A 288,358-nucleotide genomic window follows, 5' to 3' on the forward strand; every position below is an offset into this window, starting at 1 on the left:
GCCACTTTTATACCCTATATGGGCACCATCCTCAAACCTCAGACCTTGACTCACCCCAACACTTAGAAATGCCCGCAGTGGACCATCTACACGCTACGATAACACAAGCCTTTAAGGAGGCAACTGCACATTTAAAACAAGCGAAGGCGAAATATAAGAAAGATGCTGATCGGCATAGATGTGATACTCCACTGTACCAGATAGGGGATCAAGTATGGTTGGCCACAAAACACACACCTCTCAAGGGAACGGGGACCTTTAACCCTAGATATTTGGGACCTTACTCTATGAAGGCCATTATCAAACCGGTGGCCGCCAAGTTGGACTTACCTGCTAATATGCAAATTCACCCCGTCTTTCATGTGTCACTTTTGAAGCCAGTGCAACCAGGGACAAGACTAACCAAGCCACCAGACCCCATCTTTATAGACGGGGAACCTGAATTTGAGGTTAAAAACATCCTGGACTCCAAGATGGTGAAGTCAAAACTTTTTATTTAATTGACTGGAAAGGTTACGGACCACAAGAAAGGTCTTGGGAACCTAGTGACCACGTACTTGCACCTCGATTGGTGAAAAGATTCCACCGAAATTTCCCAGACAAACCAAAACCACGGGGAAGAACGACTTTAGGAGGGGCCTTGGGGGGGAGTGCTGTCATGATGCCTACCCCAGGGGACCCAGACCAGGTCCAGCAACCCCGGAAGCAGGCATCAAGTTATTTTGCACAAGCCCAAAAACGCCTGCTAGGGGCTGTTTGGGTGCGGTCCTGGCGCCTATGGCGCCAGGCTCATATGGAGAGTCAGTCCTGGCGCCTATGGCACCAGGCTCATAGAGTAGAACTTACCTGATGCAGACCATGGTGCAAGCTTACCTGATGCAGACCATGCTGCAAGAGCTCCAAGCCAAATGAGGCTTAGAAGGGACTATTTTACCTAGGGACTATTTTTTACTCGGGCAGGGCTGGGGAGGAATACTTACCTGGGACTACTTTGGAGGCTATTTAAACCACGCCCGAAGAGCAGCACACGCTTTGCGTTATTCTGCATCCAACAGAGTAACGCTCACCGTGCCTGCAAGTCTACATCCAGTCTTCTGCCACGCCCGCCTCGAGTTTGGAGCTCCTAGAAAAGGGAGAAAAAAGGAGAAAAGGTTAGAACAAGAGCAATACCTTTGATCCTTACCTGAATTCCCGATTCATCGCGCCTTCGAGCTGGAAGAAGGAAGTTATTTTATGCGCGTCGCCTCGCCTGCTGCAGCGCCGCGCTGAACTCACCGGCCTTCGCAGCATCTTCACATTCCACTGCATCATCCTGCATGTTCCCGCCGCATTCCGGCACCTAAGGAGTAGACAAGAACAGCAAGGTGAGCCAAGGGAATACACAGAGGAATATTAGTGACCCCCCCATAGACTTACCTGATTTTACCACCGGGGGTACTATTCCTCTTCACGGGTCGGCGCAGCTTCCACTGCATCTTCGCCGAACCCCGGCCCCTAAGGGGAAACAAAAGGACAGCAAGGTGAAACAAAGGGACTATTGAGGGGAACCCTCCTCACCACAATAGACTTACCTGATTTTACCGCCGGAGGTAAAATACTTCATACTTTCTCTCAGCGCCTGAATAAGGGAGAAAGCAACAGGTTACATATTGACATTATTTATCGAACTGTGCTGGAAATACAAATTCTTACCAGACTATTACCGGTTGCCACGAGGAACTCTTCACTAGGGTCAAGCTGCAATCTGCAAGGAATCAGACAAGAGTGAAAGTCAGGCATTTGAACTCTTGTGAACTACATACTTTTCTGAGTCAATATTGTTCTGGAACTCACCAATTCCTTCGAGCCAGTGAAGCAACTGGTTATCAATGCGCCCCTGCGCTCAATGCAGGATGGATAGCTCATCTTTTCAAACCATCAGGTGAGACTATAAGAGGGGACATCAAAGGTGATCCGTGGGGAGAACAGCGGGGGTGGGGGGATTTACACTCAACTCCACGGGTGGTTAATTCCCTTTCTCCATTTGCAGAAGAATATTCCTACGGGCTAAGCAAACGAAGCTAGGTGGGCCAGTCCAGTCCGTCATCTCGGCCCTACACGTCACATTGGTGGAGACCGCAGCTGTCCAGTTCAGATCGACGCCTCTGTGGGAGCCAGGTGAGCGTAACAAAAGCGCAAAAAAGTTTTCATTTATGAACTATAGCTTGTAGGAAAATGGGAGTTGAACAGAAATGTACCTTAGGCAATCTGTCATGTCATTATGTATTATGAACAACTTGTGCATCTTGGAAATATGTTTTTTGGGAAAAATAGAGTTTCTATGTAAAAGTAAAGGGGAGGGATTTCCTTTGGGGCCATAAACACTGTGTCACTCTGACACACTGCTCCTTTCTCAAATCAGGAGAGGGGAAATTCTCTGACCTATCAGATCCTTAGAGGGTTGGGCATAGATAATCAGCCTCCCCACCCACCTTGGAAATACATACATAGGGACTGCTGAGGACAGGCAGAGACACACACTTTCCACTCCTCAACTGTTTTCTTGGTGAAGCATCCTGCATGAAGATCCAGGCTCCAGACAAAGATCCAGACATTGGGCCTCATTAGGACCCAGGCGGTAAGGGGTTTACGGTGGCGTAAACAGCGCCGACCCTTACCGCCTGATTCCGAGGTCCCTTAGCGCCCTGGAGGATTTAACACCTGCTTTTAGCAGGTGTTAAAATCCATGGCGCTAAGGGACCTTGTTGTTAATTACGCCACCGTAATTTACGGTGTCATGATTAACGCCTTCCCCACTCCCATTATGCCCTATGGGGCAAACATGGGAATGGGGAAGGGTAAATGGGGATTGAGGACTTACCGCCCCGCCAACCTCGGAATGGGGCGGTAAGTCCGCCAACCACCATGGCGTAAACATAGTTTACGCCATGGTGGTAAAGGTACGACCCAGGCGGTAACTTACCGCCTGGGTCGTAATGAGGCCCATAGACTCTAGAACCAGACTCTAGAACTTTGAAGCAGAGAGGCCTAACCCAAAAAGCTGAACCCTTCTCAGCTGGCCTTCAGAATCTTAAGAAACCTGATTCTAACCTCTAAACTTCCAAGGGGCACCAAAAATCCAACATCCTGGCTGAGCTGTTTTGCTATTCTAGCTAAGAACCTCATGCTAGAACCAAGATCCAGACCCGCAGAGCAGAGCTGTAACCCAGAACCCGTCAGATCCATTCCAAGAGGCTGCGCAGACCAGAGTGCCTTGCTGAGAGCAGAGTCCAGGTGCCCTGAATCCTGTCCGGTGGCGAGAGAATCCCAGCCAAACCCTTGACCAGATCTTTGACGGGCCCAATCCATTCCAAAGCCATAGGAGTGAGTATTTAGTCTAGAACTGTCCATAGTCATCTCTTAGTCAATGTAAGCCTATTAAATCCCTTTCAACCTATCCAGAACTGCATTATAGAATCTTGTGTCCATCCTGAATTCTTCTCATTATATAGCCTATGATATTTGTAGCGATAATCATCTGTGCGCTGATATTTTCTGAAGAAAGTCAAGTGTCCTGGCGCACAAAAATCAGAGTGGAAGGCGCTCTGTTCTTGTGGTTGTCCCGTTGGGTATCTTGTACTTTCATAGCTCCTTAGTATAAGTCCATCCTGGTTCATAAATCTTTAAAGCACATCTTTCATTTTGAAATCTTGACTCTGTTTCTGAAAAATCTACCTTCATAAAAACCTCTGTAACATTTGAACCGCACGTCCTAGAGACGAAATTTTTAAAGCTAACATCCTCAGCTTTCAACAAACCCAAAACGACATTCCAATTCCTTATAGTTTTTCCACATTCGCGTATCCCGCACATGGAAAAGTCGCAGCGATTTGCAATTTTGCTAAATTTCACTCCATAGAAAAACAGCTATTTCTTGCTTTCAACTTTTGAATTCCGTTTTCCATCTGATAATCATTCATAAATTATTGCTAGTGTTGACCTGAACCAATCCAAAGTAACTTTCACTAATTCTGAATCTTCTTTAGCGAATTGAAATCATTTTAGCATTTTCCCATTTATTACAAATTCCATTCAAAAGCATTTTGACCCATTTATAAAGCATTCCTGTTCTCTCTAAGCTTGCTGGAGGAATTGGGATTGAACTGCATTCTTTCATATCAGTTATTCCTGAAACCTGTATGCCCTCTTCCACCTCTTCATATTGCATACTTGGGGTGGTGAGTAATAACAAGGGGAACGAGTGATCATATTGTCTTTTGATTGAATTCATATCAAGTTTATTTCTGTGTTGCATTTCTTCCTATCATTGCAAATTCCTTGAACCACAGAAAGTATTCTCTGCTAGATTATTCTTCCCATTCCTACTCCTAATTGATTAAAGAGATTGTTGATATTGTAATATTACCCATTGCAGATCATTGTTCATATTCATAAGTGTGATAATCAGATATTATTCATATTCATAAAAGTATAATATATATATATTGTTCACTTCTTCAAATAATTCTTTTAATTTGCAAAACAAACCTATTTCTTGGTTCAGTGTGACCGGGGGAATTCAACGAGAGGGGCGTTATATAAGGGTACATCATCCAGAATTAAAAGAACTTTGACATAAAAATATATAAATAAGGGTTTCCATTGGGCATCCCATACTAGGCATTGACTTAGTTGGAGTGCCGGATTAAAATCACTTACACAACGTTTATACAGGCATGAGTCTTATGTGCTCAGACAATACTCAGATGGCAGTTCATATGGAGAGCAAGGTCTCTTTACCTAGTCTAAACAGTCGGCTCTCGGACAGCCTAAACATTAACAGAACTCAAAGGTCGGGAGGCTTGGTTGCAAGTTGAAACACAGTCCACCATTTTAGAACAGAGAATCGTACAAACAGAAATCAAAATGGCAGATGACTCTAAAATGGCGGCAAGTTGATCCAAAATCTGAACTTTTGCAACACGGTTTTCCCCATAGAGCGACTAGGCTTAGGCCAATATAAATCAAAAGGAGGCACTATTTGATTTCCATTTAACATGCTCTGGTAACCCTTAGCATAATATATGATAGAATAATGCCACTGTTTTGTCCCATGGTTATCACATTTTAAGGCACCATCACTCTTCAATAGCCTGAATATATTGTATGGGGTTTTCGTCTTCCCCCATTCTCTGTGCCATAATCACACTAATATCTGACATGTCTGGGTATTGTGCCCATAGAGCTTGCTATATGGCCACTCCTATTTTCAAAGGTTGAACCATTGTGCACCATGTTGTGGGTGGTTACTCCTGGGTATCCCAACCTATTCCATACGTCATCGGCAGACTCTCAGAGAGTCACCATGTGTAAACCATTTATGTCCCCTACTGCTAGCTTCTGCCCTGCTGTCATCCTTTTCATTTCATACATCCATTTCCCTGCACCTGCAGCCAACAAAGGTAGCCTACACCTCAGATTTCCCTTGTTGATATGTTTCCATGGTATGTATTGAGGTCGCTTGCTCCCTTTTCCAGTAAATGGAACTGTGTCAGCCCAACCTCCCCATCCAGTCTGCCTGTTTCTTTGGTGGTGGTGAATGCCCTTGCCACTTCTCTCCTCCTTCGTGCTGGAAGGTATATAAGTCTCTGTGCATACAGGGTTATGTCATCTATGCTGCGCGATGTAGCCCTGGACCGTCGTCCCACATCCTTGTCAGCCCGCGATCCCCCTCTATCTTTGTCTGCTCCCCATGTGCCGCCCCGATCAGTGTGTTTCCCTGGCAATCAACGAACAGGTCATCCTACTTCCTCATCCTCACTCCCTACCAAGTCATCTCCTGACTCAGTGTCTCCTAGGTCAATGCCAAAATCATAATGGAGGCTCAGTCTCCTCAGTACCTTTGCTCCCTGTGGTGCCCCTTCTAGGTCAATCACGTTCATGCAGTCCCCATTCACGGAGGACCTTGTGTTGGTTTTGTGTTGTGTTGGTTTTGTCTGGCAGCATAGCTGCCCTATCAGTTTTTCTGCTGCGCTCTTGCAGGGCTTGTCCATTCCTTCCCTCATTGTTATTAAAGGTTGTCGATTCTAATCTTAGTCTTATGTCTCTTACTGCGCACTACTACTCCTCCTTGCGTTTACGCTCTCTTACGAGCCGCTCTATTTCCCACTTTCTCCTTTCCAACTTCACCAAAACCTGCTTATCCTTCTCTTATTCCTCCCTGTTCCTCTCTATCTCCTCTAACTCTCTCTTTCTCCTTATCTCTCACTGCTGACACTCTGTCTCTTCTGCATTTAGCTTTTCTCTTGCACTCTCTCACATTCCTCCTTTTCCTGTTTTTCTTGTCTCTCTACCTCTTCCATTATCTCTGCCAACTCTTGTGCATGCTTCACTGTTCTCCTTGCATCCAGCTACTTCCTTACTCACCCCTCCTGTTTCTCCCGCTGTGTTCCCATCTAATTTCAGGAGTATTTGTCCTACCCACTCGTTCAAAGCTATATTCCTCAGTCCCTCACTTGTCTGTGTCTTGCTGTGCACCCCTTTTCCACCTACTGCTGGAGCGATCCCTTTCTACCCCTCCTCCTTGGTTTATGGTGGAGGTGTGATTGTTGGATTTATGTACCCCTCCACGGCTCTCAATTCGCATATATGGTATAGTTTCCTGGGCTCCTGCTGAAGGCTTTTCGCTTGGGGTCTTCTGTTGGCTCAGCATCCATTGACACTTTGCCACAACCCCTCTGTCATCCTGAAATATTTTCCAGAGCTCAAATATCACCATATGATTGCTCAATCTTTTCCCTTAATAAACCTCTTGTATGTGTGTGTGTGTGTGTAACGGTTGCTGCACATATTTGGAGAAGCTCCCACCTTTTGGCCATGTTTTAGGCAATTTACTGTCTGTGATTTTCATCCATTATGCACTATATTTACAAATCTTGTATTTATATCGCAGAAGGGCCTTAAATAAGTGTTCTAGGGGCATGTCCACTGCACCTTTACCACAATACATTGCTTTTTAATACTTACTTGACCTTAAGTTGAGGTTTTCAACACTTCTGTTGTAATTCAGATATTGTCACGCTTACCTCTGGTGCCCTGCAGGAGTGCCTGGGCATGTCTGTTTTGGAGCATTGTCCCCCCTCCTTCACTGGACGCTTTCGCCCTGACGATTGCCACAGACACTCCTTCCCCCAATTGCCAACTGGGGATTAACCTCCAGGGGACTGTCAGGTTGGGAGGGACTTGGGTGGTTTTGGGACTTCTGGAAAGTGGCGATCTGGGGGTCGGGATGATCTAAAGGTAAGTACAAGTTAATTGCTGGGCCTTCTCCCTTCTAGTGCTTAGGTTGGCTGGCTGGCGTGTAGTGAGCGCTGCTCATCGTATTGATTGTAATGAAGGTTGTGGTCTTCAGTGGTCTTCCGGTACGTATCCAACTCCAGTTACTTCACTGTTGATGCGTGGTCCAGACCGGCTGCGACACACAGAATACAACAGGTGAACAGGTAAGTCTCGGTTTCCAACTTGTCGAGGTGAAACTTCTTTCGTACTGTAGCTGGGTAGTCTTCTAATAAAGTCTTTTTGTCTTTTCTTCTCAGGATCATAATGGCAGACTGCTGACACAGGAGTGAAGAGCCGCGGGCGTAGGGCCAGTCGCAGAGTGCAGGTTAGTAAGCTATGTACCAGGGTAAGGAAACGATCATAAACAGAATGTGAACTCTCACACTGTCTCTTTAATTCCAGGTCCTTGGAAGCAGCGGGCACGGCAGAATTCAGACAAAATCCGGTGAGAGCAAAGCTGAGGGGGCGACGAGCCAATGTCCAGGATAAGCAACAGTACTTGCTGGACTCCAGGTGAGGTTTGGGGATGACAGAAGCAGTGACTACGAAGGCATGCGGATCCTTGCTTCAGGTGAGTGCCCAATACATCCCACTCACATGGAAGTCCTTTGCACGTGCGAAGAGAAAAGGAGCGGTAAGCGAGACACTGCTCCTGCTGAGAGCAGAAGAAGCCCGAAGCTCCGGGTGCGGTCCTGGGTGTGGTTTTAGACCTTTGGGCCAAGCCCTGTCAGCACGAGACTTCCAGGGACGTGTACTTCTTTCCACGTGCCCGGTGCTTCTTTGCACTTACCCGACGTGTTCCTGGCTTCCACACTGGTCTCTCCCTTGGTGAGAACCTTGGTGCGGATTGAGGCCTAGCTCCCTCCTGCACGCTTGCGCCAGCCAGCTACCAAACCTGTCAACCGCCTCCCTACTCTAGCATGAGGGGAAACGTCCCTTGCCCTGGCCTGATCTCCCATGGTGGAATCATGACAGCACTCCCCTCAAAAGCCCCCCCAAGGAGAGCCACCACGGGTCCTGGCTTGTTGAGATAGTTGCAGTGATATCAAGTCACTAACCGTGGTGCATGAATGTGTTCTACTGGCTCCCAAGTCCTGTCCAGGGTACTGTATCCCTTCCAATCAACTAGATAATATAAACATCGCCTGCTAATTTTGGAATCTAGGATGTCTTTTACTTCGTATTTTCTTTCCCCCGAGGACTTCTATTAGAGTAGTGTTAACCAAGGAATTTCGTGTGCCTGGGTGTACTGGTTTAAGCAGTGCTAAATGGAAGACTGGGTGAATTTTCATGGTGGGGGGAGCCCAAGTTTGAGCGCAACAGGATTAATGATGGCCGTTACTGGGTAGGGGCCGATGAACTTGGGGTGGAACTGTTTCGGGCCCTTTAGCCGAATATGCATGGTTGAGAGCCAGACCTTGTCACCCACTTGGCAGTATTTGTTTCTTGCAGGGTTCTGTGGGATGTTTTTACCCATGCATCCGAGCCCTACCTCAAAAACTGTGCAGTACTGGCATTGAAAGCATCATGATGGCCAGAGCTTCCCAGAAAATGCCCAGGGAAATGCATGAAGAATAGGCTGCCACCTATTTTTGCCGATGTTATGGGCACAGAAGGGCACTGCCTAAAACCCCATTGGACTACCCACACAGTAGCCTGAAACCATTGGGAATGGCAATGCTGATTGCCAAGAGCAACCTAGAATTGTGGGGAATTCATTTTCTTAAATCCCAAAAATGGGTGCATTACCAGTACTCACCACTATCAGAAAGCCGGCGTTTTAAAACAACACCAGACTTTTTTTTTGTGTAAAACTGAATAAATGAACCCAAAGCAGGCCAAAGAAAGACTTACTGAGAGGTGGATACAATGTAAAGTTATATTCTGAAGTGACTTGAAGGTTTATAACAAGACTGGCTGAGCTGTGGATTTCAGCAGTTTAAGTAAATTTGGACTGAAAGACACTAAAAATCTAAATGTTTAAAAGAAATGAGTGACCTACTTTTGAGTGTCACATAGGTTGCAATTGTTTAAATGTCATAGTTTTAAACTTAGAATCAGCATTCTAGCTGCATATGTAAAAATGGTTAGTTTTATTTGAATGCAGAAAACTGGGTAACTAAAAGTGACATTAGCTGGGGCCTGGCTTAAGGAACTGAATTCTGCCCACCAGCTACCCCCGACAGGAGTTGAGACTTGCACAACAGCTGTGTTCCCAGGCCTAGCTGCCTTTTGCTGTTCCCACCAAAAGGGATATGACACTTCTCTGATTGAATTACCTGGGCTCTGCAGGAAATTGAACAAAGCCCTGTCCTGACTCAGGCAAATGTTTTATTGGTGGGAGTCGTAAATGTGGCTTCCTCCTGGAAGGAAAGGGGTGGAGCACTGCCTGTGAGAGCAAGCTGGCTTGGCAGAACTGGAAAAACCAGAAATTCAACCTTGTGCTTGGGGGAAACCACACCCCTTTGAGACCAGAACATAACTCTAAAAAGATGGATCATTCATAGAGCGGACTTGTGAAAATTTTATAAATGATACCATAATTCTTGTGATTTTTCTGCCCACATTTTAAGAGGTTTTTAGAACCGGTGGTATGATCTGGGGGCAAGCTAGCAGTTAAGAGGGTATTATTTAAAATGTATGCATGTTAAAAATCTGACACTTCATAAATTAATGTCCATACTCCTTGCGCACATGTGTGTAAATTTGGGTTAATGTCCGATATTGCAAAACCAGTTAAAAAGTGCAAATGTTGCCATTTCTCAATGCAAGCTCTCAGGAAGAGCAGATATGGACAGGGTATACCTCCTGTGATATGTGATGGGTGCATGTTTTTTTAAACAAATGTGTACCTGTGCAAATATGTCTTTTGGGTCAAAATATAGATTGTGTGTAATTTTACAGGGGTGGGTTCTCTGTATCATAAACAGACCTCATCATGATGACACTTCATTTCATTCCCCCAATCAAGGGGAAGAGGATGAAGTGGCCAATGACAAGTGGAGAGGGGTAGGGTCTAGAAAGCTAGCCTCTCCACCCACTTTCAAAACACATAAAAGCAGACAGTCAGGACAGATAGGGAGATTCAATTCCATTTGCTGCAACGCGCTCTGCCGGACCACACAACATCCAGAAGATACTAGATTCAACACTTAGACTTTAAAACTCCAAAGAGCTTGATTCAGAACTCAAAGCAAGGGCCTAAACCCACAAACTGAGAACTCTTCTCAGTGGGCCTCAGCATCCAGCAAACCTAACAGCGATAGCAGCATCCAGGAGCTGTGCAGATCAGCGCTGGGTCCAGAGAAAGCTGTGCAGAAAGATCCAGAAGCAGTGCTGTACCCAGAGAAAGCAGAGCAGTATCCAGAACCAGAGGCAGAGCAGAGCTGACCCAGACCGCTGTTCGCAGAACCAGAGAGCTGACCCAGACCGCTGTGCGCAGAGACCGTCCGTGGCGAGTGAAGAAAACCTGTTGACCAGATCCGTGGCGAGGCCCATTCTATTTCTAAATATATTGTGAGTACCTAGCAGAACTGTGCAGAACCAATCTCTTAGTTAAAATAATCTAATCCAAGCTATTTTAATCTAAGTAGAACTGCCTTCTAACTGTCACCTGTCATTTGCAAAGCTGTCACCTGTCATTTTCTAGTTGCTAGCTGTAACTTGTCACTTTGAACTTTTAAAATTTCAAATCTGAAAAACGACCTTTACCATATCGCTCATATCTCCGTGACCGTTTGTCTTAGAGACTTGCAGTAACTCTTCCTCTGAAAGCTGGGAATCTTGGCTTTTCAACGAACCTAGAACCGCATTCCTACTTCCTATACTTTTGCCGCAATCGCGAAAACCGCACTCGCGAATTTGCCGCGATTTGCAAATTTCTCCACGTGTGAAAACAGCAGCTTCCTTGCTTTCATTTGCCAAAAATTCATTTAACCTGCCAATCATTCCTAGAACATTGCTAAAGTAAGCCTGAACTAATTTAAACCAACTAATCCTCAACCTGAACCTCCTGAAGGGAATTAAAATAATTTCAGCACATTTTCCAATATATTGCTATCACATTTTAAAGCATTTTGAGCCTGTGTAAAACTCATATCTAGTCTCCTCTAAGCTTGCTGGGAAACTGGAACTCTGTATTACATTGTGATTGTATACCTGAACTGTGTGCTCTTCCTTCCATCTCCTTACATTGTATAGGGGGGGTGAATTGCCACAAAGGGAAAGTGATTACCTTGTCTTTTGTGAAACCATATCAGTTTATCTTCTATACTGCATTTCATTCATTCAACCTCGCATTTCCTTGAACCCTATAAAGCATTCTCTACCACATTATTCTTCTGTCCCTATTTACCAGTGTGCTACCTTATCCATTTCATGTCAACTCCTTAGTGATTATAAAGAAGTGGGCTAGTGCCATATTCTCTGTTGTTAATCTTTATCATATCAGATTAAGTGTGATATTCAATTATTAATTTATTATAAAGTGTGATATATATATATATTGTTTAAATTCTCAAATAAACCTTTTAACTTGCAAAACAGAACTACTTCTTGGCTCAGTGGGGTCAGGGGGATTCCAAGAGAGGGGTGTTATATAGGGGTAGTCATCCAGAACGCATGAACTGGACATAAAGATATATCAATAAGGGTTTCCATTCAGTATCCCAGACTAGGCATTGACTTAGCTGTAGTGTTGAATTGAATCCTCTGACAAATTGGGGGCTCGTAGCCGGGGATTCCGCATTAGATCTATCACTTGTGCAGATTAATACAGTGTGCCAGCTGACCAGATACACATATCCGGTTGGATCACCACGCTGTGTTACGCTGTAAAGCACTCCTCAAAGGAACGCTCTAAGGAAAAGGTCTGTTTTGCAAAAATAAAATACAAACTTCTGTAAGTCAGGAAGGAACTCAAATTCTAGAATGACGACCTTGGTAGATATGAAAATAGCCGGAGAGCACTTCTTACATAAGCTATTTGTGAGAGGTGAGTGGACCCATCAGGACCAGACGGTCTGGTTGCAAGCAATCGCACCCCAGATCACGGAAACAGGGTCAGATATATGGAGAGACCAGGGTCCCTTACATGTGGCCCTGAGTGAACTATATATGTCCTCTAAGGCCAAGGATGAGCACAACAAGATTGCCAGGGTAGCGGCATATTTATATTTACATATGGGAGCTATGCAGGACAAATGTGCTGAAGGCCAAGATCTGGCGAGTAGGCAACTGCTGGCATTACAGAAGGCCCAATCTGATCTGGACTCTTCTGAGCAGAGGCTGCAGAGGAGCCAGGAGTCAGAAAATGATAGTAGGCAGTATATCATTAAAATAAAAGAGGACATGGATATACTGCAACAGGAAAAGGCTGACCAGGATACTAGATTTCTGGCCCTGCAGAAGGAGCACCAAGACAGTTTGGACTCCTTACTGCAGAGCCAGAAAAAGCTGGAGCAACAATTAGACTTTAACAGGGCATGCACGGAGCAGGTAGCCACCCTGCAAAGTCACCTAGATAGAGTGAAGGCAGAGAGCAACAAGCTGATTTTGAAAGACCTGGATACCCAGGCAGAGTTTGATGAAGAACGCCAGAAAGCTGGTGCATTTCAAAGGCAGAGGGACGACCTGGCGGCACAAATGCAGGCTCTTAGTCAGGAAAGAGACGCCTTAGGCCAGGAAGTCTGCCATTTAAAAAGAAAAACAGAAGAAAATCACTTGGCCCTCCAGGGGCTGGGTGACCTCCAAACAGAAAACCAGAACTTGTTAGAACACACCAGGAGGGTGGAGGATGCTCTGGCAAGAAAGGAGCAGGCCAATAGGGACACAGCTCAGGAGGTAACCCTCCTGCAGCAAAAAACTGGCCCAGTGCTCCAGGACCAATCAGGAGGCACAGAGAGATAATGAGGCTCTCTGCCAGCACAATGATAGACTCCAACAACAGGTAGCGATGCAGGAGAGACTGATAGAGTCTAGTAAGGCCTTAACTGAGGAACTGAAGGCGCAGGCTCTTGCATTGCAACAGGGAGCAGGGGCGGATAGAGATGAGGTTCGCTGGGAAAGAGAAACTCCTGAGCATAACCCCAGGAGCCCTAGTACCAGAGGCCTTTATCTCTCTCAGTCCCTGGACTCTGCCACCCCCATGGCCCCTGGCGCACATGAGCACAGGGCCACAGGGATGGCAGATTACTATCCAGCCAGAAGCATGGGGCTCATAGGCCAGTACCACCCAGGAATGGAGGGGCGGGCATCCGGGTATGGGCACCCAAGAACAGTGCAATTTAATGGGGAACCCCAGGAGAGTAGGCCCATTAAGGGCATCCTGAAAACCTCTGCCCAGTTAGGTCAGTGAGGGGGATACCCATCAAATCCTGGCAGCAAGGAGGGATCTGAAGACTCCTCTGAGCAGCACAGGACACAGGAGACCAGGTCCCCACATTCTGCCAGCCATTCCCAGGCTCGCAGAATCCGGGAAAACCTGGAAGAACAGACGGGAACCTCTGGGAGCAGTGCCTCTGAGTCAGAAGATGAATGGACCAGGGTTACCCGGACCAAAAGGGCCAATAAGACAAAAAGGGCCTTGCTTAAGGACTCCTTAAAGCAGATTAAGGCAATCAGGAGCGTCATCAGGCCTTATCATAAGAACGCCAAGAATTCTGTTTGGGAGCACTTAGAGTTGTTTGAGCAAATGATGGAGACTTTCCATTTGAAGGACAGCCAAAGCTGTATTCAATATGTAAAGTGGACCTTCTCCCCGGAATACTCCAGTTTCTTTGTGGGGCTGGAGGACCAAAATCATTTAAGATGGTCCACCTATAAGGCGGACATCTTGAAACATTTTTCTACTCATAGAAATCCTCAAGAGGCTCGCAAGGCAGCCTACAATTTACAATGTGGGGAGGACCAGGTCCCACAAGAGTTTGTGCAGGAGTTAAAGCGTGCTTTTGCACAGACCACAAGAAGGGTGCGCACGGATAGCAGAGAATTTATTAATACGTTTTTCCATGCCTTGCCCAAATACATAATGACCCAGCTCGTGAGGGATTTTCACGAGAAAAGATCTTTAGACTGGGTCATTGAACAGGCGACCCGGATCTATGAGGTGCAGAAGCCAATAGAAAATAAAAATAATGCGCCCAAAAACCCCAAAGCCAACAACACCCCTGCTGCTGCCAAGGTGGCAGAGGTAAAGGTCACCCCCGTTTTAGATTTGGAGATGGGGGGGCCTAAAAACCTACCTGCACCTAATAATGCTAGGCCCAGAAGGTCCTCGGGCCAGTCACAGACAGGGAGCCAGGGAGGCAGCCCCACAAATGGGTCCCTCGCTCTCCTGATTATGTAAGCCCCCGTTACAAGGGAAACAGACCCATCCTGGGTTATGTGTGGACTCCTCCAGCCCAAGGGGGGGGATCCAGCCAAGCACCTAACCCAGAGAACTTCCCTCCCAACTTCTCAGAGGAGTGCAGAAACTCACCAAATCCTGGGCAGAACTTCTTCCCCAGGTATCCACCCAACTTCCAGCCCCAAAATCCTCCACCCTTCTTTCCCCAATTCCCTGAGCCCAGACAACCGAATCCGGGAGAGGGGAGGCCAAGGGTGGAGGGGTATCCAAATCTTCCCAACCAGGGGTACTACCAAAGAAGGGATAGCTACCCTTCCCGGGATCAGCCCAGGGGAGAAAACAGGGCCCCGTATCAGCCTGAGCGGGTTTCCCAGTTAGAGCGCCAGGTTCAAAACATGGCGCGGGATCTGGGTCACATACTCAGGGTTCAGCAGAACCCTCAGGTCTGCATGCCAGCGCAGAACGCACCCAGCTCTGGACCTGGTGCTCCAGAACAATGACGGGGGCAGCACCCCCATAACTCACCGGTTCCCAGGGAGGAGGCACAAAGGGAAGGGGGGTGTAAAGCCTTGGAGGAAGCTTCCTTCCTCACTTGTAAACAGCCCCTGGAAACCCAGGAACCGGAAACAAAATCTCTTGCCCCTGAAAGTCTGCCTCCTAAGGAGCAGAGGGGGGGTAGGAGAAACAAAAGACCCAAACAGACTCAGTTTGAGGAGGAGGTACAGATCTTCCAATTTGAAGGAGAGGGATCCTCAGAAGATCCTGGGAAAAGGATCTTCTCCTTCAGAGATGGGGGAACTCCTCCCAAGGAAAAATGGGCCCCAAGGGATTCCAATCCAGACTGGGGAGATATGGAGACTGAGCTACCGCCGCCCATCATCTCATCCCAGAACCCACAATACCAAAATCCCCTGGTTCAAACCCATCCTGATGACTGCCTCCAAAAAGGGGGGGGGTGGCCCAGAACCGGAGCCAGGAGAACCCACAATGGCTCTGATCTCCAGTTGCCAACTTTTTCTTTCAGATTCCCAAGGCTCTCCACAGAATTCTGCCCAAATCTCTTCGCTAGCGATGTCCAAAACCAGAAAGTTAGCCCACCAGTTGTCCAAAAATGTGCATTATCTGTGCCCCCTTGAGGAGAAGGAGGGAAGATACTATGCCCCAGTACAAGTACAGGGGCAGGGTACAATTTTGGCACTGGTGGACACTGGATCTCAAGCTACCCTTCTGTCCAGAAGGGCCTTTGACGAACTGAATGCAGGAAGGGGAGAGAATTACCAAATTCCTATCACCTCTCTTCCTGGACAACTGCAGAACTTTGACGGGAAGGAAATTCCCGTTGAGGGGACAGCAGACTTGGACATTAAGATCGGGCGACACAAGGTGAAACACCCGGTCATAGTAGTGACTCCAGAGGGCACCCCTTGTTTACTGGGGAATGACCTCCTGAGGAGGTTGTCACCCTTAATAGATTGCATAAACAAGGTCCTCTGGACCCAGACTAGCCGACCAATAAAATTAAAACAGAGTGTCAACCATGTTAGTTTAAACGGCACCTGCCACATGGTTGAACAAAAATCTGACCAAGTAGAATTTCACTTCCAGAACAACCAAATTCCAGACGTGACAGTAATAGCAGTAGGACAACAGACTGGTGATCGGGGGTCCTCTCAATTTCTGAAAATCAACCTTCCTTCCAGTTTAAGGTGGTATTCCACACTGGAAGGAAACACCCTGAAATTCTTTACTAATCCACAATCAGAAACTCCCACTCCTATAGTCCAGAAAGATGTGAAATCAGCTCAGAGCCTGGCTGAGATTCAGCAAATTGGAGAGCAGTTGTTCATCCCTGTTCAGTTAAATGATGGGAAGGACTCTGTTCTTGCTCGAGTGTCTGTGAACAACGGTAAGAGCTTCATCAGCGAAGCCATGTTCCGCCAACTCCCAAAAGATCCAGCCATTCCCACATTCAAACTGATAGACAAATGGGAAATGGACCTGGAAGCGCCTAATTCCAAACATCTCCTGCCAAGCAGGTGTATGCTCAAAATCTCCATTGGCAACAAGAGCATAGTCCATAATTGTTGGGTCGTGCGAGACGTCACTCCGCCTTTTACTTAGGCAGTGACATTCTCAATCGCTTTGCCATTAGTTTGGACCTAATAAACTTCAAAGCTTGGTCCCGATTAGCGGATAATGTTAGGCGATCCTCTGCACACCAGTCCGCTACACACCAAAACACCGCTCACATTTCCCCAACACCTCCTCCCATGGTTCGAGGCTCAAGTGATTCGGTGAACCCAAAGGACCGGAATCTCCGTACCAGCTATGGGGTACGGTCTCGATTGCAACCCTTTCTGCATTGGCAACTGCCTTGGAGAGCGTATAGCAGAAGGGGCGGTGTTACGTCTCCACGTCAATCACGTGATCCAGAGCAGCGTTTCTCACGTGACCTTGGTGGACGTCACATGACCCAGAGACGTCACGTGACTCAGAAACGCACAGTATAAAGGTCTGAAAGACAGAACACTCATTGCTTCTCAGCTGTCTTCAGACCCTGTTTGGCGTTACCTACTGCTCCACTGTTGCCTTGATCACGGAACTCTACCTTGGACTGCTTCGGACACCCTTTGTACCTTTGCTTGGAACTGTTTACCTGTTGTCGGACTTTGGACTACTTTCTGGATTGCCTTTTGGATCATCCCTTGGTACTTCGCTGAACTTCTACGCTATTTCCCGTCTAGGGATCCAAGTCACGCCCTCACTCCTACAGGTGGCTGAGCCTACATCCACGATCTCTAACGGTCCTACTATTTCGGGGACTGCCGCATCATCTGAGTCTCGAACCTTTACTAGGTTCCCTGGGTTTTCCGAACACCCGATAGGTAAGACCTTTTGATCCTTTGTTTAACTGAATAGTATTGTTATTGCCTGGTGCTTAACCTCGTTCCTTTTTGACAGCAGCATCGGTGTTCCAGAGGTTCCGTGGATCTGGGAAGTCATCTCCCACCTGTGGCCTCAAAGGTCGCACAGCGGGTTTCTTTAGTCCCCCTGTGCGTCAGTTGGGGACGGAGGTCTCATCGGTCTACACGACACTCAAGTCAGAACAGATAATCCCATGGGCTTTGATGATCCAGAAAAAGCATTTAGGTCAGCTCAATTGCTACCTTATGCAGTTGAAATTCAGATTAAAGAGGAAGTCACCATCCCAGAAAGGACCCGACAATTCTCCCTGGAAGTGAAAGTTAAAAGAGGACAACATTTGAAAAACCCTGATGCGTACATACATCTAAACGTTTCTCTCCAACAGCAAGGGTTGGGGGTAAACCCAACTCCATTAGTCAACATAGAACATGACACCATTCTAATAGAGGTCGATAACAGCGACTTAAAGAGTATTACTCTAGCCGCAGGCACCATTATTGGAATGGCGGTTGATGACCGACATTTTTCCATTGATTTAGGTAATGAACTGTTAGGGCCAATCCCCAAGGACTGCTTTGACAGTGACAGTGATGACAATACAACACCAGACAGGATTTTTACCCGGCATGGGGGGAACTTCCTGGTGTACACTTCTTGCTCTTATGGTAAGGAAGATGTGACTTGTGACTTCAGGAGGGATGAGGTGATTTTCCAGGTCCATGAGGGCTGCCTTTCCCACCTGAAGCCTCCAGTCCAAATCAGCACTCTGACCAGGGACTTCTCCACCCAGCTGGAGGAGGCCGCTGATATAGCCAAACCAGAAGTCTTTCCAGGCTTCAGGCAGATGGTGGAAGAGAGAGTCAACCTAGCTGATGCCTGTGTGACTCTGGAACAAAAGCAAAAGTTGAAACAAGTTTTCTTGGATTTCCAAGATCTCTTTACGGTAGACTCATATGACTGTGGTCGCACTGACATCCACGCAACAACAATCCCCACGGACCCTGGCATGACTCCTGTGTTTGTGAAGCAATATCGCTTGCCTCTCGCATCAATGGAGTCCCTTACTGAAATAATTAAGAACCTTGAGTCCCGGGGAATAATCCGTCCAGTCCACAGCACCTTCAATAATCCGGTGCTGGGAATATTGAAGCCAAACGGCCAGTGGAGACTCTGCGCCGACCTCAGGGAGCTCAACAAACGGGTCCATACTTCCCGATGGCCTCTTCCCTACATTGACCAAGGGCTGGCCCAGATTCAGGGGTCACAGGTATTCACTGCAATAGACCTGACCAATGGATACTGGACCGTGCCTGTCAGCAGGGAGGACCAATACAAACTGGCTTTTACCTTTGGGGGCCAGCAGTACACATGGACCCGGACTCCCTTCGGATACTTTAACTCCGGTAATGAGTTCAATATTTTCCTACATAAGGCCATGCCCGACCTGGGTGCGAGGGGTAACCTGGCTTATGTAGATGATGTCCTCATCAAAAGTTCATCTGTGGCGGAACACATAGCGGAGATCCGTTATGTTCTGACGCAGTTGAGGGCCGCCGGAGCAAATCTTTCCTTTGAGAAAGCACAGTGGTGTAGAACCCGTGTTAATTTCTTGGGGCATGAGATTACTCCTCAGGGTCCCCAGGAAAAGAAAGTGGAAGCCCTCCAAAAATTGAAAGACCGAACAACTCTGCGGGAACTAAGGAGCCTCCTTGGACTGACTAATTACAGCAGAAAGTTCATTGAGGGCTACGCAGAGATCACCAGACCCCTGATTCATTTCTTGAAGGGGGGGTCGAGTGGGAATGGGGTCCAGAACAAGCCGAGGCAGTAAGACAACTCAAAAGAAGCCTCTCACAAGCGCCCTGACTAGCTTACCCTGTCAGAAACGAGGAGTTCTTCCTGGAGACGGGGTTCTCTAATACGTGCTTGACGGCAGTATTATACCAAAAGCATGACAAGGTCAATAAAGTAATCTCCTATGCGAGCAAAACTTTATCCTCTGTGGAGGAAAAATTCAACGATTGTGAGAAGGCACTCCTGGCGACGGTGTGGGCATTGAAGAATTACCGCCCGTTTATCCAGGGGGAACACATCATAGTGGAGACTCCACACCAGCCTCTGCAATATCTCCAAAGTGACAGAATCCGAGCCGGGAATGTGAGTAATTCCCGAATTACTTCCTGGATTCTGTCAATGCAAGGCTTTCCTGTGGAGGTCAGATATGGCCAAAACAAGAAGAGTCCCCTCGCGCAAGGTCTGGCTGACTTGCATGATTGTGCCAGAGAAAACAGTCTCGAGGACGAAAGTCTAAAAATCAAGGACAACATGGAGGCATACCTTAATTCCCCACACAAAGTCTTTGAAGAGGACAAGTGTGAGGGAATGTCCACTGTCTATGTGGATGGATGCTCTTACCATGTTGACAACAACGGGGAGAAAGAACTGGTGGCCGGCGTAGGGAATGCATGGGTGAATGAGTTCCCAGAACCCTCCGCTGGATACAAAATTGGTCCCTGAAGTAGTCAGGTGGCAGAATTGATGGCCGTGCATCAGGCCATCCTCACTGCTGTCCAGCATCAACTCCACGAACTGGTCATAATCACAGATTCGGATTATGTACGGAACGGGTTCGTGGAGCACCTGGTTAATTGGAAAACCAGAGGCATCTTATTTGCTAACAACAAACCCTTGAAACATGGGAAGTTGATCCAAAACATTGATGATCTGGTCACCTCGAAGGGAATGACCATCTATTGGAAGAAGATCAAGGGTCATTCCAAAGTGGAGGGACCAGACAAAACTGGAAATGACTTAGCTGATCAGCTGGCCAAAACCGGGGCCATCCAAGGGGATCTAATTGAGATTGAGTCCCTGTTGGGGGAAATCCAGGTCACTGCTATCACTAGGTCCCAGACAAATGCTCACAACGACCTTTCAATTGCACAATGGAGTAAGGAGACCCCTGATGCTGATTTGATTACTGCTCAGAAGGGGGATCCGATTATTGGTAAGTTTTACCAACACCTTGAGGACCCTGAGAACTTTCCCCTGACGGATACTGATTATATTGGGAAAGAGGACCTAAGAGTGTTGATGAAATGTCCAAAAATGTTCCGAATCCAAGACGGTTTGCTGGTAAGGAAATCCCAAGCTGGCCACGATCAGTGGGTGGTTCCTACCTCATTCCGAAGCCTGATGTTAAGTCACGCCCATGATGCGGCCACCGCCGGTCATAGGGGGTTTCACACAACACTGGAAATCTTAAGAGAGGTTGCATACTGGCCACACATGGGGCAGGACCTTGACCAATACTTGAAGGGATGTCTTGTGTGTGCGCAATTTCAGCCGACGTCCCTCACACACCGCGCGCCTCTCCAAAAGCGGGGGATGACACTGCCATGGTCAGATTTGCAAATCGACTTTGTAGGCCCCGTGATTCGCTCTGCTAGGGGGAATAAGTACATGTTGACTGTGACATGCTTGTTTACCAAGTGGGTGGAATGTCTCCCAGCCCCAAATTGCAAGGCAGAAACCGCAGCTGCCCTGATGATTAACCACATCTTTTCCCGTTTCGGTCTACCTCAAAGGATTGAGTCAGACAGGGGTAGCCACTTCACCAGTGAAGTAATGACAAAGATGTGGGAGATACTGGGGGTCAAAAGGAAGTTACATATTGCTTACCGGCCAGCTTCTTCTGGGGCAGTAGAGAGATATAACCGAACCATTGTAAGCATATTAAAGAAGTTTGTGGCAGATTCTGGGCCAAGTTGGGATATCCGATTACCTCTGGTCCTAATGGCCATCAGATCTACCCCTTCATCTGCAACCAAAATGTCACCATTTGAGTTGATGACTGGGCGCAAGATGGTGCTTCCTCAGCATTTGCTCTACAGAACCCAAGAGCAAACGTTAATAAATGCCTCCACAACTCATGAGTATGTGGAGAATTTAAGGAAACACCTTCAACATGCTTTTGCTTATGCTCAGCGGAATCTAGAAAGATCAGCTGATAGCATGAAGACCCACTATGACCTGAAAACTTCCAGGAAGGAATATCAGGTGGGGGACCGGGTCTATCTATACAACTTCCAAAGAAACCAAGCAAAACAGCGAAAATTCTTGCCTACATGGAAGGGACCCTTTGAGATTATAGACAAGATCTCCCCTGTGGCCTACAAGATCCGCATCCCCAAAGGCGGTTTGGCAGAGGGGGAAGACAAGTGGGTCCACATTAACCAGTTGAAGTGTTGCCATCCCAGGCACACTCTGCAACAACTGGAGGAATCCTCTGGAATCCTAGAGGGTGCTGTCTCAGATTAATTCAGTTCTAACTTAAAATATCCTACATATCGCCTATCAAATTCTGAGCTTCTCAATGTGGGTGTTTTGATTTTTGAATTCAAAAAGAAATGTGCATGTTCATATGTTTTGACTATAAATTTATATGCCACCCCACTATATCAATGGTGGGGGAGAAATGTCCATGAATAGGTATTGCCGCTCTTCCTTTGTCGTCCTAGGAGAAAGAAAACCTGGAGACGGGCCAAGGAGGACGATCAGGAGACCGGGAGCAGAGACGCAAGGGGCCTAGTGTACCGCCCAATACTCCCATCAGGACCGGCGAGGAGAACCGATTGATCCGACCGGATGGAGGGAAAGATGCTGAACTGTGCCATCTTTTGGAAGAAGATGAGGAAACATCCCAGGTCTTGCGAGTTCCATCAGTGAAACAGAATGGCCATCGCAAGAGGGGGGCTTGTGGGATGTTTTTACGCATGCATCCGAGCCCTACCTCAAAAACTGTGCAGTACTGGCATTGAAAACATCATGATGGCCAGAGCTTCCCAGAAAATGCCCAGGGAAATGCATGAAGAATAGGCTGCCACCCATTTTTGCCGATGTTATGGGCACAGAAGGGCACTGCCTAAAACCCCATTGGACTACCCACACAGTAGCCTGAAACCATTGGGAATGGCAATGCTGTTTGCCAAGAGCAACCTAGAATTGTGGGGAATTCATTTTCTTAAATCCCAAAAATGGGTGCATTACCAGTACTCACCACTATCAGAAAGACGGCGTTTTAAAACAACACCAGACTTTTTTTTTGTGTAAAACTGAATAAATGAACCCAAAGCAGGCCAAACAAAGACTTACTGAGAGGTGGATACAATGTAAAGTTATATTCTGAAGTGACTTGAAGGTTTATAACAAGACTGGCTGAGCTGTGGATTTCAGCAGTTTAAGTAAATTTGGACTGAAAGACACTAAAAATCTAAATGTTTAAAAGAAATGAGTGACCTACTTTTGAGTGTCACATAGGTTGCAATTGTTTAAATGTCATAGTTTTAAACTTAGAATCAGCATTCTAGCTGCATATGTAAAAATGGTTAGTTTTATTTGAATGCAGAAAACTGGGTAACTAAAAGTGACATTAGCTGGGGCCTGGCTTAAGGAACTGAATTCTGCCCACCAGCTACCCCCGACAGGGGTTGAGACTTGCACAACAGCTGTGTTCCCAGGCCTAGCTGCCTTTTGCTGTTCCCACCAAAAGGGATATGACACTTCTCTGATTGAATTACCTGGGCTCTGCAGGAAATTGAACAAAGCCCTGTCCTGACTCAGGCAAATGTTTTATTGGTGGGAGTCGTAAATGTGACTTCCTCCTGGAAGGAAAGGGGAGGAGCACTGCCTGTGAGAGCAAGCTGGCTTGGCAGAACTGGAAAAACCAGAAATTCAACCTTGTGCTGGGGGGAAACCACACCCCTTTGAGGCCAGAACATTAAGTGTTAACTCTAAAAAGATGGATCATTCATAGAGCGGACTTGTGAAAATTTTATAAATGATACCATAATTATTGTGATTTTTCTGCCGACATTTTAAGAGGTTTTTAGAACCGGTGGTATGATTTGGGGGCAAGCTAGCAGTTAAGAGGGTATTACTTAAAATGTATGCATGTTAAAAATCGGACAATTCATCAATTAATGTCCATACTCCTTGCGCACATGTGTGTAAATTTGGGTTAATGTCCGATATTGCAAAACCAGTTAAAAAGTGCAAATGTTGCCATTTCTCAATGCAAGCTCTCAGGAAGAGCAGATTTGGACAGGGTATACCTCCTGTGATATGTGATGGGTGCATGTTTTTTTAAACAAATGTGTACCTGTGCAAATATGTCTTTTGGGTCAAAATATAGATTGTGTGTAATTTTACAGGGGTGGGTTCTCTGTATCATAAACAGACCTCATCATGATGACACTTCATTTCATTCCCCCAATCAAGGGGAAGAGGATGAAGTGGCCAATGACAAGTGGAGAGGGGTAGGGTCTAGAAAGCTAGCCTCTCCACCCACTTTCAAAACACATAAAAGCAGACAGTCAGGACAGATAGGGAGATTCAATTCCATTTGCTGCAACGTGCTCTGCCGGTCCACACAACATCCAGAAGATACTAGATTCAACACTTAGACTTTAAAACTCCAAAGAGCTTGATTCAGAACTCAAAGCAAGGGCCTAAACCCACAAACTGAGAACTCTTCTCAGTGGGCCTCAGCATCCAGCAAACCTAACAGCGATAGCAGCATCTAGGAGCCGTGCAGATCAGCACTGGGTCCAGAGAGAGCTGTGCAGAAAGATCCAGAAGCAGTGCTGTACCCAGAGAAAGCAGAGCAGTATCCAGAACCAGAGGCAGAGCAGAGCTGACCCAGACCGCTGTTCGCAGAACCAGAGAGCTGACCCAGACCGCTGTGCGCAGAGACCGTCCGTGGCGAGTGAAGAAAACCTGTTGACCAGATCCGTGGCGAGGCCCATTCTATTTCTAAATATATTGTGAGTACCTAGCAGAACTGTGCAGAACCAATCTCTTAGTTAAAATAATCTAATCCAAGCTATTTTAATCTAAGTAGAACTGCCTCCTAACTGTCACCTGTCATTTGCAAAGCTGTCACCTGTCATTTTCTAGTTGCTAGCTGTAACTTGTCACTTTCAACTTTTAAAATTTCAAATCTGAAAAACGACCTTTACCATATCGCTCATATCTCCGTGACCGTTTGTCTTAGAGACTTGCAGTAACTCTTCCTCTGAAAGCTGGGAATCTTGGCTTTTCAACGAACCTAGAACCGCATTCCTACTTCCTATACTTTTGCAGCAATCGCGAAAAACGCACTCGCGAATTTGCCGCGATTTGCAAATTTCTCCACGTGTGAAAACAGCAGCTTTCATTTGCCAAAAATTCGTTTAACCTGCCAATCATTCCTAGAACATTGCTAAAGTAAGCCTGAACTAATTTAAACCAACTAATCCTCAACCTGAACCTCCTGAAGGGAATTAAAATCATTTCAGCACATTTTCCAATATATTGCTATCACATTTTAAAGCATTTTGAGCCTGTGTAAAACTCATATCTATTCTCCTCTAAGCTTGCTGGGAAACTGGAACTCTGTATTACATTGTGATTGTATACCTGAACTGTGTGCTCTTCCTTCCATCTCCTTACATTGTATAGGGGGGTGAATTGCCACAAAGGGAAAGTGATTACCTTGTCTTTTGTGAAACCATATCAGTTTATCTTCTATAATGCATTTCATTCATTCAACCTTGCATTTCCTTAAACCCTATAAAGCATTCTGTACAACATTATTCTTCTGTCCCTATTTACCAGTGTGCTACCTTATCCATTTCATGTCAACTCCTTAGTGATTCTAAAGAAGTGGGCTAGTGCCATATTCTCCGTTGTTAATCTTTATCATATCAGATTAAGTGTGATATTCAATTATTAATTTATTATAAAGTGTGATATATATATATATTGTTTAAATTCTCAAATAAACCTTTTAACTTGCAAAACAGAACTACTTCTTGGCTCAGTGGGGTCAGGGGGATTCCAAGAGAGGGGTGTTATATAGGGGTAGTCATCCAAAACGCATGAACTGGACATAAAGATATATCAATAAGGGTTTCCATTCAGTATCCCAGACTAGGCATTTACTTAGCTGTAGTGTTGAATTGAATCCTCTTACAGTTCTGATGGCCTTTTTTAGGGTTTCTTGGATGTTGGTATGCAATGCTGTGACTGTGGGCATTTCCAGGGCTGTGGGTGGATCAAGAGCTGTGGTCCGTGGGTCACTTCTGTAAAGGAAGTAGAAAAGTGAGAACCCTGTGGAACTATGGATACTGTTGTTGTAGGCATATTCTGCTGCCCAAAGAAGGTCTACACGACATTTGTCCTGAGTGAACATGCACTATATCTCTATATTGTATTATATTACTTATGGGTTTTTGGTACTTGGTCCTTCCAACTTCCATATACGATCCTGTAGTTCCATATGGTTAGTTGCAATACACGGCTGCAAGCTTGCTCTGCATCTCTTGCTCTTCTTTTGTATCTGCTTTTCTACATTTACTAGTGAAAAGGATAGACTTCTGACAGTATGTATATGTATCTGTGCGCTATCTAAAGCACTGTGTGTCCGTGTAACTTCTTGCAGGGATGCAAGTCTGCTTCATGGCTAACATGACTATGGGCCTCATTAGGACCCAGGCGGTAAGGGGTTTACGGCAGCGTAAACAGCGCCGACCCTTACCGCCTGATTCCGAGGTCCCTTAGCGCCATGGAGGATTTAACACCTGCTTTTAGCAGGTGTTAAAATCCATGGCGCTAAGGGACCTTGTTGTTAATTACGCCACCGTAATTTACGGTGGCGTAATTAACGCCTTCCCCACTCCCATTATGCCCTATGGGGCAAAAATGGGAATGGGGAAGGGTAAATGGGGATTGGGGACTTACCGCCCCGCCAACCTCGGAATGGGGCGGTAAGTCTGCCAACCACCATGGCGTAAACGTAGTTTACGCCATGGTGGTAAAGGTACGACCCAGGCGGTAACTTACCGCCTGGGTCGTAATGAGGCCCTATGTTGTGGTTTCTCAAATGACATCAGTACAGCTGGATATTTATCATTAGGCAATCAGGTCTATCGAGGCACCTGCATCCATGATTAGTATTGAGGCACCTGTATCCAGGAAGACCTCCGCTGAATAAGGTTGAATGGTTGTCTGAGTAAATATGTGTTTGCTTATGTAGATGTCACTGGCCCTCCTGGGGGGCTGGCAAAACAGTGACTGGCATCTTGCATTTCTGGCTCTTTAGGCTGTCATGCTTATTGGGATCAAGACGGGCATTCCAGGGACACTCTCTTCAATGAACTTGCTGGAAGGCTTAGGAGGAGGGGTATCAAATGTTATTGAATTTTCTAGGATCAGGTGACCACAACAGTATAAGATGCTTGGCCTGGAAGGTGGGTTAGGGTTGTTAGATGGGGTTGGCCGGGTTGCTGCGCTGCGTTCTTTGACTTGCAAGCCAATGAATACACTACTTATGTTTGCCATCTTCATAATAAACAAGTGCAACTGATTTCTTCTAAAGGCTGTCTCTGTGGCCTGTCACGTATAGCTGATGCACCACTGGACTTGTACCAAGCATCCTCTCTAATGCCTCATGTGCATGACCGAAAAGATGTAAGGAGTCCTAATTAAAAACTCAGAAGGGTAGCTCTGAGGGAGACAAGCCATTCATACGGCAGCACACACAAGGGGAGTCAAAGTATGAATGGTAGAGGGTAAACTATTGTATGATTTGTGGAGCTGAAACAAGGGAAAGTAAATAGGCAAGGAACAGAGTAAACAGGTGGCAGCCCCACTAAAAGGCACATTTACATGTACGCCAATTACAGTAGAGTGACGTGTGAGTTCTTCGACACTTGGCATCTGCTAACCCAAGGTAACAGACAGTGGGACGCATATAGAATGTGGTTTGAAGAAGCCCCTCTGAGAGACAACATGTCAAAGTTAAGGGGGCTCAAAGATGCCAATGAACCGCTGAGGAAATAGATTTGGTTTCTAGTGGGGAAAAGGGGTGGGTGAATCATCCACCCTACTATGTTTCAAGATCATAGACGAGACAGTGGATGAGAAGCACAATGAAGAATTTGTGAATGGCGTTATTTATTTATTTATTTATTTTATTTGATTTTTTTATTTGTTACACGCCCAGACCCTCGGGTGTCACGGCGAGGTTATAAGATAGCTTAGAAATTAGTCACATTCAAACATTACGTTAGTTGCATTACATGATATAGGTTACAACATATTCACAACAATATACAGTGGCCTAAGTATTCACAACAGTATCCGATGGAAGGGGTCCTATCTTTGGGTGCTAATATTGGTTGAATAACCAGGTTTTTAGCTGTTTCTTAAAGATCGTGAAGGAGGATGCTTTTTTGATGATGATGGGTAGGGTGTTCCAGTGTTTGGGGGCTAAAGTGGTGAAGCTGCTGCCCCCTGCTCTTGTGGTTTTGAATCGGGGGGGTCCAGGAGGAGTTTGTCGTTGGATCTCAGTAATCTTATGTTAGTTTTAGGATGCAGAGTGTTATTGAGGTAGATAGGTCCTTTTTTGTAATGCATTTGTGGGTGATGCATAATGTTTTGAAAATGATGCGGGCTTTGATGGGGAGCCAGTGGGCATCTTTCCTGGTCTTGGATATATGGTCTGATTTTTTTATGCCTAGCGCTGCCCTCAGGACTTTGTTTTGCAAAAGTTGCATTTTGGCTAGGTTGGTGTTCGAGGTGCCCAGTAGTAATACATTACAGTAGTCCAATTTCGACAGGACCAGTGCTCTGGCCACGGTGAGGCAGTTTGCTGGGGTCAGAAATGGTCGGCTGAGTGCAATTAATTTGCAAGTGTAGGCCATGGAGGAGGAAAGTACATTGATCTGTTTAGTCATGGTCAGGCTAGCATCGAAGTACACGCCCAGTGTTTTTACTTGTTTTGACACTGGAATATTGGTGCCGTCGATGTTGATGGTTGAATATTCTGGCTGAAGGGTTGCTAATTTGGCTGGAGCCCCTACGATGAGGACTTCCGTCTTCTCATCGTTAAGACATAGGCTGTTTAATGCCATCCAGTTTTGTATGATGACGTAAATTTTATTGATTGTTAAAGTGTCCTGGTCATAGTTGCCTGTAAGAGGTATAAGGATCTGCGTGTCATCCGCAAAATTTGTGTATATGACACCCATATCGTCAAGTGCTGAGAACAGGAGTTTGGTATATGCGTTATACAGCGTGGGAGAAAGGCAAGAGCCTTGGGGCACTCCTATGGGGACTGGGATGGGGTTGGCTGCTTCTTTGCCTATGGACACTCTGGAGGTGCGGTCAGTTAAGAATGATTTCACCCAAGCAGTGGCTGCCCCAGAGAAATTAAATTCACGGGCAAGTGAGTTGCAGAGTTTGTCGTGGTCCACCAAGTCGAACGCAGCTGAGAGGTCCAACAGCAGGAGAATGCAAAGTTTCCCTGAATCTCTAATGGCATCCATCTGGATTTTGAGGTCCAAGAGAGCTGTTTCAGTGCTGTGGTTGGGCCTGAAGCCTGATTGTCTGGTGCCGAGGAGCTGGTTAGATTCTAAATGGGTTTGAATTTGGTTGTAGGCTAGTTTGTCGATGATTTTGAGTAAGAATGGGACCGTGGTTATGGGGCGATAGTTAGTTGGAATGGTGGGGTCTAGATTTGTTTTTTTTAGAAGTGGTGTAACCCAGGCTTCTTTAATGCAAGTCAGAACTGTATTGGAGTTGAATGAGGCATTGACAAATTTAGTGATGAGGGGGGTCAGGGTGGGTGCACAGGCTTTGATTAGTTTGGCTGGGACAGTATCTCCTTTGCAGTTGGATGCTTTTAGTTTGGAGATAGTATCGAGTACGAGATTGTGGGTGACTGGTGTGAATTGGAAGGGGGGGTTGGAGTTGTCACTGGAAAGGGTACAGGGATTAGGGAAGGGGGGGTTTTTTGTAGCTAGGAGTAATTTTTTGGAGTTGATTTTGTTTTGTAACATAGTGATTTTGGAGGCAAGAGCATCTTGTATGGTGGTACACCATTCTTTGCTTGTGTTTATGGGTGTGTCGGTCGGAAGTGAATTTTCAAGTTCTCTAAGGATAGAGAATTGCTAATGCGAGCATTGTAGGCGTTAGCTTTATGTGAGATGATAGCTGATTTGTAGAGGGTATTTGCGTCTTTGAATGCTTTAGCTGAGTCCGGGGAGGGATGTTTATTATGGGCATGCTCAAGAGAGTGTTTTTTCCTTCTAAGGGCGATTAATTCCTCGTTGAACCAGAAGTTGGATTTTTTGTTGAGGCGCCTTAGTTTGGAGGTTACAGGTGCTATGGTGTTAATCACTGTGGTGAGGCATTTGTGGTAGTACTCAGCGATAGTAGTTGGGTCATTGCTGAGGATTGAGTGGGTATCTAGCAATTTGTTCAAGGTGGGGTCGAAGTTCTCAGCTGTGAGCTTTTTAGAGTTTCTACTTTCGATGATGTCCATAGATATGTTCTTGGGTGTGCAAGGGTCATCGCTAGTGATTGTAAATTCTATGCAGTAGTGGTCTGTCCAATTCAGTGCGGTAATCAGGCCTAAGGTGATGTTGGTGTTGAGGGTGAGGATCCAATCAAGGGTTCTGCCCTTGGTATGGGTGGGGACATTGACGTGTTGGCAGAAGTTCATGTCATTTAGTGCCAGGATGAGGGCGGTTGCTTTGGTGTCTTGGTTATCATTAAAACCTAGATTCAAGTCACCAATGATGATACATTTCGTTTTGGGTTTGAGGAAGGGCGCCAGTATTAGTGGGATGTCTGTTTCTGGGTGGCTGTTTGTGCTATGGGCTCTATAGATGACCACTATGTTAATTGTGGTGTTTTCATTCAATGAGAGTTTGGCGAGTAGTAGTTCGTACCCTGAGATTATTTCAATGGAACTTGATCTAAGTTTGATAGTGTTTTTTGCAATGATGGCCACACCGCCTCCTGGAGTGGTGGTTCTATCAGATCTGAGAATGGTGTAATCTGGTGGAATAGCCAATGCTAGCAGAGGGCCTGATGCTTGGTGTAGCCAGATTTCTGTGATTACTAACATGTCAAGGTCAAGTTCGATGATGAGGTCATGAATATCAATGGCAAGGGCTCCAAGGGAGCGGGCATTGATGAGTGCATCTTTGAGACTAATGGGAGGGTTGGTCTCCTTAGTGGGAGTATTTATAGTTGGTGGGCCACTTAGTGGAGTAGTTTTAGTTGCTCTAGGCTGGGTGTGTTTGTCGTTTGTTGTGTTGGCCGTGGGTTTGGGTGATCTGGGAGGCTGGGTCTTGGTAGTAGGGTTGTGGTGTGGTAGCCTTGTGCGAGCTCTTAAACGGGATGTTCTCTCATATCCTAGGATAGGGTGTGTTTTACCATTGCTTGAGGGTTTGGGGTGTACATGTGGATCATCAGTGATGGTCGAGGTGGGATGGTGTTCCTTACTGGTTGCGTAGGTGTCCCTGAGCCTGGAAAAGAGAATGGGGGAGGATGGGAAGGGAGGTGTGGTAGGAAGGGGGTAGGACAGGGGATGGGATGGTGTCTTGGGCAAGCTAGTTTGGTGAGCCCATTACTGAGGGCGAGGAAGTGAGTGCCAGTGCACGGGGTGTCCGCTCGGACAAGGCAGAAGGGGAACATGATGCACAATATCCAACTTAACATAGCTAGGGATATAGGGGGGTGGTGTAAAGTGAGGCTCGGCTCTCTTTATTTGCACCAATTGGGCTAGATACAGTAGTTAACAGTAAAATACTGTTAGGCTAATAGCAAAAATCCTATGAGGGCCTGTGAGCGGTCAGGAGCGACCATAAGGCACAACACTATATCACAGTGGTCTCTAAGCGACCATAAGGCACAATACAATATCACAGTGGTCTCTGAGCGACCATAAGGCACAACACAGTATCACAGAGGTCTCTGAGCGACCATAAGGCACAACACAATATCACGGTGGTCTCTAAGCGACCATAAGGCACAGCACAATATCACAGTGGTCTCTGAGCGACCAAAAGGCACAACACAATACACAGTGGTCTCTAAGTGACCATAAGGCACAACACAATATCACAGAGGTCTCTGGGCGACCATAAGGCACAACACAATATCACAATGGTCTCTAAGCGACCCTAAGGCACAACACAGTATCACAGAGGTCTGTGAGCGACCATAAGGCACAACACAATATCACAGTGGTCTCTAAGCGACCATAAGGCACAACACAATATCACAGTGGTCTCTGAGCGACCATAAGGCACAACACAATATCACAGTGGTCTCTAAGCGACCATAAGGCACAACACAATATCACAGTGGTCTCTGAGCGACCATAAGGCACAACACAATATCATAGTGGTCTCTGAGCGACCATACAATTGGCAAGCGACCAGGAGGGTCTCAAATGGGTCATAAGGTGTATTAGTAGGGGACCATGTTTATGCAGTAGGTGGTGAAAAACACACTGTTCAGGTCTGCTCAAGCTGTAACAGTACTATGAAGGTCAGCCTATTGTGGACGCTAAATTTCAATAAGCACGGACAGCTGGATAGGCTATTTCAATTGGGCATACTGGACAGAGAATAGCATATGCACAGTAGGCCACAGTGGCTAGGGTTCAAGTAGCATAGGCCCAGTGGGTAGCAGTTATTGAACTCACTAGTGTCTACAGTGTGACACCAGGGGGGCAGTCAGCAGTTACAAATGACACAGTACCCAGTGCCGCACAGGTGCTTTTCATGGGGGTGCAACAAATGTCAGAAAATGTTGGACAGGTGTAATTACGACCAAGTACGACCAAGCACAGCAGGTGCCACAGGAATGTTTTTTATGCCAAGCGCACCTCCTTCTTATCCGGTCTGTAATAGGGCGGTATGCAGGATGAGGCCAGTTCTGTGCTCTTTCATGTGCCATTGAGGCAAATGCCAGGAACTCTGGCAGCAGAATGGGTACTTCCCAATTACTCACTGTCAGTTTTCCATGGACACTGGGAGATTTGCATACTTAAGCTAAGCAGATCCTTACTCTTATCCAATGCAACAGCCCAACACAATCAGAACTAGTTGAGATTGCTAATCATTGCATCACATTCTAGGAGCAAAAGAGAGTACGTGAAAATAAATTAATGACTGCAAGGACAGCCACAACCCCTTTCCATAGCAAGAGGTGGGTTTCGGGGAGGACTTGGCGGTAGAGGAAAGGCAGGTGAAGAGGATCCCTCAGAAAGCATCTGCAGTTAACACCAACACCAAGGGCAGCAGGGAATATCAGGGAATATGAGGGCAGCAGCAGACACCAGGACAGCAGAGGTTGATTTGATTTGATTTGATTTGATTTTATTTAAAATGTATGCAGCGCACATCCCTAATGGGAACAGAGCGGCGAGCTGCATCTAGGCGCAGGACCTCTGGAATACTATATTGACCCCTTTGTATGCAACTATCGTCAGCAGACAGGACCTGGGCAAAAGGAGTGCCCTTATAGATTCCAGGGTATTATGCTTTCTGACTCTCATGTTCAGGCTTATAACCAGACCCCCAACAGGAGGGTTTTACAGTCATTGTGCCAAACACCTAATACCATCGCAAACCCTAAGGGCCAGAAATGTGCTCCTTCTGGTCACTCCCAAATGCCGTCAGTGTACTCTGATCCCTTCTGACTTAAGACAGAGGATGCTCTCATTATTGACCCATTGAAAAATATGGACCAAGAAGGACCATATGTACAATGAGAGGTTGAAGGAAAGACTATACCTTGTTTAGCTGACACTGGCACAACTATACCTTGTTTAGTTGACACCGGTGCTAGTAGGCCTGCCCTTTGTTCTGAATGTATTTCTGATGTTATACTATCTTCTGAAACAGTGAAGTCAGTAGGAAGCTCTAACATCCCTGTGGTCCATCAAATAACCAGACACTGTACTAGGTAGGTATTTGCTATCCAAGCACAGATCAACTATTCATTCCACACCTGAAGGTGTATTCTACAGTGACACAGTGTCTGTGCTCTGTGCATGATAACAAGGTTGGCTACACCACAATGCAGAACATTAACATTGAAGACCAGGGTATGCATTACCCAGTACCCTCAGTGATCTGAAGATGAGTAAGGCATTACCCCAGTCATTGACTCCCTTCTGTCACAAGGTATTATTGTCCGCACTACTAGTCCATGCAATATCCTGATATTTCGGTTAGCGGTCCTGGGAAAAACATTTTCAGATTTGTACCGTAACTGAGAGTAGCAATGCCTACCATGTTTTTTTCTGGTCTCAACCCTAGATATTATGGTAGCCTTTATACTTCTGCTCTCCTCCCATTTTACTGTAGTGGATTTGTGTACAGCTTTCTTTTCTGTTCCCATACATGCAGATAGCCAGTACCTGTTCACATTTCTCATAGGGGAATCCATTACACTAGTACTTGTTCGCCCTAGTGTTACACTGATTTCCCGACAATGTTCTCCCAACAATTATAGAAGGATTTGGATTATATCCAAGTCACTGAACAATCAGTGTTGGTGCAGTATGTAGATGACCCCCCACTGGCTTCTCCTTCATATGATGCTTGGCAGGAGGACACTAGAGTATTGGTGACTACTCTAGCTAATGATGGTCATATAGCTTCCAAAAAGAAACTGCAGTTGTGCAGTTTTAGGATACTATGCCTAAGCCATGACATTGTGATGAGTTATCGATCCTTGGTCTCCTCCATAAAAGAAGCTGTCTTTAAGAGCCAAAAATCTCAAACAGTCACAGGGCCTCATTACGACCCAGGCGGTAAGGGGTTAACGGCGCCGTAAAAGGGGTCGGCGCCGTTAAACCCTTACCGCCTAATTACGAGGTCCCTTTGCGGGTCCCGACCTTAACGGCTGGTTTTACCAGCCGTTAAGGAAGGAACCCGCAAAGGGACTTTCGAGGTAATTATGTTGCCGGACAGCTGGATAGGCTATTTCAATTGGGCATACTGGACAGAGAATAGCATATGCACAGTAGGCCACAGTGGCTAGGGTTCAAGTAGCATAGGCCCAGTGGGTAGCAGTTATTGAACTCACTAGTGTCTACAGTGTGACACCAGGGGGGCAGTCAGCAGTTACAAATGACACAGTACCCAGTGCCGCACAGGTGCTTTTCATGGGGGTGCAACAAATGTCAGAAAATGTTGGACAGGTGTAATTACGACCAAGTACGACCAAGCACAGCAGGTGCCACAGGAATGTTTTTTATGCCAAGCGCACCTCCTTCTTATCCGGTCTGTAATAGGGCGGTATGCAGGATGAGGCCAGTTCTGTGCTCTTTCATGTGCCATTGAGGCAAATGCCAGGAACTCTGGCAGCAGAATGGGTACTTCCCAATTACTCACTGTCAGTTTTCCATGGACACTGGGAGATTTGCATACTTAAGCTAAGCAGATCCTTACTCTTATCCAATGCAACAGCCCAACACAATCAGAACTAGTTGAGATTGCTAATCATTGCATCACATTCTAGGAGCAAAAGAGAGTACGTGAAAATAAATTAATGACTGCAAGGACAGCCACAACCCCTTTCCATAGCAAGAGGTGGGTTTCGGGGAGGACTTGGCGGTAGAGGAAAGGCAGGTGAAGAGGATCCCTCAGAAAGCATCTGCAGTTAACACCAACACCAAGGGCAGCAGGGAATATCAGGGAATATGAGTCCAGCAGCAGACACCAGGACGGCAGAGGTTGATTTGATTTGATTTGATTTGATTTTATTTAAAATGTATGCAGCGCACATCCCTAATGGGAACAGAGCGGCAAGCTGCATCTAGGCGCAGGACCTCTGGAATACTATATTGACCCCTTTGTATGCAACTATCGTCAGCAGACAGGACCTGGGCAAAAGGAGTGCCCTTATAGATTCCAGGGTATTATGCTTTCTGACTCTCATGTTCAGGCTTATAACCAGACCCCCAACAGGAGGGTTTTACAGTCATTGTGCCAAACACCTAATACCATCGCAAACCCTAAGGGCCAGAAATGTGCTCCTTCTGGTCACTCCCAAATGCCGTCAGTGTACTCTGATCCCTTCTGACTTAAGACAGAGGATGCTCTCATTATTGACCCATTGAAAAATATGGACCAAGAAGGACCATATGTACAATGAGAGGTTGAAGGAAAGACTATACCTTGTTTAGCTGACACTGGCACAACTATACCTTGTTTAGTTGACACCGGTGCTAGTAGGCCTGCCCTTTGTTCTGAATGTATTTCTGATGTTATACTATCTTCTGAAACAGTGAAGTCAGTAGGAAGCTCTAACATCCCTGTGGTCCATCAAATAACCAGACACTGTACTAGGTAGGTATTTGCTATCCAAGCACAGATCAACTATTCATTCCACACCTGAAGGTGTATTCTACAGTGACACAGTGTCTGTGCTCTGTGCATGATAACAAGGTTGGCTACACCACAATGCAGAACATTAACATTGAAGACCAGGGTATGCATTACCCAGTACCCTCAGTGATCTGAAGATGAGTAAGGCATTACCCCAGTCATTGACTCCCTTCTGTCACAAGGTATTATTGTCCGCACTACTAGTCCATGCAATATCCTGATATTTCGGTTAGCGGTCCTGGGAAAAACATTTTCAGATTTGTACCGTAACTGAGAGTAGCAATGCCTACCATGTTTTTTTCTGGTCTCAACCCTAGATATTATGGTAGCCTTTATACTTCTGCTCTCCTCCCATTTTACTGTAGTGGATTTGTGTACAGCTTTCTTTTCTGTTCCCATACATGCAGATAGCCAGTACCTGTTCACATTTCTCATAGGGGAATCCATTACACTAGGACTTGTTCGCCCTAGTGTTACACTGATTTCCCGACAATGTTCTCCCAACAATTATAGAAGGATTTGGATTATATCCAAGTCACTGAACAATCAGTGTTGGTGCAGTATGTAGATGACCCCCCACTGGCTTCTCCTTCATATGATGCTTGGCAGGAGGACACTAGAGTATTGGTGACTACTCTAGCTAATGATGGTCATATAGCTTCCAAAAAGAAACTGCAGTTGTGCAGTTTTAGGATACTATGCCTAAGCCATGACATTGTGATGAGTTATCGATCCTTGGTCTCCTCCATAAAAGAAGCTGTCTTTAAGAGCCAAAAATCTCAAACAGTCACAGGGCCTCATTACGACCCAGGCGGTAAGGGGTTAACGGCGCCGTAAAAGGGGTCGGCGCCGTTAAACCCTTACCGCCTAATTACGAGGTCCCTTTGCGGGTCCCGACCTTAACGGCTGGTTTTACCAGCCGTTAAGGAAGGAACCCGCAAAGGGACTTTCGAGGTAATTATGTTGCCGCAATTTGCGGTACTGTAATTACAGCCTTTCCCATTAACATTGAGCCCTATGGGGGCAAAAATGGGAATTCGGGAAGGGCCAATGGTGAATGGGGAATTACCGCCCCGCCAACCTTGGAATGGGGCGGTAATTCCGCCATTCACCATGGCGGAGTTGGTAAAATACCGGCCTCGGTTAACGCCAGGGTCGTAATGAGGCCCACAGAAATTAAATAATTTGTTGGCATGTTATTTTCTTTAAATAGATCTTAGGGTACACCGTGTAGATAAAAACATTACAAGTGTACACAAAAAAAAAAATACCACCAAGCCTTTAAAATGTATGACAGAGGAGGTATTCTCTAAGCTGCAAAGCAGATTGATTGAAGCACCTGTTTTGGGTTAACCTGATTATTAGAATAAGTTCCCTCTGTGCTCTCATGAAAAGGGTTTTTTGCCCTTCCATTGCTAACACAGAAATATGGGTTCCATCAAAAACCTATTGCCTATTATAGTATAGAACTAGATCCTGTAGGAGCAGGATTGCTGCTTTGCTTGCGATCAGTAGCTGCAGCATAAATAGCAATACAACAATCTGAAATAATTGTATAGGTTTCCCCACCAGACGTATATGTGCTTTGTTCTGTGGTATTTTTGCTGCAAACCATCCCGTGGGCTAACAAATAAAAATTCTTATTATTGAACTTCACTTTGACCAGGTGCCCTGTGTTGAACACAGCAATCCTGCTCCCCGCTCTCCAGGATGGGCAATTGCATGTAAAAGACCTACTTTATTGTGCTTCAATTACAGACTACCTTCCCTTAACCCGAGGTGATTGGAGTGGCATTCCCTTACAGAACACACACTTCATTTACTTTGTGGATGGACCATATTATTGAGATCAAAGTGGTATTTTAGTGGCAGGATATGCGTTATGTGCCCCTGGAGAGATTGTGTTAAGTGGGAAACTAGTGCATGTTACTGCTGCACAAGCGGTAGAACTCTTGGCACTTATAAGGGCTTGTGAGCTGTCAGAGTAAGAATAAGTCAATATATGCACAGATTTGCTCTATGCCTTTGGAGTTGCTCATGGATCCTGATAGTTTTGGATGCAGTGTGGCTTCCTGATATCATCATGCTCTCCTATCAAGAAAGAACAAGGAGCTCTTAGGTGCCATTAAACTTGCCCCACAAATAGCTAACATTTAATGTGAAACTGGCCAGAATTTATATGATGAAGTAAACTGTGGTAATTTCACTGAAGAAATAACAGACTTTCAAGATGAATATACACTGCCCTTGATTAGGATTCCATAATAACCTCCCTTCAGAACTCTTCAGGAACTGGCCGTCGTACAGGAAAATGCCCCTTCTAATGAAAAGGTCAGTTGGGTCCGATCAGGATATAAGGTCCATGAGGACTCTATCTGGGGGTATAGGGACTTTCAATTAGTAGAAACAAAAACATTTCTATCCCACCTGGTCCAGATACACCATGGAAATACCAGACTCATGTGAAAACAGGTTGTATGATCTCCACCATCAGAAAGTACTGGTTTGCTCCAGACATTTCATCTGTAGCACAAGATGTTTGCAGAAGATGTATCATTTGTATTCAAAACAATCTGGGCCAGACAGTGCCGACGACCCCAGACCAAAATCCTCCCCTTTATGGACCACCTTTAAACATTCATATTCATTTTCTCCAACTTCTCCATTGCAATAACTTTTAGTATGTACTTCTCGAATATCCTAGGTTCAGATGACCAGAAGAGTATAAAGATACCAGGGGCCTCATCACGAGTTGGGTCGTAGCCCTTAAATACGGCAGTAAGGCTATTACCGATGCATTTAAAGGTCCGCCCAATCTCGGGCTGGCAGCATTTAAGATCAGCTCTAAGCTGGGGGTCAATGTGCCGCAAAAATGCTCATTTTCAGTGGAATTACCGCACAGTAATAGTGCCGGCGGTAATTGCGCCAAAATTAATGGGGAATTACAGTTACCGCCCAATACCCATGGAGGGTTGGGCGGTAAAGCAAATACAGTTGGGCGGCATCCCAGCTCGTGATGAGGCTGCAATCCTATAATATGTGTTAGGTTGGTTAAGTGGGATTGTTGGGGTTGCTACGCTGTGTTCCTTGACTTGAAAGCCAATGAAGAAGTCACAACTGTTTGGTACCTTTGAAACAAATGACTGAGACTGGTTTGTTCTACAATACAAAGATTTCTCATCCATTCTTTCATTTGTAGACTCTTTGCATCTTCACATCAGCCTGGAGATCATTTCCTCACAGGATAGTCAGACAGCTGGCCAGGCATGTTAAGTACTAGTGCAAATAGATCCGTACTAACCTTCAACACCTCATATGACTGCTTGGGAAATTCCTTGGACAGAGTGCACACTACACTGTGGATCAGCCATAAAAGTCACATTTCCCAAGCATTGTGCTATATCTCTGGATAAGGCCTTTGCATACTCTGACATTCAATTGAACCACACAGCAGTATGGAGCACATAATGACACAGTCTGAGGGCCTCAGGGAATCCCACTGGTCAGTTAGAGGAGAGCCACATGGAGATGGTGGCTGGGTGAATGTCTTCAGCTCAGAAAAGTGTTACTGAAGGAGACCTGTGAAGCTCTGCCTTCTTCTTGCAGATAGAGGTGATGAGCTGGACCTTCTGCTTCCACCTGCCACCAGTGAACTCACACAGAGTGCTGCACTCCATGCCCACGGCTGCATCATGTGGGGCTTCCTGAAAACAAACGTCATCTTCTTCTATAAATACGTGCACAAAAGCTCAGCTCGATAATTATTGCATCTGCTGCATAAAATATTAAAGCAACTGCAAGGGCCTCCGCATCATAGGTGTGTCCAGGGAGTGACCTGGGGTGGCACGTGTTACCCCTGGAATCTGATTGGCCACCCCAGGTACCACCCCATTATACTAAACTATGATCATTATCTGGCTCTGTTTGGGTTTGTGAGTTTGTGTGTGTGTGCTCGTACTTCATGCCACCCCTGCATAGTTCAGTGACCCATTTAGGCCGCCCCAGTCAAAACAGTCTGGACACACCACTACCCACCATCAGCCTTGAGGCAGAGTGCTTTCTGCAAGACCGGCACAATTGCTCAGCTACATACCTTCTATACTCCTGATCTTCATACTGCTGCCTAGCAACAATCCCCAATGCTCTATACACGTCTGTAGCAGCAATACAGCAATACAGCAATACACCAAAGAAACTTGCTTTTATGTACTACAATTACTACAAATTGAATTACACAGCACCCCGACTGGCAATAAATGAACACTAAATATAAACATATCCCCCAGAAGAGATGTAAGAACACTTACTTTGGAGCCATTTATGCCACAAAATGTTTTTGTGGGCTGAAGAAAAAAACAATCTTACTCCATGTCTTGTGTTCAGAGGGCCAAGAGGTCCGCATGAAACTACCACTTATTCACATGAGAGAAGGGGATGAAGTGAATTCATATGAAGAGTTTATTAGCTCACATTGAAAACAAGATTTCTCGCAAAGGAAAGCAGGATTTTCAAGAGACACTCATTCTACAAAAGGAACCAATTACCCAATGAGAGCATAGATGAATATCATGAGTACTTGTCCCAATACACATTTCTTGTTGTGAGTGTCTGAGAGGGAGGAGTATGGCCTGAATGCACTGTATGCCTAATTGGCTGACTGACTTCATGAATGCCCTCCTGTATGATTGGCTGCTGAGTGTGACCCAGCAGTGTGGATGAGAGACAGAATAGTATATCTGGGGACCTCTCACTGCTGCAAATTGTTGAGAAGCTGAGTTGACACTTGAAGAGTAACTGGAACTGCTTATCCTTAATGCCCAGCTGGAAGAAGAAGAACTGCTGCTGCATTTGTTTCGACCCGATCCGAAAGCTGTCGAGTTCATCAAGGACTGATCTGAGAGAGGACCTGGTTAGGCGCCTTCTTCCCATGCTCCGAGGGACCATCGAGCACCACTAACCTTCACCAAAGCTCCCTGGAAGTCAGACCATCAAAAGTCTGCCGACCGGAGACAGGGACCACAGAGGAGAACAAAGTAAAGCACCTGGACATCAACACCATCGAAGTCCATTGCCATCGACCAGGGGTCGAAGTATAGCCGTAACCGCTGGAGGCCCATCAAAGCCGGGATGCCCAGAAGAGGGGACCGCTTGACGCCATGCCGCCGCCGACCGGAGCCGCACGTTCCTTTGCCTAAGACTTTTAATTCACGGACACACTCGTCAGCACCAGCGCCTGCCTTATCCCGCCGGAGAAGGCCAGGCCGTCGACACGCCAAGGAGCATCCACCGTTGGGTTCCCCACCACCCGAAGACCACAAAGACTTTGACGACTCGACACCCTTGTCGGGCCACAGTTCTTCAAACACTGAGGTGCCCCGAACACCTCATCCTCGCAGGATGTGCACCTCCTGGATCAACGCCAAGGTCTTGGCACCATCAAACTTTTCATCGACGACTTCGATGCCAAGTTCACCTTCTTCAACGGCTCTTGACGATCCGTGGCTCCTCCTTTAAAGGAAGTCACTCAAGAAGGATCCATCGATGCCTCATTGAAGAACTCTGCTCTACCAGGTACATTGGGGGGTAGAAACTTTATAGAAGGAAATAAGACTTATAGAACAATATATGGACTGGGCTTGTGATATATCTTTAATTTACACGTTGCCCAGGTGGGGGGATCTCCACACAGAATTATGCCTAGTTAGTAGGGGTCAATATTCTGCCCATTGTTCTATCCAACTGCTTTCCTCCTATATCTATTGTTGTTTACTTTTATTCCTTGATCTATGTGACATTTGACCAGAGTATAGTTGATGTACTTTAATGAGATCTGACAATAATTGTGGTACCACTTTAGAACTGTATATATTTGCCATTGTAGATTTCCTGAGCACAAAGTGAGTTATTGTGATAGTGTACATAACCTTGAATATTAATTATATAAAGACTGTGTTTTAACTAATACAGTGTGTGGACATTACTTTGTGGGGGCTTGGGGACTACACTGTACTTAAGAACCAGTCTGCATCACCTCCTGAGAAGCTAGGCCTTGATTGCTCGACCAGCACTACCCTCTAGAGAATCTTGGCTGGGGTCCTCTGTGCCTCTCCTCTGCCATATAGAGAGCAGGAGTACAGACACCCCCCTCCAGTCTTTACAGCAGGTCTTTTTGGAGAGCTGTAGCAAGTCAGGAAGGGGCTTGAGACGATGAAGAATTGGACCCACTATTCGAGAAGGACCTGCTCCTGGCAGTAGAGCAGTCTTCAAAAGGTGAGAATAACTAGGGAGTGCATGCTAACCCAGCCAAAAGCGAATCCCTTTTTAGGTATATTCGTGCGTAAAAGGGATTGATTTTGCAATGGGGCGGTAAGTGATGCAAAGTACTCACCGACCCTTGGCACAGTCCGGACCAAACTTTGCCAGTTTAGTCGAGGTCACAAGTATGTTCGAGTCCTGCAGTGTTGCGGCTCTCCGGCTCTCAGCGGCTGCAGGAGAGAACGATTGTCAGTGACGGGATAGTTGCCTTTTCTCAGCTTCCGAAGGAGATACACAGAAAATTCTGGTGCAGCAGGCTTCAGGGCACAGGATAGCAGGTCAGCAAGGCACCTACAGTGACCGTCACAAACAGATAGTCACACAGGAGTCACAGATGGTTGCAGCGTTATGCACTCTCCTAATTCCGGACCCAGAGGTGCTAGGCCTGCGAAATTAGGTGGGAGAGGGCACGGGACCACAAGCAAGCGATGTCCCAAGTCTTGGGTTTTCACTCTAGATGGCAGCGATTCTGCGGGATACCCTGATGTAAAGCTGGACAGTTCACTGGATGGCCCAGGAACACTTCCGAAGGGACTCATTCGGTGGGTAAGCAGGGAGCGCCGAGTGTTGTTTGTTCCCACTACTCCAAAGGGGCAAAGCATCTTGGCAGGTCTTCTTGATAGAAGAAGAAAACAAGAGTCCAACAGTATAGGCTGCAGGGTGCCAAAACCTTCCAATGCATCTCCGGCGGTTTCACAAGTCTGTTTCTTCATTCTGGATACTTGGCTGGCTCCTTCAGTTGGATGGGTAGAACTCAGGTGATCTACCTGGAATGGATGCAGAGCCCCTTCTCTTATCCAAAATTAGCTTTGTGCCAAAATTGAGGACTTCCAATTGAAGAGGTGCTCTCATGCAGGCATCCCAGTTGTGGACCAATCATGGTCCATGGTGGTCCCAGTGGTTCAGGCACACCAGATATCCTTGCACCAGTAGTGTGGATTGGGACCACACAAGTGACTGGCAGAAGCCTGCAAAAGAGATAGTTTTTGAGGGAGGTTTCATGCCCAAATAAGGAAGGGTTACTCGACCTGGGCGAAGGCAAGGGACAAGATGGCCATGGGACAGAACAAAAGATTTTGAGGCTCGGCCATTTTTCGGACCTGGCCACAGTCTGGAACCAAACACGGTAAACGCGATGTGATCCTGAAAACAAAAAATTACCCCAGCGCACAGTACGGGAAGGTACACTGTGCACTGGTAAAAAGTTACCAAGAAATGGCAAAATAGTCGAAGACTAAGGAAACATAGTCTCCCAGTACGGACAGTCTGAAGGATGTGCCAGTTTCCCCATAGCATGTGATCAAAAGCCCAGGGGAGCAGAGCTGAAGGCTGTGCTCCACTGGCAAAAGTCAGGATAGGATGGCCAAACAAAAGCGAAAAGTGTGTTAGGTCCACAAATGGAGGGAAAATTACACATTATTGACATTTTTCCTAACACTCGCCCCTCCCAGACCAAGGACAGAGGGAGCTAATCCACCCCTGGATGGTCCTTATGTTCAGGTTGGCTAAACATTCTGGACAACCCATCAGCATTACTATGGTGGACACCTGGCCTGTGCTCAATGGTGAAGTAAAACACTTGTAGGTTTATGGCCCACCTGAGCAACTTTGGATTCTCTCCCTTCATGTTCATTAGCCATTTTAAGGGCTTATGGTCTGTTTGCACAGTGGAGTGGGTCCCATAGTGGTAGGGCCTCAGCTTCCTTAGAGCTTACACAACAGAGACACATTCTTTCTCCACATTGGATCACCTGGGCACTCTGTCTTTAAGCTGTGACTAATTAATCCAATCGGGTTGACCTTGCCTTTCTCATCTATCGGTGATAGTACATCACCTATCCCAGTGTCACAGGCATCTGTCTGCACAATAAAAGCATGTTTATAGTCAGGTGGTAAGTGCAGTCAGAGAAGCAGCTATGGTCCCATAGACTGCCACACAATTTCGATTGTACCCAGTGACACCTAAGAAGACTCTCACTTGGGTTTGTGTTGTGGGGGTAGGCCAGTCTTGGACTGCTTGTACTGGGTAGAGGCTGAATCTTCCCTCCACCTACTTCATGTCCAAGGTAGACCACTGATCATTGACCAATCTGGCACTTTCTGGCCTTTATGTTTAAGTGGGCCTTCTGAAGAGCTTGCAATACAATTATAAGGTGCCAAGACTGCTATATCATCCAGATATGCTAAGCAGAATTCATCCATCCCATTTAGAACATGGTTCAGAAGCCTCTGGAAAGTGTCAGGTGAATTTACCAACCCAAAGGGCATTACCCTGAACTGGTAGAGGCCTTCTGGAGTTGAAAATGCTGTCTTCTCCGTGGAATGCTCTGCTAGGGCTATTTGCCAATACCGTCCAGTGAGGTCAAATGTGCTGAGATACTTGGAGGTACCCAAGGTATCCACCAGCTCATCAGTTGGAGGTAGGGGGTAAGCTTCTGTCCTGGTGACAGGATTCAGAGCCCTGTAATCCACACAGAACCTGAGTTCAGAAGAACCAGCTTTAGGCACTAGAACCACAGGACTGGACCGTGCACTACTGGAAGGCTCAATCACAGCAGGATCCAATCTCTCCTTGACCTCAGTCTTGATGCAAGATTTCTCCTTATCCAACATTCTGTAACTCCTACTTTTGGTAGGTACACTATCCCCAGTGTCTATCTCATGTTTGCACCAAGGTGTCAAACCTCGATTTAGTGAGAACAAGGAGGAGAACTGCTTCAGAAAAGTTCTTACTTCCCCTTGTTGGTCAGAAGTCAGGATATTGGCCACTTTGACACCATCAATGGAGCCATCTGAAGGACCCTTCTGGAATAAGTCAGGGAGAGGTTCTGGTTCCTCTTCTAGCATATCTTATGCCAGCAGCAGCGCAGCTATTTGAACCCTAGGGTTGAGAGCCTTTAGCCTATTTATGTGAAACACTTTAGGGGCCTGACTTGGCCTTCTGAGATCCACCAAATAGTTGACCTCACCCAGCGGCTCCACAACCGAATAAGGGCCTGACCATTTATCCTGTAGGGCTTGAGGCCTTACTGGGTTCATTATCAGGACATCTTGGCCTGAGATGAAGGGAAGCCTTTCGGTCATACCAATGTTTGCCTGACCAACCTTCAACTTGTCACTGGCCTGAGCCATCAGGTGGACCATTCTCTTCCTTATTCCCAGCACATAGTCAACTACATTGGTAGTTACAGGAGGAGTGGGGAGCTCCCACCTTTTCTTGACTATGGCCAGTAGCCCCCTTACATGTTAACAAAAAAGAAGCAAAAAAGGGGCTGAAGCCAACCCCCTCTTGAGGTACCTCTCTGTAAGCAAAGAGTAAGCATGGTAACAGGAGATCCCATTTTCTCCTTTGGGGTTCGTCCACAGCCCCAATCATTCTCTTAAGAGTTATATTAACCTCTCAACTAAGCCATTTGTTTGTGGGTGATAGGCAGATGAAAACGTATAAGTGACCCCACACTGCTTCCATATGGCTTGCATATACTTAGACATAAAGTCGCTGCTTCTGTCAGACACAACTTCTTTAGGGCAGCCAACCCTAGTAAATATGCCAAGTAAAGGTTTAGCAACTGACTTGGCAGTTACTGTCTTCAATGGTATGGCTTCAGGATATCAGGTGGCATGGTCTACCAGCACCAAGATAAACCTATTGGCAGAGGATGTCTGAGGGTCAAGGGGACCAACAATGTCAATCCCTACTCTCTCAAAGGGTACTCCCACTACAGGGAGTGGCACCAATGGAGACTGTACTGTTGAGTCACTTTTACCAGAGATCTGGCAAGTGGCACAACTCCAACAATGGCCTTCTACCTGGACTCCCATCTTGGGCCAGTAGAAATGCATGGATAACCTTTGCTTGGTTCTCTTGATCCCAATGTGACCAGCAAGGGGGACGTCATGCGCCAACTGCAGGAGGAAGGGTCTTACTAGAAGTGGGACCACCAACCTCCTATGGTCACCTTCAGTAGACTCACTGTACAGGAGCCCACCTTCCCAACAAATCCTATGCTTCCCAGGTGGTTCACGCTCAAGATGGGAGCAGGCCTGCCTCCTTAGTCCTTCAAAAGATGGGCACTCACATTGGCCCTTACTGAACTCTTTCTCTTCTCTATAAGACCACCATCAACCAATAAACTTTAGAGTTCAGGTTGCTCATGGGGGTTGAGTATTTCAGATAGCACCTCTTCCTCGTCAGGTTCACGTGCTTTGCCAACTACCTCCACCTCTTTGGTAGGTGAGTTTGGGGAATGTTTTCTTTCCCTCTTTTTGGTTTCTGACTCCCTTAGCCTTGGGGTTCCCCTTTGGCTTTCGCTCAGCCTTGGACTTGGCCAGGGCAGCTCTTGTTTGTGACCTCGTGCAGGGTCTCTCTGCTGTATCCCCCACATGACCTCAGTCGCTGAGGTCATTTCCCAGCAGGACCTTTCCAGGGACTTGCCTCTGTATGCTCACAGGAATCCACACTACTGTATCATTGATAGTAAGATTTACAGGCATTGCTGGGAACTTAAAAGGGAGGCTATCAGCTAACTTGGTGGGCATCAGGGGAGCTCTGGCAAGCTCCTCCTGGTTGACCATTGTGGCATCCACCACTGTTCCGCTGGCTCCACTATCCCTAAGAGCAGGAATGTTTACTCCATTGATCAGCACACTGACTTTAAAGTAGTGGTTGGTGTTGTCAGGTATCCTAGCATAAGCTTATGAAACTATTGGCTCCCAGGAATCCAGGGAAACTAAGACTACTTCAGATTCTGTCCCACTTGGGAAGGAGTCTGAAGAGAAAGATGCCCCTGTGATAATGTCTTCCGCCTCATAGGAGGGGAAGGCCAGACTCACAGACTGGACCCCCAATGTTTTGACCTTACACCTGGGCTCCCCCTTTACATGGCCACTTGCTCTACAAGCCACACAAGATACACAGAGTCTGTGTACACAGGGAGGCTTACTGTAACCAGAGCTATGCTTGGGAGAATTACTCCCAATACTCTGACTATTTCCAGGTGACTTACCCTTTATACACTTTTTGTGGCCCTTCTAAGAGAAAGATTTTTCAGATCTCCCACCCTCCTTATCCTTGTTCTTCTTTCCCTCCTCCTGCTTACCAGAAGCAGGCTTTTCCTAATGGGACACTCTGTGTGACACCCATAAATCTGCTGCAATGTTTAATTTCTGAGGATCTATCTCCTTAGAGTCAACCAAGTGCTGCTTAACCGAAGGGGAACAAGAAGCAGAAATATGTTCAAGCATGACTAAATAGATCATACCTTCAAAGCTGGTGGCCTTTTATCCTTCAACCCAACCGGTCAAGCTTTTCAAAGAATCAGTCACATACGAAACCTAATTCTTACCTTCTTTGTGTACTCTCTGAATCTTTGGGCAGGAGTCTTCCCAAACTTTAAGACCAAAGTTTGCTTTAATTTTGCAAAGTCTTTTCTGTCAGCATTTGACATATCCATAATAGCACTGCAGCCAGAATGGGGCAGTCGACTAAGCAACCATGCAATCTTATCAGCATCTACTACTTCCTTTACCTCACATGCATACTCGAATGCAGTCAACCAGTCCATAATATCATTCTTGTCATCATATACACTAAGCAGATCTTCCAGAAATCTTGGATGAGAGAATGGGCCAGAACCACTACCAGATCCCCTGGAGGAATCATTGGTGCTCTGTAGTTTAGCAAGCTCCAATTGGTGATCCCTGTCCTTTAGCTTCTCTGATCTCTCCAGTTGTAGCTTAGCCATGCAGAATTCAAGCTCCTTCTGCCTAAACAGCAGCTCTTGCTTCTTGAATTCCAGCATGGCCTCGGCCTCAGAGCCCATCAGTGAAGTATGAGACACATCATCATCATTCTTCCTTTCTATAACAGCACTAGTTACTACATTACTGGTACTTGGGATTGCCCCTCTACCTTCTCCACTATCAAAGGATGGCAAAGCCTGAATCCTAACTTCTTGCCAATCTATGATCCTCTAGATCATTACGGATGCGGTACTAGTGGCCGCCAGGCCCCTTTCAGCTCAAATCTTTCTTTGTGTCTCAGATTTTGAGGCACTCAAAGCAATGTCCATAATTGCATCCATATTATAAGTAAAGGCAGGTGGCTTACAGTTAGCTTTAACCTAAGGACACTGTGGGCCTCATCACGAGTTGGACTGCAACTCTTATATGCGGCAGTAACGGTATAACAGCCGCACTTAAGAGCTGGCCCTATCACAAGTTGGGCTCTAAATGGGCTTTTTTACTTCCAGCTTTTTCTGAAGGTGAAAATCCCATTTAGTGCCCTGTATTACCGCCGACTGTATTGGCATGTGGTATTAGCATCAAAGATTCCCCAATGGGTCCAAAGGACCCAATGGGGAATGGGGATTTACAGTTAACTCCCAACCCATGATCCGGCAGTAATACCGGTGAACTGATGGGCACTAACGCTATTACAGTTGATTAGTATTACCGCCGGGATACTGCCCAAATCATGATGAGGCCCCCAGTAATGAACCACAAATTACTTTTAGGGCCTTAGCACGAGTTGGGCGGTATCCCGGCGGGAATACTGCCCAACTGGAGGTAAAACAGCCCATTAAGCACTTAACTCATGATAGGGCCAGCCCTTAAATTTGGCATTTTCGCCACATTTAAGGGCTTCCACCCAACTCATGATGAGGCCATTAGATAAGTGTGTATGAACAAGATAGGGGCATCATCACAAGTTGGCAGTATCTTGGATCATTTACTGTTGAGCGGTATTTGCATTAACACCAGGAGTTGTAATACCGTTCGGCGGTAATAGTGGCTGAAAATCCCAAAACCCAGCAAATATTGCTTTAGCAGCGGCGGCAAGCACTAATAGCGCACACTATTAATGCTTTGCGAAATGCGTCACCACCGGAATGGGAAACAAAGTGGCGGCCATTTTGGAAATCACAATGCACCTAAAATCAGAGCCCCTGGAATCCATCAACTCCAAAAAAGACCTGGAAATGTTCCAAGATGTGAGAGGCAAGTCTGCCCTGGATAGGCTGTGCAAGCCCAAGTACCTGGATTTTCCGTTACAATACTGGTGGAGGAGCTGATTTCCCTCCAGGATGAACTATATTGTCCCCAACAGAAGAATACAGGGTCACAGTGACGTAACCGGATCTGGGCGGACATCAGTGAGAAGGTCACTGCGGAGCGCTGTGTCCCTAGGGATGGCGATGACTGGCACAAGAGATTTAACGACGTGCAGGTCCGTGCCCGGGGCCTTCCGCCACAGCACAGGAGTGAGAGCATGGCGACCGGGGGAGGTTCACCACCACTACCACTAGAGCTGGCACCATGGGAAGAGCAGTGTACCACCCTCATCGACATAGCCTCCATTGAGGGAGTAGGAGGAGAGGAGGCAGGCACCGGCACACTGGAGGCTGGAGGTGAGTCATACTGCCTTGCAAATTTCATTGTGAAGAGGTCACCACTCCATTCCCAGTGTGAATATCCAACAGCCGGGCACTGTGAGTGGGTGCAGTGCATAGGAGCAACCACAGACATCCACAACAGCAGCCATGTGCCAGTGCACCTAGGAAACCTGTGTGAGTCGTGGGTAGGGCAGCCAATGGACTCACGCAAAGACCATGATACACACATTTGTGGCGGGGGCACATCATCACCCTATTGCCAGGTGGGGATGTGTAGTACCAGACCCCCTCACTGACTGAAAAGGCTAGGCCAAAAATTCAAAACTGTGTCCCCCCTCACGTAGCAGGCCCCAGTAATACCAACCCATTGCAAAATCCAAACAGGCCAGGCCAAAGCATGAGCGAAACGTCCCTGTAGAATTCTCCCCCCACCCCTTTAAGTACCGAAATGCATGAAGAAATATTTCAGGGGCTCCGTCCTCATACCATACCCTATGTTCCCTACAGGCATGCAGGCATCATCTGAGGCCAATGTGGATGACGAGGAAGCAGGCCCTTATCAATGTGTGCCCAGTCGCGCCTCCACCAGCACCACCACTCCACGAAAGGCCCAGCAGGACCCGCCTCACTACCTCGGCGCACCCAAGCCACCAGGGCGTCACCACCAGGTGCACGTCACCAAGCCCATCCCAAGAAACCAGGGCTTACCAGGATGGGGAAGTGGCCATGACTGCATCCACCCCAGAGGAGGGAGCGTCAACCGGTCAAGAACAGCAATCTGCATATGCCCTGACACCGATACACAGTCATATGCAGCAAATGGTCACTCCCGAAGTGACCCCTGACCATGTGGAGAAGCACAGCCACAGTCCAAAGGTCTGTGCACGCCACTGTCATGCATGCACACCAGTGGCAGATCAGGACACTCTGTTATATGGTTCATCTGCTGGCAGCCCCTCCATCAACGGCAGCCCCACCAGACAGCCCAGCACCTCCAGCCAAAGCATCCCCACAACACCATGCAGCCCTGCCCAGCACAACAGCCCAAGACCGCACAGTCCTGCCCAGCACAGCAGCCCCACAACACCGCACAGCACTGCCCGGCACAGCAGCCCTGCAACACTGTGCAGCCCTGCCCAGGACACAGGAAGAGGTGCCCGCCAGCACTGTCATGGCATGCCTGGATGTGATAGAGGCACACCAGAGGAGGATCAACGACATGTCCAGCACACACAACCGCCACATCAAGGCCATCAGCTATTAGTGGGGTGGCCAAGTCCATAGTGCGTGACAATGCATGCACCCGTAAGGTCAAGGAGGCATGCACTGCGGCCCTCACAGGGTTTGGTCAGCGAGTCCACATATTGTGTGAGGGGCAGTTTGCACATGCAGAACAGATGTGTGAGTTGAACAATCTTCTCCGCAGCAGCTGCAGTTGGCTGCATCAGTGCCATCCACCTCCACCACCCCTATAGATGGGACCCTAGAGGGATCACCCAGGTGGAGGCCACTGCATCATTTGCAACACTGTTCACCTAATGCTGGTGCACATGGGAAGCCTCCACGCCCCTCTTAGATGGACAATGCACCGTTGCCCTAAAGGCCGGGCACATGGACCCATTGGCACTATGTGGGTGGAGGGGGTATGTGTGCAGGGGAGTTGGTGTGTGGAGGGGCTATATGTGCTGGGGAGTTGGTGGGGAGGGGGTATGAGTGCTGGGGAGTTGGTGGGGGGAGGGGTTACTTAAACAATCATTAAAGCCCATTCAAACCTGACATAATGCAAGGACATTCATGATTGTGTATAAGTATTCTTTATTTTACCAGTGCTGGTTGTGGCACGTGCGCATTCCCCATGTTAAAAAATATTGTCGATCAATGCCTGTCAGGCCAACCCCCCCCCCTCACCCAATCCCTGCATGCAAGAGGCCCGGCCCCGGCCACATGCTCATCCTCACTCTCATCCCCTGGGGTTTGCACGTCTGCATCAGGGGAAGTGGCACATTCCTTCAGCAGCAGACGTTGTGCATCATAGCACAAGTGAGGATAATCTTCCCAACTTGTTTGGGCGCATACATTTGTGCCCCTCCAGTATGGTCTAGTCACCTGAATCGTGCTTTCAATAGTCCAAATGTATATTCTATACAAATGTGTGTCCTACTGTGGGCATGGTTGTATGCTTGCTCTCCCGGTGTTTGGGGATTCTGCAGAGGGGTCATCAGCCAGGTGAGCTGCAGGTATCCTGAATCACCTGCATGGGATGAAATGAGCACATGAGGCCTACGTCCGTTCAATGGGTGTGCAAGGACAAAGCATCAATACACGATGCACTGTGGTCCTCCTTGTGTGCAACAGGGACATGCATTGTGATTGGCCGATTGGTATACATCCATCATGTTTCATGCCATGCATCATCTGACCCATAAATGCACCCTGTGTGGTTGAGTGGTCTGTCCTGTGGAGGCTGACAGTTGGCTGCATATGGGATAACTGTAGTTGCGCCGGTAGATGCTGCACTACGTGAATGTGTTTTTGTGCACCACTCCTGCTCATCAAGTACTGTCATGTAACCAATTCTACTTGGAATATGGTGTAGTCATGTTCCATGGGTTTGCTCTGCAATGGGCGTCATGGCCCTTGTAGTCCACTTTCCACCTGCACCGCTCCCTGGGTGTGATTGGCACACTGGTGCATCCAGACCCTCAGGATGAGGCTATTGTCATAACTGGCTGTTCAGGGCGAGTGGTCATTTGTATTTGGATGTGGCTGTCTCAGTACATGGTAGAGATTTAGCAATATGGCCCCGGTTTTTGATTGGTTATCACACATGTAAATGTGCAGTTATGGGTCACTCTCTCAGGGATGTTCATGTCCAGGTTTGCTCCTGATCCTCTACAGTGGTTTAGTGGATGGGGAGTGGATTCCTCTCACTTTGCATTCATATGTGGTGCCCTGGGTGAAGTAGCTCTTGGGTGTCGGGGTATAATGCTGCACATACAAGGTGCTTCTTGGTTATAGTGGTCCCATGTGCTATGGTGTTTTGAGCAGTGTGTGGCCATCACCTTGTGTGGGTGCAGGTGTGCCACCCGTACATGATACTGGTGCTGCGATGGTGCTGGCTTTGACTCATGGTAGCATGCAAGGCTTCCTGGAGCTGTGCCCCCCCACCTTCATTTCATGTGCTTTGGCATGCATGTCTGGCAGGGTTTGTACTCACCCACTTGTCCTCTATGCCTTTCCATGTAGGCCGGCAGTGTTCTGTTGCGCATCACCATGGAGTTGTGGGTGAATCAGGGTAGTGAGCTCAGCAGTGGCTGATGATGAGGTTTGGGCTACAGGTCATCTGGACATTCAATGAATGGAAATGCTTCCTATTCCGGTGCTCTGTCTCATGGTCCCGGCATGCTACCATTGCAACATATGTGCAGTCTAGGCCTGCAATTATGTTGAACACTTGTGCAATTTCATAAAATTGTGCCTTCAGTTCATTCACCTGTGTCTGGGTGGTGGGCAATACCATATGTTGGTTCACATGGTGCAGCAGTACATCCAGCACCTGGCCCAGGAACTACACTAAACGTGGACTGGGCCATGCCAGACATCATAGCTACTGAGTGCTGAAAGCTGCCCATACCAAGGTATTATAGGACGGAAACCAGCTTGACGCGTGGGGGCACAGCAGTGCTGTTGGCAATCCTGCTCCCAATGTCCCCTTGAATTGTGCCCAACAACTGTGTGATGGTAGCCCTGTCCAGCCTGTACTCTGCTACCAACTGGCCATCAGTCAGGCCCCAGGGTGATGGCTTGAACCTGGGGATGGCTGCACGCCTTGCTGGGGCTGGTCTCCTACTTCTCCTCCTGCACCTCCTCCTCCTCACGCCCCCCGCTCCTGTACTCCCTGCGCCCTGGGCTGATTGTCAAGCCTCTGTAGCTCTAGGCGCAGCATGTAGAAATCCATGTCAAAGCTCCCTTCTCCAAACGGCATCATGATGTTAGGAAGTGTGTTTAGGGCCTGAGTGGGTCTTATGTAGCCCTCTTGTGTGCATTTTTTGCACCTGTTGCTTTATTGCTTTCAACTTGGTTCATTTACCTTCAGCAAGCGGCCGGGGGTATTTCCAGCACTATTAGTGCCTGTTTTCCAGTGCTATTTGCGCTGGTACTGTACATATGATAGGTCTGTGGTAGAGATATGTGTTGTTGGTGCTATTACATCCAGCGCTAATACAGCCGGCTGTATTTACCGCTGGCTGGATTACAGTCGTGATACGGCAGAGCAGTATTGGTGGCAATAATAACGTTACTGCCGGATTTAAGGGCTATCGGCCAACTCGTGATGAGCTCCCTATACATTTATTGTCAGCCGGACCAATAGACACAAGTAATACTTCAGTTATATAAAAACAATTACCACACAAATCGAATACTAGATAAAATGTATACAATTTGTTTCCTAATGCGACAAAGGAGTAAAACACAGCCACAACCTGTAAAGAGAACTGTGTGTTAACACACTTGGAGCATTAGACAATTTTTCTGAGTTGTTCCATAACTTTCGAGCCATAAGAAGTGGGGAGCCTTGCGCTCAACAGTACAGTTGGGCGTAAAAATGCACAATCGCGCAACCAGAAAACAAAGCGCGTCTTCTTGGGAGAGCTGTAGCAATTCAGGAAGGGGCGTGAGACGATGAAGAATTGGTTCCCACTATTCGAGTAGGTCGTACCCTTAGCAGCAGAGAAGTTTTCAAAACGTGAGCATAGCTAGGCAGTACAGGCTAACCCAGCCAAAAGCGAATACCTTTCTCGGGATATTCATGCGTAAAAGGGATGAGTTGTGCCAGGGGACAAGTGATGAAAGTACTCACTGACCCTCGGCACAGTCCGGACCAAACTTTGCCAGTTTAGTTGAGGTCGCTAGTAGGCTCGAAACCTGCAGTGTTGCAGCGCTCTGGCTCTCAGCGGCCGTGGGAGAGAATGATCGTCCGTGACAGGACAGTTGCCTCTTCTCAGCTTCTGAAGAGGATTCAAAGAAAATTCCGGTGCAGCAGACTTCAGGGCACAGGAGAGCAGGTCAGTAAGGTACCTACCATGACCGTCACCAACAGGTAGTGACGTGGGTGTCAAAGATACGTGCAGTGTTACACACTCTCCTAATTCGGGACCTAGAGGAGCTAGGCCTGCAAAATTTGGTGGGAGAGGGCACAGGGCCACAAGCAAGCGATGTCCCAAGTCTTGGGTTTTCACTTGAGACAGCAACCATTCTGCAGGACACCCTGAGGTAGTTCTGACCAGTTCACTTGATGGTCCAGGAACACGTCCGAAGGGGCTTGTTCCATTGGTAAGCAGGGGGAACCGAGTGAAGTAGTTCCCACTATGCCAAAGGGGTGAAACACCTTGGCAGGCCTTCTTAAGTGATGAAGAAAACAGGGTTCCAACAGGACAGAAGAGGGTAAAGTGTGTAAAAAGCCTTCCAATGCATCTCCGGAGGTTTCACAAGTCTGTTTCTTCATGCAGGATACTTGGCTCCTTCTGTAGTTCAGGGAGAACTCAGTTGATCAACCTGGAATGGATGCAGAGCCCCTTCTCTTATACAAGATAGGATAGGATAGCCAAACAAAAGGAAAAATGTGGTGGCGTCCACAAATGGAGGGTACATTTTTCCTAAAACACATACCTCAAGATAAAACTGTGTGGCCTCTGAATGTGACGATTTGATCTCTCTCTATGCCCCTAAAACAGGAATTAGACCAAGTATCATAAAGGAAGATCACTTGGCACCATTTGAGGTGGCACAAAAATCTAAACAAGAGTGTGGGAGAAACGCTGTTTTCCATGCGAACTGTGATCGCAAGGCTACGGGGCGTACAATCCAGATAGTCTTAAAAATCTACTCACAGCAGAACGTTAATCTTTCAAATAGTTCCTTTGAGACTATAGCCCCCCTGCTTTCTACAATGATGCTATGTTATCTGTGGATATTGTGCCAACAATCTCTGATAACGAGTCGGTGGGCAGTTCCGTGCATGTTAACAAACCCCTATCATTCTGCTCGCTCCCCCAAACTAATCATTATGACCCTCTGACCAGGATCTCCCTTGCCACTGAATTAGTACAGCTTACCAATGGGGAGGATCAACCTTGGCAGACCGTATTTCGTGGGAAACATAGAAAGCCTCAGAAAATTCAACCTTTGAAGAAGAAGAATATGGTCCACCAGGGTATGTCTCCCTCAATTTGCGAGATTGGTACGCAGATTTGCCCTAACTATATGATCCACTCCTCTAGTGGCTCTGGCAACTTGCCTGTCGCAAGCTTGGACCCTACCTCACGTCTTGCTAATGAATCATTTCTCACTACTGCTGTTGGTCAGATGTTCTCTCTGTTATCTGAAATCAATTTCCTAAATGGCCAATTGGTCACTCTGGCAGAAAGACTTGGAAAATTGTCTATACAATCGTTCCCCAAAGTTTCCAGCAACAACGGCCAACTGGCTCTAAGTTCCACGTCTGCCATCAAAGTCCCCACTAGATATCAGCCAGCAACTTCTGTCGTAGGCCTGAACATCCCAAATGTGAGCAGAAATATATCTTCCAAAGCCTCCTCTCTACGGACAAACTCAAAAGGAAGGATGTCGCCTTGCATTAATGCATTGTATCCTCCTCTTTCAGGTGCAATTCTATCTCACCTGAGATGACAGTTTGGGCCTCAAAGACACTATTCTCCTTCTAGCTTGAGCAAGCACGGCAATACTATTGATGGAGCCTTCGTAGTAATGATTAATGTTTCAAATCTCCCTCCAAATGCTTTCGAGGATTTTGATGGTTTGAAAAATAAGTGTATATTTTGGATTCGCAACACCAGGCGTTGTCTTTCAATCATTAGAAATGATATTGTCCATTGTATTAGAGGCCCTATTCCCAACTCAGTTTACCATTAAATAGGTGTCGTTTTGCTATCTGAAAAATCGAGTTGATGGCCTTCTATCTATTGACTTTAGATCCTAACCACAAAGGAGACTACAATTGGTATTAGATCTTTTGAATTTTTTAAATGGTCTACAGCACTTGTGACTAGTAGCCAAGCTCCCAGCAGTTCTGCAAGATTGAACGCCCCCGGCCAGCAAAGGTTACACTTCACTGAAAAGATTGCACATTCCATCTACAAATCTGGAGTCGGTAGATTGACTGGGAGGGGTGACTATACATCACATTGAAGCCAATGGGATTTACAAACTTCTCTCTTAGAATATAGCAAGGGTGAACAGACTCTTTGGGTATCCAATATGGTGCTCTTATGTCTGTAAATATCAAATAGTAGTAATCCTGGGCTCTTTATCCTGTCTTCTTTCAGGGTTACTAGACGTTTCATCTAGCAGCTAACAAATGTCCGCGTGGAAGACAAAGTGGTGGAGTTCTGGTATGGTGGATATTTCAATGGGTTGGAAGATTGAAGCCAAGGATACCGGTTCATCTGACCTGCAATTAATATTAATCTGGTTGACCAAAGATGATCTGATGTATGTTTACAATATCTATAGTAGACCAATGTTAGGGCTGTTAACATTAGACAGTCTCCAGAATTCAGAAAACAACATCCAACCTTTACCCTTTTTTCAAATTTTGTTCTTGTGGATGGGGATCTCAATTTGCAGTTTGGATCATTGAAAGAACTCACCGATTTGTGGGACGACTGAGACATGGCATGGAACATTCTGACTTTAATTGCCCCAGCTCCTCTATGAACCCACCAACTGGTCATGCGTAACTTGTAATCTGTTTAATATGAACCTGAGGGCCTTAAATGGGCACTGGGTCAAGGACCAGCCGGCACGGAATACCTTCCAGGGCCATAATGGTTACGCGCAAATTGACTATTTGTTGATTTCCAGGGAGGATTGGGCAAGGTTGGGGTACTTCAAGATTGGTGATCGGCTGGAAAGTGACCACTTTCCCCTAGAGTTTGAAGTTGTGGGTAAATCAAGATGGAAGAGTAATATTAGATCACATTGTTTTTCACAACCCCTAAAGCTTTATGGGCACTCAAGAAAATCGCTAAAATGGTCTAATGTGCTAACATGTACAGTTAAACCGGATATCTATGCTTCAAATCTGGATAATCTTTCTGTTATTTGCAATGAGCAGACAAGTATTAGATGTATTAAGGAAGAATATACCAAGTTAAGCACACACCTAATTCCCTTTATTTCTGTTAGCCCTAAACAGAGGCACCCTAGATCATTGTTTCCTACTGTACATATTATTCTGAAATATACAGTTCTAAACAAAATGTATATGTAGGCAGCTTTCTTGGATCTTTATACCTCAAGATACTAAAAATAACCCAGAAAATCTCCTACAGTGTCCAGGCACCAATCCTTTCTAACATCTACATTCAAGAAATCATTGATGTTTTACTGGACAGGTGCTAGGACCCCCAAGGCCTATGATAAATTCCCCACTGTTTTTAATGCTTAGGTCCAACTTGGATCCTTCCTCTCCTCTATCTCTATCTCTATTTCTACCTTTGGTGTTCCCCACGGATCTAACCTAACCTGGCTGTTCAATCAATACCTGTCACTTCTTGCACACTGCATTGCCGCTCTCTGCCCCAGCTTTCAGTTCTATACGGATGACATTCAGCTCATTTTCAGGCTCCCCTCAGCCAAGTCCTCTCCTTCTTTCAAGTCTGATTGTCTGCCTGCTATCCAGGGGTTGTGCACCGCCAATGATCTTTGACTTAATGTCAGTAAAACTGAGATTATCCTCATCGGCACACCTGCTCTCTCCTTTCCTGTCGCTCTCTGGCCGGCCTCTCTTGGCCCTCTTCCTGCTCCCACCTCGGGGTCATCTTTGACTCCACACTCTCCTTCTCTCCTCACATCTCTGACATCTCTAAGAAGTCACACTACCAGCTGCACTTCCTCAGAGGTATTCTTCCTTTCCTCTCCTTCCCCCAGAAGCTCACTGTCTCAAGAGCTCTGGTTCTCTCTAGGCTGGACTACTACAACAGCCTCTTTCTAAATCTGCCTGCCTCTATTCTCCGCCGTCTGCAGCTCATCCAAAACAGGACTGCGAGACTTGTCCATGGCCTCAAACCAAGGGATCGTATCTCTCCAAGACTTAAATCTGTGCCCTGGCTCCCAGTGGCAGCGAGTATTAAGTTCAAAACCCTCTGCATTGTCCACAAGGCTTTCTGGGGCTTAGGGCCTCAATACCTTCAATCCTCTCTTCCTAAATATCTTCCTTCTCGAGCTCTTCGCTCATCTGCCTCCAACTCCGTCAGGGTCAGTTGCTTCTCCAAGCAATGAGTTGGTGGAAGATCTATTTCTTCGGCCGGGGCCTCCCTCTGGAACAGCCTCCCTGCCTGTCTGAAAATTGAGGACAACCATCTCCGGTTCCGGAAGCACCTCAAGACCTTCCTCTTTGCTTCAGCTTTCTCTCCTCCTCTCCCCTGCTGATATCCTGCTGAAACCAAAGCTGCACTGGTCACCTGGCTACCCTCTGTTCTCAGGCTCAGGTCCCCTACCCACCAGTTGCACACCTGCACTGCCACCCTGGCAACACTTGCACTAGGGGCTGCTTCAGTATACCTACAGCCCCCTACCAGCACTTGATACCTGTTGTCTGCACTTACCCTTGCACCTACCACCAGCTGGCCACACTTCTTACTGTTCTTATTAGTTGTTTATATTGTTTTTATTATTGTTTCTATTTATTTGCTGCTATCCTATGTGCTGCACTTCCCCGACCCTTTCCCCCTCACACTTTTGCCCTCCCCCCTCCCGTGCACTTGCACAATCTCAATTTCACCTAGGCCTAGTAAGAGAGGTGTCTCTGTCTTTTCTCTGTCCCCCTCGCTTGGCTTGTCGTGCCTTGAAACACTTGTGTATAGGCACGTTATAAATGTCATATCATATCATATCATATCATAACCCAACCATATACCAGTAATATCACACCTTTCTCTCAAACCAGCCCTGTATTGGCTTAGAGTATGCAATACAGAGGGCTTGGCAAAATACTGTGAAGAGCTAATCCCGATACTGATTTTACCCAGAGGAAAGAGCTTAAAATGGTTTGCCCATGTGGAGGCTACCCTCGTTAACGTAGATAGACGTGATCTTTGGGAAAACCCATGGTCTCTCCCCACACAGGAAATTAAACAAGTGAAATCCTCCATGACTTTGAGCGCCCTCGAGAACCTATTATCGGACGCCGCCAGCCTAAAGGGTGGGCCTGATTATCTCGAATGTATATGGGAGCCTGGGTTCAAGACCTATTGGGAAATAGTATCTCCGCCTTTAGAGAGGTGCTTGTTTTTACATTGTAGACTTGCTACCCTACCAATTTTAGTTTTCACCCCATCCTGGAGATCTGATGCTTCGACAAAGCGCCCTCTGTGTGGACTTTTTAACAAAACATTATTACATTTTATGTTGACATGTAAAAAAACAGTTTGTTTGAGACGAGTTATGGTGACCGTGGCATCCATCATGTATGTCATGCATTACAGTTTTTAAGGCAGTGTTTATTTTTAAATGTCATCTGTGATACTGCATGTTATCTTTTTAGAGCATGGTGGCTGAGGATGAAAGCATTGAAACAGGACAGTGTCAATGTTGGGACTCATTTTTGAACATGTCTCATATAGAACATATTTTATGCTCCATTCAGAGGTACTTTTTAAACTTTTTATTGATGTGTTCTAACTATCTCTCTGTAGCTGCTGTTAAGTTGATGGTCTTTTTACCGTAACAATTATTTATGCATTGTATACTGTAATAAGTCATTTACTCTACTGCTATAGACAATTTTGTATAACTTGTTATGAACTTTTATGGCTTCTTGCCGAAATTAAGCATTTGATGATGATGATGAATATGTCATGACCCGAAGGTCAATAGCCACGAACTGCAATTTCGGACAGTTTCTTGATTGCTTGAAGGTGCCAATTAATGGTTCACACCCAGAAAAATTAAATACGAACGTGACTCTGGCATGAGTCAGACACCTTCCCTCTAAGGGCTGCCTGTGCGCTATACAAATGTAAAAAATAAATGCAGGAATACACATAACAGAAAGCCTCAAGAGGTTGTCCAATGTATTGTGCAGGAGGGACCCCAGGTTTCCCATAGGACTGGGGTTTCCCCAAATGGCACTTTAAGATGGAATAGCAGCACCCGTGAGATGGATGGGAATGCAGATTAGTACTCAAGCATCAAATCAATAATGACAACTCATTGGTTTGGCAAAGGGAGTCCGTTTAATGACAAGTACAAAAAACAGGGAGTTATGAATATCAGCAGTTGCTCTATCTTCCTTCTCGCTTCAACTCCGATGAACTTCAGAAGAATCACACCCTTTATACTAAAAACCTGTCATCGCTGACGTGAAACGCTTAAAATGTTGCATGCAATTCCATTGGTTATAGGAAGGTAACTTTACTATAGGTACTATATCTGTATATGATAGTGGATTAAAAGGATTGGATAACTAGAGTCAGGTGAGGCATCTAAGCCCTTCCTTCAGAATGACTTCTGTAGACGTCACTAAAAGTATGTTGTCTCATTGGTTCTACAGGCTATGGGATCCTAGATTACTTGGTACATTGTGATTGGGTTGATACAACGTCACGTTGTAATTTTCCACTTTGCTTAGCAGCAGGCAGAATGGTTGGCCAGGTGCAGAGTGCCCGTCAGCTCCCCTAGCCTCCCACCAACCAGTACCACAATCCACCACTGACCCACTGGCCATGTGTCAATTAATTTCTAATTTGTAGGCCTCGATGCTGCCTCTCTGTCTGGGAGAACTCGATATCTGTGCATGGCTCAAGGCTGTGCGCAGGTGTGAAGGCCCCAACTCTTCTTGCTTGGCAGGTCACATGTTTTAGGCATTGTGAAATCGTCCCCGTCTCCATGTAATTTGTGTATTTGATTTTAGCTTTCTGTCCACCAAATGCCTTCTGCTGCTTATCTTGACTCCTTTGTACAGGATACTCCGCTCTTGGCGTCATAAATTGTATTAGCCTGTGTCAGCTAAGACGACCGTGGTTTCTTTGCCCGGTTCTCATGCATCTGAGTTTCGTTTCTGTCTTTTGGCTTTCGATTCTCGTGTTTGAGAGCCTTCTCTCCTGTGGCGGTTGGTTCTGCCCTTTTGCAAAGTGGACATATACTTCATATAAAGTGCTCCTTTTGAAGTAGATATGTATATGTGGTGCTTGCCGCATCTAATTTCCTACTAAGCATAGCAAGCCGCACAATTTCCTCAGCTTTCTTGCGTTTCCAAGCATATGTACACGTGTAAACTGGTTGCATATCTTCATCGCCCTTATGGCATAAGCTTCTTATACTTGACATCCTCCTTTTACTTCAACTCAGGTTGTGGCTTATCGTTGCTGTTTCGTCTCTTTTCGTCATTCACAGGTTGTCATTTTCCTAGTCAGTCTGAGTACTTGTGACGTCACCATTAGTACTCTTTTAGGACTTTTGTGGCTTCTTCAGGCATTACGTTTTGACAATCGTCATTCTGTCTCACTTGTCGATACGGTTTTCTCTCTCTGCTGGTCTATTTGCTCATCATACGTCACATACCTTGGTGTGACCATTCCTTGCGAACTTCAAAATCGTCGGTTGGAGGGCAGGCCATATTTGAGGCCTCCTCTACACTCCCCCCTCTGGCCATTCATTGACCACTTTCACTTTTTCCTTGGTATCCACCTTTCCTGCATCCTCGGTCTTCAGCTCCCCTTCATCTTCTGAGTTCACACATGAAGGTCTATAGAAATGCCTCTTTGGGGTCCATATCTTTATTACTCCCTTCAAGCTTCCTGTGGTTCTCACGTGTTCATCTTTGTTCCATTTCATAAGTTGACATTGTCCATTTGGGCTGCAATAAATCCATTTCCCCACATCATTTCTGTGTCTCCTTGGATACCGAAACTTTGTTCCTTCTAGTGCGTGAATGCTATCGTTCACAAAGTCTCTTATTTCTTCATCAGTCAGGTCTTTGGTTTTCCATTCTGACTCACATCAATCATGGTCTTCATCCCTATGGCTTTTTTCGCAATTTTCTGGCATTGAGAGATTATTTTCTTGATAACACAAAATCCGAGCAATATCATCACTAGCAGGGCTCCTAGGAATTTGAATGTGTCTGCCATCCATTGTGGAACCCATGAAAACAGTGATCCAAACCAACTGTCATCGTCTACTTCATCGGTTTCGTCAATCATTTGATTCTGTAGTTTCGTCAGCATACCTATGGCTTCTGTTAGAGTTCCATTTTCTTCATCATGAGAAGGTATAAATGTGCAACATGATTATCTGATTTGTGCACAAACTCTTCCATCCATGGCTGTGATCATGTCAAGGACATATCGGTTCTGTAGAGTCATTAGTCGAATCGCCCTTAATTCTTCCTTGATCGCGTTGAATCCCTTTTCGGTTGTATTGATAGTCTGCAGTGACTCCCATCTGGTTAGCTGTAACCATTTAGTATTTGCTCCAACTTGGATTTTCGGTATGAAGATCGTCATGAACACTTATGAAGTCTAACTGAACAGCCTATGTTCATATGGAATCACATCAAAAGCTTCTATTGATTTGGCAGAGAAATAATTTTCTCTTTTCATTCTGCTTCTTACTTCTCCAGATCTCTTCTTCCTCAGGTGAGCATCTGCTTTCGGAAAACTGTCAATATTAAAATCACTTTTTGGAATCACCAGGGCTGGAACATGGACATTTACTAATGTGCATATACCTCCCCAGTTTTTTCGTCAGTCCGATATATGCTTTGGATCCACATGCCCAATAATGATCCATGGTCACTGCAGTACCGTTTACCATTCCTGGAGCATCAAAGATTTGTCCACAATTCTTAATTTCTCCCATTTTTCTTGTACCATTGTTTCTGAAGCACTGTTTCGGATACTCCAATGGCACTGTAGGGGTCCTCTTCAGTCTTCGACCGATGTCAATAGTTTTGCAAGTTTTGGCCATAGTGTCTTGCATATCTTCTGCGCATTTTTAATTGCTTCTTTGCAGGCTTCGGTGACCATCCATGCTCTGCAGATCAATACACCTTTCTCCCATCTGTCTGGTGAAAGCACTGTTCCTCATATTTGCATTTGGCCTCTGTTCTTCAATTTTCTGGCCTCTTCTGGAGTTCTTCCTTGGACGTTCATCTTTTGATTTGCTTCTCTTCTGATCTCTGCCCTTTTAATTCCAGGCTTCTCGTACCTGATCACTATGTGCTTCGTCTTTCCATTGTTTCTTGTCTTTATGTCCTAGACATAATCGTCTTCGTTTGGATCAGTTGCTTCAGATGCCCATTTCAGTGAGGCATCATTTCACATGAACTGGCCTCTTGTCTTGCACATTGCTACATGTGATAGACAGTGTGCTGTCTGGACGTCAATTTCTACGGCTGCAAAGATCTTTGATTTCCCAATGCTATAGGGCAGGAGTGCGCAAACAAAGCATTCGCCCTCTGAGCTCCGTCTTCCAACTTCTTTCATGTGTTGGTACCATATGTTGTTTCCCAAATGTGCTGTACTGTCCAGGTATTCGTTTAGTTCACTGTCATCTCCTTGTATGCTTCTCTTGATTCTCAAGGTTTTCATGTAGTTTGCTTTCATCACATACTTAATAACATCCATGTAGCTTCTTCTCACTGGGGGATTCGCAGGCACTTCCATCCCTGGTTCAGGCCTCTTCCTCTGTACCAATGAGGTAGGTGAATGTCTTTTTTCCCTCATCTCCTTTTTTTCCCTCATCTTTCCCTGGCTCTGGTTATGAATGGCCATTTTGATTCTGCCACTATCTCTGCACGTCATAGTTTTGCGGGACTTGTGCTTGTTCTCTTCATTGGATCAGATGTGCTTGTCAGTGCTGTCTCTGTTGGTTCATTCTTCAGCTCTCTTTGTATTTTCTATTCACTTGTGGGGTAGCGTCTCACAATTGGTTGCCCTAACTTCTCCCCTTCTTTGGCCTGTGGTTTTGTAGTTATTGAAATGATATCTGGTGTATGTGTTCTCATCGTTTGTATGCGTGTGGTTGTCAGTAACCTGCTTTCATTCACATTTTGCCGACCCTGTCTCAGGCTTGTTAAGTGCTCGTTACTGCAATTGTGTGTGTGTCATTAGTACTCATATCCATCTCAAGTTCACTCACTCCATTGTCAGACATTCTAGGGACTGGAATGACTACATAGGGCCTTGGTGCCTTCGTGGGCTTCATGTGTGTATCGTTAGCTGGGTGCACTGGACTCTGAACACTTTGTCTACCAATAAAAAATGCAGTTCTAATCGTCAGTGACAATAAAACAATGATGAATATAATCCATAAGTACATTATACCCTTATAGGTTAGACTGCAACATTTACTTCCGGGAAAAACAAGGGCAACTCTCCTCCTGGGGGAGAACATGGTTGCTATTTTGATTTCTCATCTCAAACATTTTAAGGAAAAAGGCTAACGCTTTAATACAATCTTAGACAATATTATTTCTGGATTCTGCTGGTTCCTCTTGCGGGTTGCATGTACGGAAACAATTGTCCTTCTTGCCTGGACACTGGAATGTCTGTTATCTCTGGATACAGTTTTCTTTTTCTACGTATGAGGAAATGTCAAAATCGGGTACTACGGTCAGCACGTCTCTTTTACTGTGCATGTTCAAAGTACACAAGTTCCCAGTTGATGACTCTTATTTGCTTCATTCCAGACGACATGTAGCATTCTTGTCAGTGTAACAAGAGTGAAGTCTCTGGCAACACTTTCTCGATCTGTCCCTCGGCTGGAAGCATCAAGGTTTCTTCCGGAAACTCTGGTGGAGATTGGAGAGTTTAATTTGTATTACAATACCATGCAGGAGCATGCTTATCTGGGTGGATTTTGCTGGGTCTCTGATGAACGTGAGGACGTCAACACCGACAGGTCTCCCTACAAGTTCTGGAAATTCCTCAATTAGGCAAAAGAAGACATTGTTCGCCAATCTGCTATCTTCTGGTGACAGGGACATTTGTTTTGTCCTTGTTGAATTCTGGAACAGTTTGGTACTCACTGTGAGTGGCTTCAATGATCTAGGTTGGTGTGGAGAGTGACCTGGATTATGATGCCGTTCAAAATTATGCTCAAGCGTTCTGTGTTTGCCGGATCTCGAAGAAATGTTAATACATCAGTGTTTCTTCCAACAATGTTTGGGTGCTCTTCAATTAGAGTAAAAAAATATCACGTTGATGAGTGTATTCGCTTCTTCTTCCACTTGGGACATTTGGTTTTTCCTCTCTGTTTTCGGGAAGTAGGAAGAACTGCTCGGCGATCACGGTGAGCAGCCTTCTTATTGTCTTGTTGTTTTCAGGATCTTGCCGAAATTCGGGGATGCTAGTGAGCCTTCCCACTAGTGATGGGTGTGACCTCAAGACTAGGTCAAAGTATTTCAAAACATCTTTAGTGATATCGCGACTGTGGGATGCCATTTGTGAGTCCAAACAATGATCCTGTCTTGAACGAGTCTGGATACTGTATTTTCTTCCAACTCGTGTGTATGCGATTGAAATTTGACATATTCTTTTCTTATGAAGGCTTCAGTGTGCCTCAGTCTAAAGTTCAAAGTCAAGAACCTACATTGTGGCTCACATATGCACTTCTCTTCTTCACCCTGCAACTAGAATGCACAGAGTGTCTGTATTTTTTATGTCCTTATCCTCTTCTCCTTTTTCTCAGAGGAATGTCCATTTTTAAACCCCAAATTTGCACAAAAGTTCTTTTTCTTTGCTTTGCTGCTGGTCATGCATCCTTCTTCCTCGTCATGGATCTCGTCTGCACGTGCTGTGGTTCTTCCCCGTTGTCTGTAGGCTCTTCACGGTGGGGTGCAGGCAGGGGAATTTCTCCGACATATGGATTGATATCACCCAGGAAGATCCAAGCTCTTCTTCCTTGTAGCTTGGCTGCAGACGGAGTAAAGTCTTCAACTGTGAATGGTCCATGAACCTTGGCTCATCCCACTTTTTCCTTGTGTGATTCCTCACCAGGATGGTGTCTCCAGGAAAGATTGAAGGAACACATAGACTCTGAGCTGTGTCTGCACTTGCATCTCATTCTGTGCTCTGTGCTGTCCTACACCCTTTTCGTCGTCGCTGCAGCCGACCTGCAATTACAGTAAGACAAGATGTCATGCAGTTCAAGTAATTTTGCATTTCAGACCCTAAGATTTCACTTGTCGGCTGGGCATCACACCTAGCTCTGCCTCGGGATGTCAGGGGAGTGCGCATCCTTCTTCTTGTTGCTATTTCGTGCGCTGTAAGGTGATGGTCAGAACCACGTTGGTTTCTGAGTGCATACAGTGCCAGTGGAAGGCAGTGAAGACATCCTTTCTTCAGAGTAAGCTTCAACTTGGCTATCCTTTCCTTTAACACGCCGTTGAGCTTCTCACAGATCCCATTACCTTGCAGGTGATACGCCGACGAGAACTTGTGCTTTATACCAAGCAACACGCTAATCTGTTCAAAAACTTTGTTGACAAAGTGAGCCCCATTATCTGATCTCATGACTTCACATACTCCCCACCTGGGAAATAACTCTCACACCAAAAATTTGGCCGCACACGTAGAGTCTGGGTGTGTACATGGACCTGCTTCTATCCATCTAGAGAATGGACACACCACACAACTATTAGATACCTGTACCCGTTACATACTTGAATCATATCAACGTAATCGACATGCAAGTGCTGAAAAGGTCCATTGGGCTGTGCGATGACTCCTCTAATTACTTTTGGTGTGTGTCAAGCCGTGAACTGCTGGCAGATCATACAGTCCATCATAAAAAATGCAACCTGCTCTGCTAAGTTTGGTATAAACCAGCCTTCAGAGAGCATTGCTGCAAGATTCTCTTTTGTCATGTGTGCTGGATAGTGTAACTGCTCCAGTTCTAATTTTAACAGGGCTATAGGCATTACTGGTTTACCAGTGTTGTCTTGTTGCCACAAGCTTTAGGAGGGGTTTAAAGAACACCCTTGCTGCTTCCAGAGATTCTTCTCTTCCTGTGGTGCCTCCCTTGGAGTTCCATTAACTGGGTTTGCCCCATGTTATTGTAGCTCTCAGGTTCATTTCATGCAACAATCATCTTCTCCTTTACATCAGTTATTTCTACATCCATTATTAGTTCGCCCTTGGATGCCATACGCTTGGCTCTGTGTCTGCTGCTTGATTTCCTTGTAAGATAAAAATCTGTCCCCTTCATGTGGGCGGCGCATTTCACGACTGCTATGCACACTGGGAGCTATAGTGCCTTGATGAGCCTGTCCCAATAAGGCTGCGTGCTGCACTGGTGTGCCGTCCCCTTGGAGGTAGCCCCTCCTCTTCCAGCACGCTAGGCCTGCGTGCACTGTTGATGTCACATAGGCGGAGTCACTGTTTGCCGTCACTTCCTGGTCTGTGTGATTCTCAATCGTGAGTATCAACGCCATTAATTCTGCAGCCTGTGCTGAATAATGAGATGGTAATCATGCACTAAGGATCATTAGATCTGGAGGGCCTGGTGGTATCTTCAAACTGGATTGTAGTGCTGGGTACTGACCCTCATGGGTGCCAATGGCACACTGTGTTATGCATTGTCCCTAATTTGCCCCAAAAAAATTGTTTGACAAAGAGCTTTTAGAAGATGGCAATATGGATGAAGAAATCATCCTCCAAATGTGTATTCCTTGTGAAATAATGGTACAATACAGGAAAGTGCAGATCCCCCTCATGGCTGTTGTTTGTGGGCTACGCCCATTTAGTAAGACAGATTTGCAATACGTCCCCACACATTTATAGAGCGCCAAACCCACATGATGTAGGGATATTGAAAGAAATTACACCTGTCAAAACAACACCAAAACCAGGAGTAGAACTCCCATGGGTAAAACAGTACGCACTGTCCAGAGAGGGGGAGGAGGGGATTCAGGAAACACTGCAGGCTCAATTGCACCAAGGGATCGTAGTACCCTCCACCTCACCATGCAATACTGCAATATACCTCATTAAAAAGGTAACAGGGGCAGTTGGAGAATGATCCAGGATGTGCAACCCCTCAATGATATTTTACAGAAAGAGTTTCCACTTGTTCCCAACCCAGCATCCATTTTGTGCAGCAACCCCAAGGTGGCTACCTATTTTAGTGTGGTCGATTTGACGAATGCATTCTTCTCAGTACCTCTCCATCCAGACTCACAGTACCTTACAGCCTTCACACTGGGCGGGAAATGCTATGAACACCACCATTTGCCCCAGGGGTACTGCGAGAGCCCCAGTATTTTTTATAGGATATTGCATGAAGACCTAGGGAACATCCAAGTAACCAGCACAATAATTCAATATGTAAATGACCTACTGGTCTTCGGCGACAGCTAACAAAGTTGTCGAAGGGACTCCATTGCATTACTACAGTTGCTAGCAAGAAAAGGGTACAAGGTGTAAAAGGCAAAACATGAGTATTGTCAACTGGAAGTGTTTTACCTAGAGCAGCTCTTTCAAAAGACGGAAAAAGAATAATTCCTGATAGGGCAGCAACAGTATGTACCACACCCAAACCACTCACAGTACAGGACATGCACAAGTTCCTAGGCTTGTGCAATTATTGCAGGGCTTGGATCTTAGACTACACAGTATATACAAGGCCGCTCTTACAGGGCCTCCAGGAGGCACAGAAAGAGAGCAACAAGATTGAATGGACCCCAGAGATGACGACTAGTTTCAATGAGTTAAAAGAAGTAATTTCAACAGCACTTGTCGTTGCCACCCCAGATTACAAACAGGAATTTTACATTTTCTCTCACTGAAATGGCACACTCATGACAGCGGTACTCACACAGAAGAGTACTATGGGCCATAAACTATTAGCATATTACAGTGGCACACTTGATTCTGTCACGATGGGACAGTTTGCCTGCAAAGAAGCTCTTGCTGCCGCAGCCTTTGCTATTGAACAGAGCTCCACAATTGTCATCGGGTGCTCAGTCACACTGTACATGGAGGGCTTTTTTTTTGCAATCCTAGACCGCTCCAAGTCCACATTCACAACAAAAAGAGCATCAGCACATGAAATCATTCTGCCTAGCCCCCACATCCATGTCTTAAGGTGAAAGACTGTAAACCCTGCTATGTTTCTTACTGTCAGGCTGAGAGTTCCCGTGTCCGCGGAAGCTGCTGAACCCCCGACAATCCCCCTGAAGTGTAATTGACAGAACGAGAAATACAACTCAGCTCTGTTAACTACACCCCTAGGGGAAAGGGGGAAGAGGATAACATAAAAACACCAGGCTGACTGCGTCAAGACTAAACCGAAACTGAACCTGCAGAGAATACAAGAAAACAGATGCACATCCTCTCATTACTTACTTAACTTCAATGATTAGAATTGACTTTAAATCCATAACTAATAAGTTAAGAATCATACCTGGTTCTTCTCCTAAAACTTCTTAGAGAAGTTTGCAGAAGTAGCTGAAAATCTTTCTTACTTGAGTCTCTTGAAATTTACAGCAACTTTTTATTCATGGCAAACCTGAGAAGTCTTGCTCTTGCCTTTTCAAAGTTGAGAAATTGTTCCAGTGAGATTGTCTTTAGTAATGTCTTTGTTTTATTCTTTTCTTAAGTTCCAAACTATTTACAATACAATTGAGTACGTAGATTCTTGAAGAAACGCGCGCAAAGATGCACACGTGCTGAAGAACAAACGTGCTGAAATGACACGCGCTGAAGAGTCCACGTGTTGAGGCGCACCCGCGCTGAAGAATACCCGTGCTAAAATCACACGCTCTGAAAAGTCCACGTTTTGAGGCGCACCCGCGCTGAAGAATACCCGCGCTAAAATCACACACGCTGAAAAGTCCACGTGTTGAAGCGCACCCGCGCTGAAGAATACCCGCGCTATAATCACACGCGCTGAAAAGTCCACGTGTTGAAGGGCACCCGCGCAGAAGAACACACGTGCTAAAATCCCACGCGCTGAAGAGTCCCCGCATTGCAGAGTTCATGCACTAAAAGACACGCGCTTGAAAACACACGCACAGCAGAGTACCTGCGCAGAAACACACGCGCTTGAAAAAGCACGCACAGCAGAGTTCACGCGCAGAAGGATTCTCACGCTAGGAAACACACGCGCTGGTAAACACACGCGCAGTAGAGTTCTCGCGCAGACAAGTTCTCGCGCTGAGGAATTCTCGTGATAGGAATCTCACACGCATAACACACTCGTGCTTTTTACGTTCACGCGCAGACGAATTCTCGCGCTAAGAAACACAAGCGCTGGTTACACATGAGCAGTAGAGTTCTCGCACAGACAAGTTCGCGCGTTGAGGAATTCTCGCGATAGAAAGCTCACGCACATAACACACTTTAAACCTCGCGCTTACTTTCAAACGAACACCAAAGTTCACGCACTTAAACAATTCAAAGTTAAAGGCTCTAAGAAAACATTTTACAAATTCTCTCTCAAACGACTTCAAGATGAATGCAAAGCAGTAGAATTAAAATCTCAAAAGATAGTCACTTATTTCCAAAATGGTTTCTAAATATCTTCAGCGTTTCCTGTCTTCAGATCACTTTCCTGGTAAACAAAAATCTTCTCCTGACACCCTCTAGAGAGTAGCCGCTCAACTGCTAGCGCGTGAAGGATAAAATCCGCCAGGCCCAAGACTAAAGCAGGAGCAGCCACTACACACGTCCTCTCAGCTGGGTGTTAGATGATGAAAGGCAAAGAGTGACAGTTTAGAATGTTCATTGTTGTTCTGCAGGGTTCTCTAGCCAATCAGAGCAGTCACTGAGAAACTCCATCTTGCCTTGGGTCAGAATCAGGATTCTGTATTAAGAAGTTAAGGCCAAACCAACTACAATAGAAAACTTCCCACCCACATAAGGCCAATCTAAAAGGGATAATAATAATAATAATAATAAAGAGATAAAGGAAAAGAAACCTGACAGTACCCCCCTCCTGATTCCCAGTCCTTGTGCCTACCTTATGTGGATTTTTGGCATGAAACCTAGCAATTAAATTGGGAGCATGTACATCACTGAATCTTCCCAAGTTCGTTCTTCAGGTCCATATCCCTCCCAATCAATTAAATACTGCAACTTTCCCCTCACTTTCCTGGAATCCAAAATCTGTTTAACCACAAATTCCTCAGATGAATCCTCCAAAATCACAGGGGGAGGAGGTGTTCTAAATCTAGTTCCTGAACCAACTGGCTTTAAAAGGCTAACATGGAAAGTGGGGTGTACCTTCAATTGCTTGGGTAATTTCAATCGCACTGCCACAGGATTGATGATTTTCTCTACCTCAAAAGGGCCTACAAATCGTGGACTGAATTTATTCTTCCCCTTAATTTTTAGATACCAGGTAGAAAGCCACACTAAGTCTCCTACCTTGTACTCAGGACTTGCTTTCCTTCTCAAATCAGCACTTCTTTTATACTTCAACTTGCTTACCCCCAGCACCTTTTTTGCTCTATTCAAATTATTCTTCATTACCAGCAAACGATCTTCCACTCCAGGATTCCCGGAATCCTCAAAAACCTCAAAACTTAGAAAGCAAGGATGAAACCCATGACCCAAAAAGAACGGTGACATAGAAGTAGCATCCTTATCACAATTGTTGTAAGAGAATTCAGCCAACCATACTAAATCCACCCATTCCTCTCTGGCTTGTAAATAACATCTTAAAAATTTCTCCAATTCCTGATTTACTCTCTCTACTTGTCCATTAGTCTCAGGATGATACCCAGAAGTTAAACTAACTTCCACCCCACGTTTCTTACAGAAGGCCCTCCAAAATTTTGAGATAACTTGACTAGGGAGCCCATGCAGTCTAACAACACCTTGTAAGAAACTATGAGCCAGTTTTTCCACAGTAACCTCTCCCTCCTCGGTAAAAAATGCGCTTCTTTAGTAAAAAGATCCACCACAACTAGAATGGTAGTACAACCTTTATCCAGAGGAAGATCAACGATGAAATCCATAGAAATAGTGTGCCAAGGACGAGGAGGAACAGGTAACAGCTCCAATAAACCATGAGGCTTCCCAACTTGACTTTTTGCCTGTGCACAGACTACATATGTCTTAACAAAGTTCAATGTATCTTGACAAATTTTTTCCCACCAAAAGTTCCTTCGAACTAACTCCAGAGTTTTCCTGAAACCACGATGTCCTGACAAGATGGATTCATGACAGTTTCTCAAAACCTTTTCTATTAACTCTTCAGTAGGTAAATAAAGCTTGTTGTCAAAAAATGGTAGACCGTCTTTGAAACTTCTGGCTGGATCTAGTCTCACCCACTCCTCCATTTTCTGCAAGGACATATTCTGGTGAACTTCGTTCAAGACGTCCATGCCTTTAATGACTCCAGCTAACAGAAAACGTTCTGGAGCAATAAGAGGTTCTGGCTCCAGAACCTCTCTCACCTCACTTCCAGGAAATTGGTGGGATAAGGCATCAGCTTTTTTGTTCAAACTTCCAGGTTTAAAGGTCACGACAAAATCATAGTTCGCAAAAAATAAGGACCAACGAAGCTATCGTGGAGACAAAGTTCTTGCAGATTTTAAAAACAATAAATTTGGATGATCAGTAACAACCATTACCGTGTGTCTTGCTCCCTTAAGAAAATGTCTCCATTCTTCAAAAGCGGACTTGATTGCTAGCAGCTCATGATCTGAAATTATATAGTTAACTTCTGCTGCAGAAAACTTTCTTGAAAAGAATGCAACTGGATGTAACTGACCAGTAGTTTCATGTCTTTGTGAAAGTACCGCCCCTACTGCTAAATTTGAAGCGTCCGCCTCCACAAAAAACGGTTTAGAAAGATCTGGATGTATTAGAATCGGACTAGAAGTAAACCTTTCCTTTAACTCTTGAAAAGCTTTTTCTGCTTCAAGGTCCCAGTTAAATTTCACTCCTTTTTTCAACAGTCTCGTTATAGGAGCAACTAGCCAAGAAAATCCTTTGATAAATCTCCTATAAAAATTTGCAAACCCTAAAAAACTTTGTATTTCCTTAACCTTAGTTGGAGTAGGCCATTCTAGAACTGCTTGAACTTTTTTAAGATTCATTTCTAAACCCTTTGGTGAAACTATAAAACCTAAAAACTCCACAGAATCTGTATGGAATTGACTTTTTTCCAGTTTGGCGAACAAATGATTTTCTCGCAACTTTTGTAAAACTAAGCGAACATGTTTCTGATGTTGATCCAAGTCAGAAGAGAAAATCAAAATGTCATTGATGTACACGACAACAAAAATATCCAGGAATTCCCTAAAAACTTCGTCAATAAAAAATTGGTAAGCCGCTGGAGCATTGCACAAACCGAATGGCATAACTTGGTATTCATACAGCCCAAACCTGGTCTTAAAAGCTGTCTTCCTTTTGTCCCCTTCCTGCACACGCACAAGATGGTAAACTCCTCTCAAATCTAATTTAGAAAAAATAGTGGCCCCTTGTATTTGATTAAGCATTTCTGAGATGAGAGGAAGAGGATACTGGTTCTTAACAGTGACTCTGTTGACTGCTCGATAATCTATACAAGTTCGGAGTGTTCCATCCAGTTTTTGTACAAAAAATAAAGGAGAGGCCGCCGGAGACTTAGAGTGGTGAATAAAACCTTTGGCCAAGTTTTCTGTTAAATATTCTTTTAAAGAATCATTCTCTTTCTCAGTAAGAGCATATACTCTGCTACTAGGCAAAATTGCTCCTGGCTCTAGCTCTATTTTACAATCAAAGGGCCTATGAGGTGGTAATTCTCCCGCCACCTTCTCATCAAATACATCCCAGAAATCTTGGTAACACTGGGGAAGTTGACCCACTACCGCTCCCACATCATGACATCCAATTCCAAACTCAGCCAGAAAGCTAGACACAGAATTACTCTGTTTGACATCTTCCTCAAAGAGACTTCCTGAAATGCAATTCTCTTGACAGAAATCTGACTGCATGTTAACTGTCCTGGCTCTCCAATCTATCAAAGGATTATGAAGAGTAAGCCAAGGCATTCCCAAAATAATCTTTAACAAAGGAGCATCAATTAACTCAAACGAAATCCTCTCCCTGTGACCACCTGTTAACTCCAAAATCAAGGAACCAGTCTTGTGGGTAATTGGGCCCGAAGATAGAGACATTCCGTCTACAGCCCTAACTTGCTCTACAACCTCTTTCTGAAGAATGGGAATTCCCAAAGATTTTGCCAGACCCCAATCCATGAAATTCCCAGTGGCACCTGAGTCAACCATAACGGGACCATTTTCCTTACACTCCCTCTCAAGGAACAAGGATACATTTATCGTGATATGAGGAACTGCTGTCTGCACAGTGTTGGCATTCTGTTGTACCTTGGCCGTTGAAGTAGTAGTCTTTCTTGGAGTGTAAGGACAATTCCCTAAAAAGTGTCTACCTCTTTTACAATATAAACACAGATGGTTATCTCTCCTCCTAGCCCTTTCTTCTATAGTTAAAGGTCCTCTGACCCTGAAAGGTGGATTATTCCCCTGTGTTCTAACCTCCACTTTAGATCTGTCCACTTTAACTAGAGACTTAAAATCACTCTGACTATGTCGCCTCTCTGCCTTCCTTTCACTTAAACGAAAGTCTAATTGAATAACCAAATCAATCAGAGATTCACAAGTAGAGGGGCGCTCAACCACTCCTCTCCTAACAAGGCATCCTTTAACTCATCTCTAAGGCCCCGATAAAACAACGTGGCCTGTTTATCCTCGGTCCATCTGCTTTCTAACACAAGGGACTTAAATTGCATTATTTAGGCAACCAAATCTCTATTACCTTGTTTTAATTCTAAAAGTTCACCATCCACTTCCAGAGATAACTGGCTTCTATTAAACATTTTTCTGAAAATCTCTAAAAAATTGGTGTAATTTCCTAGAACTGCACTCTTTTGATTCACAAACAACCCAGCCCAAGCAGATGCTTCCCCAGAAAGATAAGACAACATGAAAGTTACCTTGGATGCATCCGTGGGAAAGATCTCTGGTCTACTCATGAAATGTAACTCACATTGCGTCAAAAACACCCTAAACCTCTTGGAGTCCCCTTGATAACGTTCTGGTGGCCCCAAAGGAACTGGCATAATTAAGCTTCTAACCCCTTCTGTAACTGGAGGGGTCCGTTGTATTTGTGGTAACCGGTCACCTCCTTCCCTTTCTAAATCAGGCGGAGAACCAGCACCCCCAGACACCTCATCCTCTCTCCTTTCTCCCATCTGTTGAATTTGTATCACTTTAACACTTAAGTCATCCACCTTCTGACTAAGTAAAGCATTCTCATCACAGGATATTTTCAACTCCTCCGGTAACTCCCTGATCAAAGATCCCAACGCCTCTATGGATTCGTCGGGGTTAATGACAGCTCAGGCGGACTAAGTTATTGGCCTTTCATTCTGTCAGGCTGAGAGTTCCTGTGTCCGCGGAAGCTGCTGAACCCCCGACAATCCCCCTGAAGTGTAATTCTCAGAACCAGAAATACAACTCAGCTCTGTTAACTACACCCCTAAGGGAAAGGGGGAAGTGGATAACATAAAAACACCAGGCTGACTGCTTCAAGACTAAACCGCAACTGAACCTGCAGAGAATACAAGAAAACAGATGCAAATCCTCTCATTACTTACTTAACTTCAATGATTAGAATTGACTTTAAATCCATGACTAATAAGTTAAGAATCATACCTGGTTCTTCTCCTAAAACTTCTTAGAGAAGTTTGCAGAAGTAGCTGAAAATCTTTCTTACTTGAGTCATTTGAAATTTACAGCAACTTCTTATTCATGGCAAATCTGAAAAGTTTTGCTCTTGCCTTTTCAAAGTTGACAAATTGTTCCAGTAAGATTGTCTTTAGTAATGTCTTTGTTTTATTCTTTTCTTAAGTTCCAAACTATTTACAATACAATTGAGTACAGAGATTCTTGAAGAAACGCGCACAAAGATGCATACACGCTGAAGAACAAACGCGCTGAAATCACACGCGCTGAAGAGTCCACGTGTTGAAGCGCACCCGCGCTGAAGAATACCCGCGCTAAAAACACACGCGCTGAAAAGTCCACGTGTTGAAGGGCACCCGCGCAGAAGAACACACGCGCTAAAATCCCACGCGCTTAAGAGTCCACGCACTGCAGAGTTCATGCGCTAAAACACACGCGCTTGAAAACACACGCACAGCAGAGTACCCGCGCAGAAACACACGTGCTTGAAAACGCACGCACAGCAGAGTTCACGCGCAGAAGGATTCTCACGGTAGGAAACACGTGCTGGTAAACACACGCGCAGTAGAGTTCTCGCGCGGACAAGTTCTCGCGCCAAGGAATTCTTGCGATAGGAATCTCACGCGCATAACACACTCGTGCTTTTTAGGTTCATGCGCAGACGAATTCTCGCGCTAAGAAACACACGCGCTGGTTACACACGAGCAGTAGAGTTCTCACGCAGACAAGTTTTCGCGCAGAGGAATTCTCACAATAGAAAGCTCACGTGCATAACACACGTTAAACCTCACGCTTACTTTCAAACGAACACCAAAGTTCACGCACTTAAACAATTCAAAGTTAAAGGCTCCAAGAAAACATTTTACGAATACTCTCTCAAACGACTTCAAGATGAAGGCAAAGCAGTAGAATTAAAATCTCAAAAGATAGTCACTTATCTTCAAAATGATTTCTAAATATCTTCAGGGTTTCCTGTCTTCAGATCACTTTCCTGGTAAACAAAGATCTTCTCCTGACACCCTCTAGAGAGTAGCCGCTCAACTGCTAGCACCTGAAGGATAAAATCCACCATGCCCAAGACTAAAGCAGGAGCAGCCACTACGCACGTCCTCTCAGCTGGGTGTTAGATGATGAAAGGCAAAGAGTGACAGTTTAGAATGTTCATTGTTGTTCTGCAGGGTTCTCTAGCCAATCAGAGCAGTCACTGAGAAACTCCATCTTGCCTTGGGCCAGAATCAGGATTCTGTATTAAGAAGTTAAGGCCAAACCAACTACAATAGAAAACTTCCCACCCACATAAGGCCAATCTAAAAGGGATAATAATAATAATAAAGAGATAAAGGAAAAGAAATCTGACACTTACTCAGCCATGCATGGGTGAAGGCCTACAACAGCATGATTGTGTATCATATGAAGGGGTAGATGATGATATCCCCAAAGCTAAAGATAGTCCCCTAGAAGAGGGAGAAGCGCTTTCCGTTGACGGGTCAGCAACAATTGATCTGTAAACAGGTGAAAGACATGTTGGGGCAGCAGTGTTACACCTAGAAGAGGGAGAATACGAAACACTGGTAATGAAAAGCCTACCCACACATTATTCAGCACAGGCAGCTGAACTGGTAGCGCTCATAGAAGCCCTACAGGACTCTAAAGGGTGCTATGTAACCATTTAGTCAGACTCTGCCTGTGTCACCACCACAGTGCACACAGGTCTGTCGTGCTGGAGAAGTTGAGGGCTCTGAATAGCAAATGGCTCACCAGTGCAGCATGCGGCCCTACTCAACACATTGATTTTCACCCTTGCAGAACCTTCTGTGGTGGCGGTCGTCAAATGGGCAGCACATACCGGCAACAGAGACGAAATCTCACTGGCAAAGTCTGCAGCATACATCTCAGTTACAACATCAGCAGAATACATTGTGACCACAGCAAGTACCAGGCCAGACACAGACACGTACATGGCTCTCCCTATCGCACAAACCATAGAACTGCATAATAGGGCAACCCCAGAAAAACAGCACTTATGGCTCAAACGTGGGTGCATGCAATCGCCCACAGATCTCTTATGGCGATGCAGAGCACAGGGAAGTTAGTAATGCCCGTGGAATTATTGCATACAGCCTTCGAGCAATTGCATTTCCAGCTCCATAGCTCTAAACAACCAATTGCAGCGGATATTCAGGAATATTGGTTTGTCCCAATCTTACAGGAGCACCTAGCAAAGATGTGGGTCCAATGCACAACGTGTCACGTATTTAGTACAGGGATGACACTGAGAACACTGAGAGTAACATTGCCCCGCCCTGTCGGCCCATTCCGTGAGCTACATATTGATTATGCAGACATGGGGGAACAATGCAATGGGGCATGATATCTAATTGTGGTGGTGTGTCTATTCTCTCGATGGGTTGAGGCTGGCCCATGTACCCACCCAGATGCCAAGTGTTCTGTGAAATTCCTTGTCAGAGAGGTCTTCCCCCGCTGTGGAGTGTGTGATGTCTTAAGGTCAGATAATGGTACCCACTTTTTTAATGAGCTCTTTGAGGAAATAACTAGCATGTTAGGAATTAAACACTTCATGTGCTCAATTTACCACCCCCAAGCAAATGGGGTGGAAGAGAGGATAAATTGCCTCCTTAAAAGCAGATTGTACAAGCTATGCAACACCCTTAAAAACAGGGTATATTGCCTGCTCCTGGCCCTGTTCTATCTGCGCAGACAACCCGTAAGGACCACCACCTGTCTCCCCATGAAATAGTGACTGGCAGGCGTATGCAAATATGCCTATCTCCTGTCTGGAGAGCATCAGATGCTCATGGAGCAGCAGAAATACTAGGAAAAGAGTTTAAACAATACTTGTCCCAGCTGACATGTGCAATGAGGAGCATCACTAAATAAATGGATGCACCACAGACAAAGTTCAAATGACAGCTACCTCACAAGATGGCACCACCCCTGCGCAGCCATTGTTGGCAGCGGAAATGGTCTATGTCAGAAGCTTTGAGCAAAGATGGAACAACCTCAGGTTCCATGGGCCCTACAAAGTAGTGTTTTCCAAACCCCTTGCAGTAAAGGTGAAGGGGTTGAGATATTGGATACACCTCATAGATGTTCGCAGAGCCCCAACAGACACAACACAAAGTGTCACAATGTGAAAAACAATACTACCTCAAATCATGTAGCTTCTTGCTAAATATATTAAGTTCATGTATAGAGAGTTAGAAAACATGCATTGCTGCTACAACATAAGCTACTTGAATTAAAACTCTCTTTCTCTCTCTCTTTTTCCCTTCTCCCTTCTCGTTTTTTTTCCAAAATCTGCAGGTGCAACAATGATGGAGTTATTCGTAAAGTGACTAGAAGTAGTTTCGCGCTTGGCTTAGGACAAAAGGAGTGTTTGTCGAATGGGAAATCATATCGTGCCTCCTTTATCGTGTATATTGGCCTAAGCCCAGTCACTCTGCGAAGAAATCCGCGGAGCAAGGTCCTGATCTTAGATCAGTTTTAGCCACCATTTTATATTCATCCACCATTTTGATTATCATTTCAAAGTCACCCTGTGTTCTAAGATGGTGGACAGTGTCGATCTGCTTGTAACATGACCGTCCGTCTCGACCTCTGCATACGAGTTAATGCTTAAACTGCCCGCAGGCCAAATGTTATGGTCATGTAATGAGACCTTGTCCTTCGTTGACCTGTGGAGAGAGGATTACCTGTGCCAACGATACTAATCCATGAACATATATTATGCACAATACTGTTCGAGCATTTAATGTGAACACTTGTTTAACTATATTGTGCAAGATATGTACGAAGGTTTAATGTAGAATCCAAAGACACACTGGGCCTCATTACAACTCAGGCGGTAAGGGGTTTACGGCGCCGTAAACAGCGCCGACCCTTACCGCCTGAGTACGAGGTCCCTTAGCTCCATGGCGGATTTAACACCTGCTTTTAGCAGGTGTTAAAATCCATGGCGCTAAGGGACCATGGAGTTAATTACGCCACTGTAATTTACGGTGGCGTAATTAACGCCTTCCCCACTCCCATTATGCCCTATGGGGCAAAAATGGGAATGGGGAAGAGTAAATGGGGATTGGGGACTTACCCCCCCCGCCAAACTCGGAATGGGGCGGTAAGTCCGCCAACCACCATGGCGTAAACGTAGTGACTTTACGCCATGGTGGTAAAGTCACGGCCCAGGCGGTAACTTACCGCCTGGGTCGTAATGAGGCCCACTGACCCTCATTACGACCCTGGATTTGGACCATGGTGCTATTAGCACCATGGTCCATGCCGGTCTCCGCCATGGTGGATGGCGGAATTACCACCCCAATCACAAGGTTGGCGGGGGCGGTAATTCCCCATTCACCATTTGCCCTTCCCCATTCCCATTTTGCCTCATAGGGCATAATTGGATGGAGAAGGCGATAATTACGGCACCGCTAATAGCGGTTGCCGTAATTATCGCCAAGGTCCCTTTGCGGCACCCACTTGAACGGCTGGTCTACACCAGCCGTTAAGTACGGGTCGCGCAAAGGGACCTTGTAATCAGGCGCTAATGGTTTAACGGCACCGCCCCCTTTTACGGCGCCGTTAAACCATTAGCGCCTGGGTCGTAATGAGGGCCAGTTGCTATTGTAACCTATTGGAGCATGTATTAAGGATAATCCATAAATGTATAGATGCATAAATTAGGAACAAACTCGGCGTGAACCACTAGCTCGAGAAATGGTTAACCTGCAAATGGGCTGGACATCAGATTACATATTGTAAAAAAGGCACAAACATTCTGATGTACAGTCCCATTCACTTCACACACCGAACAGGGCTGGTATTCGCTGTGTTGTACTGAGGGCCTGATAGCTATCTGTTGCTTTGTCCTTTGAAAACTGTTCAGTTGTAGAATAAAGATTGGTGTATCTTTATAAACTCGTGTTGCTGTATTTCCTTTTGGGGGACTCAGCCTCGATATCTTCTTTTTGCTTTCACAGATGGTGCCCGAATAGGGACCCTCAAGATTGATGCCAGCTCATTGAAGGTTGACACGGCTATCGGACCGGGATCGGACAGTGTAAAGGGGGCCCCTTTCCTGAATGAGAAGCGACACCTCAGCAGCGCTGCATGGCCCGATCCCTGGACGGTGAGCACGTGGTCTGAGTCGGCATCTTGACGAGGGTCCACATATCAAGGCGGGCAGATTTGCCGAAATCACCAAACACGAGGTAAAATTTGTTAGAAAACTTTGAAATCCGATCGGACCTCCTTAGGATTTGATCAGGTGAGTTGAAACCCGATTCTTAAGTATCCTGATAATTTGTTTTGGCGTATTACACTTGCAAGTGCAATTACTGACCAGGTAACACCAGTGTTCTGATATGCCTGGGAAATTGTCTGCCTGCTTCAGGACATTATTCCGCAAGAACAGACAATCTTTGGAATTAAGCCGTCCGGCGCCACAGGAGGGGTTACCGGCTTGTACTATGTACTGTAAGCATGGCATTGGTAGCATAGTGTTTAATCATATTTGGGACAAACATGCTTCCGAACTTCAGTGGCCAATTAATGGTAGTTTTGAAATCCCACGTATTGAGTATTTAGAATCTATATTATTGAAGAAAAAGGCTAGACCTGCAGCATTTGACGTATTACAGAATTGGAAAAAAGAAGCTTTACAGCAGCTCAAGAGTAGGGAAAAGCATGCGCGCCGTCATATGACGAACGCCGAAAAAAGGGGTGTTATGTGATCAAAATAAACAGTCTGAGGCAGCTAGTAATATGGATAGGGCTTTCTCACTTGGTATCCAGAAAATCTATCCTTCTAAAGACTTTCATGTTTCTGATGAACTTATTGATAAATTATTAAATGAACAAAGGCCTGGTGCCACTGCGCCACCTCTGTATGTTCCTCTTCCTACTCCTCCTGCTCCTCCTATTGTTCCTCTTCCTCTAGTTGTTGGACCTCCTTTTGTCTCTGCTCCTCCACCTGCTCCTCCACGTTTGCCTGTTGTACCAGTGATAGCACCTCCATTGAACTTGCCTACTCTCCCTCTTCCAAGTGGTTCTACACCGCTTGTAGTAGATCGGGAAGCGGGATCGAGGGTTGTCACTCACAATACTGTACCTCCAGAGAAGAAACGTGAGTTAACTGCGTGGGCTAAGCATTGTATGGAGAAGGGTGATCAAGCTAATGTTTTTGCCACACTTTCTAATATGGACAATTTTCCTGAGAAAAAATGTTTTTATTGAGGGATTAAGGATTCATTTGTGTGTAATGTGGGACAGGTTAAACGATACAGATCTCCCACAAGGGTTGAGGGATCTGACCACTTAAGTGTTCTCTAGAGACACTGCGGAGAAAGTGCAAGAGCATGTTGAGAGGGTATTGAGTATAGAAAGGAGTTGGAAAGGTTACAGAATGAAGATGAAGACGGAGATAGTGTGGGTACTATGTGTTTGTACAAAAACGGTTCCTTCCTTGACGTAAATCGATAACTGAGGAAACGCGAATCTGCACGAAAGACACGATTAGATGGATTTCAGACACATCAAAAACTCCCGTTGAAGTATATGACATGTTTAGTCAGTATATGCCAGAAATGCAGAAGAAAGTGATACAGGTAATGGTAGAATACCTACAGGATGAGCGTGTAAAAAAAAAGATTTGTTGTCCCGCAGAGTTATTGGGTATTTATAAGAGAGCTTTTCATTTCACACTTCTTCGGCTGCTTTAGCGGTAGATCTGGCTCTGTTGCTTAGTAAGCGTTCGGAGTTGCCTACTTCTCAGTTGCCTATGAGAGAGGTTCCTCCGACATTTGTCCCAAAAGTTGAGATTCCCGCTAATGTTGCAGCAGGTACAGCTGCTCAAGAAATACCTGCACATTATGTGTCGCAGTTCGTTCACTTCCCGTTCTCGAGACAGGAAGTGAACACCATTAGACAATTTTATTCCCGACATTAGGAAGAATCTGACAGGGTTCTACAAAGAAATAGGGCCTCATTAGGACCCTGGCGGAGAGGGTATTACGCCAGCGTAGTGCATGGCGTACCTCTCCGCCATACTACGAGTTCCCGTAGCGCCATGGAGGTTTTCTCCGCCTGGTTTTACCAGCCGGAGAAAACCATGGCGCTACGGGACCTCGTTGTTAATTACGCCACCGTATTTTACGGTGGCGTAATTAACTCCTTCCCCACTCCCATTATACCCTATGGGGCAAAAATGGGAATGGGGAAGGGCAGAATGGGGATTGGGGATTTACCGCTCCGCCGAGGTCGGAATGGGGCGGTAAATCCGCCAACCCCCATGGCGCTATCGGCGGCTTTCCGCCATGCTTCGCGGTGCATTTAGCACCGCGAAGTCCGCCTGGGTCGTAATGAGGCCCATAGAGTCTGTTTTGCACTCCTCAGTATTCACTCTAAGTGATATTGATCTGTTATTTCCTGTACTCCTGCCTGTAGATTTGTGGAAACAGGTTAGAACTATAGACAATGTACCAGGGCTAGGAGATACATGGACTAACATAGTTAGACTCGATGGAGAAAGGCCAGCTGGTGAAAGACCGCCTCAGGTGATACTAACTTTACCTGACAGAATAGTTGCGAAATTGAAAACTATATTTCCCGAAAAGAGAATTATTTGGGACAGGCTTACTGCCTGTGTCCAAGGGAAGTCTGAGGGTCCTACCGAGTTCTTTAATCGGTTCGAACAGGTATTTTCAGATTTCAGTGGACAAGACTTAGGCACAGAGTCTGGGAAAAGATTATTCGTAGACAAATTTGTGCGTGGATTGCTGCCGGACATCCAGTCGCAAATTATGTCTTCTGAGTGCGCTTGGCAAGCGAAGACTCAATCAGAAGTACTGCACATGGCTCAGTACTACGAGAATCGTGTCAATCATGAAAAGGAAAGAGTCGAAAAGAGGAAAGGTGATTTGAAGACAAAAGTATTATTGCAGCAAATTGTTAGAGGCCCTAGAGGGGGTAATTCACAAATTAGAGGTCAGTATGTTCCACAAGGTAATGTGCCCTTGGGTGCTGTAAACATCAACCAGTGTGCATATTGTAGGCAAGAGGGTCATTGGCATGCACAATGCCCGATCCTCCGACAGAGGTCAAATAACATATTTGGGAATATGGGTAGACGATCCAGAGGTCGCCCGGGTGTAGGGGGCCCTGGTAGAGGTCAGTTTTCACAAGATTCACAGTAATCTTTTTCACAGGACAATCAGGCATTAGGTGTGGATACTAGAAACATTTTTGATCATCCTTCTTCTGCTTACCTCTCTGAAGAACTTCCTTTTGACGGCATTTTGTTTTGCTAGGATTGCCCGAAGCAGGGTTTTGAACCAACGCCTATTCCTGTTAATCAGAAAGGTCCCTACGTTGAAATGATAGTGGGAAATAGGAAACATCAATTCTTGATGGATACAGGGGCACAGAAGTGTTCCATTGATCATTTTCGGGTTCCAAACATTCCACTGTCAGGGCAAACTAAAGTTTCTGTAGGGTTTTCTGGCACACCAGTTGTCTGTCCGGTTTCTTCACCGGTACCTATTTCTTTGGGTCTCTTTACGGACCATTGTCCATTCCTTTTGACTTCAAATTGTGGAGAGAATCTGTTGGGGTTGAATCTGTTGAAGGAATTAAATGTGTTAATTAATTGTTCTTCTGATGTGCTTTTGTCGATTTCACCACAGCAATTTTCTGTCTCTCAATTCTTGACCAGACCTTTGCTGCCGGAATTTAGTGATGTTCCAGAGTGTTTATGGGCAGTTGACGACAATGATGTTGGTGTTTTGAAAATTGAACCTGTTAAAATTGTTTTGAAACATGGAGTAAAGCTGCCACGTATTCCACAGTATAAGATCTCGGTTGATGGTGAGCAAGCTTTGAAATGCATCGTCTCCGATGTTGTGCATCGAGGGGTGATTGAGGAAATTTTAGGTAGTTTGTGCAATAGTCCGATTTTGCCCATATACAAAAAAGGCGATAATGCAATTCCTTTTCGTTTCATAATTGATCTGCATGCCATCAACAAGATTGTTGCTCCACAATTTCCAATTGTGCCTGATGTGACGACGATATTATCTATGATCCCGGCTTCAACAACTCACTTTAGTGTTGTGGATCTAAAGAACACTTTCTTTAGTATCCCTATACATAAGGACAGTAGATATCTGTTCACGTTCACCTTAGGGGGACGCTCGTTTACCTTCACCCGTGCACCGCAAGGTTACACGGAAAGTCCTAGCATCTATAGTAGGGCTTTGAAAGAGCAGCTCGACACCCTTGAGTTGCCCTCTACTTGTACATTGCTTCAATATGTTGATGACTTGCTTTTAGCTGCTGACTCAGAGAGCGCTTGTAGGGAGGGCACTCTGTTGTTGCTTATTCATCTGGCTAAACATGAACATAAAGCTTTGCTTAAAAAATGTCAAATTTGTTGTCAGGGGGTCGCCTATTTAGGCTATCTCCTGTCAAAGGAGGTAAGAAGATTGACGCCTGAACGGATAAAACTCATTTCTATCATGTCTGTCCCAAATACACAGAAAGAAGTTAGAGCCTTGATAGGAATGGGTTCTTACTGTAGGCAGTGGATCCGCAACTTTTCACTAGTGATTAAGCCGATGTTGGCTCTGACGAAGAAGGGCATTTCTTCGCCATTGCCGTGGAACATGGAGAACCAACGTGCATTTGATTTGCTTAAGACTGCATTGTGCTCAGCACTGGTTTTGGGCACACCAAATTATGAAAAGGCCTTTGTGTTGTTTTTGCATGAATGTGATGGATGTGCTTTGGCTGTATTAACGCAGGAACATTGGGGGAAGAATAGGCTGTGCGGCTACTTTTCTTCCGCCCTTGATCCTGTAGCATGCGCTTTGCCAAGATGTTTGCGAGCTGTCCCTGCTGCTGCTGCGTCTGTAAAACAGAGTGAGGGAATGGTCCTCGGCCATGCTTTAACCCTAATGGTACCTCACTCTGTGGATGTTCTACTGAACAGAACTCAAACGCAACACCTCACTTCCGCACGGTTGACGAGATATGAATTGATCTTGTTTGCACCACACATACAAATTAAGAGGTGTTGTGTTCTTAATCCGGCTGAACTCTTACCTTTCCCGCAAGGTACTGCTTGCAGTGACGAAGAGTCACATGATTGCCTTCACACTACCGAACAAGAGACAAAGGGTAGAATTGATCTGAAAGATACTCCTTTGAACAATCCACAAGGGGAGCTGTTTTGCGATGGCTCCTGCTTCAAACTTCCGCATGGTACATCCACAGCTGCTTATGCAATCACTACATTGAGCACGGTCGTGGAAACCAAGAGAATCACGCATAACTTTGCGCAGGCCGCAGAGATTATAGCATTGGCCCGAGCTTGGAACTTTCTGAAGGGCTTACCGTGAATATATACACTGACAGTCAATATGCCTTTGGGGTGGTTCACAACTTTGGGAGACTTTGGTCAGAAAGAGGGTTCTTGACTTGACATGGGACAAAAATCTCAGCGCTTGCACTCCCCATTCAGCTAGCTATCGTAAAATGCACAACGCATCAGAGGATTGTAGATGATGTAGGTAAAGGGAACGCTTTTGCTGATCAGATAGCTAATCAGACTGCCACTGATCTCTCTTCAGACATGTATACTTCAAGGGAAGCCACAAATGCCTGTAATATGGATGAGGGTATTGATTCCGTAAGGAATATCCAAGCCGATGCCACGTTAGAAGAGTCTAAGAAATGGGCAGAGGGCCTGGGGAAACTTGATGATGATGGGTGTTGGGTGGACAGAGTTGAAGGGAAGTGGCTACTTCCCGACGCATACATTATGAAGATGGTTGTTATGGCTCATGGCCCCACACACATATGTGCTCGTAAAATCACAAAAATGTTGGAAAAAGTATGGGCAAATGACAAAATCTCTTTGTTTTGTTCAGGAATGTATGATTTGTTTGCAACATAATGTGGGAAAGGGCACATCAACTCCTAGGGGTAGTTTTGGTCCACCTTCTGTACGCTTCGAGGTCATCCATTTTGATTTTACTGAGATGGAATGTTGCAATAATCTAAAGTATGTGTTAGTTGTCATCTTTGCTTTTAGCAAATGGGTCGCGGCTTTTCATGTTAAAGACACTACAGCCATGACTACTGCAAAGACTATGTTAAAAGAGTACTTCCCGAGATTCAGGGCTACCGAGAGTCATCTGGTTGGACAATGGTCCACATTTTATCGCTGCTGTAATTCTGCAGATATGTGCGGGATTGCAGATCGATAAACGGTTCCATTTGGCCAGACACGCTCAGAGTGCTGGATTAGTGGAAAGACACAATGGCATCATCAAAAACAAGCTCGCTAAGACGTGTTCCTGCACCAAACAAAAGTGGCCGGACGCCTTACCGATCGTGTTGTTATCAATGCAAACAACCCCTCAAACTAACACTGGGCTCTCTCCCTTTGAGGTGGTTATGGGGAGGCCTGCTAATATCTGGAATGTTCCAAAATGTCATTCTTTGCGAGATGTTGAAAATGTACTTCTTTCATATTACTGTAGCCAGTTGACTAAAAACTTGTATTTGATTTATCACCAGGTGCGAGAGGCTTTACCTGTATGATACGAGGGTCCCGGTCACAGCATACAAACCGGGGATTGGATCCTCGTAAAAGCCTTTGAGCGATCTTCTTTCCCAGCACCTCGTTGGCGGGGCCCCTTTCAAGTCCTGCTGGTCACACAGACTGCGGTGCGGGTGGCAGGCTGGAGGAATTGGATCCATGCGAGACACACCAAGAAGATTCCACACCCAGTACCACACGATACAGAAGAAGCAGAACCCCTCATCAGTACTGCAACCTGTAAGAGGATTCAATTCAACACTACAGCTAAGTCAATGCCTAGTCTGGGATACTGAATGGAAACCCTTATTGATATATCTTTATGTCCAGTTCATGCGTTCTGGATGACTACCCCTATATAACACCCCTCTCTTAGAATCCCCCTGACCCCACTGAGCCAAGAAGTAGGTTTGTTTTGCAAATTTAAAAGATTTATTTGAAAAAAATTAAACAATGTATAGATATATCACACTTTGATAATAAATTAATAATTGGATATCACACTTAATCTGATATGATAAAGATTAACAACGGAGAATCTGGCACTAGCACACTTGTGAATAGGAACAGAAGAAGAAGGTGGTAGAGAATGCTTTATATAGGTTCAGATGGATGTAATGTTGAATGAAAATGCAGTACAGAAAATACTCAATATGTGTTCAACAAAACAATGTAATCACTTTTCTCTGGCAATCCCCTCCCCCCTTTATGCAACGCAAGGAAATGGAAGGGAAGCACACAGTTCTCAGAAATGCAATCAAATGTAATTCAGTTCACCCCAGCAAGCTTAGACTACAGAAGTTGGAAACACAGGCCTAAAATGCTTTTATATGTGCTGGCAATGAAGTGAAAAATATGCTAAAATGCGTTTAATTCCCTCTAGGAGGTTCAGGGTGAGTGAAATATACTTGGGATGAGTTCAGGCTCACTTTAGCAAGGATCTAGGAGTAACTAGCAGGTTAAACAAATTTTTGGCAAATGAAAGCAAGAAAACTGCTGTTTTCACACGTGAAGAAATTTTGCAAATCGCGGCAAATTCGCGAGTGCGTTTTTCGCGATTGCGGCAAAACTATAGGGAATCGGTTCTATGTTCGTTGAAAAGCTGGGATTCTAAGCTTTCAAAGGAAAGTTACTGCAAGTCTCTAGCACAAACGGTTACGGAGATATGAGCGATTAAATAAAGGTAGTTTTTCGGATTTGGAATGTTAAAATTCAAAGTGACAAGTGCAGCTTGCAACTAGAAAATGACAGGTGACAGCTTTACAAATGACAGGTGACAGGAGGCAGTTCTACTTAGATTAAAATAGATTGAATTATATTATTTTAACTAAGAGATTGGTTCTGCACAGTTCTGCTGGGTACTCACACTATATTCTTGAATTAGAATGGGCCTCACCACGGATCTGGTCAGGTTTTAGACTGGACTCTGGTCTGGTCTCTGCACTTCACAGTGATCTGGGTCAGCTCTCTCTGGTTCTGCTAACAGCGGTCTGGTCTGGGTCTGCTCTCTCTCTGGATTCTGGAGATTGATGGATTTAAAGTCTGGATCTCTGGATGTGGTATGGTCCGGCAGAGTGCGTTGCAGCAAATGGAATTGAATGTCCCTATCTGTCCTGTCTGTCTGCTTTTATGTGTTTTGAAAATGGGTGTGTGTGCAGCATCACTAGGCTCTACCCCTCTCCACTTGTCATTGACCACTTCATCCTATTCCACTTGATTGGGGGAATGAAATGAAGTGTCATCATGATGAGGTCTGTTTATGGTACAGAGAACCCACCCCTGTCAAATTACACACAATCTATATTTTGACCCAAAAGACATATTTCATAGCTACACAGTGGTTTGAAATTACATGCACCCATCATGCATCACAGGAGGTATACCCTGTCCAAATCTGCTCTTCCTGGGAGCTTGCGTTCAGAAATGGCGACATTTGCACTTTTTAACTGGTTTCGCAATATCGGACATTAACCCAAATTTACACACATGTGCGCAAGGAGTATGGACATTAGTTGATGAAGTGTCAGATTTTTCACATGCACACATTTTGAGTAATATCCTCTTTTCCGCTAAAACCCCCCTGAACATACCACCGGGTCCTAACACGTCTTCAAATGTGCACCGAAAAATCACAAGAATTATGGTATCATTTAAATAATTTTCACAAGTCTGTACTATGAGTTATTCATCTTTTTCTAAAACCATATTCTGGCTGGCAGGGGTGGGTCTTTTCAGGTCACATGGTACAGAAACCAGTCTTTCCAGTTTCTGCCAAGCTCAGAGACCCTGCCCCTCCCAGCTTCTGCCAAGAGGAAGATGTTTTACGACATCTGCAATAAACCATCTGCCTGGGTGAAGGGGGTTGCATTGTTCAGAGCTCCTGTATTCTGTGGGGGCTCCCCTTAATTCAATTATCAGAGAGATGGCATATCCTTAGTGTGGCCAGCAGGAAACAGCCAGGCCTGGGAAGTTACTTGTGAATCAAGTTTCACTCCTGATGGGGGTAGTTGCCAGGCAAAATTGGAATCTCTTTAAGCCAGTTTTTAGCCACATGTCATTTCTGTTCCCCAGTTTTCTGCATTCAAATAACTAACAATTTTTACATATGCAGCTAGATTGCTGATTCTAAGTTTAAAACTATGACATTTAATCAATTGCAGCCTATGTGACACTCAAAAGTAGGTCACTCATTTCTTTTAAACATTTAGATTTTTAGTGTCTTTCAGTCCAAATTTACTTAAACTGCTGAAATCCACAGCTCAGCCAGTCTTGTGATGAACATTGTTTTAGGCTCAGCCTCTTTCCAGATTTTGTATGCCCACAAGACTTTATTCTGCCAGATGTCCGCTGGTGTTCAGTGAGATTTTTGGATGTGTTGCAAATAGGCATTTTGAGCTGGCATTCAGAGAAACAAAAGGTGATTTTAAAGTGCGGTTTTTCCTTTGGCACACATTTCACTCATGGCACCCCGGCCCATCCTGCTCGCACTGGTGGGTGGCAAGTTAGGCAACCATTTTAGTGTGCACAACCGCGCGGTTTTCATAGATTCTGGCGCACATGTGGGCTTTTTCGGCCATCTTGGATTTCCTAAGCCCACAGCACCAAATGTTGTAGTCTAATAGTCCAAACGTGGGTCAGAACACCCAAAAAATCCCCCCACATGACTGCCCTTTGAATTTGAGTCGATGGGGAGTCGGGTGCACAAGGGTTTTGACCCACGCACTGGTCTGTCCGCATAATCTTCTTCCAATTCTGCAAATGGCACAGTTCAGCATCTTTTCCTCCATCCGGTCGGATCGATCGGTTCTCCTCGCCGGTCCTGATGGTAATATTGGGCGGTACCCTGGGCCCCCTTGCGTCATCCTCCCAGTCTCCGGATCATCCTCCTTGGCCGGTCTCCAGGTTTTCTTTCTCCTAGGATGACAAAGGAAGAACGGCAATACCTATTCATAGACATTTTTCCACCACTGTTGAGATAGTGGGGCAGCATATGCATTTCATCATAACGAAACATTACATTCTTATTTTGAAAAAAAACAGTATAACTAATAGACAGTTTCATGCAAATCACAATATTTTAGAGACTAGATGTGGTATGTTTTATGGTTGGAACTGAATTAGTCTGAGACAGTACCCGCTAGGATTCCAGAGGATTCCTCCAGTTGTTGCAGAGTGTGCCTGGGATGGCAACATTTCAACTGGTTTATGTGGACCCACTTGTCTTCCCCCGCTGCCAAAGGACCTTTGGGGATGTGGATTTTGTAGGCCACAGGGGAGATCTTGTCGATGATCTCAAAGGGTCCCTTCCATGTAGGCAGGAATTTTCCGCTGTTTTGCCTGGTTTCTTTGGAAGTTGTATAGATAGACCCGGTCCCCCACCTGATATTCCTTCCTGGAAGTTTTCAGGTCATAATGGGTCTTCATGCTATCAGCCGATCTTTCTAGATTCCGCTGAGCGTAAGCAAAAGCATGTTGGAGGTGTTTCCTTAAATTCTCCACATACTCATGAGTAGTGGAGGCATTTATCAGTGTCTGCTCTTGGGTCCTATAGAGCAAATGCTGAGGAAGCACCATCTTGCGTCCAGTCATCAACTCGAATGGTGACATTTTGGTTGCAGATGAAGGGGTAGATCTGATGGCCATTAGGACCAGAGGTAATCGGATATCCCAACTTGGCCCAGAATCTGCCACAAACTTCTTTAATATGCTCACAATGGTTCGGTTATTTCTCTCTACTGCCCCAGAAGAAGCTGGCCTGTAAGCAATATGCAACTTCCTTTTGACCCCCAGTATCTCCCACATCTTTGTCATTACTTCACTGGTGAAGTGGCTACCCCTGTCTGACTCAATCCTTTGAGGTAGACCAAAACGGGAAAAGATGTGGTTAATCATCAGGGCAGCTGCAGTTTCTGCCTTGCAATTTGGGGCTGGGAGACATTCCACCCACTTGGTAAACAAGCATGTCACAGTCAACATGTACTTATTCCCCCTAGCAGAGCGAATCACGGGGCCTACAAAGTCGATTTGTAAATCTGACCATGGCAGTGTCATCCCCCTCTTTTGGAGAGGCGCACGGTGCGTGAGGGATGTTGGCTGAAATTGTGCACACACAAGACAACCCTTCAAATATTGGTTGAGGTCCTGGCCCATGTGTGGCCAGTATGCAACCTCTCTTAAGATTTCCAGTGTTGTGTGAAACCCCCTATGACCGGCGGTGGCCGCATCATGGGCGTGACTTAACATCAGGCTTCGGAATGAGGTAGGAACCACCCACTGATCGTGGCCAGCTTTGGATTTCCTTACCAGCAAACCGTCTTGGATCCGGAACATTTTTGGACATTTCATCAACACTCTTAGGTCCTCTTTCCCAGTGTAATCGGTATCCGTCAGGGGAAAGTTCTCAGGGTCCTCAAGGTGCTGGTAAAATTTACCAATTATTGGATCCCCCTTCTGAGCGGTAATCAAATCAGCATCAGGGGTTTCCTTACTCCATTGTGCAATTGAAAGGTCGTTGTGAGCATTTGTCTGGGACCTAGTGATAGCAGTGACCTGGATTTCCCCCAACAGGGACTCAATCTCAATTAGATCCCCTTGGATGGCCCCGGTTTTGGCCAGCTGATCAGCTAAGTCATTTCCAGTTTTGTCTGGTCCCTCTACTTTGGAATGACCCTTGATCTTTTTCCAATAGATGGTCATCTCATTCGAGGTGACCAGATCATCAATGTTTTGGATCAACTTCCCATGTTTCAAGGGTTTGTTGTTAGCACATAACTTGCCTCTGGCTTTCCAATTAACCAGGTGCTCCACGAACCCATTCCGTACATAATCCGAATCTGTAATTATGACCAGTTCGTGGAGTTGATGCTGGACAGCAGTGAGGATGGCCTGATGCACAGCCATCAATTCTGCCACCTGACTACTTCGGGGACCAATTTTGTATCCAGCGGAGGGTTCTGGGGACTCATTCACCCATGCATTCCCTACGCCGGCCACCAGTTTTTTCTCCCGGTCGTTGTCAACATGGTAAGAGCATCCATCCACATATACAGTGGGCATTCCCTCACACTTGTCCTCTTCAAAGACTTTGTGTGGGGAATTAAGGTATGCCTCCGTGTTGTCCTTGATTTTTAGACTTTCGTCCTCGAGACAGTTTTCTCTGGCACAATCATGCAAGTCAGCCAGACCTTGCGCGAGGGGACTCTTCTTGTTTTGGCCATATCTGACCTCCACAGGAAATCCTTGCATTGATAGAATCCAGGAAGTAATTCGGGAATTACTCACATTTCCGGCCCGGGTTCTATCACTTTGGAGATATTGCAGAGGCTGGTGTGGAGTCTCCACTATGATGTGTTCCCCCTGGATAAACGGGCGGTAATTCTTCAATGCCCACACCGTGGCCAGGAGTGCCTTCTCACAATCGTTGAATTTTTCCTCCACAGAGGATAAAGTTTTGCTCGCATAGGAGATTACTTTATTGACCTTGTCATGCTTTTGGTATAATACTGCTGTCAAGCACGTATTAGAGAACCCCGTCTCCAGGAAGAACTCCTTGTTTCTGACAGGGTAAGCTAGGCAAGGCACTTGTGAGAGGCTTCTTTTGAGTTGTTTTACTGCCTCGGATTGTTCTGGACCCCATTCCCACTTGACCCCCCCCCCCTTCAGGAGATGAATCAGGGGTCTGGTGATCTCTGCGTAGCCCTCAATGAACTTTCTGCTGTAATTAGTCAGTCCAAGGAGGCTCCTTAGTTCCCGCAGAGTTGTGGGGTCTTTCAGTTTCTGAAGTGCTTCCACTTTCTTTTCCTGGGGACAGAGACCCTGAGGAGTAATCTCATGCCCCAAGAAATTAACACGGGTTCTACACCACTGTGCTTTCTGAAAGGAAAGTTTTGCTCCGGCGGCCCTCAACTGCGTCAGAACATAACGGATCTCCGCAATGTGTTCCTCCACAGATGAACTTTTGATGAGGACATCATCTACATAAGCCAGGTTACCCCTCGCACCCAGGTCGGGCATGGCCTTATGTAGGAAAATGTTGAATTCATTGCCGGAGTTGAGGTATCCGAAGGGAGTCCGGGTCCATGTGTATTGCTGGCCCCCAAAGGTAAAAGCCAGCTTGTATTGGTCCTCCCTACTGACAGGCACGGTCCAGTATCCATTGGTCAGGTCTATTGCAGTGAATACCTGTGACCCCTGAATCTGGGCCAGCCCTTGGTCAATGTAGGGCAGAGGCCATCGGGAAGTATGGACCCGTTTGTTGAGCTCCCTGAGGTCGGCGCAGAGTCTCCACTGGCCGTTTGGCTTCAATATTCCCAGCACCGGATTGTTGAAGGTGCTGTGGACTGGACGGATTATTCCCCGGGACTCAAGGTTCTTAATTATTTCAGTAAGGGACTCCATTGATGCGAGAGGCAAGCGATATTGCTTCACAAACACTGGAGTCATGCCAGGGTCCGTGGGGATTGTTGTTGTGTGGATGTCAGTGCGACCACAGTCATATGAGTCTACCGCAAAGAGATCTTGGAAATCCAAGAAAACTTGTTTCAACTTTTGCTTTTGTTCCAGAGTCACACAGGCATCAGCTAGGTTGACTCTCTCTTCCACCATCTGCCTGAAGCCTGGAAAGACTTCTGGTTTGGCTATTTCAGCGGCCTCCTCCAGCTGGGTGGAGAAGTCCCTGGTCAGAGTGCTGATTTGGACTGGGGGCTTCAGGTGGGAAAGGCAGCCCTCATGGACCTGGAAAATCACCTCATCCCTCCTGAAGTCACAAGTCACATCTTCCTTACCATAAGGGCAAGAAGTGTACACCAGGAAGTTGCCCCCATGCCGGGTAAAAATCCTGTCCGGTGTTGTATTGTCATCACTGTCACTGTCAAAGCAGTCCTTGGGGATTGGCCCTAACAGTTCATTACCTAAATCTATGGAAAAATGTCGGTCATCAACCGCCATTCCAATAATGGTGCCTGCGGCTAGAGTAATACTCTTTAAGTCGCTTTTATCCACCTCTATTAGAATGGTGTCATGTTCTATGTTGACTAATGGTGTTGGGTTTACCCCCAACCCTTGCTGTTGGAGAGAAGCGTTTAGATGTATGTAAGCATCAGGGTTTTTCAAATGTTGTCCTCTTTTAGCTTTCACTTCCAGGGAGAATTGTCGGGTCCTTTCTGGGATGGTGACTTCCTCTTTAATCTGAATTTCAACTGCATAAGGTAGCAATTGAGCTGACCTAAATGCTTTTTCTGGATCATCAAAGCCCATGGGATTATCCGCTAATCGGGACCAAGCTTTGAAGTTTATTAGGTCCAAACTAATGGCAAAGCGATTGAGAATGTCACTGCCTAAGTAAAAGGCGGCAGGGACGTCTCGCACGACCCAACAATTGTGGACTATGCTCTTGTTGCCAATGGAGATTTTGAGCATACACCTGCTTGGCAGGAGATGTTTGGAATTAGGTGCTTCCAGGTCCATTTCCCATTTGTCTATCAGTTTGAAGGTGGGAATGGCTGGATCTTTTGGGAGTTGGCGAAACATGGCTTCGCTGATGAAGCTCTTACCGTTGTTCACACACACTCGAGCGAGAACAGAGTCCTTCCCATCATTTAACTGAACAGGGATGAACAACTGCTCTCCAATTTGCTGAATATCAGCCAGGCTCTGAGCTGATTTCACATCTTTCTGGACTATAGGAGTGGGAGTTTCTGATTGTGGATTAGTATAGAATCTCAGAGTGTTTCCTTCCAGCGTGGAGTACCACTTTAGACTGGAAGGAAGGTTGATTTTCAGAAATAGAGAGGACCCTCCATCACCAGTCTGTTGTCCTACTGCTATTACTGTCACGTCTGGAATCTGGTTATTCTGGAAGTGAAATTCTACTTGGTCAGATTTTTGTTCAACCATGTGGCAGGTGCCGTTTAAACTAACATGGTTGACACTCTGTTTTAATTTTATTGGTCGGCTAGTCTGGGTCCAGAGGACCTTGTTTACACAATCTATTAGGGGTGACAACCTTCTCAGGAGGTCATTCCCCAGAAAGCAAGGGGTGCCCTCTGGAGTCACAACTATGACCAGGTGTTTCAACTTGTGTCGCCCAATCTTAATGTCCAAATCTGCCGTCCCCTCGACGGGAATTTCCTTCCCGTCAAAGTTCTGGAGTTGTCCAGGAAGTGAGGTGAGAGGAATTTGGTAATTCCCTCCCCTTCCTGCATTCAGTTCATCAAAGGCCCTTCTGGACAGAAGGGTAGCTTGAGATCCCGTGTCCACCAGCGCTAGAATTGTACCCTGCCCCTGTACTTGTACCGGGGCATAGTATCTTCCCTCCTTCTCCTCAAGGGGGCACAGATAATGCACATTTTTGGACAACTGGTGGGCTAACTTTCTGGTTTTGGACATCGCTAGCGAAGACATTTGGGCAGAATTCTGTGGAGAGCCTTGGGAATCTGAAAGAAAAATTTGGCAACTGGAGATCAGAGCCATTGTGGGTTCCCCTGGCTCCGGTTCCGGGCCGCCCCCCCCTTTTTGGAGGCAGTCACCAGGATGGGTTTGAACCAGGGGATTTTCTTGCTGTTGGTTCTGGGATGAGATGGTGGGTGGCGGTAGCTCAGTCTCCACATCTCCCCAGTCTGGATTGGCATCCCTAGGGACCCATTTTTCTTTGGGAGGAGTTCCCCCCTCTCTGAAGGAGAAGATCCTTTTCCCAGGATCCTCTGAGGATCCCTCTCCCTCAAATTGGAAGATCTGTACCTCCTCCTCAAGTCTGTTTGGGTCTTTTGTTTCTCCTACCCCCCCTCTGTTTCTTAGGAGGCAGACTTTAAGGGGCAAGAGATTTTGTTTCCGGTTCCTGGGTTTCCAGGGGCTGTTTACAAGTGAGGAAGGAAGCTTCCTCCAAGGCTTTACACCCCCCTTCCCTTTGTGCCTCCTCCCTGGGAACCGGTGAGGAATCGGGGTGCTGCCCCCGTCATTGTTCTGGAGCACCAGGTCCAGAGTTTGGGGCATTCCCTGCCGGCATGCCCATCTGAGGGTTCTGCTGCGCCCTCAGTATGTGACCCAGATCCCGCGCCATGTTTTGAACCTGGCGCTCTAACTGGGAAACCCGCTCAGGCTGATACGGGGCCCTGTTTTCTCCCCTGGGCTGATCCCGGGAAGGGTAGCTATCCCTTCTTTGGTAGTACCCCTGGTTGGGAAGATTTGGATACCCCTCCACCCTTGGCCTCCCCTCTCCCGGATTCGGTTGTCTGGGCTCAGGGAATTGGGGAAAGAAGGATGGATGATTTTGGGGTTGGAAATTGGGTGGATACCTGGGGAAAAAGTTCTGCCCAGGATTTGGAGAATTTCTGCCCTCCTGTGGGAAGTTAGGAGGGAAGTTCCCTGGGTTAGGTGCTTGACTGGATCCCCCCCCTTGGGCTGGAGGAGTCCACACATAACCCAGGATGGGTCGGTTTCCCTTGTAACGTGGACTTACATAATCAGGAGAGCGAGGGACCCCATTTGTGGGGCTGCCTCCTTGGCTCCCTGTCTGTGACTGGCCCGAGGACCTTCTGGGCCTAGCATTATTAGGTGCAGGTAGGTTTTTAGGCCCCCCATCTCCAAATCTAAAACGGGGGTGACCTTTACCTCTGCCACCTTGGCAGCAGCAGGGGTGTTGTTGGCTTTGGGGTTTTTGGGCGCATTATTTTTATTTTCTATTGGCTTCTGCACCTCATAGATCCGGGTCGCCTGTTCAATGACCCAGTCTAAAGATCTTTTCTCATGAAAATCTCTCACGAGCTGGGTCATTATATATTTGGGCAAGGCATGGAAAAATGTATTGACGAATTCTCTGCTGTCTGTGCGCACCCTTCTGGTGGTCTGCGCAAAGGCACGTTTCAGTTCTTGCACAAACTCTTGTGGGGCCTGATCCTCCCCACACTGCAAGTTGTAGGCTGCCTTGCGAGCCTCTTGGGGATTTCTGTGAACAGAAAAATGTTTTAATATGGCCGCCCTATAGGTGGACCACCTGGAATGATTTTGGTCCTCCAGCCCTGCAAAGAAACTGGAGTACTCTGGGGAGAATGTCCACTTTACATATTGGATACAGCTTTGGCTGTCCTTCAAATGGAAAGTCTCCATCATTTGCTCAAACAACTCTAAGTGCTCCCAAACAGAATACTTGGCATTCTTATGATACGGCGTGATGACGCTCCTGATTGCCTTAATCTGCTTTAAGGGGTCCTTAAGCAAGGCCCTTTTTGTCTTATTTGCCTTTTTGGTTCGGGTAACCCTTGTCCATTCGTCCTCTGACTCAGAGGCACTTCTCCCCGAGGTTTCCGTCTGTTCTTCCAGGTTTTCCCGGATTCTGCGAGCCTGGGAATGGCTGGCAGAATGTGGGGACCTGGTCTCCTGTGTCCTGTACCGCTCAGAGGAGTCTTCAGATCCCTCCTTGCTGCCAGGATTTGATGGGTACCCCCCCCCACTGACCTAACTGGGCAGAGGTTTTCAGGATGCCCTTAATGGGCCTACTCTCCTGGGGTTCCCCATCAAATTGCACTGTGCTTGGGTGCCCATACCCGGATGCCCGCCCCTCCATTCCTGGGTGGTACTGGCCTATGAGCCCCATGCTTCTGGCTGGATAGTAATCTGCCATCCCTGTGGCCCTGTGCTCATGTGCGCCAGGGGACATGGGGGTGGCAGAGTCCAGGGACTGAGAGAAATAAAGGCCTCTGGTACTAGGGCTCCTGGGGTTATGCTCAGGAGTTTCTCTTTCCCAGCGAACCTCATCTCTATCCGCCCCTGCTCCCTGTTGCAATGCAAGAGCCTGCGCCTTCAGTTCCTCAGTTAAGGCCTTACTAGACTCTATCAGTCTCTCCTGCATCGCTACCTGTTGTTGGAGCCTATCATTGTGCTGGCAGAGAGCCTCATTCTCTCTCTGCGTTTCCTGATTGGTCCTGGAGCACTGGGCCAGTCTTTGCTGCAGGAGGGTTACCTCCTGAGCTGTGTCCCTATTGGCCTGCTCCTTTCTTGCCAGAACCTCCTCCACCCTCCTGGTGTGCTCTAGCAAGTCCTGGTGTTCTTTTTGGAGGTCACCCAGTCCCTGGTGGGCCAGGTGATTTTCTTCTGTTTTTCTTCTTAAATGGCAGACTTCCTGGCCTAAGGCGTCTCTTTCCTGGCTAAGAGCCTGCATTTGTGCCGCCAGGTCGTCCCTCTGCCTTTGGAAGGCACCAGTTTTCTGGCGCTCCTGATCAAACTCTGCCTGGGTATCCAGGTCTTTCAGAATCAGCTTGTTGCTCTCCTCTTTCTCTCTGTCTAGTTGGATTTGCAGGGTGGCTTCCTGCTCTGTGCATGCCCTGTTGAAATTGATCTGTTGCTCCAGCTTTTTCTGGCTCTGCAGTAGGGAGTCCAAACTGTCTTGGCGTTACTTCTGCAAAGCCAGAATTCTGGTATCCTGGTCTATCTTTTCCTGTTGCAGTATATCCATGTCCTCTTTTATTTTAATGATATACTGCCTACTATCATTTTCTGACTCCTGGCTCCCCTGCAGCCTCTGCTCAGAAGAGACCAGGTCAGATTGGACCTTCTCTAACGCCATCTGTCGCTTGTTCGCCAGATCTTGGCTTTCAGTACATTTATCCTGCATGTCTCCCATATATAGGTACAGGTATGCTGCTATCCTAACCATCTTGTCTTGTTCATCCTTAGCTTCAGGAGCCATGTATAGTTCACTCAGGGCCACATGTAGGGGACCCTGATCTCCCCATATATCTGACCCTGTTTCAGTGACCTGTTGCATGATGGCCTGCAACCAGACCATGCGGTCCTGGTGAATCCACTCACCTCTCACAAATAACTTATGTAAGAAGTGTTCTCTGGCTATTTTCATGTCTACTAAGGTCGTCATTCTAGAGATTGGTCTCTGTCCTGACTTACAGAAGTTTATATTTTATTTTTGCAAAACAGACCTTTTTCTTAGAGCGTTCCTTTGAGGAGTGCTTTACAGCGTAACACAGCGTGTGATCCGACCGGATATGTGTATCTGGTCAGCTGGCACACTGTATTAATCTGCACAAATGGTAGGTCTAACCCAAACGTCCGGCCCAAGCCCCCAATTTGTAAGAGGATTCAATTCAACACTACAGCTAAGTCAATGCCTAGTCTGGGCTACTGAATGGAAACCCTTATTGATATATCTTTATGTCCAGTTCATGCGTTCTGGATGACTACCCCTATATAACACCCCTCTCTTAGAATCCCCCTGACCCCACTGAGCCAAGAAGTAGGTTTGTTTTGCAAATTTAAAAGATTTATTTGAAAAAAATTAAACAATGTATAGATATATCACACTTTGATAATAAATTAATAATTGGATATCACACTTAATCTGATATGATAAAGATTAACAACGGAGAATCTGGCACTAGCACACTTGTGAATAGGAACAGAAGAAGAAGGTGGTAGAGAATGCTTGATATAAGTTCAGATGGATGTAATGTTGAATGAAAATGCAGTACAGAAAATACTCAATATGCGTTCAACAAAACAATGTAATCACTTTTCTCTGGCAATCCCCTCTCCCCTTTATGCAACGCAAGGAAATGGAAGGAAAGCACACAGTTCTCAGAAATGCAATCAAATGTAATTCAGTTCACCCCAGCAAGCTTAGACTACAGAAGTTGGAAACACAGGCCTAAAATGCTTTTATATGTGCTGGCAATGAAGTGAAAAATATGCTAAAATGCGTTTAATTCCCTCTAGGAGGTTCAGGGTGAGTGAAATATACTTGGGATGAGTTCAGGCTCACTTTAGCAAGGATCTAGGAGTAACTAGCAGGTTAAACAAATTTTTGGCAAATGAAAGCAAGAAAACTGCTGTTTTCACACGTGAAGAAATTTTGCAAATCGCGGCAAATTCGCGAGTGCGTTTATCGCGATTGCGGCAAAACTATAGGGAATCGGAATGCGGTTCTATGTTCGTTGAAAAGCTGAGATTCTAAGCTTTCAAAGGAAAGTTACTGCAAGTCTCTAGCACAAACGGTTACGGAGATATGAGCGATTAAATAAAGGTAGTTTTTCGGATTTGGAATGTTAAAATTCAAAGTGACAAGTGCAGCTTGCAACTAGAAAATGACAGGTGACAGCTTTACAAATGACAGGTGACAGGAGGCAGTTCTACTTAGATTAAAATAGATTGAATTATATTATTTTAACTAAGAGATTGGTTCTGCACAGTTCTGCTGGGTACTCACACTATATTCTTGAATTAGAATGGGCCTCACCACGGATCTGGTCAGGTTTTAGACTGGACTCTGGTCTGGTCTCTGCACTTCACAGTGATCTGGGTCAGCTCTCTCTGGTTCTGCTAACAGCGGTCTGGTCTGGGTCTGCTCTCTCTCTGGATTCTGGAGATTGATGGATTTAAAGTCTGGATCTCTGGATGTGGTATGGTCCGGCAGAGCGCGTTGCAGCAAATGGAATTGAATGTCCCTATCTGTCCTGTCTGTCTGCTTTTATGTGTTTTGAAAATGGGTGTGTGTGCAGCATCACTAGGCTCTACCCCTCTCCACTTGTCATTGGCCACTTCATCCTATTCCACTTGATTGGGGGAATGAAATGAAGTGTCATCATGATGAGGTCTGTTTATTGTACAGAGAACCCACCCCTGTCAAATTACACACAATCTATATTTTGACCCAAAAGACATATTTCATAGCTACACAGTGGTTTGAAATTACATGCACCCATCATGCATCACAGGAGGTATACCCTGTCCAAATCTGCTCTACCTGGGAGCTTGCATTCAGAAATGGCGACATTTGCACTTTTTAACTGGTTTCGCAATATCGAACATTAACCCAAATTTACACACATGTGCGCAAGGAGTATGGACATTAGTTGATGAAGTGTCAGATTTTTCACATGCACACATTTTGAGTAATATCCTCTTTTCCGCTAAAACCCCCCTGAACATACCACCGGGTCCTAACACGTCTTCAAATGTGCACCGAAAAATCACAAGAATTATGGTATCATTTAAATAATTTTCACAAGTCTGTACTATGAGTTATTCATCTTTTTCTAAAACCATATTCTAGCTGGCAGGGGTGGGTCTTTTCAGGCCACATGGTACAGAAACCAGTCTTTCCAGTTTCTGCCAAGCTCAGAGACCCTGCCCCTCCCAGCTTCTGCCAAGAGGAAGCTGTTTTACGACATCTGCAATAAACCATCTGCCTGGGTGAAGGGGGTTGCATTGTTCAGAGCTCCTGTATTCTGTGGGGGCTCCCCTTAATTCAATTATCAGAGAGATGGCATATCCTTAGTGTGGCCAGCAGGAAACAGCCAGGCCTGGGAAGTTACTTGTGAATCAAGTTTCACTCCTGATGGGGGTAGTTGCCAGGCAAAATTGGAATCTCTTTAAGCCAGTTTTTAGCCACATGTCATTTCTGTTCCCCAGTTTTCTGCATTCAAATAACTAACATTTTTTTACATATGCAGCTAGAATGCTGATTCTAAGTTTAAAACTATGACATTTAAACAATTGCAGCCTATGTGACACACAAAAGTAGGTCACTCATTTCTTTTAAACATTTAGATTTTTAGTGTCTTTCAGTCCAAATTTACTTAAACTGCTGAAATCCACAGCTCAGCCAGTCTTGTGATGAACATTGTTTTAGGCTCAGCCTCTTTCCAGATTTTGTATGCCCACAAGACTTTATTCTGCCAGAGGTCCGCTGGTGTTCAGTGAGATTTTTGGATGTGTTGCAAATAGGCATTTTGAGCTGGCATTCAGAGAAACAAAAGGTGATTTTAAAGTGCGGTTTTTCCTTTGGCACACAATTCACTCATGGCACCCCGGCCCATCCTGCTCGCACTGGTGGGTGGCAAGTTAGGCAACCATTTTAGTGTGCACAACTGCGCGGTTTTCATAGATTCTGGCGCACATGTAGGCTTTTTCGGCCATCTTGGATTTCCTAAGCCCACAGCACCAAATGTTGTAGTCTAATAGTCCAAACGTGGGTCAGAACACCCAACAAACCAACGATTCCAAAGCAGTAAATAGCATCAAAAGTGTGTCGGGGATTCTCCCTGATCCTGTGAGGTCTGGGGAAACAGGCATTTCATCCCCACACTGTCCAACCATTTTGTCTCCGGAAGCGATCCCCAATTGTGCCTCTGACCTTGCTTCCGCTCATTCACCGCTTCCAGTGGGAAGTGTCAACATGTTGTTTACGGATCAATCAGTATCAGGGATCACAAGGTACGATCTGCGTCCAAGGAAATAGACTTACGGCACGGTTTGGCTGTGCGCTCAGAGAATAAAAAGTCATCAATGGCTTGCCTTTTTGGCCCAATTAATTGTTCGTAAGGGGATTCTGTTGACTAGGGTTTGTGGAAACACTAAGAAGACTCTCGGCCTGGAGGTCGCCAGCTAATAACACTGGAGCATTTGTTTGAAGATTACAATGCCTGCAACCGCTTCTGCTTGTATGGAAAAGGGAAAAGACTGTGTAACCAGCTACGGGAATTAACATTTAAATGTTTGGGCTCCGAAAATGAACTGCTGTCTTGTGATAATGTTAATTGGTTTTATAATAGTCATTGTTTTAGGTTTCTGGTATCTAGAAGAAGTACATCAGCTTGAGAATTTGTTGCCGACTGAAAATGTACCTACTGTTTCTACTCCTTTCGTGCATCTGCACACTCTATCTCCTAGAGCACAGGCAGAGATATCATAATAATACACTATTACTCATCATGAATGCTACACATGCCATCTTTAACAAATCTAATTGTTGGGTCTCTTCACATTTACCGAAACACGGGGATAAGGGGCTAGGTTGGTATATTCATCCTCTACCTTTGACAACTGCATGCTATGCTTCTCTTAGAGCACTATTCTTTGGTCTCTGGAACAATAGCATCTGAGGGAACTTTGATGGTACTCATTTGAATCAGTTTGAAAAATGTGTTTTGACTCCCTTGGGATGCTCGCTCTTTACAAATAGGAGTAAGCTTAATGTTGCTTCTATTAGGCCTTCCGATAGACTGTCTCGTCCTTTTCAATCCTTGATCTCTTTCAAAATGGCTCCTATAGGCAATAAGGATGCCACGCCTCCTTCCTACACCGTTAACCATAGACCCGATTCAGTTTCTTTCTGCATACAGAGGAATGGTACTCAGTCAATGGGTGATTTTAAAGGTTGCGCCAACATTGCGAATTTGACTGGTGAGAACAGACCTTTGTATGTAGGCGAACCTCTCTACTTTGTTTGCAGTAATGTAGTATTTCCATGCTTACCCAGGGATTGGCAGGGAACTTGTTATTTAGGGATTCTGTTACCGGGGGTATTCAAAGCCAGTACTGTAGAAGTTTGAAAGGCTCATCCACGGCGGGACGAGAATGGCGATACTTCAGCACAAATTCTGGCCGATGTAGCTAAATCCTGTGTGCCATTTTGGGGACAAATAATGAACTCTGAGGATATCAGGAGACTAGCGAGAGTACTGGAGAGAACCATCAACAGGACCACTGCCATACTCTATAATATGACTCTAGAACAGAAAGCAATAAGGTTAGTAGCACTTCAGAGCCGGATGGCATTAGATGTCATACTGGCTGAACGTGGAGGGGTATGTAAATTAGTGGGGTCCGCTTGCTGTGTTTTTGTGCCAGATTCCTCCCCAACTATCTTCGAGGCACTACAGAATCTGCATGTCCTGAGTTCAGAAGTGCATGTTCCCGAGGGAAACTGGGATCTTAGCGCTTGGTTCTGGGACTACTTGCGATCTTGGGGATGAAAGCTACTTTCGGTCTTGTCGATCATTTTAGAAATTCTGCTGATTCTTTGTTGTTGTATACAATGTCTTCCTGGTATATGTTTGATGTTAGGAGGATGTTGCGCACAGGGGATGGGTACATTAGGACGCAAGGTATACGCCCCGGACAAGAACTCCAATGAATATGTGTTGAAAGAAATCCTAGTGACTGATCTTATGGCAATTGATATCTCCGATAGTGATTCAGGGTGTATGGAAGTTGAGACGTGGAGTTATTCGTAAAGTGACTAGAAGTAGTTTAGCGCTTGGTTTAGGCCAAAAGGAGGGTTTGTCGAATGGGAAATTATATTGTGCCTCCTTTATTGTATATATTGGCCTAAGCCCAGTCGCTCTGCGAAGAAATCTGCGTAGCAAGGTCCTGACCTTAGATCAGTTTTAACCGCCATTTTAAGTTCATCCGCCATTTTGATTCTCACTCCAAAGTCACCTTGTGTTCTAAGATGGTGGACAGTGTCGTTCTTCTTGTAACATGGCCGTCTCGACCTCTGCATACGAGTGAATGATTAAACTGCCCGCAGGCCAAATGTTAGGGTCATGTAATGAGACCTTGTCCTTCGTTGACCTGTGGAGAGAGGATTACCTGTGCCAACGATACTAATCCATGAACATATATTATGCACAATACTGTTGGAGCATTTAATGTGAACACTTGTTTAACTATATTGTGCAAGATATGTACGAAGGTTTAATATATAATCCAAAGACACACTGTTGCTATTGTAACATATTGGAGCATGTATTAAGGATAATTCAGAAATGTGTAGATGCATAAATTAGGAGCGAACTCGGCATGAACCCCTAGCCTGAGAAATGGTTAACCTGCAAATGGGCTTGACATCAGGTTACATATTGTATAAAAGGCACGAACATTTTGATGTACAGTCCCACTCACTTCACACACCGAACAGGGCTGGTATTCGTGTGTTGAACTGAGCCTGATAGCTATCTGTTGCTTTGTCCTTTGAAAACTGTTCAGTTGTAGAATAAAGATCTGTGTATCTTTATAAACCCGTGTTGGTGTATTTCCTTTTGGGGTACTCAGCCTTGATATCTTCTTTTTGCTTTCACAAGATGACACCACTGAAATATTATTTGAATTGAAATAGAAATTGCAATAGTAATACTTGGTTATATAGTTATTATTGTTGTCTTCATTTTATGGCCATTTTGTTTACTGTGATGATGTTTGCATTGGGAATTTATTTGGGGATGTCTTTTGTCTGGGCTGGCCATCTAAAAGGAGGTGGGAGGGGACACTGCACCACTTTTGAATGCTACCGGAGTATATTTTGACATCACTATGAATCCTTCCAATGTACCTGAAATACCTTCCACTATTGCTACATCCATCCCTGGTAGTTGAATCCATCCCAAACCCTACTTCCTTTCCTGTCACAGTACTAAACTCCAGCACAAGCCTTAAAATGTATGAACGAGTACCATTCAATATTTCAGTACCAAACACTGTAATGAACATTGGATCAACAAATAATGTGAAAGTCACAAATAGTAGCAGCTCCCAAACCATTATCTGTAATAGTAAAATGTTCCAAGTCCTAATGCTAAATGTAAAAAAAAACACTTTGTGTAATGTATGCAGTCATGTAAATATGACTAGCAGCAGAGTTTCAATAGTAAAAAGGCACGCAATTCGTAATAGTAGAAAGAAAGGACTAGCGCGCCAAAATAAATAGGATGCATATCATGGCTTATGACTAGACGCAGTGGAAGATATTTGTCATCTGGAACACTCAAACAGTTGGTACTCTGACATGAGTGGGATGGGAAAATGAACAACTAATGGGAGCTGTTACGTCTGTTCCTTAATACCGCACGCATCTGGGGCACCCAAAGTCTTAATACCACACAAAGTACAAATGAAAGAGAGCCAATGCCTAATTCATCTTGCTCATTGTAGGATCAAAGGCACCTTCCAGGCACACAACATTCACCTAGAACTTGTCAACCCAGACTTCCGAAAGTGCAGAACGAGTTCCACCAACCTCAACTGTTTTAAAGAAGCACGCCTAGTAATGTAAGAGGTGAACTATATGAACAATAAATGGCAAGAAACAACTCTTTTATGTAAAGCGGAAGGACTTGTAGGATATCCAGAAAAAACAATAGCTCTCGTAGAATAAGCATGTGCCCAAAAATGGACAGAACATGTCACAAAGCTAATATGGATCACAGCAATTGAAAAACCAGTGAAGGTGCAATAGGAAGAAAACTATTAACTATATTTTTACAGCCAAGAAACTGTCTCAGTGGGATCAAACAAACAGTGTAAGAGAATTGTACTAATTCCAGATCTCCGGTAGGGCACCACTGCTCTGATGGATTATTATTGTGTCTGAGGTCAGTAAGCTACTTGCACCTCCCACCTTCTTGAAGGGCTGTTGATTGCTAGCTGTGCTGCACTCAGTCCTGTTGGTGGTATCAGAAGAGCACCTGAAGGTGAGACTCTTGCCAATGGGGAAACCAGAGTACCCACGACAATGAAAGTACCGCCCATCATGCCACCTCCAGACTTCTGTATCCTCCCTGAAAAAGAATGGAATGACCAGCTGAGAAGAAAGAAAAGATCCTCAAACTATCTATCTCAAGACTCATCAGACCTGCTTGCACAGATACCCAATGAATATAAGGCCTACAATTCAGCAGAGACATTTTTTGCATCACTCATACCTAGCATCCAGACTCGAAGAAATGCAAAGTGGCTCCAGATAGATTGTCAGATGGGTGATGATTCAGCTGGCTATTGATACTGAGCAAGGGTTCAATCTCATAAACGTGGAATTTAGGGACCTCAGACTAATCGCAATGCAGAACTGCTACATACTGGATCTCCTGACAGCCATGGAAGGAGGTGTGTGAAAAAAGATTGTGAGTTCATGTTGCACATTTGTACCTTCTGAAGAAGCCAAAAATGGAACACTATCACATGTCATTGCAGCAGTACATAAACTAAGGGTGGAAATGAGAAAAACAAAGCTGGGTCATAGAAGAAAACTGGTTCACCATGGCCTTTAACTGGGTCCCATCATGGCTTGGAACATTGGTAAAGATGTTGTTCCCCATCATCATGGTTATCCTGGTGATCTTCTGCGTGTGCCCGTTGGGTCTCCAGTGTTGTGCCAAAGCTGTGCCTAATAGCGCAATGATTATGGTTAGTATTGGGAATACAGGTATGTCATGATACAAAAGAGGTAGAGATACAGACTGCGCAAAATATCCACCCCATTCACCAAATGGTCCCAATTCCCATTGTAGATATTCATGACAACTTAAACCACACAACCATTGTTCCTCCCCCTGACCCCGAAAAACTATAAGGATGTTTGGGTAGATGTGGCAGGTGGTGGAGGGTGCATCTACATGACATGTACACCTTGACAATATGCACAATGAGGGGAAAGTTTACGACGTGTGTAGAGCGTGGATGCCGATTAAGGGATCTCCTGCATGGGATGGAGCAGAAAGCCACACAAATGAGCGTAAATATGGGGGAGGAGAATTCATTACTGTAGAAGTAACGAAAGGGGGAATGTTGGGATGAAAATTAGCATATCCCACTCCATCAGTACTTTCAGGTGAGGCGAACCCCATATGTGGAGGTATAGTAAATAAGTGGGGAGAACATAGCACTATTAAACACACTGTAAAAGCAATGTAGCACCAACAGTAGATGCGTGGCACTAGAGAACCCCTAGAATTAAATTCCATTTTGTAGGAGGCCAAAGGAACATGCTTCCATGATCACGATGCACCTGCCAAACTCCATGAAACCAGTTCACTAGGTGCAAACTCATTGGGACAGAATGAATTTAGGCAGCCAGTTCTCACAGAAGTTCACTTACCTCTTGTCCCTCCACTGTTGCAAACATGTAGTATCTTTCAGAGGAATGTGCCTGCAAGAGCGTGATACACCTCCAGGCACCGCAGTATGTCCACACATCTCCACTAAACTGCCAATAGGCCTCTAACACCCACACAGCAAGCCCAAAGTTAGGCTCACACCACTGATTCAACTCCCACACCTCTTCATTCCCTGATAAGCAAGCGATCTGCCCGTCCTAAACATAAATCAAGTATACAGAAAAGATCCAAGCATGTGTGACTGTATTTCTTCCAGCATAAAACACAGCCTTTGTAACACGAGGTACACGGAGGGATAAATTAAAGTTCAAACCCCGGGTGGAGACCTTGAGTTTGGGAACTGCGGTATCAACCAAGCCCTGAATGTGTGGGTCAGCATGAACGTATTTCATCCTCCCTTCCCCATGGCACCATTTCCCATACTGCCCATGTGCATGCCACAGTGATGGAATGAGGAGATTAGCGTGTTAGTTTAGATGAAACAATGTAGTATACGAGCAACCTGATCTTCACCCAAGACCAGGAGTAACCCAGCTGACCCACGTGGATCCTGATCAATGGCAACATAACTAACCAATAGTAGCCTGGCATCCTCTATGGAGTAGGCCCCATCTATACTGCCTAACCAATCAGTAACACCAGGCCGTACTCAATATGATGACGCCACAGAGCTTTTTAAGCTTCTGCTTTTTCTTAGATTAACCAGAGCGCTCTCCAGCAGCAGAACCCTTTGCTGATATTTTGTATTCTGTACTATTAAATCGTTGTTATCTTTGCAACGCTATCTCCTGGCCTATTTCCCTAGAGGGTTGTCTTTATTCTGGAGTGAGCGTAAAAATGGACTTGCCTTCATCTGTGCTAAGTGGACATAATCAAGCCCGGAAATGCTCTGCATAATGGATCTGCACTTGTGCTGCTATGCTAATGGGGCATAAATGATTCTGGGACTTCTTTACTAAATGGACATAATTGGTTATAGCACTGCTTTGCTGCAGAGTACCATAGATTTTGGTAACCAAACCTTGAAATTGGAGATTTATTTCCTAGCACGTGATGTGTGCACAAAGGCATATTATGTCACTACCTGACAAATGGTGGTGCTTGGAAAATAGTGGGCCTCATTACGAGTCCGGCGGGAAAACCGCCTGGTTACCGCCGGACTCGTATTACCATTCCGCCTCCGTGACTCCTGGAAATACCAGGGCATTACAACCCTGGTGTCCTGGGAATCCCAGAGGCGGAATGGTGTAAATCCCCATTCCCATTGAGTCCCACAGGACTCAATGGGAATGGGGAAGTGGAAACACCGGCACCATCTCGTGATGGTGCTGGTGTTTCCACGTCCGCCTGCAGGCGGGAGGTGTTCAACCCACCAGGTCAGACCTGGCGGGAAGATCACCTCCCGCCTGCAGGACTCGGGATCGGGCGGTCCAGAGTTAACAGTGGCGGCGCGTTTACCGCCACTGTTAATTCCGGACTGCCATACCTGAAATGAGGCCCAGTGTGAACATCTGGAGATATGATGACAAGCTTACACATCAGCCAACGCTATTCAGTTTATCAAAGTTTGTTTCATAATATCATAGTTCAATACATCCCAGAAAGGTTTTCTTCCATTAAAACCTAATAGCTAAAGCTTAATGTCTAACAAAACACCTAATCAAAGTATAACAGTTCCCATGAACTCATTTATTGGGCTCCTATCCACTCCTAACATCTACAAATGGAAGGATCCTCTGAAATGAAGATGTAGAATGTGCTGAAAAGCACTGACTGCTTATTGAGGAACTAGGTGACTAACATCACATAAATCATTTGCTAAGGAAGCAGCGTAACATATAAAATGTACCTATCACAATGGCAGCTATATCCTGTCTGAAGGATGTGCCACCATCAGTTAAGGACCTTTAGCTTGCAAGATGAAATGAGGGGCTGCAATAAGATTGTACATTCACAGGTTTTGAAATCTTTGAATTAATACAAAAAATTAAAACTGATGTGCTGGAATCAGGGCCAGGCTGGTGCAAAACATTGTCGGTGGCCCACCGTCACAAATAACAATTCATTTATTTTATGAGAGACTGCTTGTGTAATACCCAGGGATGTCTATTCACCCCATCTCGCTTCTACCTTTCCTTATGAAGGTTTTGGAAGCCTTGGACGCCCCTCTGCTGTCCACTTTTTTGGAATCCTTTTTTGTATTTTGACTTGTTTCAGTCTGGTTTTTGGCTGGGAAGGGGCACTGAATCAGTTCTCAAGTCGGTACTAGATGACCTAGCCCGTTTGGTGGATCAGGGGGGTGTCGGTGCAGTTTATTTATTAGATCTGTCGGCTGCGCTCAACACAGTTGATCATCCCACCCTGATATCCCGACTCTCAACCGCTGATTTGTCCTGCCAGGTGCTTGAATGGTTTGTGGCATCCTGGAAGTTCGTTCCCAGTCGGTTTCTCTCCCCACTTTTCACTCCAGCCCTGTTTCACTTACCTGTGGTGTCTCACAAGGATCTGCCCTATCGCTGATTTTGTTCAACATTTAAATCAGGCCTCTTTTGTTTCTTATCTTGTCCCATGGCTTTCGATATTATTCATACGCTGAGAACAAGCACATGTTGGTCTGTTTGGATCAGACACAATCTGATATGGCGACCCGGCTTAGGAAGTGTCTTGGGGATTTTGTAAGTGATTTCAATCTGGCACACACCCAAGTCTCGCCTAGCACGTAGTGTGCAATTGAAGCCATTATTTATTTTTGTTTTTAAGCTCAATATTCTGAATGATATACCATTCATATCAAACCCTTCTACTGAGAACACCCCCCCCGCCTCCCGGGTCACACTGAACCAGGACTCAGGCTGGTTTGCAAAGGTAAATATTTATTTATGTGTTTAGAATTTAATCACAATATATTTTAATAGGTAAACAATTAATAGGTAAACAACAATCACCAATGGGGTGGCAGAACACAGAATAATATATTTAATGCACTAGGAATCAAGTAATGAGCACAAAAACAAATGCAGCACAGAAAAGAATACTTTTGTGTTGGTTTGGAATAGATAGCACTATAGTTAGGGGGTCCCCTGCAACACCCTCAAGCCCCCAATAGGCAATTAACTGGATGTGAGGAGAGAGCAGGTATTCAGGAATAGCACAAATCAAACAGAATATCACTCCCATCTTCCCCCTTCAAACACAAGAGAAAAACGGAATTGACTTTTCAGCTGTCAGGATGGCTTTGAAATTGTCCTTGGAATTGACTAAGCAAAAACACCAAATGTGGTCAAAAATACTTAAACTATTATACATTCCTATGGGAGCTGTTTTGAACAGTTTCAAACAATCACAAGCAATGATTTAGTAAAGAGAAAGCATTTGAAATCTCAAAGTCCAAGTAGGAAACAATTTAAAGCTATTTCACACGTGTAAAACCTTTCAGAATTTAAAATCACAGCAAACTTTTCCTTGTGCGATTTTCGCTATAACGGGTGAATCGCACTGTTTTGCAGTGCGGTTTGATTTACACTATATTATGACTATGAAAAAGCAAATGCCACAGATGGATTTTACAGTCACGTGATCAGCGTAACCCTTCACGTGGTGGATGCTCAATTTCTTTCTGGGATTCAATTTAGTTACTCAAAATCACTAATGACTTATGGTATTAGAAAACAAATGAGAGAAAATCAGCGCACCAAATGTTCTGACAATACTATGATTCTGAATTTACAGATAGGATGGGTTGAGATTGGGACAAGACAATGCAAATATACTATGGGTCACTGTTCTGCCTATTAACACTTACAGTCCGTTGCAATTAAATGAGTATTTGGGCCTTGCTGAAAATCAATAGTTCTCTATTGCTGGCAAGAGTCTTGGCATCTGGATCTGGAAGGATATTAAAGCTGGATGTAGAATGCTAGATCAGAGTGCTTCGCCGGAATCAGGAAAGTCAGTTGATCAGTGAGTCTCTATGTGCTGTCATCTGTCTCTATCCTTTCAAATGGCATCACAAAATGGGTGTATGGGCCGGCTTAGCTAAGCTTGCCCCTGTGCGCTGGGATTGGATCAAAACTTCATCTCCGCCTTGCAATTGAGTGATTGGATCAAGACCGGATGATGTCACATTTTATGGTTTGATTTACAATTCTTAGAAACCTCCCCTTAGCCACTGTCTCAAAATCAGATTTTATACTAAATATACATTTCTACATTGGTCACCTCTACACAAATCACCCACAAAGATTCCATATTTTATGAAGCATCTGTTCCTCAAAACCCTGCAGCAGTGGGATCTTGTTTCAACTTTCTACAGAATTTTGTCCTTTTCGCTATGAACACAATTTTCAAATTGTATGCAAATTTCCACAAATGTGTGTGTTTAACATAGGGATGTGTGTGTAAATTTTAGCATTAATGCATTTCACATAAAACCACATATAATGCCATTCCTGTCCAGAACATGTTACACAGTTCCACCGCCTCTTCACATGTGCAGCCAAAAATTAGATTAACAACTCTGTCCTTTTTATATTTTTCACCACTTTGAATCACAAGTTATGAGTCTTTTAAAAAATTAAATTGTTCATTGCTCATTCTTAACAGCAGATGGTCACTTGGCTCCACCCCTTTGTCTCTCCTGGGAGTCCAGTACATCCCCCTTCCTGGAGCAATTTACGATCCTCTCACACTTCCGTTTCCTGGGCTGAAGGGCCTGCTATTGTTCATCCGCTTTCTGTAGACAAGAGTCTGGGCAACCCACACTTATCATTTCCCAGTGAGTTTCTGCTCACCCTGGAAGAAACCTGTTTTTCCACTCCCAAAGGGTTGCTGCTCAGCCAAGCTAATTCATTCTTACTTTTTAAATCCATGAAAAACCAAATTTGTTGCATCAAACATAAATACATTACCTTCTTAGCTTTAACCTGTGGGATCAAAAACACACTGAAATCTGTATTCCTTTTAGCCACAATCCTTTTATGTTTTGCTGGTCTGGCAGATTTTCAGTTTAGATCACTTTAAAGTTTCATCAGGCACACCTCTGACATCTGTCATTCACAGGTAGCCCACGGTACTGCACACAGAATTTGGCAGGGGCTGTCAGTTTACAGACAATCCAGTTTTTCTGAAGAATGTTTTGCTCTTCACATTAGGACTTTGTGTGTTCGCAATGCTTCATTAGATTACATTAATTTTAGCACCAAACAAGATTTTGAATGTTGAGAAGTGTTGTGTATAGGCATTTTTGGAGTTTTTAGCAACAAAGCAAATGTCATTAGCAGGCCCATTTTGGGGTTTAATTTGCAAAGCACTGCTTCTCCCTCTGCAACCTGTTTGCTGGTCATGGAGCCCACTGGCACATTTTCTGCAGTGGGTGCTCTATTCCACCACACATGCACCATGGTGCAACCATCTTTTTGTGTGTTGCAGAACGCGTTTTGTTTTTTGTAGGTTTTTGGCACGCACAAGGGTTTTGCTGCCATTGTTGTAGCTTCTTGCACCATAACTATCAGTGTGATGCCGCATAGCATAGCGGGGTGGGTCAATACATCCCATAATTTGGGGGCATGTATGGCAACAAATTGGCTGAAACTAAATGGCAGTAGGACGAGGTGTCTGTCATTGGTACCACTTCTCCCTTCTTTTTTGGACTGACTGTTGGCCTGCATCTATGGCCCCCTCCCCAGGCCAGTTTCATCGGTCAGGAATTTGGGGGTCACAAACTCCTCCTCCCTCGCCATGGATGAGAAGGTTGCAGCGGTCTGCAAGACTGGCAACTTCAAGGTCAGTTTTCTTCGGAAAGTCCTCCCTTTTATTCCTGAAAAGTGTCAGGCCCCGGGTGTGGCCGTACTCATTCTGAGTGTGCTCGACTATTGTAACTTCCTTTACCTAGTACAGCCTCATTATTTGATCAATCAGCTCCATCTACTGCAGTACGCTGCCGTCAGGGCCATTCTTCGTCCCCCTTTTGGAGCCCATATGTCCCCTTTGTTAGGATAGCTCCACTGGCTTCCAATTGCAAATTGGATTTTGTTGAAGTCCATGTGTTTTGTGCACCATGCTTTTTATGGCTTTGGGGCAGAATACCTTCAGGCCACATTTTTGCACTACGCCACTACCCGTTGCCTTCGCTCCCAGTCTGCTCTTCTTGTCGTGGTCCCTCGGATCAGACTGTCACGGACGGGTGGGCGTGCATTCTCAGTGGTTGTCTCTAAGGCTTGGAATGATCTTCCCCTCGCATTAAGTGACACTGTGGACCACTGCACCTTTTGCCGATCATTAAAAAAAATGTATTCTGATTCTGGTCAATTTAAACTCCTGTTCATGCTTTAGCACCATGGTTTCCTTGGGCGTGCGGGTGCTTAACAAATTCAGATAACATAACATAACACAATGCCAGGGGTAGCAGAAGTGACATCACACATCCAATGGCATCACAGGAAGTGATGTCATATGACCTTTGACCCTGGTGACATTACATAAAATTACATTTAACCCAATGTCATAACCTGAAGTGAATGATGGGTGCAAAACACAAGAAAGCTTACTTTTCATAAAATACCAAATATTGTAAAGCCATGGCTTAAGTGTAAACCTGATAATAGTAGTGCTATTTTTCCTAGTGGGAACAGGAGAGGGTGATGGTAGATAACCTGATAAATGTTTTTAACCACACACTTGTTTAAACAGCATTATGTGTCACAATTGGATAGTTCAGTGAGTTAAAAGATCATCTCTGCCACATGCCAGCCTGCACTATCCATGTTTACATTTCAGCAGGCCTGAACCAGTCCTTCATCCTTCTGAGCTTGATACACTAAGTACTATCACATTTCGTACTAATAACACATATTTGTACAGTGCTTAAAAGCAGGAGATATCAGGAGTCAGACATGAAGCACTATACATACAAATGTGATACAATAATAAATATTTTACTTGGATATTGGAAAATCTAGGCCACAGTAACTTCAAAATGGTGAGTATTTTTTCACTAAATGTTAGGCCTCAGAAAAATAAAAAGTAGCTCATCTGGATACTACTCTTCAGTTTTGTCTTTGCGAATATGGCACATTAGAGAAATCCAAACTTCACAGCGTGATTTCCAAAAATAAAGCGGCCTCTAACAACCATCTTTATGTTTGTTTTCACATTGCCAGTGCCAGCTGGTGAATTTTTTAATCGATGGGGCTTAAATATTTGCCTCAAATTTGCAAGAGCGACTGAGCATAGTGAGGGATCCTGAACCAATTAAATCTGGGGGTTTAATTAGAAAATGTTTATAATAATAAGTTAAAATGGTGCATTATACAGCACAATGTCTGTGACAAATTGTTCAAAAAGCCAATCAGTATTGTATAGTAATTCATGAAAAAAATCTAATAGTTGCAAGTCAACAACAGTCCACTAGAGCATTTCCCAGTGCATTATAACCCACAATATATGTCAGTATGAAAACATTTCCACACTACCTATGCCCATACATTTCCATGATAACTGCAACTATAAATGACAGCATTCCCATATAAGAATATACTCATGTTACACACATAATGCCAGTAATAATACCGTAAGAAAAACTTTCTGGACTGGCTCTGCCAATATGTGCCAGTGCCTGCACATATGTACATACTCTTGTTAGCTTTGCCATTAAAGAATGTCATGCCATGATAAGAAAACATGTTTCAACTTGCTGCTTCAATGCACACCAGACTAGAACACTTATCAGGTTCACTTCATCATAGATGATCAGTAAAAAAATGCCATGCCATGGTAAGATATTATAGTTAGGCGGGTTGCACTAAAATGCCAGTCTAGTCATGTAATAACGCTTCTCATGCGTGTTGTAACAAAAAAATAGCATGACTGATTGCATCAAAATGCCAGTATAGCCACAAAATAATACTGTTCATGATGCTTTACCAGGCTTTTAAAGCAAGCATTATATGTGTCATTATGTGGCTAGACTGACATTTTGGTGCACTAAGTCTAGCCATTTCTGACTATGGCATGACATTTTTTACCCGGCATCTACAATACTGTATCATAGATGCCCAGTAGAAAAAATGGCATGTCTCGGGAGGATAGCTCAGCGGCAATGTGCTCGCCTTGGAAGCAAGACCCCATGGAGCAACACGGGTTCAATCCCCGGGTCTGCGCTTAGAAACCTCTGGGTGTTAAGTGCGTTGTAAATAACCAATCATATCATATGGCTAGACTTATTGCATCCAAATGCCAGTCTAGCAATGTAATAACACTCATGCTTGTCTATCATGCTTTTTAAGGCAAGCATGATAAGTGTTGTTACGTGTTTAGACTGGTATTTAGTGCCATTTCTTACTATGGCATGACATTTTTTACATACCATCTATTCCCAGTAAGAAATGTCATGCAATTGTAAGACATGGCTAGACGGATTTAATCAAAATGCATACTAGCTACATAAGAACACTTATCATGCTTGCTTTATCATGCTTATAAAGCAAGCAGGATAAGTGTTATTACATGCCTAGATTATCATTTTGGTGCAGTAAATCTAGCAATTTCTTACTGTGGCATGAAATTTATCTGGCCATCTATGATAATTTATCATAGATAAATAATAATAATTTCACATTTATATAGCACTTCAAACCCACGAGTATCTTAATATTACCCACGGTGCGTGATGTTCATTTTTGACCTCGAAAGAACGAAAGGCTGAGTTTGGCCCTGCCAGGATTCGAACCTGCATCAGCAGTCTCTGCAAAGATGTCAAAGCGCGCGCTCTACTCCTGTGCTATCAGACCAGCTGTACAGATTACCAGTAAGAAAATACATGCACAATAAGAAATGGCAAGTAGAAATCCATCAAAATACCAGTATATCCACTTAATAAAACCCACCATGCTTACTTTATCATGCTTTTAAAGCAAGCAGGATAGGTTTTATTGTATGGCTATGATGCATTTTCATGAAATCAGTCTAGCCATTTCTTACTATGACATGACATTTTTACTGGACATCTATGATATAGTATTGTGAATGCCCAGTAATAAAATCTCTCCTCCTGCCCATCCTCCCCTCTTCCCTAAACCCCACCCTTCCCAAATCAGCCTCCCAGGCAATCACAAACCAAACACAAGCTCAGCCATATTCATTCACTCATTCAAACACACATTCATGCAGCATTCATCTCAAAAAGAATTCACACAACATTTGCTTGTTCATTCAAACACACATTCAGGCATTCAAACAGGATTCACACAGCATTTACCCGCTCATTCAAACACTTAGTCAAACAACATTAAAACAAGATTTATTTGCTCATTCAACCTCATATTCACTCATTCACAGAACATCTACTCACTTATTCAAGCACATAAACAATATTCACACAGCACGTACTTGCTCATTTAAAAACATATTTAGACATTCAACAGCATTTACATGGCACACAGCATCTCAGCATTTATTTGTTCATTCAATGACACATTAATGCATTCAAATAGCATTTCCCAGCACTGATTTTCCCATTAAAACACATTTATGCATTCAAACAGCATTTTCACAGCGCATACTGGCCCATTCAAAAACACAGTCATACATTCAACCAGCATTTATTTGCTCATTCAAAGACACATACACGCATTCAAACAGCACATACTCGCTCATTCAAACACATATTCACACATTCAAACAACATGTTCACAGCACATATTCGCTCATTGAACACACATTCTTGCATTCAAACAGCTTTTATTTGCTCATTCAAAGACACATTCGTGCATTCATGCAGCATTTTTACAGCACACACTTGCTCATTCACAAATGCATACATACACGCATACACCATGCACATACACAATCACTTACCTCCAATCAGGGCAGGCCCGGATGCTGCTTCTGATGTCCTCTATGCCCCCACGCACAAGAAGAGAAACCAGGAACACAGGGCGCTTCCCAGTGGTCGAAGTGTACAAAATAAAGTAGTAGAACTATGTTCCCTGCTGGCCTGCCCCCGTTCCCCACAAACCCCATTGCTGCACCCCCTCAGAAACACAATCCAAGCCCCCAAACAAACACACCTGCTCTTTATGGGAATGTTCAGTGCTGTGCACTGAAGTGCAAACTTTAGCTTCTTCCTACACTTTTATTTTAAAGCTAAACCATTGCAGAACGGTTTCTTTTTAAAATAAAAGTATAGGAACAGTGAAGCTTAAAATTAAAAAGTATAGGAGCACCGCTCCAGACCGCTGCCGCCCACTTTGACCTCTGGCGCTTCCTTGTTTTGTACTTGCTCGTGGGAGCACTGTGTCTGCACTCCTCCAGCAGAGTTTGCAGGGGCAGAGGCATAGGCTGCAGGGAAGTCTGCAGGGGTCGCAGCTGCGACACATAGTGACCCCGAAATGCAGCCCGTGGTAATACCCAAGAGGCAGAAGTGTGTTTTGGTAGAATGTGTTGCAAATTACGTATTTTAAACTATTTTTGTTCAGTAACACTGGTGAAAACTACAAGCTGCAAATGGGGTGTACAGGCAACTAAAAGAGGCCCTGGCAATAATGTTCTAAGTAGACACATATTACACATTTTAAGCAGTCTGAACCCTTTTCCTATGACAACATTTGGACATAATGACACACAATAGAGGCCCAGGGTGATGAGGCCTAACAGGAAATCTCCAGTGTTCCCTGTAGTCGAGTCGACCACTGTCACAGTGAAGTAACTCATCAAACTGGCCCGAAAATGGCCAAAAAAAGTCCCGGCCTAGCATGTTAGGCCTGCACTTCGGCCATTGACCTACTGCCCTAAAGACCAGCTCGAGCCTGACTAGAATCGGAGCCATGAACATGACATGATGAAAAGGAACTAGTGTTCAGCTTCTCAAAGCCCCGAGCATCTTCCTTTCATTGCATGATTCCGAATGTGCTCCATTGCCCTCATCATAGGAATGCAAAAACTGACTCCACAACAGGAAAATCTATCCCAAACGTTTAAAAGGAGGGGCTGACGAATGGCTGTGTAATATATGTTGCATACATAATAGCGACCAGCAATTGTGTGATATGGCACAACAATGAGAATGCAAACATAATCTGAACAATGATAGAAGAAAATGACAACTCGGGAGCCCCTGCAGCCAATCAACATGACGACTAAACTGTACTATGTGAAACTGGCAAGTTGATAGGCATGACCCAATCACTCATATGGAAGGGTTTAACCACTATCAAATAAAATTAAATACAGAGCAAAAAAGGGGTGGGGTTTCGCCCCCACTTAAACGAAAAACCTCAAGGACCGGCTAATAATCACAGAAGATCAAAACAATGAGATCCGGCTGACGACACAGGGAGGGGGTCATCGGTGTGTGTTACAGACCTCTGAGGCCTTCTGCTATTCCCAATAAAGAACTGCCAGCCAAAATAAAAGGAGGTGGCCCAGATGAGATGAGGCCGCCATCTTGGGAGACTTCAGCAACCCAAAACATGCGGCAGCGTCAACCGCTCCGGTCAAGCAGCGTGGAATACATCTGCAAGTTCATGCGGTGCAATTATTCAATGCAGATGGCGAGTCGAGAAACGGCCCAGGATAAGGTTTTAGATGTCACGCTCACAGCTCACTGCATTGAAGACTGTATCCACTGTTTACTAAATAAGCACCAAACTGTGCACCAAGATATGACCTAAAAACCCAGGAGCAAAACACAGCAGCAGAGCGGGTCGCAGCCTCCCTTAACGACACAGGTAGCAGGCACGTGTTAGAGCTAAGAGGTGGCCGTGAAGCAGACATCACTAACTGAACATTGTTTGACAGAAAAACATACACAATTCAATAATTAAGAACAACACAAGATTAAAAAAAAATTTTGACGGGTTTGTGGGGCCTGTCACAGCTGTCAAAAAGGTATCCATTTTGCCCCGGGGATCCTGGCCGAGAACTTTGTCAGGTGCTGCCTGTCCTCTAATTTCGCACGCAGCGCCTGGTAGGAGCAGAGCTGTGGCTGTCACACTGCTAATCCAATTAAAGTCGACTTCTCTCAGACGCGGGCGGGGAGGGCGAGTGCATTATACGGCGCACGGCCTCAAACTGCAAGCAACTAGTTTTCCGCAACCAAAAGAAAACCGGTTGTGTTGGGTCACAATTAGCCCAGATGCCTTGGCGGTCCTATACACGCAAAGGTAGGAGAGGACGGCAAACTGCACAGCACAGCTTGTTGATGCAGACATTTAAAAGCTTTAATACATGGTTTTGGCTTCCATCTTGTGTGCGCCCTGAGACCTATGGGTGAGTGGCCCGTTAGAAAAGTTACAATGAATATATAAATACATACATGCGAAAGTGTTTCAGTTGTAATAATTTCATTTGAAGTGAGCACCAGCGTGCCATTGAAGCTGCTTTGATTAAATGTTTACGCGAAATATATTACTCAGTTAATACTTCATTTCAATCCTCACTTATAATACTATAATGCGACGTAGTTTTAACTAGTCGTACTAGTAACAGGGGTATCATTAGCAGTAGCTGAACTAGTAATAGTTGCATTAGTGATATTCTTAGCAGCAGGAGTAATAGTTATACTATTTTTCCCCACTTATTATTTATAATGTGTATTTATGCTTCCGATACATATGAATATTAAACTTCACATAACTTCTAAGATTAAAATATAAAAATACACATCACTATGTTAAGTAATGAAAACGACCATACAATCATCATAATAATCTTAAGCAAACACAGTCTTATCATATTAGTGGCAGTAACATGTTACTATTTTTAATGGTGGCAATAGTATTAGTAGCTTTAGAAATATGTTGTTAAGATTTAATGTGAACAACGACAGTCGGGACGTGTGGGTAAGGGAAAGGGGGGTTGCCCCCAATAGTTATGATTTTTTCAAAATTATCCAGCCTTCGCTCTTCTTTTTTTCCCAGGACATAGTGACAGCCTCTGTAAAGATTTCTGTTGCGTTTAATTTGGACTAGCAATTATGCTAATCTAGCGCCCTGAAGCTGGTCGGAAGCTGCGTCTGCCAATGAAGAAACCACCAAAAATCAATACAGTTGTTGACTGAAATGCTTGTCCTTGTCATGCAGTTAGGTAATTCTGTGCACGTGTAGAGTTTGTTAGCACATATAACAGTTCAACGCTCTCCTTCTCAGCGACAGACTGCAGTATTGTTAGACTGCTTGCTTTTGCGCACAGAGAGGGAGCGAGAAAGACCCTCAAGGGCCCTGAAAATAAACAGACTCATGGAAATATTGATGAATCATTTATTAAATACAATGTATCGCTGCCCTGGGCGTTTTCCTCAAAAGAGAGCACCATCTGACTCGATTTAGCACACAATTGTCAAAGCAATTCAGCCCTCTTGTCCTGAGAAAATTGGAAACATGAGGTGCTTTGCTGCAGCCATGAGTCACTAAAGAGGGAGGGGGCCCTAAACTGTATCACCACGTGGAAATGTTGACAGCATGAGGCTTTCTACTAAGAAGAATTAGTGCAATCGTTTGGCCCAATTTACCAAGATATAGAAGTTATAGAGTATGGACGTTAGCGGGCATCCTTGTTTTAGCACACACTTTGTTGCAATTGCGTTCGTTAGATTTCCCTTTTGGTCCAGTCTCACTCGCATCGATTTATTTGTGTGAAGAGTTCTGATGGCTTTTATCAGATCTGCCGGACAGCCTTTTTCTGTCATTTTTGTCCAAAGAATTTGTCGATCCACTCTATCGAATGCTGCCGCCATGTCTATTGAAGCAATAAACAATTTTTGATTTTCTTGAATGGTCTTTGGTTTTAGTAAGTTGAGAATTAGTAGATTTAAACTACAATCTACGTTTTCTACAAAACCCGCTTGCCAGATCTTTGTATCCATTCCTTTAGTCTTTTTCCAGAGTATACTGGCAAAGAGTTTGCCTATAGCATCCAGCAAAGATATCGGACGATAATTCTCAGGACATGCTCTGGCTCCTTTTTTGTGTATAGGAATAGTAATCGATGTTGTCCAGGATTCTGGTATCTGTTCCTTTTTTTTTTACTATTCGTGTAAAGAGTACAAAGCACATGTTTGCCCATACCAAGATAATGTACTTTTTAGACAAGATGCCAGACTCTGAGTAATTTACATGCCGCCCTAAGAATAATGTTCAGCACTAATATGTAAATAGACTCCAAAGACTGAGTGTACTATGTGCCATGCTGGGCATTTAAGTGTGTGTCATGAGGAAATTCTCAAAAAAAGTAAAAACATTTCTACCTCTGTACGTTCAAGCCACAGACTTCCAGGATGGTCAAATAATGTACAAAGAACAGTGACATATCCATCAACATCTAGAAAGTGCCCCTCCTGGGTATGGCAGACATTATGTAATGGTATGTATTGTTCTGAAGCTGCTATTTGAATGGTATGCTCTAACGTATGTTTGTTTATCAGATGGGCAGCTGTCTTTGCTTGTCCAGGCAGTGGAAGAAGTGTAACGAAAAAAGTATTGGAACTGTGGTCTCGGCAGGGGAGAGGGTAGAGGGAAGCGTAGTGCAACATGTGAAAAGGTGCTGCGGCCGGGGCATTGCAATAGTCTAAGTCACTAGTAACCTAGACTCCTACTACGACTTTACACTTGCATAGGGACATGAATGGACAAATCATCTGTATAGAATGGTGATTATGTTTGTAAAAAGTAGAGGAATGGTAAACAGAAAAAAATCAAAGTAGTGGAACACAACTCCCAACCGTTCCCACTCACTTCAATCACTGTGTCCAGGAGACCATTGGCAGGCTGTTCCTAATGAATACCTCCTCACGTCTAACTTGAGTCATGATTGTGAGGAATTCCACCATCCACACGTGACCATCCACAAGGGCAGCTGCCCTTCCCCCACTCCTCTCCTGCTGTCACCCAGCCAGAGCTTGCTTATGGTGGCCAGACTGAGGGAGAAACTCTGTAGCTTAGCATCACATGGAGCCCCACTACAGCCCTTAGCGGTTCTCCTCTGAGGAAAACTGTTTGAACAGATACCATCATGGTCAAACAACAAATGGATCCGTTTAGATGAATTTTCAGAACCAGCCCCGAGGCTGGGGTAGAGGGCGGTTATGAGAGTCACCCTATTGCGGCGGAAGATACACTTGGATCTGGGCAGCCTCAACAGAGGTGTCTGAGCAGTAAGGCTGGGACATGAGATATGGGGCTGGTGTAGTAGTACAATCAAACATGGCACTCGTACAAATAGAGTTATCCCATAATTATACACATATTCTTTATTAGCCCTTCGTCTATGCAATGAAAATATCAGCTATATGCTACTAGCTCACATCTATGCATGCATTCACCAAAGAGTGACCCAGATGCCATCAACACTTTGCTTCTAAAACAGGCATTTGACAATTAACACAAGTAAGAACTATGTAGTAAAGGTAGTGAAGATACAAATGAAAAGGAGGAATAGCAATTATGTTGGTTTAGAATAATGTATCACACTGTAAAAGTGTAAAGCTACAGAAAAGTTACACCTGCCTTAAAATATGGTCCTTCTGCCTGACAACCTGTCCCAAGCAGATACTTTAGCTAAAAGGTCAGGAGATCATAAGAGGAAAACCAGTATTGGCAAAGTTAACAGATCCAGAGATCATGGTTCTTTCCCAATCTCTCTCCTACAGCTGACCCGCTAACTCCTCCGGTGTAGTCCTGGTAAAGCTCTGCACCTGTGCCTGATCTCAAGACCCTCATCAGTGCTTGTGCTTTGACCCCTGAACTGGTGGAAACAACCAGTCTCAACACACCCGTACCCTTTCCGTCCTGCTTGAGGATTCGTGACTTTGGAAGTGTCCCTGGACCAACCTGTAGACTACCCAGTTGTCTCCTCGGCTACCTTGCTGCAGCAGTCGTCTTTTCCGAGTGCATCATTGGAACCTGGATGATCTGCAGGTTCATCCTTCTGGCATCCCCAGACACTGTGCTTGGCCTGCTACTTTATTAGTCCATTGTTGATTACCTGTTGCAGCCTGACTATGATGAATCCTTTTGCAATCAGTCGTCTTCGCCTCCTAGAGGAGCCCTGAGTCACCTGCCATGCAGAAGTCTTCATCTTTTCTTCGCAAGGCTGTTCAACCTGAAGGTGCATGGAATTGAGATTCAAGCACTATGACTGAACAAAACTAAAGACCTGAAAGTGACCTTGGTATGGGAAAACCCTGTGCCTTCCTTGACCGGGAAAAACTCAGAAGACTGTCCACAATGGATTCGAGAACATCCAGCCGGGGTCTCTGGAGAAATCCAAGTGGGGGGCGTAAGGTAACATACCGGTTTCACCCTTCACTCCCTCCATAGGGCTGCAAGGGCATAACGTCCTGTCCTTATCCTTCCAGGTTTAGGATCCCTTCCTAGGTCTATCTTAGTGTAGTGAAATTGAATTACTTACCTGAACTTTCCTTCAGTCTTGTGGCCAATGCTAGATTTGACTTTTATGGACTTCATTAATTCACGGTGCGTCACCCTTTCTCAGCTCTCATGTTGAACTTCCTTTGCATCTTGTACTGGTGGCCCTGAATCATGTTCTTCCCTTCTTCATATTGTATCCTGGCTTGCAACATTATGTGTTACTACTGACTTCTGTAATTGTATTCGCTCTCCCCTTTTGCTTCTGCACTCTTTTGACTGTTAACTCTCTTTTCTCCTCCTTTCCCTTCTCCCTTTTCCTATCTCCTCCCCTTACTTTCTTCTATGCACTTACTCTATCAGAATTGTCCCTGGACCTAGTATGATAGCAACCTCGTCTGTCTCCTCCCCACTCCCCTTACTGTTTTTATCCTCCCCTCTACCCCCTCCAGCACTATCTGAAATGTCATCAGGCCTAGTATGATAATCGCGTGTTTTGTTCCTCCCCTCCCTTTCTGCACCCCTCTCCCTCACCTTTTGTTTTTCTCCGGCTCTACCAGAAATGTCGTCAGGCCTAGTACTGTAGTCGCCTGTTTCCATTTCCTTCCCACTCTCCCCCTCCCTTCCTTATCTATGTCTTAGCTTTTGCACTATCTGAAATGTCGTCAGGCCGAGTACGATAGTTAATTTCACATCCTCACTGTTCATGGCCTGTAAGAATGTCATTGTATTTTCCTTTGTTCTCTCCCTTGCCTTGAAGCGCTTTGAAACAAATTGTGTATAGGCGCTATATAAATAAACTATCATATCATATCATATATCATAGGTAGCTAGTATTTGTCTGGCCACTCCTAACCTACTCGGTTTAGGCAAAAATGCACGCACGCATTCTAAACTCATCTGATGAATCTCCCATATCTGGACTTCGGTCCCCGGAGGGCGTTAACCTACAGCGCGTTGGCACCATGCCAATGGTGAAAAGTGCAATACAAATGACAACTACTACTACTACTACTTGAAAACTTTGATATGGGGACAGCTGATTTCTACAGCAATTGCCTATAAACTGCTTATCCAAATGCTGAGCCCTAAGGAAATGTCTACTATGACCCAACTGGAGCTGGATGGAGCACATCATTGCTAAAATGCAATGGCTAAAATGCAAGGGTCGATTATGTCCTTGAAAGAAGGAACTTGGTGGCCAATGTGAATCGATGATTCTGATGCAAAATGACCAGGAGAATGAAAGCTTGACTCAGGGGAGGACATGTCTGAATAGTGCATGGTGACAATTGCTATCCGTGGTTTAGTTTTCGGGACTGGATGGAAAATAGTAGATAAACCAAAAGGCGAATGCCATTCACAAGGGACTCAGTTAAGGTTTGGAAATGTTGAGAGGGAACACCAAAGCATATAAACAACTACTCCCAGAAAGATATGATTGACAATGGACAATGATATAGGACAAGGAAGATTCATTCACCCCATGTACGCAAGAGGTTCATGCTATTTGCCCACGAAGAACTCTTGTAAAGGAACATGGCCAAGCAGAAGATCGGAGGAACAGTATTGGCTGTCTCACATGTCTATTAATGTGGAAAGTATAACCTGTGCTCCAATTAGGCATTAGCTATTCTCCACACCTTATTAACAAAACTGACCATGGATATTATGGTCCACTTTCAGACAATGATTGTACAACCTCTTCCTCATTAATTTCAACTCAAAAGTAGGGTGTTGTGCTTGAAGGGGTCACTACTGAAGACATCACCAAATTTCTCATTGTGATCATTCAGAGGGACATAATTCCAGAGACTGTGACCACAAAGTAGTAAAGCTTCTTTCAAATAAGATCCAAACTGTTCTAAGGGACCACAACATTATACATAGGTGATCAGACATGTACCACCCATAAAAGCATGGACTGGTGTAACACATGGATAGGTTCCTCACAGGGTGTATAGGGCTGGAATTGGCAAAATCACTCAGTTGGAAGTAAGTGCTCAATTGCTGGAGGAGTCTTTAGTACTGGTGATGGGGGAATACCACCAGTCACCCTATCATATGTTGGCTAGTGAAGAATGATGATATAAATGTGGACCTTAGGGACATATTATACAGGGCCAAGAGGAGCCAGGATAGATACAAAGTGCTTAATGATCCAAGGAAGGCTTTAAGGCAAGTGGAGACAATACTCCGAGGTAAGGCCAGAATGTGGTAACTTTGACAACGTACCCTACTAGGACATTATATTGTGTGTGTGCAGTGGGCAACTATTGGTGCTGGGTCTCACCACTCATTATTTGTTGTGGTGTTTAGTGGTGGTATAGAAAGGACTACCTTCTCCCTCCAACAACCCGGTGGTCTGGAGCAGGGGCTCATCACATGTTGCATCCAGAGGTTGCTGGCCCATTACGGTCTGAGTGCAGAAGTAATGAACCCGCAGACCCAGGGAGTTGGAGTCCACACTAATTGTTTGGTTCATGGATGATCACTGGGAATAGTAAGAGTGAGGGAACATTTACCCACAGACAAAACTGAGCACCCTGGTGGGGGAGTGTGGGCAGAGAGTGGTGAGGCAGGCTCCACACACGCAATGTCAGGCCAATTCACAAACATCTGTGTGTGCACGTCAGCACAAATTATTCCCAAGTACAATTACAAGGTGGCGGAGCGGCCTGTTTAGGCTCAGTCCACACAACGATAAGCGGAACTGTTTTTCAATATATAATACCTGATGTGAATAGGTGGTCGGGATTTGCCCAATCTCACATAGGTAGTAATATGACAGCTAGCGGAAAACCCTTGAGGGAGAACCAGCAATACGTTGTGCATATTTGGAACAGCAAGGAACAGAGGGGTGAAGGTTAAGGAGTAGGCACTGGCAAAGAGAATGATGAAGGATCAGCAGGAGGTGGAGCTGCAGAGAGATTTGGGGGTGGCAGAGGACAGGATGATACAGAGAGAACTGTAGTTAAAGTAGGAGGTTTGGAAGACTGAATGGAGGAAGGGAACATCTAGAATGAGAGGAGAGACAAGAAAGTGTGCAGAGATAGAACATTAAGGAGGAGGGGACATTGCGAGGTTGAATAAGATACACATAATAAAGGATGGGAAAGTACAGAAGAGATTAGAGGGTTAGGGAGGCAGACATTAGTCAAAGGGAGTCTAAATCAGGAAGGAAGAGGATAGGAGGGAGAAGAATTGGCAAGGAAGGCAGGTTCTTAGTTGGAGGAGTGGAGGATCAGCTGTAAGTAATACCAGTACATGATAGACATTTCCTGGAATTACAGAGCCTGTAACAGTCTAACCTTTTGAATCTACCTATTTCTTAGGAAAAGCGGAAGAATTAATGGTCTCAAAGTGGAATAGCAAGAAGATCCGCCAACAGACAGCCCAAGGGTTTGATTTGAGACTTAGTGACAGCTCCCCAGGCATGAGAGATAATTGATTCATGGTGGAGAAAGGAGGGATGGTCTAGTTAATAGGATCCATCACGATCTGAAACAGTGAAGCAGTCTGGGACCTGCCCAGGTAACAAGACATTCTATAGGCCCACCTCATCTCTGGCAGAAGGTGTGAAGTGGACCTTTACTGCCACAATAAATATTTTAGGAAAAACCATGTGAAACAAGATGGTTTGACTATAGTTTACCATTATGGCCTCTAAGTTTGAATTTCTCAACCTTTGTCCTTTTTCTCTAATAAACCTTTTGAACTAGATCCATGAGTTTTATCCTTGAGGCATCCACTTGGTTTTGTAACAGACCCTAGATATGTGCCAAAAGGGGTGAGTGTTATAATGGAATACAGGAACTGCTTGTCATGCAATAACACATTTAAGGTAGATGGGAAGTGTGATCTTGCAAAGAGAGTAGGGAATATTTCAGTGCCCAGAGGAGGGGTTAGTGGGTGTCCTAAAGGAGCTGTTGAGTTGGTTCACAGACTTAGTAGGTACAGCACCCTCAAAACCAGCATAAAACATGATTTTCTCTTTTACTAGCTACATTTAAATCTACCACCAATCCAACTATGAAAGCTCTACCACACCTCTGCACTAATTCTGAGCCTGTATGTAACATTCATCATGTGACTGCAGGTGAAGCACATTTGTCTGCCTATACATATTTGGTCAATGCTTTAAATGCACACATTCATAAACAAAGGAAATAGAGGAAATGCAAAAGTGTGCAGTTGCACTTAGTCAATTGTTGTTTAGGCACACCACAGTCATGTATTGAGAACACCAAGATACATGCATTTATTTCCGATTTATTATTGTGGACAGAAAAACTTAAGTGGTTGCCTTACATGAGGGCAATGAGGACTTGGCAATAATTTTAAAAACTATGATGATCAAGATAATGAAACATAAACAAAGATCAATCAGAAAGAAAATAGGCAATAACCTGGGAGTTCTTATAGGGAGATGGCAGTGTATACACACAGTGGTGAAACAGGGCAGTGCTGGAAGAGGACAGAGTGAGGTTGTATGGTCTGTGTGAAGGTGGGTGCAACTTCACGGAAAATTACATAGAATGTCAGTGTGGATTTTAATGGGTTAATGTTGATGAGGTTTTCAATATCCTGGTGTAGGGCATTCCAGTGAAGAGGGAAAGAAGGCTGAAAAGGTAGCACTAGGAGGATCCACAGGGTGGGTAAGGAATGGATAGGTTAAAAAGTACTGGGAGATGGAGCCAATGGATTTACCTACAAGTAGAGCAAATGGGTAGCAAGCAAGGTGCATGGAGGGCCAGCAAATATTGAGAAGACAAAGGAAGTTCTGGATCGGAATCATAAGGAGTATGCAGTGAAATTAAGAATTCTGCAAGGGGAGCAAAAGCATAGAGTTAGAGTTTGAGAAGAAGCAATTCATTTGATTGGTTGGTGAGGTGTGGGTGGATGTGCGCCATTTTCAACAGATTGATCCTGGCAGTAGTAGCTATGGTGGTGATAAAGTGATCAAGCTTATCAAAGAGAACCCTAGGCTGTGTGCCTAGGGGAAGTGGAGAGAACATGCTATGGCAAAAGAGAGGGATTGGTGTGAACAGAGTTGTGGGGTGGCTGTGAGGCTAGTATATAAATGACTTCTGCTTCAGAGGAATTGCACATAATACCTCAAAGGGGCCTCAAGTGAGGAATGACTGAGTCGCAGTCAGAGGCCCTTGCAGGAGAGGTCAGAATTGAAGTGGAGAAAAGATAAGATGATTTTGGTGCTTTCGGCAAGGGAGAACAAATATAGAGGGTGACAATTAGTGGACAAAGGATCAGGTCATTTGAGAACAATGACCTATCAGAGGTCCAATTGTTAAAAGATACAGGAAAGGAACAACTAGTAAAGGAGGAGCTAATCCAGCTGAAGGCAGACACTCGGTTCCTGAGGTTAGAGAAGGGCTGGAGGAGAGAAGGGTGGTTGGCTGTGCTGAAGGCAGAAGAGAGGACCATGCGTATGGGAATATTGGAGAGCTTAGAGTTCTGAGCAACAGTCATGAAGTTAGAGACATTGGTGAGTCTTGTTTCAGTAGAAGGAATCCATAGTGAAAGAGTCAGAGAGATTGTACATTTTGGGTAACTAGTGATCCTTATGAAGACCACTACAGTTCATGTATTGTCTGGTCAGTTTCGGTCTGCAGAGGTCTAATTGAGCTTGGGAGAACTGTGTCCACCTTGAGGAAAGAGAGAAGAATTCTGACGTATGAGTAAGAATAAAGGGAGATGGTCGATTGCATTATGTTGCAGTTGCTGCCCTCTGATGATTTTAGCATAGAAATCACCCTCTGGGGCACACTCTGGGTTGGCAGAAAAAAGTATATATGTGGGCATGTTTGGCTAAGGTAGTGAGGGAGAAGGAGGAATAGATAGGCATTTCCTATATGCCATGAGATGTGCAAGAGTGTGAGATTTCTGCAATCTGAGAAAGTTTGGGAAGATAGATCTCAGGAGTGACCCAGAGCAGGTGTTGAGGATTAGAAGCTGAACAGGTACAAGTTCAGTATTTGTCTCCAGGGCTAGGTACAAGGCAGGAAAGGCCTGCTTGTTAGAGGATGCCACATGGATTCAGGGCTTGGAGAAAGGATTTAACTTCAACCTGATAGGTGGCAAGTGAAATGGGCATGAAGATGCACTAAAAGATGGGTGAAGTATGCACTACTGTGAGGGGGTGGGACGTACAATTAAACAAAATAGACGGGGGGTATGAGAAACTCTCTACCAGCACAAACACAGTGTCACGATGCCTGCCCCCAGACATCCGGAACAGGTCCATCTGTCCAGGGAACAGGCACCCAAGAAGACACAGGAATTCCCAAAACCCCGCCTAGGTGCTATATGGGATCAGTCCTGGCGCTGTAGGCGCCAGACTCATATTGCCAACTTTAGACTATGCAGGTCATCCCCCAAAGAACTCATGTACCGTCCATCATGAGGCCATGAAGGGACTACTTTCCTTTAGGAACTATTTTGCTGCTTGGGTGTGGTACTGGAACTTCTTACCTGGGAACTACTTTTTTGATGCTATTTAAACCACCCCCGAAGAGCAGCACACATTTTGCGTTATTCTGCATCTTAGTAGTGTAACGCTCACCGTGTCTGCAGTCCAGCATCCAGTCTACAGCCACAACCGTCTTGTGTCCAGAGCCGATCCTAGAGAAAAGGAAAGAAGAAGAGAAGGTTAGAACAAGGAGATTTCCATTTGGTCATCATCTTTTCCTGGAGCAGCCGCACCTGTGGATAAAGCAAAAAGACATTAAAATAAACTGCGTTGCATTGCCAGCTGCAGTGCCGCACCATACTCACCTGTCTTCGGAGCATCTCCACGACCCGGTGCAGCACCCGTTGAATCTCCGCCCGAAACCTCAGCATCTGAAAAGACAAGAACAAACAAAAGGTGAGCGGGGTTCCACCAAAGACATTCTTTTACTTACCGCAAGATACTTACTCGGAATTTTACTGCTTGAGGCAGAGCTGGTCACCATCCTACGTGAGACATTTTCGGCAAGGCACCGCACCTGCAAAGAAGATAGAACTATTGGTTAATTACATTTGGAACAATATTACTGGCTAGACAGTGCTTGATACAAACTGACTCTTACCTAAGCGCTACCTTGATCCATCGAGGCAAACTCACTCCTTGGATCAAGCTGCAACGGGAAAAGGTATGAAAGGAGCAAGAGTGAATTAACAGACATTTGAACTCTAAAAGAACTATACATTCGGTTTACACACTACTTACCTTGGAGTCATTGTTGTCTGGAACTCTGCCAAATACCTTCGGATCAGTGAAGTAACTGATCTTCTACGTGCCCTTGCACTCCACCCAGGATGGAGAGTTCATCCTTCCAAACAATAAGGTGAGGCTTTATGAAGGGGAATACTGGAAGTTTTCAGGGAAAATAGTGTTGGTGTAACCTCCCTACCATGGGTGGCTAATCCCCTTTACTGCTTTTAGGAAAATATTCCTGTGGGCCAGGCAGACGAAACTGAGTGGGCAAGTGCAATCGACCATCACTTCGCTACGAATCACACTGGTGGAGACCGCAGCAGTTCAGCTTCGTTCGATGCCCCTGTGGCATCCAGGTGAGCGTAACAGACAGCCCATTGACTTGTTCTTGGGTGGATGGCCCCTGGGAGAGTCTCAACTAAGTCTTTAGCTCACTGGTATTTTCACAGAGAAGAAATGTCCCTGCATATCAGTCTTTGTCCTGCCCAGGGGCAGTCCAGTACCGAGTTGCTAGGCAATTCTCCTCTGAACAAGAGTACCACAGCAACCCAATACACGTATTTCAGCCTATTTGGGCATCATCAGTGAGGTGAAGCTGTGCCTCTCTAAGAGCAGTGAGCAAGGAGTCCACGTCTGGATTCCCCTGATAACTTAGGGTGAGACCCAATGTTACTTGGTATGCAAAACAGAGGGGGATCTGGGAAACTCTCTACCAGCATGAACACAGCACATTGACTTGTTCTTGAGTGGATGGCCCCCGGGAGAGTCCCAACCAACTCTTTAGCTCACTGTTCTTTTCACAGAGAAGAAATTTCCCCACATTTCAGTCTTTGTCCTGCCCAGGGGCAGTCCAGCACTGAAATGCTAGGCAATTCTCCTCTGAACAAGAGTACCACAGCAACCCCATACATGTGTTTCAGCCTAGTTGGGCATCATCAGTGAGGTGAAGCTGTGTCTCTCTAAGAGCAGTGAGCAAGGGGTCCACGTCTGGATTCCCCTGGTAACTTAGGGTGAGACCCAATGTTACTTGGTATGCAAAACAGAGGGGGGTCTGAGAAACTCTCTACTAGCACAAACAAAGCCCATTGACTTGTTCTTGTGTGGATGGCCCCTGGGAGAGTCTCAACCAAGTATTTAGCTCACTGTTCTTTTAACAGAGAAGAAATGTCCCTGTATATCAGTCTTTGTCCTGCCCAGGGACAGTCCAGCACCGAAATGCTAGGCAATTCTCCTCTGAACAAGAGTATCACAAGGGAATGTTGTCATCCGCCGCCGCCGAGACTGGTGGATACTTCTGCGGTATCGCTGGCAGTATGGGTTTAGAGACTGGTAGTCCTTTCTCTATTTTACGGCTCTAGCAGCCGTCCCAGTTCCCTCAGCGCGGAGCCTGCCAGGAGTATTTATTCCTCCTCCTTCCGGTGGACGCTGCGTTGCAACCCCTCTGGATAGTGTTCCCATCTTCCGGGTTTACGCTTGCTGCTGACACTCCGTCTGGATCGTCAGTGCTTTTGTTCTGTTACTAACTTCATCCTCTGCACAAAGTTTTCCTTCTCTTCGTTACTTTGCCTCTTACCGGTTTCATTCCGATTCCTTGGTCCGGGTCACGTCTCTCTCCTTCGAGACCCAGTGCCTTTGCTCTTTCTGCTCTCTCCTCTCCGTTTACCCTGGGTTGCTTTCCAATTGGATTCCAGTCTACTTCCTATTATTCAGCTTTCTCTTTTCTTACCTGAGTCCTCTACTTCCTGTGTTCTGCCGGGCTGCATTGGATACCAGCCACGCCTTCTGGCTTCACGTTTGCTACGGATCCCTGCCGTTTTGAGTCCACACCTCTTCCTGCTACATCACTTCGGAAGTTCATACTTGGAGTCGGACAGAGTGCAGTTCGGCGCCTGACAAGGGTTTTTTCTGCCACTTGGCTTTTTCCCTTGTGCATCGGCTTGCTCCCGGGGAGGGAGCCACAGGCGTGCTGTTCCATCAGCATTCACTGTGGCTTCCCTCCGTGACAGGCAATTGCCACCAAAAAAGGAGAAGGACTACCTTTCCAGGCGAAACCTGTCCACCGAAGGCTTCGAATCAAGCAGCTCAAGTGAGGAGAGTGTGGAAGCAAAGGGGGAAGTGGGAGAAAAAGGGTCAGTGAAATGACAGATTGCAACGCCAAAAAATAACAAAATGTCGGCGGAGGATCAAGTTCAAGAGCTTTGGAAGGCTTTCCAGGCTATGTCTGTAGAGCTACAGGGAGTGACAGAGAACGCTCTTCTCATACAGATGGTATCGGCTAGAGAACATCCTACCGTGGAATTACCTCCCATGACACTCTCCTCGGGAAAGTTTGATGGTTCTCCCAAAAGGGTAAAAGAGTTCCTGGAGGCTTGTACCGTATATTTCACGTTTAGACCCCGCACTTTTGCTACCGATCAGGCCAAGCTTGGATTCCTAATCTCAAATATGACTGGGAATGCATTGGCGTGGGCAACTCCTTTAGTAACCAGTGCAAATGCTATACTGCATGACTTTACGGGATTCCAGAACCTGCTTAAACAGACCTTCGAAAGACCTGAGTTGTCTTTTACCGCTTGTGAGGAACTGTTGGACATAAGACAAGGTTCTTTGGACGTCCTATCCTACATTTCTTCCTTCAAGACCTTGGCGGCTGGGGCAGGTTGGCCGGAACCCGTCCAGTATGCCATCTTTCGGAGGGGCTTAAGGGAGTAGATTAAAGACGAACTAGCCAGATCTCCACGTTCACCAACTTTTTCTGATCTACTTGCAGCCGCTCTCCACATAGAGTTAAGACTTCAGGAAAGAAGATCTGAACGTCGCAAGCAACGCACTTCAGGATCTTTGGACCCTCTTTCACATCCTTCCCCGTCTCTCTCTCCTTCTAAGTCTTCAGACGAACCTATGCAAATTGGAGCTACTAGGACACCCCTATCAGCAGCGGAAAGACGAAGACGGAGAGAAAAAGGACTATGTGTCTACTGTGGTTTGGATCAGCATCTCTTGAAAGACTGCATGGAGGTACCCAACAGGAAATTGGGAAACGACTACCCTCGGCGCCAGTAGGGACAGGCATCCGAGGGTCATCAAGTTCCATTTCTCGTCCCTACGTGTCTCTCTGTGTCAGCTCCGGATTCACAAGAATATTCGAGACTCATGGGTCTGTCCGTGGCTCTCAAAGTGGAGGGTAAGCAAGGCGAGTCTTTAGTCCTGTTGGACTGCAGAGCTGCAGGCAACTTTGTTGATACCTTGTGGGCTGATAAAGTAGGCCTACGCAGGATCGCCCGTCAAGAAGGCCAACAGGTCGAAGGTGTAGATGGATCCCCTTTGACCTCCGGTCTAATCACTCATTCCACGGAGGATCTGTTCTTGACTATCAACCATCACACTGAGATGCTGAAGTTCGACATCATACGAGCAGCCCATTTCCCCATAATTCTTGGAATTCCTTGGCTCCGAAGACACAATCCTCATATTTTTTGGACGAACAACCAGTTGAGCTTTTCTTCTACCTACTGTACTACCAATTGCCTTCCCTTAAAAGATTGGTGTGATTTACAGTCTTTAACAATCATTCCGTATACCCATCTTGGAGTGCATGCGCTACCCCGATTCTGCTCCCCTTTTGAAGAAGTGTTTCAAGAGAATCATCACGCCAGATTACCCCACACCGACCAGAGGACTGCACCATTGACATAGAGACTAACGCTTTAGTACCATTTGGAAGAATGTTCTCCCTCACACTGTCAGAGAAAAAGGTACTAAGAGGTTATCTGGTGTAAGCAGATTCAATTCAACACTACAGCTAAGTCAATGCCTAGTCTGGGATGCTGAGGGAAACCCTTATTGATATATTTTTATGTCCAGTTCGTTTACTCTGGATGACAACCCTTATATTAACACCCCTCTCAGAATCCCCCTGACCCCACTGAGCCAAGAAGTAGGTTTGCTTTGCAAATTAAAAGGTTTATTTGAAAATTAAACAATAAATATATATCACGCTTTTATAGTAAATTAATATTTGATAGCACAATTGTGATGATGATAGTGGTCAACAATGGATAATGTTACAGTGGTACACTCTTTTTGATGGGTTAGAAGTGATAGAGAGAGGATAAAGTAGCTGAGAATGCTTTTATGGCTTCAAGGACAATGCAATGATGAATGAAAATGCAGTACAGAAAATAAACTTGATATGACTTCAACAAAAGACAATGTAATCACTTTTCTTTGACAATTCACCTCCCTCCCACTTTATGCAAGGTCAAGAGATGGAAGGAAAGCACACAGTTCTCAGGAATGCAATCAAATATAATTCAGTTCCCCCCTAGCAAGCTTAGAGGAAAACTGGTAGGAGTTTTAAACACAGTCAAGATACTTTGATGTGGTTGCAATTAAGTGAAAATATGCTAAAAAGGCTTTTAATTCCCTATAGGGGGTTCAGGGTAGGTGATAGATACTTTGAATCAGTTCAGGCCAGCCCTATCAATGATTCAGGGATGGTTATTAGGTTGAAAACAGATTTCAGGGATGGAAGCAAAAACAAATATTTTTACCCGTGGCTAAAATGAAGCAAAATGTTAAATCGCGGCAATTTAGTCACGTGTGTCGAGCGCAATTACGGAGGCACTATAAGGGGTAGCAAGTCGTTTTTAGGTTCGTTGGAAAGCTTAAAACTGTTTTGTGAAGGTAGTTTTTCAGAAATGAAATCACAGTTTCAGAATGACAGATGACAGTTTTCAGTTTTAAAGATGACAGAATGACACGATTCTAGGAGACAGTTCTAATAGGTTAAAATAAACTAAGAGATTGGTTTTGGCACAGTGCTAGCTGGGTACTCACACTAGATTTTGACAGGAATGCGACTTTGTCACAGATCGGGTCAACCGGTTGGACTGGACTCCTGGCGGTTCTCTCTCCACGGACGATCTCTGCCTGGTTCTGCTCACAGCGATCTGGATCAGCTCTGCTAGCGGCACTGCACAGCGGTCTGGATCTCTGGTTCTGACAAAAGTTCTTGGCACTGCACGCCGGTCTGGTCTCTGGTTCCGGGTACAGCTCTGCTTTCTGGGTGTTTCTGGCACAGGGTTTTAGCCAGAATCCGACAGCTCAGCCCGGTTGTCTGAATAGTTTAGTTTGGTTGCTAGTTTTTGAAGGCCTGCTGATAGGAGTTCAGCTGTTGGGTTCTAGAGTTCTTGGAGTTTCTGGATGTGAAGTCTGAAATCAGGATGTGGAGTTGTCTGTTAAAATGCTCCGCAGAAAGTGAAAAAGAAAGTCCTATCTGGCTTCCAGAGGCTCTTTTTATGTGTTTATAAAGTGGGAGGGTTGGCTCATCTTCTATGCCCAACCCTCTCAACTTATCATTGGCCAGTTCCTCCTATCTCCCTCAATTGGGGGAACTGGGTTGTGAGTCAGAGTGATGAGGTAGGTTTATGGTCAGAGGATCCTCCCCTTGACAAATTGCACACAAATCTATTTCTGATCCAAATACATATTTATCTATGTACCATTTTTCTAATATTATACGTCCAGTTAACATATTTTCTGTAGCACCAAACCATCCGATCCCTGTCTTTGTAAGATGTCGTGTCCACTTATGACAGAATTCTGCCCTTTTCATCCAGATCACGACGTCTAAACCTTTCCAGATTTTACACAAATGTGCACCAGGGATATGGGTTTCAGATGATAAAGTGTCAGATTTTCAACATGCATATAATTGGAGTAACAACTTTTTTTTCAGCTATTATCCCCAAGAACATACCACAGGGTCCTAACACCTCTTAAAATGTGCACAGAAAAATCACAAGAATGATGATGTTATTTATATAATTTTTACAAGTCCGCACTATGAATTATCCATCTTTTTAAAATTATGCACTGGCCCCAAAGGGGTGTGGTTTTCCAAAGCACATGGTGGAATTTCTGGTTTATCCACTTCCCCCAAGCTCAGCTTGCTCACAGATGCAGTTCCCCACCCACTTGTCCTTCCAAGAAGAAGCCATTTACGACCCCCCTAATATAACATTTGCCTGAGCCAGGGACAGTGCTTTGTTTAGTTTCCTGTAGTCCCCAGGTGCTCCTCCCCTAATTCAATCAGAGAGGTGTCATCTCCTTTTGGCAGGGGCAGCAGAATGCAGCCAGGCCTGGGAAGAGTGGCTGAGCAGGTTTCACTCCTGTCGGGGGTAGTTGCCGGTCAGAATTCACTCTCTTCAAGCCAGGCTTCAGCTAAATGTCACTTTAGTTCCCAGTTTTCTACATTCAAATCAAACTGACAATTTTTACACATGCAGCTAGACCGCTGATTCTAAGTTCAAAACTATGATATTTCAACAGTTGCAAACTATGTGACACTCAACAGTAGGTCACTCATTTATTTTAAACATTTAGATTTTAGTGTCTTTCAGTCCAATTTCACTTCAGCTGCTGACATCCACAGCTCAGCCAGTTTTGTTATAAACATTGTTTTGGGCTCTTTCTCTTTCCAGATTTTGTATGCACACAAGACAACATTCTGCCAAATGTCTGCTGGTGATCATTGAGATTTTTGAATATCTTGCAATGTTTAAAATAGGCATTTTTAGCTTGCATTTCAGAGAAACATAGGTGATTTCAAAGCGTTTTTTATTTTTTATTTTAGCCACCGGCACTGCTGTTTTTCCTTTGGCACACAATTCACTCATGGCACTCCTGGCCTATCACGTTCGTACTGGTGGGTGGCAGGTCAGGGGACCATTTTGCTGTGCGCAAAACTGCGCAGTTCTCCAGGATTCTGGCACAGATGTGGGCGGCGACAGCTCATCCCCAAATCTACCCAGTCTATTGATTCAACATGGGTCAAAACCCTTGACAAGCCCCCCTGCCCAACTGCGCTTTGATTTCGATTCGAGGGGGAGTCGGGTGCAGAGGATGTTTTTGATCCACGCGCTGGTGTGTCCGCATCATCTTCTTCCAATTCCGTAGATGGCACAGTTCAGCATCTTTTCCTCCATCCGGTTGGATCGATCAGTTCTCCTCGCCGGTCCTGATGGGAATATTGGGCGGTACCCCGCATCCTCGGATCTTTGCTCCCGGTCCCCGGTCGTTCGTCCTCCTTGGTCAGTCTCCATGGTTTCATCTCTCCTAAAATGAGAAAGCAAAAGCGGCAATACCTATTCGTAGACATTTCTCCCCCACTATTGATCTAGTGGGGCGGCATGTACATTTTATAAATCAAGAGACATAGCATTCTTATTTTGAAAAACAAGATATAATTCAAAGACAGGTGCATACGAGAATCATAATTTTTTAGAGGCTATATGTGGGATATTTTAGGGTGGAACTGAATTAATCTGGAGCGGTCCCCTTTGGTATTGCAGAGGACTCCTCCAGTTGCTACAGGGTGTGCCTGGGATGGCAACACTTTAGCTGATTTATATCTACCCACTTGTCTTCCCCTTCCGCCAGACTACCTTTGGGGATGCGGATCTTATACGCTACTGGGGAGATCTTGTCTATAATCTGAAACGGTCCCTTCCATATAGGCAAACATTTTCGCTGTTTGGCCTGGTTCCTTTGGAAATTATATAGATAGACCCGGTCTCCCACAGTATATTCCTTCCTGGTGGTCACCAGGTCGTAGTGGGTTTTCATACTATCAACTGGTCTTTCTAGATTCCGCTGAGCATAGGCAAAAGCATGCTGAAGGTGTTTCCTTAAATTCTCCACATACTCATGAGTTGTGGAGGCATTTATCAGTGTCTGCTCTTGGGTCCTGTAGAACAAATGCTGGGGAAGCACCATCTTGCGTCCGGTCATCAACTCAAATGGTGACATTTTAGTTGCAGATGAAGGGGTAGATCTGATGGCCATTAGGACCAGAGGTAATCAGATATCCCAACTTGGCCCAGAATCTGCCACAAACTTTTTTAAGATGCTCACAATGGTTCGGTTGTAGTGTTCTACTGCCCCAGAAGAAGCTGGCCGGTAAGCAATATGTAACTTCCTTTTGACCCCCAGTATCTCCCACATCTTTGTCATTACCTCGCTGGTGAAGTGGCTACCTCTGTCTGACTCAATCCTTTGAGGTAGACCAAAACGGGAAAAGATGTGGTTAATCATCTGGGCAGCTGCTGTTTCTGCCTTTCAATTTGGGGATGGGAGACATTCCACCCACTTGGTAAACAAGCATGTGACGGTCAACATGTACTTGTTTCCTCTAGACGAGCGAATTACAGGGCCTACAAAGTCGATTTGCAAATCTGACCATGGCAGTGTCATCTCCCTCTTTTGGAGATGCGCCCGGTGTGTGAGGGATGTTGGCTGAAATTGTGCACACACCAGACACCCCTTCAAGTATTGGTTGAGGTCCTGCCCCATGTGTGGCCAGTATGCAACCTCTCTTAAGATCTCAAGGGTTGTGTGAAACCCCCGATGACCGGCTGTGGCTGCATCATGGGCGTGACTTAACATCAGGCTTCGGAATGAGGTAGGGACCACCCACTGATCATGGCCAGCTTGGGATTTCCTTACCAACAAACCGTCTTGGATTCGGAACATCTTTGGACATTTCATCAACACTCTAAGGTCCTCCTTCCCAATGTAATCGGTATCCGTCAGGGGAAAGTTCTCAGGGTCCTCAATGTGTTGGTAAAACTTACCAATTATTGGATCCCCCTTTTGAGCCGTAATTAAATCAGCATCAGGGGTCTCCTTACTCCATTGTGCAGTTGAAAGATCATTGTGAACATTTGTCTGGGACCTAGTGATAGCAGTAACCTGGATTTCCCCCAAAAGGGGCTCTATTTCTATTAGATCCCCTTGGATGGCCCCGGTTTTGGCCAGCTGATCAGCTAAGTCATTTCCAGTTTTGTCTGGTCCCTCTACTTTGGAATGACCCTTGATCTTTTTCCAGTAGATGGTCATCCCACCAGATCATCAATGTTTTGGATTAACTTCCCATGTTTCAAGGGTTTGTTATTAGCACATAACATGCCTCTGGTTTTCCAATTAACCAGGTGGAGTTGATGTTGGACAGCAGTGAGGATGGCCTGATGCACAGCCATCAACTCTGCCACCTGACTACTTCGGGGACCAATTTTGTACCCAGCGGAGGGTTCTGGAAACTCCTTCACCCATGCATTCCCTACGCCGGCCACCAGTTCTTTCTCCCCATTGTTGCCAACATGGTACGAGCATCCATCCACATAGACAGTGAGCATTCCCTCACACTTGACTTCTTCAAAGACTTTGTGGGTGGAATTAAGGTATGCCTCCATGTTGTCCTTGATTTTTAGACTTTCGTCCTCGAGACAGTTTTCTCCGGCACAATCATGCAAGTCAGCCAGACCTTGCGTGAGGGGACTTCTTGTTTTGGCCATATCTGACTTCCACAGGAAAGCCTTGCATTGACAGAATCCAGGAAGTAATTCAGGAATTACTCACATTTCCGGCCCAGATTCTGTCACTTTGGAGGTATTGCAGAGGCTGGGGTGGAGTCTCCACTATGATGTGTTCCCCCTGGATGAAAGGGCGGTAATTCTTTAATGCCCACACCGTTGCCAGGAGTGCCTTCTCGCAATCGTTGAATTTTTACTCCACAGAGGATAAAGTTTTGCTCGCATAGGAAATTACTTTATTGACCTTGTCATGCTTTTGGTATAATACTGCCGTCAAGCACGTATTAGAGAACCCTGTCTCCAGGAAGAACTCCTTGTTTCTGACACGGTAAGCTAGGCGCAGCGCTTTTGTGAGAGGCTTCTTTTGAGTTGTCTTACTGCCTCGGATTGTTCTGGACCCCATTCCCACTTGACCCCCCCCTTCCAGAGATGAATCAGGGGTCTGGTGATCTCTGCGTAGCCCTCAATGAACTTTCTGCTGTAATTAGTCAATCCAAGGAGGCTCCTTAGTTCCCGCAGAGTTGTGGGATCCTTCAGTTTCTGAAGTGCTTCCCCTTTCTTTTCTTGGGGACAGAGACCCTGAGGAGTAATCTCATGCCCCAAGAAATTAACACGGGTTCTACACCACTGTGCTTTCTGAAAGGAAAGTTTTGTTCCGGCTGCCCTCAACTGTGTCAGAACATAACGGATCTCCGCTATATGTTCCTCCACAGATGAACTTTTGATGAGGACATCATCTACATAAGCCAGGTTACCCCTCGCACTCAGGTCGGGCATGGCTTTATTTAGGAAAATGTTGAATTCATTGCCGGAGTTGAGGTATCCGAAAGGGGTTCGGGTCCATGTGTACTGCTGGCCCCCAAAGGTAAAAGCTAGTTTGTATTGGTCCTCCCTACTGACAGGCACGGTCCTGTATCCATTGGTCAGGTCTATTGCAGTGAATACCTGTGACCCCTGAATCTGGGCCAGCCCTTGGTCAATGTAGGGCAGAGGCCATCGGGAAGTATGGACCTGTTTTTTGAGCTCCTTAAGGTCGGCACAGAGTCTCCACTGGCCGTTTGGCTTCAATATTCCCAGCACCGGATTATTGAAAGTGCTGTGTACTGGACAGATTATTCCCCGGGACTCAAGGTTCTTAATTATTTCAGTAAGGCACTCCATGGATGCGAGAGGCAAGCGATATTGCTTCACAAACACTGGAGTCATGCCAGGGTCTGTGGGAATTGTTGTTGTGTGGATGTTGGTGCGACCACAGTCATATGAGTCTACCACAAAGAGATCTTGGAAATCCAAGAAAACTTGTTTCAACTTTTGCTTCTGTTCCAGAGTCACACAGGCATCAGCTAGGTTGATGCTCTCTTCCACCATCTGTCTGAAGCCTGGAAAGACTTCTGGTTTGGCTATCTCAGCGGCCTCCTCCAGCTGGGTGGAGAAGTCCCTGGTCAGAGTGCTGATTTGGACTGGAGGCTTCAGGTGGGAAAGGCAGCCCTCATGGACCAGGAAAATCACCTCATCCCTCCTGAAGTCACAAATCACATCTTCCTTACCATAAGGGCAAGAAGTGTACACCAGGAAGTTCCCCCCATGCCGGGTAAAAATCCTGTCTGGTGTTGTATTGTCCTCACTGTCACTGTCAAAACAGTCCTTGGGGATTTGTCCTAACAGTTCATTTCCTAAATCAATGGAGAAATGTCGGTCATCAACCGCCATTCCAATAATGGTGCCTGCGGCTAGAGTAATACTCTTTAAGTCACTGTTATCCACCTCTATTGGAATGGTGTCATGTTTTATGTTGACTAATGGTGTTGGGTTTACCTCCAATCCTTGCTGTTGGAGAGAAGCTTTTAGATGAATATAAGCATCAGGGTTTTTCAATTTTTGTCCTCTTAACTTTCACTTCCAGGGAGAATTGTCCGTTCCTTTCTGGGATGGTGACTACCTCTTTAATCTGAATTTCGACTGCATAAGGTAGCAATTGAGCTGACCTACATGCTTTTACTGGATCATCAAAGCCCATGGGATTATCCGCTAATCGGGACCAAGCTTCGAAGTTTATTAGGTCCAAACTAATGGCAAAGTGATTGAGAATGTCACTGCCTAAGTAAAAGGCGGCAGTGACGTCTTGCATGACCCAACAATTATGGACTATGCTCTTGTTGCCAATGGAGATTTTTAGCATACACCTGCTTGGCAGGAGATGTTTGGAATTGGGTGCTTCCAGGTCCATTTCCCATTTGTCTATCAGTTTGAATGTGGGAATGGCTGGATCTTTTGGGAGTTGGCGGAACATGGCTTTGCTGATGAAGCTCTTACCGTTGTTCACACACACTCGAGCGAGAACAGAGTCCTTCCCATCATTTAACTGAACAGGGATGAACAACTGCTCTCCAATTTGCTGAACATCAGCCAGGCTCTGAGCTGATTTCACATCTTTCTGGACTATAGGAGTGGGAGTGTCTAATTGTGGCTTGGTAAAGAATTTCAGAGTGTATCCTTCCAGTGTGGAATACCACCTTAAACTGGAAGGAAGGTTGATTTTCAGAAATAGAGAGGACTCCCCATCACCAGTCTGTTGTCCTACTGCTACTACTGTCACGTCTGGACTTTGGTTGTTCTGGAAGTGAAATTCTACTTGGTCAGATTTTTGTTCAACCATGTGGCAGGTGCCGTTTAAACTAACATGGTTGACACTCTGTTTTAATTTTATTGGTCGGCTAGTCTGGGTCCAGAGGTCCTAGTTTACGCAATCTATTAAGGGTGACAACCTCCTCAGGAGGTCATTCCCCAGTAAACAAGGGGTGCCCTCTGGAGTCACTACTATGACCGGGTGTTTCACCTTGTGTCGCCCAATTTTGATGTCCAAATCTGCAGTCCCCTCGACAGGAATTTCCTTCCCGTCAAAGTTCTGCAGTTGTCCAGGAAAAGAGGTGAGAGGAATACGGTAATTCTCCCCCCTTCCTGCATTTAGTTCATCAAAGGCCCTTTTGGACAGAAGGGTAGCTTGGGATCCAGTGTCCACCACTGCCAAAATTGTACCCTGCCCCTGTACTTGTACCGGGGCATAGTATCTTCCCTCGTTCACCTCAAGGGGGCACAGATAATGCACATTTTTGGACAACTGGTGGGCTAATTTTCTGGTTTTGGACATGGCGAGAGAAGAGATTTGGGCAGAATTCTGTGAAGAGCCTGGGGAATCTGAAAGAAAAAGTTGGCAACTGGAAATGGTTTTGGGTTCTGGGCCGCCCCCCTTTTTGGAGGCAGTCATCATGATGGGTTTGACCCATGGGATTTTGGTATTGTTGGTTCTGGGATAGAATGATGGGCAGCGTCAGCTCAATCCCCACATCTACCCAGTCTGGTTTGGAATCCCTTGGGACCCATTTTTCCTTGGGAGGAGTTCCCCCATCTCTGAAGGAGAAGATACTTTTCCCAGGATCCTCTGAGGATCCCTCTTCCTCAAATTGGAAGACCTGTACCTCCTCCACAAAGTGGGTCTGTTTGGGTCCTTTGTTTCTCCTACCTCCTCTCTGTTCCTTGGGTGGCAGACTTTCAGGGGTAGGAGATTTTGTTTCCGGTTCCTGGGTTTCCAGGGGCTGTTTACAAGTTGGGAAGGAAGCTTCCTCCAAGGCTTTTACACCCCCCTTCCCCTTGTGCCTCCTCCCTGGGAACCGGTGAGTTATCGGGGTGCTGCCCCCGTCATTGTTCTGGAGCACTAGGTCCAGAGTTTGGGGCATTCTGTGCCGGCATGCCCATCTGAGGGTTCTGTTGGGCCCTCAGCATGCGGCCCCAAATCCTGTGCCATGTTCTGAACCTGGCGCTCTAACTGGGAAACCCGCTCAGGCTGATACCTGGTCCGGTTTTCTCCCCTGGGCTGATCCCGGGAAGGGGAGCTATCCCTTCTCTGGTAATACCCCGGGATGGGAAGATTTGGATACCCCTCCACCCTTGGCCTCCCCTCTCCCAGATTAGGTTGTCTGGGCTCAGGGAATTGAGGAAAGAAGGATGGATGAGTTTGGGGCTGGAAACCTTGTGGATACCTGGGGAAAAAGTTTGGCCCAGGGTTTGGTGAATTTCTGCCCTCCTGTGGGAAGTTTGGAGGGAAGTTCTCTGGGTTAGGTGCTTGACTGGATCCCCCCCCCCTTGGGCTGGAGGAGTCCACACATAACCCAGGATGGGTCGGTTTCCCTTGTAGCGGGGACTTACATAATCAGGGGAGCGAGGGACCCCATTTGTGGGACTAACTCCTTGACTCCCTGTCTGTGACTGGCCTGAGGGCCTTCTGGTGTTAGAGTTATTCTGCGCAGGCAGGTTTTTAGGCCCCCCCATCTCCAAATCTAAAACGGGGGCAACCTTTACCTCCGCCACCTTGGCAGCAGCAGGGGTGCTGTTGGTTTTGGGGTTTTTCTGCGCATTACTTTTATTTTCTATGGGCTTCTGCACCTCATAGATCCGGGTGGCCTGCTCAATGACCCAGTCTAAAGATCTTTTCTCGTGAAAATCTCTCACGAGCTGGGTCATTATGTACTTGGGAAGAGCATGGAAAAATGTGTTGATGAATTCTCTGCTGTCCGTGCGCACCCTTCTGGTGGTCTGCGCAAAAGCATGCTTCAATTCTTGCACGAATTCTTGTGGGGCCTGATCCTCCCCACATTGCAAATTGTACGCTGCCTTGCGAGTCTCTTGGGGATTTCTATGTACAGAAAAATGTTTCAAGATGGCCGCCCTATATGTGGACCATCTTGAATGGTTTTGGTCCTCCAGCCCCGCAAAGAAACTGGAGTATTCAGGGGAGAATGTCCATTTGACGTACTGGATGCAGCTACTACTGTCCTTCAAATTGAAAGTCTCCATCATTTGCTCATAGAGCTCCAAGTGTTCCCAAACAGAATACTTGGCGTTCTTATGATAAGGCGTGATGACACTCCTGATTGCCTTAATCTGTTTTAAGGGGTCTTCAAGCAAGGCCCTTTTCACCTTATTGGCCTTTTTGGTTCGGGTAACCCTGGTCCATTCTTCCTCTGATTCAGAAACACTGCTCCCAGAGGTGCCCGTCTGATCTTCCAGGTTTTCCCGGATTCTGCGAGCCTGGGAATAGCTGGCAGAATGTGGGGACCTGGTCTCCTGTGTCCTGTGATGCTCAGAGGAGTCTTCAGATCCCTCCTTGCTACCAGGATTTGATGGGTACCCCCCACTGAACTAACTGGGCAGAGGTTTTCAGGATTCCCTTAGTGGGCCTGCTCTCCTGGGGTTCCCCACTAAATTGCACTGTACGTAGGTGCCCATACCCGGATGCCCGCCCATCCATTCCTGGGTGGGACTGGCCTATGAGCCCCATACTTTTGGCTGGATAGTAATCTGCCATCCCTGTGGCCCTGTGCTCTTGTGCGCCAGGGGACATGGGGGTAGCAGAGTCCAGGGATTGGGAGAGATGAAGGCCTCTGGTACTAGGGCTCCTGAGGTTATGCTCAGGCGTTTCCCTTTCCCAGCGAACCTCATCTCTATCAGCCCCTGCTCCCTGTTGCAATTCAAGGGCCTGCGCTTTCAGTTCCTCAGTTAAGGCCTTACTAGATTCTATCAGTCTCTGCTGCATGGCTACCTGTTGCTGGAGCCTATCATTGTGCTGGCAGAGAGCCTCATTCTCTCTGTGTGCCTCCTGATTGGTCCTGGAGTACTGGGCCAGTCTTTGCTGCAGGAGGGTTACCTCCTGATTCCCATCCCTACTGGCCTGCTCCTTTCTTGCCAGAGCCTCTTCCACCCTCCTGGTGTGCTCTAACAAATTCTGATGCTCTTTTTGGAGGTCACCCAGCCCCTGGAGGGCCAAGTGATTTTCTTCAGTTTTTCTTTTTAAATGGCAGACTTCCTGGCCTAAGGTGTCCTTTTCCTGACTAAGAGTCTGCATCTGTGCCGCCAGGTTGTCCCTTTGCCTTTGAAAGGCACCAGCTTTCTGGCACTCCTGATCAAACTCTGCCTGGGTATCCAGGTCTTTCAGGATCAGTTTATTGCTCTCTGCCTTTTCACTATCTAGGTGGCTTTGCAGGGTAACTACCTGCTCAGCACATGTCCTATTGAAATCTCTAATTGTTGCTCCAGCTTTTTCAGGCGCTGCAGTAGGGAGTCCAAACCTTCTTGGTACTCCTTCTGCACGGACAGAAATCTGGTATCCTGGTCAGACTTTTCCTGTTGCAGGATACACATGTCCTCTTTGATTTTAATGAGATACTGTCTGCTCTCATTTTCTGACTCTTGGCTTCTGTGCATCCTCTGCTCAGAAGAGACCACTTCAGATTGGGCCTTCTCTAACGCGATCTGTTGCCTATTTGCCAGATCTTGGCCTTCAGCACATTTGTCCTGCATGCTTCCCATATATAGATACAAATATGCCGCTATCCTAACCATCTTGTCGTGTTCATCTTTAGCTTTAGGAGCCATGTATAGTTCACTCAGAGCCACATGTAAGGGACCCTGATCTCTCCAGGTATCTAACCCAGTTGCAGTGACCTGTTGTGTGATTGCCTGCAACCACGCATCCTGGCCCTGCTCAGTCTATTCACCTCTCACAAATAGCTTATGTAAGAAGTGCTCTCTGGCTATTTTGATGTCTACCAGTGTCGTCATTCTGGAATTTGAGTTCCTTCCTGACTTACAGAAGTTTGTATTTTATTTTGCAAAACAGACCGTTTCCTTAGAGCGTTCCTTTGAGGGGTGCTTTACAGCGTAACACAGCGTGGTGATCTAACCGGATATGTATCCTGTCAGCTGGCACACTGTATTAATCTGCACAAGTGATAGATCTAATCCAGAATCCCCGGCTACGAGCCCCCACTTTGTAAGCGGATTCAATTCAACACTACAGCTAAGTCAATGCCTAGTCTGGGATGTTGAGGGAAACCCATATTGATATATTTGTATGTCCAGTTTGTTTACTCTGGATGACAACCCTTATATAACACCCCTCTGTTAGAATCCCCCTGGCCCCACTGAGCCAAGAAGTAGGTGTGTTTTGCAAATTAAAAGGTTTATTTGAAAATTAAACAATATATACATTTCACACTTTTATAGTAAATTAATATTTGATAGCACACTTGTGAAGATGATAGTGATCAACAATGGATAATGTTACAGTGGTACACTCTTTTTGATGGCTTAGAAGTGATAGAGAGAGGATAAAGTAGCTGAGAATGCTTTTATGGCTTCAAGGACAATGCAATGATGAATGAAAATGCAGTACAGAAAATAAACTTGATATGACTTCAACAAAAGACAATGTAATCACTTTTCTTTAACAATTCACCTCCCTCCCACTTTATGCAAGGTCAAGAGATGGAAGGAAAGCACACAGTTCTCAGGAATGCAATAAAATATAATTCAGTTCCCCCCTAGCAAGCTTAGAGGAAAACTGGTAGGAGTTTTAAACACAGTCAAGATACTTTGATGTGGTTGCAATTAAGTTAAAATATGCTAAAAAGGCTTTTAATTCCCTATAGGGGGTTCAGGGTAGGTGATAGATACTTTGAATCAGTTCAGGCCAGCCCTATCAATGATTCAGGGATGGTTATTAGGTTGAAAACAGATTTCAGGGATGGAAACAAAAACAAATATTTTTACCCGTGGCTAAAATGAAGCAAAATGTCAAATCGCGGCAATTTAGTCACGTGCGTCGAGCGTAATTACGGAGGCACTATAAGGGGTAACAAGTCGTTTTTAGGTCCGTTGGAAAGCTTAGAATCTTAGCTTTAAGATTACACAAACGGTTCCGGAGATACAGACAATTTTGTGAAGGTAGTTTTTCAGAAATGCAATCACAGTTTCAGAATGACAGATGACAGTTTTCAGTTTTAAAGATGACAGAATGACACGATTCTAGGAGGCAGTTCTAATAGGTTAAAATAGTTTGGATTAGATTATTTTAAACTAAGAGATTGGTTTTGGCACAGTGCTAGCTGGGTTCTCACACTAGATTTTGGACAGGAATGCGACTTCGTCACGGATCGGGTCAACCGGTTGGACTGGACTCCTGGCGGTTCTCTAGCCACGGATGATCTCTGCCTGGTTCTGCTCACAGCGATCTGGGTCAGCTCTGCTAGCGACACTGCACAGCGGTCTGGATCTCTGGTTCTGACAAAAGTTCTTGGCACTGCACGGCGGTCTGGTCTCTGGTTCTGGGTACAGCTCTGATATCTGGGTGTTTCTGGCACAGGGTTTTAGCCAGAATCCGACAGCTCAGTCTGGCTGTCTGAATAGTTTGGTTTGGTTGCTAGGTTTTGAAGGCCTGCTGAAAGGAGTTCAGCTGTTGGGTGCTAGGGTTCTTGAAGTTTCTGGAAGTAAAGTCTGAAATCAGGATGTGGAGTTGTCTGTCAAAATGCTCCGCAGAAAGTGAAAAAGAAAGTCCTATCTGGCTTCCAGTGGCTCTTTTTATGTGTTTAGAAAGTGGGAGGGTTAGCTCATCTTCTATGCCCAACCCTCCAACTTATCATTGGCCAGTTCCTCCTCTCTCCCTTGATTGGGGGAACTGGGTTGTGAGTCAGAGTGATGAAGTAGGTTTATGGTCAGATGATCCTCAGCTTGTCAAATTGAACACAAATCTATTTCTGATCCAAATACATATTTATCTATGTACCATTTTTCTAATATTATACATCCAGTTAACATATTTTCTGTAGCACCAAACCATCCGATTCCTGTCTTTGTAAGATGTCATGTCCACCTATGACAGAATGCTGCCCTTTTCTTCCAGATCACAACCTCTAAACCTTTCCAGATTTTACACAAATGTGCACCAGGGATATGGGTTTCAGATGATAAAGTGTCAGATTTTTAACATGCACACATTTGGAGTACCAACTTTTTTTCCCGCTACTATCCCCAAGAACATACCACAGGGTCCTAACACCTCTTAAAATGTGCACAGAATAATCACAAGAATGATCATGTTATTTATATAATTTTTACTAGTCTGCACTATGAATTATCCATCTTTTTTAAATTATGCTCTGGCCCCAAAGGGGTGTGGTTTTCCAAAGCACATGGTGGAATTTCTGGTTTATCCACTTCCCCCAAGCTCAGCTTGCTCACAGATGCAGTGCCCCTCCCACTTGTCCTTCCAAGATGAAGCCATTTATGACCCCCCTAATATAACATTTGCCTGAGTCAGGGACAGTGCTTTGTTTAGTTTCCTGTAGTCCCCAGGTGCTCCTCCCCTAATTCAATCAGAGAGGTGTCATCTCCTTTTGGCAGGGGCAGCAGAATCTAGCCAGGCCTGGGAAGAGTGGCTGAGCAGGTTTCACTCCTGTCGGGGGTAGTTGCCGGGCAGAATTCACTCTCTTCAAGCCAGGCTTCAGCTAAATGTCACTTTAGTTCCCAGTTTTCTACATTCAAATCAAACTGACAATTTTTACACATGCAGCTAGAACGCTGATTCTAAGTTCAAAACTATGACATTTCAACAGTTGCAAACTATGTGACACTCAACAGTAGGTCACTCATTTAATTTAAAAATTTAGATTTTAGTGTCTTTCAGTCCAATTTCACTTCAGCTGCTGACATCCACAACTCAGCCAGTTTTGTTATAAACATTGTTTTGGGCTTTTTCTCTTTCCAGATTTTGTATGCACACAAGACTACATTCTGCCAAATATCTGCTGGTGTTCATTGAGATTTTTGAATATCTTGCAATGTTTAAAATAGGCATTTTTAGCTTGCATTTCAGAGAAACAAAGGTGATTTCAAAGCGTTTTTTATTTTTTATTTTAGCCACCGGTACTGCTGTTTTTCCTTTGGCACACATTTCACTCATAGCACTTCTGGCCTATCACATTCGTACTGGTGGGTGGCAGGTCAGGCGACCATTTTGCTGTGCACAAAACTGCGCGGTTCTCCAGGATTCTGGCGCAAATGTGGGCGGCGACAGCTCATCCCCACAATCTATCCAGTCTATTGATTCAACATGGGTCAAAACCCTTGACACTGGATACCAACTTGAACAACGGCCTCATTCAGCCCTCAAAATCCCCCGCTGGGGCTTCTTTGTTCTTCATTAAGAAGAGAGGTACTGGCGAGCTTAGACCCTGTATAGATTACAGGGGTCTAAACAAGGTCACCATCCGAGATCGCTAACCAATGCCTCTCATCACAGACATCATTGAAGCAGTCCAGGGGGCTAAGGTGTTCACGAAACTCGATTAAAGGAATGCATATCATCTGCTCCGCGTAGCCAAAGGAGATGAGTGGAAGACTGTCTTTCGCACTCCATTCGGATTATACAAATACCGGGTAATGCCATTTGGCCTGGTGAACGCTCCCGCTGTATTTCAACGGTTTATGGACCGAATGTTTTCCGACATGCTCACCATTTCTGTTATCTACCTGGACGACTTTCTCATTTTTTCCTCCAACATGGAAGAACATGTTCCTCATGTCACTCGGGTTTTGGATCGTCTTCAAAGGAGCCAACTTTTTGTCAAGGCCAAGAAGTGCATTTTTGCAGTTCCTTCAGTACCATATCTAGGGTACATCTTATCTGCGGAGGGTATTGCCATGGATCGCAACAAGGTTCAAGCTATTCTTGACTGGCCTGCCCCTACTTCAGTTTGAGAAGTACAAAGATTCCTTGGTCTATCCAATTTCTACAGACCATTCATACCAGGCTTCTCTGAAGTGGTGTATCCCATTACCCGTCTACTCAAAAAGGATGCTCTCCCTTTTCACTCGTCAACTGAAGCTGAACGTAGCTTTTCCCTTCTTGAAGGACTCTTCTGTTCTGCCCCTATACTGTGGCATCCGGACCAGACATTACCATTCATCTTGGAGACAGATGCCTCTGCCATAGCCATTGGAGCAGTTTTGTTACAGACAGTTAACGAAGTGGAACATCCTGTGGCTTATCTGTCTAAAACCCTCTCCTCCAGCCAACTAAACTACTCGGTTCTTGATAAAGAACTATTGGCGATGAAGTTAGCGTGCGAAGAGTGGCGGCATCTGCTTATGGGGGCACTACATCGGTTTACCATTCGGACAGATCACAAGAATCTGAGGGTACTGCAAGACATGGAGTGTTCAAATTCACGACAGGCCCGGTCGGCCTATCTGTTTTCTCTATCCGATTTCCACATCACCTACATTCCCGGGACTTTGAATCGCTTGGCCGACGCACTGTCCCACAAGGATAAGAGTAAGGAGAAGTCTTCAGATCGCTTGGAACCACTGTTTCGGAGGAACCAAATCCTGGTTCTGGTAAGCTCTTTCCTTCAAGAAGTGAAAGCCGTGGTCAGACCGGAGTATGCTCAATTACCACTTCATCCTAATTCCCATTACCAGGAAAAAGATGGCTGGATATTCTACAAGAATCGTCTAGACATCCCATCCGGTCCGTTACGCCAAAAGATACTGAACTGGTGCCACAATCCTCGCATAGCAGGCCATAGAGGCACGGAAGGTACCATGGAGCTGATATCAAGAATATTCCTGTGGCCTAATCTGAGAAGAGACACGTTTGATTACGTACAAGCATGTCCCACCTGCGCCAGAGCCAAATACCCTACAGGCAAACCCCTTGGACTACTGACACAAGCGGAACTCCCCACTCGACCATGGGGACTTAAATCCACGGACTTCATAGTGGATCTGCCTCTGTCCGAATCATGTACATGTATAATGGTCACGGTGGATACGTTTTCAAAAATGGCACATTTCTCTCCCCTTCTGGGTCTTCCCAGTGCAGCGAGAATGGGTGAGGTTTTTGCCAGAGACATCTTTAAATTACATGGCATCCTGGACAAGATAATTTCTGATCGAGGGAGTCAGTACATCTCAAAGTTTTGGAAGGCTCTTTGTGTCAGACTAGGCATTGAAAGAGCGCTTTCCTCTGGAGTTCATCCTCAAACCAACGGCCAGACCGAACGCCTCAATGCCACTTTGGAGCAGTACCTGAGATGTTACATCAATCAACACCAGGACAATTGGATTTCTCTGCTTCCCACAGCAGAGTTCACATACAACAACACCAAGTATTCTGCCATCGGTCTTTCCCCTTTCTACTGTACTTACGAAGTCCACCCCAAAGCATTTCTGCTCAATGTTCCAAGCTTCACAAATTCCCTGGTTGCAGAAGAAGTTCTACAGAATATTGCAGCAGCTCAGGCCGCCGCTTTACGAAGCCTGGAAGACAGTAGAAGACACAATAAGGAGCAGGCGGACAAGCATCGCAAAGAATGCCTAAGGTTGGAGCCAGGCGACAAGGTGTCGTTGTCCACCAGATACTTACCCAAATGGACCCATCCTTCTAAACTATCTCCTCGTTTCTTGGGTCCTTTCCCTGTCCTCTCTAGAGTCAATCCTGTCACTTATAGGCTTCAGCTTCCTTCTACCCTCAGTCGCATTCATCCAGTATTTCATTCTTCCCTTCTCAAACCCTTCATACCTGACCCCCACTGCAGAAAGGTTCCCCGTCAGGTTCTCTTTCCTGAGAAGAACAAGGATGAATATGAGGTGTCGTCCATAAGGGACTCTAGGTATTATAGAGGTCGTTTGGAATACTTACTGTCTTGGAAGGGTTACTCCCAAGTCGGAGGACTTATGGGAACCCGCTTCACAGATACATGCCCCTAGGTTAATATCCAGATTCCACCGCTTACACCCAGGTAAGCCGGGGTTTTCACGCACTGGAGGGGGGCATACTGTCATCCGCCGCTGCCGAGACTGGCGGATGCTTCCGCGGTATCGCTGGCAGTATGGGTTTAGAGACTGGTAGTCCTTTCTGTTTTTTAAGGCTCTAGCAGCCGTCCCAGTTCCCTCAGCGCGGAGCCTGCCGGGAGTATTTATTCCTCTTCCTTCCGGTGGATGCTGCGTTGCAACCCCTCTGGATAGTGTTCCCAGCTTCCCGGTTTACGCTTGCTGCTGACACTCTGTCTGGATAGTCAGTGCTTTTGTTCTGTTACTAACTTCGTCCACTGCACGAAGTTTTCCTTCTCTTCGTTACTTTGCCTCTTACCGGTTTCATTCCGCTTCCTTCGTCCGGGTCGTGTCTCTCTCCTTCGAGACCCGTTTCCTTTGCTCATTCTGCTCTCTCCTCTCCGTTTACCCCGGGTTCCTCTCCAATTGGATTCCAGTCTACTTCCTATTATTCAGCTTTCTCTTCTCTTACCTGAGTCCTCTACTTCCTGTGTTCTTCCGGGCTACATTGGATACCAGCCACGCCTTCTGGCTTCACGTTTGCTACGGATCCCTGCCGTTTTGAGTCCACACCTCTTCCTGCTACATCACTTCGGAAGTTCATACTTGGAGTCGGACAGAGTGCTGTTCAGCGCCTAACAAGGGTTTTTTCTGCCGCTTGGCTTTTTCCCTTATGTATCAGCTTGCTCCGGGCAGGGAGCCACAGGCGTGCTGTTCCATCAGCGTTCACTGTGGCTTCCCTCCGTGACAGGCAATTACCACCAAAAAAGGAGAAGGACTACCTCGCCAGACGAAACCTGTCCACCGAAGGCTTCGACTCAAGCAGCTCAGGTGAGGAGAGTGTGGAAGCAAACGGGGAAGTGGGGAGAAAAAGGGTCAGAGAAATTACAAATGTTCAGATAATGATTGGTTGATGGTAAGATCAGAGAAGTAATGAAGGAAGACATGGTTACTTTAATGCTAGTGGGAAGCTTATGGAGGGAGTTTAGGGAGTAATCTGAAAAGAGAGAGTCAAGTTTGAGTTGGCAAAATGAGGTCTGTTTTGGGTGGTTGAAATCCCCCATGAGATCAATAGGGGAATCGCATTGAAGGGACCAAGGAGAAGAACACAATCAGGTAAACAAAAGCGGAGTGGTCTACGGGGACAATAGATACGAAGGATGGTGAAGTGGCTGGCAGAGAGAAGATGGGTATACATGTACTCAAAAGAAAATCACAGGGTGGAAGAGGGGTGAAGAGATCTGCCTTCTCAATCACAAAGCCATCCCTGTCCTTCTTCTGACCATTCCGGGGAACTGCACAAAGGTAGAACAGCGAGAGGCAATGGCAGAGGTGTCATGTGGGAGGTGATACATGTTTCAGTTAGTTCCATCACTATAGGTTGGGGATTGTGGGACTCAAAATGGTCTGAGTGTAGGGAGCTTCTCTTGAAGAGTGATTAGAAATTCCACAAAGAATAATATAAAGCGGATGATGAGGTGGCAGAGCATTTCCAGTTGGTATGAAGGCATGGGGATAAGTGCGGTTATAGCATGACTGTCTGCTCTGGGGTAAGATGGTGGATTACGGTAGATGGGGAAGCATGCTATGAGAGGTTCTATCAGGAGGGTCTGAAGGCGCTGGGGAAGCAGAAGGAATAAACAGAAGATTAGTAGAAGTACCAGGTGAGGATTAATGGCGAAGAAGGGATGCAAGAGAGGATTAATGTCCAACAGTAGATTCCCTGGTGACATATGAGTGCAATTGTGCAGATTGCAGGGAATATTTACAGTTTCATAAGTAACTAAAGGGCACATTTATAGGGTCACTAGCGGTCACAGGAACACATACAAGGTCAATAGCCAGGAGCCCAGAAGGCAAGCAAAGGCTAATAGGTTGAAGAATGGGACTCCTTGCAGAACTGTCCTTTCTCTGTCTTCTCAATGGGCTTGACACCCTTGAATGTGTAGTGAGTGGGGTTGTAGTTATTGAGCAGTAGGGAGGCTCACAGAAATGATCTCAAGTTTGTGGTTCTCGTACAGTATGCAGAAGATGACATGGTCTCTGCTGTTTTGTCTTTCTTTCAGAGTGGGTCCAGCTGAAAGTTGATCTGTTCTTCTCGGACACAGCTATGAATTCTTTGAAATCCTGCAAATAGCTCATAAAATGTGTCACCGCCAGGTGAAGTGTTTCCACAAAGCATGGGACATGCATGACCACACCATGTCAAATAGAACGCTATCGCACTTGTTCCATTGTCATCAGCAACAACGCCCATCCCCTCCATGGACTTCTCCCAGAAATCAGCTTCCCTGTGAAATCCCTCATCAATGTATTGCACGCAGAAAGTGGGCAAGTTCCCGAATAGTAATGTATTACACTGCATTTACTTGATGTTGGATTGTTCTACTTTTGGCTGGCAGGGGAAGGGATGTTCACGCAATGTGCAGTTACATACATATAGTACATGGCATGTCCACTGGTTCACATCACCAATGGCAAAGGGGGCTCTCTGGCTCATTAGTGCTTGACTCACTGTGAACAGTATCCCACTGGACTACTCTTGTAAAGCCTTGCACATGACGCAAATTGCCAATTTCCCAGAGATGACTGACATTCCCACAAACTGACGGAAACCATGTTGTTCGATAAAAGAATAAAACATGAGATCCATAGACACAACTAATGCCAGGTAAGGTTTGAGCAAGCACACTGTCATGAGACATGTGATATTTCTGACCATACTAGAAAACCTAAAAAGCTACATTACAATGCTCTGGCAAAAAGAAGGATCACTGATAAGCCTGTATGCACTATGCACTGCAGAAGATTTGAGTCTGGGGCTCAGTGTCCCAGTCAATGGAAGAGCAGCAATATTTGTGGATGATAGGTTGACTAGCAGCTGGTGGGAGGACTGCAAGTGAGTTCTTATGTGTGAGTTGTATGCCAGGTGCCACCTAAGCTGAAACTACAAAGATGAGGTACACAAGTTGGTTCTAGTCTTCATTGTTTTGTACATGCTGTAGTTTTCAAGATGTAGTTTATATTTGTATTGTACTAAGATAAGTTATACTTTTACTACACTATGTATTTATTTATGCATTTATTTATAATGTGCCTTAGGCCCAAGGGCAAACAGGTGCTGGTACAAGCAAAAGATGATCAAAACAGCCATACAATAGGTAAAACAACATATGTCTACAAAGTTGGTGGTAGTGACATTGGTGATGTGGCTGCCATATGTCGTTTTGCACCTTTTAGATGTACCAAGCAATATTTAAAAGGCACTGCCCATGTGCAAAATGGTATGTGTGTCTTTCCCTGGCAGTGGTTTGTAGAAACATGTGTTGCAGAGTAGACTTAGGTGAGTCACAATCTTTGTTTTGGTCATCCTCATCATAATTCAGCTGTAAAATGATGTTTGTCTGGTGAAAAACAGGAATACACCAGGAGAGAAGTGTATGTGCTTCTCGCAGCCCTGAAGCCAAATGGATGGTCGTGGAGACAACCAACAGAATCAGAATGAAGGTTAAGCTGCGAAATGCCCAGCTTTTGAAGGAGTTTGCCCAGAAAGGGGGTGATGGAGATTGGGCGATAGTTAGCTGGGCAAGAGGGGTCGGCTGTCAGTTTTTTGAGAAGAGGGTGCACAAGAGAATGCTTCATGGAGGGGGGTGAGGGAAAACTCCTGAGGCAAAGAAGAGGTTGCAGAAATAAGCCAGGGCACGAGCAAGGGTGTCAATATAGTCCTTGATGGTTTTGGAAGAGCAAGGAAAACCATGTTTTGATGAGGCTTTCATAGATCGGACTTGTCTAGAGACCTTGTCAGGGGATAAAAGAAGAAAGGATGAGAAGGAAGGTGGGGGGTGTCTGAAGGAGCACCAGAGTTCATAGAAGGGTGAAGAGTGAGGGGAGAGGGGAGAGGGGAAGAGGGGGTGGACAGCATATCCTGAGTTTTATAGATGAAGTGGGAGGCAAGGGCTGTGCGAGGGCCTGGGAAGTGGCAAGAGAGGTAGAGGCTGCAGCAGGGTTGGCCAGCTCCTTGCAGATTTTAAAGAGTTCAGCCGAGTTGTTAGTTACCGCAGAGACACTGGGTTGGGTGTGGGATCTCTTCTTAGCCTGGAGTCGGTATTGCCTTTGGAGCAGGCGACAGGCCAGTTTGTCAGAGGATGAACAAGAGTCCCTCCATTTCCTCTTAGCCCCCCCCCTCTTACGTTTAAGTGTAGCAAGGTCAGAGTCATACCAGGAATTGCATTTGGCTTTGGGCTTCAAACAAATCCTCATGACAGTGGCGAGAACATCAAGAGCATCAGTGATAGAGAAGTAGAGTGTAGACAGGGCTGTGCAGGATGTTATTCAGCCAGAGGTGGAGGGGGCAGAGAGAAGGTGGTGGCGAAAGCTTCAACTGACACACACTTCATGCGATGGATGTCCGAGAAGGTAGGTGGCAATGTTGAGGTTGGCTTGGCCTGGGGGGAAGAGAGGGAGAGATTAGTGGAGAGGAGGGAGTGATAGTTCTAGGTGTGAGGAGTGGTCAGAGGGATGGAGCGGGGGAGGCCAGAGGAGAGCAAGACATCAAGTGTGTGTCCTGCAGAGTTGGTCGGGCCAGAGGAGAGGATAGAAAGGGAGAGGGCATCGCAGAGGTCTTGAAAGAGCACAGACAAGGAACCGGGAGAAACGATATGGATATTGAGGTCACTAAGGAGGAGGAGTTTGGTTGTTTGAGACAACAAGGGAGGAGGAGAGGTCAGCCCACTCAGAGAAATGGTGTGATTTGACCAGGGGGCAGGTAGAGAGTAGCAACATTAAGAGAGTGGCTAGGAGAGAGAGAGCCTGCATCCAAGGCATTTGAAAGAGGAGTAAGTCTGCGTGGGAATGATAGAGGCAAGAATCCACTCAGGAAAGATCAGGGGTACACCCCCTCCAGGCCGGGTGGATCTGGGCACGGAGAGGATCTTGTAGCCATCAGGGAGGAGAGTGTCCAAGCTCGTGACAGAGTAGGCCATGAACCAAGTCTCAGTGAGACCGAGGACATTTAGGTCAAGGTCTTCCAAGAGGTGGCAGATGTCAGCGGAGTGTCTGACAGCAGAGCGAATGTTGATAGTGGCAAGATGAAGAAGGTTGCCAGCCTTAAAGGCCTTCCGTGCAGGGGTACAAATCAGAGGTACTCCTTGTGGAGGTGTGGAAGGAGCCTGAGGTGAGGCAGAAGAGGAGGGAAGAGAGGGCAAGGTAGCTAAGGGAGGAGAGGAGGGGACAGCAGGAGATGAAAGGAAGTTGGTGTGGTGAGTGAAGTGCCTATCAAAGAGGGGGAGATTGGCCTGAGGGCCTTGGACCATGACAGTGCCATTTATGTAGACATTAATGATGACTCTGGAGGAGTCAAAGGAAGCCCTTGAGAACTTCCCAGTACATGCCACCATTAATGGCAGAGGAGGAGACAGGGCAGAGCACAGAGATCATATAAAGGGTTATTAGATCAGGTGAAGGAATGACAAAGAGGATGCAGGTGAGGGGATGTCTGGAATAGGTAACAGTGATGGGGAGACCTGGGTTGGCGGCCAAGATATCCTTTTTAAACTTCTTCCTTCCAGACTTAGTGAGAAGGTAAGGAAATGTGAGAGAGAAGCAGTTGAAGTAGGTAGGAGAAACAGAAAAGGCCATGGGTGAGTAGAGAGAAGCGCAGCGGGAAGAGTATGCAAGTACAGCGGTAAGGAACAGTCACTGGGCCAGCCGGTTACAGAGAAGTAATTCAATGCAAGCAAAGGGTACACAAAGTCTGCACAAGAAAAACAGCTAGTTGTAGCCCAATGAAAAAATGCAAAAAGCACACCCAACTTAGACTTTCAAAACCAAATGCAAAACACACCCAAGTATGGCTTTCAAAATTAATGCAAAAAGCACACCCACGTTTGGCTTTCAAAATTAATGCAAAAAGCACAACCAAGTTTGACTTTTCAGTTAAATGCAAAACACACCCAAGTATTACTTTCAAAGTTAAATGCAAGACACAACCAAGTTTGACTTTCAAAGTTAAATGCAAAACACACCCAAGTTTGACTTTCAAAGTTAAATGCAAAACACACCCACGTTTTAGCAATGTTAAATGCAAAGCACAGTAGGTATAGAATTACAGTATGAATCAGAGGTTAGAGGTGAGTGCAGAAATGTAATGCATTTGACAGCATAACTCGGAGAAAAAGCAGAGAAGGAAGTGAAGGTGTCACAATCCATGCCCCTGACCCACTCGGGTATAACAGCCGCCTGGCAGCAGTCACACTGGCCTCAAGGGCCTTAAAACTCCATCAGAAGCATACATGGAGTCAGTCCTGGCGCCTTTGCCTTTGACGGCAGGCTCATTATCAGGAATAAAGCAATACCAGTTTTGGACCTTAATCCAACATGGAGGCCTATTACACAGCTCAGTTCTTTAGAACCAAGCCATGCGGTCTAGTGTTTTGGGTGTGGCTGGGCCTGGAACTACTTGGCCTGGAACTACTTTACCTGGGCTATTTAAACCACACCCAAACAGCAGAACACGCTTCGCGTTATTCTGCACTCCTGCAGCGTAATGTTCACCGTGTCCAGCTCCTGCTCATCTGCTTCTCCTGCGGCCCGATCCTGAAGCCCTAGATCCGGTTCCAATTAATAACCTGGAAGAACAAGCACAGCATTAGCAAGCAAGAACACTAACCTGTGAAGTAACCGGTCTTGAATCCATCCTGCGCTTCGCTTACCGCGCCCATCTCTGGAGTTCGCCGCAACCTGCAAAGGTAAAGAAACAAGGACAGCATTAATAACAATTCCTAGCTGGGCAAGCAGCGAGTCCTAGCAGCACCCGGTGATTCTCTTACCTCACCCATCTCCGGGTTTCACCGCAACCTGCAAGGGACAAGAAACAAGGTCAGCATTAACTAAGCACTTAACTGGGCAAGCAGAGATTCGATCGCTCATCACTCCAAAACATCACTGCAACCTGTACAAAGAGAAGAGAACCCAGGTTAGCAATTAACACCAATAAACAGCGCAGCGCTCCGCGCACCAATAGTTCACCGTAGTCTCCGCCATCGGCGCGGCAACTCCGAGATTGCAACCATCCCTGTGAAAACAATAAGAGAGATTGTTAGGGAACAGCGTAGAGGAGCAAGACGCCGAGAAGAAAGAGAAAATGGAGGAAAAGAAAGACAGAATAAAGATGGAAAAGACATTATAATTCACCTGGAAGACAGCAAGCAGAGTCGGAGTCACAGCCGGTCTGGACCCGAAATAAGGGCACACGGACCAGTGAAGCAACTAGGTCCAGGGAAAGCCCGCCCCAACCACACACCCTGCACAGAGACGCAGGACAGAGAGTTCAGCGCATAAAAACCTAAGGTGAGCAATAACCCCAAGGGAGGGGATTTGGACCAGAGGGAGGTGGGAGTCCACCCATCACAGAACCAGTATCTTAACCCTCCATTCTCCTGTTATAGGCGCTACCCAACGTCTGGTACATAATCAAGCAGAAAGGGGTCCGGGAAAGCGCTTAGGCCTCCATCCAGTATCGTGTGACGCCCCTGTGGATACCAGGTGAGCGTAACAGAAGGTCCCAGAAAGGGGAAAAGGGCAATCAGGAGGGAACTAATCCATAGTAAATGGAGAGTCAGGTGATGGGTTGTGGAAATAGTCACATCTAGCATTCTGGTAGCAGACAGGGAGCAGACAGGGGCCTTCGTCATGGGCCTTGGTAGATGGTGCCGGCTCCCGGTTGCTCTGATTGGGCTATGAAGGCCCTGGCAACCAATGGAGGTGGGAGTCAGGCATGGCAGGGAACCTTAGATGCAGGAAAAGGATGAGGCCATCTTGGAAGGGCCTCTAGTAGTGTGGCCCAATGGGGCTGATGGCAAGAACAATGGCAACAACCCACAAGATGGGTGAAAGTCAGAAAAAGATTGCTACTTCATGCAATCCGCCACCCGCCATCAAACAAAACAAATAATTTTGCAGTTTCTTTTTTTGTTAAAGAAATGTGCGTTTCAGGCGAGATGTGATCTGCGAATGTGCAGGGCTTACCCTGAAATAGCGTGTGCTCTCCAGAACGTGTAGTTAGCAGGAAGAGAGCCACGGAAGCCCTGGAAGCGAGTATCAGTCCAGGGAGGCAGAGGGGAGTGAATGAATGAAAGTATAATACAGAACCAGTAATATTTATTTATTTCATATAGTACAGTGCAGCTTAATAAAAGCTTTTTGAACAAACACCAGATAACAGCCCTAGGTAAGCTTTCAACAATAACCATGATACACTAGGCGCCATAAAACCGTAAATTGAAAGTGATCTAAAATCAACAAAGTATTTTAAAAATTGATTCAACCTTTCCCCACAGCTTCATCAACTGATAAATCAATCCAAGATCATTCCCCTCATAATGTGTGGACGATCGCATTGAAGAGTTGACATGGCATACATCATTTTCATAAGAGATTTAATAGCCAGGATAACAAGGAATTGCTACTGATCGGTTTTGTAGATCATCATTGTATGCATAGCTTTGACCTTATTTGGTGAAGATTCAGTTGAAGAGCAGCAAAATTTTAGAAACCAACTAGAGACTTTCCTATGCAATGTATTCATCGTAATATCCCCAAATGTCATGACTAATGCCCCAGTTAACTGACCATTATAGTTCAGTAATGGGTTGCTGGGAGAATGAATAACTTTAAGCTATACATTTACTTTGTTACCAATCCAGGCACAAAGTACCATACTCGGCTGGGATTCAAGCAATATAATTTGATGGGGGTAGAGGATGGTAAGCTAAGAATTGCTTTTAGACTGAACTTCACCATCATACTCAAAGCAGAAGCATGTGTCATGGCCCAAACCTTGGCTCTTTTTAATATCACAGGCTGGATTTGGGATTTTTATAGATTGAAAAGGGAAATCAATGAGTATGCAGCATGTTCCCTAGATACATGCACTATTCCCCCTGTTAATTGATGGATTTCCACCTCTAAGTTATAGAGATGCCCACCCTATGTTAGCCGACGATCAAACCTAACACCAAGATAGTTATAGGATGCAACTTGTTCAACAAAAAGGTCACCAAGCTACAAGGTAAACCTCTTGTTCATCTTGGAATTACTAGTACAGAAAACCATAGCTTTAGTCTTAGAAATATTGATAGAGTGACCATTTTATAGAGCATACTGTTGAAGCTTGCCGAGAGAGCATTGTAGGCCACTAGAAGGATAGTCTGATATTATAATTACGTTGTCATCAAGGCAAAAGAGAGCAGCGCCTATATTCACTTTTTCATCAACGGAATATAAATGCTTCACCTCACTTAGATAGCTTAGTAACCAACCCTTTCGAACTTTGCTGCACTCCGCTTCAAGTGAAAGCTCTTTAGCTTTTCTCCTTGACAAACCATTATCACCTAGACAGATGCATTATAGAGAAACTAACTGAAAAAATGCCTACGCTGCCTTCCCTTTGAAAAACCAAAATACATATTTAAATAAAGATCTAGCCTCATCCTGACAATAGGCCTTCTGTTCCATGCAGTAACTGGAAGAAAGTCTTCTGTGACATATTCATCCATTTCCTCCTGGCCATGGGAGATCCATGGCGGGTGGCACCTACAGAAACCCTTAACAAGTTTGAAAACAAAGTGACTTGAGGTGTTAGCCTTTCACTTGCTTCACAAATTTCTCATTAAATAACAATGTCTACAAGATGACCTTTCGCTATTGTAATGTAGGAGTAGAGCCTGCGAAAGTCTGCAGTTAGTTCCCCCTATGCATGGAAGCAGATCTTCGTGAGATCATTACTACTTCCAAACAATCATCACCTTGAATGGATGCATGCAATGTTACACCCATCTACTTAGCCTTATAGTGCTATCACTAGAATGCCTAATCTCATCAACAACTCACTTACCAAGGGAATAGATCCGCTGTCACTAAACAAGTTGATCTTCAAGTTGCTCTTCAAGAAAGTTTGGATCCTGTCTCCTCTTTGCGGTACAGACCTCTAGCTAAGCTACTTGAAACAGTACTAACTATACATACATCTTTACATGCAATCAAAATGAATACTCTGTTATTTCCAGTCTGGCTTCCGTCCACTTAGTTTAACCAAATCAAAGACATTAAACACCAAGAAAAACTACACACCATCACTGACGAGTATTTGATACAATTGACTACACTGCTCAAAAAGATCACTGATCAACACCAACCGCAGTAACAAGGACCGATCAAACTTTGTTTTTATGCTTCCTCAAAGACAGTTTAAACAAGAGTGTGGGAGTTCCTCTACAGAGAATGAACATAGGTCAAATACCCTGTTCTAAAGAATGTCTTCCACTTCCACTTAGAAGGGTCTATGACCAGGTTTTTGCTCACTGCTCCCTTCACAGAGGAGAAATATCCATTTGCATATCAGTCTGGTCCCACCCAGAAGGGCAGTCCAGCACCGAAATGCTAGGCAAATCTCCTCCTAAGAAGAGTACTATCAGCAACCCAAGAGACGTGTTTTGGCATGTGTTTGACCTCCTCAGTGAGGTAAAGCTGAGTCTCAATAAGGCACAGCGAGCAAGAGGTCCATGTCTGGATCATCATGGGTTACTTAAGGTGCAACCCCAAGTTTTATAAATTAAACAAAACTGTGGTAACCCCTCTAGTGAGAAAGAACTTGAGTCAAATACCCTGTTCTATGGAATTCCTTCCACTCAAGAGGGTCGACAACCACATTTAGGCTCACTGCTTCCCTTCACAGAGGTGACATAGCCATTTGCATATTAGTCTGGTCCCACCCTATTGGGCAGTCCAGACTCACCCTTAATTCCTCAAAGACAGTACCCACTGTGCCAGGAAAGGATCCTCACTATATGCATTCACCAAGATGTACTTGTGCATCTCACAAGGGCTAGATGTTTCACCAATCGCCATCAAAGTTTGCATGCCCCTACTCTTATGTACCCACAATATTGGCAACGGCAATGTATAAAGATAATACCCATATCTATTTCAAGTTAGGAGAAGAAGAAACTGCTGCACCCCAACATATGAAAATTGTTTACGAAACTGCACATGACAAGAAAAACAATGTATGCAAGGAAAATGGCTCATTGTAAACCTGAAAAAACCCTAAAATCCTACTCCTATGTTCTGTGCCCCTCGTCCGTCTTCATCACATGGCCATGATCACTCTCTGTGATAACCACTTCTTTTTCACATCACAAATACATTTAGTTTACAGGAAAGAGTAATTTCTACCATCTAGTCCTTCTAAGAAGGATTCAAACCATTTTTCATCTTTTCTAGTTATGTGCACAAGTCCTGGTAGTTGTCTTATCCCGATTAAACCTTTGCAGTCGGTTCTGCACTGGGCTGCAAGCAAATAAAACACTTCAACACGGAACTCATGATGAGTAAGGATCACCTTTGGCCTGAGATGTTAGAGAGAAATGTCAACATTTAAAATAGTGACTATGCACTAGAATTATCGATTTACACCAGCCCTGCAAACCCTCGATTAGCTAAACTGTAACAGGAGGGACTTCCCTGCTAGTGGAAGGACTAAGTGCTCTAAACATGGGAAACGAGAAGGCGTCCTGCCACTTGCTGTTTACAACATCTCATCATTCAAGGATGTCAGAAGGTATTGGAAGGGTATATTAGCTTTGAGTAGTTTGCTCTTAACACCCAGTCTTAAGGCTGTTATACGTTTGCAGGATCAGTCTACAAGCATATACGAAAACACCTTGTTCTTTTCTGACTAGCTTTCTATAATTGGCTGTCAATTAACTTTCTACTTTTTACTTTTTCTTTTTTGTATACCAAAAAACAGTACATTGAATATGCAAACTGTTGTGTTCTTATTTCAAAACGATAAATATATACATCCAAATATTCAGTGAAAACCAGACAATACCATGTGTGGTGTGTAGGCCGTCAATTTGAATCAGAGATGGTCTAGTTTATGCATTCTTCACATTTGCAAACAGATTGGCTGGCTAGAAAAGAAGGCAGCTAGTTGGAAAGCTTGTGTCTGGACAACAAGGACATTCCTTTTAGGAGGTTTGACTTCCTCATTAAATGCTTCCAAAAACTTGTGATCAGCTGCAGACTGCAAGTCTTTCCAGCTGCTCAACCAGGCCCTGAAAGTTTAGAGGGAGCCTCTTCTAGCAATAGGGCGCCTCTGTCTCAAATGTTCTCCTGTCTCATCTCATGGGGACGTTGAAACCTGAAAGTTCCAGCAAAATCCCCAAAACACACCCCTCTCAAACTACTTATGGGCAAGGTGAATCGCCCGAAAAGCTAATATATTGAGAACCTTGTCACGACAGCCCCAATCCAATGGTCGAGACTGTAATGCACCGTTTGCTTACATTGTTCATAAAGATTTTTTTCAAAGACCTTCTTTGAAAATTTTCATTACATGTTTTGATGTGGGAGCCAAGGTTATATCCCAGTCACCAAGGCTCCAAACATTCCCAGGTTTTTATGAAATGTGCCCAAGGCCAGGCGTCTGTCCAACCTGGGACAACTCGCTCTGCTGCTCCACAGGATTATGTTTCTGTGAGTATGAAGAAGGAAAAAGCCAACAAGAGCCTCATGGAGGGAGGCTGTAGGCGTCTGAGCTATTTCCCCGAGAAGCGTTGTCTGATTTATAAGCGGCAGATACTGTCAGAAGCGGATTACTTAGTAAATACTAACAGATTTTCCCGGTGCAATGTTTCACTTCAAGCGATTAAGCTCGAAGCATGCTAATTTTACGAGAGGAAGTATGTTCAACATTTATCTTTCAGGCTTAGCGCAGTGAGGTCATGGTGCACAGCAAGCTCTGTGTTGCTATTAAACAAGGCCCTGTATATAGATTTAATAGCAGTCAGCCCAGTCAGTGCATACCGTTAGCCTGCTGATTTTAGGTGGGTCAAGCGGGAAGCTGAGCAGAGGGAGGTGATAGTTAGAGCCACATCACTCCATTGGATGCATCTGGCTCTGTCAGAAGTTCACTGATTGGTTAAGAGGGGCTTAGAAATACACCGAAGACGCCACGTTCATAGATCCAGTAAAATGCGTCAAGGGGACTGGTTACGTCTGCACAGAAGTGACAATGGACCCCTCCATGCAATTCCCATCATTTAAAGTTGTAAAAGCACGAGAAATCGACTTTACATCTGTTTTTCGCACTTCATAGTGCGAACTGTGTAAATGCTGTGTAAATGCTGCCTGCAAAGATTTCTGTGGAATCGACCTAATTGGAGGATGTGTGAAAAGCAAGCGTATTCCAAAGGAATCCAATTAATTACCTAGAGCTTGAGCTTCAAAGTGCCATGCAGGTGCTGATACATGCAATTTTGTTTGGTGGAGTGAATGGGACGGGGGAGCGGTACATATGCTCCATGCCCCCTGCTCCAACACAAAAATCAATCAAAATATGGCATACCTTGTAAAACACCAGAATGATTTGCACACAGACAACTTGTGCATGCTTTTATTACTGCACCATGATGAAAATACCACAAAGGGATAAACTGTTGTTTAGGCCTAGACAAACTCACCAAAAATGGATTTGCGGTAAAGAATAGTTCCTGCTGGAAGAACAAGATGGGAATTTGCCACTGAATCCTAATCTTACGCAATGATATGATTTAATTTTGGATATTTGTAACACGTACAGTTCGGACTTAACCGTATAATGGCGCAGCTGGTATCAGCAATCGGTATCAGAATAGTGGTGCACACACAACATATGTTTTGATAAATGACAAATATAACCTCCATGCATTGTTTAAAAAGGAAGGTTTTAAGGGCCTTGCAAAACTGAAAAAGTGTTTCATAGGCCCTAATTTCTCTAGGGATGCTGTTACACAGCCTAGGGCCGAAGACAGCAAATCTTCTTTCTGCCCTGGAGACGCATACCGATGGGGAACAGTCAGTAGAAGCTGACCCTTTGATCGTAGCATACTGGCTGGTAACGAAAGATTTTATCTCTCGAACAGTCTGGTGCTAGTCCCTTTAAGCATTTGAAAATCAGACACACAACCTTAAATATGATGCAGGCCTCCACTGCCAACCAATGCAATGTTCGCCGTAAAAGGGGAAACATGAGCAGATCTGCCTAGGTGGACGGCTAATCTGACGGCCGCATTCTGGGCTTTTTGTAGCCTGTGCAATTGTTTGGCCGGGATGCCCATCAACAGACTATTACAATAGTCCGGATGGGCATTTGTTATGGCACCACCATAATTGCATGATCTTCACCCGGAAAAATTGTCAGGACTTACTGCAGCAATCGCAGCACATAGAATACTGTCTTCACCTTGGCACCAATCTGTGCCTCGCATCCAAGATCGTCCCACCAAATACAACCCAGGTATTTGATACTGGAGGTGAAACTCAGTTCCAGGCCAAAAATACGGTCCCATGTGTTAATATCCCTGCAAAAATATGGTGATACAAAAATATCGCCATATTTTTGCGGCAATATTGACCCATTGACCCTGCGGGGGACCCCACACCTCCGTAACCCCATTTTAAAATGTGCGGGGGACACCCCTGCAACACCCGCTCCCACAAATGATCCCCCCAAAAATATCGCCTATGGCGAGACATACGCCCATATGCACGGCGATATTTTTAGTGGAGGATATTTTGTAGTGATACCAAAAATACTAGAGACAAAGGCCGCAATAAGATGCTTGGGTATAAACAGTGCTAGCTCTGTTTTGGACGCATTGAGCTGAATCTGGTTTTTCAACATCCAATCCCTTACTTCTTCCAGACACTGTTTGACCTCAACAAAAGTTTCCTCAATGTTTCCAGTTTTGATGACGGTCTGGGTATCATCAACGTAGGAGTGGTAGTTCACTCTGTGACTCCTCAGAATCTCCATCAAAGGGCACAGATACAGGTTATAAAGCAAGGGCGTTAATGAAGACCCTTGTGGAACTCCACATCAAAATAGGGTCTGAAATATATCTCCCAAATTGAACGAGCTGTTGTTGGTTAGCCAGAAACAAACAAAACCACTTATTGGCATGTTCCGAGACTTTGCCAACCACTTTTATGATGGGTGATTGTGCAAAAAGCCACGGGACAGGTCCAGCATCACCAGAAGTGACAGCCCTCCTTGATCCACAACCCTTATCATATGCTGTTTCTGTTCCAAACCTAGGCTGTTTATAAAGTCAGTAATGAACAGAGAGATCTCTGACGCTTAGCTATACAGGTGGGCATAGAAAACAGAATCATTTGTGGATTTGATGGCTACAAGATGAGATTGCACATAGTCCTCTGTCACAGGATGGAAGTCAAATAGGGTGGCCAGCTCCCTTGTCTCAGCCTGCCCTGGGCACAGCGATACCCTCTCTTGGCAGGAAAATCTAATAGATGAGGACAATGATTCATTGTCCAATCAGGAATGGTGTACCTTAGGACCAATAATGTTTTTTTTGTTGGGTTTGTCTAGAAATTCACTGCACGCCCTTCGCTACACTGCAACAACATAGCAAACCACACATAGCTTTGCACAACAGCACATGAAGGCTACCAATGGAAAAACAGACCTAGGGCTCAGCAAATGGTGTAACTTGATTTTCAGATCCACCAGAGTGCCAGGGGACTACTCCGGTGGTGCAGTGTGTGGTATGCATATCCTTTAACAGAACATAACATGACACTCTGGAGATTTGTCAAGTTCGTTTGTACGTTCAGCAAACCAGAGGCCACAAATCTCCTTCAGGAAGTTTTTACCCTAATAATAGTCCTAGCTCAATGTTCCTTTATGGGTTTTGCTTGGCTATGATGTAAGCTGTTGCATAGGGCAGACACACACGTGTGGGATTTTGGAGCTATTGAGAAGTGTTGTGAGGAGATGAGTCTTATTTACGGATGCTTGTTGTTTACTGTGTTTTGAAGGACATGTCCCGTGCCCCTTTGTTGGTCCTGTTTGCTCACTGTGTGATAGTGCATTATATTAATTTACACATATAAAATATTCCTTTCCCCCCTTTCTCCATTTGTGTCTCCATATACAATTAAAAAAATAAAAGGTTTCATACACCTGTTTGCATGCCTCATAAAAACTCAACAAGCAAGAAGGTGCATACTTCCCACTTTGTGTGTTTAGTGTGTATTGTTGTAAATGGTATTGTAGCATAGGTATTGTATAGGTGGGCCATCATGAGTAGTGTTTACGTGTTTCTAGATGTTTTTAGCAATAGTACTGTTTGTTCCCTTGTGTATTCTTTCATTAGGTCACCTGGAGTTGTGCTTTGCTTATTTCCGGTTCTCTCTGTGCTACACTATTTGGGTTTCAGGTTAAATCCATGAGTACAGATCTCAGTGTCATCATTTATGTCAGAAGTTATGGTGTGCTGTCTGCGAAGCTGGATGATGAAAGGAAAGAAAGCTGGTAATGGGTGGAGTAACTGTATTTTTCCAGGCAGAAGAAGGAGAACTCATCCATGACAGAAGATGAGGGAGGAGCCACATGCTCTTTGTGGGCGCTGGTTCATAGGCCCCACCACACAGAGTTGCTGATCCTCTGAGTCAGTGGAGGAGGCTGAGGCATTGACAACAAGCATAGAGAAAGGAGTTGTTGGGCCTCACGAGGATGCCACCACAAAGGTGGCCGAGGCAGGCCTCATGCTGGTGGCTCCACCCCCAGGCATTGGGAAAGGAGAAAGTTTGTTCCTCTCATAGAATTATGGTATAACAGCAGCAAGCACCATAGCAGAGGAGGTTGGGTTAGCTTCTGTCTAGGCGGGAGGGGGGGGGTGGTCATAATGGAGAAAGAGTTCTCCAGACTCAGGGCTAGGACTAGACTGCAGAGGAGCTGAAGCAGGTGTTGGGCCCACAATACGGGGAGGAATGTAGGAGCCGGTAGAGGAGGAAAATGTGGAAAAGGAGAATCTGTCTGCTATTGTTGTCGCAGAGCGGGAACGCCATGGTCAGGAAGAGCTTCTGGAACTGGTGGCCTCCATCCCCCTACACAGCCCCGAAGGTCCTGGGTGATGGACTATTTTGTCCTCCACCTATGAGGACTGACATGGTGTGAGGAGCCTAAAGTCTGCAGTGTGGTGGAGGGCTGTTGGAAGAGGTTCAGGTTAGAATAGTAGCAAAGGGGCAAGAGCTGGACCTTAGCAATGATGGCAATGAGGAACCATGTTTTCCTTGACAGAGGAAGGTTCATCAGGATCACATGTTTGGAGAACCTGCTATCAACAATGTTACCATAACTGCCCCTTTAACACTGGTGAGGAGGGAGAGCGTCCTAGCATTTCTGGGGTCCAGAGTACAGCATGGCAACAACATAGGGCATGACGTGACTAAACTCCACACCCATTCAGCAGCGTCCAATGAGCCTTAGAGGGACTGGCAACTGTGACCCGGGGAAGGCTCCTGTTTCTGGCATGACCCAAATAAGCAGTGCACTTCTTTATGCTTTATTGATGATGTCATGAGTTACAGGTTGTACTAGCTCTATTGTGTGGACTCCATTATTGGGAGCAGCTGGGTCCTGCAGTGGTGATGGACAACCCAGGAAGGCTATGGAATACCACCAATCGTTTTCCCTGTAAGGCGTTTTGAAGGGGGAAGGAAAAAGGATGACATGGGGAGGCTCTAGCCTCACAGGGAGACTCACACACCTAATGGAGTGGCAGCCGTGGTGGGAAGCTGGAAAACCTTTATGAAATGCTCTGTGGGAAGCTTGAGAACTTTTATTGGAAGCTGTGTCCTGTGAAAAAGCCTGAGAAACCTAGTGGGTGACTGTGCCCTGTGGGAGAGCTGAGACACATCGTGGGTCGCAGCAACGTGAGAAAGAGCCCAGTAACATTAGTGTATCCATGTGCAACATGGGTGACCCCGAGAGTATTACTGTGTGACTGAGCCCAGTGAAAGAACATGAAAACCTTGGTGGGCAGATTAAACCTGGGGGACAACCTAAGACATGTGGTAGATGGCTGTACTCTGTGAAAGAACCAGAACACCTTAGTGGATGGCTGTACCCTGTGAGAGAACCAAAGAAATGTAGACCTTGACTGTACACTGGGGAGAACTGAAGCACATTAGTGGCTGGCTTCACCCTGTGGGAAACCCAAGGACTGCAGTGAGTAGCTACACCCTTTGTAGGAAAACTAGGACTTTATGGGGTGGATGCACCCGCGGGGAGAACTTGTGAATCTTGGTGGTTGGCTTAGCCCTGTTAAAGTTCCCAATAACCTTTGTGGGTGGCTGTCCCCAGTGAGAGAACAAGAAAACATGGCATATGTGATACACAATTGGCCAGGATCCTGCAGTCACAGTCACTACTCCAGCTATCCATTTCCCAACCACAAGAAACACAAAACAATCCTGCTTCACTTTTCAATGGCTGGCGTGTACCGGATAACAAATTATCATCATCATCATCATCCAAGAACGCATGATTGCTATGGGTAGATACCATTTTTATAGTCATCCACAAAGAAGTGATTGTTCAAGTGATCGTTCATGAAATTGTTCATGAAATGCACAAACAGTTCATTATGGAGGTGCAAGAAGATATTGAGGCAGAGTTGTGAACTTCATGTTATTGAAAGAAAGATCACACACTGTGCATAATATACCCACATCATGTGCAATATGTTTATGGAGAGCAAAAGCCAGGCTACAGTTGTGGGCGACTTCCAGGTAACCCTCAGTATAAATAAACATGAGGGAAAATGCCATGAGCAGCATCTTCCCCAGACCTCTCACTTATTTGGGTGTGGACATGTTTTTCCAAATGTACTCAAATGTTTGTCATGTACCTCTGCTGAAACTCTGCTGCTCTCTCCCAACAAGATCAGGTGAATATGCATCTCACATAAGATTCCATTAGATATTAACAGCTCCTCCCACTCCTCCTCCTAGGTGACACCTATTTGCACATGTCATATCCACTAATTTCAAGAGACAGACACTAACTGTTGTGTAGACCTCCTCCCCAAATCCATGCTGCTCTCCTGCAAATTGCCCTCAGGATTTTGTGGCTCCTTCTGCTCTTTCTCCCAGGTATCGCCCGATGGCACGTGTCATGTCCACTCGCTAAAAGAGATAGACATTGACTGGTGTGCTACCCTCCTTACTGACTGAATACCTTCCACTCTCTCCCAGCAAATCAGGTGAATGTTACTGTCCCGCATGCTGTGGTCAGAAGTTCCTGGAAGCCCCTGCTCTTCCTTCCAGTTGTCCCTCTATGGCACATGTCTCATCCCCTCACTTCAAGACACTCAGTGATGTATCTGTAGAGGAGCAGGTAGACACATTATCCCTAACTCCTGCACCGTCACTGCCAGAATACTGGAACAGTAGGAGAAAAACCCTATATGGGACTCCATGTGTTCTGCCTATACACATTGAGTGTACGAAAGACGATGTGCACTCAGACAACTGTATCAAATATATCCTTGCATGACAGAGTGGAAGGATATTGTGTGGAAACATATCAGCACTCACCCTTGGATATCATGTAGTGCTGAAGTGAAATTTAACAGGGTCAGAGTGATGCCATGAAGAAGATATACAAGGACATACTGAAACAATATGAAAATACGTAAGACTGACGATGTAACTGAAGCGACCAGAGAAACATGTACGAAATGATAAAGTGATCATGTATGAAGAAGACAAAGTAACTTTCTGATCAATAAGTGTAAATATGCAGCAACACAAGGTAGATGAGACATATATTTGTTTTCTATAGAGGAACATATAATATGGCAAGGACGGCCATGATAGAAAAATGGATGCCGGCTCATGCAAAGATTCAATCCAGTCAACACAGAAACAGACCAGGGCTACAGAGTCAGGAGACATTGGAGAATTAGCTTTATGTGCAAAATGAAGAGGAGTCTATGTTGGCCTGGGATCAAGGATGCTATTTCAAGGAATAACTGCAAAGCACAAAGGGAGGCATATGGATAAGCCATGGACATAAGACATCACTCTTTTAGATTAAAAAAGAAGAAAACATTGGCAAGAGTCACATATTGAGCAATTAACAATGGATAAGGCTCCTACAAGATAGTGATGTGCTACCTGAGGGTTTGGTGCGCATTACCAAATAAATAAATAAACAAACAAACAAACAAACACTCCCTTATGTGTCCCAGAACATAGATCGAGCTACAAGGTCACTACAGATGGGAAACCTTGGCCTAGGGTCATACTGATGAGAGATGATGGACTAATTGGGACGTGGGGAGTAATCTGAAGTAACTCAAGCATCTGGGTTTCGTTTTGCTTATGTGCTGCTAGCCGAGCCTAAAGTCCCCGGTTGGGTGGGAATGTCAACCTATCATTGGGTCTATGGGGCAACCTGCTATAAAAGGTTACATAGACCAATCCGTTGCCATTTTGTGCACTAAAATCAGCATTAAACGTATTTATAAGAAGTTCGAGTTGTGCCTCACAGATAAGAGACAGCCAATGAAGTACTAATCTAAAGGTATTCTAGTAGATATGTTCCCCTAACCAATCCCTGCCGTCAATAGGTTTTACAGTTTGTCACCTAGGATGATGTCATAGATGATGCATATTGGGGTATAAAACCTCTGTCTAGCATCAGTTTGATGTCTGCCAGTTGATCCTGCTTTACTAAATTGAGAATAAAGAAGTATTTTGCCATATTCCTTGAGTCTGTCTGGTTATTTGGTCTGAGCTCTTTTTGGGTAATCCCATCTAAAACAAGAGATGCTTCAAGGTACTAGGGCATGTATCACTGCCTTACCTCTGGTGATGGCACTTGTGTTGATCAACCACAACAAATCAATGAATGTGTTACACAGTGCTGCAAAAGCTAAACTAATCCTAAATATCACTGTCCAACTAAGTCCTAGCCAATTGCTATCTCTCCCTACCCTTCATCGTACAGCTACTCAAAATGCACCCCTATTTATTAACCCTTCCCTAAATATCCTAGGCTTGCCTCCACTAAAGTCTTCCAAACTCTCTGACAGCTGCATAAGCCTGCACAGGGAGCTCTGCCCACATGTACCCCTTAAAGACATGTGGTTACATGTTGGACAAAGTTGTCTGAGGTTGGCCCAGGCAAACAATCCCAAATTGATGTCATTCTGATATGTTGCAGACAAGTTCATCAAAGCCTACCTGTGACCAACATGGACTTTTATGTATTTTCTTTTTTTAAACAGATTTCAGATTCTATGAGGGAAAGGAGATTTAGTCACAAATATAGAGGTTTATGCTAGATATATAATTTCACGAAAATGTCAGTGGTAGAAGACGTGACATTATTCACCTGAGGACTTTACAGAAAGCAACATGATATGGCCGTAACCTGAATTGTATCACATGAAGTGCAGCCATATGACTTGTGACCTTTATGAGATCATAGGAAGTGGGATCACTGATGCAGACAACCTACAATAAGTGAACATGAATAAAATAGCAATTTGTTTGCAAAGTTTAAAATGGTTGTTTTGGTTACCAGCCATATATTAAATAGGGTACTGTCTTGAAATGCCACGTGTGCAGTCATGATATGCTGCCATCTTATGCCATTTATAGCTTCACATGACAGTTATATAGTTGTCATATCAAAGGTGCAGCCTCCTATTCCAAGGCACTGCCATCATATAAGCCTGCCTCAAACCTACTTCTTACTCATGATATAATCCCGGCCTCCATCATTAAAACAATGACGAGCCCAGCACTCAATGCTCTCCTTATTTCCTCCACTCAATTCCTCCCTCGCAGAAGGATCATATGCCAGGTGTGCGTAATGTGCACACGTACCACCTGATCTCCACAACAAATCACTTCTATTTTAAGAGGCTGCGCCTGAGTATGAGGCGGTTGAAGAGGACCACGTGCGTAGAGTTCCTCAGCTCAATCATGCCACAATATTAACACATACAGCATTTTATATAGTACAGCACAATGGAGCATTATGCCTTCTAAGTGCTGTAACAATGGTTGTCATTCATACATAATTTAATGATATTTCATTTTTTGACCTTGAAATGATGAGGTGCTGAGGTTGTAGGCTGAGCACATATCTCTTATGTAAATTCACTGAACTTTCTCATTTACTGGAATGCGAAGGTGAACTGTTTCCTTAAAACACTGGGCCTCATTACGAGTCCGGCGGTAACCATGGCTGTAAAACCGCCTGGTTACTGCCAGACTCGTATTACCATTCCGCCTCCGTGACTCCCGTAATTACCAGGGCATTACAGCCCCGGTGTCCCGGGAATCACGGAGGTGGAATGGTGTTAATCCCCATTCCCATTGAGTCCCATAGGACTCAATGGGGAAGTGGAAACACCGGCACCATCTTGTGATGATGCTGGTGTTTCCACGTCCGCCTGCAGGTGGGAGGTGTTCAACCCGCCAGGTCAGACCTGGAAGATCACCTCCCACCTGCAGGACTCGGGATCGGGCGATCCGGAATTAACAGTGGCGGCGGGTTTACCGCCACTGTTAATTCCGGACTGCCCGACCCGTAATGAGGCCCACTGTTTTATATGTAGCATACTTCTTGAAGTTTAAGAATAGTTACATTATGCATTATTGTACCCTCCTAAAAATTGTTCTTTTCTGGAAAATACACTGTCACTAAATTAACATTTGAAAGGAACACCTGCTAGACATCCCCAGGTGTCCCATATTGGGTCTTATTATCGTATATAGACAGTGTTTCTCTCTTAGCCTTATAGTACACACCATTTTATTTTCTGTATTATAAATGCAAAATACAAGTGCTAGAATACAAATTAGAAAACAAACACAGGACAACATCAAATCAACCTCTCACAGCATTAGCATCCCCTGCACCCCGTCACGCACACTGCACCTCTGGACTGAATTCTCTCCTCTATTTCCCCTGGATCTCCTAACAAAGATTGTCTCCCTCAAACCTACTTCTTACTCTGATGACATAATCCTGGCCTCCATCATTAAAAACTTGACGGGCCCAGCTCTCAATACGCTCCTTAACATCATCAATGCCTCCCTCGCAGAAGGATCATTCCTAGACACCCTCAAGACCGGTCTCATACAACCTCTTTTGAAAAAAACAACCCTTGATCCAAATGACCTGCCCAACTACCTGCCCATTACAAACCTCCTGTGTATTGAAAAAATCTTGGAAAAAGTAGTTGCGACACAACTACTTGCCAGAATCGAAAAACTCCATCTCTTAAATGACAGTGGGCCTCTTTACGAGCATGGCGGTAGCCGTGCCTGCTACCGGCCCCGCCACCGCGATTGGGCAATAACCAGCCCATTATGAGATGAATGGGCCGGTAATTGCCAATTCGTGGGTGGCGGTATTGCCTGGCTCCCGATCCCCATTGTGCCTCATAGGGCAGAATGGGGGTGGGGAGCATGGTTGCACCGGCACCCGTGAAAAGGAAATGAAGAATACCTCTTAGGAGGTGCAGTTGGTAGTGTGACTTCTTGGAGACGTCAGAGATGTGAGGAGAGAAGGAGAGTGTGGAGTCGAAGATGACCCTGAGCCTAGCCTCACAGGTGGGAGCAGGAAGAAGGCCAAGAGCGGCCAGCCAGAGGGTGACAGGACATGAGGGATTGGGTGTACTGATGAAGAGAATCTCGGTCTTACTGGCATTAAGGCAGATATCATTGGCGGCACACCACTACTGGATAGCAGATAGACAGTCAGAGTTGAGAGAAGGGGAAGAGGTGGCGGAAGGGAGCCTGAAAATGAGTTGAGTGTCATTCGCATAGCACTGAAAGTTGGGACGAGAGCGGCAATGTGGTGGGCAAGAAGTGCCAGGTATTGGTTGAACAGCCAGGGGGAGAGGTTGGACCCCTGGGGAACACCACAGGTAGAGATAGAGATAGAGGAGAGGAAGAACCCAAGTTAGACCTGGGAGAGTCGATCAGAGAGGAAAGGGTTGAGCCAAGCCAGGGTCTGATCAGTGATAGCCAGGTTATCACAGAGATGGTTGAGCAGGATGACATGGTTTACCATGTCAAAGGCAGAAGAGATATCAAGTAAGATGAGGACACTGAGGCTGTTGGAATCGAGGTTGGTGAGCAGGTCTTCACGGATGGCCAGGAGAGCAGTTTCCATGCTTCTGGCAGCTCTGAGGCCAGACTGATGGTCATCGAGACAACCAACACATTCAGCGTGAAGATTAAGCTGGGAGATGGCCAGCTTTTCCAGGGCTGCACAAGGGAGTGTTCAGTGGGCAAGGTAAGACTCCAGTGGCAAAGGAGTGGTTGCAGAAGTCAGCCAGAGCAGGGGCTAAGGTGTCAATGTGGTCCTTGATGGTTTTGGAGGAACAGGGTGAACCTGTTTTGATGCGACTTTCATAGGGCGCAAAGCTAGCCTTGAGAAGCAACAGAGCACTTTACAGAGGTATACAACAAAATACCTACTCCTTCGTGCCCTACGGCACTCATTGACCTTTCTTTGTGCTTCTAGATTGCCCAGTCTCTTTGTGATTAAATCTTTTTCATTGTTGACTAGTCTGACTGCCATCCCACAAAACTCTCTCAGATGTGTGCCACAAGATCTCGATCATGAGAAACGCATGGCAACTCCCTCCAAAATGACTTTGCCAACTTGTTACACAGCTCCAACTTTCGTAAAGGGGAAATGTTGTTGGACTACTGACCAGCAATGACACACCACCCACTCTTATGAGCCCCACTGACAAAACCACATCTTCCTTTGAACACATCTACATCCAACTTCCTATCCCACCCACCTTATCTTTCTCTTGATTTATAATACACAGGGCCAACACAATCAGTTTTTCTGAAACTACTACATGAATCATTCCAGGCCAGCATCCCCATAGACATTATGGGCAATCTCCACCTCTCCAATATCACAGGGGCCAATCAGCTGCAGCTTGAATCTATTATTTCTGACCACTCCCTGGGCAACCTGCAGAACCTTCATACACACACCCATCAAACCCTCGTCTACCATTTATTTTTCTCAAAATCCTCATTAAACTCATCTTCCTGCTCTGTTAATCCTTGTCCCTTGGAGTACTCTCTCCTTCACTGCACCATCTATCTTCCCCACTCACAAACCCCCATCATCCATCAGCAAAAGAAAATTAAAACAGGACTTTCTCATTTTTGGACAAAGTCACGTCCCGACGTTAAGCCTCCTCTCTTCCACTTGCCCCCACAGTTTACCTTGCTTTCAAGGATTGCAATAAAGCACGTGCCCCCTTTGAAGAATGCCATCTGCCAAGGGTGCAAAGCCTTGTTTTCTTTTTTAGTACATAAAATGATGCAGGTGATTTCTTCTCCAAATGGGTAATCTGCTAACCAAACCCCCTTAGTCGCAACTCCATCTCAAAAGCATAGTGCACCAGTGCCCGTTGTATCATTAGTGTCACTGCTTCGCTGTTCTGGTGTGTGTGGAGGAGAAGAACTCGACGCAATTGATGCGCCGCCACGTTAATTTCCACAAACTTGTGTTACACTCTAGTCTTCCTGCAAGATGGCCGCCTCCTAGGATAAGTCGGCTCCAGAATTTTACAGCGGTACATTGCAACCCACTTGCTTCCCCTCTGGGTAAGTCGCTCCTCCATATAGCCACATTCTTGCGCTTGTTCTTCCTTGCTTGTTCTGCCTTATGCCCTTGTTACGCTGCTGCTTTGGTCCACCCCTTGACTCTTAAATTGTGTTTGCCAATCTGCTTTGCTGGACATACCTGCTGCTTCCTGTACCTTTGTCTGCTTCCAAACTGACCCTGCTGCCTTCACCTGCTACTTCTTACACTCTGCTTGTGCTGAGTTGCTCCTTTCCATTCTGCTTGTGCTGGACTGCCTTACCAATATTTTTTTTGTGCTGAATGCATCCTGAAATGCTTGCTACTTCTTGCTCTGTTTCAGCTTACTGCCTATCATTGCGGCTTCCACCTGCTGTGTCTTTACACCTATTTTCTGTTTGCAGCCATCTGCTTCTTGTAGGAAGCAGTTTCCCTTTGTACGGAACATATTATTACCGGGTTGCCTGTTAAACCATTCTTGGATCCATAAACACACTTCGCCATTGCTCCAAAGCTTCCTACATCATCAAAGGAGTTTCTCTGTTTTTTTTATTACACCATTGGCTTTTTCCCCTGCTTGGGTGTTCCAGGGTGTCAGCCTCTTGCCCGGACTATTGTCAGGCAGGTATAGTGGCTACTCTTCATGACAGGCCATACCTCTACAAGGAACACATGACATTTAAGAAGAAGAGAAACAAGAAGCCAACCCAGACAGACTCTTGCCAGCACACCCCTTCTGGAGTCTCGGGTGAGGCGAAAGAAGGGGAGTTTGACAATTAGCCTGATTTGCAGCACCCGCTTTGCTCATTTTGCAGAGTGGGTTCAAAGGTCACAAGATGCCCACTCGACCGCCTCAGTGACAGCAAAGTCACTTCAACGCAGGGGTGAAATTTAATATATCCGCCCTATATCCAAACTACAATGATCATGAGTACCCAATGCTGGTGCCTGGGTAATCTCTACGAAGAAGCTAGGCCTGAGTTTAGGCACAGTGCATGGTGATACTTAAGATCATGGCCACCACATCCCAATTGATATTGCACATGAGCTCCTGTGAGGCAGCTCTACTGTAAGAGGGAATGTGTATTCGTAACAGATGGGCTGATACTGCCACATATCAGGACAGAAATCCAGAGGATCCAGCCTCTCTTTAATTCTCTTTGTGAGGGTCAGTAACCTCCTCCCACAGGATTGACACACAGCAGGCAGCTGTCCTGTGCCCAGACATCAAAAGAGCACACCCACTCAGGAGGAGAAGCCTCACATCAGGGTGCTGCATGTCTAAAGATCTTTGTTGTCAGTTGGAGGAAAGGGGCGGGAGTAGGATAGGCAGGCGTACTCTCGACACTGGCAAAGGCCTTTCACCATCTTGTTTCTCATTATCTCTCTTTCCCTTTCCTGTCTCCTCTACTTCCTCTGGAGCAAAGCACTTTGGGTGTGACATCAAGAGGGCAAAGTCCACTCCTGCCAAGAGCAGGGATTGGTTCCCTAAAGCAGACTAGCGTTAGACCAGTCACCGGCTGATGTGTGCCCTTAAAAGTAGGGGTTTCACACCCCTTCAGTAGAATATCCTCAGTTCCTTAAGGATCCTTTAAAGGCTGACTAGATGGTCTGAAGATTCTGGGTTGGACTTCCTTTGGGACAGTTGCATTGTCCAAAGCCCTCTGCCGGGGTGAAAAAGGAGCTGTTCAAGACACAGGATCTGACCCTTAACCACACCCAGGGAACATCAGGAGTGACCAGTGCTGTGGAACTGGACCAAACATTCTGCAACAGATCTCCTGTGCCAGCAGACCAGACCCTGAACTGTCCTCGAGTCCTTTGCAAAGTCCACACAGCAACCAGAGGGCCAGACCATCTGGAGCTCCCTGTTCTCTCACACCAAACCGGTTGCTCTGTGTTCCCTGCATGCTGAACAATAGGGAAAGTGCTGGTGCTGGTGGCTGAGTTCCTCCAACCAGACAAACTGTTTCACTGCAACTAAACCAGCACTACACTGTATTCTGTCCTAGCAAAGCCCATCACTTGCCAGGCCCAAAGCGCTTGCTCAATGACAGAACCCGAACCGAATCTCTGGAGTGCCCCTCGCCGACTCCACCTGGGGGTTATAACCACAACTTGGCACAGATAGCCTCAGAACTGTTGCCTCAATGGGTGCACATCAACACACCCTCAATCACCACTTCAAAAATCATTGATTGCCGACTCGAACCACTGGAGCATTACTCGCTGATCTCTCCCAGCAGCTAAAGCCTGACTCGGCTTGGCCAACTGCAAAGCGGGCTTGAGACCACCCCAATCTGCATCACTTGAGCTGCTGCAGTCCGACCGCACATAGTACCCTCATTCGCCCCTGTACGATGCCCACTGCTGCCAAGACCGCCACAATCCTACATGCCGGACTGAGCCTGATCAGCTTGCATCAACATTCAAACCAGGTCTTATGCGGCAGCCCAACAAGATCTGGTTCTAGGTAGTGTGACACTGAACTTCCCCCCAGGTGCCAATGGGACCCTAGGGACTAGTTAGGTCATGATTGCTCCTTTTTTCTACAAAATATCCTTTTTATGGTAGTATTATACCTACCACTCCTGGAACTACGCGCAGAGTGCTACTTTCTCCAGTCTGTTGCATCTTTCAGTTATTTCCTTTGGAGTGGGTTTTTGTATAGTAATTTCTTTCATTCTACTTGCAGATGGTGTGTTTTGTTTGTTTGTTTGTTTGTTTATTTATTTATTATGCGCACCAGACCCAAAGGTATTAGGGCACAGAAGAAGGAAAAGAGGACCGTTCAGCTTAGGTTACATTGCTGTGCGTTACAGTACAAAATAATAAACAGTGCTGGCTTGTGTCATACAAAAGGGCAAGGGCTAATGAGGAGCATCACGCCACAGATATATACAATTATACAGATGCAGATATATATATACAGTTATACGCAGTAGTGGACAGTGGTGTGGCGGTGTGGTGGAAGGTCAGATGTCATGTTCCTTAATCCATTGGGTGAGGTTAGATCTGAAGCGTGAGTAGGGCATGTCTTCTCTTAAGGAGAGTGGGAGTGAGTTCCAGTTTTGGGCAGCTTTGACTGGGAAGCTACTACCACCAGTCTTTATACGTTTGTATCTAGGCACAAGAAGTAGATTAGTATTAGCTGTTCTAGAGGGTCGATTAGTGGATTGTCTCTGGAATCTGGAAGTAAGGTACTGGGGGGCGGCCATGTGTAAGCATTTGTGAATTAAGGAGGCAGATTTGAGGAAGATTTTTTCTTTGGTGGAGAGCCAGTTGTTAGATCTTCTGAAGTTAGATATGTGAGCTCTCTTGGGAATGTTGAGGGCTGCTCTTAAAGCATTGTTTTGTAAAATCTGTATCTTATTGGTAATGTATTTGTTGCAACCTATGTATAGGGCATTACAATAATCTAGTTTAGATAATACCAAGGCTCTTGCTAGAGTGATGCAATTGTTAGGTGTAAGGAAAGGCTTAGCTGCTCTAATTAGCTTACACGTGTAGGCGGTGGCCGAGGCCATGGAGTTCACTTGTTTTTTGAAGGTGAGAGTAGAGTCAAGGTAGAAACCAAGAGTTTTCACTTCCTTGGCTACTGGGATATTGTTATTGTCTATGGTGAAGTTAGACTATAGATGGCCTAATTTATTGATATTCATCTTAGTACCCAAAATGAGGAGTTCCGTTTTGTCATCATTCAGGCATAGTCCATGAGAGGCTATCCATGCCTGGATGATGAGATATACTCTGTTCACAAAGGCCAAATCCTTGTCATAATCTCCCGTCAACGGGATGAGGATCTGTGTATCATCTGCATAGTTAGTGTAGGTGATACCCAGGCCATCTAGATCATCAAAAAGGGGCTTTGTGAAGATGTTGTATAGAGTGGGTGAAACACATGAGCCCTGAGGCACACCGCAAGTGATAGGAATAGGGTCTGCGGATGCTGAAGGTGCGACGACCCGCATAGTTCTATTGTCTAAGAAGGATTGAATCCAGCCTATGGCTTCTTGTGAGAAGTGGGTGGCCGAGTCTAAGTGGTGGCAGAGAGTCTTATGGTCAACCAAGTCAAACGCCGCTGAGAGGTCGAGCAGCAGAAGTAGTGCTGTGTTACCATTGTCTCTCAGGGTGTCTTTTGTGCTTTAAGGTCAATCATTGCAGTTTCCGTTCCGTGTTGCGGTCTAAAAACTGACTGACGTATTCCTAGGAGGTGGTTGCATTCCAAGTATTGTTGAATTTGAAGGTACGCTACCTTGTCCAGAATTTTAAGCAGGAATGGTACAGTCGTGATGGGACGATAATTTGTGGGAATGGTCGGGTCAAGTGTTTGTTTTTTTAGGAGTGGGAGGACCCATGATTGTTTCAGGTTGTTGGGAATGGTACCGGAAGAGAATGAGGCGTTTATGAGTTTGGATATAAAAGGGGAAAGGTCCCTTGCGGCATCCTTTATAATTTGTGCAGGGCAAGGATCGCCATGGCAGTTGGATGGTTTGTTAGTTAAGATAACCTTTTCAACTTCTAGAGTGGACACTTTCTTAAAGTTAAAGGGTTTTAGATATTTTGGACAGGGTGAGAGGTGAGGAGGCGTTTGAAGGCACAAGGGCCGTAGTGTTGTTAGAGTTGCAGGCGAGGAGGAGGGATTCTTTTTTGTTGTTAATCTTTGCCTGCAAAGTCGTTATTTTGTTGGCTAAAGTGCTCTGAATACTAGTGCACCAGGTTTTGTCCTTAAGGCATGTGTCAGGGGCTTGGATAGGTGTTTCCAGTTCTTTGAGGATTGTGAATAGTTCTTTAGTGTTGAACTTAGCTTGAGTGATGCGCAAGTTGTAGGATTCTTGTTTAGAAAGGATTATTTCTTTTTTGTATAGCGAGGCTAATTTGGAGAGGTTGTTTTTGTTAGTTTAGTATTAAAGTGTTTATATTTTTCATAGACCTTGATTGGAGAATCCCTTTTAATTTGGACTGTGATACTGTGTTGTTTGGGTCACTACTGTGGCAATATGACCATAGGCGGCGGGCTAATACCGCCCCGGGTAATGCCCCGGGGCCGTAGTTATAGGCCTGAGCGTAGCAAGGGCCTTAACGAAGAACTGGGGGCATTACCATGGGCGGTATTGGCCCGCCACCAAGGGTCTTACCCTTAGTACCCCTGCCCGTTAGACAAGGGTACTAATGGCATTATTTTTCTGCTGCGTTTCGAAACAGAAAAGAAAAGGTTAAAAAAATGGCCGCTGGGAAAGGGACAACATAGTCGGGAAAGGGAAAACATAGTCCGTTTTCCCTTTCCATGGCAGCCATCGGGTGTGGAAGTGTTGGGAACAGAAGTGTTTCCAGCCCTGTTTTGAGCCTTCTCATTGGCTAAGGCGCTGCCACACCCCCCTCCGGGAACAGAGTACCCGGCACTCGCGGGACGCACTAACGTACACGGGAATACCGTATGGCATTGCTCCGAAAAGAGCCAACCCACAAGTAGTATTCCCGATGTACAGCACGCGCCGGGTACTAATGGTTCATCGTCACACCTATCTTAAAAGTATCGTCTTTCCTGGGTCTGCTTTACCGCAAAAGGTGAAGGAGTTATAGCTCTCGATTTTTCCTGTTTTACCATTATGATTACATTGTCTTTTGGTTTTGTCAGACACCTGAAGGTGCCTCACCCGCTGGTCCCTGGAGATCTGTCATCCAGGTGGCCAGGACATGGCCATCGCTATTGGATCCAGTTCCTGGGGGTGGACCAGTGGGGGAGGATCACCTGGGTGAGGGGTCTTCAGGGAGTGGAAGTGGGATACTGAGGGTTGAGACGCGGTATCCCCTTCCTTGTAACAGCTTTTCCCCATCCTACCATGAAGGATATTCAGAAGCTCAACCCCCACCTTTTCCCACACAAACACCTTCTTAGACTGTAACAGACAAAGGACTAACGCCAGAGCCGCTTAATTGACATGTTGCAAAACACAGGTCATGAAATTGACAATAACCATGCACGTCTGACTGCCCTTAACCTTCCCCACAGGGATAAAAGGCAGAGCATGAAAGCACACTGGGAGCAAGGCCGAACGCACGAGGAGACAGCTACACAAAACCAGCAGTTCAAACAGAGGAGAAAGGCGGCAAGACCTGGAGGGATGACAAAGGGGGAACTGCCCTTGCCATTTTGAACTCCGACCCGCAAAGCTTCTGAAAGGGAAATCATTAGACCAGGAGTTACAGCTAGTGTGTTGTGGAATGTCTTAACCCACTTTTGCTCTGCCATACGGCATCCCTGTGTTCTGATGGTGCCAGAAACATCAAAATGGCCGCAAAACCCTTGTGTGTGCCAAAACCTCTGAAAATCGCGCTCTGCAAAGCACAAAAAGAGAGCTGCCCAATCTGCTGTGCATGTTGTCAGTGGTGGAACAGAGATCTCACTCCTGAAACATGTCACTGGACTCCCCAACATGTGAAGATGGAGCACAGAAGGAAAAGCAGTGCTTGGCTAAAGGAAATCCAAAAATCTTGCTTTAAATCTTTTTACTTTGTTCCTGAAACTGCAGAATGTCGGTACAAAATACCTTCAAACATCCAGAATTCTTGCTGGGTGCTAAAATTCACTTAGTTCAACAAATCATTGTGAACATACAATGTCCTGAAAAGCTGAAAGTATCAAAGAAATATCCACAGCAAATGTTGCCTGACTGTGGAATCGGTCAAAATCTGGGCGCAGTACCCTCGACCGCCTGAATGACAGCTGTCAGAAGCCTGCATGATAAACTTGAAAACCTGTATAAACGGAAGCCAAATGTTTGAAATCTGAGTGGCCTGTTCCTGAGTGTAACCTATGTTGTAATTGTTAATCCCATGGTTTAGAATCAGAAATAAGTGTTCTAGCTGCAAGTTTGAAATTACAAGTTTGTTTTTAAGCTAAGGAAAAATGCAACAGAATTATCAGCCACCCCAAACTGGAATAAGAGCTTCCTTCCTGCTCCTCTCCACCAGGAAATCACACCTAAGTGATGATTATGGTATCAGGTAATATTATCCCCATATATATGGTCGCCGTACATAATATCGCCGGGAAAAGGTTGTGGCGATATTATATGGGTGACCATATATATGGGGATAGGGGCAGCCAAAAAAAAAGAAATACATTAATTTATAAAAAGGGTTCCATGCAATAATGTCCACACAAAAAAACAGCCATTTTTCGGCAATATTTTTGAATGGCGATATTTTTGTGGGGACATTATTACATGGAACCATGATTATAGAGTGGGGGAGGAATTGGGCTACAGAGGCAAAAGGAGACAATGGACTTCCTCCAGCTAAAGGAAAGGCTAAGTGTGAAGGGTCGTAAATGGACTCTGCCCAGGAGAAACAGGGAGGAGACTGCTTTTGAACTGCAGGGAGACAGAAGGAGGCGGAGACAAACAGCCATCTGTGGCTGAACATGCACAAAGAATATTTTGTTTAAATACATATAACTTACTATGTAAAATTGTGCAAAATATAGAAATAACAGCATTGTTAATGTAATTTCATGATGCACGGGTGAAAAGGCGCCAGAACTCTGTGACATGTTCTGGGAAGAAACAGCAGAAAATGTGACACTACAATAAATGTATTTAGGCTAGAAGTATGAAACGTTATACAATTATGCCTATGTTATACACGCACACTTGTACAAATTTGCTGATAAACTGGACATTGTGTTCCTGATAAAAAGGGCAAAATCTGGTGAAAAGCAGACACAAGATCCTACAGCGACGGTGTTTTGAGGAGTATCTGCTACTCAGAATAAGTAATCTGTATATATGATTGTTATAGAGGTTGCACACATGGAAATATGTATTGTACCAAAAGTAGACTTTGTGTTCATGAGGCTAGGGGTGGGCTCTAGGCCTCGTAAACCCACATCATAAAGATGACACCCTGTTTTTCTCCTCCTGTCAAGGAAGAGAGGAGACCCTGACCAATCCCTGGCAAAGGGGCGCGCTTAGGATAAACCAGCAAACACACCCCTTTATCATAAGCATAAATAGAGACAGCTCTGCACTGAAAGAAAAGACACAGATTCACCAACTAACTGATTGCTGGTGGAGCACCCTGCAGCAGAACCATCCATCTTGCTTGCTCCAGACTCCAGAAACTTGGGAAAGCAGAAAGGCCCATCCCATTAGCTGAACCATTTTCAGCTAGGCCTTAAAATTCCAGAACTAGAATCCCACAACCTAAGGGGAACATCAAACAGCTGGGCTGTGCTGTACTGCTTGCCTGCTAAAAGAATTATCATCAGAACCAAGAGATCCAATACAATCCTGTGTCACCAGCGAGGTGAAGAGGGCAGGAACCCCCACCAACTCCAACTGCCAGCACATCCACACCTACAGGAACAGGCATCAATTCGGCATTGCATGAAAACTGGACAGCAGACACACCCATTGTGGTGAGATCTGCCCTGCCCCAGCATCTGCCTTGCCTTGCCCCAGTATCACACTGCTGCCCTGAGCCCCTCAGCATGCTCCTACTTGCTCCACTGCTCAGCCGGAGGCTTTAACAGCTGATTTCCAACATTTCCCCGCATTGGAAAATAAAAGAAAATGTTGGGTGCTGCTACAAGATGAAAACGAGGCTTGGAAGCAGCCTTGTTGCTAAGCAACGTGTAGTGTACTTAATTGCACTACTTCCGCCGACAGGCGGAAATCCGGCAGCCGGAGAAGGCCAGGAAAAGGCTCTGTTAGCCCCTGTTGGCTCCTGGAAGGCGCGGCGCGCCTAGTGCACATGCCATATGGTACATTATTTACCCTGCATGTTCAGTCAACGACTACGTCTACTGAACACCCCCAGAGGTACTTCTTGGACTTACACGATTTGAACTCCTAACAGCAAAAGTTTGCTTTCTGTTTTACATCTTTACCAATATAGATGCCCACCTGACCGCAACTGTCTCCCACCCTATAGAGGCTTGGAGTATCATTTATGGTTACAACTTCCTGCAATGCCCACTGCCTTCCATTGACCCGGAGCTGCCCTCTGTGAAATGCATGTTCACATTTTCAACTCTGTGCTTCCCACTGTGAGATGCCAACTAAACAACTACCCATCGCTCTGCATTGTGTCCACCAGCTGCCCACTTATATGCTGCCCACCCTTGAGGTGCCCACTGCCCCTCTTCCAAACTGCTGCTCCCTTTGAACTGTGTGCTGCTCTCTCTGTATTGGCCACGGCCTTTCTCTGATAATTGCTGCCCGTTTCTAAACATATGTCACCCACTTGCATGCTGCACATGTCGAAATGTACACTGCCCACATTTGAAATGCCCACTCTGCGCCATGCCTAAATGCTGCCCATTTTGAATTGTGTTGCCCTGTCCAAAATGCCTATTGCCCACCTTCTTTAAAAATCACTGCCTGTTTGAAATATTTGTTGCCCACTTCTATGCTGCCCATTTTGAACTGTGTGCTGACCACTTTCAAAATGCCCACGGCCCGCCTTTTCTAAACTGCTGCCCATTTTGAATTGTGTACTGTCTCTCTGAGTTGACCGCTGCACCTCACTTTGGAATGTGCCTACTTACTAGCCATTGTGCCTTAGTCTGCTGACCACTGCGCCTCACATTTGAATGTGCCTACTTGCTAACCACTGTGCCTTAGCCTGTTGATCACTGCGCCTCACATTTGAATGTGCCTACTTGCTAGCCACTGTGCCTTAGTCTATTGACCATTGTGCCTGCCCATTGTACCTTATTCTGATTTTGACTACTTGCCTTCCTGCCTATCCCGACCCAGTCGGCTCCCGCTCCACCTCAAACTACTCTATTGCCATCTAGTCAACCTCACCCAACTACATCCAGGTCTCACACTGACCACCCATGGCAAACTTCTACTTAGCCACTCTCACCTTAACAGCTACACTCGCCTTGCTCCACCACAACACCACCCGCCACAAACCCCGTCCACAATCACCCCCAACCCAACATCCCTCATACACCTTGGCTATGGGTTTTTTCGAGGCCCAACATATTGACCAGCCTAACGGCGCCCTCAGCCCCATAGAATGGATCCGCCGATTTGCTGCTCCGCCCGCTCCTTGGAACCCATGCACATTGGAAGACATAAACCTGAGACTCGGCTCTCGGTTCATAACACCCAAGACACTCGCCAAAAGACACTCCCCTCATCCCACGCACAATCAAGCTAACACCGCTCAATTTTTGAACATCACCCAAACAGCTCCCTTGAGCACCTCTGAACTGCCACTGATCAAGGGCGCCCTCATCAATGCCTGCTCCCTGGTTGCCCATGCGCTAGATATCGCAGACTTCATCTCTGCCAATAACCTGCACTTCCTGGCTATCACTGAAACCTGGCTGCACCAAGCAGCAGGCCCAGCTCTATCCCTTGCCATCCCAGAAGGTTATTCAATGCTAAGGAAAGACCGGGACATAGGTAAAGGAGGAGGAGTAGCCTTAATCGCCAAAACATCGCTTGGCCTTAGATTAACCCCACCGCCCAGCTTCCAGTCTGCAGAACTTCTGTCAGCCAAGCTCCAACTCTCTGCTACACAAACCGTACTATTACACCTCCTCTACAGACCCCCAGACCCCATCACCACATTTGAGGAAGAGATATCTGACCTCTTGACCACCAACACCAAAACAGGATCTCAAATTATCCTACTTGGTGACCTGAACCTCGGTCTCGGTGACCCAAACGATGCCAATGCACTCTCCCTGGAAAGCACCATCTCCCAACTAGGGTTCAAGCTCAGAATCACAGACCCTACCCACAACAAAGGTAGGACCCTGGACTGTCTAGCGGTTCTCAACTGCTCTACGGCCTTCACAAAAAATGAGCAAATTGCATGGTCTTACCACCACGCCATTTCCTTCTCCATCCAAGGGAAATCACAACCTAACACTCCAACCCCCATCATCCCTCAAACCCTCACCAGCAATAACTGCAACATTACCTTACAAAACCTCCGCCCACTTATAGACAATATCCTTACCCCTACAAACTACGTTGACCTAGATGCGGAGAAACTTGCTGACCTCTACAACAATACGTTAGAATCAGCAGTAGACACCATCGCTCCACTCAAACTCACCAAAGCCAAACCGGCAGCCCACATGAACAAATGGTTCACACCAGAGCTAAAAATCCTCCGAAACTCCAAACGAGCCGCAGAAGCCACCTGGAGAAAAACGCCCAACCTATCCAACAAAACACAACTCTCGATAGCAGCCACCACCCACAAAACTGCCATCCTCAAGGCCAAAAAAGAGACATATGACAACAGAATTGAGAGCGCCAAATCCAAAACAAAAGAGCTTTTCAATATCCTCAGGGAACTCGAATCCCCCCTACACTGGCAGAAACCTGCGTGAAAGATGCAGACTGGTGTGAGAGGATTCAAAAAGCCCTAGCAGACAAAATCACCATGTTACAATCCAAAATCGAACTGAAAAAGCTTAGCCTATCCAAAAAGCAAACCATCCACCGTCCACCACTCCCAAAATACACACTATCCCCCCCTTATCCTTCTCAACAGTATCCACTAAAGAAGTAGAAAGCATCATTAAGGGCCTCAAACCCTCCAGATGCCAAGCGGACTCATGCCCAGCTCCCATCATCCTGGAAGGCGCCAACATTCTGGCCCCCTTCATAACAGCCCTTATCAACACATCCTTCTAATCAAGCTCCGTGCCTAGCAGCCTCAAGGAGGCCTGGATCATGGCACTACTAAAAAAACCTAATCTAGACCCCAATAACCCAACCAACTACAGGCCAATCACCACCGTTCCCTACATCCTAAAGATCTTAGACAGAGTGGCCTACCTGCAAATACAGAAGCACCTGGAAGACACCAACCTCCTGGGTCTCAGACAATCTGGCTTCAGGCCAAGGCAGGGAACAGAGTCAGCCCTACTGGACCTAAAAATCCAGATGGACGAGGCAAAGGACAAGGGTAATCTAGACATTCTCTTACTGCTAGATCTATCAGCAGCCTTCAACCTCGTCGACCATCAGATCCTCATGGAACATCTGATGACCTCAGCGGACTTCTCTAACCAGGCGACTGCCTGGATCCAGTCCTTCCTAGACAACTGAACCACCCGGGTCTTCTCCCCGGTGGCCTCAGCACTCCCTGACCCCATCATCTGCGGCGTCCCTCAAGACTCGTGTGTCTCGCCGACCCTACACAATATCTTCACTAAGCTATTGTTTGACCGCCTAGATAACCTGGGTGTCACATACACAAACTATGCTGACGATACCCAGGTTCTCATCACCCTATCAGGGTGCTACGATGAGGACTGTAGCAGAATCAACAACCTATATTTGGAGATCCAAGCCTGGATGGCAGAGCATGGTCTATGCCTCAACGACGAGAAAACTGAGCTCCTTCTTGTCGGCTCCCAACCACGGCTAAACAAACTAGACCCCCGTTACGCGTCCATCAACATAGACAGTAATCTAATCACAGTAGCCAAAGAAATTAAAACCCTTGGGGTTAATCTAGACTCTACTCTCTCGCTCAAAAGACAGGTGAATGCCCAGCCTCTTCCACAGTTTATACAAATAAGCTTATGAACACCTGCAAACCTTTCCCATCTCCTTCCAGCTGCATTACACTAGCCAGAGCGCTAGTGCTCTCAAAAATTGACTACTGCAATACCCGCTTTCTCGGCACGTCAGAACGCAACCTGAACAAACTACAGGTGCTTCAAAATAATGCCCTCAGAGCCGCCCTCAGTATCCCACGACACACCCACATCTCCAGCATCAGGCAAGATGCTCACTGGCTCCCTGTACGAGACAGAATCACTCTCAGATCCCTCGTCATCGTCCATAAATGCCGCTCCAATGATGCACCCAAATACCTGGCAGACAAGTTCCACAATCACACATCAACTAGACCAACTAGAACGCCATACTCACATTGCCTCTCCGTCCCCAAATTCTCCCTTTCACATGGTTCCTTAGTATCAAATCATTGCTAGTTTTTGCGTGTAACTATCCAAAGCGGCTCCCATAATTAGTGTTTTTTCCCAATCCATTCTCGAGATAACTTTAAAACCATTCTGACCACCACTTGCTAATCAATTCTGTTTTTCTCTTGTGTTGCTGGGGGGAAATTGGGATTGATATTTTGTTTGAATTCTGCCAGAGATCAGAGAAGCCAACGGGTTCAGTACAGCCGGTGAGTCAGAAGAAACTGATGGCAAACCAATTGTGTTGAGCCCAAGTTTGCAAGTAGCAACATTTTGAACGCAAGGAACTTGAAGAGAAAGAACTTGTGTGTGTGTGTGTGTGTGTGTGTTTGAACTTTAAAGAAAGCTCAGTTGAGGTCCAGGTGCATAAGGGTCCGGTGCCACGTGGGCACTCATTTGAAAGACTCTAGCTGAGATCTGTTGTGAAAATACAAGAACCAAAAGACACTGGGAAAGGGTGGTGTTGGGCGTCAAGGTCGTCCTACAAGAGTCACGTCAAATCCCATGTACAATCGAAAGTCTCTGACCCATTGCCAGAAAAAAGCTATGGGAAGGGAACCCCGCTTTCCGATAAGATTGTGAACTGTGAAATAAGGCAAGTGTCATCCCGACAGATGAATGGCGAAAGAAAGCTGGGAGAAATAAAACCCTGCTTTCTGATGAAAACGAGCAATACATGAACTGTGTTAAAGAAGGCCGTAGTGAACCCGATGGAGGGAGGCCCATTTTTGCAAGGAGGAATCGAGCCCGGCAGAGGGAGATCCTAGGGGCGAAGAGCAATCACCCAAGGTGCAAGATCCCTGAGAGAACTTTTGTTTTTCATTGTGAATCAGCAGGCAGAAACATTTGCAGGAATGAGACTTAGCCTCTGAAGGTTTTTGATATCGTTGAACTGGAACTGTGAACCTTGTGCTGACGAAACCATGAGTGTGCTGTGCTCAGAAGTCCTGCCTTGTCCCGTGCTTAAAACTTGTGGAAGGCAGACCCAGCCATACCATCCTTACTTATCATTCTGAGAACACGTCTTTCTTTTCTGGTGACCATTATCCCACACCCTTTTTTAGTAACTTAGTAGTAAGGATTGGCAATAGATTTTTTTAGTATAGCCACTTCTTTTTTCCACAACGCCACTAGGACTGCCTTACTGTTGTTTGGTTGTCGTAGCTTGCTCCTATATTAGATTTAGGTTTAGATTAGGCCTTTTATCTCACCCATTATAATGTTCAATAACCACCCTTTAACTGTGATAACTTGTGTCTGTCTTTACTATTTCCACCATGAGTTCCTTACAGTTTTTAAAGGTGTGAGGGCTGGGTGGCCCATGTTACCCCTACTCATCCTTGAGTGGCCCATGTTACCCCTACTTATCCTTGTACTCCTGCAAAGTGGAATTCAATTTATCACACCCCCTCCTTTCACTGTCAGTATCTCTCTTGCTCCTTCGCCCCTTGGATACCCTCCGCTCTCCTTCAGACAAAGACAATTATGCATTTCAATCAGTGTCAAAGGTTCAAAGAAGGCTCCACCATTCTTTTCATTACCTATAAAGTAACTTTCTTCACACTCTGCTAAATCAACCTAATATGCTAATCTGACCTCACTTTCCTCCCAAGAACTGCTTCCTATCATCCTTTTACTCTGCTGATGTGCCCCCTACTTCTCCCAAATCAATCCAATATGTAACGACGTGTCCACCATTTTCTCTCTCCCAGCCCGTCCATCCTTCTCTCTATCTCATGTTTCTCCACTCTTTCATCACTCACTTTTCTCTCACCTCCCCCCACTAAACCCCTACCCTGCATCAGCTCCATTAAACCTTCCTGCTCTGACATTGACCCATTCACACCTCAAACTATTACATCATCCTTCTTCAATCTATCCCTTTGCAGTGGCTCATTCCATGCCTGCAGCAAAATAGCCACTGTCAACCCCATATTAAAGAACAAAAAAAATGGCTGAGCATAACAATCCCTCCATCTACAGACCTATCTTGTTACTTTCCTATCACCACAAAATCCTCGCGAGGCTTGGCTTTTGTATATAGTTCAAAACCGCTCAGTTAATTCACTCTGTGATCCGCTCTAAACAGATTTCTGGAGCAATCGTTCCAGCAAAGCTGCTCTCACTCATATTTCTAACTCAAATTGCTCTCCACTCTCCTCAGTCCTCCATTATTTGTATTTGTATATTGTTCACTTGTATAGCGTGCCTGCCCCAAATACCATTATCATACTACTTCACCTCATAACAGCCTTTGATTCTGTGGATGACCCCCTGTTAACCTTCACCCTTTATCTTTCACTAACACCTCTTTCCTGATGATACCCAGATATTTTTCTCCATTGCCTGCTTCACCCAGCTAACCATGAGGGCATAATCAGCTCTGTCACTCAATTGCTCTAAGCTGATTAATGCTACACTCTTCCAAGACCAAAGTAATCTTGCTCCCTACCTTTAATGTTAGCCACATTCCCCTCTTCACACCTCCTTCCCCCTGAATTCCTCCCTCCATTACATAAGGCTTGTAACAACAGTGACCTGAGACTCCGGAAATGCATCCTACAAGTAACACTGTTGAAAGATTTAATCATGTGTACATAAAGAACATCTATGCCCGCCTAATCTACACTTCAGACAAAACCTTGATCTCATCCCTTGTGTTCAGCAAATTAGACCTCTGCTCGGGGCTTTTCCTTCTTTTCTTCAAATTAGCTTCACTACATCACCCTCAACAACCATCCCAGATACTTCCAAATTTCAACACAATAACTCCACACTGCATGACTTTCCATGCAACATCTTTATCGCTTTAAGTTTCAGCTTCTCATCTACAGATCTAAATCTGGTCTCACTAACCCCTCTTCTACCTCACTGACTCCATCAATCCCTATTCTGTCAATCGCCCCTCCCTGGAAAGTTTCCATGCCACAATCCGCAGGTGCTTCTTCACACTTCCGGTCCTTCTCTCTACTTTCCATTCCACACTGGAATGCCCCTCCCCATGAGCGCTATTGTTTACTGTCTCACTACCCCAAACCAATACCTGGTCACTAGATACCGTACCGGTTAATACCACAAACAATTCTGCAATCATGTAAATGTTTATTTCAAGTGCATGTTCAGACTCTAGGTTCTTCATGTATGTTTTATGTATGTATGCCTGTATTCCGTCCCTATGTTCAGTTTATGTCTATCCATAACTAGCCTTTCGTCAACTGTTCTCCTTCCAATCAAATATTATCTCTCCCCGCCCAATCAATAAAGCACCTTGTACAGAGATTGGCTATGTTATCCGTATCACCTCTTTGGTATATAATTTCTGTTAGAAATGGTATCCTTATTGTTTTATAAATGCAAACACAAATACATATACCTTGGTCACATATAATGAGGGGACAGGAAGATGTGTTATGACCATGAGTTCAGATCTGTAAGTGAAACTATGATGCTTATTATTATTATTTTTATTATTATTATTATAATATTTATTTAGCACAGACCAAGCTTTGAAAAGCAAGGGTGCTCTTTACAGGGGTATATAATCATACAGATACATAACGGAGCGTTTTACAGAGGTATACAACAGTTCAGATGCATAACAGAGTGCTTTTAAGAGTTAACACCAGAACAGATAAACAGCAGAGGCTAGGATACAGAGGGGCACAGAGAAGGGGTACAGCTGTACCAGGTGGCGGGGAGGAGAGGGTGGGTGGTGGCTAGCGAGTCAGGTGGCACAAGGGACAATGTGATGGCCTAGCAGTTGAGGAGAGACTCCTTGAAGTGGTGGGTCTTGAGTTCTTTTTTGAATTGTAGGAGCATGGGTGTGAGTCTGATGCTGACGGGGAGGAGGTTACATTGTCTTGCGGTGTAGGGAGTGAAGGCTTGTTATCTGGTCCTTTCCTCTTTGCAGCTGGGCATTTCAAGTCTGCACATATCCTGGCCTCTGGTGGTGTGCTGTCCACCGGAGATGCTGAGTCTCTCTGCGAGGTAGCAGGGTGACTTAAGGGCGACTGCCATATAGATGATGCAGCAAGACTTGAAGGTGATTTGTGCGTGCAGTTGGAGCCAGTGAATGGGAGCCAGTGAAGGTCAACGAGGGCCGGAAAAGGGGCTTCTATCGGGCTTTTTAATAAAAAAAAAAACTCTAAGTACTGTTCTGCATACAGAGACCTGCATGAAAAGCTTGCTTTTGATATGATATATGGCATTTATAACTTTTCTGTACACAAGTGTTTCTAGGCATGCAAGATGAGGCGGAAACAAGGGAAGACACAATAACGATCTTACTAGGCCTTGTGTCATTCAGATCATGCAAGTGTAGGGAAGAGGGAGCGGGAGAAGTGCCAGGGTGGAGGGGAAGGGAGAAGTGCAGGTAACGCAGTAAGTGCAGCCAGTGGGTTGCTCATAATTGTACTGTACGGTTGCAGATACAGGCCCTTAAGTTTAGGGGAGCCCAGAGTCTGTGCAAGGGCAATTGGACATGCAGGAGCATGGGCCCGAGTTCAGAGGGTAACCAGGTGACCAGTGCATGGAACAGTCAGGTATGTCAGCAGGGGAGAGGAAGAGAGAAAGCAGAAGCGAAAAGGAAGGTCTTGAGTTGCATCCGGACTGGAGGTGGTTCTGCTCAAGTTTGAGAGAGGTAGGGAGGCTGTTCCAGAGGGAGGCCCCACACGAGGAGAGAAATCTGCCCCAAACTCTCTGCTTGGAGAAGCTTCTGAGCCTTAGAGAGTTGGATGCGGATGAGCAGAAAGCTTGAGAAGGAATATGTTTTAGAACAGAAAGATGGAGGTAGAGCAGTCCCAGGCCCCAGAAAACCTTGTGACTGATGCAGAGGATCTTGAACTTGATCCTTGCAGCCACAGGGAGCCAGTGATGGGATTTCAGAGCTGGAGAGATACGTTCCCTTGGCTTGAGGCCAAGGACAAATCTTGCAGTCCTGTTCTGGATGAGTTGTAATTGCTGACAGATTTAGAAAGAGGTTGCTGCAATTGTCCAGCTTAGAGACGGCCATGGCTTTGGAGACAGTGAGCTTCTGGGGGAAGTGAGAAAGGGAAGAATACCTCTGAGGAGGTGCAGCTGATAGTTTGAATACTTAGAGACATTGCAGATGTGCAGAGAGAAGGAGAGGGTGGAGTCGAAGATGCCACCAAGGTTCTTATTCTCACAGGAAGGAGCAGGGAGATGTCCCAGAGTGAGCGGCAAGAGGGAGAGAGGTAAGGAAGGAGCGGGTGTCCCAATGAGGAGGATCTCAGTCTTACTGGCATTAAGGCATAGATTATTGGCAGCACACCATTCCTTAATTGTGGACAGGCAGTCTGGTATGAGAGAAGGAGCAGAGGAGGCCGAGGGGAGTGTGAAAGAGAGCTGAGTGTCATCCACATAACATTGAAAATGGGAGCAGAAAGTAGCGATGCAGTGGGCAAGAGGTGCCAGGTTGAAAAGTCAGGGAGAGAGGTTAGACTCCCGGGGAACACCACAAGTAGAGAGATAGACAGAAAGAAGAGAGGAAAGATCCCAGATGGACCTGAGAGGGTTCAGTCAGTGAGAATGGAGGTCATCCAGGCCAGGGCCTGACTGGTGATACCAACGTTGTCCCGGAGGCAATTGAGCAGGTTGGCATGGTTGACTGTGTCAAAAGCAGAGGCCAGATCGAGGAGAATGAGGACAGAAGAGAGATTAGAATCAGGATTGGAGAGCAAGTCTTTGCGGGTGTTCAGGAGAGCAGTTTCTCTATTTCTGGTGGCTCTGAAGCCAGACTGGTGGTCATGGAGACAACCAACCGAATCATTGTGTAAATTAAGCTAGGAGATGGTCAGCTTTTCCAATAGCCTGCCCAGGAAAGTAGTGATAGATATCAGGCGATAGCCGGAGAGGAAGGATCGGACGAGGGCTTCTTAAGAAGGGGGTGCACACGGGATTGGTTAAGGGGGAGGGGAAAGTTCCAGTGGCAAAGGAGTGATTGCAGAAATCGGCCAAGGCTGGAGCGAGGGTGTCGATGTGGTTCTTGATGGTGTTGGATGAGCAGGGTAGTACCTGCTTTGATGGCATTTTCATAGATCAGACTTGTCTAGAAACATTGTCAGGGGTAAAAAGAGGAAAGGAGGAAAAAGGAGGAAGAGAGACGGCCTCAGACTGGCCAGGAGTGGCAGCGGAGGAGGAAGAGGAGCTAGAGGAATAGAGAGTGGACAGAATGTCCAGAGTCTTAGTAGTGAGATTGTTCCAAGTAATCAAAGAGTTCACTCATTCTTATTGCTGACTCCGAAATGTCAGTTGGCATGTTTGTGCGCAAAGCTCAATTTAGGGATTCTTATTTGTGCACAAGTTGTATAGCGCACTAAGCCCAGAGGCATCAAGGCACTGGTTACAGGCATTCATGTAGCCAGAGTAAGACATAGTACAGCAAGGGTGTGACATTTAGGCATGGTGGCTTGAAAGAGTTGGTGTCAAGTGTGCCAAGGCTGCGGGGGAAAGAGGCCCCAGGATGACTCGATGGTAAGTGTTAGCGGTAGTCAGGTGAGCAGGAGATATAGTCTTGGGAAAGGAAGGGCCCCTGGTTAACTCTTGTGAGAACAGCAGGGTGTTCAGGTACTTGCAGATTGTCCAATGTGATTTTTTCGGATTTCAGTGGTAGTGGTATTGCGTTCATGTTTCTTGAAGCAATGACTAGGGAGCTAAGTTCCCCAGATCTCTGGTGCTTGAATTTTGGGGTAATCAGACGGTGCATGTGTGCAGGTGTGCCTTGAGATCTGCGCTTTTTTGAACTTCTGTGACAGGTAAGTTGGTGCCAAATTTGTGAGGCATTCATGCATGATGGCTAATCTTTTGAAGAGGATGCTCTCTCTGATTGTCAAACCAATGTGCGCTCCTTCTTGCAGCTGAGATGTTTTCACATCTGTGGATGTTCAGAGAGGCCGTAAGAGCATTATTCTGGCTCACATGTAGCTTGTTAAGGTTGTGACCAGAACTGCCTGCAAATAGAGCATTACAAATGTCAAGCTTCGAGCTAATGAGGGCCTTGGCAATGGTAAGGCAGCTGTCAATGTAAAGGAAGGGTCTGCAGGTGTTAATTAGTTTTGTGGTGTAAGCTGCTGAGTATGCAATAGCATTGGCCTCCCTCGTGAGTGAGAGTGTAGATATTATGTAGACTCCCAGGGTCTTGACCTTGCTCGAGACCGTGATGGTGATGCCATCGATAGCAAAGTTCTTGTATGCTTTGTCTAGTTTATTTAACGTGGTTTGCATGCCGACTAGGAGGATATCAGTTTTATCGTCATTGAGGTAAAGTCAGTGGGATGCCATCCATGAATGGATGGTTAGATAGAGACTACATGTAGGTGTGATTGAGTCAGAGGTAAAGTTGCCTGTGATTGGTAGGAGGTGCTGTGTGTTGTCCGTGTAATTTGTGTATGAAATGCTTTGGGAGTCTAGATCAAAGAGGGGCTTTGTGAAGATGTTGTACAAGGTGGGTAATAAGCAGGAGACTTGGGGGACTCTGCAAGTAAAAATTGCTGGTGGGGCGCTAGGTGAGAAAACTCTTATCGGTTGGAGAGCTAAGAGGAGTTCCAGGTGATGACCTATGGTAGAGAAGTTGGCTGCTGAACTGATATGTTGGCAAAAGATTTGATGGTCTGCAAGATCAAAAGTGGCTGATAGGTCGAGGAAGAGTGCTGCCTTTCCTGCATCTTTGAGATCGTCCGTTTGATTTATTAGGTCTAGTAGTGCAGTCTCAGTGCCAAGACCTGGTCTGAACCCAGATTTTTGCATGCCTAAGAGGTTGTTTGATTCTAGATGAGACTGAATCTGGAGGTATGCTGCACGGTCCAAAATTGGAAGTAGGAATGGGACTGTAGTAATAGGGTTGTAGTTGTTGAGAATGGCTGGATCTAGGGTGTTATTTTCTTTAGGCTGTCGAATGATGAATTAATAAGTGAGGATATGAAGGGTCCAGTGCTTCAGCAGATACTCTTTAATAACGGTGGCAGGGCAGACTTTGCTTCGGCATTTTGAAGGTTTAAGACCAGTGATGATTAGGATGACTTCAGGTGTAGAGACAGGCTTGAAAGTGGAAAGCGGATGGTTTTGCATAGAAGCTGCTAGCTCTGGGTTGCCGAGTGTTTGGCTGCTCAGGGCGTTATTGTTCAGTGAAGAAAAGTGATATTGTCTAAGAGGGCATTTTGTAAGTTAGAGCACCACATGCTGTCTTTGGTGCAATTGACGACTGGCGTTACCGGTGATTCCAGCTCCTGTGAGATGGCATGTGTGTTTGAATTGGCTTCAGTGATTCTGGAGTGGAATGTGGAGCTTTTAACTAGAAGTATTGCTTGTTTGTAGGCAGTCGCTAGTGAGGGGATATTAGCTGAGGGGTAATTCTTCCAGTATGTTTCGGCTGTCTGTTTGCACAGAGGTCTTTGAGGTCAGCAGTGAACCAGGTGTTGGAGTGTGCGAAAGCTTTGACTTTGCATTGGACTAGGGGTGCCACAGAGTCAAAGGTGTTTGTTAGGGCTGAATTGTAGATATCTGCAAGGATGACCCGGTCATTGGCAGAGAGTGGTAGGTTGGTGAGATTGTTTAGCAGGGGCAGGATTCTAGAGGGAGTGATGTTGTGGGTTGTCCTAGTTAGTGTAGGTGCTAGGAACATGGTAGTGGCTGGTGTTGTGCTGGGTATTGTTAAGGTGAAGGATATGACATTATGATTAGACCAAGGGCATGGCGGGTTGGTTAAGACTTTAATGTTGCAGTTCAAGTCCATGAGCCAGTCAAGGATGCAGGCTTTGGAGTGGGTAGGGTTTTGGATGCATTGCAAGAAGCCTAGGGCTTCAACAGCACTGGCCATGCAGAGGGCAGAGGGCATCAGAGTCATCCTTGTCCTCCTTGAAGCCCAGGTTGAGGTCTCCCAAGAGCATGATCCTGGACGAGGGTTTGCTTTTGGCAGAGTGGAGTTGTGTGATATCCTCTTCTAAGGAAATAGGAGGGCCCGGCAGTAGATAGATTATGTGGATAGTGATTGGGGCTGTGTCAGAGACAGTTAATTTGACGGTGAGGAGGTCAGTCGAGGAAAGGGTGACAGTGGTGATTTTGCAGATGAGTCAGGAGTCTCTGGCAATCGGAGCGACCACGCCTCCTCTTGCATCTAATCTGTCATTTCAAAAGATTGTGTATTTGTGTGGCACAGCTAAGGATAGAGCCGGGCAAGATTGTTGTCAGTAATGCGGAAATGTCCAAGTCATGTGCTGGAATGGATCTTGCATTGACTAGTGCACCTTTTAATGTTGGTGCAGTGAAGTTTGTGGTGATCTTGGATTGGGCTGGGCCATCTTCGTGTGGAGCTGGTAAGTGGGCACTTTGGCTAGTCTGTGGTAGTTAGCTGTTGTTATCACTTGAAATGATATTGTGGCTTTGGTCAGTGCCAGGGGTAACATGGTCAGGTTGATGTGCAGCATGAGCAGAAAGCATAGTCGTGTGTGGTGGTGGTTGTCCTTTGTTGCTTGGGGCAGTAGGCTGCCGCGTTAGGTGAGGAGGTGGGGGTGTCCTGGTAGAGAAGCGTTTGCACCTCATGTTCCCCAGACATGGAGCAGAGAGCAGGGGCTTTCTGATGACTGGGTAGCCAGAGGGGTGTATAGCTTGTCTATTTAGAGGGGCATTATGGGCGAAGGGTGGAGGGGGTGAAGCGTGGGCATCTCGCAGCCAGATTTGCTGACACAGAGAATTGCGTCTGCGCAGGGAACAGGGTCCACTGGGACTGCAGCAAGGGTAGTGGGTCTATTAGGTTATTGTGCAATCTTTGGTGTTGGCGTCTGTGTGTGGTTTTGGGCTGTGGCGGTCCATGAGGTGCGGCGTATGTCACGGTGATGCTGGACAAAGGGACCAGAGCTGGTGTTCATTGACTGAGCACAGGGCAGCGGCGTTGTTGCGCAGAGGGGAGCAGCATGGGTAATGGCAGTGACCAGGGAGAAGGTGGCGATGGAAGAGGGGCTGAGGGAGGGACGTCGGCATGTTACTGAAGGATGTCAGCCATGTTCATTGTGAGCCACTTGGCTGTGGAAAGGAAAATGTTCTGTTTTTTGGGATGATCTTGTCGGTTTTGGTCCGACTGCCAGCGTTGGTGGGAGGCACAAGCAGATGGGACACAAGACTTGGTATGATTGATGGGGTTGGTAATCGGAGGAGTAGTGTGACCGTTCCGGGGAACCGGTGGAGTGTGCGTTAGTGAGGGTTTGGGCAGGGCATACTTTAGCAAGCTGGATGTCGCAAATATTCTATCTAGCATGGGTAGGAAGAGGGTGGGTGGAGACAGGAATGGATCATGTAAGGGTTTTAAGAATGGCTGAGACACAATTTGGGATTATAGGTGCAATACACGTTACCTTCTTGTGTTTGGCATCAGATAAGCGCAGTGGAGGCATCCTCGATCCTGGCAATCAGCATGGGTGTAATGCGGGATGACCTGGAAGATACTGGAGGACAGGTGTGCTCCGGCAGCGCCAGGCACACCCGGACAGGCCCAGAAAGGCTTCGATAGCCTTAGGTTCCCGCCTTGGGACACAGCCGGAACTGCCTACCTGCAGACGGCATTGGTGGCATTAGAGAAGGTTGTGTGCCAACCCCGAGCCCTAATGCTTGGGGCTGGCTTCTGCAGGTCTCTGGAGCCTAGGAGGGGCTTGTTACACTTCAGCATGCCGTGGGCAATCTTGGAAAGGCCCTGCAGTTCATTTGTGATATTGTGCTTAGTTGCACAGGCTGTCACAGGGGACACTTCTCCTTCATGGTGTGCCATCCCTGTATGGGTCTTCTTACCTGCAGCTTGATCTTCTTTAATGCAGGCCCAGACATGCTTAGATAGCTAGCGTTAGGTCATGGCCTTGGAACATGACATTGGTGGCATTAGAGAATACTGTGGGCCAATCCGGAACCCTAATGCTGGGGGCTGGCTTCTGTGGCGCTGCCCGATGACGGGCCTACGTGGCGGCGTGACGTTTCACGCCGCCGCGCTAAGTATAAATAAAGGGGGCGTTCCCGGCCGCATCAGAGCGACCGGGAAGCCCGAACACGAAGGACTGGTGTCTGTTGACTCCTTCATGTGTCGGGGGCTTGCGGCACCGCGTGGGGGCTCCGACCCGCCCCCAACAGTGGCGACGAAGCGGTGAGGGAGACCCGGGCCCGGTGGTGAAATCTGTGAAGATTAATTTTTCAAAACGAAGCGGAACGGATTTTCGTTTCGTCTCATGCCGGGTCACGGGACACACACGCGGCCGGCGGCCATTTTGTTTAGAGGCCGTGAAACTTCACGAGGCTCCGGTTTGGAGCGTGGAGCTACGACGGGCCTAATTTTTGGACACATTAATAGCAGGAGGTCTACCCTGCACGCCCATATCTGATTTGTGGATTTTAACCTGATTTTGGGTCTTTTACGTCGTGTGAAAGCCAGGAGAGGACTGATATGACAGGGCCAATCCACTACTTTTGGCTCAATTTTTGGAACTTCTAAGTCCATTTGGATAGCGGCAACGTGGATCCACGGTGTTCTTTGTCCCCTTCATCATCAGAGTGCCGTGGTTTTTTCTTCTTTGTCCTCTTCATCATCAAGCTTGGCTGCTCTGGATAACTGTTTCTTTTGGACATCCACTCGTGCCTTATCCGGATATCTCCCCGTGTTGGAACTGTTGTGTACCCGGGAAGGAGGGGTGAGTCACACTGTGTTGGTGGGTGTCTGAGTTGCGGCCCTCAGGACAGTAGGTGGGGGTGCCTGTGCGCTCAAGCCCATGGGCGACTCTGAGGATTCGGACAGTGGTGGTGCAGCAGCGTCCCTCCCCCGCGATCGTGGCCAGGCAGCGGCTCAACAACAGGCCGCCCTACCTCCGGTGATTCAAGTCCTTGCAGGACCGCCAGCTGGACAACCGGGTTTTCCCATTATGGCTCAAGCAAGAGCACCCGCGGCCCATGCCGCCTTGCAGCCGATTCCGGAATTCGATGCGTCAGGCCCACCCTCGAGCATGGGACCCCGATGGAGAAGATGGGTGAGTCTCCTCGACATGTATTTCAGGGCTGCTCAGGTGACGGATGATGACAGCAGAATTGCCACCATGCTGTATTCGGCAGGGCCGACAGTCCAGGAGATATTTGAATCGCTTGCTCCTATTAACAACTCTTATGATGCGGCCAAGGCGGCCCTCCTCGCACACTTCCTTCCCCTTGCAAACGTGGACTATGAGAGGTTCGTCATGCTCTCGGCGAAGCAGAAGGAGGAGGAGACGCTGGACACTTTTTATGGTTGCTTACGCCACCTCTCCCTCGGTTGTGCATGGGGGGATGCAGACGACATGATACGCACCATGCTAATCCAGGCATGCTCCTCCGGCAAGCTCAGGAGGCAAGTCCTGAGAGAGCCGGGCCTCACGCTGCCCCGCATTTTGGAGCTGGGCAGGTGCCACGAGGTAGCAGAGGCACGAGCCAACAAGATGGAAGCTGGGTCTCGGTCGGTGAGGTCGGAGGAGGTGTGTGTCGTGTGGCGGGGTGGCCGAGGAGTGAGACGCCCGGGTGGAGGACCCCGAGACAGGGCTGGAAGAGCCGGGGAGTTGTGCCAGAAGTGTGGGTACGACCTCCCTCACATGGCAGAATGCCCGGCGGCTGGAAAAACCTGTGCGAGGTGTGGACTGGCCGATCATTTCTCGAGAGTGTGTCGGGCAGCCATGCCGGTGTTGGTGCCGAGAGGTCAGGCACGGACATGGGCTCCGCGCCAGAGCCAACAGCCCAGTATTGCCCAGGTAGAACAAGGGGAAGTTGAGTCCCATCCGGAAGGAGCCGAGGAGGAAGACGAGGAGAACATCTTTTTCGTCTCAAGCGTGGGAGTACTCAAAGGAAGAAGCCGGAGACAGCCGAGATGAGATGTATGGTCGAGATCAATCACTCCCCAGTCCCAGTGCTCGTTGACACCGGCGCCTCTGTCAATGTGATGGCCAGAGGGCATTATGACTCCCTCAAACCCCTTCCAGGTCTGGTCGCACCGAAGGCCCGCATATTTGCTTTTGGGGGTCAGGAACCGCTACCGCTCGACGGTGCCTTCGTGGCAGACGTGGAACATGATGGCTCACAAATCAAGGCCCGATTTTATGTGACCCCGGTGAGCAGCAATACCCTGCTCAGTTGCGCAGCTGCGGAGGCCTTAGGTATCGTCAGCTTTGCATACTCCGTCCACCTGGAGGACATTATTGATCTCCTCGACAAATATGCTGCACTCTTCAGTGGGATCGGAAAGATGATCGGGGAACCAGTTCGATTACACATCGATGAGTCAGTACAGCCCATCGCATTGAAACACCGACGAGTACCTTTTCATTTAAGGGAGCAGGTCGATAAGGAGCTGGACAATTTGGTGAGCCTGGATATCATCGAAAAGGTTGAGGGCCCAACCCCCTGGGTGTCCCCGATCGTGGTGGCCAGAAAGCCCAAGCAACCCGACTCGGTACGCATTTGCGTGGACATGAGGCTCCCCAACAAGGCGATCAAAAGGGAACACCATCTTACTCCAACGATCGATGATATCATTGCTGATGTTCAAGGGGCTCGTGTGTTCTCGAAGCTGGACCTCCGAGCCGGATATCACCAGGTTGTCCTTCATCCAGAGTCCCGGTACATAACAACGTTTACCACCCACCGGGGACTATATCGATACAAGCGGTTGAGTTTTGGAGTATCGTCTGCCGCTGAAGTGTTCCAAAACATCATCAGGGGCGCCCTAGCAGATCTAGAGGGCGTCCTCAACATCAGCGATGATATTCTGGTGTTTGCCAAAACCGAAGTGGATCACATGAAGAGGCTCGAGAACACTCTGAAACGACTTCAATCGTTGGGCCTCACCCTGCACAGGGAGAAGTGTGAGTTCATGCGCCCCTCTATTGAATTCTTTGGCTTCATATTCAAGGAGGGGGGGTGTCGCCATACCCGAAGAAGGTGCAGGACATCAAAGCGGCGAAGGCCCCCGAGTCTGTGACGGACGTGAGGAGCTTCCTGGGGATGGTAACGTATTGCGGGCGGTTCATCCCGAACTTAGCCTCAAGATCCGAACCACTCCGGTTGCTGACCAAGAAGGAGTCACCATGGCATTGGGGCCCTCTCCAACAGGCCGCCTTTGAGGACATTAAGGGTGCCCTCACAACGGGAGATACTATGGCGTTTTTCGACCCCGCCTTGGAATCGGAGATTGTGGTGGATGCGAGTCCTTTCGGGTTGGGGGCAGTGCTGACTCAAGTGGACCACAGCGGGACTATTCGACCTGTGGCATATGCAAGCAAAGCGCTCACCGAAACGGAACAGAGGTACTCCCAGATCGAGCGGGAGGCCCTGGCAGTGCTGTGGGGCTGCAAGCATTTCCGGCTCTATGTCTTGGGACGTCCAGTGACGGTGGTGACTGATCACAAACCGCTGCTTCCGATTCTAGTGGGCTCATCGTCAAAGCCACCAGCTAGAATTGAGAGGTGGATGCTCGCCCTCCTCGAGTATTCAGTCACCCTGGTATATAGGCCGGGGGCCAACAATGCCGCAGACTACCTGTCTCGTCATCCGGGAGTAGGTGGGGGAGATGGACATGACACCTGCGGAGAAGAGGCGGACAGTTATGTACGAATGGTGGTGGAGGCGGCAACGCCAAATGTGATGTCCCTAGAGGAGTTGGAGGCTGCTGAGGACGAGTGTTTTCGAATCTTGTAGGACACAATGCACAACGGGTCCTGGAAGTCCGTCCTCGGAGCCGTGTCCGGGCGCACCCAGGAAGCCAAAACAGCTCTGGAGCAGTTGTGGAAGGTGAAGGAGGAGTTGTCGTTCTCCGACTCAGGGCTGTTACTCCGGGGTGACCGGATCGTCATTCCACGGTCAAAGGTGAGCGATGTGATCAGTCTCGCCCATCATGGACATCAGGGCGCCGCTAAGACCAAGGCGCGGCTCCGCTCGAAAGTCTGGTTTCCGGAGTTGGAGAAAAGGGTGGACGACTTTGTGGCGGCCTGCATATGGTGTCAGGCGGCCTCTCCTCTGCAACGAGAACCTGCAATTGAGGCAATGCCCCGTGGCACGAGGCCCTGGGAGATCGTCCACGCTGACTTTGGCTCAACATCAGTGGGCACTCACTTCCTGGTGATAGTCGATGAACACTCGAGATACCTGGAGGTTGAGTTCGTCGAATCGGTGGCTTTTGAGCATGTGGTGGTGGCCATGGAGAAGATATTTGCGGCCCATGGTTTCCCCCACACTCTATGCTCTGATAACGGATCGCCCTTCCAAAGTGAGCGGTTCTCCGAGTTGATGGAGAGCTGCGGAATACAACACAGGAAGATCTCCCCCCTGTGGCCCCGTGCAAACGGGGACGCCGAGAGACTGATGAGGACCCTGAATAAAACATTCCGAATTGCTCAGGGGCAGGGGCAATCCTTACAACGCGCCCTCTATCAGTTTCTGCGGGTGTACCGCACCACCCCACATGCCTCCACGGGAGTGGCACCCGCCGAGGCGTTATTCAAGAGGTGCCCCAGGGGACTGCTGCCGGAAGTGGGGGAGAAAGAACCGGGGGTCATCGATAGTCCGCGGGTGGAGGCTGAAAGACGAGTCCGAACGGAACAGGAGAACCTGCGCAGGGGTCTCCGACCTCAAAGCTTTGAACCGGGAGATGAGGTCCTTATCCGTAATCGACACCCTCACGGGAAGCTATCGCTCCCCTATGAACCGGAGCCATTGGATGTAGTGGCAGTGAAAGGATCCATGGTGACGGCCTCGGATGGATGGTCGGCTGTCACCCGAAACGTGAGTTTTTTCAAGAAACTGGGTGATTCACGAACTGAGACCCCACCCGAACCTGATCCACCAGACATGCCTGCTGACGGAGGTCTCTGGGACGAAGGACCCGAATCCCCAGTCCGGGGAGACACGGCGGAAGGACATCACGTGCCGGAGGTAGGCCGGAGGTACCCCCAGAGGGCTGGGCGAGGGAAACCTGCCTACCTCAGCGAATATGTTGTGGGACGTTTGATTAGTGAACTGGGGTGATAAGATCTGGGTGGATGACATTAAAGGGGTTTTTGTTTTGGGTGTGCAGTAGTGTTTATGTTAGATGTGTGGTTTTCCTGGTTAATAAAGTTACTGTTAATCTATGTTCGTGTTCCTCCCGGAAAAGGAGGAGTGTGGCGCTGCCCGATGACGGGCCTACGCGGTGGCGTGACGTTTCACGCCGCCGCGCTAAGTATAAATAAAGGGGGCGTTCCCGGCCGCATCAGAGCGACCGGGAAGCCCGAACACGAAGGACTGGTGTCTGTTGACTCCTTCATTTGTCGGGGGCTTGCGGCACCGCGTGGGGGCTCCGACCCGCCCCCAACAGCTTCTGTAGGTCTCTGGAGCCCAGGAAGGGCACGTTATAGTTCAGGATGCAATCGGGCATCTTGAAAGTTCCTCGTGGCTCGTTTGTGAAGGTGTGCTCGGTTGCACAGAGGCACTTCCCTACAGGGGGAATGGGGTACCATTCCTGTGGAGGACTGTGTGCACATTAGTCACTTGAAAAGTCCTAAATAAACGGCGAGCTGTGGGTGCAATGCCCCTGCAAATGGTCTTCCTTATGAGAGCGGGAACAATATGGAAACTGCCCTTCCTACAAGCTACATTGTTACCTTATTATTTATATTACATTGGAATAGTTTAAGAGTGTCATCCATCTTCACTTCCTCTTAGCATGACACTCATTCCAAATACGTCTTATCCATGCTGGTTCCTGCTAAGTATACATCTATGGCCAGATGTTGCAACATCTGTTGCTTAAATGTTCCGTCAAAGATCAGTTTTCAGTTAAGACCGGCCGCCTCCTTTAAATGTCTCCTTTTGTGCGGATATTTGATTAGTGAATATTACGATTTCCCTTTTTATGTTTCTATCAAAACATAGAGTTTATCTTTTAATATGTAAATGTTGTACTTCACCCATAGGCTGACACTGGAAAAATCATGTTGACTTCTTGAAAACGGCTCCCACTCCCCTTAGTAAAGTCAAAAAACCTTTGTCAAACAGCAGTGAGAGAATGATGTCAGCCTGCACCAAGCCTAAGTGTCCAGGTTTCACACAATATAAGACTAATGGGAATATGAAATGTTTAATATTAAAAACAAGCTTTTAATATTGCAAACCAAACTCATTGTTTTGCAGAAACTAAAACAAACGACATCATAAAATAAAGGAAAGAGTTCATAAAATAAACCAGCCAATAAAAACTGCAAAGAAGGGAAGAGGGATATTGGAAATATGCCTTTTCGGAACTGGAAATTTGCCTGGACCGCTCATTTAATAATGGGTTCCATCTTCACAGAAATATGTAAGGAGGCCAAAATTGCTCTTAGCGCTACAAGAACAGTTGGGTGGATCCCATCTGTGCCTGGACTTTCACTGTGTCAAGTTTATTACGAGACCGGAGGTTCATTTAATGCTTTGCAACTTATTCTTTTGTGAGCAGCAGCAAAGTAAATGCATTTTTCAAAAGCAAATAAGAAACATAAATAAGAATTATGGATGATAGAACATTATCACAAACTGGCCATAAAGTCTCTTGGCATGCTCCACACCGGTTGTCTGTTTTGGATAGTAAAACATATCTGATGTAGGGGTAGTGGTGTCAAAGGTAAACAGGACAACAACAGTGAAACAAGTGTACCCAAAAAGTTGTGGAACTGTGACTCCAGCGGGGGACAGAGTAGGAAGGGAAGGAGCAACGTGCAACACATTTTTTAAGGGTTGCAATCATGCTGGTTGACAGCTGGTTGAGTTGAAATAGATTGCAGTTTAGTAGTAACGGATATCCGGTGGTACAGTGGAGAAGTGTGCTTAAACTACATAAAGAACAGTTCTGAAGTAGTAGTGGAGCTGTTAACAGTAACAAATCAAAATAGTGAAACACCTCTCCCAACCGTTCCCGCTCACTTCGACCACTGGAGAGCAGTTAATTTGGCGAGCCCCCTCTACCTACCTCCGGCTCAAGTTTCTCATCCATGAGTAGTTTTTAATTCTGGCTTAATCCCACCCGCTTCCAAGATTCCACACTTCTCGTTCTTCGATGTAATATGTACACATTGCCCATATTTATTTTTAATTGTATTTATTTATTTATTCATCAATGTATTAGTTTATTTGAAAAGCGCTTTTGCCCATAGGCATCAAAGCGCTTTCACATATAAGAAGTTACGATAAGAAGTAAACAATAAGAACGGAGAACCCAATCATCCAAGAGCCAGACTGTTACGGGACCAGAGAATTTTGTGAAGTGTTCTTTAAAGAAATGTGTTTTCAGTTTTTTTTTTTTTAAAGGATCTGCCACCAGCACAGCTATGCTTATAGCGTTTATTTATTAAGAGCCATTGTGTGCTTGAACGAAGGGAACGTGTTGGTTTGTAGGATTGTAAACGAGCTTTAGGGTATGAGAAAGCATCGCCATACACACATTTATGGATGATTGACATGGTTTTGAATGGTGTTCTTTGTGCAGGATTTTTAGTGTTGGAGTGATTTGAGATCTTCCAGGTATGTTAGCCACAATCTGAGCAGCCACAATCTGCATCTCTTGAAACCTTGCAACCTCATAGGGCTGTGCACCGGGAAGTAATGCGTTGCCATAGTGAAGTTTTCTCCGGATGATAGCCCTGGCTATAGTAGCAGTGCTGGAGTCAGAAATAAATGGTTGGGTCTGGCGAAGCAGTCGAAGATAGTAGTGATTGGAGCTAACAGTGGCTGATACCTGGTCATCCATATTATAGTTTATAGTTGTAGTTTATTTGTATAGCACAGACTAAGCCCAAGGGCATCTGGGCGCTATTCATTCAAGTTACAATGGGATACACAACTGGAATACAATAATAGGAACATAATAGTTTACACACAAAGTTTACATATATACATCGGTCAACAGTAAAGTGAGGCAAGTTAACATATAAACATATATACATCAGATGAATGGTTGCAACCAAATGGCCTATCTGTTATACGACCAAGTTGAAGTCTTGCTCATGGAGCCAAGCTTTAGCCTTTTTCCGAAATAGGAGGTATGATGGTTCCTCTCTCAGAGATACTGGTAGTGCATTCCATTTCTTGGCAGCAAGGACTGGGAAACTAACCCCACCTGCGCATTGTTGCTTAAAGCGTGGAATGGCGATGCGGTGCGACTGGGCTGTCCTAGTGGCTGTGTAGAGGATTGATGGTAGATGGTATTGGAGAGGTAGATAGGAGCCTGGTTGGATAAGCACTTGTGGGTGAAGGACAATGTCTTAATGTCAATTCTGTGCTTAATGTTAAACCACTTTATTGTGTGTCTGGTTGCCGAGATATGTTGTTTCCTAGGAATGTTTAGGGCGGCTCTGATAGCATTGTTTTGCATAACTTGCATTTTGTTGATGTTTTGTTGTGAGATGCGTAGATAAAGTGCAATACAATAATCAAGCTTAGATAGGACTACTGCTCTAGCTATTGTAATGCAATTAGTTGTAGTTTAATAAGGGCGGCAGTCTGTGATGTGCTTACAAGTATGAGCTGTAGATGATGCCATGGCGTTAGTTTGTCTCGTTAACGTGAGTGCGGAGTCAATATAGATTCCTAGAGTTTTCACATTGGTCGCTACTTTAATTATGTTGCCATCGATATTGAAAGAGGTGAGTATTACACCTAGTTGGTTCAATTTGGCTGTGGGCCCTAGGAGAAGCAGCTCGGTCTTCTCATCATTGAGACAGAGCCCATGCTCCGCCATCCAGGCTTGTATAATGAGGTAAATGTCGTTGAGGGTCTTACTGTCTACAATGTGGTCACCTGTAATGGGGATGAACATCTGGGCATCCATATTCATGTCAGTGCTGGTAGATGCCCTGGGATTTGGCGTTCCTCAATATAGTGAAGGTATAAATATTTCTAGGAACTGACACATTTCTTGATAGTGCTAGGTGTTGCCAGCAAGAGTAATTCAGTCTTTTGATCTTTCAGACATAGCCATTGAATTTATGTGATTGGTGTCATTGGTGATGTCGCCAGATAACGTAAACATCAGCTGCGTCTCATAACCATAGTTTTGAAACTGGACTTTGCTGTCATGCAAGAGATCATGCAGGGGTTTCATGTATAGATTAAACAGGAGGAGAGACATACATGCTCCCTGGGAAACTCCCACCATAATCAATTGGAGATGAGATGAGTATTGGCCCAGCACCAGTGTGGCAGACCTTGCTCGTTAAAACGAGCTAATACAGCTGATGGTGAGATGGTCAGCATTAAGATCTTGTGTGAGTCGTGACAGTAAAATGTCATGATCTACCACATCAAACGCCATTGAGAGATCCAGGAACATCAGAAGACCAGCTTTTCCCTCGTCCAGGATACCAAAAATGCTTTACTGAACCTCCAACATGGAGGTTTCCGTGCTATGCGCTTGATGAAAGCCTGAGTGGTGGGTACCAATTAGGTTGTGGGTAATGAGAAAATGCTGTAATTAGGCAAGTCTGTCCAAGATTTTAAGAAGGAAACTGACGTTGGTGATAGCTCGATAATTCCAAGAGTCAGAAGGCTCGAGAGAAGCTTTTTTTAAAGATGGGAGTAATGCAGGTCTCTTTCAAAGAATCCAGTAAAAGACCAGTGGAAAAGGTTGCATTGACAGTACTAGTAACGCCTTGTACCAACGGAGGGGCACATCCCTTAATGACTTTGCCATGGCTCACATAGTGTGCACAGAGCAATGGGATAACTCTGAAGACTTCATCAGGGGGACACCGAGGAGAATGTGAACTGCGGAATGAGTTTGTTCAAAGTTCTCAGAGGCACTAAAGAGAAACCCAAGGAGTTAAAAAAAAAAGAATCCGAAGCCTGTTTAGAAGACAGTTTGGGCCTCATTACGAGTTTGGAGCTTAATAAGGGCATGGCATGGCTGCCTCCAAACTCGAGTCCGGGTCCGGGTTCCCTGAATGGGGAAATACCGGGCCATTCCAACCTTGGAGTGCCCGGTATTTCCCCATTCAGGGAACCCGGACCCGGCACATGCCCATTCCCATTTGAGCACCCATAGGGCTCAATGGGAATGGGGAGCATGCTAACAATGGGCCCGTTAATGACGGGACCGTTGTTAGCATGCTGGGCCGCTCGCGGGACCCACTCAGGACGCCTGTTGAAACCAGGCGTCCTGAGAGGGTCCCGCGAGCGGACCTCGTAATGTGGCGCTACGGGGTTATCGGCGCCGGCAGCTCTACCGGCGGTGTTAACCCAATAGCGACAGCGTCATAATGAGGCCCTTTGTCTCTGATATTTAACCCGATCTTAATAATTTTTTGATCGAAGTGTGCCATGACTTTTTTTACACCAATCAGATGAAGCAGGGGGGATAGTAGTGTGTAGGAGGCTACCCAGTCCTTTAGTAGCATTTTCTGCTGAGGAGATTGTACTGTTATTGTGCTCCTTGCTTGGCCCACTTCCAGCACTGACACATTTCCCCAAAATCTAAGAATTGTCCTTGCCGTCATAAACACAGACTCACCACTCGTACATTGAGTGTGACCTTTCCAAACCACCCCCACATCGCCAACAGTATGCCACGTTCACGTTATGCACAATCGCAAACATATGTTTGTACAGCCCTTGCCCTTAAGTATAGCCTCGAAGATTTTCTGCAAATGTAATGTACACTGGAGGCACCATCCAACCAAACATGATTTATGTCTCGGGAGGATAGCTCAGGGGCAACGTTCTCGCCTTGGAAGCAAGATGACAAGGAGCAACACACGTTCGATCAGCGGGTAGAAACCTCTGGGTATTAAGCTCGCGTGATAAATAACCAATCATATCTTATCATGTACGTTCCTGATGTTGTGCCTTAACAAAACACAAAAGACAAGTCCACGGTGACAACGTGTGTCACGGCGCGGCAAGTCCCTATAATTTACCTTTGGAAACTTGAACCAGGGAAGGTTGCTAGCTACTGACTGCTGTGCTAATGATCCTATTGATGGACACCACAAGCCCATTAGCCCTTGGATGGTAAAAGAATATGAACCTCAAGACAAATTTGGCGATGCAGGCAAAACGCAGTGGTAATTCCGTTACCAGCATTTTTGTTTTGCATCAATTGACTTACCGCAATTTTTATCACAATGCTGGATTCCAATTTTGGAGGAATATTGGTGGATTCGGCACCAGAAAAAAGCTGGTGGGGAATCCTCCGTTTTCCACCCTCAAATAGTGAAATTTCGGCATCCAAATTACCACCCGTGGTAATTTTGCAAAAAAATCGCCATCAAGTTAAGTTGATTTGCAGCAACCTTCCACTATACATATTCCTGTAGAAAACCCACGGGACCGAGTGGAGGGTAATGGCAATCAATTACCCTATTGAGGCCCGATATGACTATGTTTATATAACTCGGCTTGGAAGCTCTTGCATCTTATCTGAAGTAAACCGCGCTGCATTATCTGTGACTATATTTATTGGCACCATCTCTCTAACAGATACTCCTATGAAGTCTACTCCTCAATTTGCCCATATTTTCCCCTTCCGGCGGCCCACATGTGCAATTTGGCAAATCAATTGGTGGAGGGGACATTCCTGTATATTTTAAAGTGCAACTAAAGGTCAGCGATTGGATAGAATGTGAAATGCACAGAATACAAACACTTTACGGGCACTTATTGGTAGCAGAGGCAGGGATGCACAATGCATCACAGGGTCATTCTGACCATTTCATGCAGTTTTTTTTAACATGCCACAGTAGCACTATGAACTGCTGTTGCCCCAATTGCCTTCCTACCACGAAAGACGGGATAGCAATCTGTTTTTTTTTATTGTAAACATTTTGCAATTACAAGCCCGTTAAGTGCCCATCACTGTGAAATGCACTCCCAGCACCCACAGGGGGTAGAACGCCAGTCATGTATAAGCACCTGGAAGAGTGACGCTGACAAAGAGGAAGACGAGTAAGTGGCTGCATCCACCAGCAGCACCCCGATGTCTCTTCCGGCCTCATGCCCCTCCTCCACCAGTGTGCCATTGTGTTTCTCTCGGCCACTGCCCCTGGCTACTGCACCACCCCCACAATATTGCGGAGTTCCATACCTGTCCCCTTGCCCCACTCACCTGTTTATATCTGTCTCAGGCCATTTAGTCCTTTGGACAATCTTCATAGCATTAACACAGTTTAGGGACAGCATCCCTTCACTATTTCGTTGCCTGAGCTCAGAGTCAGAATTTTGGAAATAAGTCACACACTTGTTAATTTCTATTTCCAAACAATAATTTTCATTTTCGGTCTCCTTGTCCCTAAACTGGCATCTGGGAAGAACAATCAGTGGCCGGATTTGCAGATCCTGGCAAGAGCACAATATCAAAAGCATGCATATGCAATGAAAAATGGCACAATGGTTTATAAACTGGGCAAACAAGCTGATGATCCAGACACACAACTGAAATGCTTGACAGCCCAAGCTGCAGCCCCTCTCTCCACTACTGAGTGCTTACATTCTGCTCCCTTCAAGGCATGTGAAGCCAACACAGAGTGTCTTCAACCCGTTGAGCACATGGGATAGTGTATCCCTCTCCAATGCAGCTGGAACGCCCCCCCGTCCCCCAGCCGGATCTTCTTAAATTCCCGTAAACTTCTCAAGACTTTCCTTTTCGCCTCTTCCTTCCCTCGCCCCCTCCCATGCAAACTATCCATCTGCCGCTGAAACAGGGGCCTGGTCCCTCCACAGTCATAGAGTGGCCAGACCACCCCCTACCAGTCCCTCCAGCATGCCTTCTCAGCACTTGCCCACAGGCCCCCATTCCCAGGCTAGCCCAACAGGTCCTCCATGTCCACCGCACTCTTCCTCCCCTTCCCTCCTCTTCCCTGGCACTTGCCACCTTGGCCCACCCAGCACTTGCCCGGCAACCCACATTTTTGGGCACCCCACTCCTGTACTTCTCCTTCCCCCCCTCCTCTTGGACTTACCACCTTTTTCATGCACTTGCACGCAGGGCTGGACTGGGCCATGCAATTGTCTCGGGCACCAATGCAAAAGTGGCCCACAGTTGCAAGTGGCTGTTCATTCCTTTTGTCACACTGTTTGAAGAGTAGGGGGAGTTTTTTGATAAAGTGTGATACAAATTGTATTTGTATTTGCATTTATTTTATTTGTATAGCGCACCAGGCCCAAGGGCATCCAGGTGTATATCTTGGTACAACATAAGTGTAAGTTAGACAGTTAGAGTGAGGGTTTGATAAAATTATTCATAAAACTATACATAGGTTAAAGTGAGGAGAAAGATGTGTGAGAGCAAAATATATACAATACATAGGAAGCAAAATGTACATGGTAGGAACTTGGTGTTATTGATGGTGAACCCTAAATAGACTATTACCTTAAAGTCACTATATAATATACAACAGTATCTCATGGTTAAGATATGGATTTTAATTATAGGCGCAAGTGGGGGTTAGTCTTGTGTGGTGGATAGCCAGAGTTCAGCTTTTTGTTTGAATAAGGTCGGAGAAGATTCAGATCTGATGGTTAGTGGAAGTGAGTTCCATAGTATGGAAGCAAGAACTGGGAAGCTTACACTACCTGCTTTCTAAAGTTCGTATCTGGGGATGGTCAAGCAATGTGCTTGAGCTGATCTGAATGACCGTGTAGGCAAGTACTGAGGAAAGCGAGATGATAGGTAGATAGGGGCCTGGTTGTTCAAACATTTATGTGTGAGGGCGAGAGACTTCAAAGATATTCTTTGTTTTACTGAAAGCCAGTGTAGACTCCTCCTTGTTTCGGAGATGTGTGCAGATCAGGGGATGTTGAGGGCTGCTCTGATGGCATTATTTTGAGTAACTGGAGTTTGTTTAGGTTACGTTGGTTAGTCCCTTGATATAAGGGATTGCAAAATTCGAGTTTGGACATGACCAATGTCCTGGCCAGGGTAATGCATTTCTGTGTGGAAAGGAAGGGGCGGCATGCTGTGATAAGCTTGCATGTGTATGCAGAGGCAGAGACAACAGCATTAGTTTGTCTGTTCAGTGATAACATGGTGTAGGGTGTCCTGACCCACGTTTAAGCTACCCTGCTACAACATTTGGTGCTGTGGGCTTAGGAAATTCAAGATGGCGGAAAACCCACATGTGCGCCGAAATCCAGGAAAGCTGCGCAGTTGTGCGCACACCAAAATGGTTACCTAACTTGCCACCCACCAGGGTAAAGAAAGGTCTTTGTTAACAAAATCCACTTTTACTGATGTCAAAAAGTTGCTGAAATCGTGACTCATTGGACCACTTTAAAGATTCAACCCTTTTTGTGGGGTTCCACATAACCATCTTACTGTAAGGAGCCCCATCAAAACAATGTTAAGCAAGGATTTACTACCATGTAAGAACCATTCCTATTTAGAATGCATTAATCCAAGAAAATCCCAAAAATGGGTGCAGTACCAGTACTCACCACTATCCAAAAGCCGGCGTTTTAAAACCCACTGTGTGTTTTTCTGAAGGCAAGCAAAATGCCTATTTCAAACCTTGCAACATGTGCAAAATATTCACTGAACACCAGCAGACATTTGGCAGAATGGAGTTTTGTGTGCCTACAAAATCTGGGAAATGAATAGCCCAAAAACAATGCTTATAACAAAAATGCTATGGAGTCAGCAGCTTAAGCCTAACTGCAACTGGATTTAAAACCACCAAAATCGAAAATGTTAAATTAAATGAGTGACCTATGTTTGGTGTCACATGCCTTTGTAACTGTTGAAATGTCATAGTTTTGCACTTAGAATCAGCATTCTAGCTGCATGTGTAAAATTACAAGTTATTTTAAAAGCAACAAAAAGTTAGCTGAAGGTCTGGCTTAAGGAACTTGATTTTGCCTAGCAACGGATCCCATCAGGAGTGAAACTTGAGTCACAACTATGTTCCCAGGCCAATGTTCCTTTTGCTGCCCACACTAAGGACATGCCATCTATCTGATAATTGAATTTCCTGTGCTCTGCCAGAGAGTGAACAAAGCCCTCTCCACTCAGGCAAAGGTTTTTATTACAGACGTCGTAAAAAGTGGCTTCCTCCTGGAGAAGCTGGGAGGGGCACTGCCTGTGAGAAGCAAGCTGGCTTGGCAGAAACTGGAAAGACTGGTTTCTGTACCATGTGACCTGAAAAGACACACCCCTGCAGCAAGGATATGGTTTTATAAAAAGGGGGATAATTCATAGTGCGGACATGTGAAAATTTTATAAATGATACCATAATTCTTGTGATTTTTCTGCCCACAGTTTAAGACGTGGTAGGAACCGGTGGTATGTTCAGGGGGGTTTTAGCGGAAAAGTGGATATTACTCTAAATGTGTGCATGTTAAAAATCTGAAACTTCATCAGTTAATGTCCCTAACCCCTGCACACATGTATGTAAAGTTGGGTCCATGTCGGAAATTGAAAAAGCAGTTAAAAAGTCAATTATGTACACTCTTTGAATGCAAGCTCCGAGAATGAGCAGATTTGGACATAGACATGGCTAAATTCAGCCACACCATGTATATGTAATTTCAAACAACTGTGTAACTCTGAAGTATGGATTTTGATCATATATATATTTGGGTGCACAGATGATAAGGGAGGTTGTTTCAAGAGATCATAAAATGACATCAATCTGACTCACAGTTCAGTTTGCCAATCAAGCGGAGGAATGGAAGCCTGACCAATGACGAATGAGAGGGGCAAGTCTAGTGATGCAACACACACACCCATTCTCAAGAAACAGATAAAAGCAGAGAGTCAGGACACATAGAGACATTCAATTTCATCTGCCGCTGGAAGCCCTGCCGGAAAAATCCATACTTACCTCCATCAAACTCCAGAAAGCCAAACTAGAGACTTCAATCTATCCAGAGCAGAGACCAGACCAGAGAGAAAGCAGTGCTGTGCCTAGCAGAGACCAGACCAGAGAGAAAGCAGTGCTGTGCCTAGCCGAGACCAGACCAGGCGCTGTGAGCAGAATCCGGAAAGACCTGACCAGACTGAAGATCGTGACCAAGTCGCTTTCCTGTTCAAAATCTCTTGTGAGTACTTAGCAAAACTCAGAACACATCTCTTAGTTTAAATTCATCTAATTCAATCTATTTAACCTAAGTAGAACTGCCTCCTATCTGTCACCTGTCATTTCTAGTAAAATTTGTCATTTTGAAAAAGTGTGCGTTTAAAATTTACAAAACCAAAAACGACCTTTACTAAATTACTCATATCTCCGCAACCGTTTGGGCTAGAGACTTGCAATAACTTTCATTTGGAAGCTGAGATCCCAGGCTTTCCTGGGACCCCAAAACGGTATAGTCCTTGCAGTTCCTTTGTAATAGCGCTCGGCGCATCCGCAAATTTTGCCGCGATTTGCAATTTCTTCACATGTAAAAAAACTGCTGCTGCCTGATTTCATTTGCCAGAAATTCGTTTAACCTGCTAACTATCCCTGCATCATTGCTAGTGTGAGCCTGGACTAATATTAACTAGATACCACTCATCCTGAACCTCTAAAAGGGAATTAAGAGCGTTTCCAGCATATTTCTCATTCATTGCTAGCACCTATCAAAGCATTTGCCTGTGTTTTCAAACTTCTGTTTAAGCTTGCTGGATTGAACTGAATTACAGTTGATTGCATTTCTGAGAACTGTGTGTTTTCCTTCCATTTCCTTGCCTTGCATCAAGGGGGGGAGGGGAGTAGCCAGAGAAAAGTGATTACATTGTTTGGTTGAAATCATATTGCGTATTTTCTGTACTGCATTCATTGAATATTGCATCCACCTGAGCCTACATAAAGCATCCTCTACCACATTATACTTTTGTTCCTATTTACCAGTGTGCTACCTTATCCATTTCATGTCAACTCATTAGTGATTAAAGAAGTGTGCTAGTGCCAGATTCTCCGTTGTTAATATTTACCATATCAGATTAAGTGTGATATTCAATTATTAATTTATTAAAAAGTGTGATATATATTTTAATTTATCAAATAAACCTTTTAAACTTGCAAAACAGAATTACTTCTTGGCTCAGTGGGGTCAGGGGGATTCCAAGAGAGGGGTGTTATACAAGGGTAGTCATCCAGAACGCATGAACTGGACCTAAAGATATATCAATAAGGGTTTTCATTCAGTATTCTAGACTAGGCGTTAACTTGGCTGTAGTGCTGAATTGAATCCTCTTACAAAGTGGGGGCTCGAGCCGAGACGTTGGGTTAGATTTACCAGTTGTGCAGCTTAATACAGTGTGCTAACTGACGGGATACATACACCCGGTCGGATCACCACGCTGCATTACGCTGTGAAGCATTCCTCAAAAGGGACACTCCAAGAAAAGTTCTGTTCTGCAAAAATAAAATACTAACTTCTGTAAGTCAGGACAGAGACCAATCTCTAGAATGACGACCTTAGTAGACATGAAAATAGCCAGAGAGCACCTCTTGCATAAGCTATTTGTGAGAGGTGAATGGACCGAACAGGGCCAGGATGTGTGGTTGCAGGCCATCACACAACAGGTCACTGAAACAGGGTCAGATATATATAGAGATCAGGGTCCCTTACATGTGGCCCTGAGTGAACTATATATGGCTCCTAAAGCCAAAGAGGAACACAATAAGATCGCCAGGATAGCAGCATACCTGTACCTATATATGGGAGACATGCAGGATAGATGTGCTGAAAGCCAAAATCTGGCAAATAGGCAACAGATGGCATTACAGAAGGTCCAATCTGATCTGGACTCTTCTGAGCAGTGGCTGCAGAGGAGCCAGGAGTCAGAAAATGACAGCAGACTGTACATTACTAAAATAAAGGAGGATATGGATGTGCTGCAAAAGGAAAAGTCAGAACAGGATACTAGATTTCTGGCCCTGCAGAAGGAGCACCAAGACAGTTTGCACTCCTTACTGCAGAGCCAGAAAAAGCTGGAGCAACAGATCAATTTCAACAGGGCATGCACAGAGCAGGTAGCCACCCTGCAAATCCAACTAGACAGAGAGAAAGAGGAGAGCAATAAACTGATCCTGAAAGACCTGGATACCCAGGCAGAGTTTGATCAGGAGCGCCAGAAAGCTGGTGCCTTCCAAAGGCAAAGGGACGACCTGGCGGCACAAATGCAGGCTCTTAGTCAGGAAAGAGACGCCTTAGGCCAGGAAGTCTGCCATTTAAAAAGAAAAATGGAAGAAAATCACCTGGCCCACCAGGGACTGGGTGATCTCCAAAAAGAACACCAGAACTTGTTAGAGCACACCAGGAGGGTGGAGGATGCTCTAGCAAGAAAGGAGCAGGCCAATAGGGACACAGCTCAGGAGGTAACCCTCCTGCAGCAAAGACTGGCCCAGTTCTCCAGGACCAACCAGGAAGCACAGAGGGAAAATGAGGCCCTCTGTCAACACAATGATAGGCTCCAACAGCAGGTAGCGATGCAGGAGAGACTGATAGAGTCGAGTAAGGCCTTAACTGAAGAACTGAAGGCACAAATGCAGGCTCTTGCATTGCAACAGGGAGCAGGGGCGGATAGAGATGAGGTTCGCTGGGAAAGGGAAACTCCGGAGCATAACCTCAGGAGCCCTCGTACCAGAGGCCCTCATACCTCTCAGTCCCTGGACTCTGCCACCCCCATGTTCCCTGGCGCACATGAGCACAGGGCCACAGGGATGGCAGATTACTATCCAGCTAAGAGTATGGGGCTCATAGGCCAGAACCACTCAGGAATGGAGGGGTGGGCATCCGGGTATGGGCACCCAAGTACAATACAGTTCAGTGGGGAACCCCAGGAGAGTAGGCCCATTAAGGGCATCCTGAAAACCTCTGCCCAGTTAGGTCAGTGGAGGGGGTACCCATCAAATCCTGACAGCAAGGAGGAATCTGAAGACTCCTCTGAACTGCGCAGGACACAGGAGACCAGGTCCCCACATTCTGCCAGCCATTCCCAGGCTCGCAGAATCCGGGAAAACCTGGAAGAACAGACGGGAACCTCTGGGAGCAGTGCCTCTGAGTCCGACGAAGAATGGACAAGGGTTACCCGAACCAAAAAGGCCAATAAGGCAAAAAGGGCCTTGCTCAAGGACCCCTTAAAGCAGATTAAGGCGATCAGGAGCGTCATCACGCCTTACCATAAGAACGCTAAGTATTCTGTTTGGGAGCACTTAGAGTTGTTTGAACAAATGATGGAGACTTTCCATTTGAAGGACAGCCAAAGCTGCATTCAATATGTAAAGTGGACCTTCTCCCCGGAATACTCCAGTTTCTTTGCGGGGCTGGAGGACCAAAATCATTTAAGATGGTCCACCTATAAGGCGGCCATCCTGAAACATTTTTCTGTTCACAGAAATCCTCAAGAGGCTCGTAAGGCAGCCTACAATTTGCAATGTGGGGAGGATCAGGCCCCACAAGAATTTGTGCAGGAGTTAAAGCGGGCTTTTGCACAGACCACAAGAAGGGTGCGCACGGATAGCCGTGAATTTATAAACACGTTTTTCCATGCCTTGCCCAAATATATCATGACCCAGCTCGTGAGGGATTTTCACGAGAAAAGATCTTTAGACTGGGTCATTGAACAGGCTACCCGCATCTATGAGGTGCAGAAGCCCATAGAAAATAAAAGCAATGCCCAGAAAAACCCCAAAGCCAACAGCACCCCTGCTGCTGCCAAGGTGGCAGAGGTAAAGGTCACCCCCGTTTTGGATTTGGAGATGGGGGGGCCTAAAAACCTACCTGCACCTAATAATGCTAGGCCCAGAAGGTCCTCGGGCCAGTCGCAGACAGGGAGCCAGGGAGGCAGCCCCACAAATGGGGTCCCTCGCTCTCCTGACTATGTAAGTCCTCGCTACAAAGGTAACAGACCCATGTGTTATGTGTGGACTCCTCCAGCCCAAGGGGGGGGATCCAGCCAAGCACCTAACCCAGGGAACTTCCCTCCAAACTTCCCACAGGAGGGCAGAAATTTACCAAACCCTGGGCAGAACTTTTTCCCCAGATATCCACCCGACTTCCAACCCCAAAATCATCCATCCTTCTTTCCTCAATTCCCTGAGCCCAGACCACTGAATCCGGGAGAGGGGAGGCCAAGGGTGGAGGGGTACCAAAATCTTCCCAACCAGGGGTACTACCAGAGGAGGGACAGCTACCCTTCCCGGGATCAGCCCAGGGGAGAAAACAGGGCCCCGTATCAGCCTGAGCGGGTTTCCCAGTTAGAGCGCCAGGTTCAAAACATGGCGCGGGATATGGGTCATATACTGAGGGCACAGCAGAACCCTCAGATCAGCATGCCGGCGCAGAACGCACCCAACTCTGGACCTGGTGCTCCAGAACAATGACGGGGACAGCACCCCGATAAATCACCGGTTCCCAGGGAGGAGGCACAAAGGGAAGGGGGGTGTAAAGCCTTGGAGGAAGCTTCCTTCCTCACTTGTAAACAGCCCCTGGAAACCCAGGAACCGGAAACAAAATCTCTTGCCCCTGAAAGTCTGCCTCCTAAGGAGCAGAGGGGGGGTAGGAGAAACAAAAGACCCAAACAGACTCAGTTTGAGGAGGAGGTACAGATCTTCCAATTTGAGGGAGAGGGATCCTCAGAGGATCCTGGGAAAAGGATCTTCTCCTTCAGAGAGGGGGGAACTCCTCCCAAAGAAAAATGGGTCCCTAGGGATGCAAATCCAGACTGGGGAGATGTGGAGACTGAGCTACCGCCGCCCACCATCTCATCCCAGAACCAACAGCAAGAAAATCCCCGGGTTCAAACCCATACTGGGGACTGCCTCCAAAAAGGGGGGGGCGGCCCAGAACCGGAGCCAGGGGAACCCACAATGGCTCTGATCTCCAGTTGCCAACTTTTTCTTTCAGATTCCCAAGACTCTCCACAGAATTCTGCCCAAATCTCTTCGCTAGCGATGTCCAAAACCAGAAAGTTAGCCCACCAGTTGTCCAAAAATGTGCATTATCTGTGCCCCCTTGAGGAGAAGGAGGGAAGATATTATGCCCCGGTACAAGTACAGGGGCAGGGTACAATCTCGGCACTGGTGGACACTGGATCTCAAGCTACCCTTCTGTCAAGGAGGGCCTTTGACGAACTGAATGCAGGAAGGGGAGGGAATTACCAAATTCCTCTCACCTCTCTTCCTGGACAACTGCAGAACTTTGACGGGAAGGAAATTCCCGTTGAGGGGACTGCAGACTTGGACTTTAAGATCGGGCGACACAAGTTGAAACACCCGGTCATAGTTGTGACCCCAGAGGGCACCCCTTGTTTACTAGGGAATGACCTCCTGAGAAGGTTGTCACCCCTAATAGATTGCGTAAACAAGGTCCTCTGGACTCAGACTAGCCGACCCATAAAATTAAAACAGAGTGTCAACCATGTTAGTTTAAACGGCACATGCCACATGGTTGAACAAAAATCTGACCAAGTAGAATTTCACTTCCAGAACAACCAAATTCCAGACGTGACGGTAATAGCAGTAGGACAACAGACTGGTGATGGGGGGTCCTCTCTATTTCTGAAAATCAACCTTCCTTCCAGTCTAAAGTGGTATTCCACGCTGGAAGGAAACACTCTGAAATTCTATACTAATCCACAATCAGAAACCCCCACTCCTATAGTCCAGAAAGATGTGAAATCAGCTCAAAGCCTGGCTGATATTCAGCAAATTGGAGAGCAGTTGTTCATCCCTGTTCAGTTAAATGATGGGAAGGACTCTGTTCTCGCTCGAGTGTGTGTGAACAACGGTAAGAGCTTCATCAGCGAAGCCATGTTCCGCCAACTCCCAAAAGATCCAGCCATTCCCACCTTCAAACTGATAGACAAATGGGAAATGGACCTGGAAGCACCTGACTCAAAACATCTCCTGCCAAGCAGGTGTATGCTCAAAATCTCCATTGGCAACAAGAGCATAGTCCATAATTGTTGGGTCGTGCGAGACGTCACTGCCGCCTTTTACTTAGGCAGTGACATTCTCAATCGCTTTGCCATTAGTTTGGACCTAATAAACTTCAAAGCTTGGTCCCGATTAGCGGATAATCCCATGGGCTTTGATGATCCAGAAAAAGCATTTAGGTCAGCTCAATTGCTACCTTATGCAGTTGAAATTCAGGTTAAAGAGGAAGTCACCATCCCAGAAAGGACCCGACAATTCTCCCTGGAAGTGAAAGTTAAAAGGGGACAAGAGTTGAAAAACCCTGATGCTTACATACATCTAAATGCTTCTCTCCAACAGCAAGGGTTGGGGGTAAACCCGACTCCATTAGTCAACATAGAACATGACCCCATTCTAATAGAGGTGGATAACAGCGACTTAAAGAGTATTACTCTAGCCGCAGGCACCATTATTGGAATGGCGGTTGATGACCGACATTTCTCCATTGATCTTGTAAATGAACTGTTAGGACCCATCCCCAAGGACTGTTTTGACAGTGACAGTGATGACAACGCAACACCAGACAGGATTTTTACCCGGCATGGGGGGAACTTCCTGGTGTACACTTCCTGCCCCTATGGTAAGGAAGATGTGACCTGTGACTTCAGGAGGGATGAGGTGATTTTCCAGGTCCATGAGGGCTGCCTTTCCCACCTGAAGCCTCCGGTCCAAATCAGCACTCTGACCAGGGACTTCTCCACCCAGCTGGAGGAGGCCGCGGAGATAGCCAAACCAGAAGTCCTTCCAGGCTTCAGGCAGATGGTGGAAGAGAGAGTCAACCTAGCTGATGCCTGTGTGACTCTGGAACAAAAGCAAAAGTTGAAACAAGTTTTCTTGGATTTCCAAGATCTCTTTGCGGTAGACTCATATGACTGTGGTCGCACCGACATCCACACCACAACAATCCCCACAGACCCTGGCATGACTCCAGTGTTTGTGAAGCAATATCGCTTGCCTCTCGCATCAATGGAGTCCCTTACTGAAATAATTAAGAACCTTGAGTCCCGGGGAATAATCCGTCCAGTCCACAGCACCTTCAATAATCCGGTGCTGGGAATATTGAAGCCAAACGGCCAGTGGAGACTCTGCGCTGACCTCAGGGAGCTCAACAAACGGGTCCACACTTCCCGATGGCCTCTTCCCTACATTGACCAAGGGCTGGCCCAGATTCAGGGGTCACAGGTATTCACTGCAATAGACCTGACCAATGGATACTGGACCGTGCCTGTCAGTAGGGAGGACCAATACAAGCTGGCTTTTACCTTTGGGGGCCAGCAGTACACATGGACCCGGACTCCCTTCGGATACCTTAACTCCGGTAATGAGTTCAATATTTTCCTACATAAGGCCATGCCCGACCTGGGTACGAGGGGTAACCTGGCTTATGTAGATGATGTCCTCATCAAAAGTTCATCTGTGGAGGAACACATAGCAGAGATCCGTTATGTTCTGACACAGTTGAGGGCCGCCGGAGCAAAACTTTCCTTTCAGAAAGCACAGTGGTGTAGAACCCGTGTTAATTTCTTGGGGCATGAGATTACTCCTCAGGGTCTCTGTCCCCAGGAAAAGAAAGTGGAAGCACTTCAGAAACTGAAAGACCCCACAACTCTGCGGGAACTAAGGAGCCTCCTTGGACTGACTAATTACAGCAGAAAGTTCATTGAGGGCTACGCAGAGATCACCAGACCCCTGATTCATCTCCTGAAGGGGGGGGTCAAGTGGGAATGGGGTCCAGAACAAGCCGAGGCCGTAAAACAACTCAAAAGAAGCCTCTCACAAGCGCCTTGCCTAGCTTACCCTGTCAGAAACAAGGAGTTCTTCCTGGAGACGGGGTTCTCTAATACGTGCTTGACGGCAGTATTATATCCAAAGCATGACAAGGTCAATAAAGTAATCTCCTATGCGAGCAAAACTTTATCCTCTGTGGAGGAAAAATTCAACGATTGTGAGAAGGCACTCCTGGCAACGGTGTGGGCATTGAAGAATTACCGCCCGTTTATCCAGGGGGAACACATCATAGTGGAGACTCCACACCAGCCTCTGCAATATCTCCAAAGTGACAGAATCCGGGCCGGAAATGTGAGTAATTCCCGAATTACTTCCTGGATTCTGTCAATGCAAGGCTTTCCTGTGGAGGTCAGATATGGCCAAAACAAGAAGAGTCCCCTCGCGCAAGGTCTGGCTGACTTGCATGATTGTGCCAGAGAAAACTGTCTCGAGGACGAAAGTCTAAAAATAAAGGACAACATGGAGGCATACCTTAATTCCCCCCACAAAGTCTTTGAAGAAGACAAGTGTGAGGGAATGCCCACTGTGTATGTGGATGGATGCTCTTACCATGTCGACAACAACGGGGAGAAAGAACTGGTGGCCGGCGTAGGGAATGCATGGGTGAATGAGTCCCCAGAACCCTCCGCTGGATACAAAATTGGTCCCCGAAGTAGTCAGGTGGCAGAATTGATGGCTGTGCATCAGGCCATCCTCACTGCTGTCCAGCATCAACTCCACGAACTGGTCATAATCACAGATTCGGATTATGTACGGAACGGGTTCGTGGAGCACCTGGTTAATTGGAAGACCAGAGGCATGGTATGTGCTAACAACAAACCCTTGAAACAATTTAAGTTGATCCAAAACATTGATGATCTGGTCACCTCGAATGGGATGACCATCTATTGGAAGAAGATCAAGGGTCATTCCAAAGTAGAGGGACCAGACAAAACTGGAAATGACTTAGCTGATCAGCTGGCCAAAACTGGGGCCATCCAAGGGGATCTAATTGAGATTGAGTCCCTGTTGGGGGAAATCCAGGTCACTGCCATCACTAGGTCCCAGACAAATGCTCACAACGACCTCTCAATTGCACAATGGAGTAAGGAGACCCCTGATGCTGATTTGATTACTGCTCAGAAGGGGGATCCAATAATTGGTAAATTTTACCAGCACCTTGAGGACCCTGAGAACTTTCCCCTGACGGATACCGATTACATTGGGAAAGAGGACCTAAGAGTGTTGATGAAATGTCCCAAAATGTTCCGGATCCAAGACGGTTTGTTGGTAAGGAAATCCAAAGCTGGCCACGATCAGTGGGTGGTTCCTACCTCATTCCGAAGCCTGATGTTAAGTCACGCCCATGATGCGGCCACTGCCGGTCATAGGGGGTTTCACACAACATTGGAAATCTTAAGAGAGGTTGCATACTGGCCACACATGGGGCAGGACCTCGACCAATATTTGAAGGGGTGTCTTGTGTGTGCACAATTTCAGCCATCATCCCTCACGCACCGGGCACCTTTACAAAAGCGGGGGATGACACTGCCATGGTCAGATTTACAAATCGACTTTGTAGGCCCTGTGATTCGCTCGGCTAGGGGGAATAAGTACATGTTGACTGTGACATGCTTGTTTACCAAGTGGGTGGAATGTCTCCCAGCCCCAAATTGCAAGGCAGAAACTGCAGCGGCCTTGATGATTAACCACATCTTTTCCCGTTTTGGTCTACCTCAAAGGATTGAGTCAGACAGAGGTAGCCACTTCACCAGTGAAGTAATGACAAAGATGTGGGAGATACTGGGGGTCAAGAGAAAGCTGCATATTGCTTATAGACCAGCTTCTTCTGGGGCAGTAGAGAGATATAACCGGACAATTGTGAGCATATTAAAGAAGTTTGTGGCAGATTCTGGGCCAAGTTGGGATATCCGATTACCTCTGGTCCTAATGGCCATCAGATCTACCCCTTCATCTGCAACCAAAATGTCACCATTTGAGTTGATGACTGGGCGCAAGATGGTGCTTCCGCAGCATTTGCTCTACAGGACCCAAGAGCAGACACTGATAAATGCCTCCACTACTCATGAGTATGTAGAGAATTTAAGGAAACACCTCCAACATGCTTTTGCTTATGCTCAGCGGAATCTAGAAAGATCGGCTGATAGCATGAAGACCCATTATGACCTGAAAACTTCCAGGAAGGAATATCAGGTGGGAGACCGGGTCTATCTATACAACTTCCAAAGGAACCAGGCCAAGCAGCGCAAATTTTTGCCTACATGGAAGGGACCCTTTGAGATCGTCGATAAGATCTCCCCTGTGGCCTACAAGATCTGCATCCCCAAAGGTGGTTCGGCAGAGGGGGAAGACAAGTGGGTCCACATAAACCAGTTGAAATGTTGCCATCCCAGGCACACTCTGCAACAACTGGAGGAATCCTCTGGAATCCTAGCGGGTACTGTATCAGACTAATTCAGTTCCAATCATAAAACCTACCACATCTAGTCTCTAAAATATTGTGATTTACATGAAACTGTCTCTAGTGATGCTGTTTTTTTTTTTCAAAATAAGAATGTAATATTTCGTTACGATGAAATGCATATGCTGCCCCACTATCTCAACAGTGGTGGAAAAAAAAATCGTCTATGAGTAGATATTGCCGCTCTTCCTTTATCATCCTAGGAGAGATGAAACCATGAAGGATGACCAAGAAGGACGATCCGGAGACCGGGAGCAAAGACACAACGGGCCCGGGGTACCGCCCAATCTTCCCATCAGGACCGGCGAGGAGAACTGATCGATCTGACCGGATGGAGAAGAAGATGCTGAACTGTGCCATCTACAGAAGAGGAAGAAGATTATGCGGACAGACCGGTGCGTGGGTCAAAACCCTTGGGCACGCGACTCCCCATCGACCCAAACTCAAAGTGCAGTCACGTGGGGGGGCTTGTAGGGTGTCCTGACCCACGTTTAAGCTACCCTGCTACAACATTTGGTGCTGTGGGCTTAGGAAATTCAAGATGGCGGAAAACCCACATGTGCGCCGAAATCCAGGAAAGCTGCGCAGTTGTGCGCACACCAAAATGGTTACCTAACTTGCCACCCACCAGGGTAAAGAAAGGTCTTTGTTAACAAAATCCACTTTTACTGATGTCAAAAAGTTGCTGAAATCGTGACTCATTGGACCACTTTAAAGATTCAACCCTTTTTGTGGGGTTCCACATAACCATCTTACTGTAAGGAGCCCCATCAAAACAATGTTAAGCAAGGATTTACTACCATGTAAGAACCATTCCTATTTAGAATGCATTAATCCAAGAAAATCCCAAAAATGGGTGCAGTACCAGTACTCACCACTATCCAAAAGCCGGCGTTTTAAAACCCACTGTGTGTTTTTCTGAAGGCAAGCAAAATGCCTATTTCAAACCTTGCAACATGTGCAAAATATTCACTGAACACCAGCAGACATTTGGCAGAATGGAGTTTTGTGTGCCTACAAAATCTGGGAAATGAATAGCCCAAAAACAATGCTTATAACAAAAATGCTATGGAGTCAGCAGCTTAAGCCTAACTGCAACTGGATTTAAAACCACCAAAATCGAAAATGTTAAATTAAATGAGTGACCTATGTTTGGTGTCACATGCCTTTGTAACTGTTGAAATGTCATAGTTTTGCACTTAGAATCAGCATTCTAGCTGCATGTGTAAAATTACAAGTTATTTTAAAAGCAACAAAAAGTTAGCTGAAGGTCTGGCTTAAGGAACTTGATTTTGCCTAGCAACGGATCCCATCAGGAGTGAAACTTGAGTCACAACTATGTTCCCAGGCCAATGTTCCTTTTGCTGCCCACACTAAGGACATGCCATCTATCTGATAATTGAATTTCCTGTGCTCTGCCAGAGAGTGAACAAAGCCCTCTCCACTCAGGCAAAGGTTTTTATTACAGACGTCGTAAAAAGTGGCTTCCTCCTGGAGAAGCTGGGAGGGGCACTGCCTGTGAGAAGCAAGCTGGCTTGGCAGAAACTGGAAAGACTGGTTTCTGTACCATGTGACCTGAAAAGACACACCCCTGCAGCAAGGATATGGTTTTATAAAAAGGGGGATAATTCATAGTGCGGACATGTGAAAATTTTATAAATGATACCATAATTCTTGTGATTTTTCTGCCCACAGTTTAAGACGTGGTAGGAACCGGTGGTATGTTCAGGGGGGTTTTAGCGGAAAAGTGGATATTACTCTAAATGTGTGCATGTTAAAAATCTGAAACTTCATCAGTTAATGTCCCTAACCCCTGCACACATGTATGTAAAGTTGGGTCCATGTCGGAAATTGAAAAAGCAGTTAAAAAGTCAATTATGTACACTCTTTGAATGCAAGCTCCGAGAATGAGCAGATTTGGACATAGACATGGCTAAATTCAGCCACACCATGTATATGTAATTTCAAACAACTGTGTAACTCTGAAGTATGGATTTTGATCATATATATATTTGGGTGCACAGATGATAAGGGAGGTTGTTTCAAGAGATCATAAAATGACATCAATCTGACTCACAGTTCAGTTTGCCAATCAAGCGGAGGAATGGAAGCCTGACCAATGACGAATGAGAGGGGCAAGTCTAGTGATGCAACACACACACCCATTCTCAAGAAACAGATAAAAGCAGAGAGTCAGGACACATAGAGACATTCAATTTCATCTGCCGCTGGAAGCCCTGCCGGAAAAATCCATACTTACCTCCATCAAACTCCAGAAAGCCAAACTAGAGACTTCAATCTATCCAGAGCAGAGACCAGACCAGAGAGAAAGCAGTGCTGTGCCTAGCAGAGACCAGACCAGAGAGAAAGCAGTGCTGTGCCTAGCCGAGACCAGACCAGGCGCTGTGAGCAGAATCCGGAAAGACCTGACCAGACTGAAGATCGTGACCAAGTCGCTTTCCTGTTCAAAATCTCTTGTGAGTACTTAGCAAAACTCAGAACACATCTCTTAGTTTAAATTCATCTAATTCAATCTATTTAACCTAAGTAGAACTGCCTCCTATCTGTCACCTGTCATTTCTAGTAAAATTTGTCATTTTGAAAAAGTGTGCGTTTAAAATTTACAAAACCAAAAACGACCTTTACTAAATTACTCATATCTCCGCAACCGTTTGGGCTAGAGACTTGCAATAACTTTCATTTGGAAGCTGAGATCCCAGGCTTTCCTAGGACCCCAAAACGGTAGAGATAGTCCTTGCGGTTCCTTTGTAATAGCGCTCGGCGCATCCGCGAATTTTGCCGCGATTTGCAATTTCTTCACATGTAAAAAAACTGCTGCTGCCTGATTTCATTTGCCAGAAATTCGTTTAACCTGCTAACTATCCCTGCATCATTGCTAGTGTGAGCCTGGACTAATATTAACTAGATACCACTCATCCTGAACCTCTAAAAGGGAATTAAGAGCGTTTCCAGCATATTTCTCATTCATTGCTAGCACCTATCAAAGCATTTGCCTGTGTTTTCAAACTTCTGTTTAAGCTTGCTGGATTGAACTGAATTACAGTTGATTGCATTTCTGAGAACTGTGTGTTTTCCTTCCATTTCTTTGCCTTGCATCAAGGGGGGGGAGGGGAGTAGCCAGAGAAAAGTGATTACATTGTTTGGTTGAAATCATATTGCGTATTTTCTGTACTGCATTCATTGAATATTGCATCCACCTGAGCCTACATAAAGCATCCTCTACCACATTATACTTTTGTTCCTATTTACCAGTGTGCTACCTTATCCATTTCATGTCAACTCATTAGTGATTAAAGAAGTGTGCTAGTGCCAGATTCTCCGTTGTTAATATTTACCATATCAGATTAAGTGTGATATTCAATTATTAATTTATTAAAAAGTGTGATATATATTTTAATTTATCAAATAAACCTTTTAAACTTGCAAAACAGAATTACTTCTTGGCTCAGTGGGGTCAGGGGGATTCCAAGAGAGGGGTGTTATACAAGGGTAGTCATCCAGAACGCATGAACTGGACCTAAAGATATATCAATAAGGGTTTTCATTCAGTATTCTAGACTAGGCGTTAACTTGGCTGTAGTGCTGAATTGAATCCTCTTACAATGGAATCAAGATATATTCCTAGTGTTTTGGTGTCAATGTACACTTTAATGGAGTTGCCATCAATATTGAAGGTTTTGAACGATGGGTCGAGCCTATTCAGTCGCTGTTGGGAGCCCAAGATGAGAAGCTCTGTCTTGTCATCATTAAGACAAAGCTCATGTTGGGACATCCAGGCTTGAATGTTTACACAACAATGATGGGTGGAAGGTTTCAAATTAATCTGAACCACTGGCAATTGCTCTGGGCAACCTTCCACACCACCGTTTTTTAGCCCATCTGCGCCATTGCAAAAGGGGTCCAGCCATGTGCAAATCAGTCAGCTGCCGCCACCGATGGTAGCAGCCCAGCCAGAACTGCTAGGCCAGGTCCCCTCTGCACAGAAAACCAAGCAACCCCAGACATGTTTCGGCCTTGTTGGACCTCCTCAGTGTGATGCAGCCTGGTTCCCTATGGCGCAGCGAGCAAGGGACCGACGTCTGGGCATACCCTCTTTCACATGGAGAGACAAACTGTGACCACAAAAGTGAAGGGTGGAAGGTTTCGAATGAATCTGAACCACTGGCAATTGCTCTGGGTAACCTTCCACACCACTGCTTTTTAGCCCATCTGCGCCACTGCAAAAGGGGTCCAGCCATGTGCAAATCAGTCAGCTGCCGCCACCAATGGTAGCAGCCCAGCCCGAACTGGTAGGCCAGGTCCCGTCTGCACAGAAAACCAAGCAACCCCAGACATGTTTTGGCCTTGTTGGACCTCCTCAGTGAGGTGCAGCCTGGTTCCCTATGGTGCAGCGAGCAAGGGACCCACGTCTGGGCATACCCTCTCTCACATGGAGAGACAAATTGTGACCACAAAAGTGATGGGTGGAAGGTTTCAAATGTTTCTGAACCACTGGCAATTGCTCTGGGCAACCTTCCACACCACTAGGCTTGAATGACTTGGTAGATATCGTTCAATGCTTTAGAGTCAACCTTGTAATTACCAGAGATGGGAATGAGTATCTGGGTGTCGTCGGCGTATTTGGTGTAAGTGGCAACCAGATAATCGAGTACATCAAACAAAGGTTTGGTGAATACATTATAAAGCACTGGTGAGACGCAGGAGCCTTTTGGCACCCCGCACGGCACTGGTGTCAGATCCACGGAAGAAGTGGGTGAGAATACTGTCATGTGTCTATTGACCAGGAAGGGACTGACCCATTTGGTGGCTTTTTCAGAAAAGTGGGCAGCTGATTTCAAGTGGTGGCAGAGGATTTGGTGATTGACCAAGTCAAAGGCTGTTGATAAGTCAAGGAGTAATAGTAAGGCCATTTTGCCATTGTCTTTTAAGTCCTCAATTTGAGTTTTGAGATCTAATAGGGCTGTTTCTGTCCCGTGCTTGGGTCGAAATCCAGATTGTCTTGTTCCGAGTAGATTGTTAGTTTCTAAGTACTTCTGAATCTGTAGATATGCTGCTCTGTCCAAGATTTTCTGAAGGAATGGGACCGTAGTTATGGGTCTGTAGTTGGTAGGTATGCTAGGGTCAAGGGTAGGTCTTTTTAGCAAGGGGATGACCCAAGCATCCTTGAGGTTGTCAGGGACAATGCCCGAATGAAATGAGGAATTGAAAAAGGTGGTGATGAAAGGGGCAAGTTCATGCGCAGATTCCTTGATGATAGGGGCAGGACAGGAATCACCCTGACAATTAGAGGGTTTCAATTTACTAATGATGCTTTCTACCTCTAGAATGGTGAGAGGAGCGAAGCTAAACAGTGTATGAGTGAATATGGAGGTAGTAGTATTACTGGTCAAGAATTTCGTTTGGGAATTGGTTTGTAGACAACTTTGCTTTGCATTAATTTTAGACTGTAGGGTAGTTATTTTGGTGAGGAGGTCTTTTTGAATATTGTTGCACCACATGCTGTCTTTGCTGCAAGTATCGGGGATGGAGGATGGGGATTCTAGTTCTTTAAGAATTTTGAATAACTCCTTAGTGTTAGATTCTGCTTGTGAGATACGTTGGTTGTATGTCTCTTTTTTTGCTTGTACAATTGCTTCCTTGTAATCAAGAGATGCTATGAAGAGGTTGTCTTTATTGGTCTTGCATGGGAGACTTTACCAAAGAGCTTCTTCATTACGTTTTTCTTTGCGTAATATTCTCAGATGTGGGGTGAACCACGTGTTGTGGGATGTTTATATCCACGCATCCAAGCCCTACCTCAAAACTGTGCAGTACTGACATGGAAAACATCATGATGGCCAGAGCTTCCCAGAAAATGCACAGGGAAATGCATGAAGAATAGGCTGCCACTCATTTTTGCCGATGTTATGGGCACAGAAGGACACTGCCTAAAACCACCATTGGACTACCCACACAGTAGTCTGAAACCATTGGGAGTGGCAATGCTGATTGCCAAAAGCAAACCCATAACTGTTGGGAATTCATTTTCTTAAATCCCAAAAAGGGGTGCAGTACCAGTACTCACCACTATCCAAAAGACGGCGTTTTAAAACAACACCAGATTTTACTTTTTGTATAAAACTGAATAAATGAACCCAAAGCAGGCCAAAGAAAGACTTACTGAGAGGTGGATCCAATGTAAAGTTATATTCTGAAGTGACTTGAAGGTTTATAACAAGACTGGCTGAGCTGGGGATTTCAGCAGTTTAAGTAAATTTGGACTGAAAGACACTAAAAATCTAAATGTTTAAATTGACTGAGTGACCTACTTTTGAGTGTCACATAGGTTTTAATTGTTTAAATGTCATAGTTTTAAACTTAGAATCAGCATTCTAGCTGCATATGTAAAAATGTTTAGTTTTATTTGAATGCAGAAAACTGGGGAACAGAAATGACATGTAGCTAAAAACTGGCTTAAAGAGATTCCAATTTTGCCTGGCAACTACCCCCCATCAGGAGTGAAACTTGAGTCACAGCTGTGTTCCCAGGCCTATCTGCCTTTTGCTGGCCACACTAAGGATATGCCATCTCTCTGATAATTGAATTAAGGGGAGCCCCACAGAATACAGGAGCTCTGAACAAAGCCCTGTCCTGACTCAGGCAAATGTTTTATTGGCGGGAGTCGTAAATGGAGCTTCCTCCTGGAAGGACAGGGGAGGGGCACTGCCTGTGAGAGCAAGCTGGCTTGGCAGAACTGGAAAAACCAGAAATTCAACCTTGTGCTGGGGGGAAACCACACCCCTTTGGGGCCAGAACATAACTCTAAAAAGATGAATAACTCATAGTACGGACATGTGAAAATTTTATAAATGATACCATAATTCTTGTGATTTTTCGGTGCACATTTGAAGACGTGTTAGGACCCGGTTGTATGTTCAGGGGGGTTTTAGCGGAAAAGAGGATATTACTCAAAATGTGTGCATGTGAAAAATCTGACACTTCATCAATTAATGTCCATACTCCTTGCGCACATGTGTGTAAATTTGGGGTAATGTCCGGTATTGCAAACCAGTTAAAAAGTGCAAAATATTTCCATTTCTGAATGCAAGCCCCCAGGAAGAGCAGATTTGGACAGGGTATACCTCCTGTGATATGTGATGGGTGCGTGTAATTTTAAAACAATATGTACCTCTGCAAATATGTATTTGGTTCAAATCTAGATTTGTGTGCAAGTTGACAGGAGGAGTGGACTTTCTGCAGGCTGTAAAATGACATCACTCTGACACAACTTAGCTCCCCCAATCAGGGGAGAAATGAAAGCTTGGCCAATGATAAGTGGAAAGGGGTAGAGCTTAGTGATGCTGCACACACACCCATTTTCAAAACACATAAACGCAGACAGACAGGACAGATAGGGACCTTCAAATCCATTTGCAGCTGGAAGCTCTGCCGGGAAAATCCATACTTTACCTCCCTCAACCTTCAGAGAGCAGACATAGAGACTTCAAATCTATCAAATTTCCAGACCAGACCAGCAGAGCAGAGCTGACCCAGATCACTGTGAAGAGACCCAGACCAGACCGGAGTCCAGTCCAAAACCTGACCAGATCCGTGGCGAGGCCCATCTAATTCAAGAATATAGTGTGAGTACCTAGCAAGACTGTGCAGAACCAATCTCTTAGTTAAAATAATATAATTCAATCTATTTTAATCTAAGTAGAACTGCCTCCTAACTGTCACCTGTCATTTGCAAAGCTGTCACTTGTCATTTTCCAGTTGCTAGCTGTCACTTGTCTTTTTGAACTTTAAAATTTCAAATCTGAAAAACGACCTTTATTTAATCGCTCATATCTCCATGACCGTTTGTCCTAGAGACTTGCAGTAACTTTCATCTGGAAGCTGAGATCCTAGGCTGTCCTAGGACCCCAAAACGATATTGATAGTCCTTGTAGTTCCTCTGTAATCGCGCCCGGCGCACTCGGAAAAATCTGCCGCGATTTGACATTTTGCCGCGATTTGCAAGTTTCTCCACGTGTAAAAATCTGCTGCTGCTTGCCTTTCAGTTGCCAAAAATTCGTTTAACCTGCTAGTTACACCCTAGATCCTTGCTAAAGTGAGCCTGGACTAATATTAACTAGATACCACTCACCCTGAACCTCTAGAGGGAATTAAAAGCATTTTAGCGTATTTTTCACTTCATTGCCAGCACATATAAAAGCATTTTGGGCCTGTGTTTAAAACTCCGATCTGTACTCTAAGCTTGCTGGGGTGAACTGAATTACATTTGATTGCATTTCTGAGAACTGTGTGCTTTCCTTCCAATTCCTTGCATTGCATAAAGGGGGGAGGGGATTGCCAGAGAAAAGTGATTACATTGTTTTGTTGAACGCATATTGAGTATTTTCTGTACTGCATTTTCATTCCACCTTGCATCCATTTGAAACCATAAAGTATTGTTGTTATCTTATCCATCCTATAACCACTCATTATTGATTATAAAGAAGTGTGCTAGTGCCAGACTATCCATTATTGATTACTGATCAGATTAAGTGTGATATTCAATTATTAATTTATTATCAAGCGTGATATATATATCTATTGTTTAAATTATCAAATAAACCTTTCACTTGCAAAACAGAACTACTTCTTGGCTCAGTGGGGTCAGGAGGATTCCAAGAGAGGGGTGTTATATAGGGGTAGTCATCCAGAACGCATGAACTGGACATAAAGATATATCAATAAGGGTTTTCATTCAGTATTCTAGACTAGGCGTCGACTTGGCTGTAGTGCTGAATTGAATCCTCTTACAGTGTTCAGGTGGGCGCGCTGTTTAGATTTCCTTAATTTGAGTTTGGTATGTGGGTCATTGGCAGGTATGTTAAAGATGATGATGTGGTGGTCAGACCAAGCGCACAGGGAGTTGGAGCTTATAATCCTGTTGCAGTTTAGGTCAGCAATCCAATTGAGCATCATGGGTAGATTCCTAGGTTGGAGATATTACTGGCAATCTCGCCGGTATGGAGGTCCTTGGGGTCCAATAGCCCGAGATTGAGGTCGCCAAGTAGTAAGTCTTGGGAGTTAGGTTTGGTGTTGTCGGTAAGGATGGACATGATGTCATCCGAGAATGAGGAGAGAGGGCCTGGAGCTCTGTAGATGAGGTGCAATGGCTGTGTTGGTGTGGGATAGAAGTTTGACTGATAAGGACTCAGCAGAACTAAGTTGTGTGTTAGGGATTAATCTCATGTTGATATCGTCTTTGTGAATAAATGCAACGCCACCTCCTTTAGAGAGGTTAGAGTGGCAGTCGCTTCTGATAATGGAGTATCCGTCTGGGATAGCTAATGCCAATAGAGTACCTGAGGCCTCATGTAGCCATGTTTCTGTGATGGCGATGAAGTCGAGGTTTTGTGAAGTGATAAGATCTGCGATGTCAAGAGCGTGGCCCGGAAGGGACCTAGCATTAATAAGAGCTCCTGTTATCTCATTTTTTAAGGGGTCTTGGGGTGGTCACAAATACAAATACAGATACAGATTCCTCCCTGGTAACCTGGTGTTACATGTGTGCCCTAACTTCTACCATTAACTACACAAGAGCGTTAGCCTGACTTCTGGCAACTTGAATTATACACATATCTATTAATATAGTCTTACATACTGAGGGAGGGGTTATTATCAGAGGATAACGAATTGCCAATAACTTATGGCTGAGGTGAAGCAAAGCATAATAAATTGGGCATGGGTCATTATCCAAGGTGATAATGACCCATCCGCTGGTCTATAATGGTATTTTAAGGATTTTAAAGAGTCATCACACTCCAGACCAGGCCTCTTTATACTGGCCAGGGATGCAGTGCACAATCAAAATGCTTTTAAATTTAGGGATTTGGATTCAGCTTTGAGAAGACAGCTAACCCATCTCACACCACCCTTAACAAACACCCCGTGTCTCAATGGAACATGAACCAGGCCGGTGTGTAATGATAGAATATTTATTTATTTTAAACACATTCAAAATAGGCAGCAATCACCAGTGTGGTGATAATTACACAGTACAATGATAGAATACACTTAGATTGACCTTTTCACATAAGATACACAATGCAAAATTGAAAGAAAGCAAGATTTCTTTTGGGTAGTACTTTTACATGGCACCACACTGAAGCACTCCCCCTGGAACACCCCCTAATGCCCATGTTAACCAAATTTTGTGTGGGTTGAGTGGAGTAACAAGGAGTCAGGTATACTAAGCAAAAATCGGAATGAAAATCCGACCTACCACCCCTGAATGGGAGGCCAAAATTGGATTAAGCTCCCTTGAAAAATGAGTAAAATGGCACTCAGAATTACTGAATGGGGATTTTACATGTGCGTTTGAACGAATAAGGCAGGAATGTGTGTGGCTGTATCAAAGAAACAAGAAAACTCGCAAGCTACAAGGCAAGGTACTAAACAACGGGCATAGAGTTTAGGAAATCAAGTTTGGAAGGAAAATCAGGGCAGCAAGAATCACACGTGGCAAAATTGCATTTGCTACGTTTCACGGGTTTAAAATAGCAAAACGACTTGGAAATTGAGCTAAACAGACATAATCAGAAATCAGTTTTAATGCTAAGGTACAAAGGGACTTCAAAGGTATGATTTGAAAGTGAAAGAGTAACTCTGGGTGGATTACAATATGGGATTCTTAAAGGGAAAGGAAAAAAAGGCTTTTTAAAATGAAAGCAGTTGCATGGGAAAATCAGTTTTAAAAGGAAAATGACAAGTTTTACTGAGACTATATTTTAGTGGCTAGAAAAGAGGAACACTGCCCGCGAAAAAGGTTAATTTGCTATTTTAACCCCTTAACCCCGTGTGTTTCTTTGTATGGGAATTAATTAATTTATTCCAAACAGTATTAAGGACTTATACAACAGACTGAAATGATTTGGAAAGAATGGCGCTAACACATGGAGATTACTATGGATTTTTCTATGGACAGGCTACACAGAGGATTCTGACAATTTAAGAATTTACTAGGGTACTTATACAATTTCTATGGGATTGGACATAATACAAGGTAACAAAGCACTGGATGCCACTTTCTGGCTACTGGGGAAGGGAAATACTTACAACAAGCCCTTCAAATGGAATAGTTTGGACAGCCAGCTGGTTCTTGGACAGTGGGGCTGGGGTCTGGTTACTGCACAGCGGTGGCTCTCCTCTAAGGACTCAGCAAGGCAACAGGAGTCTGGTCTCAGTGGACCGCGGGGTGCATCAACAAGGCAATGCAGGTCTGGTCACTGGATAATCCCAAAACGGTTCAGCCTTTCCCCATTTTCCCCTCAATTATTGGGATTTTTGTAGGGTTTAATTCTGGATAAGAGGTTCAGCCTGGGTAAGAGATCCTGCCAGGATCTGCTATCAGCTACCCCTGGACTGGCACTGGAATTTGGAATCTTGCAAGGTGAATGTGGAATGTCTGGATCTCTGGATGTTGATTTATGAATGCTGGATTTTCTTGAATCCTGTCTGTCTGTATGTCTCCACCTTATACAGAGCAGATGACATCAGAGGAGTTTTAATATGAGGGCAGAACTAAGCTCAACATACCTCTAAATCGGATAAGCCAGCCTGTAATTGTCGCTGCCTCCCTGTAAGCAGATTGGACTGAAGGAAGTGACTCAGTTTTAGTGTGTGTGTTTTTATGAGGTGCATTGTTATGCGATAGTTACTTTTACCAAAATCAGTAATGACACAAAACCCCTATATTTACAATTGTTATCCTCCTGAAAATTAGATAAGCAGACAAGGAATATGCTGTTCCAAATCCCAAGTCATTGCAATGCTGTTTAGTAATTCTGGCAATCTTTCACCATTTCCATGGAAAACATTTCACCTAAAATTCTACAATTGTCTACATATATACATATTATCACTAGACATATTTTCATTACATTTCAAAACTGTACCATGTACGCTTTCCCCAGAAATGACATTTTACTGGGTTTTGCGTCCACCTCATGTCAGAGAAACCTACAATGTCTTTAATGGTGCAGAAATGACATTTAAAACGGTTATATTTTCACATTAATGTTTCTTTAGATTACTGATATAAATGTCATGATATGAACAGTCTTTGAAATCAAATGGGCTGGCTTTGTTCCCAAAAGTGGGCAGTCTTTCAATCCCCAAACCCCCTGTCCTTCACTGGACATCCTGACAGAGGTTGCCATAGCTTTTCCTTTGAAGTCTTTCAGTCTGAATGCAGGACATTTCACACTTCTGAGGCAAACACATGGGTGGCTTCCTCCTTTGTTCTTAGGATCATCCCTGCCATGCAGTCTGAGGCACCCTGTAATTACCACACCTGGCAGTCCACAGAACTGGGTCTCCAGCCCAGAGGGATAGGAAATCACGGAAAGCTGCAAGATTTGGCCTGTGAGCCAAACTGGTCTAACAGCAATTCCAGCCCAAGCTAGGCTGTTGTGTTGAGCTGTTGAAGTCTTTTTTTTTTTAAAGAAAATAAAATACACAGAGTTACATATATTTATATCTTCGCAGCTTTTCCTCCCCCAATGTACAGTTGTGTTTCTGGGCATTTTTGCAGTATTCTTTCCTATCTAGCTTCAATAATGCCCTTTCATTTCTCTGCAAGGCAAAGAAACACAGATTTATTTTATTTAGCAAAATTGTGATTTTCCTCGCATTGTGCTGTCTGACAGCTTCCAAAGCTCTATTCAATTTCTGTACACAGGGATATGTTCAAGAAAAGGGGTCTTTGAAACTGACATAAGCAAAGAAAGAGAGAGAGCTTCTTGTGAAGAGTTTGCCTGTGTTATTTTGTTGCAAAAGTAAAACGCTTTGCGTATGGCCTGGAGTGAATTTCTCTGCTATTTCACAGATTTTTTACTTAACACATAATCCCTTTCAGGGAGGACTGGCCCTCCTTTGATGGTGTGAATGCTGAAGATAGATGGGCATGGCTGTGTTATACTGAAACCAACTGTGTAATGTTGAAGGATGAAAATACCCCCAGTACAAAGCCATTTTAAACGCAGAACATTTTCTCCTTCAACTGGAAGTTGTGAGCTGGCAACATTGCAGCACTGCTTTTGAATTATTTTCTTTGGGGCACATGAAGAATATAAATGCAGCCATTCTCAGGGTGTTGCATGTTCCTTCTCGCTTCATATGTGCTGCGCAGAGCCAGCGCTGCCATTATTTTTGGTAACAGCAAAAAATGCAGTTTTGATGCAGGGGAATAAGTGCTCAGCAGAGCTAGCGCAGCCATTCTTCTTGTAACTGCTGAAAATGCAGTTTGGTGGTGCAGCGGAGTTCTGCTGGGCTGGTAAATGTACCCCACACGTATTAGCACTTACTGTTATGGATTATTAGAACAGTCACTCCCAACTCAGAGAAATCCTTCTCCCACTTAATGAAGTGGCACACAATAAAGCGCTTTACAGATTCAAAGTTGGTGATGCCTTCTACCGGTCTCACACACCCCAGACAAGCACCCTACCAATGAGCTAGGAACCAGGGCGGTGTATAGTCATATTATATATTTATTTAAGTTTGGACAAAGAATAACAAGACAATCACAACTCAGCCACCAACACCGTGGCTCGACAAAATATCACAAATTCCAATTGTCTCCACCAATTGACTAGCATATATTTCTACCAAGCTGTTTGTTACTACAACACACAGATAGAACTTCGAGATTTGCAGTCAGAATTAAATTCAGGTTTTGTTAGAAAGGAAACAATGTAAAACACTCACAACATAATACAAGATACACAGGGATGGCTTAATTTGAAACAATACTTTTCTGCCTGTAACCCCCACCCATAGGCATACTTTAAATATGACCCCTATGATTTAAAGGCAAGGTGCAGGGAGTGAGACCACAATGAAAAAATCATTTTGGCTTCTTAATAGCAATGCTATATTAGGAAAAGGAATGCAGTGGAAAAAATCGTGTTTGGAACAACACACATGAAATGAAGGGCAGGGCTTTGTCATTTGGGCTAAAGAAAAATGGGGAAAGGGGTAAATGTCATTTTGTAACACACATACAGATGAGATGCAATGTTTTGTAATTCTGATTTAAAATGATTGGAGATGAATAGGACATTTCATTTTGCATCCTCCATATTCACGTGAAAGGTAGCATTTGGGATTACTTATTTTGGGATTATGGACACCCCCCCTTTGGGACAGGAGTCAGGGGTTTCGGAAAGACAGTCACCCAAGTATTTATGGTCTATACCGGCTCTAACACACTGGGCATGAACTTTGTTAGTTTTGAATTCTAACAAAAATCCTACTGTTACACTCACCTGGTCTCTGCGGGGGTGTTGGGACATGGTTGGAGCCCTCCCTGGAGTTGATTCCATCAGACCGCTTATCTCCCCCAACAGCTGCCTCTTCGTGGACCCGAAAGGCTGGACCTGTTCTGGCGAGAGGGCGAGAGACAATGAGGCTAGCGTGGTGGAGTGGTGGTTCCCTTCTGCCCTTTCTTGCCAGAATGTGGTCCGCAGAAGTTTACCCATGCAGGCCCACCTGATAGGATGTAAAGGTGAGCTCTCTGTCCTGCCTTCCTTCAGCAGGGGCGCTGTGGATGGACCTAGTTACGTCACTGGTCCTGATTGCGCAGGTCCAGACCAGCTGTGACTGAAGGTAAGTGTTCTTATGACTTTCGTATTGTCCGTGTCCTTATTGTTTGTAAGGGTATGTTGTTCTTTCTTCCTCCTGTAGCAATGAAGATGACCCAGGAGCGCGTGATGGCAAAAGGAAGCAGCTCCGGGAGTTTCCACCACTGGTAGGTAAGCTGGTGATTTCTCAGACTGCACCAAGTTCATAAATTATTCCGCTTTAACGGGTTAAAGTCTGTGCTATTGCTCACTTTGTGTCTTTTACTCTCTTTGCAGATGTGGCAGGTTGGCGATGGCTGGAGGCCGGTATCTGGCTCCTGATGGTGGTTGGAGACGTAGATTCACATGGAGACAGCACCCGAAGAAGGTCCTAAGTCGATGGAATGCGGAACAGGTGAGGTTGTTGGGTTGTACCTGTCGAGGACTCCGAGAAGGTGAGTATGAGTGCGGCCGAGTCAGGAGCTGATGGCGAGGCTTCCAGCAATGAAGCGTTCACAGGTAAGGCTTTCGCTGCGACTGCTGAGTGAAGGCAGATGGCTGTGCTTCAGACGGTGGTGCGATCTCAGGTAAGGGGTGCGCAGCGATTGTAGAGGGGAAGCGAGTGACAAGGCCTCCGACGATGCTTTCCAGGTAAAATGGTCGAGGTGGCTAGAGGTGCCTGCGTTGAGTCAGGTAGGTGGCGAAGGGCTCCGGAGACTGGGAGCGCACGTGCTGGATCAGGTAAGATTCTTCTGGTCAGTGGTGAGCGTTACGTTGATGATAGCAAACTAACACGAAGCGCCAATGTTCGGGTGGGGCCGGCTTGTATAGCCTGGCCCCAGCCACTCCCTGTAGGCTCCGCCTTGTGGCCCCACCTAGCTCCTCCTTCCGCCTTCTGCACGTGCCTTCTCAGTGATGGTCGGGCCCCGCCCGGCCTTGCTGCACGTGCCCCTGATATTCTGTGTGCTGAGCACACTTTGAAATGAGCTTGGTGCCATAGGCGCCAAGACTGGGTCCATTGGGACCTTGCATGTAGTAGAGGACTAGGCTCTTGACTAGTGACCATGACACCTACCGTGAATTTCTATATGGGATTTCATTCAATACGCTAAGGATCTACACAGCTTCCCCCCTCCCCACAATTAAATGGAAAGGATTAAGGTGGTCGGTTCTCAACACAATGGGCCTCATTACAACTCAGACGTTCAGGGTTAACGCCACCGTTAACCCTTAACGCCTGATTCCCACCTTAACGCCTGCTTTTTGCAGGCGTTAAGTTCCATGGTGCTAAGGCACCTTGGTGCTAATTACGGCACCGTAATTTACGGTGCCGTAATTAGCGCCTTCCCCACTCCCATTATGCCCTATGGGGCAAAAATGGGAATGGGGAAGGGAAAATGGGAAATGGGGATTTACCGCCCCACTCACCTTGGAATGGGGCGGTAAATCCGCCATCCACCATGGTGTAAACGCAGTTTACACCATGGTGGTAAAGTTGGTGCACTTAGCACCAAGGTTGTAATGAGGCCCAATGCAATTTAAATGGATAGGATGATTTTCAATAGTGGTATTCATTTGTATTGGATGTAATACAATGTGCCAAGGGCCTACCCAGCTGCGCCCCGCCTACCCACTAATAGAAAGGGATAAGTCAGATAGCTCCCCACACAATTTAAGGCTTTTGGATTGGTCTACTTACATGGGAGGCTTTGGTAAGGGAAACAGCATGGCTTCTCTAGGGACAGCGCAGTACCCAAGGGGGAGTTTTTTGATAAAGTGTGATACAAATTGTATTTGTATTTGCAATTATTTTATTTGTATAGCGCACCAGGCCCAAGGGCATGCAGGTGTATATCTTGGTACAACATAAGTGCAAGTTAGACAGTTACAGAGTGAGGGTTTGATAAATCAGATCAGGTCAAGGGCTTTCAGTCAAAGATATTCTCCTGCACCCAGGCTCCTTCTGCTCCTCTGATGGGGCCTCATCTAGCTTCTAGATTTCCCTGTTACTGTCTCCAAGGCATGGATTGAGGCATCTCTGCTAGTTGTTCCTTGCAAGAGTCTGTCAGCAGTCTATCTCCCGGAATAAAGTGAAAAGGCTGTGTTCTGGTACAAAAATGCCCTCTTATAGGGCTGATGACACTTCAACATTGTGATAATTCCCAAGGTAAGTATTGGCTAGCACTCTCCCTTCACCTACCACCAAGACGCCCACTGGCTGTTGATAGGACCAGAAGTTGGGAGATATGAATGATGTAGGATGATGGAGGAGAACAATTTGTCATCCCAAAGTGACATGTGGGTTTACAATTTGTATTCTGAAAAATCTCACAATGTGGCAACTACCTTAATGTTTCAGGTAACCACATGAATATATATATTTTTGAGTTGTATATTTTATGGCGAGTCGGACCATAATAATTTTTATTTCGGCACACCCTTCCTGGGTGGAGCTACAGTTTTTCATGGTTTTATGCTGCGCCCAAAATAGTTACAACTCTGACACTACATACTTCCAGCATTAATTTCACCATCTATTAATCTATCAATATTTCCAATTCCTCAGATTTATGAAAATGCCAGAATCATACTTTGTACATGACAAAACATTTTTTACATAGTCCAAACTGGCTTTTTATCCCCTTTAAAATAAACCTGGAGTGGGCTTTATAGGACACACTATGCTCTTTTCTTTTTATTTAGGAAAATGTGCTCAATATTTAATCAATGGCTCTGTATGCTATGAGAGGTAGTTTCATTTCTCCTTCAAGTTTCCATTTCTCCTGAAGTATGTGACCAGCCACCTGCTCGGCACAGTGTTTATCGTACCGCTCTTCTGCTGCGCTTCAGAGGGTCTTTGTTCAGAGCTAATAAACATTTTATGTGAAACCTGACCTTTAAGGTAATTTTTATTGGTCATGGTATCTGTAAATCCCATATTTTCAATCTACTTCTTTATATATCTTAGCAATTAAGTTGACAACCAGAACCGTTTCCTTGGTGGGTCCAGCCCCAAATGTTTTGGGGTCAAAGGCTCAGCTCAGAAAGAAAAACAAGTTTCAGTTCACAATTCTGACAGGCTAGCATATTGCATTTACCCACTGTGTACATGTGACTTTCAATATTGCACCAGGGCCTGTTGTTCACAATATAATCTTTCTTTATATGCTGAATAAGCAGAAATAAGTTCTCTCTTGGTATTCTTCACAAGAATGCCACAGATACATAAGAAATCAGTGTTCATTTATGCAAAAACTAAATATGCCTTTCCTTATAAATGTTGTCATTTTTATGTACTGAAATTGAGTCTCTTTATTCCTGAATGTGTAGTCTGTCATTTGACGTTACTTTCCCAATGTAAGTCATCATTCCTCCTATTTAGCTTCCTTCTGCACAGTATTTCAAATGTATGTATTCATTCCATGTGCAATGTTACAGTTTTGAAACTGTCAAAGTAGGCATTTACATGAAATAAGCATCTGAAGTCCCACAATGCTTTTTGGAACCAATTTGATGCAGTTAACAATATTCCAGTTCTGTATTGCACTTTCTTCCGCTCAGCGCCTGTATATTCTAAAAAAAATGGAGGGAGGCCCAGTCTTGCCCATTCACTAGGCCTCATGTTGAAATCATTCTCCTATACTGGATTTTATATTTCAATGTAACTCCACACTGACCCATCTTCACTCTCACAATGGGGCCTAGCAAAAGGTAAGAATCATCGATTGCCATAACAACCGGGGATCACGTCCCACAACCTTCCAACTCCTCAATCACTCCTTGGTACAGCCCTCACCGTAACTCCTTAGTTAAATCTTACTGCTCAGTTACATGCAGAATGGGTAATATTATGTGTATCACAGGTTGTACGCAATGCTTCGGTACAATCTGGTGTGGGAATCTCACAAACACTGCCCTTGAACACCTTATTAAACTCATTACACTAATAGCCTGTCACCTTCACTGCCATGTTTGGATCCTCTGTGTTTGGATACATCTTACTAGAAGACACTTGGAGCACAAATGCCTTATTGTCTTCTCCATGATCCTCCAGATCTGTTGCTTCCCATCTCTATACTCTTTCCTTATAGTCCATGGCATTATGTCCACTACACTTACACATATGGCATGCAGAGCATGGGGTTAGGGCACCTCACACCACTATCTATCATTCTTGTGATTTTACAGTGGAAACTTGTGTGTTCTTTGCTAACAGTATCTCTGTGGACAAATATCTTCACATTATCTCCATATTTTTCCCAAACCCTACGCTGGTTACACCTCGACCTAATCGAGCCTGGTTTGCTAGCACACTCTGCAGTGTGCTTGATGCATTGACAAATAGTTATTGCTTCCTCCAAATTGTTTTCTTGTCCAACAGGTCCTCATATATGTTGATTTGATTTGTGCATCTTACAGTCTGATCTCTTTATTAGGAATCCAACTCTCCAAACGTACAGGTCTGGCAATGCTCTTTATGACACAAACATAGTTTATCACTGAGGGCCGATTCATAGAATGTGTGCAAAAACTTATGCAACATCTCTTACGCCGAAAATGACTGTGCGCGTACCAGCGCAAAAAGTTTTCATTATGTGCTCCGCACATTCATGGAATTCGAGGTCCAAAGTAACCCCATGCGCAAAAAACAACGAGTTTTCCTTAGAGCATCCATGACAAGGCCCCACGCAAAGCAAATCCAACCCCATTTACCAACCTTTGTGCAGCCCCCATCCCTGCTTTCATGCACCACATCAATACTGCGGGCCATGCTCCCGCCATCAAGGCAGCACCACAGTGACACAGTGTACGGTCCCCCGTAACTCCTAACTGCACACCAATAAAATGCTTTACATGTCTGGTAACTCAAGTCAGCCCCTGGTAAATCTGTGTGAGAATCCCCATAAATGATGGCTGTACCACACTAATTTGCATACAAGGATCCCTAACTTCAATCAGCACCTCATGTTAGTGCTGGCACCCCTAAATCCCTGACTGTACCTTACCTGTGCGTTGGTTCCTATGCGATTGGGACTTTGTCCCTCCTCTCATATGGCCGTGAGATTGCAAGCTTTTTGTGCATCTTTCCCCTAAGTGACGTTGCACATTCAGATCCACGAATATGCTTGGGTGCGCATTGATGGGTGTTTGATTCCTTTGCGTAGCCCGTACCTCGTCACACCCACTTAATATCTTGTTCTTCCCCATTTTGCGTGGGGAATGTGCATGTTCCACCGCCTATTTATTTCCTTGTGTAGGCCCATCCCAAACTTTATGCGGAATCTCACGCAAAGCACTAGACTGCATGCAATGACTTGACGGGCCTGCGCAAAGTCCCCGCAAAGTACCGCAAGAGCACGCAAAGTTGGTCCATGAATCGACAAAAGGAATTTTGTATGCTGAAAAGTGCGCAGTCACTTTTCAGTCCGCGAATGATTCTATGAATCAGGCCCTACGTCCATTGTTCCTTGTTCTCTACAGGAAAAACTATGATGCTCTAACACTAATATACTCTTTGGGCCAAAATGCTTTTTACCCGGGTGATTTTCCACTTCACGGCTGTCCAGGACCTATCACCTTGCTCCTCATGGATTGGCATTGCATCATAATTGATGCATCCTTCACACCAATATTATTTATTACTACAGCTTACTTACTGTTTGGTATGAACTTGTGTCCGTCAATTTCCAACATGTAACTCCGAAAAATGCACTCCCTATTACGGGAGGTTGGCCAGACTTAGCCAAGTAAGAGATTTGGTGCCAAACGGGAAGGAGCCAAAATACCAAGCTCAGTAACTGACGTACCAGCAAATAACTTAATTTTGGCACCATGAGGAAACATAACCACAGTGACATACATGTTCACATCAGCATATTCACAACACAATTGAAGGGTACTTGTTTGTGGAAATTACAGTGCTAATGCCGTACACCCCATACCTAGTCCACAATATTGAAAGTAGTGCTGACATAGCATTGGAATTCATATCTAGGTGGGACACAACTTTTGCTATACTGTTGTCACTACAAGACTGCCCTGTGCACACGGCAAAACCCAGCAGTTAGCACAACTAGCGTTTCACTCTTGCAACACGTGCTTCAAGTTTTGCTAGAGGGAAACATGTCGGGTGGCTCGGACAAAGCAGGTGAGGGGTTGTCTGCAATCGACATCGAAACTGACATTCCACCAACTGAACTGCAGACTCCAGGAACCACAATCCACCTCAATATGTGTCTATGTCATAGCTTGGATTCTATAGGTTTCCACTGACTGCATTTACTTGTTGGGCTTCCAGTTGTTCTCTAGTATGTTTACTTTTTTCTTTATTTCTTTGAATGTGATATGTGGATAGCCCATACCTCCCCTTCTCCATGCACCTACCTCATTCCTTCCCACATACTACCCCCCCACACACACACACACTCGCATTAAAATCACATATAATAACCAACACATATTGACATAGAGGAGTCGAGCTAAAAGATCACAAATGCCATGTAGTCGGTGGAATCTGGTAAGACTATCCTCAGCTCCAGGGCAGTACAAGAGAACTTCCTGTTGCTCTGGTGATGCCTGCTAGGGTTTGCAAGTTATGCCAGGCAGGAAGCATGCGCTGCAGTTCCCTCTGACCCTTGAGCACATTGCTGAAGCTGGGTAAAGGTTGGGGAGATGGATAAAAGAAAAAGAGTACAGCACAGTACTGATTTGAACTGCTAGCTTTCTCACACCACAAGGAAATTAACTCTTACACATATTATCTTTGCTGATTGCCCATGGTGGTGGCATGGACGTTAATGGCCACTTAACCCTACAATATGTAGTCTATCCCTACCTCCCAGTTCTGATCCTATATCTAAGCTACCAAAACCTTCCAATGTAGGACTATAACTCGATGTAACTATTGTTACTTCTACTTCTATTCCTACCCAAATTAAAACACTAATACTTAGTATTGCCTTTTATTACCTTAGAGGAAAAGGTGGCTCCACTGATGGTTGCGCAGTATTAATCTCTGGTTGGTACAGTTGCACTAACTTCCTAGAAAAAAATCTACTGTGCTCTCATATACAAATTTAGAGGATCAGCTGCATGCCTCTGTAAGAAATCCAGCCCCTCTACCTCCTGTATGTTGGAAGCCTGAGATTGTGCCATGTTTGATTCCAGCAGTTGTGACCATACCGCAGCGAATATTCGAAAGAAGATACCCACTGAGAAAACCCTATCAGATGTCTTCCCGAAGAGACGATAATCTGAGGGAGGAACTCCCTGGAGGAATATGAAAACGAGTGAAAGAGGAACTGGTGACGTCACAAGAGACGAGCATGACGCACTAAGAATACTGGCTGAAGAGAATGCATGGACCTTATAGAAACTGATGACGAAGTTCCGAATCAAGTAGACTTTCATGTGCGAAAAGAAGATCACATGTGTGTGACGCTCTGTAGAAAATCCAAAGCCTTTCAATAACTGTACAGATGATGTAACGCAAGTAGATTCTAATCTTAGAAGCTGGCTATATGTAGTGAATGAACTGCAGGCGAAGTCACCATTTTATAGAAGCTGGACATCGGTGTCATGAATTTAGTAAGCCCAGACCCATGGAGAGGAATGGCCGAGAACTGTGTCGCAGCAAAGAATGAGCTGAGATCGTGGATATGAATGGCGAGGCTGTCTGGCCTTGTACCGAAGCTGAAGCAGCCAAGGCCGGTTATCTGTTCTTGAGGGTGAGAAGCTGAATCATCCCTTGTTAAGGTGCAAAGAATGAACACCATGCGTGCCAAGTTTTATTCATTTAAGACATTTAAATGTTGAAAAATGGTCCAAATCGTGGTCTCCTGTCACGTGACCCAAGGATGGAAATAGAGTTGAGCTTGGAGTCCCAGAACTACGATTGTGCATGCCCGCACTTCCTTCTATTCCCTGAGACAGGAATACCCTGCAAGGCCAAGCTCAAAGACAATATTCATGGTAGAAGGCATGAGTGATGAGAGACGTTGGGCTAATTGGGTGGGCAGGTAGAGACAAGTGCACCTCCTGGCTCCTGGGTCTGAGCTTACGTGCTGCCAATTGAGCAGAATGTTCCAGACATGACACACGCATTCCAACAAATTGTAGAGGGCCATATAACGAAGGGATGTATAGTTTAAGAACCAATGACATATTGTGTACTTAATAGTGTTGAAGAGGACATGTTTTAAAGGTAGGCATAAATTGTCCACCTGACAGTAGATATCCAATCACAATCCCACCCCTTATAGAAGTATACTTAGAAGTTCCCTTTGAGCCTATCACAACCCCTCATAGGTTTTCCTCATTTGCCACGTATGACAAATTCTTAGTATATGCATCTGTTTTTTTGATAAATTTATTGAGAGCTCAAGCGAATGTCTGTTGATGTCCACTGTAACTCCCTGTTTTAGATAATTGTTAATAAAACAGCAACACTTTGCCATCTTCCTGAGTTGGTTTGATTATTTGGTATCAGAGTTATTCTGCATCCCCATCCATTGCATGCATGTTATCCAAAGGGCCTTATGCTCACAAATGCTGGTTAATGGCACTGATGAGCTAGGTTATTGTCTTCTAAAAGTCCTTGATGCTTATAGTGCACCAAATATGTTCAATATAAAAGAGGAGACGCAGCAGTGCACTGTGATGGTCCTATAAACCCACTATCCAGGTACTTTACAATGTAGGACTTCAACTCGGAGGGTTTATACTTATTTTCATTAAGCACATACATACGACTGTAGGGGATCACTGCCCCACATTCTAGATCTGTTTTACAACAGTATGCTAGATCTTGGGGTAGTTCCTTTGCCTTCACCTCATTGAAAACATCTCAGTAATTGGATACTGAACTGGAATATATGCTCCCTCTGTAGAGGACACGTCCCCAATAGAAGCAGATAGAATTTCTCTGTACTCATTTACAAACACTTCCTTAACATTGCCGTATAATGTTAACCCATGCCTGAAGGCAGAATGGTGGTAGGTAATTTGATTGGTAGGCTTTTCTGGAATACATTAATGACTGGTAGGTTTCTTTTGCTGGATTATAGCAAAGTTTAGCACGCTGTGTTGTGTTCATTGGGGTAGGTCGCTTGAGTTGGTCTCAGTTCATGTCGGTTGTGTTTGGTTAGTCACTTGTTTGGTGGGGTTCGTTTCCGTGTGATTGCTCATTTCGTGGTTGTTTTATGACCTGTTGGGTGTGAGAAATGTATCCCATTTTGAGGAATTGTTGGGTGTAGGAAATGTATTGCCACTAACCAACTGTACCAAAAACTCACCTTTCTTCACACGCACCCACAAACTCTGAACTAAACGCATCTACTCCTCTACCGCACCACCAACCGCACGCACTTCACAACACCCAACATTGAAACAAACCACACACACTCATCCAGCAACAACACAAGCCGGCTACCGATCGAAAGCACACCAACGCTCAGTGACCAGTTTCTCCATACTGAAGCTGGCAGCTCTCTTGGTCTTCTCCCTCTCAATCCCACTAACAAACCCCACAATCCTCCCGGTACAAGACCCATTAACATTAACAAAATACTCTGGTGTGGCTAGCTTTCTGGTATTAGCCCATCCCTGATCCTGTTTGAATTCACTAAATACCATACCCATATACCCTACGTTGCAAGCATTCGGATCCATGCAGAAGGATGCATGGCTAAGTTGGCACTGCCGCCGAATACCTACATATTAATTGGGAGCTGGCGTATTTACAGAGACCAGCACTCTGTCCACCAGTTTGATCCCATTACTTCTTTCTGTTCCATGCGTCTGCTCTTGCACTTAATAATGTGCATGCATGTCAGGGTTGCAAGGCTGTTATGTCTCCTAGGATGTCATCTACATTGCATTCATTCGTTCTTCACAATGCTCTGAAACAGACCACTATTCTCCTCATTCACAGGAGCACATTAGGTACATGACTACACCTGTGCACGTGTGCCCTCACTGACACATATACATCCAATGCAAGACTGCCCCCAGTAGACTTGGATCAAACCAATGTGTCGTACATGGGTCCAATAAGCAATCAAAACAAACCTATTTCTATGATGGATAATGGGATCTGGCTAATCTGCAATGATGTGCCCAGGTGTCATTGAGATTTCCATGGCAATGGATGGGGCTGTGGGAGTGCACAGCATTAACGGTCTGGCAAAAGACCCACATGGATGGTGTCCCATGAAGGACACATGGGCTTCATAGGTGAATTTGAGCATAAGTCGATTCGCTTGGGGAACACAAACCTGTTTAATACGTTCAGGGATTTTGCCAAAATGTACTGAGTGCTTTGCAATAAGAGCAGAGCACATGCTGAAAAAGATGGACAGCAAATAACAAGGAATGGTCTGCGTATCCCACAAGTAGGATACGATATGGTATTTATAACGCACAGGTTTTTCAAGGCGCGAAATAAGATTGTGTCGCATGAAAGCGAAAATGTAAAAAATACCTAAAGATTATAAGTTGATTAATAATGAAGGGGTGAATTTTCCAAAGGCTGCACACCATAAACGAGCAATTTTTATTTTATTTTGATTAAGTACCTGCCTTGAAGAAGCCCAGAGGGTAAAACTGATGGCCATACAGTTGACATAGTCTGCGTTAATCAAGTCACGCTTTACTAACACACCCAGAACATATGGCTGAGGATATTTTGAATTACGAGTCACATTGCAAACTGTTGGATACAACTATTAAGTGGTCTCATATAGAGTTTTGGATGCGCTTGAACTTCGGGATATCCTTTGAGTGAATTGTAGGTTATACAGTGAAGACATTCATCTGAAAGAGACCATTATCTTGGCTGGTCAGTAGTAGCGCTTTTATCAACAGATGAAGAGTTGGAGCTATATTGTATGCATGGGCAGCACACTGTCAACAGAGGTTTTCCATCATCGTTATTTACTTAGCACAGATAACGCATTTAAGGCACACGGTTGTTGGGCTTCACAACCTTCACAGCCTTCGCTTGCCTGATATGCAGAGAGTAGTAGACAGCCAACAACACTGCCAATAATCCGTGGAGTTCCTTGGCTTCCCTCCTGGCATCTCCATCTTTACCAAGCCCTTCCGTTTAGGCTCTGCAGGGCCCGCGCATTCAAGAGGGTGAAGGGCACATCTGCATAGCTGTTTCTTTGAAGGGCATAGGCCTTGTCCTGGGTATCATCTAATTTCACATTGGCAGCACCCAGCGATACCTTTGGATTTTGGCACTTGATTTGTGCTGCTTAATCTATTAATGTGTAAAAATCTGTGTAGTTATGCAGAGTAGAAGTGGTAATGACCTGGCCGGATACTTGGATGCAGGTCTGTAGACACACGTGCTATGTTTCTGGAGTTACTCATGGCGCTATTGTGCAGATATATCTCGCACCTCCTTTGCACGTGCTGTGTAAATGCCGAGTCACTGAGCTCAGGTCAGTGGGTGATTGCCCTGCCCCCTGCGGGCACCTTTCAGAATCTGATCAATCTCACTTGCCTCAAAGTAGTGAAAACGCATGTTTAGGTGAACCTTGAGAAGCTTATTCCTTTCCATAAACTTTTCTGGTTGACGTTTGCCATGAAGAGAAAGCACAGCCGGAATATTGCTTATTTTTTAGGCCAGGCGACCTGACCGTTGCCTGACTAGCCCTTAGCAAACCGTCTTTACAGCACAGCACGGTTTATTTCTGTATTCCTTTGGCTGGGTTGTGGACCTCCAGGTACTTCACAGAACTCGCCTGAAAAGCTCCAGTTATTCAGTTTCTTGTCAGCACCCCAGGAAAAACACTGCTCTGGTTATTGACTGGCCTCTTAAGAGGGATGCTTGAAAAGAGCTCTCTCACGGCTGCTTCATTGATATAGCACAACAACCCTGTTCTCTGCCCATTTAAATCGAGCCAATAAAAAAAACTGGATGTTTAATATATGTGAAAATGTGCAAATGTCCAAACCGAAAACCAAGAGAACTAACGCAAACCGCCCCAGCTGTCTTTACGGGAGCAACCCAAAATGACCTTTTGAGATTAGTTGTCTGCATTGGCTGAAGTCTGTGCAGGTCTTCCTGCGCATAAGCGGGCTGTGCATACCAGCAAAGACCCAAAATGACCTTTTCAGATACTTGTCTGTATTGGCTGAATTCAGTGCAGGTCTTCCTGCGCATAAGCGGGCTGTGCATACCAGCAAAGACCCAAAATGACCTTTTCAGATACTTGTCTGTATTGGCTGAATTCAGTGCAGGTCTTCCTGCGCGTAAGCGGGCTGTGCATACCAGCAAAGACCCAAAATGACATTTTCAGATACTTGTCTGTATTGGCTGAAGTCAGCGCAGGTCTTCCTGCGCGTAAGCAGGCTATGCAAACCAGAAAACACCCAAAATTACATTTTCAGATACTTGTCTGCTTGGCTGAAGTCAGCGCAGGTCTTCCTGCGCATAAGCGGGCTGTGCATACCAGCAAAGACCCAAAATGACCTTTTCAGATACTTGTCTGTATTGGCTGAATTCAGTGCAGGTCTTCCTGCGCATAAGCGGGCTGTGCATACCAGCAAAGACCCAAAATGACCTTTTCAGATACTTGTCTGTATTGGCTGAATTCAGTGCAGGTCTTCCTGCGCATAAGCGGGCTATGCATACCAGCAAAGACCCAAAATGACCTTTTCAGATACTTGTCTGTATTGGCTGAAGTCAGCGCAGGTCTTCCGGCGCATAAGCGGGCTATGCAAACCAGAAAACACCCAAAATGGCCTTTTCAGATACTTGTCTGTTTGGCTGAAGTCAGTGCAGGTCTTCCTGCGCATAAGCGTGCTGTGCAAATGCAGAAAAGAGCCAAAATGCCCTTCTGAGCTTAGTTAAGTGTATTGACTGTAATCACTGTAGGATTGACTGTAATCACTGTAGGCCTTCCTGTGCATAAGCGGGCTATGCAAATGCAGAAAAGAGCCAAAATGCCCTTCTGAGCTTAGTTAAGTGTATTGACTGTAATCACTGTAGGTTTGACTGTAATCACTGTAGGCCTTCCTGTACATAAGCGGGCTATGCAAATGCAGAAAAGAGCCAACATGCCCTTCTGAGATTAGTTATCTGTAGGTGCTGAAGGCAGTTTAGGTCTTCCTGCTCATAAGCGGCCTATGCATACCTGGAAAGAGCCACAATGAGCTTTTGAGATAAGTTATCTGTATTGGCTGAAGTCAGTGCAGGTCCTTCTGTGCATAAGCAGGTTCTGCAAACCGGGAAAGAGCCAAAATGCCCTGAGCCTCGTTGTCTTCATTGGCTGAAATCAGTGCAGGTCTTCCTGCGCATAAGGGGGCTATGGAAATGCAGATAAAAGCCAAAATGCCCTTCTGAGAATAGTTATCTGTATTGGCTGTAGTCAGTGCAGGCCTTCCTGTGCATAAGTGGGCTATGCAAACGTAGAAAAGAGGCAGAACAACCTTGTGAGCTTAGCTATGTGTATTGGGTGAAGTCAGTGCAAATCTTCCTGCGCATAAGCAGGCTATGCAAACCAGGAAAGAGCCAAATTTCCCTTCTCAGCTTAGTTATCTGTATTGGCTGAAGGCCACGCAGGTCTTCCTGCGCATAAACTGTCTATGCAAACCGGGAAAGAGTCAAAATGCTCTTCTGAGCTTAGTTGTCTGTAGTGGCTGAAGTCGGTGCAGGTCTTCCTGCACAAAAGTGGGCTATGCAAACCGTTCCATCTGTCGTTATGGAAAACACTCAAAATTACTATTCTGATGTTAATTGTCTGCATTGGCGGGAGTCATTGCAAGTCACCCTGCGTGTAAGCGGGCCATGTAAAGCAGTAAAGACCCAAAAGGACCTTTAGAGATTAGTTGTCTGCTTGGCTGGAGTCAGTGCAGGTCTTCCTCCCAATAGGGAGGGTATGCAATCCGTTTTAGACCCAAAACGCCCTTTTGAGATTACTTGTATGCATTGGCTGCAATCAATGCAGATCTTCGCGCACATAAGTGGGCAATGCAAACCGGGGAAGACCCAAATTGACCTTTTGAGATTAGTTGTCTGCATTGGCTTTAGTCATTTCTGGCCTTCCTGTGCATAAGCAGACTATGCACACTGCGAAAGAGATAAAATGCCTTTCTATGCTTTGTTATTTGTATTGACTGAAGACAGTGCAGGCCTTCCCGTGAGTTATGGCTGAAGTCAGTGCAGGTCTCCCTGCACATAAGCAGGCTATGCAAACCGGGAAAGACTCAAAATTACCTTCTGAGCTTAATTATCTGTTTTGGCTGAAGTCAATGCAGGCCTTCCTGTGCATATGCGTGCTATGCAAACGCAGAAAAAAAGCCAAAATGCCTTCTGAGCTTAGTTATCTGTATTGACTGATGTCAGTGCAGGCCTCCCTGTGCACAAGCACGCTATGCAAACGCAGCAAAGAGCCAAAATGGCCTTCTGAGCTTAGTTATCTGTATTGGCTGAAGATGGGACAGGCCTTCCTGTGCATATGCGTGCTATGCAAACGAGGAAATGAGCTAAAATGGCCTTCTGAGCTTAGTTTTCTGTTTTGACTGAAGTCAGTGCAGGCCTCCCTGTGCATAAGGGTGCTATGCAAACGCAGAAAAAAGCCAAAATGCCCTTCTGAGCTTAGTTATCTATGATGGCTGAAGTTGGTGCAGGCCTTCCTGTGCATAAGGGTGCTATGCAAATGCAGAAAAGAGCCAAATGCCCTTCTGCGCTTAGTTATGTGTATTGGCTGAAGTCAGTGCTGGTCTTCAGGCACATAAGCAGGCTATGCAAACCTGGAAAGAGCCACAATGCCCTTCTGGGCTTAGTTATTTGTGATGGCTGAAGTCGGTGCAGGTCTTCCTGAATGTATTTTTGTTTCTGTATTTAAGTAGCTCTTTACTCCAGATCGCTGTACAGAACACACTTATAATACAATAAAATTAAGTTGCAGACTATACAACATTTTAAATATCTACATCAGGAGTGAAGGAGATGGCTCTTAAGGGTAGGACCGACCCAAGAGGCCATGCAGATAGTCCTAAATCAATGGAAGTGTCACAAGAGTGTGGAGCTACTGGACATGTGGTGGAAAGATACTTTGGCCTTTTCCGACATTGGTTGCTCCAGTTTGTGCTCCAGTTTATATAGTAGGGGTAAAGCGTTTCCATGTTGGCCTTAGGGAAAGGCAAGAAAAGAGAAAAACTACCTAAAGGGGACTTCTTCGCTCAGCGGAGCGTAACGAGCAAGCGCAACACTTCAGAACATTCATTCGGAGCCTCATCACCAACCCAGTAAAGACTTGTGTTGGTGCTGGGTCGCATTGATAAAACTGTGTCACGGATCAAGGGTACATTTGACTGCCTGAGTTAAAAGGTGGCCCAGCTAGAAACCAGAATGGCAACCCTGGAGCAGAAAACCTCCTAAATAGAAAATAAATGTTCCCAGACGGTCCCTCTAGTAAAGCAGTTGGGCAAGGACTTAGAGGCAGTGGTACTGGGCAATCAGGTCCAAGATCGGAGAATACCTGAAGAATGTGATTCATGCAAACCAAATCAGACTACTTTGCCTCAACGTAGGCGCAGAGGGTCAAGGCCTGATACCAGTTGCAGCTACCTGACTCCCAGAGGTGCTAGGACTAGACAGAGGAGAAGATTCAATGTATATTAAAAAATGCTACAGAATCAAACAGCGTGGGAAGAATAAAACAAGAGAATCCGAAAATGTATTGATGCTTATTATTAAACTCTCCGATTCTAAGGATAAGGAAAGGATCTTGAAGGCGGATCAAGAGAAAGAGAATATGGAATATGGAATACCAGCAAAAGCGTATTCTTCCTTTTCCTGACCTGGCACCCGAGACTGAAAGGAACAGGAAAATGCTGAACACTCTGAAGAAGAGCTTTTTTGCCCGAGCAGTAAAATCCGGCAATGTGCATCCTGCCAAACTCAGGGTCACATGAAAGGGGAAGGAGTTCATTTTCTGGGACACCGAGAATGCTAAAGAACTCCTGAAAGCAATACCGGAACTGTCGGCGGAGGAAGGTCGAACCTGAAATGGGGACTGTCTCCAATGAAGGTTACCCTTGATAAACAGTGTCTATATAATCACTTAGACCTGTAGTTTATCTTGTGTAATGGCCTTTCTGGGTTTTGTTCATGATGGACAATGGGGCGTTGTGGTTACATTCATGGGGGAATACGCATCCGATACCGAGGAGTTTGAAAGATAGTGGGCCTCATTACGAGGTGGGCGCAAAGGGATACCGGGCAGCGTTAAGGACATCGGTGCCGGTAATCCCTTTGCGCCCTATTCCGTAGTCGCTTAGCGGGTCCCTTCCTTAACGCCTGGTTTTAGCCGGCATTATGGACAGGGCCCGTTAAGGGACTTCAGAGCTAATAACGGTTATTAGAGCCTCCCCCCTTCCCATTGAGCCCTATGGGGGCCCAAATGGGAATGGGGAGTGGCTTTTTCAATGGGGACTTACCGGTCCCGCCAAGGTCGGACTGGACCGGTAAGTCCCCATTGAATGAGGGCGGACACGTTCCCGTTATTGGTGGAAGTCATGGCGCTATTATGTTCAGTCGGTGCGAACGCCAATTGGCAACAGTCGGCTGACAAAACTGCCCTGCATCACTGCAAAAATACCCAATACAAGGGCACTTAATTCCAAGACATGAATTGAAGATTCCCACGCACCCTAAAATAGGAGACATAAGGCACACATAATACACAGCCTACGCGGAAGCTGCAACTGAGCGATTGCTATTGCATGCAAAGTAGACCCGGGTCTCCTGTTCATGGTATGGGGCAATATCCCCAATGGCAAAAACTGCCATACAATAGTAACTCAACACATGCAAATGTTTCCAAACGCAAACAGAATTACTACAATCTTAATGTTTGATACATAATAAAACATAAAACACATCCAATTACCACACCAAAGAATATGAACATTTCTAAAAACGACTCGGCTCACAAGGAAACAACAACATTTTATAGATAATGCATCACATCAAATATCCAAAACACAATAAATAAAGTATGTGTGACCTCCTTCCTCAAAAAATCTTTAAGACACACGCAGGGTTTCATGTACAGAACAAGCGTACCAGTTATAAAGAGCTGTGCAAATATACAATGCAACACAATCCTTCTGTCCGCATGGAGCTAACAATGAGATAACAATTGTGCTACTATAATAATGTTGACCACTTTAATATCGGTGACCGTTCCCATATATGCCTTTTCACTAAAAGCAATGCAAGTTTAGTTCCCCATTCATGCCTCCCGGTGCGAGTTAGTTCAGTAGATGCACCCTAAACGCTTCTCTCTGATCCAATCTTCAATGTATGTTCCCTCTACATTCTCTCTTATCAAGCACTTTCAAGACCTGGAATCTCATTTGCACAGTGGAATGTCCCTGTCCCATGTAATGCCTGGCGACTGATGAGTTTATGATCTTAGTTATCATGCAGGATTCGTTCCACCATATTCTCGCTTTCCTCAAGGTCTGTCCCACTTAGTAGAGACCACATGGACAACAGATAGAGTATACCACGTTGTCTGATTCACAAGTATCTTTTATATTGTGTGCTAATGTTTTGGCTTACTTTTGCATGTTTATTTACTCATATACTTCACCGTGTTAGCCTGCTCATGGCCAGTTGATGGTTGTGTTGTTTTTTCATGAAGCAAATGTTCTTAAGTTCAATGTTGCCGCTCTCTCTATATAAGAGACTCCCTGGAGCTCCTAATGAGACTGTTGGAGGAGCTAAGAAGGAAGGAGGGTCTTTGTAAATTTAAGCCCTAAAGTACCTTAAAAATTACTCACTTGGTGTCTCACGTGACCTGAATCCCACATTAGCACAATCCCTTGAAGAAATCCTCTCACATGTCCTCGGATGGAATGCAACTGGCCCCTTTATCAAGCTGGTACAGTTCCCACAATTCAGACAAGGATACGTCCCAACACGACTAGAATTGTGCCCAGCTACACCATGGGTATCTACATAATCAAGAAAATCTCTCAGATTCTGACTATGCTTGTAAGCAGAAACAGGAACATCTGACAATAGCCCTTACATTCTCTCATCATTTTTAAGTGTAGCCCAATGTTTGAGAATACTACGCTTAATCTCACTGCTCTGCAATGAAAATGTAGACACATAAACAGAAGTGGGTGAAGCCCTAACTGTCTTTGTTTGTAACAGGGATGTTCTTGTTTTATCTGAAGCTTTCACTAACACTGCCTGAAGCTCTTGTTTGTGGCAACCCCTACTTCTGCACTTCCCGCACAACTTAACACATGTTTCCCTATATTGTTCTGTAACACTGACAATCATTTTTATTCTCAATAGTTGTCCATAAGGGAGATTTCTTAATGTGTTGGGAGGGTGGAAACTCATCAAATGGAGTAAATTGTTCCTCTGTTTCCTGAGTGTAAAGGGTGGAAGATATCCTGTTCCCATGAACCATAACATTACAATCCAAAACGTATACATGGAGTGAACCAATCTCTGCACTAAATTGATTATCTGCATCAATCAAATTAATATAGTGTAAAAAGAAACATTAATGATTTGTGTGAACCATGTCAAATGGCAATGATGTCATCAATATACCTACTCCAAAATTTGAGGAACTTATACCATACTGGGTGATGAAGTATATGCGAACTCTCAAACCTGTACATCAAACAGTTAGCATATATTGTAGCCACTGTGGCTCTCATGGTGGTGCCTGATGCCTGTCGATAATATTACTCCTTGTATCTGAAGTAAGAATTCTGCAATATAAACTCAAGTAAAGTCAAAATAAACTCTTTGGCTGCTCCTATTCTCTCTATCGGCAGTAACATCCATTTAATTTCCTCCTGACCAGAATTGTGGCGTATGCTCATGGATACGCTATACACATCCACAGTAAACAATATGCCCCCTCAGTCAGGTGTACATTTTCCAACAGTTGAAGAAAATGGGTTGTATGTCTAATATATGTTGATGTGTTCTGAATCAATGTCTGTAAAAACTCTAGGGTGTAACACTGTTAGAAACCCTTTTTAGTATCAGTAATCCATCCAATTTCCATAGCTAGTTTAAGAATATTGTACAGGTTGCTCTGAATCTCTAATGTAGGGGCATGCTCTAGAAGGGCTTATATGTTCCTATCAATTAGTTGCCAGTAACATTCATTCTCCTAGTCCATGGTGTCCTGAATAACATATGCCCACCTTTATCAGAAGGGGCTCATAATAATATACATATCTGAATATAATGATTACATCTGGGATAATTCACCCCTAATAGAATAGTTGGGTTTCCTAAAGACCAATTTATTCAAATCATTATATACCATGTTTTGAAAGATGCCAATCGATGCAACTTAAATGGGTGGAACAAATGTGCTCTTAGGCTTAAATTCAGTATAGCTATGGTGTTCCTTGTATTGTAAATTCATAATGGGTAATTTAGAAAATGGCCTAATTCAAATCATGGCCTCGTATGCTACACTGGAAACACATGATGTATTCATAAGAGCCCGGAGACAAAGAGTGTTGAAATTGCTTGATGATTCTAACATATCCATCCAATTGTTAATTGATAACCCTTGTAAGGCTAAAGAAAACATGTGGCGATATGATTGGATTCTCACTAATGCCCAATGTGCACAATATAAAATATTCCAGGAGAACCCGTTTGAGCCAAAACAAATTGGCCAAACTGCCTGGTATCTACTGATCTCCCCAAGTCCTCAGCATCGCCAGGCGTTAATGCGCTTTAGACTAGGATTGTGCTCTACAGCTGACCTTCTCTATAAACGCAAAATTCTATCGAAGGACGAAAACAAATGTAGGTTTTGACATCACATGCTGGAGACTGTGCGCCATTTATTGGTTGATTGTGACCATTGGACAGAACTAAGAGCTAAATTGTTCAAACCGTTTTTTGAAGGGCATGTTAATGTAACCTATGACCAATTATGGTCCACACAGTTCCACACGAACAAGAAAGTGATACAGTATGCCATTATCAATTTTCTGAAAATTATTAAGATTTGAATATGTCGAGAGATACCTCAAATGGAAAGGGGCAAATATATTATGTGTTCTCTACTTTTACTGAAAAATTGACTGTTTATGGTGGTTTTTAACTTAATTTCTAATTTAAACCTGATTTTTATGTAACAAAGATTTGTATAAAATGTTGGAAAAATGAATTTTTTTCTTTGCCAAAACAACAATAAAAAAAAATAAAAAAAAGAATCAGTATAGTCCTCATCATCAGATGTTAGTTCCCTTGGTGTCATTTGGCAATACATACTTTAAACTTCAACTTTCTTACAAACGTATGAATATCAATATGTATGTCGATCTTGTTAGTGGTGTACAGTGAGATCACCTGGGAGGAGGAAGTGAGGAAACCCAGTAGTGTGAGACACTGTATTTATCCTTCAAAGGAAAGAACCTTTTAAGGGTGCCAAAGCACGTCATGGCTTGTGGTCATTATGATGAATTAGAAACACCTATTAATCATATGAATGTGTATAAACACTGTGACATCTTTACATTCTCCCAAAAAAGAAAGATCGTTTGAGACTTCTAAAATCCCAAATCCCCCTTACTCCCAAAGGTTCTGTTAAGGAAACCTAGAAATATTGGTTTAAAACAACTGCCTACATTTTTCAAATAAACTTTAACTCTTCCTGTTTTAATGCATTTAATAAAAATAACTATGCATTTAGAAATAAGAAGTTGGCAAGAAAACTTAATTTTGTTGTTTGGGACTACAAATCCCATAATCCTATGACTACTGGAATGAAGAAGAGGTCTGAAGAGCGATGTTGCATTGTAGGTCAGCCTGTTGAGCCTAATGACCCATACCTGTGGGAAGCAAGGGGGCTTAAAAGGCCCCCTCAGTTGCAGGCCAATAGTTGTAGAGGAAAATTGAGTTGTGGCTGGAGTATGTGCACAGCAGTAGTAGCAGAACGAAGAAAGCACAGTGTTGCCAATCCAGGCAGAAGTGGGAGAACCAAAGGGATGCCTGCACTTTGATCAAGCAGATTTCAACTGCCTGTCCTGAGAGAGTCCTGTTTCCCCAAACTCTGAAATGCAGAGGTGGCACAGCAGAAGGCATGAAAGAAGAATGTTTTCCCCCTTGTGAACCAACTCTCAGAGATTGCACAGCAGGAAGCATGCAGGAGATGGTGGCCAGAAGGTGTTGTGAAATTGTGGCTCCTTAATCATATGCCTCGACTGGAGACACCTTCAACAAGGAAGGCTGTGCGTCCATACAGAAGCCAGAAGTCGCAGAAGTCCTGCAGCATGCCAAGGAAGGAAAAAGAAGCCAGTGAGCCTTACCGAGTGTGTTGATCCCTTGCATGCGCACTGCCTGCACCAGTATCCAAATACAATCACACACTTATGAGTAAAAGCAATGTGAAACTGACCGTTGATTGTCAAACAATGAAAAACTTAAAATGTAGCACTCACGCATAAGCAAACATTATTTCTTTCACTCACGTAAGAAAGAAACGCAGTGAAACGTTATAATTGAACATTAAACGTTCTGAAAACGAATAAAGGAATGGTGCATGTGCTTAATGATGATTCTGAGAAGAAGGATAATCTCTGAATCAAGACTAAAGCAAATGAAAATGATATAAAAATAAAAGCTAAGTGACTGAACATAATTATTTAAAGTTGTAGACAGCAAGCATTTCCCAAGCCAGGAGGGGACCATTTTTTCTCCAGCTAGAAGTGAAACCAGCCTTTCCTAAAGACAAAGAGCATTGTAATAAGCTGAACAGACTACCAGCATTGCCCAAGCGAAGAGTGTGCAAGCATTACCTGAAGCCATTAGACTGACAGCAAAACCTATGAGTGAGCTATCCTGGCTGGCAGAATGCAAAGATGCAAATGCAAGGTTGGGGAAAGGGAAGCTTGCTGCTTGTGATGATTCTGTGAAAGCTGACACAACCTATATTGCCAAAGCCAATAGGAGAAAGGTTGAGGTACACCCTTAAGGCAATTTTGGGATGGTGCAGATAGACAATAGTGGCAAAGAGGCTGCCGTACTGGAAAGTGTATATTCACAGGAAGAGTGTATTGCTTACTTTAATGGTTTTGAAGTGCTTTAAAGTGAATCTTGTCCGGCATACAAAGTTGTTCAATGTCACAAAGAAGCAGCCTGTTGAAGCTGTGGTAATATTTTGATTGTCAGTGGATTTGAAACTTCATGGGCGCAGTGGAACATGGTGGAACACTATGTGTCAGGCGAGTAGGCCTACATGGGGAAATCTTGCAAAAGTTAACCTGATGAAAGAGTGGTTCAGGTGGAAGTAGAAGTGCTGAGAATTCATCCTCACAAAGATAAAAGCTGTGTTTATTAACTTTACTAGAAGCTGTGTTTCATATACCTTACCAGAAGTTGTCTCTATTTTGAGCATAACAAATAACTGTGTTTCTTCTTTGACCTGTATAGGTTTTGGAAAAGCATCTTGGTCCGCAATCATACTGATTTTCTCGGATGAAGTGGAACGTCATTATTCAAGCAAGAAGAGAAACGTTTCTACTGTTTGACTTTTGGTTAATAGATCTTTCTTTTGCTACATTGAAGGAACCAAATACTGAATTAAGACTTTATCACCAACTCAGACTTCTTGTTTCAATTTATCAGAATGGCAACATTTGAGAAATTGTGTTCAAGCACCTTGCAGCATCTACTGTGCTAGATGGAATTACCAACAAAGATTTCAGACCAGAAAACCGGACAGACTCTGAAAATATTTTAAAATACTACTTCATTTTCAGTTCAATTAAGCAGGGCAAACTGGCGAACAACAGACTGATGCTCGCACACTCACACACAAACTTGATTATACAGAGGTCATTTACCCCAATATGCATCATCTATGACAGCATCCTATGTGACAAACTGCAAAACGTATTGAAGGGAAAGATTGGTTAAGGAAACATATGTACCTAACGTATACATAGGGGTTAGTACTTCATTGGCTGCCCCTTATCTGTAAGACACGCCTTGCACTACCTATAAATACGTATAAGACTGATTATGCCAGAGAAAATGTCAGTAGATTTGTCTATGCAACATTGTATAGCACTTTGCCTTATAGAGCCTCTGATTGGCTGTCATGCTCACACAAACTTGGACTTTTAGCAGTACATCAGCCAAGCGAAACCCGGGTGCTTGAGTCACATCAGATTACTCCCCACTTTCCCATTTAATCCATCATCTCTCATCAGTCCAACCATAAGCTAAAGTTTCTCATCTGTAGTTGACCTTGTTATCTGCTCTCTGTTCTAGGACATTTGAGGGAGTGTAAGCACATCACTATCTTCATCCAAAGCCTAATGAATAGTCCTTGTTTGCGACTTCTGAATCACTTGTGAAGAGTCCACACATTTGTCAATTTCAACCTCTTATTTACTGCTATTTGACATACTTATATTGGGTGTTCTTGATCATCTTGGCCTGTAGAGACTTGCTCACTCCATCTTGAATAGACCATACCCACTGTCAATTGTCCAATACTTGGGCTCTTGTAAATGTTTTCTTTTTTTTAATCTAAGAGAAATATGTCTAATGTACATGGCTTATACACCTAACCCCTTTTGTGCCTTGTAACTATTCCTTAAAACAGCACCCTTGTTCCCAGGCCAAAATAGACTCCTATTTATTTTGTGCACAAAACTATTTCTCCCATGTCTCGTGACTCTGCATCCCTGGTCTGTCTCTGAGGTAGCTGGATTGATTTTTAACACGAGTGGACGTACATCTTTCTATAATGGCCGTTCTAGCCATGTTATATTTTCCTCTATAGCAAGCATCTATATGTCTCATCTACCATGTGTCACTACATATTTACACTTATTGGTCAGCAAGTTACTTTATTTATGTGTTTACTTTATCATTTCCTACATGTTTCTCCTGCCACTGCAGTTACATTGTTACTCTTAAGTATTTTCATATAATTTCAGTGTGTCCTCATGTATCTTCTTCATGACAGCAATCTGCCTGTGTCAAATGTCACTCAGTACTCCATGATGTCCAGTCGTGCGTGCTGACATTCTTCCACTTTTTCAGTATGAGGATATATTCGGAATGGTTGCCTGAGTGCAAATTGTCTCTCATACCCTCTTTGTGGTATAGATGCAATTCCTCTTCAAATTCCTTCATCTTCTCTTCATACTGCCGTTTCTTTGGGATCCATATCTGTGTCACCCCCCTCAGGTGACCAGCATACTTTATATGGTCATCCACACTCCACGTCCTATGACAGCAATCTCCTGATAGTGGACAGAATGCCCAATGTCCTACATATTTTTGATGATCCTTAAGATAGTAAAACATTGCCCCTGGATGTGCCAAGGGACTTATTTTTATATTCTCATGGGTACTTTCCTCATTATGTATTTTTTCACTAGCTCCAGCATCTATATCAATCATTTTCTCCATCCCAATAGCTTTCTTGGCTGTCTTCTGGCACTGTACCAGGAGGATACTTATGGGAAATGATATGATATGGCATTAAAAACGTGCCAATACACAAGTGTTTCAAGGTGCAACGAGGCAAAGGGGGGGACAGAGGGAAGACAGACAATGATCCTAATAGGCCAGGTGTCCTTCAGATTGCACAAGTGCATGAGAGGGGGTGTAAGGGATTTCAATCAGGCACACACCCAAGTCTCGCCTAGCATGTAGTGCACAAATGAAACCCTTATTTATTTTTGTCTACAAGTTCAATATTCTGAATGATATACCACTCATATCATACCCTTCTCAAAATACCCCCCAGGTCACACTGAACCAGGAATCAGGCTAGTTTGTAAAGGTGTATAAATATTTATTTATTTTAATATTCAAATCACACATAGGTTCAATAAAGATATATATGTGGCAGCAATTACCCAAAGAGTGACAATACAATTCAGAAATAAGCAAAGCAGTTGAATTCACTTATATGGTGGAAAAATATAAACACCTGGAAAACGAACAGTTTGTTTTGCACACAGATAGAATTTAGGTTAATGTTCCCCCTGCAAAGTTTTGTTTACATACAAATGAGCAATCCTACACCAATGTGAGTAATCAGCAGGTTTTCAGGAATGGAATACAATGTCTAGAGTTATAGGTAATCCTCCCTCCCACACAAGAGAGAAAACCTTATTTTGGCAAATGACACTTTGAAATGACAGGGAAAAATGGCTTGGTGAAATACTGCAAATTGGTCAAAATGCTAAAATGGAGACAGATTCTAAAGAAAGCAACACTAATCAGGTCCTAACATTCATGGGCTATAATATGAACCACAATATACACTTCAGATCCGGATGGAATGGAAAAAAAACACTTTGAAATGGGCAAAAGTCACGTGTACTTTGGCTGAAATTGCAAATTCACAGCAAACTTTTCCTTGACCCCCCCTTCAACAGATGGATCAGGGGTCTTGTGATCTCTGTGTAATCCTCTATGAACTTTCTACTGTAATTAGTCAGTCCAAGGAGGCTCCCTAGCTCCCGCAGAGATGTGGGGTCTTTTAGTTTCTGGAGTGCTTCTACTTTCTTTTCCTGGGGACAAAGACCCTCAGGAGTTATCTCATGCTCAAAGAAGTTGACAAGGGTCCTGCACCACTGTGCCTTTTGGAAAGAAAGTTTTGCTCCGGCAGCCCTAAACTGTGTCAGAACATAACGGATCTCGGCTATGTGTTCCTCCACAGTTGAGTTTTTATTTGGAACATCATCTACATAGGCCAGGTAACCCAAAAAGATATTAAATTCTTTGCCGTAGTTTATGTATCTGAAGGAAGTCCGGGTCCAAGTGTACTGCTGCCCCCCGAAGGTAAAGGCCCACTTGTAGTGGTCCTATTTACTGACAGGTACAGACCAGTACCCATTGGTCAGGTCAATGGCACTGTATACCTTTGACCCCTGGATCTGGGCCAGCACTTGGTCAATGTAGGGAAGAGGGCATTGGGAAGTGTGAACCCGTTTGTTTAGCTCCCTTAGGTCAGCACAGAGTCTCCACTGGCCGTTTGGTTTCAAAATTCAATATGGCTTATTTCAGGGCTAATATACTTTTGCAAACAGGCCCAATTCTTTTGAGTATTTCTTATGAGGGGTGCTTGTACAGTGTAGCACAATATGCCAACCCAACAAGGTGCCTGTACCTTGCAGGCTACTATGCTGTGTTAGACTGTCATGGGTGGTATTTCATTTCAGAATCCCGGACGAGCCCCCACGCTGTAAGGGATTTCAATCAGGCACACACCCAAGTCTTGCCTAGCATGTAGTGTGCAAATGAAACCCTTATTTATTTTTATCTATAAGTTCAATATTCTGAATGATACACCACTCATATCACACCCTTCTCAAAAAACCTCCCATGTCACACTGAACCAGGAATCAGGCTAGCTTGTAAAGGTAAATATATATATGTATTTATTTTAATATTCAAATCACACATAGGTTTAATATGGATACATATGTGGCAGCAATCACCCTAAGGGTGACAATACAATTCAGAAATAAGCAAAGCAGTTGAATTCACGTATAAGCAGGAAAAATATAAACACCGGGAAAAAGAACAGTTTGTTTTGCACACAGATAGTGTTTCGGTTAATGTTCCCCCTGCAAAGTTGTCTTTACATACAAATGAGCAATCCTACACCAATGTGAGTAATAAGCAGGTTTTCAGGAATGAAATACAATGTCTAGAGTTATAGGCAATCCTCCCTCCCACACAAGAGATACAAACTTATTTTGGCAAATGACACTTTGAAATGACAGGGGAAAATGGCTTGGTGAAATACTGCAAATTCTAATGAAAGCAATACTAATCAGGTCCTAACAAACTGGTCAAAATTCTAAAATGGAGACAAATTCTAAAGAATGCAACACTAATCAGGTCCTAACATGCATGGGCTATAATTTGAACCACAACCTACACTTCAGATAAGGATGGGATGGAAAATAAAACACTTTGAAATGGGCAAAAGACAAGTGTACTTTGGCTGAAATTGCAAATTCGCGGCAAACATTTCCTATGCGATATTGAAGAAAAACAGGTCAATGCGGATTTTAGTTGTGGTGATAGCTAATGGTGTTAGGTATCAGTGAGAGTTGACATTTTGTTTCTATCTTTATAAATGAGGGAGTTATAGAGGTTTTAGTGAGAGGTGTTTTTCGAAAATAAAGACGTGAATTTGGACAAGAGTTTCAGTTTAAAATCGGGAGATATGGATTATGCTTTTACTCAAGACTACAGCATTCCAACTAGACAACCAGGTTGGGATGAAGTAAGCTCTGAGACTGATTCATGACTTGAGTAACAGATCCCCAGCGCCTTCCCAGGCGAGACCAGTCCAAACACTCGAAGTGGGATTTATGGATAAGAGTTACAGAAATAAAAATGACTATGAAAATAACTCTTAGCAAATAGACAGGATGGGATAGCATTAAAGATTTTGACCCTGTTACTGGTTATGAAAGTAAGATGATTAAGAGATTAGGGTGGAACAAGATAAGGCAAGGTATACAATAGTTCTCTAGCATCCTGTTAATACTCACAATTCAATGGGATTTAAGATTTTTGGACTGTCAAGGGTCTGGTCAGTTGGATCGGGTCTATCAGGGAAGGACAGCACATCAGGCGGGACAAGATCAGCTAGGCCGGTCGGCGGAACTACACGGGATCTGCCCTTCTTGTTTCTGGATATTTCCGATCAGCGGGATGGCAAGTTCATCAGGCACGCATTTATGGTAGCAAGCCAGATAGTTTCAGGATGCTTCCCCCCCACCACAGCGCTTCACTGGGTTGTGAGGATTAGTTGAGGATTGAGGCCTAGCTGAAAATGGTTCAGCTACTGCTTGGCCTTGTGGTTGGCATCTGGATACAGAAAGATGTTGAAGGCTGGATGTTGAATGCTGGATCAAAGTGCTTCACTGGAATCAGAAGAGAGAGTTTGTCTATGTGCTGTCAGATGTCCCTATTTATCCTGTCAAATTACATCACAAGATGGGTGCATGGGCCGGCTTAACTAAACTTGCTCCTGTGAAATGGGATTGGATCAGAGCCTCATTTCCGCCTTACATCCGAGTGATTGGATCAAAGACAGATGATGTCAGGTTTATGGTTTGATTTTTACAATACTTAGAAAACTCTCGTAGCCACCAGTATCAAAATCGAATTTTGTCCTAAATACATATTTATACATTTGAACCCTCTACGAAAATCACATACACGGATTACATATTTTATGGAGTATCTGTTCATCAAAATCCCACAGCTGTGAGACCTTGTTCGCCTTTCTGCAGCATTTTGTTCATTTCGCCATGAAAATATTTTCCAAAATGTCTCCAAATTTCCACAAATATGCGAGTTTACCATAGGAATGTGTGTGCAAAGTTTAACAATTCTAGCATAAATACAGTTCCCATTAAACCACATATATTGCCATTCCTGTTCAGAATATGCTACACAGTTCCACGAAATTTTCAAATGTAGGGCCAAAAATTATATTAACAAATCTGCCCATTTTATATTTTTCACCACTTCTGATAGCGAGTTATAAATCTCTAAAAATGTTAATTACATATTCTTTACATATTCTTTTAGCAACAAATGGTCAGCCTTTTGTCTGTCTCTGGAGGCAAGGAGCAGCCCCCACCTTTGGGATTTTCTTCTTCAAGCCTAGTTTATTACTTCTTCACGCGTCCATTTCCTGGCCTGGAGAATCTGCCATTGTTCAGTCCCTGGCAGCAGATACAAGTCTGGCATACCCCACAATTATCATGTGTCAGTGAGCATCTGCTGAGAGCAATGCCTTCCCCTTGGGTGGAAACTGGTTTGTTATCCCTTACAGGCCCAGCCAGCCTAGGTTAATTCTTAATATCTTGACCTGAAATCCAGCATAAAAAAACTTGTTACATCAGATAACATATATCATTTACATTCTAGCTTTAAACCTGTGGGATCAAAACAACTGAGATCTGTGTTCCTTTCAGCACAGTCCTTTTACATTTGCTAATCTGGCAGACCTTTAGATTAGACAACTTTAAAGATTAATCCTGAGAGCCCATTTGACAGGGGCTGTCACTCACAGGTAGCCCAGTGTGGCTGCACAAAGATTTTTGACAGGAGTTGTCAGGTACTTATAAATTCACAGTGCTTCATTAGATTAAATGAATTTTAGCGCCAAACAAGATTTTGAGTGTTGGAAAGTGTTATGTACAGACATGTTGACGTTTCAGCAGCAAAGTAAATGTTATTTACAGGCACATTTTTGAGTTTCACTTGCAAAGCACTGCTTTTTCTTCTGCGCTCTATGTTTACTTGTCATGGGGCTCACTGGCACTTTTTCTGCTGCATGTACTCTGTTCTACCACACATGAACCGTGGGTGGCAGGTTGTGTAGCCATCTTTTTGTGTGTTGAAAAGCACGGTTTTGGAGGTTTTTGGCAGGCACAAGGGTTTTCCCACCATTTTACTGTTTCTCGCACCATAGATAGCAGAGCGAGGCTGCATAGTATAGCAGAGTGGGTCAATACATTCCACAGGGGGAAGTGTGAAAGTGCAGGGGTAAGGGGTGGGTACAGTGCAGTACATGGGATAATAGAATAAATAACAATAAGTAAAGTACGGCCAGCAGGTGGCAAGTGCAAGGGTAAGTGCAGACATCCAGTGTCAAGTGCTAGTACTGGGACTGTAGGGATACAGAAACAGTCCCCACGTGCGGGGGTTGCCAGGAAGGGCAGTGCAGGTGCGTGACTGGCGGGGGAGGGGACCTGTGCCTGAGAGCAGAGGGTGGCCAGGTAGCCAGTGCAGTATCAGTTATAGCCAGGAGTCATGAGGGGAGAGGAAGAGAAAAAGCAGAAGCAAAGAGAAAGGTTTTGAGGTGCTTCCGGAACCGGAAGTTGGTTCTCCTCAACCTTCAGGTAGGCATGGAGGCTGTTCCAGATGGAGGCCTCAGCCGAAGAAAGAGATCTACCACCAACTTGTTCCTTGGAGAAGCGGCTGAACCTGAGGGAGTTGGAGGCAGATGAACAAAGAGCTTGAGAAGGAATATATTTAAGAGAGAGCTGAATGTATTGAGGCCCCAGCCCCAAAAAGGCAGTGTGGACAATGCAGATTGTTTTGAACTTAATCCTTGCAGCCACTGGGAGCCAATGGAGAGATTTCAGTCATGGAGACATACGATCCCTGGGCTTGAGGCCAAGGACACGTCTTGTGGTCCTATTCTGGATGGGTTGTAGAGGGCGGAGAGTAGAAGCAGTCAGATTTAGAAAGAGGCTGTTGCAATAGTCCAGCCCAGAGAGAACAAGAGCTCTGGGGACAGTGAGCTTCTGGGGGAAGGAGAGGAAATGAAGAATACCTCTGAGGAGGTGCAACTGGTAGTGTGACTTCTTAGAGACGTTAGAGATGTGAGAACAGAAGGAGAGTGTGGAGTTGAAGAGGACCCTGAGGTATTTAGCCTCACAGGTGGGAGCAGGGGGAGGGCCAAGGGAGGCCGGCCAAAGAGTGACAGGAAAGAAGTGAGTGGGTATGCCAATGAGGAGAATCTCAGCCTTACTGCCATTAAGGCTGAGATCATTGGCGGCACACCACTCCTGGATGGCATACAGACGGTCCGAGATGAGAGAGGGAGAAGAGGTGGCTGAGGGTAGCCTGAAAATGAGCTGAGTGCCATCCGCATAGCACTGGAAGTTGGGGCAGAGCATGGTAATGCGATGGGCAAAGAGTGCCAGGTATTGGTTGAATAGCCAGGGAGAGAGGTTAGACCCCTACGGAACACCACAGGTAGAGATGGAGATAGAGAAGAGGAAGGACCCAAGTTGAACCTGGGATCATCGATCAGCGAGGAAAGAAGTCAAGCACGACAAGGCCTGACTGTGATACCCAGGTTATCACAGAAACGGTTGAGCAGGACGGCATGGTTGACCATGTCAAAGGCAGAAGAGAGATCAAGTAAGATGAGGACACAGTGGGTGGTGGAATCAGCGTTGGAGAGCAGGTCTTCATGGATGTTCAGGAGAACAGTTACTGTGCTTCTGGGGGCTCTGAAGCCAGACTGATGGTCATGGAGACAACCAACAGATTCAATTTGAGGATTGAGATGGGAGATGGCCAGTTTTTCCAGAAGTTTGCCCAGGAAAGGGGTGATGGAGATTTGGCGATAGTAAGCCAGGCAGGACGGGTCGGCAGAGGGTTTCTTAAGGAGAGGGTGCATAAGGGAGTGCTTCAGGGCGGAAGGTAAGACTCCAGTGGTGAAGGAGTGGTTGCAGAAGTTGGCCAGAGCAGGAGCCAGGGAGTCAATGTGGTCCTTGATGGTTTTTGAGGAACAGAGATGAAACTGTTTTGACAAGACTTTCATAGATCGGACTTGTCTAGAGACTTCATCTGGGGACAACAGGGGAAAGAAAGAGAAGGAGGGAGGAGGGGTGGCCGAAGAGTGGATGATGTAAGAGCAGGGAGTAGAGGTAGGAGGGGCAGAGGAAGAGAGAGGGGACAGGATGTCCTGAGTTGTAGAGATGAAATGATAAGCCAGTGCTGTGCAGAGGGTCTGGGAGGGGGCAGGAGAGGTAGTGACGTGGGCCATGATTGGCCAGTTCCTTGCAGATTTTAAAGAGTTGAGCCGAGTTGATGGATGCCACAGAGATGCAGGCTAGGATGTGAGCTTTCTTCTTGGTGAGGACAGAGAGCCGGTATTGTCTTCGGAGCAGGCGTCAGGCCAGTTTGTCAGAGGATGTACCAGAAGCACTCCATTTCCTCTTGGCCACCTTGAAGTTGCATTTGAGGGTGACGAGGTCTGAGACATACCAGGAGAAACACTTGGCTTTGGGCTTCAGGCGGATCCTAATGACAGGGGCAAGAAAATCAAGAGTATCAGATATAGCGGAGTGGAGCATGGAAAGGGCTGTGTCAGGGTGTGAGTCAGCCAAAGGGTCGGGGGGCTCCGAAAGTAACGGTGAAAGCCTCAACTGACACGTGTTTCATGGGTTGGATGACCGAGAGGTTTGGTGGCAGTGCTAAAGTTTGCTTGGCCTCAGGGGTGGAGAGCATGAGCTGGGGGAAAAGGAGAAATTGATCACTCCAGGAGAGAGGAGTGGTGAGAGGGATAGAAAGGGGAAGGTCTGAGCAGATCAGAACACCCAGAGTGTGCCCTGCAGCCTGAGTTGGGCCAGAGGGTAGAATAGAGAGTGAGAGTCACAAAGGTCACAAAAGAGTCCAGTGGAAGGACAGGAAGCATCCTGGTGGATGTTAAAGTCTCCAAGAAGGAGAAGTTGAGTGGTCGAGACCAGGAGGGAAGAGGAGAGGTCAGCACATTCGGAGAGGAAGGAGAAGATCTGACCAGGTTGCTGATATAGTAGCCACAATAAGGAATGGCTAGGAGAAAGAGAGAGAGCCTGCAGATGAGGCATTCGAAAGAGGAGTAGGCCTGTGTAGGAATGATAGAGGCAGGAATCCACTAGGGGAAGATTAGGGTTACACCACCTCTTGACCGGTTGGACCTGGGCGCAGAGAGGATCTTGTAACAACCTGGGAGGAGAGTGTCAAAGCTTGTGACAGAGCTGGCCGTGAACCATGTCTCGGTGAGACCGAGGACATCAAGATCAAGTTCCTCCAGAAGGCAGCAGATGTCTGAGGAATGTTTGACAGCTGAGCGAGAGTTTAGAGTGGCAATATGGAGAAGGTTGCCATTCTTGAAAGACTTCCGGGAAGGGGTACAAATCATAGGTACATAAGTGTGGAAAAGGGAAACAATTCCAGTTGATGTATGACTCTAAGAGTAAGACCTAGATAAGGTCTATGAAGTAGAGAAAGTAAGTAAATGGTGTTAGAGATAGGCACAATGTACAGTGACCCAGAAGAGAGACTGGGCAAGGACACATGCAGTTTGTGCTGAGTGTGGGAGGGTAACTGGCATAAGGCCTCACAACAATTTGACTCAGGAGTCATTGAATATCTGCAGTGGGGATGTGCACAGTCTAGACATATTCACACTCACTCAGGGTACACCGTAAGGCGTGTTGATTGTCATCATGGATGTTATACGTAGCATGGAAGCACCTACGTACATTTGTGAAGAGAGAACTTATACCCTTCAGTTCATGGCGTGTATCTCGTTTGTTAGACACAAGCACATGTCACTGACATCAAGGATGCAACTAAAAAGAGGGCAAGTTGTGGTATCATGTTGCAGATGTTGGGTGGGTATGCTTGTGGGGGATAAGTACTGTCACACAGCCATGTTCCATTGATGTACAACCCATGGTTTGTACCACTCTTGAGTACACTGGACAGTAGTCAATACACCATGACATGGTTCTCCCAGGGCAGTCATTCAAATTCAGCCAGATGCACACCACAATCATACATCTTGGTGATGTTTCACTACATGTACTCAGGATACACACTCTTGGTCATTCACCAGACATGCCCTCGTAATTTGGCAGGCCTCCCACACCTTGCTCCTCCTCTGGTGATCCCCCTTCAGTTGCCATAGCAGAGGCGAGGTTGGCATCCAGCTTGGACTCGGTGCGATGGGTGACGTCATTCCAACGCTTCACTACCTGAGCAGCATTGCACTTCTCAAATGCTAAGGCATAGATCGCATCCGTGACATACTGCCAATGCACCATACAATGAGCAGGTGGATGTGTGCTCCCCGGTTGCAGGCACATGTCATGGTGGTGCATGGCCATGTAGTCCATGAGGATCTGGAGTTCACCATCTTGGAAGTTCATCTTCCTAAATGTGCCAATGTCCTGTGCTGTGTCATGGGGTTGAGCCTGTTCTTGCTGGGGTTGAGCCAGTTCCTGCTGTGCAGGCTTTGCCTTCTTGCCATATGGTGTTGTGTTGACCCTCTGTGGCTGGGACCACTCTGGGCTTCATGTGGCAGACCACTAGTGGCCTGTCATTACCCCCTGGGGCTGGGATAGATGCTTCAGCTGCACGTCCCTTACCCTTCAGGGCTGGGACAGCTGCTTCAGCTGCAAATCCCTGGACCCTTGGGGCTGCAACAGCACACAAAATCTGTACGCGAACCATGGAAAGCTTTACTAAAGGTAAGAACAGTAGGAAAAATGTGTGTGCGACTCAACGCTAGCCTCGTAAAATACAAAAGTAGACACGCGTAGTTTATATGGTCCCTGAAGTGAACCGATTGAGGGCCTTTCCTCGGGTTTCACATGTCCACGCTAATTTTTTTCACACAAATGCCTGTCACTCTGTTTCCGGCTGTCATACGAATAATACACAGAATACCCACGCTCCTGCCTCCGTACCTTTTTACCTGCCTCCTACTGCCCTGTGCTGCCCCCTATTTACCGGTACCCAATGCCTCACTGCAGCTCTGCGGCAACAGTAAGTATGCATGCACTGCACCAGCGTGAGTTTGGCATTTTTCAAAGACTTATTTGCAATTTACAGTTACTGGCTTTCACTTGTTTGCCATTTTCAGCACTTATTGAGTCCTAGGCCTGCCGATTTGAAGGCTGCCCTAACGAGCAGGATCTCAATAGATGATTCGGTCTATATATTTTTTACATTCATCTTTATTTACTCTTGTAGACACAATACACATTTTTTTGTGCACTCAAACAGATGTATTCCATCCTGATTGTGACTCCGCAGTTGGTTTGCAGAGATGGCCGAAAAACACTACTTGACTTTAGATACAGCAATCACCAACACTGTAAATGATAGGGCAAGACAAATACAAAGAAAAAAAGAAATTTAGAAAGGATCCTGGAGGATGCCAGGGTCTAGAAATATTACAGTGATAGGAAGGATCTATGGGGTTCATAGATCTTCACTGTAAAAAATAGTTCTGTTTGTGTCTTTAACAGATATGTTGTTTTTGATTATATAAAACATTGTATGAAGACCCTTGTAGGCTATTGAATGTGTATAGAAAAGTTGTTTTTTAAAGAAAAATATGAGTTATCCTAGTACAAAATAAAAAAAACGGATGTTTTTATAAGTAATAGAAAACTTTATAGTACTGGTTTGAATAACTACATGTCTTGGGTGTGAGACAAATAGCCTTGGTGACTGTTGCCTTTGTGTTTCTGCCTCATACTGAGCCATCTGCTGCTGCCTGTCCAGTGTGTGTGCCTGCTGACCACCTGCACTGCGTTTGGAGTGCCTGATGTCCAGCCATTGCCACTGCTCCTGTCCTTGGCTTTGTGACCACCTTGGCTGCTTCATCGGACTCCCATTGTGCCATACCACCACCACCATTCCACTTTCCTGAAGGCCACTTTCAGGGAGGCCGAGGTGATAGAGACACAAATGCTGCAGACCTTGCAAGCCCTCCAGGCAAGAACAGAGGACCGCATGAGGGGTGAGGACATGGCGCTAGCCACTGCCCTGCTGGAAAGCCTAAGTGAGATTGGAGAGGAGGAGTTGGACTAGCCCGCTGCCTGTGTACATAGTTCTTTAGGAGTAGGTTTCCTTTCTTTCTTTATTATTTTCCCCAGACTTTGCAGACGTTCCTTCCCAGTTTTTTTGTATATAGTCGTTTAGGCATAAGGTATTTATTTTTGTACATATTTACCATGCACTACTTTTAGCTTCATTCGAAATTTATCTTTGTACTTATTTCTTTAATATACATTGTTCTGTTTGTTACATTCCATGCTTCGTGCAGTTCATTTGTGTGTTGGCCTCTTTGCTAGTTCTGTTTTCAGCCAGTGCATCTCTCCATTGCAAGTCATGTGTACTGTGGCATGCATGGCTGTGTATTGCTGTTGCTGAGATGGTTGTGGATGGTAGGATGCACATGTGCCTGACATGTGGTGGTGGGTCCATCAGCCGACTGGGTCTACACTGTATTATTATATTAGCATTTACCTGTGCTTCATCACTGTGTGTTTGCTATTAGTGTGCTTTGGGTGGAGGGAGCTGGGCTCACTGTGGGAGTGTTCCATTGTCACAATCATAGCCCATTTGTTTGTCATTGCTGTGTAAAACGCATGTCATGCAGACACCTTCTCCCACGTGTGCAGTCACACTATACCTTCTCACATGTGTTGCTCAACCTCTACCACTGGAAAGCAGTAGTGGGCCATATTTGCTCTTCCAGAGTGGCTGCACAATTCACCAGTCTCTGTGCGTCATGCTTCCTCTGACTGCCCTACCATCACCCATGCATGGCCCTGTCATGTGATTGTTCTCTGACAGGTATTTTGCCACCCAGCTCACTCATGCTCAGGCTGTGACATGCCTGACCATTATATGTGCATCTTGCAACAACATTTGATATGTTTGCTTCTTTCGTGGGCATGCATTCTGTCACTGTGCTGTGATGCCTTGACAATGTGCCATGGGCAGCATGCACATGTTTTTGCATTCACTTGTCACATGTGCATGGTGGGGGGTGATTAAGGCCTGAAAGGGTGTGTGAGCAGATGCTCCACTCATGGATGGACCTCTGGTAATACCAGTTGGTCGGATTTGCGGACAACATGTTGGTGTTGCAATGTGGGTGCTGTCAGACCACGGACGTTCAGGTGAGCAGCAGTCATGCATTGCACTGGTAATGTGTCAGACTGTCAGGGTGCTGCCTGGGGGGGGGTGTCACAGGTGAGGGGGTTGGGGGGTTGTGTACACTCTGGAGGGGGCTGCCTGTTGGGGGTGTCCAGTCTGGTGGGGGCTGCCTGTGGGGGATGTCACAGGTGAGGGGGTCTGGTGGGTGTACAGTCTGGAGGGGGCTGCCTGTGTGTGGTGTCACAAGTGAGGGGGGCTGGGAGGTGGTGTCCAGTCTGGAGGGGGCTGCCTGTGGGGGGTGTCTAAGCTGAGGAGCACTGGGGGGTGGGGTCAGTCTGGGGGGTGCTGCCTGTGGGGGTGTTCAGTCTGGAGGGGGCTGCCTGTGGGGGTGTCACAGGTCATGGGGGTTAGGGGTGGTGTCCAGTCTGGAGTGGGCTGCCTGTGGGGGTGTCACAGGTGATGGGGGCTGGGGGTGGTGTCCAGTCTGGAGTGGGCTGCCTGTGGAGGGTGTCACAGGTAAGGGTGGCTAGGGGGTGGTGTCCAGTCTAGAGGGGGCTGCCTCTGGAGGGTCCAGTCTGGAGGGGGATGCCTATGGGTGGTGTCACTGATGAAGGGGGCTGGGAAGTGAGGGGTTCCCTGTGGGGGGTGTCCAGTCTGGATGGGGCTGTGTGTGGGGGGAGTCCAGTCTGAAGGGCACTGCCTGTGGCGGGATCACAGGTGAGGGGGGTTTGGGGGATGGTGTCCAGTCTAGAGGGGGCTGCCTGTGGGTGGTGTCCAGTCTGGAGGGGTCTTCTTGTGGGGAGTGTCACAGGTGAGGAGACCTGGGGTGGTGTACAGTCTGGAGGGGGCTGCCTGTGGGGGTGTTCAGTCTGGAGGGGGCTGCCTGTGGGGGTGTCACAGGTGATGGGGGCTAGGGGTGGTGTCCAGTCTGGAGTGGGCTGCCTGTGGAGGGTGTCACAGGTAAGGGTGGCTAGGGGGTGGTGTCCAGTCTAGAGGGGGCTGCCTGTGGGTGGTGTCCAGTCTGGAGGGGTCTTCCTGTGGGGAGTGTCACAGGTGAGGAGACCTGGGGTGGTGTACAGTCTGGAGGGGGCTGCCTGTGGGGGTGTTCAGTCTGGAGGGGGCTGCCTGTGGGGGTGTCACAGGTGATGGGGGCTAGGGGTGGTGTCCAGTCTGGAGTGGGCTGCCTGTGGATGGTGTCACAGGTAAGGGTGGCTAGGGGGTGGTGTCCAGTCTAGAGGGGGCTGCCTGTGGGTGGTGTCCAGTCTGGAGGGGTCTTCGGTTACCAGTCAATTGGTCGAAAACATTTGGTCGACAGGACAATTGGTCGACACCATTTGGTCGAATGCCAAATGGTCGAATTTTTTTTTTTATTTTTTTTTACCCCTTTTTTGGGTTTTTTTGGGGGGGTCCCCCCCAACCCCCTTTTTTATTTTTTTTTTTATTTCCCCACACGAAAACCCACAAAAAAAATATATAAATAAAAAAAAAAAATTCGACCATTTGGCATTCGACCAAATGGTGTCGACCAAATTGCAGTCGACCAAATTGCAGTCGACCAATTGACAGGACACCGGGGTCTTCCTGTGGGGAGTGTCACAGGTGAGGAGACCTGGGGTGGTGTACAGTCTGGAGGGTGCTGCCTGTGGGTGGTGTCACTGGTGAGGGGTGCGGTGTCCAGTGTGGAGGGGACTGCGTGTGGATGGTGTCACAGGTGAGAGGGGCAGGGGGTGTTGTGTGTACTACCGTGGTTGATTTGCAGTAGGAGGGTATGTGGACAGGATGGGTGCTAAGGATGTAGGGGGGACTCACATGTTTGTAAGGGGTTTAGCCTGCACTTACGAGGGTGGCCAGTCTGGGCTTGTGAGGGAAGGCACGTATTTTTCTCTTGGGTGTGGCCTGAGATTGCAAGGTGAGGGATGCGATTTTACTGTGATATGGGCTGGGCTTGCAAGGGAGAGCACACATTTTCTCTGGGGTGCGGCCAGGGTTTGCGAGATGAGGCACGCAATTTTGCTGGGGCGAAGGCTGGGCTTACGAGGGAGGGCATGCATTTTCTCTGGGGTGCAGACTGGGATTGCGAGGTGAGGCACATGATTCTGCTGGGGTACAGGCTGGAATTATGAGGGAGGGCAAGCATTTTTTCTGTGGTTCGGCCTGGGATTGCGAGGTGAGGCACACTATTTCGCTGGGGTGCGGCCTGGGTTTGTGAGGGAGAGCACGTGTTTTTCCTGGGTGCGGTCTGGGATTGTGAGGTGAGGCATGTGATTTTGCTGGGATGTGGCCTGGGCTTGTGAGGGTTGGCACATGTTTTCTCTGCGGTCCGGGATGAGATTACGTGGTGAGGCACGCAATTTTGCTCGGGTACTGGATGCTGGGCCAGGGGTGGCGCGGAGGCTTGCGCCATTTTAGTCCTTTGGCTTGCATTTTGGTGTGCGTGGTGTGTGTTTTGGGTGTTCCTTGCGCAGCTAGTTGTGAGGGGGCAACGGCTAATATTGTGTCTTGAAATCCATGAATTTGCGTGGTGCGCAATATTTTCTCTGCGACACGGCTCGCACAGGTTCCTTCTTGCAGCGCAGCCCTTGCGCCAGTCTGTGCCAGATTCCATGTATCGGGCCCTTGTTGTCTACTTGGATGCAGAGCTGAACATGAAAGCCCATGTAGCCTACACCACGGCATCCTGTGGTTATGTGGTCAAACTCCTGAACCAAATTACGCCGTAGATCTCCCTCGAAAACAGATCCACTCTTGCCTCAGCCTTGGTGAATTGGAGGCTTAATTACTGTAATAGCCTCTTGTGAAACGTACAGTACCTTCAGCTTGTCCACAACAGCGCATTACGTAGACAGGATCATATATCTGACCGCAGAAAGGAGCTGCACTGGCTTCCCTTTTGCGCATAGGATCTCACATTAGGCTTATGAATGCTGGTCTGCTACTGCTCCTCCCTACTTGACGAAACAGTTGCACACTGACCATCCAACTCTTCCCCTTCGTTCCAGTGACTATCATAAATTCAGACAGCCCTGATTCGAGCTGACCTAATTTGGTGCTAGCAGCTTTCCAGCACGGGCACCCAGAGAATGGAATGCATTACCACTCACAATATGAACCATCAACTCTCTGACAAGCTTTAAAAAAGTAGTTAAAACACACCTGTTCTGTCAAACAATTGTCTAAGTCGCTGAGCTCCCTTTGCTATCTGTATTTATGTCTTCTGCTTCCGTGTTTGACTGCCTCAGTTTTTTGTGCGCCCTGATTCCTGTGGGCATGTGGCGCATAACTACAACAAATAAATACACAAATAAATAAATAAATAAATACTAGACATTTTTTAGATCTGGCCCTCCAACTATCCATGCCTTATAAGAACCTTAGTCACATGTTATCCTACATCAGCCACAGCTTCTGCGCCTTGCTATTTACTCTAACAGTGTGTTTAGGTCTTGTGTGCTAAGATTAGTAGCACAACAACATTTGACCAACGGCAATTGGCACTCAAAGAAACACAAATGCAAGACATTTGACTTAATGTTATGCATACTGGTGTACCGCAGGTGGAGAAACAGCAGGCGGGTACAGTACAAACTAAATGCAAGCGTTCATCCTTGAAGATTTTAACAAAGTGCCCCAGTATCTAAAATTGAAAGCGTGCTCGTTTTTTTTTTTCGGGACGGATATGCTAACTGGCAGCAGAGTTAGCTGGGGGCACAAGCACCACAGGTTTCAGCGCCAGGCCAGGCCAGAGTTGGTCATGTTTTGCTTAGTCAAACCTCCGCTGTCCAGCTGGCAACACGTCCAGGTGGTATTTACCTGGCAGGCCCGCAAAGTTCTATCCTGTTGCGTGCCAGAATCCTCTTCCCGGGGCTCCAGAAGAGATCTGTCGCGCGCGCGCGCACCCATTCGTTCTGCACAGGGGACATGCACATTGTGTGCAAGCGAAGGGAGAACACAGGGTTACAAGGAACGGCACTCTGCATTCTGTTGTAGTTTCCTCCCCAAGGGGCCTTGGGTGATCCATCAATCTGCAGCCCTGGTCGTGCATCTCTTATCAGGCTGATGCAGACTGGGCTTCTCTTTACATATTCCGGTGGCTTCTTTTGCGCGCGCTGGCAATCTTTGCTCGGAGGGGGAAGGCCGCCATTTCAGAAGCGCGCGCTTCCAGCATTTGTGAGTGAAAGAATAAGGTTGTGAGTAGGATAAGAGAGGCCTTATCGTTTTATGTCAGTCTGCATGGGCCAGACCATCTCTGAAGCCTGTCTTCTTTTGCAAGGGCTCTGCTCCTGTCCTGCTTTAGGCCTTGTTGGTGACGGTTTGCTACTGGGGGCCATGTTATCTTGTTTTTTAATAAATAGTTGTTATTTTTTAATTCTTTCCGATTCGTCTGGGAAATTTATAGAAGCGAGGAGTTGACACTACCCTTATTCTAGGCAATTGCACGTTTTTGAGATCTGCTTTATTGGTTTAAGAGAACAGGTTTTAACTTTTTGCTTACAATTGTGAACACGACAGATACACATGTGATTATGAGAAAGTGATGTCTAGCAGGCAAGACACAGTAGATTTCTATTTGTAAATGAGGACCCCCTTTAATGAATTGTATGGATAAGGAAAGACCAGTAGTATGAGCTTGCACAACATGTAGGGCCTGATTCATGGATCCTTTAATACAGTGCACAGTGGCTTTGCACTGCAAACACACACCCTGATTCACAGAGTGGCGCAAATCGTATTTTTGCAGTACAAAGTGACTTTGCACCAATGCAAAGTCACTTTGCACTGCAAAAATACACTTTGCACAGCTCTGTGAATCAGGGTATTATTTGGCAGGGCAAAGTCACTTTGCACCGGTGCTACACATTCCATGAATCAGGCATTGAGGTCATTACTACCTGTTACATTGATCTTGATTGTATACAGTGTAGTTTTAATGATGGAGTATGAGTGAACTGTATGTGTATGTGTTTTGTTGGTCTATACCCCTGTGTATAATGTGGCTTATCTAGATACATATCATGTATTTTCATTTGCTACAGGAGCACAGGGACATATTTTGAATTTAATAATTGGCAATTTTTCAATTAATTATTTGATTTTTGTTCTCCATTTTCTCTTTTTAGTTAACAACTCATAATACTCCAATGGCACACTTCTATGTAGCTGTATCTAGAGTTGTGGTCCAATATGGGCCCGATTCATGGAATTATTTGCGTGGGAAATAGGGGACTTGCGTGCCAAACAGCGTGCGTAATCCCGTTCCTCGATTCATGGAATCAAATGCGCTGTACTTTTCCAGGAATTGCATGGATTTTGCGTTAGTTGAGCATGTCTCTGTAAGCCGTCGAGCACCTTGTGTGAGAGATCACGCTGAGTGTGGCCGTGGCTTGCGCAGAAAGCTCGGAAGGGGGAAGAACACAGAAAACGGGGGAGAACCTGTGAAGAATTGGGCGTTATGAGGGACGGTCCGCAGAAATGTAATTTCCAGTGCCTCTATTTCCAACATGAGCAAAGAAATCCTTTGCTACAGATGGATGTCTGAAAATGATGATCTTGCACTTGTTCACTCCCACTCATACTCTCTTTTTTATCTCTCAGAGTGCTCTTTCCTTATTCAGTCTGTCTCTGTCTCGCTGTCTCTCTGTCTCTCTCTGTCTCTATGCTCTATCCCACTCTATGGGTCTCATTACGAGTTCCCCGGTCCAGAATAATGTTGTTAAAATTGATGCTAATTCCAACACCAGCATTTTTTCCAGACCGGGGAAACGCAAGTATGCCGGTGAGGGCACAGATCTACCGGCAGACCTGACCTACCAGTAAATCAGACCCCGACTGGCATAAGAATCCCAGAATCACTGGCACTGGTAGTACTGGTGCCAGTAATTCTGGTAATCCCATCCATGGAGGCCTATGGGACTTCATGGAATGGGAATTTACCGCCTTTTCAGCCTCTTGTAATATCACAGTAATACCGGGATATCTGGCAGCGAAAACAATCAGGGTAGTATGCTGGTATCCCGCCAGAATTGCCGGAGGGATACCAGCAAACTTGCAATGAACCCCTATATCTCTGTGGCTCTCTTCCTCTGTGAGGCCAAGTCACGTTGTCAGGTGCCCGTTTGCTACTATCCACTCTGTGTTGCTGGGAGTTGCGTAACCAGAGGAAAAACATAACATAGTGATGCAGTGTTTTTTTATTGTCAAAAGTAGAATGCACCGGTGGGAGCGGAGCCAAAAAATGTGGTGGCACTCAGGCTGCATTGAAAAAGCCAGCAGTGGGGCGGCCGAAGGAGGGAGAGCGAGAGGTTGCGATAGAGGCAGGACGGGGAAGGGCAGGACAGGACGGGGAAGGGCAGGTCTTGATCTTAAGTTTGCAAACTTCATTGTCTCTTGTTGCATTGGGATTGACTAAACAAGGCCTGGAACAGTGCAATACATGCCAGTTCCTCCATCCTCGAAAGAAATATACAAACAGAATTTTAGTCAATAGAAATCTTTCATCTAAATGGGCATGAAAATTAATCAAGAGACTATCTGACACACAGATCTCCTTAGAACATGTTTATTAGTGCAATCAGAGAGTCATCATTTACACTAAACACACTATTACAAACATAGCTTAAACAGATCGTGACTAGCAAAGGGATCTAAACAGTGTCATTAGTTAAATATTGCATTTTTTATATGCATAGTACATAAAGTCACTCCAAATATGGCAGTTGATGTTTAAATGCACATTTTATCTTACTACTGTGTCCTTCATCAAAATCATTTTATTTTTAAATACCAGTGATTAAGCGAAATATCAATTCAATAAGTTGGGCAAGCTCATAACCGTACCTAAATCTCAGTCCATTGTGCTGTTGTATTTTCTAGTAATCCTCCTGCTGCTGTCAGTTCTATTGAATAAAAGTAAATGCAAAGCCCAGGGGCATCTGGAAAACCTAGTTCCTTGTGAGGTGCTCCTCTGTGCGTTGACCT

Source organism: Ambystoma mexicanum, chromosome 6p (genome assembly GCF_040938575.1).
Source record: "Ambystoma mexicanum isolate Mex_15411 chromosome 6p, UKY_AmexF1_1, whole genome shotgun sequence".
NCBI classification, from domain to species: domain Eukaryota; kingdom Metazoa; phylum Chordata; class Amphibia; order Caudata; family Ambystomatidae; genus Ambystoma; species Ambystoma mexicanum.